The 242,243-nt window shown below is 42.5% G+C and overlaps 2 protein-coding genes, 1 long non-coding RNA gene and 1 pseudogene across 7 annotated transcripts; 3 read left to right on the top strand and 1 right to left on the bottom strand.

Moving 5' to 3' along the window:
- Positions 1-4,341: 4,341 nt before the first annotated feature.
- Positions 4,342-198,998, bottom strand: NR6A1 (nuclear receptor subfamily 6 group A member 1). Of its 4 annotated transcripts, none has more exons than XM_053920755.2 (10): positions 198,704-198,998; positions 163,090-163,131; positions 39,449-39,691; positions 27,633-27,688; positions 22,961-23,115; positions 21,361-21,588; positions 19,854-20,108; positions 12,809-12,930; positions 11,222-11,374; positions 4,342-9,546 (listed from the first exon to the last, which is right to left on the bottom strand). In XM_053920755.2, the coding sequence occupies exons 1-10, from the start codon at positions 198,801-198,803 to the stop codon at positions 9,458-9,460; spliced, it is 1,443 nt and encodes a 480-aa protein (XP_053776730.1). In that variant the 5' UTR covers positions 198,804-198,998; the 3' UTR covers positions 4,342-9,457. The 4 variants fall into 4 exon arrangements, with proteins under 4 accessions (XP_053776730.1, XP_053776733.1, XP_053776739.1 ...); XM_053920758.2 differs by having other exon boundaries at positions 21,361-21,585; XM_053920764.2 differs by lacking the exons at positions 163,090-163,131; positions 198,704-198,998 and adding an exon at positions 128,686-129,216.
- On the top strand, positions 96,114-134,804 carry LOC123479935 (uncharacterized). Its single transcript, XR_006655765.2, has 3 exons — positions 96,114-96,492; positions 126,711-126,815; positions 134,449-134,804. It is a non-coding gene; the product is annotated as an uncharacterized lncRNA (long non-coding RNA).
- On the top strand, positions 185,975-186,057 carry LOC112306622 (U4 spliceosomal RNA; annotated as a pseudogene).
- A 4,676-nt stretch (positions 198,999-203,674) lies between the features above and the next one.
- On the top strand, positions 203,675-232,065 carry OLFML2A (olfactomedin like 2A). Of its 2 annotated transcripts, none has more exons than XM_045196983.3 (8): positions 203,675-203,917; positions 212,774-213,037; positions 218,461-218,568; positions 221,358-221,567; positions 223,329-223,575; positions 225,652-225,867; positions 226,888-227,073; positions 228,437-232,065. In XM_045196983.3, the coding sequence occupies exons 1-8, from the start codon at positions 203,864-203,866 to the stop codon at positions 229,039-229,041; spliced, it is 1,890 nt and encodes a 629-aa protein (XP_045052918.2). In that variant the 5' UTR covers positions 203,675-203,863; the 3' UTR covers positions 229,042-232,065. The 2 variants fall into 2 exon arrangements, with proteins under 2 accessions (XP_045052918.2, XP_045052919.2); XM_045196984.2 differs by lacking the exon at positions 203,675-203,917 and adding an exon at positions 204,445-204,664.
- Positions 232,066-242,243: the final 10,178 nt, after the last annotated feature.

Raw genomic sequence — 242,243 nt, 5'->3', positions numbered from 1 at the left:
GCAGAAACTGGGTGACTGGCAGGGCTGGGGCTTCAGCCTTGGGCCTGGGCCTCTCCGCCATGCTCCTGGAGCATGCAGCACAGCTGGGGCCCCTTCCTAGGGTAGCTTATCTCCCAGTGCACGCGCTCGGCCCTCAAGGGGTGACCCAGCCTTGCTCCCCACATTCCTCTCCAGCCACGCAGCCGGTGGACCCCACACAGCCTGAGCCAGGGCCTGTACTTGGGGGTGGTCAGAGCAACGACTCAGAGCCACCCCACTGCCCTCTTGGCCCCAGCCCTTGGCAGCTCCGTCTTTGCTTCCCTCTCTGCTTTTTGTCTCTGAGCATCTCTGATGTTGTCTCTGCCCCGAGGAATCTATCACTGTTTTCGCCTCAGTCTTTCCCTTGGAAGGTCCCAGATTGTTTGTTTCTGTCTCTCACTCCCTCACTCCCTCTCTGTCTGTCTGTCTGTCTCTCTCTCAGGTCCTTGAGTGGGACCAAGTCTCTCCTTCAGTGGAGATATCTCTGCTGTTCTTTCTGGCTCCCGGTGGCCTGCCTCAGTGGGAACGTATGTGAGAAATCGGGCTGTGGGCAAGGGGCAAAGGGCCTCAGCAAGGGAGACTTTTGACATAAAGGGGTGAACTGGAGTAGCCCATGCAGCAGAAGTCCAGACCCCCACCCCACACCTGCAAAAACTCAGCCAGATAATGGACATTGATGAGAGTGTGGAGCTGGTGGGCTCCCTGGCGTAGTAAAGACTGGGGGGTAGGGAAGGAGGAGGAAGCTAGGGCTGGAGGTCTCCAGGCCTGAGGGCCTCCTTCCTGTTTGTTGGGAAGTGACTGCCTCAGAAAGCTGCTCAGGGGAGGCCATGGCGACTTCCGGGAAGCTGGTCCGAGGCCACACTCCCTGTGCCCACATGGGGCCCGCTGGCCCTGGCTTAAAATAGTGCAGTGTCCCTGCTGGGGCTGCCACTGCCGGGCCCAGGCCAAACCCCACAGGGCTGCTGGCTGCTGTTGGTGCTGTCAGCCGAGCCCTGGGGCAGGGGGCGGATTCGCCCAACTCTCCAGTCCTCCCCAGACGGAGGCTGGAGGCTGTGTCTGGACAACATAGGAGGAGAGTTAGAGAAAGCAGGGGTTCCTGAGTTGGAAACCCTGTATTCAAGTCTCAGCTCCAACACTGACCAGCTGTAAGACTGGTCAGTCCATCTTGTCTCCCTGAGCCTCAGTTTCCACTTTCATGAAATAGCGTCTTTCCACCTAAATGAGATCATACATGCGAAGTCCTCAGAACGCTGCCAGGCATAATGTGGACCTAAAAAGTGGGAGCTTCCTTTGCCTCTCTTGTTGGCTATTAGCCCAACTCCTCACCCTGAGGAAGGGCTCCCTTGGAGCTTTCCTTGGTTCCTACACTGCTCCTAGGACTAGGTGTTGAACAGGGAAGGTCCGTGGAGAGGGAGCTTGCACGGAGGGCAAGGATGGGGCTGTAGTCTCCATGGTGAGACTTGTTGCCAAGGGAACAAGACTCCAAGAGCCCTGGGTCTGACAGTTGAACACTTTTGCCACAGGATCTCAGGCAGGCTGATTTTAGGTGGAACTAAAACTCCGGTGGGCAGCCAGGCCAAGGCCAGGCCAAGCCAGAACGGTGCCTTCTGGCTCTGCCAAGTTTCTGCTACTGGGGCGTGAGGGGCTGCAGCTGACTCACAGCTTCCTTTTATGGATGGACTTCATCAAGCCCCAACTTTGAACCAGCCTCGGTGAACCTTTACACACCTATGACACAGACACTGCCATCTCCATTTATCTGACAGGGACCGTGTGGGTCGTAGCAGCATCTCTCTGGGTCAAGGCCACATACAGCAGGTAAGGGGACGAGCTGGAACTGGAACCGGAACCGAGGTGGTGAGACTCCTGGTGGACATGCCTGCTGCCACACAAGCTGCCTTTGGGAAATGATCGCTGGAGAGAGCTTTAGGGAGCCACACCCAGCCTGACCCCAGCACCAGCCCTGGCCATCACTTCTGCGGGGTTCTGGCTTCACAGGACAAATGGAGATGAAGTTGTGTCCTCTTCCATTACATACGTGATCTCACCCCAGGGGGTGTGCGTACCAGTAGGGATCTCAGCACACAAACCCCAGTGTTGGGCACTCAATCGGTACTGGTTTACATTCATTCCCGAGGTCACACACAAGCTATGCAACCTTAGACAAAGAACTGACCCTTTCTGGGCCTCAGTTTCCTTGTCTGTAAAATGGGATAATTACAGCACCCACCTCATAGGGTGGCTTTGAGGACCCACTAATCAAATGCACAGAAACGCTTTGCCTTGCTCTGAATGTTAATTATTATTCTTTACTTCCAGATTATTGCTGGGTGCTCAAGGAAACCAAAAGCTCAGCATCAGTTAAGTAGCAATTCACAAATTTAGAGCAGCATCCTCGATTTTGTTCCAGGGAACACTGTCCCAACAGAATCTTAACAGGAGGGGAAAATGTTTCATGCCCAAATACTGCTGGGTAGACCCATATTAGTTTTCTTTAGGAAGGACTTCTCAGAGCCTTTCCTATGCCAAAGAAGGTTGGGGATCAGTGAGAGAAAGATAGAGTAGGCACAGCATTTCCCAGATTTTTGGCAAAAGAATTCCTACTTCTCTTCCCATGGGGCCACCTTGTGGGTTGTCTATGTTATGAGAACCACATGGATTTGCTGTCTGCGTATATCTCGGACAGCACTGTTTTCCAGATCAATTTGGTTGGGTCCACTCTTTCGCCTCTTACAGAAATTAATCCTTTATTGTTGAAGAGTTTGTTTATTGTGTTAATCGCAACAAGTTCAACCAGAGGCCGTTACTGAGCTTTGTTACAAACTCCAGACATTCACATTCAGCACTATTGAATGGCTAAGGCCGGGCAGGGAGGAAGCCCGTTGTAACTTTGGTTATCAGATAGACCTGGATTTAAAAGCCAATCCGGCCATTTACTCCTCATCCTGGGCAAAAGGCTTCACTTCCTCCAGCCGGTCTGCTTAGAGTAAATTGGGACCAAAACCGTAACTTGCAAACGGTCACAAGCATCCCAGGAGACAATGCACAGAATGCACGTGCCCTGCCCACACTAGGCGGTCAGCAAACGTGTTCTCCCCTCCTTGCACCTCTGTCTTATCTGCTCCCTCTTGTGGGGCGAGGCACCATCTACTAATTAGTTCTGCAGCACTGCCTTTGTTCTAAAGCCTTTTTCAAACCACAAGGGCTCTCGGGCCCTTGTGCTGAGGTATGGGAAGGCAGCTGGGCTGCCCGTTTCACACGTGAGGATTTAATAGACTTTTGATCAGACTCTCCTCAGCCTTTATCTTCCCCAACGGAGGAGCCTTCATCTTTCCCATCTGTCTTCATATAACCCTCGCCCGAGCTCTGGCGCTTCTCTGATCGTATGAACAGCAGGATTACAGGACAGTCAGGCAGAGCTGGGTTCAAGTTCAGACTCTGACACTTCCTGTGAGACTATGGACACATCCCTTGACCTCTCAGAGCCTCCATTTTCTCCCCTCTAGAAACCCTCACCTACTTTCTGGAAGGACAGGTATTAATCAGATGGGCCATAGTGACATACTAGGCAGGCCACCCACCCACACACTGCTGTCTTTCCTGAGACCTAGCAGATGGCTTTCCTTCCCCCAACTCCCAGCTGTGGCAGTCAGGGCTCCCAGGTGCTTCTCCAGCCTCAACTCTTAATTCCTCCCATCTGTCACCATGCCTGCCAGGCAATCCCTTGTACCTGAATATTCCATTTTTTCTGACTCACAGCTGAATCTTCAAACATGTTGTTGATCCCTCTCCTTGGTCTATTCTCCTCCATCTGGTGGCTTCCTCCAAGGCCCACCTTTAACACTCATCTGTGAAGCCCTTCCAGAGTAGGACAAGCCACTCCTTCCTCTAGGCCATTCCAACGCCACATTCATCCTCAGTAACAACCCAGGGCCCCCTGTACAGCAAAGGGCTGTGTCTGCCTCTCCCACGAAGATTCAGCTCCTCTAGTTGTAACCACTTTCTGGCTGGGTGGCCTTAGATGAGTCCTTTCATTAATCTTAGCTTCTTCATTTACAGAGATGAAAATCCTTCAACTTCAAGGAGGTTCAGGTTTGTGAAAGGTGCCAACACAGAGCCAGGTGCAGAGCAGGCACCTCAGTCACTGCTGGTTCATGAATTCGAGCAGTTCGAAGCAACGTCCCTCTGCCGGACCCGCAGCAAAAGGAACTGGGGTGGGGGCCAGTTACAAACAGGAACAATAGATCTGAAGGCACAAGCCAGCTCCTTAGGACACCCCATCGTCCCTCCCCAGAATGCCAAACAAGCTTCACAGACAGATGCCATGTGCAGGATTCACATTTATTGGTTCAAATACAGTACCTAACATTTTCTAAACATGCATTTCACACTAATTGGTCACATTTCCACAGGTAGTCAATTCACAGAAAAGGGCCCATCCCTTGCCAGTTGGCAGGGTGGGAGGTAGCAGAGGGCCCGGGCAACCTGCAGAGCTCGCCAACTAGCATCTGGTCATGCAGGGTTGATGGAGCCAGGCTGGCAGGAAACCCTTGGCCGGCCCTTCGGGGACAAGGGCTCAGAGACATCCCGTTTACTTGATTCCTACACAGCACTGTGGGTAGAGGTGGATCTCGGATAGGTAGCCCAGGGGTCGGCTTGGGGATACACGTGCCACCAGCGCCCGACGGGAGGGTGGTGCTTCCTGCGCCTTGGATCGTAGAAAGGAAACGGAGGCCTCTTCAGGGGGGTGGCTCGTCACTGGCTGGGCAGGTGTGAAGGACTCCCGAGACACGGCCCAGACATTACAACGCACCCACGAGCCCCTATCGCAGGCCTGGGATGGCAACACAGACAAAAACACCAGCACCCCAGGCAGGCGGGATTTCTCTCCCGACAGAAACATGTAAACAGAGCAGGAGCTACAATATTTTTTTTCCCACAGGATTTCTCAGAGAGGAATCGACCAGGATGTCACTCAAGAGGTAGTATTTTTTTTGTTTTTCATGGAAATTTGAGTCAACAACATTATCACCTATTATAAAACATTTCAGAGGAAGGATAATGATCACCAAAGGGCAAAAATGATACTTTGGCTGGCAGGGCTGGCTCCAGGACTTGGAAGACTAGCTTCTAGCAGTAACACAACTTTTCTCTTGGGCTTGGAGCAAGCTGTGGCCCGACTCACAGCTTCCCTTTGAGCCTGCAATCGATTCCCGAGCAGGCTGTGGCCCATTTAGGGCTGCAGGCCCAACAAGGACTGAATTGGGCAGAGGGACCAGGGATCTTATGAGCAGGCAGAGGTAGGGCAGGGCTGCTGTGGCCCATGTTCCAGGACAGCCAGAAATTTTCAAGTCTCCAGGTATCCCAGGAACAGCCCAAGAGGAAGCCCCAGCTTGCCCCAGACTCGATATGCTCTCTGGGGCTCCTGCCTCTGAAGAAACAGTCCAGGTCTGGCTCCCAAGCCCAGAAAAAAAGCTGTTTCTCGTGGTGGCCAAGAGAGAGGTTTCTGGGGACCCTGTAATTAAATACACATCCCTGAGCTGTGGCCCTAGAAACCCTCGCCTCAAGGCTGACCAGTTCCCAGCACCTGGTGGAATGATGGCCGGTTCTCATCCTGAGACAGATAAACATCATCCACAGACACTGGACGTAGATCTAGCTTCAAGTCGAGGAAAAAGGGAAGAATGATCAGCTGCAAAGGCAGAGGGGCGTGCAGGGGGAGGCTCATGGGTCATTTGGGGAAAGTAAAAGTAGTGGTTTTTTTGTTCAGTTTTTTGTTTTTGAGATTTTTTTTGTTTTTTACTTTAAAAAATCAATAAAGAAAATAAAAAGGCTGGTCTGAAAAAGACTGGATTTCTTAAAACAATTGCAAAAAAATTAAAACAACAAGGAAAAAAGACATAGACCAGGGGCTCAGAGCGAGAGACTGAGAACCACTGCTCAATTTCCTGCCCTACAGGGAGACCAGGGTCCCTTTATTTAGCCAACCTTGGACGTGGCCTAGGGGTCGCCCACGCGGGGCTCGCCTGTCTCCGTCTGTCCCACTCCCCAGGAAATCAAGAATGGACAAACTACAGTAAGAAATGGGTAGCAGAGCAAGGCTGCAAGCTCAGAGAGCCCAAGGGTTTTAAGGCCCTGGCGACGCATTGGCTGTGGCAGGTACTCATCTTCCTGAGAAAGGAGGTGGCAGATCAGAGGCAGGCTGGCGTGGAGTGGGTGGCTGTCAGTATGCCACGGAGGCCCTAGGTTCCCTCTAGTCCTTCTCTGGTTCTGGAGACCAGGGCAGGCAGGTTCCTGCCTGCTGCCTTCTCTCCCCAGCGGTTCAGCCACCTCACTCATGGGGTGGGCGTGGAGCCTGGGTGTCTGTCCTTTGAGCCAGGTCGAGTGCTTTCAGGCAGGTTCTGGGGAGTTTCTCCAGACCAAGGTCAAGACCACCAAACCATGTGAAAGACTCCAAAAATCTACGAAGAGCCAGAGAGCCTAAGTTGTAAGTGAAGTTCCAAGATTGCCAATTTTTGTCTTGGGTCAAGAAAACATTCCGAGGGAAAAGAAGGGGAAAGCCTGTATGTTTCAGTGCAGTGCAAGGAGGTGGGATTCTCCTTGACCACACGGCTTTCGGGGCCCTATTTTTATGGTGGAAAAATTCTCACTCAAAATGAGTGCTGTTAATGGCAGGAGATCAGAGAGAGGACAGAAGAGAGGGGAATTAAGAAACCACACGCACAACTTTTTTCCTTCTTCCACTAGCAAAAAGGCTACCTGTTAACCAAACATTATGGGAAGAAAGGCAAAAAACAAACACACCAAACCTCCCCCTCCAACCTTTCTGTGTCCTTCACACCAAATTCACAAATACATCTAGTGGCTGACCTAATGTCTCCACGCTGCTAGCTACACTCCTACCATCTCCTCATAATACCTGAGTTTGCAATGCAACACATTCATTTTACCCTGTTTAAAAAAAGCCCACGTCATAAAAGGACTGGGTGCAGAACACATTAAAGGCGGTCCACAGGTCAGGCTCCGGCTCAGAACACACGGCCACTTGGCTCAGAGATTCTGCAGGGCACTCGGCAATGAATGGGCTCTTTGTTCCGTGGAATCTGCTGCAAACATTTGTAAAGATGGATTTGTACAATGGCAACTTGCAGAACCTTTCCCCCACTCCACAAATTAACAACTTGCTCTGTTTAATGCTGCATTATTGGAGAGACATGTTCTCGCCTCATCAGAGAGCAATTTCCTTTGATACCCAACTCACTGACAAAATGCGTAAGAGAAAAGCCATTTCAAAAAATAATAATAATCTGACAGATGGAGGTCTCAGCAAAGAAAGATGGTGCACACAGGAGCCGTCTTGGAGAAGGGGTCTCTGATACGTGTCTCTTCCCTACGGTGAGGAAAGCAGTCGGAGTCTGACCTGTAGCCAAAGAACGTGATCTGGATGGTTAAATAAAACATTCAGGGAAACAAAACTACTGTGAACTGAGAAATAAACAGATACACACACAAATCTTCCCATTGACATGTGAAACAAACTCTGATTAGAGCTTTTCCTGAGAAACACATCTCTTCCTTCTTTCTTTCTCAGAGCAGGTAGGGAAATGGCATTGAGGAATAATGCTGTTTTAGATCCACCAAGGGACAAAGTCATGACTCTGCTGGTACCCGTAACATTTCAATGGAGAGAAAAAATTACAATCTGACACAGACAACCTGGTCTGCACACGATGTGGCGGCCCACTGGGTCAGTCTGCTAGGCCGAGCTGGGAAGAGGGCAAATGGCCTTTGACTAAATGGGCAAAAGGAGGTGCTGTAGGCCCCTCAGGCCCACCCAGGATGCACCCCTCTAAGTGGTCTGTCTGCTGCACTGGTTACGTGGGGTACCTGGGGGGAGGCAGGAAGAACGGCTGTGCTAAGGCAAAGGAGGGAAAAGCACCCAAGAGAGTTCCAAGATGGATATAGGGTGGCTGCTGGCCAGAGCCAAGAGGTCAAGGAACACCTCCCAGGACCAGGTGGGGCAGGTAGTGAAAGAATAAGGGATCCAGGAGAGGGGCAGCCAGGCCCTGGGGAACATGAGGTAGTTTAAAGCCCCCCTTCCCTTTCCAGGTGCTCGGGACTCCAGCCTTCTAGGCTACAGTCGGGCAGGCGGGCCACTTTGGACCTTGGACTTTCTGTCCTGAGGAATCCTAGTCTCGTTTTGGAGAGATTAGAAGAACTCAGAGTAGAATGTAAGGGCGAAAACTCTGGTCAGTAGGATGCAATGGTCCTTCCCACGGTGTGAAAAAGAGACTGCAGGTTTTGGAGTCAGTCCTGGGGTGGGACAGGATGGGATGGGGGGAGGAATGGAGACCTCCAAAGGAGGAGTGTTTATTCTTTTCGTCTGGACTTTGTCCCAGTACCCCTTGAAGAAAGCAAGCTGACAGGAAAATAAATCAGCAGTGGGCACCAGGATTCACAGCACGACATTTTGGTTAGCTGTTTTCTCAGAGGGCCAACAGGAAGTCAAATTGATAAGGGAAAGGCAAACTTACGAGGGAAAGAAGTCTTAAGGAAGACAGGCCTTGGTAGACCCAGGTAAGGAAACGAGGTAGCCATGAGCCCGAGGGAGCTGGTGGCCAAGTCCCAAGGATTACCTTATTGCCAGGACTTTGGATGTGAAGTTAACAGTGGCAGGAACTGACAGCGGTGGATCCGATGGTGGGGCAGGGGTCCCACAGCGTGGTGTGGGGCCAGAAACCCTTCTCCCTGAGGACTTGTTTGGAGGGAGGACGCCTAACTTAGATTTGGCCACTGTGCCCCGCTCTACTTCCACGTTTTCCAAAGGAAAGGGACGGCTTAAACCCTCATCTCCTGCCTCGTTCCCACTGCCTCACCGGCTCTGCTCAGTAAACCTCCTAACGCCACGTTGCCCTTTTATGGTGTGTGCTTTTTACCGGGCGGTTCTGTGGCTAGGAAAAGGCAGTTTGCTCCCTGACAGACAAATGTATGGAGTCCGCCGAGAGCAGGTGGAAAAAGTGGGGATGGTCACACCCCGCCTTTCCACTGAGGTAGTCGTCTTTGTCAACATTTATGGAAACAGTCATCTCAGCCCCATCCCACCCTCCCTCAAAATACAAAAAAGAACTATCTTTAAACAATGACAACACTGTAACATTAAACATCTTCACATTCTGTAAACTGCAAGGAAATGCATCGGCTGCATTCACACAAAAGCATGTGCATCGTGTTGAAGGCCATACATTCAACTCTGTCGTGAAATAAATATATAGAAAAATGAGCTTAAAAAAACAGACAAACAAACAAAAACTCTTCTTGCTATGGAGGCGACTGAGAATGCTGCTCCATAGCCTCCATCTTGGTCTCTGGCTCTTTCTTCTGGAGCCTGTCCTGCCCACCCACGGCTCTGTGGTTGGCCTGAGGAGGGCGCCGGGACAGGTCACTCCTTGCCCACACTTGTCTTGCAGGAATGCAGCACCACCTTAAAGAGGAGGGGCAGCTGCTCCAAGGGTACATTCACCATTTTTCCTGGGAACAGGTGGGAAAAAAAGTTAGCAGTGGCTGCCAGTGGGAGAGCGTGTTCCTCTCTTTATGGGCTGGAGAAAGGAGAATGCGGCCTTTTTGAGTGGCTGGGGCAAGGAAAGTGCCAGGAGTATCACAAAGACAGACAGAGCTTCGGTGCCGAGGGAGTCTAGCAATGGTGCAAGTTATACTCGTTGCTATTACCCAGGGAGTACGCACTCTGCGCGAGGTGTTTAAGTGCATCATCTCATTTAATTCTCACAATATTTCTGTGTGACGGGTATTACTTTTTATCCCCATTTTACAGATAAGGAATCTGACACTGAGAAGTATTCCCAGATGTCCTCCTAGAGCTAAAATGCCACAAGAAACTTGTATCTGTTTTCTTTTCCCCCCGATGGTTCTCTAACTAGCATTCTATAAAAATTGCTCTTCGTGGTAGTGTAACGGGTTGGTAGAAGCACTGAGGAAAAAAAGGAGGCGGGGGTGTCACAGGGGCAAACCAACTGAGAAGTTCAGGGCCGAATGGCGCACAGGTATCTGAGCTGGAGGACCACTCAGAGCCACTTAGTATCAGGCCGGCACTCCTCCCTGACAGTGCCTTAGAGTCACCAGGGAGTTTACACAAAATCCTGATGCCCTGCCCCCCCCATACCAATTTAATCAGAATCCCTGGGGGTACAACCCAAGCATGGGCATTTTTTAAGAGTTTCCCAGGTGATTCCAGGTGTTGCCAGGGTGGAGAACACAGCTCTGGCAAGGGGGTGTAATTACTGACCTCCCTTTATGAAGTGATGAATATCTCATTTGGCAGAACATCACTTTGAAAATGCTGAGACATAACTATCAGAACACCCCCCAGATTCCAATAGCTGAGGTCCAGTTCACATCTGCTAGATTACTCTGGGCCCAAAAAGTAGAATAAAATTCCTCTGCCAAACTGAAAATTTTTTGCCTTCAAAATTGTGTTACTGAATTTGACGAGAACAATCTCTGTCTAGAGGTTCCGTTTCTGAGCTGCCCCCCAGTAAATGCTGGGTAACTATGAACAACAATCTTTACTAAACGAAGTAGAGCAACAACTACTAAAACCAGAATTCTATATTTAAATGGACTTATTAAAATGTCAAGCAGCTCACCAGGAGTCAAGAGCAGAAAAAAACAACAAAAATTCTCTTGCAAGCATAGGACTGGGGAATTGTTTTAAAGATACCGCTTTAAATGAATGAGTCCCCAAAAACTTATAGGCAAATCTATGAAATGAAGTTAATTTTTTAAATTGAGATAAAATTAATTCACATAACATAAAATGCACCCTTTTATAGCACTCAGTTCAGGAAATGAAGTTAACTTGAGAAGCTCTGAGCCTGTTTCCCCGTGGACAGAATGGCCACAGCATCGCCGACCACCAGGCCTGTAGAAACCTGTTCTGAGGTGAAATGACTGAAAGCCACAAAGGGCCCTGCACATCACAGGTGCTGAGGAAACGTTAGATTCTCTGCTCTGCAAAGAAAAGTCAAACTTCTCGTTGTAGCCTAACTTTTCCAAGGGCAACTGTAGTACTGCTTTTATGTACTTGGCCATGGGCTTGGAGTGAGCATCCTGAAAACGCTGCTTGCCTCATTTTCTTCACTAGCTAAGAAAAGCAAGAGAGTTGGAAACCCAGCACCCAGAATGTTACCTGCAATATACCGAATCTCAGGTAAGCACATCATGAGGTCAGGAAAGCGGTTGGGCTGATGCGTATACTTATATTCAGTGAAGTCCTGGCAAATGTACCAATATCGCTTGTTCAACTGTTCCAGCTGTGCGGCACTGGTCAGACCCCTGATATCTGTGAAGAAACCCACACAGGAAATGGGAGGGGCTTTCTAAGGTGGAAGCAACACCAACTCCTCAAATAGGTGCATATTTCAACAAGAAGTTATTAGACATTATTACAACAGGGGATCTTTTCTCTTTCTGACACGGAGGAACAAAGTTCTAGATCAGGGAAGGAAAATCAGATAAAGGAGGAAAAAATTGTGTAAGACAATCACTAGACGGAGCCCCCGGCTCCTAGGACAAGGCTTGATACAAAACAGGCGCCAGTAGATGCTGAACAATTTAACCAAGTGAATAGTCTACCTTTCCCAATTTATCCTTCACGATACCTTTAAATTTGCCCTTTGCAGGTACCTACATGTTCATGCTTGTACATATACTCCCATGATCTCCTGTGTTTCTGCTCATACTACTCTGTGACATCATTCCACTTCTTCCTATCTCTCTCTCCCTCATCTCCTTACAAACACACACTCCTACCCCTTTTTTATACATAGAATCTGGATGCTCTATGTATAAATATTACCCAGCCTTTGAGACCCAACTTAGATTTCTCCTCTTCTATGTAGTTGCTACTGATATCCCCTGATCTGAGGCTCAAGTAATGTGTCACATGCCACCAGAGTATATTTCTTGATGCCAGGGACCTGGAATCTGTTTTTCAATGTCTTTAACGCTCACCACAGGCCCAGGCCTGGGGGAGGCACACAAAATACCAGATAAATGCATGAATGGTGCAGAAGCAGGAGGAGGAGGTTCGGCCAGCGTGGGGGAGAAGAAGCAAAGAGGAGGGGACTGACGGTCTCTGGACGAGCCAAATGAATACAGGACAGATCGCTTTTCATGTCACAGGCAGCAAAACAGTTTTCCAAAAGCAGAGCACTCGTATGCTACTTTGGAAAAAAAAATACAAATTCTCCTTCTTACTCTAGTCACCAGCAGCTACCAATGCTCCACATCAGTTCCACTCAGCACACTTCTGATTAAAAGCCATGTTCGCTATGCACGTGTGAGCTGTTGGGCACCCCCACTCTGCCCCGAAGGGGCCGTCAGATCCACTGCCAGCCTGTCACAGAGGCCTTATCTCTCACAGTTTCATCACTCTGCTCTTCTTCAGTCACTGGTAAACTTGGTACACATTTTAAATGACGCATGTACTGTCCTTGATGTCTGCATTTAAATGCATTGAAACTGACTAAACAAAGCGAATCCTTTTCCTTCTGCTATGAGTTATAGAGACTGTGGCATTTACGTTTGAAGAAAAAACCCAAAGCACGCCCTGCACTAATGATGATGAAGGAAGCACAGGCCTTCCAAGACTGGCACCCATATGGTGTGCCACATTCTGTGTGGCAGTCCCGAGGGCAAAGGGGGGGCATGAAACATGAGGGGAAATGTTTACAGTAAAAAAAGGGCCCATTCTTCCCATACCCAAGCCACTCACCTTGATTTAAGAAATTAATTGCTTTCATGCAAGCATACTCCTCATTGCTGACCTTTAGCTGATGGAACTTGTGATACAAGTAGATGAGCCGCTCGATCACCTCCATCCCTTCATCACTAAATCTGGGGAACAGACAGAGGTGTTAGCCATGACTCTGATAGCAGCAGAGGTCAGGCAAAGGAAGACAGAGATCTCTGACAGCTCCTAAAGGCATCTAACACAGGAAAGAGGCTGAGGTTGGGGGAAATGGAATCCAGACTGTGAACAACAGGTAGATCCATGGTTTGTCAGGGGGCCAGGCAGGTAATTCATACAAGCTGCTGTGCCCAAGGTCAGGTAGCATCGATCAAAAAGCCAGCTCCATCACATAAAAGCTATGGAGACCTTGGGGAACTCATATGACCCCTCTAAGCTTTGAGGTCCTCCTCTGTACAATAATCATGCTTGACTTCTTGGGGTAACAGGGGCTCCTAAGGAGGTTTGGGATGTGAATGTGGAAAAATATGGCATCATTAATATACTGCTATTGTAGAGGTACAGCTTCAGGATCAGTGGCAGCTGCCATGGTGACTCCATGTAAGCCTCTGCCACAATGCAGAAAAAGCTGCTGATTGTATTTTTCAGGTTCACTGTTCCCAGCAGGGCTGAGGTTATGCAGTGAAAATTTTTATTAGCATCCTTGACTTCAGCTAGGGAAGGAGGGAAACATGAAAGTCTCTGTGCTGGGCACTTTATGTGTGTTATCTCACTTAATTTTCTCAGCCCTATGGGCTAGGTGAATTATCATTACCACTGTACAGATAAGAAACCCGAAGTTCAAAGAATAGAGGGGACTGGTCCATAAGCACGCAGCTAGGTAGTGGCAGAGCTAGAACTTGGAACTGGTGCTGATTCCCCAAGGCCTTGGTTTTCCCAATACCCAAGGTGGCATCTCACAGCAGAGAAGGCTCAATGCTCCTTTCTTTGGATTAGGAGGAAGCTCCTTGAGGAAAGACCAAGTTTTTAGGCAAAAGAGCACCAGGCTAGGGGACTAATACTCTGGGTCACAGTGGGGAATGTCTCGTAACAGAGATGGAAATATCACCAAACCAAGGAGGCAAAAGCTTAATGGGGAAGTTGGAGTTTATAAAAGCTGGGGTAAGGCCCAGTCTCCCTGGCTCCTAGGAGTGGGCCAAGGAGAGTGCCAGACAGGTCTTAGATGCAGCTCAGTCACAGAGAAGATGTTCAACCCAGGGCTGCTTCCTGGGTTGAGATCCGGGCACCAAACATAATCGTACAGCCCTATGCCAGGCAAGAAGGCCCTAAACTAGGTAGGGTCCAGAACACCTGGGCATGTACTACTGCTTTCTGCATTGATCCCGTAGACTTCGCAAGGTCTTGGCTTCCAGGGCAAGTAGGACATTTTTCTTCCCTGGGGAAAGCTTGGCTCTGGCTGGGACCAGAGGCACCTATACTTCTTGAACACCAGGGGGAGCCACAGCAACAGCTCCTTCCACTGGAGCCCCGGCCCTCTGAGTCAAGGTTTGGCTCCCAGTCAGTCTGAGCTGGGGCTTCTTTCCACAGCTGATTTGAAGTCTGATGGCTGACTCTGTTTCTCTCTGCTCCTAGCCCAATGGCTTTTTACAACTTCATGATATTTTCCCAGACTGGCTGCTAAGACAAATTTATATTGAAAAACCACTATAAATAAATTTATCAGCCACTGCACCATTGGTTGAGTGTTTGCTGCTTGTCAGGCACTTTGTTAACTAGTCTACATATGTTATTCCACTGGATACCCCCAACAAATCCCCCAAATGGATGTCATGTAATCCTCTTTGTTCACATGTGGACACAAAGGCTGGCGGGCTATTTCTTAGGCCCCTACTGCATTCTTACACTTTACCCTCCTGGTAACTTGTGAGATAAGTCACATCGCCTCAGGTTAAGGGTGAGGAAGGAGAAGCGGTGCCTTCCCCAAGGTTACACAGTAAAGGCGTGGTGCTGTGCCAAGGTTTAAGCCACGTTTTCTAATTCCAAGCCTGTTACTTTCTCAGCACTACACTGTCTGCTCCCTGACTGCCTTGCTCTTAACCGGCAAAGCGCAGGAGGCTATCACATGCCACCGCAGGGCACCTCGGGGTCTCCGTGTTCCCACAGCAACTCAGGCAGGGCCCGACCCAGAGCTGCCCTGCAGGACTCCCGTGGCATCGAGACTTGCAAGAGGCAGTGTCCCTGGGAGGGATGGTCCCGCCTCATCACAGTACTCAGTTGGCTACTTCTGATCTTGAGAGGAAAGGGGTCTTCAGTGAAAATTCCCTCCAGTATATGCTTGGAGGGGTGGGGTAGGGATGGCATGCGGTAGGGTATAAAAAAAGAGGGGTAGGCGAAGCAACAGTGTCAGCGCCTGTTGTCTGGTGGCAGAGCAAGCAGTGTAGCAAGTGAAGATAACGCCGTCTCCCTTAATCAGCAACCTCTCGCCCAAGTGCTCGCTCTGGCACTACAGAACTTGCAGGTGTGTGGCTGTCGGCCAGACCCCCCAGCCAGGACTGCCAGCCTTATTCCTGGTTGAGTCTTGACCCGAGAGGCACAAATGAGCTCCCAAGTGCCTGGCCTGAGCATATGCCCCTGCTCTGCCTTTTCTCTTGGGGAAAGCACATATCTCTTTTCCAAATTTCTTAGGCCAGGCTACCATCATGGACCCGAGGCAATGGTGGGGGTATGGCAGCCAGCCCAGCAGCCCCCACTCAGTATCCAGAGCCTGACTGCAAAGCTTTCCTCCACATCCCGCATCCCACCCCTTGATAAACAAATTGTTCTCTGTTTCATGGGCTGGCTTTCTCCTGCAGCCGTGCCTCCTCCACATCTGCTCACTCCACAGTTCTAACGCCCCTGTATTCCCTGTCTACAAATTATCAGCATTCAAAGCCAGAAAGTTGGACAAACACACCCATTCTTCTTCTGGGCTCCCATTACACAAGCATGCTAGGACAAGGAAAACATTCCTGCCAGGATCCCCCAAACCACTGGACCATTCAGGCAGCAATTGAAGCTGACACTGTGTAAGTTATGTCCCACGAAGGGGGCCGAGAGGCCCAGTTGTCCGTTCTTCACTCATCTAAAGGCACTTGGGCTCAGACGCAGTCACCAGCCCCAGCCTTAGGGGAGCTGCCATCTCAGCACCACAGACAGACTCCAAGACGGGAGGTGAGACTGTGGCCCCAGGACACATTCCAGGAAGTTACACTTTTGAGGAGGCCAAAGAACCTGCCAGAGTGATGGCAGAGGGAATGGGGTCTGGAGCACAAGAGATTTAGGTAATAATCTCAACTCCATCTCCTTCTAGCTTTGTAGCCTGGAGTTTTCACCTCTCTGAGCCTCGGGCTCCTCACCTGAGGAACGGGGATAATAGTGGTGCAGTCTCTTAGGGTCGTGGTGAGGACTAAAATATGTTTGTAAAGCACTTACGACGGAATTTGGCACAATAAACAATCTATAATTCTTAACAACTATTGTTATTAATAGCATCAGCACCATCACTCCCATTACCACAGCAAAAAAAAAAAGAGAAAAAAAGATTGTGTTTCCTAAACATTAAACTTAGGGTATGAGCAGGAGCGCGGGGAGGGAAATTTCCAGAGCTCTGGCAGAAAGGCAGCTCATGCGCATGAGGTGCAAGTGCCCATTAAAGCCCATCTAGCGCAAGGCATCTTCTCATGAGAGTGAAGGAGTCTTGATTAGGGCCAGGAGCAGTCACTGGCTGGCGCTACAATCTGCTTTAAATCAAATTCACCCAGCTCACTGTCTGATAACAGCCTGATTAAGGAAAATGGGCACCATAAATTTGATTCAATATTTGAGAAGAGAAAAGGAGGTGGTCATGCATCATCTGGGAAAAGCCTTTCATGACAGCAGAACTCACTTGCACTCAAGAGTTGTGAAAAAGTAAAGGCGTTTGGGGGAGTGGGATGATGCAGAAGCGGGCAAGGCAGGAAAGAGCTATGGCCAATTAGAGACTCCACACCCCGGGTTTCTAGTAGAGAGGGGACTGCTTCACAGTGGGGAACTTGACTCCAGAGGTTCTCAGAGGTCCATTTCCTCTGACCTCTTGAGCACTTCCACATGCATCTCAGACCCAACGGACCCCAAATCGAATTCAGAGAGGCTCATCTCTCAGCCTGTTCTTCCCCAGCTCCATTATCTTGGCTAAGAGATTGGTGTCCACCTGCCTGGCAGCACCTCCGACTCATCCACCTATGGAAGCCCCACTGACTTTACCTCCTTGCCCTTTCCTAACTCAGTGCTGCCCTACCTACTCCCAGTCACTGCTGCCTTGTCTAGGCCTTGTCTTCTTTCACCTGGACTAAGGAACAGCCTCCGCACCAGCCACTGCCCTGTGGCATTGTCCATGCCAATCCATCCCAAGCTTTACAGCTACAGGGACCTTCCTGAAGTGCAACCTGACCACGTAATCACTCCGTTTAAAAGTGTCCTGTGACGTAATACTACTTACACAAATCCCAATCCTTTGGATTTGAGCACCTTAGTGACCTGTCTTTTCTGTACCTTTCTCTCCAGTCATCTCTACCCCTCATTTCTCTGTCTCAGATATATCCTCTCTGTACTCTACCCCAAAGGACTGCTTTTGGTTCCTTGCACAAAACAGCCATCCCGAATCTCTAACTTCTAGGACTTTGTGTTACTCCCATGCCCTCCTCCTGTTCTCTATAATCTACCAAGAAAAATCCCACTTCAAGATGCAGCTCAAATCCTTTCTTCTGGTGAGCATTCCTTGATAAAGCAAGTAGAGGCACTCACTCCCCAGCCTATGCTTGAAGTCCCCCACATACCCCTCCACCGCCACCAGTATGCCCTAGACTGTAGGCTGTACCTGCTTCTATATGTCTCCCAACACCCTAAACCAAGAATAGGGACTCTCATCCCAGAGTTAGAAACCATGTCTGCAGCGCCTGTCATCCCAACACCCCTCCCACCAACACGCAATAAGTGCTCAGGAAATGGGCGTGGAGTCAGAGCTAACATGGTAAGTCTAACTCACACTTTTCCATTGAAGGCTTCCGTAATCGAGTAAGTGTCCTAACAACAAATCTATTTCTTGTCCTCGAACTCACTTGAGAGCTCAGCAGCAACGTGTGTTTGAGTCATATTTGTTTAAAAGAACTTTCGGTGATGATGGAAACAGTCTCTATCTGCACTGTCCAATATGTAGCCACTAGGTACACATGGCTCCTGAGCACGCGAAATGTGGCTAGTGCAAAGGAAGAATGGAAATTTTAGTTGTAAGTAACTTTAATTAAATTTAAAAAGCCACCTGAGACTAAAGGCTACTACTACATTGGACAATACAGTTCCAGATTCTCCTTGGTAAAGAACATTCCTAGGAAATAAAACTTTCCTCACGAACTCAGCTGTTACTGGGCTCTGCCTTGCCCTTGGGGTACAAGGAACTGGATACAGTGGATGGGGTGCCCTATGAAGCTCAAAGCCACAGAGATCCCTGCATGACCACCAATCTCTACCTACCTGTAGAAGGCCCAGGAAAACCCATCACTTCAGAGGGAGTGAAAGCCACAGGCTGACTCTGTAGGCAGTCCCGGGGTGCCCTGGTGGATTCCAGACAAATAGGGAAACTGGGCTCACTGGGCCAGCTCTGCAAACCCTGACAATATTAGAGCCGGCTAACTGCTATCCAAACACGCAGTCAGCCCAGAGTTACAGAGCAGGAAACAGGAATTTGATGGAAACAATGAATTAGAGGCTCAAGACAAGGGGTTAGGTCATTTGCAAAATCAGATAGCTCTGTTTACAGGACAAAGTGTCAGCTGGGTTCAAAACTCTGTCATTTATAGATCACCCTGATGCCAGTAGGCATCACTAAAAAGGAAATATTAGAAAACCAGGGGAGAAAGTCAACACCCAGACTCCCCCTTCCCTCAGCTGTGCACAGGGCCCTTGAGGGTCTTGGAGCTTTGCTTTCAGCCTAAGCCTTCGCTTGTCTTTATGCGATGTGATTGGGTGCCAGAGGGAGACACACCCCAGTCCTGTGTAGAAAAGTGTGGGAATTCTACCCTCTCTATGTTTTCTTCCCTCTTTCTTGGTACTCTGGAATCTCAAGATTTCCACCATTTTATATTATCCAATAAAGGTGAATTATTTAAATATCTATTTAAATGTTGCTTTAAGCTTTACTTTTCATATGGCTAAGTTAATAAGCCAGAAAAGTTGTATCAACAGATCACTTGTCCTGACTTCGGGTGGCACCATGTGCTCTGGGTCTCCAGAGTGAGTAAAAGACCTGCTCTACCCAGGGAGGTCAGAAGGATGCTGGGCGGCTGGGATGAGACTTTATGCTAGAAAACATTGAGGAAAACAACAGTCTCCTAGTCCCCTGCTCTTACCATCCCACTGCATCTCAGATGTGGTAAAAGAGCCTAAGGCTTTGCAGTGGGGCAGGCACAAGTTCAAATCCAGGCTCTGGATTCAAACTCAAAAACCCTCAAGGGCAGATCTCTCTCTGAACTTCAGTCTTCTCATCTATAATACAGGCATAACCATACCGATAGTGCTGGAGGCTGTGATAAACAAGTAAGACAATCATAAAGTACTAAGTCCAGTGCCTGGCACACTGCAGGTACACCACAGTGAGTCCTGGGTCTTGTTCTCAGATTGTAAAACTGTATCTTGGAGCCCCTCACTTTATAAGCTAAGTTTAGATTTGTTTTTCCCAGATATGTCATCTTACCTCGGTAATCCAGATGTGATAAAAATAACGGCTCAGCATTCTGCTAAGCTTTGCTGCACGGTAACATTTACTTCTCACAACTACCTTGTTGGGGAGGTTGTTATTATCCCATTTGTTATTTGTATTGCTGTTACCCCATTTTATAAATTCAGAACCCAAGGATCAGAGACTTGACCAAGGTCATAAAGCTAGTCAGTGGCAGAGGAGGGCTTTTGATGCCCATCCTCTGGAGTGTCAGGCAACACTGCAGGGATGACAATGGTCTGGTTGCTTGGGAACGCCTCCTTAGCCAGCAGTCCTCACCTGTGTAGTTCTTCATCAGAGGGTGAATACTTGGCAGTGACATCAGCCAGCTCCCCAAAGATCTGCTTGCTGTAAACGGTGAGGGAGGAGAGCAGAATTAATTCCTGCCATGTGGAACTCAGGAGGCACGTGTAATCCTTGATTGAGAGCTCGCAGAAGAAAGGCAGTTTCTTGATCCAGGCAATCTGCCTAAAGAGCAGCTCGTCGGCCAGGCGGCAAAGCAGGGCAAACAGCTCTGCCTGGGTCACAGCATATCTAGAGAGTAAAGACAGGGGCAAGTCACTTCCAGTGGCCAGAATGGGGTGAGGATGGGGCACAAGGAGAGGAAAATCTGAAGGGTTCAAAGGGACTCTGGCAGTGAGCTCCTTGCCTGTCACCATGATCCCCAGCTCCATTCAGTTCAGTCTGATAAAGGGGCAGGACTGGAGCTAGCAGCAAACTCAGGGCTGCGGAGGCGGGTTTGGTGAGAAAAGGTTGCTAAAGAGAAAGGAGGCTTAGAAGTTCATGCAGGTATCAGGGAGTATGGCTTTTAAAGTTGGCGTCCACTAGTGCTTCATGTGTTAAGAGAAAATTCCCAGTCATTCCTGCAGTCGTTTTGGCAATGAGGGCTCTACTGGGGGATCTGGTGCCCACCAAATACAGGGACTGGCAGAAAAATGAGCCTGGGGCAAAATGGCTGAAAAAGAACAGAACGAATTCAGAAGCTGTTCCTGCTCTCACTGCACCCCCTGGTGGTGACAGCTCAGGAAATGGGGTTAGAGTTGCTCAGCCCTTCTAAGCTACTACAGGATGCAAAGCGCAGGGCATTCCTCATCTCTGGGCTGGATCTCAAGGCCCCTTGGTGTGACTCTTCCTCTCACCCCTGTGTCCAGATTTATAAAGCTTTTGTGTGGCCTTCTTGTAGATATTTGAATTTTCTCTTTGAGATTAGGGACTAGCTTTAGAAATCTGAGGGTACTTTTCAGAGGGTATCTAAGCTTGGAAATACTCAGCTCCAGGCCAGAGGAGTACTGGGTGCAGCAATGGATGGGTCTAAAGACTGAACTATTATCTACACAGGTCAAGCTGACAGAGGACTGAAAGAGTATTCCCTCCACCCACTCGGACGGGCACACAGTGCACATGGCACCGGGCTGCCATGGGTATGCTGGCTGGGGATGCAAGCAGGCTATGACCAGGTAGTGCCTTCAGTGTCTTGTTAAGGAGCCTAAACCTGATGTATGATTATCCCCAGAACAGCTCATCTCTGGCTCAGAAGTGCTCAGATCCGTGTAGGTTTGGCTTACCTAGGCCCAGGCAGAAACAAAAGCCCTTTTTCCTAATTCCATAGGGATTGATTAATAGCCCAAACTCTATGAGAAAAGATGCGCAGGAGAAAAATAAGGGACCACTGACTTCAAAGATAAGACATTCTGAAGCCTGTGATAAAGCAGCCAGGGATGAAGGTGGATGTGGGGTAGGGAACATTTTGAAGCTGCAAGGGCTAAGCAGGGCAGGGCTCACTTACCCATCCTCGATCAACATGGGTGTGCCCAATGGCTCCAGGTCCTCGGCTGACACCAGCTGGTGAATCAGACTGTATGACTGGGGATCCAGGCTGCGAGCTTGCGGGGGCAGAAGTGGCGAGTGGGCAGAATAGCTAAAAAGGTGCGGTATGTATTGATAGTGTGGAGGCACAGACATCCCCATGTACTGCTCCCTGAATGCCATGAATCCATTTAGTTCCACGGACCTACTAGAGAGAAAAAGTCTCACGTCAAGCAGAATCTGGCAGGTCTACTGCCTATCAAAGGAAATGGGCCAGAAGGTGGCTCAGGTGTTCTTTGGCCATGTAGTCTGTCTTCATCAAGCCAGGGACAGAATTAATGGTTATATGCACCTCTCCCCTATTAGATAGGGACCCTGTGAGTGTGCGTACATATGGTTTACCAGCGGACACCCAAGACCTGGCAGAGCAGATACTGAATAAATACTGGCTAAATGAATTCTTCATACAGGTGCCGCATTTAGGGTTGTTAATGGATATGCATAGACTATGACGACAAAGGTGGGTGCTTTATTTTTTTTACTGCTAAGAAAACTATAAGGCATGGACAGGCTAAGGGCCTTGACAGACCACAAAACAAATCTAGTACTTAGAAAAAAAATCTGGCATGTGGCAACAACTCCCTAAACATTCAAAGGAAGGAACAAACTACAGGACTGAATGGATATAAGTTATAATGAAATATGAAGAAAAAGGCAGATTCTTATCTTCCTTCCCTGTTTTGGAGAAATCTAGCCACTCTCAACCAATATAAAAAAAAACCCATCTTATAGCTTTACCTAGATGCACCTCCTGTAACAGGGATCGGCACACTATGGCCCATGGCCCGTTTCAGTGGATTAAGACTTATTGGAACCCAGCCACTCATTCACTGACATACTGTCTCTGGCTATTTTTGCACTATGATGGCACAGCTGAGTAGTTGAGCCTTAGACCATAGACCTACAAAGCCTAAAATATGTACCACCTGGCCTTATAGACAGTTTGTTGATCCCTTTTCTGTAAGAAAGATTTCTGGGGAAAGAAAGCATTCCCGGGTAGGTGATGGCTTTATTTCACACCTAACAACTAACTTAAGTTATCATTCTTGAACCAAGAGTCTCCAGACTGGTATTCCATGATAATAGCAGCAATTCTGACTAGGTCAAAAAGCTTTCCGTTTCCTTAAATTTATAAAGTGAAAATCTTCACTTCTGCCAAGGCAGAGAAATTATAACTTAATTTAACATTGTCAGTGTGGCTTGTTTTATTTCAGTGATAAATTAAATGAGAGAAAATAGCTCTATTGAAAATGTTACGCTGTTAGGTGAAGAATGTATGGGCACAGATAGCAGCTATAGCACTTTATCAGTCTGCAGAAGAGACCTGACATTTTCAAGGTCTTTCAAAAATGGGTTGCGAAATGCTGCTTTGCATCATCATGGACCCTGCCCCAAAAGACTGAGGGAGCAAGAGTACAATTGCTGAGACAGACTAGCAGGAATACCCAGCCCAGAGGGTTCCTTGTGGGTCTACCATCTAAGTGATTTCTAGATGAGGCTGGGTTTGCCTTGAAGCTCACCTGGAGGACAGAGTGGAGCCTGGTGAGGGCTGGTTGCTCTCTGAAGCCCTGTTCCCAGGGGAACTGTGGTCGCTGTCACCATGGTTGCTCCAGTGATTGGCCTCTTCCTCAAATTCCTGCCCAGACATGATCCTTTCAATCTCTTCCTCTGATATCTTTGACAAGGAATTGACACATGTTAGATTGGGTGCTCAGGATATCCTCTGTTCCTTTTTTAGGACTGAGAACTTATTTAAACTTCACAGGGATTCCCAAACCCTCTAGAGAGAAACCCAAATACCCTTCTCTCTACCCCCATACTCCAGGTCTCTCGCTAAGTTAAGACAGCTTGGTCGCTTGCTTCCCAGCACCATGGCTCACTATGGCATTTCTCTTGCCCCTCTCAAGCCATAAAGCCTCTAGGTTCTTCAATACTACTCTTTGTTCTTGAGTCTATTCTTTCCTAAAACACCTTCTTCAATAATAAATTATTACTTGCCCTTTAAGACCCAGTTCAAATGTCACTTTCTTTGTGAACCCTTCTATCACTACCTAGACAAAATTTTAGTCCTTCTTCTATCCACTTAATTCTGCACATTGAGAGAGAGGATGAATAGCATAATAGTTAAGAGTTTGAATTCTAGGGATAGACCACCTTTGTTCTAATCCAGGTTCTACCACTTTCTAGTTGTACAATCTTAGGCAAGTCATTTAACTATTTGAACCTAAATTCCTTCATATGCATGGCAGAGAGAATAATAGTATCTAACTCATAGGATTGACATTGAGGATTAAATTAGTTAATACATTAGCACATCTTTGGAAAAGGGCCTAGTGCATAGCAATAATTATGGAAGGCTGAAAATATTCATTGTTAATGTTATTTTATAGCATTTATAGTAATGAATCACAAAAGTATCCTCTATAAGACCTAAGCCCATGATAGGATTTTTTTTTTAAGAAAGTAAGTGCTCAATAAACTCATGTTGAATAAATGAACAAATGCTCACTTATTATTGACCACAAACCTTTACATGGATTTTCTGAGTTAAGAAAGCTGAGATAAATGAACTGACTTGCTCAAGATCATACTGTATGCCCATGTTTGGGCAGGAGTTTGAAAAAGAGGCCAAAGTATTCAAATATTCAGTCCAGTGCTTAACCTACTACACCACAAAGGGAGTAATCAAACACTTCTATAATGTGTCTAACCCCAACTGGCTAAACTCAGCATGTGGAATGAGAATGAGTGCTGAGGAGGAATGGCCAGATACATTTTTATTCCCTGTTCCTATGAAAAGAATGAGAGGACATTGTCTCCTACGTCTGTCTAACTCAAACCTGCATAATTCTTTGCTCTGGGAGCCTGTGAGGAAACCTTGAGCTGTTCCGATCATAAATATAGGAGACATTTAGCAATGCAAGCCAGCCAGCACACAGGAATTGGGGGGAAACAAGAAACATTTAACTGGTGTGTAAGTTGAGTGAGTGGTCTTAAAAACATTGGACTACATATTGAATTGAAGAGTATGCCTTTCTTTATTCAGTCACAAGTAGCAATAAATAAATGAATGAATGAATAGAAGGTATTTTCTCTTAGGGGTCCTGAGAACACCGAAATCACCGTTTGCACCTTTTAAGTCATGTGAAGACAGATGGTGCCATCAAACTACAAGATACCTGCTGAGGCCCTGACTGAAGCAGCCTCTGTGATGGTGGTAAGAGCAAGACCAGAGCTTGGTGGGCATGGAATAGCTTGAGCTGGGTTTTGAAGGGCCAGTCCTGGTAGCATCAGCTTATTCCAGCTGGGAGCCAAAGTCAGACTGCAGTAGGACACTGGGAAATCACTGATGAACTGAACAGGTAGGTGATGGAACATGTTGAGAGTGCTTGAAGCTGCGTTCAAATCTCATCTGCAATTTCCTAGCTGCACTTTTACTGTTGGGCAAGTCACCCAAATTCTCTAAGCCTCAGCTCCCTTATCTATAGGAGATAATGGAGATAATGCCAACTCCCTCACAGCCCAGGGTTCCCTCACAGGGTGCTGGAGCAAAGAAATACGCAGGTTTGAGTCAGATAGACTTGGGAGGTTAATCTAAGATAAAGTTATAAAGTGTGGGTATACAACAGGTGCTCAATAAATGAAAATTCTATCCCTTGTTATTTATAAAAAAAGATTTTAATTATTTATTTTTAGACAGGGGAAGGAAGAGAGAAAGAGAGGGAGAGAAACATCAATGTGTGGTTGCCTCTCGTGTGCCCACTACTGGGGACCTGGCCCGCAACCCACGTATGTGCCCTAGACTGGGAATCAAACCAGTGACCCTTCAGTTCACAGGCCAGCACTCAATCCAATGAACCACACCAGGCAGGGCATATTCCTTGTTATGTTTAATTATGCTTAAACACAGTTAAAAACTTGGGAATCACAGTTCTCTTTCTAACATACCCTAGAAACAGTAATGGACTAAAAGGAAAATTAAATGCCCAGTGGTATAAGTCAAATGCAATGACAGATGAAACAGGCTTCTCTAAGCATCAGCTCCCTCAACTCTGCACAGAGTCAAGAGACATAAAGAGAGCCACACAGGGTATGCACCCACGGTGAGCATCACGCTCAATGGTGAAAGACTGAAAGCTTTTCCTCTAAGATCAGGATCAAGGCAAGGATGCCCACTCTTAACACTTCTATTCGACACAGTACTGAAAGTCCTAACAGGGTAACTAGGCAAGAAAAAGAAATAAAAGACATCTAAATCAGAAAGGAAGAAGTAAAATTATCTCTGTTCACAGATGACATTATGTTATAGGTAGAAAACCCTAAAGATTCCACCAAAAAACTGTTAGAACTAATAAAAGAATCCAGCAAGTTGCAGATTATCAAATCAACATAGAAAATCAGTTGCATTTTTACACTAGTAATGTATCTAAAAAGGAAATTAAGAAGATAATCTCATTTACAGTAGTATCAAAAAAATAAAATACTTAGGAATAAACTTAACTAAGGAGGTGAAAAGCCTGCACACTGTTGAAAGAAATTAAACACTGCTGAAAGAAATTAAAAACATAAGTAAATGGAAAGATATCCTGTGTTCACAGAATGAAAGACTTACTATTGTTAAAATGCCCATGCTAAATCTGTATCAAAATCCCAATGGTATTTTTGCAGAAATAGAAAATACAACCTTAAAATTCTTATGGAAGCACAAAGAACTCCAGCCAGAACAATCCTGAGAAAAATCAACAGAGCTAGAGGCCTTATAGTTCCTCATTTCAAAATACACTGCAAAGCTACAGTAATCAAAACAGTATAATACTGGCATACCGACAGACATACGGACCAAGGGAATAGAACATAGAGCCCCAAAATAAATGCATGCATATACAGTCAAAAGATCTTTGATAAAGATGCCAAGACTACACAATGGGGAAAGAATAGTCTCTTAAACAAGTGGTGTCAGAATGTAAGATCCAAAAATATAAAACTCCTAAAAAATACAATGAAGGAAAAGCTTCTTTGACATCGGCTTTGGCAATGATTTCTTGACTATTACACCACAAACACAAGCAAAAAAAGCAAAAATAGACAAATGGGATTACATCTAACTAATATGCTTCAACAAAGCAAAGGACACGTTCAACAAAATGAACAATCAACCTACAGAATGAAAGCAAATTTTGCAAACCATGTATCTGATAAAGGGGGAGTATCTAAGATATATAGGGAATCCCTGCAACTCAATAACAAAAAACAAATAACCTGATTAAAAAATGGTCAATCCCTGGCCAGGTGGCTCAATTGGTTGAAGCATTGTCCGTACACCAAAAAGTTACCAGTTCGATTCCTGGTCAGGGCACCTATGGGAGGCAACCAATTGATGTCTCTATCTCTCACATCAGTGTTTCTCTCTCTCTCCCTTCCCCTCTCTCTAAAATCAATAAACATATCCTTGGGTGAGGATTAAAAAAAAAAAGTCAAATGACTTGAATAGACACTTCTCTGAAGACATATAAACAGCCAACAGGTATATAAAAAGATGTTCAACATGACTCATTATCATGGAAATGCAAATCAAAATCACAATGAGATATCACTCCACATCTATTAAGATAGCCATTATCAGGAAGGAAAAAAACCAGAGAGGATGTGGAAAATGGGAACCCTTAAGCACTGTTGGTGGGAATGTAAAATGGTATGGCCACTATGAAAAACAGTATGGACGTTTCTCAAAAAAAGACGAATACCATATGATCTCACCTATAAGTGGAACCTAATCAACAAAACAAACAAGTGAGCAAAATATAACCAGAGACATGGAAATAAAGAACAAATTGACAGTAACCAGAGGGGAACGGAGAGGGGGATAACTGGGCAAAGAAGGGGAAGGGTCACCAAAGAACATGTATAAAGCACCCATGGACAATGACAACGGGGAGAGGCAAGAGAGTTCAATGTGGGAGGTGGGAGTAGGTAGGGCAGGGGAGAGTAATGGGGGTGAAATGGAGACAATTGTAACTGCACAACAATAAAATATTTTTTTAAACCATGGACAATTAAAAAAATTAAAACTAGAACTACTACATGACCCAGCAATCCCAGTAGCAGATGAGAAAATCAAGGTGAGCAGCTACAGGAGCATCTAAAACCCTGGGCTTCTGGGACAGATCATAAAGAGTGAGGCCAGGGACTCACCTGGACTGGCCCAATGCTCTTATTCCGGCCTCCAGGCATGCCATCTTCTCTGATTGCTGGAAGGAAACGTAAGCAAGAGAGTCAGAAGCGTGCTCACAGAAGCTAGGCACAAAAAGACAACTTCTTTGGCCCAAAGCACAAGGTTGTAATAGGTGAAGGTGAGATTAAAACACAGGCCTTTTTGGCCTCAAAGCACATATTCTTTCCATTATTCTGGGCCACCTCATAGGCAGCAGATACTTTAGGGCCCCCAAGGTGCTAGGTACACACTACGCATGCTATACATTCAGTATGCTCAACTTAGGTGATGGCATTAACAGTTCCAGAGTTACAAATATCCCATCAGGACAATGCATCTGAAGACTGGTAAACTGAAGGAGAGAAATAGGAAGAGTATGTTCGCTGTTACATATTTTTGATTTCCAGTCTAAGTTTGAGTCTAATTTGTAGAATGAGAACATGGGTTTTTTGTTTGTTTGTTTATTTTTAAGTTAGAATATTGACTTCACTAATTGCTCCTTACAAGGGCAGTCAGTGGAGTTCCCTTACCATTGATTTTCCACTCAGGTGACTCAACAAAAGGACGAAGTTATTTAGCATTCTCTAACTGTAAAAAGCATCCTTTAGAAAGTACCAGCCTCATTAAGAATTACAACTACTAATACTATTACTTTCATTGTTTATGGAGCACTTAAATATTGGGCACAGAAAAGAAACCCTTGATTTGCAATTACGGAAAGGCCCTGGCGTTTGGCAAAGCTTTATAGAAAAGACAACTTCTGAACTGAACCTTAACAGATGAACAGGATTTATGCAGAGAGAAAAAGGCCTCTCCAGGCTGAGGGAACAGTGCACAGAAAAGCTGCAAGTTGAAAGGAAACATGGAGTGCTATTTCTGGGAGTTTCCAAGTGGCTCAATCTGGCTCAAGTGTCTGTTTGTGCGTGCATGCGTGTGTGCACGTGTGTATACAGCAGAGTAGCAAGAGATGAGGCTGGTCAGGCCAACTGGGGCCAGATACAGAGAGCCTTGAATATCAGGCTGAAACCATGGACTTTAGCAGAGGAACCTGGGGATAAGACGGAAAGCAGGAGAGGGTAGGTGAGGTTGGCATTCTTAAAACATCTGTGATGATTACTGCGGAGGGTGGTTAGAAGGGTGGCATCACATGGCAGCAAGCTTTGCCGTAATATACCTACTAGAAAAAAAACTACCATGAAGATGCAGAAAGTCCTTGGGGCAGCGCTGGCTGACTGACAAGGTGGGGGCTCCAGGTATCACACTCAATTCCTATGATAAGTGAAGGCTGACAGGAAGTTCATTCCCCTTGAAGCAGACATCAGTCTTAGTATCCTTAGATTATACCCTTCAGAATTCGGTAAATTTGAGCCTAAATCCTGTTTCTGCCACGTCTGTATAATTACAGACAAGTTTCTTCACATCTCTGAATAAATAAAACTTCAGAATAAATTAAATTTACTGAAAAATAAAGAGGGGCTATTGCAACCTGTCTTAATGGGGTTATTGTAAGGATTGTATATAAAATAATACAGCTAAAGCACCAAGCACAGAGCCTGGCTTATAAAGTACGTACTCAGTAACTAATCCTTCCTCTCCCCAGCCTCTTTTCTCCAAACACAAAAGTTAAGAAACCAAGGTTCTATTCTCAACTTTGCTGGAGTCTTAGTATCTTCATCTGTGAAATGAAGGCAACATAGTCTTTTACAAGACTGCTGTGAATTTGGAGTAAGAAAATACACAGCCCATGTCAGGGGTAGAAGCATGGCTGGTTGTCTGGGAGCTCTCTCTCATCTTAATTTCAAGTTCTGAAAACTCCTTAATTCCTTCTCTACTGTTCCAGGGTCAATGGCAGTCTTCAGGCACTTCTGTTTCCAATACTAACACCGCACATGCCTCTGCTTCAGCTCACAGAACAAAGATCACTGGCATATAAAACACCGAATATATTTTACTTGAAATCTCACTCTCACCGTCTTGGAGATGGTGAAGGAACTCAACATGCTCTCCTCTTTGTTTAAGGGGCCATAAACTTTAAAGATTTACATCGTGGAAATTTCTTATGCTGATATTTAAAAGCTCATGTTGTCCCTCAACCCCATTCATACACCCACTAGGGAAGTATTAGTATCACTCCCATTGAACAGATTAACCTAAGGCCAGAGAAATGAATGAACTTTTTTGCCTAACGTGACAGACACTAAACAGCCAAGATCAGGGTTGGAATCCAGACTATCAGACTAAGGCCAGCTTCTTTCCAACACTAATATTTCCTATAGTGTGTGAATCTCACCGGAAACACATAATTTTAGGCAGTACATAGATAAACCCTTAATTATACATTTGTCTTAACATGCACTAAAAACTACTGATTTTTCATTCACCAAGGAGATAAAAAATTCCCTTTGAAAATTAACTCTGTCTTGACTGGAGTGGCTCAAAAGGTTGCTGGTTCGATTCCCAGTCAGGGCACATGCCTGAGTTGCAAGTTTGGTGCCTAGTCAGGGTGTAAGAGGCAACTGATCAATGTTTCTTTTTCACATGTTTCTCTCCTTCTGTCTCCATCCCTTCCCCTCTCTCTAAAAATAAATAATCTTTTAAAAAAGAAGACAAGTACTTTTTCTAAAAAATTGATTTAAAGACAAATAAAAAGTAAACAGTCCTGGTTTAGTCAGAGATGGTAAAACCTGTCAAGATGGCATGAAACTGCCTGAAGTCTGGGAAACAACACAATGGGTCACAGCGCCTGTTAAAATAGAAAGTTGGGTCATACTGTAAAGCCTATAATGCACTCACATGTTATCGTATTCGATCCTCAAAACAACCTCGCAAGGTGTACATTACTATCATTCTGTGCAGTTTAGAGATGAAGAAAACGAGGCTCAGAGAGGTCAAGGGACTTGTTCGTGGTTACTCAGGAAAGGGCTGACAGGGCTGGGACTTCCACTTGGGTCTTCTGATTCTAAAGCTGTGCTTGTTCTGTGATGCTGCACTGGGCTAAGAGCAAGGATTTCAGCAGGGCTGAGAGTCTTTGTGGTAGTGGACTCATTAAAAAGAAACAACCAAAGGGCTTTTGGGTGCAAGAGCACAGGAATGGTCTGCTGCACCTGTTGTCCAAGCCGAAGAGAGTGGCACCGGTTATGGTTCTTCGATCTGCTCAGAAGCACAAATACTTTTTCTGCTCTGGAACACATGTATCTACCATTGCTCACTTAGGCCTGGACAACCAACTGAATCCGGAAACCAGAAACACTAGCAGGACACAAAGCTAACTACATGGATGCCCTGCTCAAAACCCACTGCTGACTCCCTTTGGTCTATGAGCTAAGTCCAAGCTCCCTAGCTTTACATTTAAGACCATTTGTGATCTGGTGCCTCTGGGGTTCCCCACCCTCATCTCTTGCCACAAATGTTACACGGTACTACAGAGAGAGAACTGTTTGTTAGTCCTTGAACATGCCATGCTGCCTTCCTTACACGTTGCTGCCCCAACTCAGAAAGAAAATTCACAGTGAAAAAATCTGGCAACGTCACCTTACTCAAGTGGGTCAAGTTAACATGAAGAATAACGGGACAGACTTAAACCATGTGCTCTTGATATAATGCACTGAAAGGAAACAACATCACTTTTGTGGAATTCTTGCCAGAAATGCATAACCTGAATCTCGTCATGAAGAAGCTGACAAACTCAGTCCAGGGATATTCTACAGGATAAATAACTTGTTTTCTTCAAAATTGACAGTGTTATTAAAGACAAAAAAAGGCTGAGAAATCACTTCAGATTAAGATTAAAGAGACATCAAAACTAAATGTGATATGTTGGTTCCTAGATTAGAAAAAATAAATTGCTATCAAGGACATTGGGATAATCAGTAAAATCTGAATAAGGTCTGCTAATCAGATAATAGTGTTATGTCATGTTAAATTTCCTGACTGTGATAATAATACTGTGGTTATATTAGAAGCAACCCCCTTTGAATGCCTGTAACTTACCCCCCTCTCTCTGAAAAGAGGGAAAGAAGGGGGACGGGGTAGGGGTCATTTTTATAAAGCTCTTTCAGTCTGTAAGGAGCCTGAACTTCTATTCCTTCAAGACTGTCCGCGAGGTTTCTCAGGGCTCCATTTTTATCCCGGCACCGTGATATGGGGATGCCACCAATCACTGCCTCACAGTGCCATCCTACAAACGTGAACGTCCTCCAAGAAGCTTTCCTTAACCTTTTCAGAAATTCAAACTCGTTAACCAGCAAGTTATGAGACAACAAAGTTAAGGGAATTTTAAATGTTTTCACAGAATTACTTAACTGACATGAATTCCTCCAGGAGGCTCAGTTTAGCTTCCTCTTGCCTCTGATGATTTTAACAGTACAGTAGCCCCCTTACCTGTGGTTTTGCTCTCCACGGTTTTAGTTACCCGTGGTCAACTGTAGTCAGAAAATATTAAATGGAAAACTCCAGATTAACGATTCGTAAGTTTTCAATTGCGTACCGTTACGAGTGGTGTAACAAAGCTTTGTGCAGTCCTGCCCCCGATGTGAATCGTCCCTCTGTCCCGCGCACCCTCGCGTTGCCCACCACCCGCCCACTAGTCACCCTCCACTCACTAGCTGTCTTGGTTATGAGAAAGAGAAACATAGACCACATTCACATAACTTTTATTATAGCATATTGTTATAATTATTCTATATTATTAGTAGGTGTTAATGTTGATCTCTTACTTTCCTAGTCTATAAATTAAACCTTATCATAGGTATGTATATGTAGAAACAACATAGTATATATGAGAAGAGACCACAAAAACCCCCTGGAATTTATCTTTTAAAAAGTGTGTATTTACTTTTACATGTTTAAACTGCAGTCACCTTCAAAGCACTCTCCATCTGATGCAATACCCCTATTGAGACGTTTTTTTCACTGCTGAAAACAGGGTTTTTTTTTTTTAATTTTTATTGTTATTCAGTTTTTGAACTCATTGATTTTGATGCCTCTTTAGCGCTTCTGCCACTTTTTGTTTCACCTCTTCCACATCCATAAAACTCCCTTTGAGGACTTTTTCATCCGGGATAAACAACAACAACAAAAAACAACAAGAAAAAGTTGCTCAGGGCAAGATCAGGTGAACAGGGAGGGTGGGGCATGGAGATCACTTTCGGTCAAAAACTGCTGGACACTCAGCTCGGTGTGGGCAAGTGCGCTCATAAATCACCCATCATGAAATAGGCAAACACATGGAAAGAGTTTTAAAAAAAGTTCACTGAAGGCAAACGCAGCCTCTCACAACACCAGTTGGTACACTGATATAGATGGGTTCCTAGAACACTCACCTAGTGGGGGAGGCCTATACTACAAGGGTTCCACCCTCCAGAAGATAATTTTGGCTTTTTTAAGGTCCCCCCTTATACAGGGTTTTGTATTATCCATGGTTTTCAAGCATCTACTGGGGGTACTAGAACATACCTCCTGCAGTTAAGGAGGGGACTATTTTATTTCTCCTACCCCACTTCCTGCCCAGGCCCCCAACCATAGTCAATCCATCACACCCGGAAGCATCCTACTTTAACTAGGTTATCTGCTGAGGGACACAGAGAAAGTAGGACTTAGTCCCGAGTCCTTGAGGGGCTCACTATCCGAAAATGAGGGCGGGGGAACAGACAAAATAACAAAGGTAGCACAAGGCAAGCAGGGCTAATGGCAGAGGGCAAAAAAGGGCTGCCAAAGCACAGGATCACCTGGTAGGAGGAGGGTGTCAGAGAAGGCTTCTTAGAGGATGTCAAAAAATAAAAGCCAAACCTCAAAAAAAAAAAAAAAAGTGTACACAGTAGGGTGAAGAAGAGGGGGTAGAATATTCTAGGAAGATAAAATCACACATACAAAATTCCCCAAATGGAAATATTCAGGTTTTGGTGAGCTGGGATGGAATGAGGATTGTGTGTGGGGAGCAGCAGAGAGAAAAAGGAAGGGATGAAGTGACTGATGCCAGAATCAGAGGGGCCTTGAAAACCACCCCAAGGAGCCCCTTTATCCTGAAAGCAGTAAGACAGTGAGGAATATGTGTTTAGGAGTACTGGGTTAGCAATGCGCATGGACAGACAGGGCCCAGCCTCCACTCGCTACCCTATTTAAGTCTCGCTCAATGTCTTGCTAATTAATTTCATAAACAGCCAATTTCCAGGTCCGAAAAGATATTTATATCTGGAAATGGTGAACAACAGAGGGCTGACTCACACACGGCAGCTGCATTTTTTAAGTTAACTTTTAAAATCTGAGGTAAGTTTAAACTTACAGAAGAGTTTAAAAAATGGTGCAGAGAATTTCCATATACCTTACTCCCAGCCTCCCCTTCTGTAAACATCTTACGAAACCAAAGACTACTCATCAGAAACTAAATGAACTTTGGTACATTATTATTAACTAAAGTTACAAACTATTCAGTTTCCCCAGTTTCATTGATGTCCTTTTTCTGTTCTAGAATTCAACCCAGGACCCACATCTCCATAATCTCTTCCAATCTGTGAGTTTCTTAGTCCCTCCCTGTCTTTTGTAACTTTGACACTTTTGGGGAGTGTCTTGTAGAATGTAAATTATTTTAAATAATGTCTCTCAATTTGAGCTTCTCAGTTTTCTCAAGATTAGATTGAAATGAACCTATCCCTGAGTGTGTATGTGTATGCACATGCATGTGTTTGCACATATACAGAAATATCTAGACCTATCTATTTACATATCAGGGGGTTACATGATGTTGATGTCAACACACTGGTGATGTTAACCGTGACTGCTTGGCTCAAGTGATATCTATCAGAATTCTCTACCAAAAATTATTTTTCTCTTTGTAATTCCTAAATATGCTGAGATTATGCAAACATTGTATGTGTTTAAACCTATGCTCTCTATATTTTGGCATTTATCAATGGATCTTGTCTGTAGCCACTATAACTGGACTTCTAATTCTATATTTCCCTCATTTCTTCTTTTTTTCTTTCCTTTTAAAAAACACATAACACTTTCTGACACCTCAAAGTGATCCAGGCTTTTTTTTTTTTTTTTTAATTTTGTTAATTTCTAGAGAGAAAGGAAGGTAGGGAGAGAGGGAGAGAGACAAGAGACAGAGATATCTGTTGTTCCACTTATTTATGCACTGACTGGTTGGTTCTTGTTATGTGTCCTGACTGGGGATCAAACCCACAACCTTGGTGTATCAAGATGATACTCTACCAACTGAGCAACCTGGTCAGGGCCTATTCAGGCTCACTTTTCCCTCAGTCCTAGACTCCATCAGTAGTCCAAGGAGTCATGATTCCTTCCTTTCATAGATACTTAGAAACCAAGATCTGGGTGCCAGGTATGCTCATTGCTTTTAGCCCCTCTCAATGGACAGAGCTAGGAAAAAAAAAAAAATATATATATATATATATATATATATATATATATATATATATATATATATATATATATCAAGAATGGTTTGGAAGACATCGATGCAACCTGGCAGCCAAGGAGAGTGGACTGGAAAGCGCATGCATGGACAATGATGACTTCACTGTACGAGTCAGTGGGGACACTAGACACCATTGGGTCAGTATGTGTACTGTGTGGTTGTAGCATTCAAAATGACTGAGCAAGTACAGCAATGAATCTACATCAAATTTTGTGTTAAGCGTGAACATTCCTCCACAGAAACTATTTGGATGATTCAGAAGGCCACAGCTATGGACAACTGGTGACTGGCAGCTTCATCACAACAATGTGCTGGTTCACGTATCACTTCTCGTGCAGAGGTTTTTGGTGAAACATCAAATCGCCCAGGTGACTCAGACCCCCTACAGCCCAGATTTGGCACCCTGCGACTCCTGGCTTTTCCTGAAACTAAAATCACCTTTGAAAGGGAAGAGATTTCAGACCATCAGTGAAATTCAGGCAAATACGACAGGGCAGCTGATGGTGATTGGGAGAACTCTGTGAGCTCCCAAGGTGTCTACTTGGAAGGGGACTGAGGCATCATTGTTTTATGTACAATGTTTCTTGTATCTTCTTCAATAAATATTTCTATTTTTCATAGTACGTGGCTGGATACTTTCTGGACAGACTAATATCTATATATCTACCTGTATTTTGCCATGTATAATATGCACTTTTTGCCCAAGTTTTGAGGGAAATATAAGGATATGCATTATACACGGGTGATACTAGTACATAAAATTTCTTGTACCTTGAATCTGTTCTCGTGTTTTGCAATTATTTGTTACATAAAATTTCTTGGACCATAACATATTGAAAAATAAATGCTAAAATTCCTTTATAATACAAAAAACAAGTATCTAAATAAATACTTGAATTTAAAAAAATTGACAGGAAAGATTTTTTCCCTCAAAGTTTAGGCTAAAAACACGGATGTGGACTATGCATGGCAAAATACGGTATCTAGTGATCTCGACTCACACGTCTCCGCACACAGCTCTCTCTCCATACTGTTATCCATCTATCTACACATGAACCCACATGGATACCTCTGGTCCCAGTACGGCGCCAGAGGTTTTCCTCTCGCTTTCCCCTCTCCTGATTCATGACTTCTTTCTCTGAGGTGAGAAACCTGACTCTCATTATCTACAATATAACGACTTGTTTGTTCAACCCTAGTATCAAAGAAAGTAGTGATGAATTCCAAGCCCATTGCCCTGAGAGAAATAAATTTAAACTAGGGTGCTTTGTTTGTACACAGTTCTTTTTGTCTTCAGCCTTATAGTATACAGACAAAACACTGTTTTTCCAAGGTCAGCAGCTCCTACCTTCCCACTGCTTTCAGTGTGGCTATGTGATTTATTTATTCATTTTGCAGGTAGACCTCGTATATCAGTTAGATTCACTTGTCACAGTCTGCATTCTATCCCCCACCCCCTGCCACATACAGGCTGCTTTAAAACAAACAAGCAACAAAACAAAACAATATATTGCCCTGACCGAGTGGCTCAGTTGGTTGGAGTGTTATCTGGTACACCAAAAGGTTGGTTTCAATCCCCAATTGGGATATGTGTGGGGGGCAACTGATTGATGCTTCTTTCTCACATGGATGTTTCTCCCTCTTCTCTCTCAAATCAATAAACACATCCTCAGGTAAGGCTTTTAAAAAACCAAAAACTATGTACATTAAAATTGTGGTGCTGCATGATTCTATAGGTTTTAACAAATGCATAAAATCATGTGTTGAACATCACAGGTTCAAAGCAGGACAGTTCCATCACCCCAAAATTATTCCAATGGCAACTTTAATTTTAATTCCACTTTCCCAGCAGCAACCAGGAGGTGGCAGGGTTTCTCTCTTAGAGACTGCCTTCACAGGCAGCTGAGCCTGCCGGCTCTGCACACGAATGGACCTGGGAAGCAGCTCATTGTCCCTCACATCCCCATGTCATCTTCTTCTTGCTACGATTAGAAAGGTTAAGAGGTTAAGCTTCTTCTATCCTAAAATAGGTGAGTTTGGCTAGAAGGCTCAGAATCTCACACTCCAACTGAATACGTAGGATGACTCAGCTGAGTAGGCAAGAAGGCATCCCATAAATAAACTCTAAGAAATTCTTCACAGTGAGGGTAACAAAGGGAGATGAAAAAACTAGAGACCAACACAAAATCAAATGAAGGTGGGTAGATGACCCCATGCTCTCTTTTCAAGACATCTCTTGTTTGATATTGGTGGCTGCTGTGGATGAAAAAAGGGATTCCATGGGAAGTAACCTCCCAAGGTGATCTGATGGTAAATTCCTAACTGGGCAGGTCAGGTTGGGTTAGGTAGTCACGGTCCTAGGCATATTACTTCTTTAGTAAAAGGCTTATCTTTGCCTTAAGCAAGTCCTGCCCATTGTTTCCATGCATCTAGGTTAACACATCTTTGAAATAAACCTCCCTCAAGAGAGCACGTAATCTTAACTACCCTATAATCCAACCCACGTGACCACCCTGGAGACAGCACATAATCTTAACTACCCTGTAATCTCCTTACATTCTCTCCTTAATCTCAAATGCATACTAAGAACCTGCTAACTGTTATTCTCTGAAGCATTTATCTGTCTGTTGCATCCTGCTTCCAGGTGTATCCTCTTTTTGGCTCAAGTAAATTGGCCATTCCTACCTCGACACCACCACTAAATTAACAACTGGGGTAAAATAATTTTACTTCCTGAAGCTACATCTGTAAACTGAGGGTAATAGTTAATACCAGGGTTGTTGTGTGTATGAGGTAATGTAGAGAAAGTGCATACAAGTTTCCAGTACACATAGTGCTCATAAATATTAGCATTATAAATAAATTATAAATGTTCTAAATTTATCTCAATGACTTTCTATTTATCTCTTACCTTTTCCCATAATGGGCAAATTTTCAAGATTCTTCTCATCCCACACGCACACACAAAAACCAATCTGAAATATATCAGGATGCCTGCATTCTTTAAAGTTACACACCAATTTGAACAGTTCACTAAAACTGACTAACGTCCACCCCTGCACTCTGCTAATAGGACCTCCTAATACTTTGCTGAGTACTTTTGTATACATCGTCACATTTAATGCTCCACAGAGAACTCTGAAATGTAAGTATTATCATACCATTTTAAAGGTAAGATAATTGAGCATCAGAGATATAAAACAACCTGCCCAAGGTCTTAGAGCTACGCTGTCTCCAACCTCTGCCTCCAGAGCCTCCGTTCTTTCTACTGAACTACACAGCACTACGCTCCCCCATCCATGACAACACTCCTACAGTTATGACATTGGCCCTCTTCTCTTCTGTACCCAAGTTCTTTTCGGGTGATTTCTACACTAACAAAATTTTACCACCTCTATATGTCAACAGCTCTACGACAGCTGTGCAGGCAGGACTTTTCGCCTCAGTTCCCATCCTGTACATCCAGCTTCCTTGGTGGACCTCTGTGTGTGTCCTTCTCAGGTACCTCCAACTCAGCATTACCAAAGCCAAGATTTTGCCCCACCCTGCTTTTTTAGCCTTTTTTTTTTTCTTGGTAGGGTCACTACTATTAACCCAAACTTTCAACCTCAACTTCTGGTGCTGCCCCATAGCCAGTGTATCACCAGCTCCTACCAGGTAAGCATCCCCCACATCTCCCCATCTTGTGTCACTACTTTCCCTTCCTTCAAATCCTTCACACCTTTCTTTGCATTCTTCTGAAAACTTTCTAGGTGGCTTTTGTGCTTCCCCCACCCCAATTTGTTCTTCAAAGGTGCCCTCTGGTTAAATCCTCTTAGAATATGTTTTTTTTTTTTTTTAATGTCATTTGGGGCTAATGGCTCTTGGAAAGCTTCCAAATAAATCCCAAATTCTTCACCAACCTGGATGCAGATTCCTGAGCATGCCTAGTCTCTGAGTATGCCGTGACTCCAGCAAAAAAAATCATATCACATTGAGAGGACTTACTGCCTTCCTACCTTTTGATCTAAAATCGCTACTTCCTGTCATCATGCCCTGAGAGAAGAACTAGTTCAGTATATTAGTCCCAGTTAGGACTTGATTGCTAATTGGGATCTTGCCACATGGAGCCTGTGCATTCATTCTCACAGAATCCTTAACATCCCGCCAGTCTGCCTCCCATGTAATCTGGAAGGTCCCTGTAGGCAGGAACCGTCCCAGATTCATTTCTGAGTTGTAAGTGCACAGTACTTATATCCTTATAATGATACAAGGCCAGACATATAGTGCAGGCTTGGGAAATAAATAACTCCAAGGCTTAAGAGCTGATACTAAAGCTAAGGTGGGTGAAGGGTGGGTAGTAGAGCCACAAACAGCACTCACCCTTCCGGTTCATCCCCATCTGGAGGCATTTGAGCAGGCGGCAGTACTGGCACCTGTTCCTCTGCTTCCGAGACATGACACAGTTCTTGTCACGGCTGCACCGATATACCCGCTTGTTGCAAATGCTCCGCTTGAAAAACCCTTTGCAGCCCTCACAGGAGATGATTCCATAGTGCAAGCCTGTGGCACGGTCCCCACAAATGAGACAGGTTCGTTGTTCAGCCCGATCATCTGGAACAGAAACTGAACATATTCAAGTTAGAATACAGTGGAAAAATGGCTTTAAGCCTGCATTTCTAAAGCAAACAACTCTGCTCTGGCTAGATCAAGAGCATCACCATCTCCAGCATAACTGGCAAGCAAGGGACATCTTTAGAACCCTTGTCCTAGGAACAGACTCCTGCTTCTACCTGCAGATACCACAAGTAGAGCGTGTCAGAAAAAAGAACTCATAGTCTTCCTCCTGGATTTCACCATCACTTAGACCAGCACCCAAGTCAGAAACCTGGGAGATATCCTTTACTCCTCCCTCTCCCTTAGCTTCCTCCTGCCACTGCGCATCACTTTTACCCTGTAGGAGGGTGTTAAGGATTACTTAAAATGTATGTAAGTGCCCAGCACATGGTATACTCCCCCAAAATGATCACTGTAATTGTTAACAAGTGAAGAGGCTTTAACCGTGCCCAGCTAAGCCATCCATCCATCCAACAGATATGTATTGAGCAACTATTCTAGCCTAGGCACCATTGTAAGGCGTGCATACAATAGTGAATTAAAGTCCCTGGAGAAGCTTACATTCTAGCATAACATCTACTCTGTGCCTAGGTTCTGTCCTAGGGTCCTAGGTACTAGGTATTCAGAAATGAATAATTGTAATACCCGTAAGTTAAAGAACTCATTGTCTAACAACAAATAAGTTAGTCAAAGAGGAAAGTCAGGCTGGAATATAGCTGTCCACTTCCTCTTCCCCCGAATTCCACTTACTCAGGATCAAGCAATTGCCAAAGAACACGCATATGACAAAAAAGTGCCCTGATACACTGTGATGTCAGACCTTGCTAACAGGTGCAAGAAACCTCCAGGAAAGGTTTTAATCAGAGGCCAAGGCAGGAAACCAGAGATTTGAGCCCCCCTGTTGAGTAACAGGCAAGGATATAATGATTAAGTATGCAGCCCTTAGAATTATTTTTTCCAATAAAACTTTTATTTACAGACACCGGTATTTGAATTTCACTTGATTTTTGCATCTCACAAATTATTACCCCCCCAAGTATTAAAAAAAATGTAAAAACCATTTTTAGTTCACGAGTTGTACAGAAACACTTAGTTTGCTAGCCTCTGCTCTAGGTGTTTCTAATATATATTTAAATAGATTTTATTTTTTATAAAAGTTGACAGCAAAATTAATTAGAAGTTTCACAGGTTGATAATGGTGGAGGCTACGCATGTGTGGGGGCAGAAGCACAGCCCTTAGAATTAGAAATGCTTATTTGAACTCCAGTTCTTTCTTTCTTTCTTTCTTTTTAGACAGAAGGGCTGGGAGGGAGAGAAACATCAATGTGTGGTTGCCTCTTGCATGTCCCCTCCACCCCCTGGGGACCTGGCCTGCAACCCAGACATGTGCCGTGACTGGGAATTGAACCAGAGACCCTTTGGTTCGTGGGCCTGTGCTCAATCCACTGAGCCACATCAGCCAGAGTGAACTGGGCAGTTAAGCTACACTACCTCTCTGAGTCTAGTTTTGCTCATCTGTAAAGTGGGGATTATAATGGTACTTATATACCATGGATAAAGTACTCAGCAGAGTGCTTGGGCTACAACAGACAGTTAATAAATAATAGCTATTATTTTCATTACCATTATTATCCTAACAGGTCCATGCTTAACGCGATGACATTCCTAAAAGCATTTGAACATAAGGTTAAAGGTGGGGCATGGTGCTATAAACAAGGTCTGTCCAGAAGGAATCCAGCCATGTGATATAAAAAAGAGGCATTTATTGAAGAAGATACAAATACAAGAAACACTGCACATAGGACAATGATGCCTCAGTCCCCTACTTTGAAGTAGGCACCTTGGGACCTCACACGGTTCTGCCAATCACCATCAGCTACCCCGTCATATTTTCCTGAATCTCATCGACTGTCTGAAATCTCTTCCCTTTCAAAGGTGATTTTAGTTTTGGGAAAAGCCAGAAGTCACACTGTGCCAAATCTGCAGCTGAGTTACCTGGGCAATCTGATGTTTTGGCAAAAAACTCCACACCAGACGTGATGCATGAGTGGGCACACTATTGTGACAAAGCTGCCAACCACCAGTTGCCCATAGCTGTGACCTTCTGAATCACCCGAATAGTTTCCATGGAGGAATGTTCAAGCTTAACGCAAAATCTGATGCAGAGTCATTGCTCTATTCACTCAGTCATTTTGAATGCAACAGGTGGCCACACAGTACACAGGCTCACTCAACAGTGTCTACTGCTCCCACTGAGCAGTACAGTGAAGTGTCGTTGTTCATGCAGGGGCACCTCAGCCCACTCTCCTCAGCTGCCAGGTTACATCAATGTCACACACACTGTTCTAGTTATATTAACAATGGCTGGAGTTTTTATGGACAGACCTCGTATAAAGGTTCTGGCTCAAAGTCATACAGCAAATAACAGGTATGCAGAGAGAAGCAGATACATGAGACCACACAGGGAAACAGAGAAAGACAGATAAGTAAATGAACAAACTAAAGTAAAATGGCCCTAATGGTGCCTAGCCAGAAAGCACATACAGATTTTGACACCTCTTATTATTGTAAAGGACTTGAAGGATATTTAAAGCACGTTTACATTCATTATCTCACCTGTACAAGGCCAGGACAAGGATTATTCTTATAGATAATGGCAAAGAACACTCAGTGAGTACCAACTATGTAATGTTCACGGAGCTTTTACACGTGCTGTCTCCTTCATCCCAGTAACTGTGAGAAATACCATTATCCCCATTTTACAGGACCTAAAATCTTAGAGTTACAAAGTGCCTTGAAAATTGCCTTGTACAGATCTTCACCTAAACTCTCTCTACAATACGAGATGGGGCAAAAGTAGGTTTACAGTTGTTCATATGGAAAAAATACAATAATTAATAAATAAGAATAAACTGTTTCACATAGTCACAACTGTAAACCTACTTTTGCCCCACCCTGCATGTAAGAGTCATGATCTGCCCACAATTTTGTTTCTGCAAAATGTTCTAAAAGGAGCTTACTGAATACTAAAAGGAGCTTTATTACTCACAAATATAACCATACATGAACATTATTAGAAAAAAGGTAACATGCTTATCTTTGCTATAGTCTTAAACCTTAGGGACAATCTTTAGATTTTTTTTTTAATCAGAAATTACTCTAGTGCAGGTGACAGGGACTATCATAATAAATTTCATTCCTTCGAATGCTAACACTGCTGCTCAGACAGATAAGGGGGCAGACGCAGAGCTTGGTTGGAGTCTCTATGGACACAATTTTCAGAGGCAGAAACGTCAAATTCAAAAGAAATAATAAAAAAGATGAATAAAGTGGCTGATGTGGTTGGCCTGGAAGATTAACAGCAATCTGTCTGAACCAGGCACAGAGCCCCAGCAACATCTCTTCAGAGCACCACTGACACGCGTCTGCTCTAATAGATGAACGCTCCATTTCTACCCCATTTAGCAGGAATAATAAGTAAATGAGAACAAAGATATTTGTAAACAAATCTGGTCACCAATCTGACCAGAATTTTGTAATACTTAAGTTCTTGTTTCATAAAAGTAGAAGGACTCCTTAGTTATAACTAACCAAGGATGCACTGCAGGTTAAGTCTCAATCAAAGAGATTAACAACAGCAATAGCTGACACCATGATTTCTACAGAGAAGATGCTAACTTTATTGAATAAATGAACGAACAATAAATGAATAAAATGGTATGTGCAGGGCTTTCCAAATTACAAGTCATAACCCATAGATAGTATCATGACTAGTATTTTTGGAATAAAATAGAAAATATCAAAGTGCATTACATGTAGTACAGGTATTGTGAAAGCCTTCTTTCATTTAAGGCGTGTGCAACCTGTGTGTCAGTACATGCACGTGCATGGTAGAGTACTATGAAGCACTGACTTAGTGGTTAAGACTCGCTCGGTATGAATTCCAGCTCTGCCTGCCACGTCCTAGCTTTGTAACCATGGACACATGACTCGATTCTCTAAGTCTCACTATCAACTATAAAACAGAGATAACATTAGTACTCACCTCATGAAGTTACTAGGGAATAAATGATACAGACATACAATGATAACAGCTAACCCATATCCAGAGCTTATTATGTGATAGGCTTTGTTCAATATGTGTTGCATATAACAAGTCACTCATTCCTTATAATTCTACGTAGTAGGTATTACTATTATCTCCATTTCGCAGATGGAAAAGATGAGGTACACATAGGCTAAGTAATATGCCCAAAGTCTCATAGCTAGTAGCCAACAGAGCCAAAGTTCAAAGCCGACAATTCTGCACTAGGATCTGAGACCTTGCGCACTATACCATACTGCTTAATATAATGCCTAACATAGAGGAAATGCACAATAAATGTTAGCTGTGCTGTTGTTATTAAAGATAGGTTTTCTGTAAGATTAGAACCTGATAAAAAATTGCAACTTTATGAAACATTCTGGGAAGTATTTTGTTTAAAAAATCAATATTAAACAAAAGCAAAAAAAAATATTGCTTTAATTAAAAAATAAAAAAGGTGCCCTGGCTGGTGTAGCTCAGTGGATTGAACACTGGCCTGTGAACTAGAGGATTAATGGTTCAATTCTCAGTTAGGGCACGTGCCTGGGCTGCAAGGCATGTCCCCAGTAAGGGCGCTCAAGAGGCAACCACACATTGATGTTTTTCTCCCTCTCTTTCTCCTTCCCTTCCCCTCTATAAAAATAAATTAAATTAAAAAATGTATTTTTAAAGGGTTTGATAGAATTCAACATTATTCAACACTTAACAAACTAGGAATAGGGAAAAACTTGTTTAATATTATAAAGGTTACCTAAAGAGACCTACATCAAATATTATACTTAACTGCGACATGCTTTTAAAAAGCTTTCCTTTTGATATTGGAAGTAAGACAAGGATGGCCCATTACCAATACCTTCATTCAACATTATACAGAGGTTGAAGCCAGCAAAGTAAAATAAGAAACATACAAAAACTAAACATATTTCTATACTAGCCACAAACAAATGAATTTTTAAAAGATGGCACTGACAATAACATCAAAAAACATAAATGGCTAGGATGCAACCTTATAAAGATATCTCTATTGATAAATTATAATAGTTATTTTATGTTAAATATTTCTAAGATAAATTGAGAAAGAATTCAGTAAATGGAGAGAAACACTGCTCAAGGACTGGAAAAGTTATTACTGTAATGATATAGATTCAGTAAAATCCTATTCAAAATCTCAACTGTGTGTGTATGTGTCTAACTTGACAAGCAATTCTAAAATGTATATGGAAATGCAAAAGAACAAAAACAGCAGACACTTAAAAACAAGACTTTATCTACCATATATTGATATCCATTTCAAAGCCACAGCAATTAAAATACATTGTATTGGCTCAAGGATAGACAAACAGACCAAAGGAACCAAATGGAGAATCTTACAACATAGTCATGCATATATAAATATGTAATCTTATGATAAAGATGGCATTGCAAAACAGTGAGAAGAAGACATACTTTCCAATGAACAGTGTTGGGACAATTAGATATGTATAAGGGAAAAAAATGAAACTTGATCCTATCGCACACCATGCACATGTTTAATTCCGAGGAGACTAAAAACTTATATATCAAAAACAAAATAACATTCCTCTCAGAATAAAGAAGAATATCTTTAGGATCAGGGGTTAGAAAGAGATTTTTAAAAGAGGCCACAGAAAGCACAAGTCATAAAGCAAAATGTTAATAAAATTGGACTGTATTTAAATGAAGAACTTTAAGAGTGAAATGGCAAGCCAGTGTGGGAGAAGATACATGCAATACAAACGACCTACAAAGAGCTCATATCCGAAATATATAAAACTCCTACAGATCAACAAGTAAAAAGCAACCCAGCAGAAAACTAGGCAAGAGACACGAACATGGATTTCACAAAGGAGGCTAAACAAACATTAAAAGATGTTCAAATCCATCAGTATTCAAAAATATTAATTAAAACCACAATGATATATTGGGTTGGCCAAAAAGTCTGCATAATTTTCCCATGAGATAAAAGACACATTTTTCATTTTCACCAATAACTTTATTGATTAGGATATTTTGAGTAGTCTGCTATCTCCCATGTGGTATAATGTTAATTATTCTCAATTCATTTCTCAATTTGATTGCTATCAACTTCAACTGGTCTACCCAACTGTGGAGCACTGTCCAGAGAGATATCTCCTGCATGAAACTTTGCAAACCACTTTTGACACATTTGATCAGTCACAACTTCTCCATACACTGCACAATTTTTTTTTTTGCATTTCAATTGCATTTTTACCTTTTTTCAAATAATAAAGCATAATATGCCAAAAATGTTGTGCATTTTCTTCCACCTTCAATATTAAAATAGCTACACAAAAATTCACCAATTTTGGTAATTTTTTTTAAAAATGCAAACTGATATGACAGCTGCTGTCACAATACAATCTAACAAAACTGTCTCGAGTGAAGTTAAAGACAACTAAGTGCTACTAGAGCCACCTTAGGGCGGAGGGGGTGGGCCAGGAAACAAACTTTCTGGCCAACACATTTCCATTACATATCCATTAGAATGGTTAAAATAAAAAATGACTTCAAGTTACGGTGGCAATTTGAAGAAACTAACTTTCACATACTGCTAGTAAAAGTGTTTATTGGTTGAACTACTATAGAAAAGAGTGTGTTATTGTTTTTAAAGTTGTGACTCATACCCCAGGATCTACCCAACAGAAATATGTGCACATGTGCATCAGGAGACAAATTAAAGGATGTTTAAAATGGCACGCTTTGTAAACGCCCCGAACTGAAATTAACCCAATATTCATCAACATTGCTATAGATAGTGAGTGTAATTCGTACAATGGAATACTATACAGCAGAAAAATATATTCGAACTACTGCAACAATAATGACTCATAAATGTTAGGTAAAAGAAGTCAGGAAAAAATACTGTAGGATTCCATTTATATTAAATAACATATCAAAACAAACAACAACAAAACAAGCAGAGGAGAGACACATAGTGAGGAGAGTGCTGGGGTAGAGAGGAGCTTTTGGACCCTCTATTTCTTGACTTGGGTGGTACTAGCTATATATTAATCCATATATTTATTTTACGTACTTTCTCTCTCAGTGTTATATTTCACAATAAAAAAGTTAAGAACAAAAGCTAGCAGGGCACGCCAGGAAAGGGAAATGACATCAGCGATGGTAAAAGGAAGGAAAACAAATGTTAAGTTGTGTCTGCACATCTTACGCACATATATTATATATTACATATTATATACAGTATTACATATCATAGTTAAGTAGTGAGATCTTAAGAGGAATGGTCAGAGATGAGTCTAGAAAACTAGTTTGGAATAGATTGAAATAGATTTTACCCTATGGATAAAAGACTACTGAGATTTTTAAACTGAGATAGGTCTGGATCAAAGCAAGATTAGGAATATTAATCTCAAATGATGTGCAGGTGGATGGCATGGGCCATCTAGATTCCAGGGGGAGGAGGAGATGTAGAAATGTCAAAAATAAACTGGAGATTCTAAACCAAAGTGGCTATGAAAAATATGGTATCATTAATAACGTTGGAAAGCAAAAGCTGAGTGAGGGACAAAAATCAATGGCTTTAGTTTAAGAGAGGAAGACGGGTGAGTCAAGCAGAAATACAGCCCAGGCAGTTATTTAGGGGGCAATGGTTAAGGCTAGAGGGAAGGGTTTGGAAGTCATCTATACACGGAAGAGTTGAAACTATGGCAAATACTCCAAGGAAGGTATGTGGAGAAGCAGCAGTAGGATGAAACACGAGAAACAGAGAAGGGAAGGGAAGAGATTAGGGAAGGGAAAGTGAGATGACATGATCAGAGAAGAGATAGGTAAAATATGAAGTCCATGGTGGGTCACAGAGTAAATCAGCCAGCGATGGAGCTGCTTCAACCTTAACTACTTTTCCAAAGACAGACTTCCCATTATATCACACTACCTCCTGTGGGGGAGGGGTGTGGGAAGAGAAGGATGGCATGAATCAAAATTGAGCCTCAGTGCTGCTTTTTTTTTTTAAGCCAAAGGAACATGAGTTACAACAAAATCTGTGAAAACAGAGAACTAGAAGTATTCTTAGGATCCTGTGAGTGAGTACTAAGTACCTTCAATATTAGTGACCAGTTCTACTTTAATTTGGTTAAATACAGACCAAAGCCCGTAACCAAAACACGGCTTACTCTCTCTCATACCTGGACTCAGCCCTGCCATTAACAAAAATACCTCCCCCACCCCCAAGACGAGCATTTCATCCATTCCAAGGGTTCAGGTTACACAAATTACATTTGTAAACTGATTTTTATCAAAACCTGCTTTTCACACTGTGATGAAGGCCAGATTTAGGAAATGGAGAGTACAGCTGCTCACTCCACCAAAATTATACTGACATTTAAGGCAATCTGGAACTTGCCTGGCTAAAGGGTATTTAAAACAAAGGGGATCTGTTTCAAATGGATTACTGGTTCCAACTCCCTGATCAGTTGCACATTGCCACCATCTGAAGTGAAGGCAAAGGCCTCAGGTAATGTGGAAGAATTGAATTCAGAAATAGGTATCCTCAAAATTTCCTTTGCAAACATAGAATTTAAACAGAAGTAAATAAAAGTCATAGGATTTCTACTTTACTCATAAACTTCTCATCCTCCACTGCACATACCACTATAAAAATCCATTTCCAGAGGCCTCACATGAGTTCCTCAGGGGACATTTCTAAAAACTTACATCAGTTGAGTGGAAACAAGTGAGCAAATCACAAGACTAGCATGAACTGAATGACTGGGAGTTATCCTTATAGGTCACTGAATAAAAAATGAAAAAAGACAAAAGAATAGGTTGCCATCATTAACTTCTTAGGCCTGGAAACAAAGATTAAACGGTTCACAAATTACAATTAGCTGAAGCCACAGGAAATGAATCCAGGGAAAGGGCTACCCTATCACCCAACAGGTGGGGGCAAGAAAATAAAAATTCAGACTACAGTCCCTCGTTCCTTCATGTCTCTTATATGTATGTTGGAAACTCTGAATTAAGAATCAAGTTTCTACTTATGATGAAAAATTTTCATATTCATGCATTTAGGTTTTCCAGTTGGAGGAAAGAACCTGCAAATCCGTGGTTTGTCCTACTTGGACTGTTAATGGGAATAAGAAAAAGAGAGTTAGTTGAGTCTAAGGAGTCTTCTTTGAAAAAAAATACAGATATTTAATCAATAATAGATAGCTTGGACCCACATGCTATAGTTCTAAACAAGTATTTTTGAAGTTGGAATTATAAAGTAGACATTGATTCACTAATAATTATTACTTTTTGCTTTAAGAATCTCAACATTTATTCACTGATAACTATTTGAGGGTTTCCTCTGTGCCCTTCATGTACCTCACAATATTGGTGAGGATTCAGCCAGGCTTTTGATCTCAGGCTGGTTATTTTTCTACATATCAAAAAGTAAAATAATGAGTACACAGTTTTTTTAATAAAAAAATTTCTTTTATTTTTTAGTTATATTTTTTATAGTTACACTTTCTGCCCAAGTTTTGAGATATAATTGATACACAGCACTGTATAAGTTTAAGGTGTACGGCATAATGACTTCACTCAATAGATTGTGAAATGATTACCACAAGTATAATGATTAAAAGGATGAGCTATGAAATCAAACAGTCTGAGTTCAAATTTCTGCTTTTACATTTATTAAATATATGGCCATATTGTCTCAGTTCCCTCATCTGTAAAGGTGGATAACAATAGTACTTAAATCATAAGGTTGCTGTGAAGATTGAGTTAATACATGTAACATGCTTAGTGCTGGGAAGTGAGTGAATATATGTGAAGTTCCTAGCACATAGTAAATGCACAATAAATCTGAGCTGTTATTATTACTGTTACCATATCATAACCATTTTGTCTCAGGATATCCATCAGTAAAATGAGGACAGTGATTCCCCCTGAAAAGTTCCTATGAGGACCAAATAGAAATGTTTCAGAAAGTTGCCCATATATTCTAAAGTTCAGGGTACCTATGAAGAAGGGAGGAAATTCACCTGAATGAGCCTCTAACTCTTAAATGCTTACAGGGTTTGCCTAACAGTCAGGTACAGGAAAGCACGTTCTGATGGCAGCTTAACATATCTAACTCTCCTCAGCAGACTGATTCTCCCCTTCACATCTCCCTATGGTTTTGGAGGTTACTGCTTGGGTTAGAGAGCCAAAAATTTATTTATTGACTTTGTGTAGTAAATTACTCGTGACATTTTTTTGTTTATTGTTACCATAATTATAAAGTCAAAAGCAAAAGCAACCAATATCTACTAGTTGATCAAGCCTAAAATCTCGGAGTCATTTCTTAATCCCTTTACTATATTCCAGCATCCAAATAGCAGCAAACGGTTAATTCTTGGTTAATTCTCCTTCCGAAACAGACTCAAATCTACTCTTCACCTCTGCTACCACCAGCCCTAGTTTAAGCTACTATCATCCCTCACCCAGATAACCAGTTAAATCTACTCCTCTTGGACTCCCTGCAATCAATTTTCCGATCCATTCTACAGTGCAGTTGTGGGGGGGGGGAGATCTTGAAAAATTCTTCTGCTTAAAACTCTCTAATTACTTCCTCTTGTACAGGAAATAAAACCTATGGCCTGCCTATCTATCTATCTATCTATCTATCTATCTATCTATCTATCTATCTATAGCCTTATATGATCAGGCCCTAGCCTAATTCTTTGACCTCAACTAATTCTACCCTTCTTCCACTCTCTACACCATACACTGGACATAATGCTATGTCATTGTCAAAGAGTAATTTATAACTAAGTAGAGGATTACAGAGGGCTACATCACAATACATTGATTCAGCTGTTTAACATTTCTAAACCTCATACAGCATTGTAGGACTGTGAGAAAACTCCCTGTGTCATAAAGGGTAGGTTGGCTGTTAAATAAAAAGGCTGAGAGTTATAAGAGGTTTGAGACAAACTATGACTTTAGAATTACCTGGAAATATAAGCAAATTGTATCCCTTTTCCATCTTCAGTCACTTAACTTTTGTAAAGAAAACTTGTCCAAAAAAGGACCATATAAATAACTCTCAAAACTTGATAATAATAATTTTTTAAAAACCAATTAAACATTTTTAAAAACTCGGACACTTCACCAAAAAGGATATATGGGTGGCAAAGAAGCATATGAATAGATGTTTAACATCATTAGCCATTAGAGAAATGAGGTAACACTATATACAAAAATGGCTAAAATTTTAAATGACAACACCGAATGACAGTGAAGATCCAGAGCACAGGTGGCAAACACAAGGCCCGCAGGCTGAACCCAGCCCTCCACCTTGCTTTTTCCGGCCAAGCACCTTGTTTCTACCTGGTGGCAGCGCCCAGCTCTCCCTTAACTGTTAAGCAGTAGTTACATTTATACAGTCCTAAAATTACATTTGGCCCTTTGAAGGCAACCACAAGGCTGATGTGGCCCCCGGTGAAAATGAGTTTGACACCCCTGATGCAGAGCATTGCAGTAAAAATATAAAATGATACAGACACTATAGAAAACAGTTTGGCAAGTTCTTATAAAGTTAAACATATACTTACCATATGATCTGTCAAGCCCACCCCAGATATTTACCATAAAAAAACTTAGGTTCACACACAAACTTGTACATGAATGTTTACAGCAGCTGTAGTCATATTCATACCAAACTGGAAATAAATTAAATGTTCTTCAAGAGGTGAATGGATCGACAAACATACAATGGAATACTATTCATCAACTAGAAGAGAATGAACTGGTGATATATGTAACAACTTAGATGAATCTCAAAGGCATTATAGTGAGTGAAAGAAGCCAACTTCAAAAGATTAATTACATATATGTATGATTCTATTCGTATAACATGGTCAGGAAGATAAAATTATAGGAGCAGAGAATAGATCACTGGTTGCTAGGGGGTTAGGAGTAACGTTAGGGTGTGACAACAAAGGGTTAATGAAATTGTTCTGCATCTTTATTCTAGTGATTACACAAATCTATTTCATAAAACTGTACCTTCAATTTTACTCTATGTTAATTTTAAAATGAAAGCACCTAACACTACCTTATCCAACAACATTAGTGTAAAGCTTTGGCCACTAGGTCATCAAGTATTTTACCAAGATCTAGGTAAAACTACAATGATTATCTCAGTAAAAACATACACAACTTGCCCTAGAAAACCAAAAGAAACTTTTAATCTAAACTAGTAAAAAAGTCTGGGGAAGTCATTAAGACTTTATTTCTTCATTCATTCAAAACAAAACAAAACAAAACAGACTCCACCTCAGTTTGGAACATTCCCCCGGAGCACAGATGGTCCCTAGGCAGAGTGTATAACTTACAACCATTTAACCAGGGCCTCTCCCTCCGGCACTTTGTGACCAGGTTAAGCAAGGCTACTACTGCAGGCTCTCTCTAAATCCAGCCATAGTGTTCAGGCCTCTAGCTCTGAGGTGAACCTGTGTTCCTTTAGAGCAAAGTACACTAACTTCTTCCACATATTCGTAAGGGGAAGACTAACAGGAACGTGAAGAGGGCTCTCTTCTGTTCAACAGGGGTAGGAGGCATCCATTCACAGACCAAAGCTCTCTAGGGTTTCCCTTGCATCTAGAACAAACCAATCTTTCTGTTTTATGAGCCTTATAACTCACCCCGCACCCTGTCAGGTTGTTTTATATTGTCATGCCTTTGTTTATGCTGCTCCTTCTGCCTGGGAGACTTTCCCACTTTACCACCCTGACAAACATCAACCAATCTCTCACGATACCTTCCTGGTTAAAGCCTAACCTGATAGCCCAAGCAGAAATGAGCACTTCTACCTCTGCACAAACTCTGTACCCTCCAGAATTGCTAATGCTGTGCCTCCAATGCTTTGTTATACTTATCTATTTATCTCCCTCTACTAGGCTGTATGCCCCACAGCCTGTATCCCTAATACATACCAAGCACAGAGCAACCTCTAGTGAATGTCAGTTGAAAGAATGGTGTAGCTTCTCTACTTGCAAATTAAAGCACACACTTTAAAAGAACTCTAGACAACAAACCAGTGGGCCAGCCCAGAAATCTTGTGCCACTGCTTGAAGCTTAGTACTCAGTTCCACAGATCGCTACCCAATTCTAAGGTCCTGGTGAAAGAGAGATCAATTAGCATGCTTTAAATGAAACCATATGCTTTAGGAGAGTGGAAAATGTAGCTGCCACAATGTCTTACCAAAAGGTCACTTTCTCCAGAATTCTGATCAGATTTAGTAGAACGTGCCCAGAACACAGACATGTACATTGAAGGAGATCCCCATCCTACTGGCCAATAAGTGTTTTTATAATAGCTTCCATGTGTAAAACAATGATCAGAGTAAGTGCCGGAGCCCCTCTGCATTCATCACTAAGACCACAAATTATGAAACGTAAACAGTGCATATGAGCATCACACTCTCATGGTTTTACTAATGTAGCCATCAGAACCCAAGGACTGTGCTTCCCTGAGGCACTGGATCAATACTTTCATAGAACTAGCACTCCTTCCCCCCACTCCTCAAGACCCCCTAGACGTCATCATTCTCTTACTTCAGTATGACAAGTGCTATAGAAATGAAGAACAAAGACACTGAGCCAAAATATTTTTCCACATATGACATCAACTTTTCATACAAAAACTATTCTATGGTGGGTAGTTTTTCTCTAGTATCAGATTGGTAACCTCATGGCAAGTGTTTTAGTGTACCTGATTCCAAAACGCATGTGGGGATTAGAGCAGAGGTGCGAAGGGAGAATGAATTTCTACACATTAACAACAACAACAAACCTAGAATCCTAACGGTACAGTGTGACAGTCAGTTTCTTAAAGTAGCACTTTAATACGTGATACAGTTAAAACAATGGATGGCTGGACTATATCCAGTGACAGGGAAAGACACTAATTGTGGCACATCATCACCTCACCTTTATCCTGCCCTAATCAAATAAGAGAGGCAAGGGAAGTAGATACTCAGTCAGTAGCAATTAACAACTACCTCACAGTGAACTTAAAAAACAAAAACCATGACTGCACGTGAGAGTATGTAAATGTAAACATATTCTTATAATAGCCAAGTCTTTAGGACTAGTGCCGAGCCTTTCACTGCACGTCTCTTCTTTCCGAACTGCCCCATGCGCACGTGCTTGTGACTAAATGGCCACTGTGATGGTGGGGGTAGTTTTTCTTCTCTTTTTAAGTATATGAAACAGCCCTGGCCGGGTTGCTCAGTAGTTAGAGCACCATCTTGATACACCAATGTTGTAGGTGATCCCTAAATCAGGGCACATACAAGAATCAACCAACAAATACATAAAGAAGTGGAACAGCAAATTCACGTCTCTTTCTCTCTAAAATCAATAAATAAAAATATTTTTTAAAAAAGAAATGTCCAAACATACATTTGTTGTACAGCAGTAATTTAATACGCTGTGACTGACACTTAGTAAGTTACCCATAACGGCACCTTTGAAAAGCAAAGCTAGGCTGCTGTAGCCATCACACTGAGGGCACGTGCGGAAACTGCACCAACAGAACACTTTTTGCTAGCAGTAAATAGGGTGCTAACAGAGAAACAGATATGATGTTTAGAGTCTCTCCCACACTTATGCCAACTGTAATCCAGGACTCTAAAGCTACTATGTTAAGAAAAATATTTGAATATTCTCTTGTGCAACCATATACTGGAAAAGCAAAAAACAGTTTAATAAATGCCTGGCAAAGATAGTTAAAAAAAACAAAACACTAATGAAATATAGGAGCCCAAAGTGAAAACAAATCCCACTGCCAGTTTTGAATAATGACTTGGCTGCCAGATGTTCCTCCTTCCCCTGCAATTACTCTTAAAAAAAAAAATCTGTTTTAACTGATGAATAGTTAGTATCTGTTAAGCAACATTAAAATTACTTTTCCATCTTCATAGTTCAAAAGAAGAGCAGCAGTTCAGGAATGCTTCACCTATGATCCCAGGGTTTAGAACACAGTGAATGCTCAACTGATGTTGGCTACACAAATTATAATTTTATACACAGAGATCAGAATAATGAGCCACTGATATAAACTCTGAACCCCCAGAAGGCAGGGAGACTTAAGACTCAAATGGTAGGCAGAGCAAAGATTAGCATGCTAACGATATTCCCACCTTTACCCCTTCATGGTAAAGCTTCTGAGACGGGACTATTAAGCATGGTGATGACAACTGTCTTGGCATCTATTTATCTACCAAAACACATGGAAGAAGATATGAATAACGTAACCATCCTTTTCCCGATTATGATTTATAACCTGTGTGTTCACTTAGAGCCCATGCCCCTCTCCTTTTTCATCTAATGAACACATTGTAAAAGACTCCGTTAGAGAAAAAGCCTAACTTTTGCAGGGTTCCGCTAATTATGTTCATTAGCTCAGAATAGCACTGCAATTCCTTGTAGGAGACAACTCAAGCAGCTCATCTCACTAGTTGTTCAGCATTTTCAGGAAAAATTTCCAAAGGGCCCAACCCTGAGAGCTACCCACTGAACAGAGACATCATTCCCTGGGGACTTTTCTACTTGGTATATAAACAGCACCGGCCACAAGCTCACCCAAGAACCCTCTTCTTTCTAAATCTCCCTAAATTTGCTACTCTTTAAAACTCATTTCAGCCCTGGCTGGTGTGGCTCAGTGGCTTGAGAGCCGGCCTGCGAACACTGGTTTGATTCCCAGGAAGGGTACATGCCTGGGTTGCCAGCCAGGTGCCCAGCTGGGGGCATACAGGAGGCAACCACACACTGATGTTTCTCTCCCTCTCTTTCTCCCTCCCTTCCCCTCTCTAAAAATAAACAAATAAAAATCTTTTTAAAAAATTAAAAAAAAAAACCCATTTCAATTTCAAGGCATGTAAGCATGTGTTGGGCCCTGGGACAGAGGTTCTCTTACTTAATTCCTATAGCAACCCTGAGAGATTGGTATTACTACCTCCTGTTGCACATGTGAGGAAATTGAGGCTCACAGAGGTCAAATGACTTGGCCAAGTGACAGAGTCAGGCTGCTCAGTTTCTTTCCCCAACACTGGGAATCCTGCAGCCAAGTTTTTGTGAGCCACCTGGGCAGCAGGGTCCAAGTCCTTACCATACAGCCTCAGGGACCTGCTCAGGGGCCGTGGAAGCAGCAGCAGGGGTTATTTTGGGTTTGGTGTGGTGTGAATGGCTAAACATCCTACAGGAATTCTGACTGGCCCCAATGACAATTCGCCAAGGCCCACCGGCCAGTCGACTCCTGACCTTCCATGCTTCTCATCCTAATTATGCAAGGTCCTTGGATCACAGTGTGAGCATCAAGACCCTGTTAGAGTTAGCAATGACCTTTACATCTATCAGGCTTTTCAAAATATGTAAAGCAGCTGTGCACCGGAACGCCCTCCCAAACACACAACCTTGAAATATGAGTAGGTTCATTTTTCCTAATTATAGTATTTTTACTAAGTCTTTGGGACATGACTTTTTATGTCTAAAAAATATTGAAAGAGGGGCTAAGTTTTTCAATTTCCTAAGCAAGCTACTGAAGCATGTAAAAAGAAGATTCTTACAAATGAACTGATTTCCTTGGCTTAAAAAGAAACCCTAGTAGCAGGGAAGACACAGAAAAGAGAATGATCTGAAAAAATTTGGGGGAAGGGAGACTGTTTGGCTTCCTTACTTGTGCCTCTGATATCCTTTTGTTCTCCTACCTCATTGTATTAAGGATGCTAAATCAAACATGATTGCAGTGATGTTTGTGTGTGAAAATGACAAAAGCAATGGGCTAAAATCCCAACCTCATCTTGAACCCTGAAGACTTTTATGGCTTTTCCTTCACTAGACCCTCCCTCTAAAGCACATTAAAGACCACATTGTTCAAAAGGGTCACGGCAGGTTTCATACCCTATTTTAATACAATGTAAATGATAACTGAACTTCCAAGTGTTGTTAGTAATATTTGTATCTCTCTGGAAAATGCTGATTAAAAGAATTGCTCCCTTGGTTTAAATATTAATGCAGAATTATAGTACTGCCAGAGAGACAAAACAATGGTATTAAGGAGGTGCTGTTTGTGATGATTAGATTCTTTTTATACATTATTTTCCTTAGGAAAGGGGTATAGGTTAGAGGTGGGTTAAAATATCCACATGACCTTGTGAATGTCTAAGTATTCTCTTAAGCCTCAAAACTGTCCAAAAGAATATGTCAGATCTCCATTCACGAAGCATACAATGAATTAAATCGGGGGCTCATTTCAAATGCAGGCCTTCCCCTGCCTTTACTCCATTTGTACGCTTGTAAGTCACATTACAGTCCCCTAGTTTGTTTACACATTTATCTCTGGAAGATCTCATATTGGGAGAAGGTTATTAGAGGCTCTTTATAATTGCATTTTCCATAGCTGTTACTATCAGTGTCACCAACACTTTGGGGGTTTAGTGGAAGAGAGGCAGCAATGACTCCAACACTCTTCCCAACTGCCATAAAGAATTTGCATGATAAAAGTACCTACTGAATTATTGCCTTAATTCACTGAAAAAGGATACAGTAAAACAGGAATTTTACAGTTGAGCTTGGGAAAGAGGACTGGAAAAGTGAAAATCTGGGCTGGAGTAAAAGAACAACAAGCTTGGTAGCACTTTTAAAGTCATTATTTCTCATGGACGTGGGCAACAGGGTGGTGACTGCTGGGGGGAGGGGGTATAAGGGGAGTAAATGATAATGGAAAAATACAATAAAGATTATATATATTTTTAAAAAGGTAATAATTTCATTGGTAGAACTGCTCACTTTCCCCAGCTCAAGTATCTGTTTAACACAAATATAATATGCATTACATGTGGCATGATATCACAACTTAAGAGCATTTTAAAATCAGACCTATGATTTTTGTGTATTTCTTGGCTACAAAATAAAACACCAAGAGCATCTGTTTAGCTCAGTCGAACTTTCCAGAGCCAATACCAGCTGTTGGGGGAGGGATTTCAAACATGTGTTATTGAAATCCTAACTAAATTTTGTTCTTTTCATTCCCTTAATGATGCCTCCAACACCAATAGGGTAAAGCAAATGTTAGAATAAAAAAGAAAGGGAAAGAAAAAAGAAAGAAAGAGAGGGAGGGAGAGAGGGAGGAAGAGAGAAAGAAAGAAAATTACTCAATGCTTTGATGCATGGACTGAGACCAAAATGATCACCCTCTCCAATTCAATACAGTATTAGCATGAGCACAAAAGGCGTTTAAAAATCAATCTGGAGTTATTTCTAGTGGGGACTGCTGATTGTAGCAAGTTGAGGAATGAGAATATTCCTAACGTTAAAAGGGCATTCTTAAGCGCTGTTTCTCCTTTAAGAGCAATCTGATTTTTCACAAGGAAATCATTTGGTGGCATTGTTTTGGTTTTAGGTGCCTGTCCTGCCAGGCAGGGGCTGTGCACAAGGGCTGCATCTATCTTGAAGTGCGCACAATGGCCTCTCTTGCGGCTTGCTCTCTGTTATTGATCCTTACAGATGCTCCAAGGCCCTTCCCCCACCTTTCTCCAAATCCCAACCCCCCATTCTGAAAGATAGCTTAAGAAATAAGACTTCCTGCCTAGCGACTGGCAGGGCTGAAAGACCAGATTGTATGACTCCACAGATCAGGCCTGCCACAGTGAAAGCCTGAATAGAGTTAACCCTCTGTGAACTAAAACAAAACATTTGCATGCCCAGCTGTGACAAAGGTTAATTTAAGTGGACAAGGGCCCAATATCTAAAACCAGGCAGTGCTTTTTTTACAGTAGCATTTTCACTGGTCTCTTTTGTAAGTAGTTTCATTTTGCTTTTTAAGCTCCCAGAGACCTTCTCCTTCAGCTGGGATAATTCATTTTGCTTTACTAGAAATTTTGTGTGAAAAGATTCAGGTGAAAATTTTAAAATTCACTTCCTTATTTTATAAAAGTTCTTATTTTAGTACCTTAAGTTATTTTCTGCCATTGAACACCTAGGAAAAATCAAAGTTTCAACACTTAAATAAGCACTGAGGGAGAACTTTCTGTTCAAACCTTTTTTCTCTTTCAGAACTTGTGAACTATGTATCACTAAGAGATTCAAGCTGCTGAAAGGAAAAAAAACCCCAAACCCCAGGCAAACCCTCCAGAGCTGTGCCTTCCAAACTCACGTCACCACTGCTGTGTTGTCTCTGCCTGCTCCCAAACTCTCATTCCAGTGCATCCAGAGCAAATCTTGTTTCTTAAAGTACTGCCTTCTAGAAAAGCTAGTACATCCAGAGTAGTTTAACTAAGAATTTCTGTGTGACTAGGGGGAAGGAGAGACGCTGGTCAAGATTAAAAAATAACAGATCTTGCACATAACTGGTAATTTCTACAAACTTTGCTGTTTACTAATTTACAATAAAAAATGACGACGACATAATTCTGGTGTATAAGAACATATGAGGGAGCATTACTATAAAGTGTTACTATAAATAGGAACGTTATGAGAGGGGGTTCCACCCCACTTGCCGAGTTTGTGCATTCTCAGACTGAGAATGAAACTACAAAGCTGCCTAAGGCAGATGTTAGCCACGCTGCAAGGGGCTGGGACGCTTTCCCAGGATGAGCTATTTCATAGGTTAATGCCCTAGAAATTTACCAACTACCTCAGAGTCTGATACTCTTCTGGCTATACAGCTCAGCAGTATTGCCTATAAGAAACCAAATTTTTGGCAAACTCTTAGACTCCATACTTTATAAACACATCAAACATACACTGCACACCTTTAATACTAACATTTATCTTCTAGCTGTTTCTTTAGCTGTGTAGGTCTTTCCTGGCCCAAATAATACAGGTGTGTGGCACTCGCACACAAGTAGGAGCCTATCTCCAAATACATAAATTGCAACACTACCTAAGGACTATTGAGAGAAAAAGAATATTTACCCATTTTAAAAACAACCCACTTAAAAAGAAATTAGCAATGACTTAGTCATATGCCCCAAACTGCGAAGTATCTAAGTTACCCAAAGGGACTGAGGCTGCCTTATCAACAGCCTCCTGACCCCAACACTACCTATCATTAGCAGTACTAAATAAGGCTTTGGCAGATGGGATGAATGGATTAAGGAATTTAAAATATAAACAAATTCTGTCAAGAGGTAAACAGAGCAATTTTTTAAAACGTAAACTTGACTTAACTGTGATATAAAATTACGTTTAACATTTTTTCAAGTCACTATAAAATTTAAATTAAGTTTTTTTTCTTTTTTTCTGCTTTTTCTCTTAAAAACATCAACCGCAACAATTAATGCGCTACAGTTTTCCTGGATTTTCTCTATTCCAAAATGTTTATAGCCAGCTGCTATACACACGAAAACTTGTTGGCTGAATTCTGCCAACACACAAAAGAGGAGTGGACTGTCTCCCTCCTCCCTCAGGCTACTATTTGCGTTAAACCTTCAAAGAATTTCTAAACCTTAGATTTGGTCCCAGTCTTAAACAGTCAGTTCCCTTACCTTCCCATGTCTCCATTTCATGCTTCTTGGAGTTTGTTGAGAAGTGCTATTGCAGCCATGAAGAAACAGATTAGAGGACAAGTCCAGCCTGATGACCACCCTTCCGACACTTGGCCAATTTCTCTCTCTTAGCAGGGACTACGACAGTCATCCTCACAGGTCAGTTTACAAGCCAGTCATGTGATTGGAAAGTTCAGGCGCTAAGGTCACAACGTGTATGGAGTTCGTTTATTACCAAAGGTTATCTAAGTGGAACTGATAGACTTATTTTCTTTAGTTAACAATACTGCCTGGCATGTCTCCCTGAAAACTATAATGGAAACATTTAACAGGAAATACTCCTCTGATGTTCTTTAAGCTGAGATTCTAAAATAAAAAGGGAACATTTTAGAAGGACCTGGTTTTCATTTAATTTTAAGAAGTTCTAATATGTGGGGTTTTTTTTCCCCTCCCCTCTTCCTTTCAAGAACTATTCTATACTCTGGATTAGAAAATTTAGAGTTGAAACATTTGGCACAAGGAAAAGACAAACAGAAACTCCATGGTATGCATGTGTTTGGGGGAGGGGGCAGGGGGGAGGAGGGGGTTCCCTGCCTTTTGTCATTATAATAAACAATGACAAGGCAAATTTTTCTGAGAAAATTACAACCTGGAGCTCTGAGTTATTTGCAGGGTTCACTTTAACTCTGGTCCTTAATTTCTATGCTCTGGTTATACACACTAGTCTGAAAGAATGTGGAGAAAGGAAACCAGGTCTGCAAAAATCCTGTTAGAAAGCAAAGGTTAGAAATTCCACCCACTGCCCCCAGCCAAATTCTTAAATCTTTAAGTAAGCTTCCTGCTTCATTCCTTTAAACTCCTAAGATCTTAAGCAATGTCTCCCTGCTTCGTGAACAGGACCAGTAATACGTGACAAAGTGCGTCACACTGGGTATGCAGAACACTGTTCAGACCCTGCCACAGAGCTGCACAGGATGGCAAATCTGAGTCACATGCTAACAACACATGATGCCAAACATCCAGCTAACCATCTGGATGTCAAAACCTCATAAGAGGGCAAGTTCCACCGGGGAGGTGGGATGGCCCAAAGAGAGACTGATTCCCAGGGATAAATGCTTTTTAAATGCACAAAGTGTTTCATCCTATGAAAACTCCCTTTTACTCTAGCCTTGGGACTAACTTAAAAGCCAAGCACATTTTACAGCAGTGTTCCAGAGAAAAGGAGACCCTTCTTGGGGTGGGAGTGGAATCTGTCACTTGGCAGCCGTATAATTGAATGGCAAATATTGCTACCACTGTTATTAGAGGGCTTTTCCAACCAATAGAGAGCACTTGGGTCATCTTACAGAGTAGGACCTAAAAAGAAAGTGACCAGTGATTTAGAGAAGGGGAAAAAGCTATAATTTATCTGCCTAAAAAAAAATGTTCTGCCACTGCCACCACACACCTCACCCAAACACCAACACATCAACCAGCTTTCCTACCCCAACTCCTACCCAGTCAAGAGATTAATATTTTCTTCTCAGTCCCTGTGGAACTTAATGCAGCTCTTATACTTTTTGTAAAGTGACTATTAATAGAACGGGGGGGGAGGCTGAATAAGGGGAATGTCCATCAGTAAAAAGCTATTCAACTGGGAATACTAATTCGAAGGGCAGCTCTCTGTTTCTCTGAAGCATATACAGGTTTATCTGAACTCAGTTCCTTCCCACAACAGAAGTACAGAAAGCCTCTTTGCTTTATGGCACCAGTCTTCGGAGGAAAAAATGAAATGGGAAGCTGGCTTCTAGTATCAAGACTGACGCAGAGCCCTTGATTTTTTAAGGGTGGGTCTTAGCAATAATCCATGATGTACCCAAAAGCCTGAGAACAAATCTTTAATATAGTTTAAGAAGTCGGGTAAGTCTTATCTTTGTACAGAGTCATATTTCCTCAGTCCCGCAGGTTTTTAAGGAGCCCTTTATAGGCTCTGCTGAGAGGAAGAGAACATGTCATGTACCATATCGACCATATGAATACAAAAGACTAACTCTAAATCTTAACTAGGGCTCACAGTAAGATTGTTACAAACAACTGGAGAAGAAAAAAATCTTTTACAAAGATTAAAAGTATTCTTGGAATTTATGAGTAGTAGGAAGAGGAGAAAAGGAAATAAGAAATCAGCACATTTTCTACTTGCTAATATTAACTTTGTACTGTAGAGAAGAGTAGATGAACAAAATTCTGCATCAAACCAACATCTGCAGCATTTGCATACTGCATATCTAATAGAATTCAAAATTTGAGTTCCAATTGTGAATGGTGGAACCTTAGTTAACCTTGTAAGAGACTGCTTCCACTTTTATTTTAAAGATATAAAATCTTTATATAATTTGGGGAAACAGAGGCCCAAAGAAAGGAAGAGGAAGGAGTCATCAGACCAATTGAGAAGAAAACCAAACATCCTAGTCCCTCATTTCTTCCATTATACTACATATCTTGGATAGAAAAACCTTCTGTAGATATTACAATTCAAGATTATTTCCCATCTGTTTGTTTATTCAAATGGAGGCTTTCAAAGAAGACTGCAGGTTTTGAAGCTACAGGGGGGCATCAAGATGTAATAATATGCTCAGTCACTTAGTCCTTCAATGTAACACAAAAGGCAGCAACTGTAGTGGCCACACGATTGCTGGAATCACTGCAACCTTATTTGTTTCTAAGAAGTTTCAATGCAAGTCTGATGCAAAGTGAAAGCTATATGATCACTCTGATGCAGGGGAACCATCCATTTTAGAAAACCAGAAATATGCAGGAAATGTCTTAAATCCTTTTTAACCTTGAAAACTACAAAAAATAAGAGCCCAAGCTCTCTGGTTCTTATCTGTCAGATCCTTGATACAGATACTCCCTATGGCAAGGGACAGAGTTTAATTTGACTAAACAGGAATAATGAAACTCAGCCAAATGAAGTTCATACTGTGGGACTAACAAGAAAACCTCCTAAGTGGAGAAAAAGAACGAAGCAACAAAGAACATACTCAGATATAATTTCCAGTTTTGCCTTCTATTCCTGTAGTTGGAAAGGGGAATTCATAGTTCAGTAAACTAAAAACAACTAAGTTTTAAACTAAAAATATTCTAGAAACTAGTTTCTTTTTTAAAAAAATCCAATTCTACAAATATTTGCTGAGTGTCTCCTATGAGCTAGGCACTATGCTGGCTGAGGTGACAGAAATTTTATGTCACCCTTGCCCTCGAGGTGCTAACTATCTCCTATCATCTCTCCAGCTTCATTTTCCACCCCTCCATACTGACCCACTTGTAGCACAATACAAACACACTACACAAATAAATGGCCATATGATCTTAATGAGCACTGTAAAAGAGGTAAGGACTAAGTGTTAGGGAAACAGATGAAGAAACAATTCATTAGACTGGAGTGGAATGCCACAGAGAGGGCAGGGCATTTGGGCAGAACCTTCACGTTCGATAAGTAGATAGGAGAGATATTTCAGGACTCAAAGGAATGGGTAGAACTGGGAAGACCTCAAAAGACTTTTTAATGCCTGTGCTATCAAGTCAGGAATTAAATCTGCATGCAAAAGAGTAACATGATTTTATATATGGAAGGTATGTACCTTATTGGGATCCTGATTTGAACGAATCAACTGTGAAGAGACATTTCTGAGACAATCAAGGAAATATAAATATGGGTAGGGTATTTAAATAGATCAGTTTCCTGCCCTGGCTGGTGTGGCTCAGTGGATTGAGTACCAGCCTGAGAACCAAAGGGCTGCCAGTTCGATTCCCAGTTAGGGCACATGCCTGGGTTGCAGGCTAGGTCCCCAGTAGGGATGCACAAGAGGCAACCACACATTGATGTTTCTCTCCCTCTCTTTCTTCCTCCCTTCCCCTCTCTAAAAGTAAATAAATAAAATCTTAAAAAAAAAAAAAATCAGCTTTCCACCCACAAATTGAAGAACCTGGAAAAAGCAAGCTTTCCCTCCGTTAAAAAAAACTCCATAAACTTCCCAGTAAAGATTTTGTGCACGAGTTTTTAAAGTATCACAATCAAGAACAGACTGTAATATAAATAAGTCAGTCCCTTTTGAATGAAAAGAAAAAGAAAAGAACCAGATATGCAGTATATAAACATAAATGCAACCAACTACTACATATCCTGAGAGGCTGGAACAAGTTGGACTCAATCATCCCAATTTGGCACCCCTTTACAATTAAAAATCTAGGTCAGCCCAGAGATTAATGAAAATAAATATTATAACCCTGAATATAGTAACATTTCAAACTGCTGTTAAGCCACATGTGCAAATGAAGTTTAAAAAAAATCAAAGTTTTAAAAAGCAAGACTTGAGGGTAGGGTAAATGGACTGAAAGCCTTTCTCCTTTGGTGTGACTAAACAGGAAGACCACCTGAAGTCCAGTATTTTCCAGATGAACTTTGGCCTCAGTCCTGACTTCTTAAGCTGTTTCATTTCCCTATCTACCCATCTGCCTGATTTAGAGGGAAAAAGTCAGATGACACAGGCAGAGACTTCTGCCTACAATTAACTCCTTCAAGATAAAAACCCTGAATTACTATTGTATGATATCACTGTACCCAGTCAATGGCTCCCAGGCACCCAAAATATAAAGGCCACACCCCAAGGCCCTTTACCACCCAGCCCCTGCTGATCTCTCCAGCTTCATTTACCACCACTCCCATAGGCACTCTCACTTAAGCAACACTGACCCACCTGCAGTGTAAATATCCACCTGCCTGGATAACTAACTCTTCTCACTACTTCCTCATAGCTTCCATTACCACTTACTCACCTTCCTGGACTCAATTTAAGTATCACCTCCACTGCAACATATTCCAAGATTCCATCCCCCCAGCCCTCAAATCAGACAGAGTCAAATCCAATCTTTCTTCGATTCTGCCTCGATCCCTAAAATATACCATGATAATACATATCACCTAGTATTTTTATTTTACAGTTCCATCTTCTTTATTAATCCGAATGTACCCCAGAGTCAAGTCTTGGTATTCATATTCCCAGTGTCTAGCCTTAGATTTAGGTTATAGTAGGCATTCATAATATGCTAAAGCAATTAGAAGGTTCTCAGTAAGTGTGGGTTGTGTGGGTGGGTGGGTTGTGGTGCACTTATTTCATTAAACTTAATGGCACATTCATATTCTACTTCATTTTCACATTTTCTAACTCTTTCGTCTTTCTTCAAAGGAGGTTTTTACCCCCCAAAACTTCACTCCAGAGTCCTTTATGTGTTGGGTCCTTTATTTTATATTTTTTGTCTGATTTGTAAGCCTCCCTGACAATGAATCTTTCAATAATGAAGGCCCAGAACTGGCAGTAAAAGATTTTTGACCAGTATGTGCTATCTGCTGAGTTCCTGTATCAGTGAGGAATCACACGTTGCTGGTGATCTTTTGACTAACGTACGTGTAGGTCTATCGTGTTAGCTACTACTTTCTTCTACATGTCTATTCTCCCCCTGCCATCTTCCCTCCACATCCATTCTCTACTCTGGCTATTTTCTAAAACTCAAATAAAACCATGACACTTTCAATCTGTCAGGAAGGAATAAAGCACCTTCTGAAGATTGCAAGGGCCTTCCTGACTAAGCCCCTAGCCAAACTCTCCCTGTCTCTCAACAAATGGCGCTACTTGCAGTTCCCCAAACGTGCTTTTGCACGTACTGTTCCTTCTGCCTGGCCAGTTTCCATGAGTTATTTAATTTCCAAAAACCCTCCAATTCTTCCCTGCCCTAAAGGTTCCAGTCCTATCAATTTCTACGGTTTCATCCCTTTGTACGACTGCCTGCCATGGATCTGTGAATACTCCAAGAGTAGGGACAAGGTCGGATTCATCTCTGTATTCCTGAACCTAGGACATGATGGTACTTGATTCATGTTTGATAATTTTTCTTTTTTAAAAAATGCCTAGGCTTCCAAAGAATCCATCATTCTACAGAAGAAGCTAACTAAAATAAGTAGCCTGAAATTACATGCTTTGGAATTAGACAAATTTGGAATCAAATACCAGCTACACAACTTACACTAGATTTTGTATATTTGGACAAGGCACCTTCAATTTCATCAACCCCTGAGCTCCCAGCCTCCATACCTGTTAAATGGGAAGAGTTATTCCACAGGGTTATTGACTAAATAAGAATACAGATCAAAGTAACTAAAATTATCTTTAACAACACGACACAGTGCTGTGCTCACATGTCAGTGACAGAATCAAACTCCAGGACCATTACGTTTGCACCCTCACTCTTCCACTGGAAGCCTGTCTGACCCTAAAGGCCGTGGCCCTGTTCCTATCAATAGGGTCAACCTCCTATTGCTTGGAAGGTTGGGGAAAGGGGAAATTGCTTCCCTCTACTTTCCTCCTACCTGCTGCCTCTCTGTGTGTATTCATTCACTCATCTTCTTTTCCCCTCTGGCAAATCTTGACATATGATCCAATTCTGGGCTTTGGAACTCAGATTTTTACAAGTCTGACCTCTAAACATGTTGAGTAAAGGGAATACAGATAGCAGAGGCTGGGATACATACTCCAGAGCAAGGGACAAAGACCTTCTATACTGTTCCAGGACATCTTGGAGCTGGAACTCAACCCCAACCTTTCATCACGCGCAGGACTATTTCTTTTTCTTGTACAGGAAAATAAAGAAGGTAAGCAAACAACTTCTGGGATTAAACCTAGATTCAAATTTTGTATCCTGCTTTTACTAGCTATGTGACTTTAGGCAAACTGTATAACCTCTGTCTCAATTTCCTCATCTATAAAGTGAGTTAACAGGTCCTCACTGGGTCACTCAGTTGGCTAAAGCATGATACCGATACCACAAGGTTGCAGGTTCAATCACTGGTCAGGGCACATACAAGAAGCAACTAATGAATGTACAAATAAGTGGAACAACAAAACCGATGTTTCTCTTCCTTCTCTCTAAAATCAGAAATAAATATGTAAATAAACAAACAAATAAACAAATTTGAAATGAGTTAACAGTACCTACCCCATAGAATCTCTGTGAGAATTGAAAGAGAGAATCTTAGGAAAAATACTCAACACAATGCCTGGTATGTACAGTAAATTCTCAATAAACTTATAGTTGATATTATTTAGAACAATTTTTTTTCTTATTATAAAGTAATATATGTTCAGTAACAGAAAAATCCAGAAAACAAAAAAGTAAAATAAAAATACTTTCATCCCACTACCTTAATAGACTTACAAGTAATATCAGTTACATTTTGGTCTACTTCCTGCCATCTTTTTTTTCCCTTTATGTGTACATACTTTTCATTTTTATTTTTTTACAGTTTACACATATTATACATAGTTTTTTCTTTCACTCAGCATATTATATTTGCCAATGTTATTCATTATTCAAATATTTAAAAACTACATATTTAATATATAACATGTATCTTGTATATTAAATACATATGATTTAATAACGATTATTTGTAAAGCTTATATGTAGCAACAGCAAAGTATTCCATTAGTAGATCTTGAATGAATGATTGATCTAATTTGCCATGCTCTTTCTAAACCTTTTCTCTTTTGGTCCGAGCTTATTTACTTGTTTTTAATTATATTTTATTGTTTACACAATTACGGTTGTCCCAATTTTCCCCCCTTGTCTCCCTCTCCCCAGGCATCCCCATTCCCTCAAGCAATCCCCACACCCTTGCCCATGTCCATGGGTCATGCATATATGTTCTTTGGCTACTCTACTCACCTGTGCTGTACTTTACATCCCCACGACTATTCTGTAATGTCCTATTTGTACTTCTTAATCCCTTCACCTTTTTCATCTACTCTCTCAACCCCTCCACCATCTGGCAACCACCAAATGTTCTATGTACATATGATCATTTCTGTACTGCTTGCTTATTTTGTCTTTTATATTCAACTGTTTATAGATATTTATTGTCATTTTATTGTTCATACTTTTGATCTTCTTAAAGAAGACCATTTAACATTTTATATAATACTGGTTTGGTGGTGAACTCTTAGCTTTCTCTGGTCTGGGAAGCTCTTTATCTGTCCTGTGATTCTAAATGACAGCTTTGCTGGGTAGAGTTATTATCTTGGTTGTATGTCCTTGCTTTTCATCACTTTGAATATTTCTTGCCAATCCCTTTAGCCTGCAAAGTATCTTTTGAGAAGTCAGCTGACAGTCTTAAGTCAGCTACCTTGAAGGTAACTACTTTTCTCTTGCTGCTTTTAAGAATCGCTTTATATTTAAACTTTGGCATCTATTTTTACTTTTTTTTTAGTATATTTTATTGATTATGCTATTATAGTTGTCCCATTTTTTTTCTCCCCTTCATTCCCCTCTGCCCTGCACCCTTCCTCCCACCAGCATCCCCCTACCTTAGTTCATATCCATGGATCGTACATATAAGTTCTTTGGCTTCTCCATTTCCTATACTATTCTTAACCTCCCCCTGCCTATTTCATACCTACCATTTATACTTCTTATTCCCTATACCTTTCCCCCCATTCTCCCCCTCCCCTCCCTGTTGATAACCCTCCATGTAATCTCCGTTTCTATGATTCTTTTCCTGTTCTTGTTGTTTGCTTAGTTTTTGGGGTTTTTTAGGTCCAGTTTTTAATAGTTGTGAGTTTGTTGTCAATTTACTCTTCATATTTTTGATCATCTTCTTTTTCTTAGATAAGTCCCTTTAACATTTCATATAATAAGAGCTTGGTGATGATGAACTCCTTTAACTTGACCTTATCTGAGAAGCACTTACAAAAAAAGAATGGAAGGGCAGATAAAGATTTTCTTTATTTATTTTTAGAGAGGGGAGGGAAGGGAGAAAGAGAGGGAGAAAAACATCAATATGTGGTTGCCTCTCTTGTGCCTCCTACTGGGGACTTGGCCTGCAACCCAGGCATGTACCCTAGACTGGGAATCGAACATGTGACCCTTTCATTACCAGGCCAGCACTCAATCCACTGAGCCACACCAGCCAGGACTGCCCTTCCATTCTATATGATAGCTTTGCTGGATAGAGTAATCTTCAATGTAGGTCCTTGCTCTTCACGACTTCAAATACTTCTTTCCATCCCTTTCTTGCCTGCAAGGTTTCCTTTGAAAAATCAGCTGATAGTCTTATGGAAACTCCTTTGTCAGTAACTGTCTCCTTTTCTCTTGCTGCTTTTAGGATTCTCTTCTTATCTTTAATCTCGGGTAATGTAACTATGAGGTGCCGTGGTGTGTGCTTCCTTGGGCCCCACTTCTTTGAGATTCTCTAGGCTTCCTGGACTTCCTGGAAGTCTATTTCCTTTGTCAGATTAGGCAAGTTCTCCTTAATTATTTTTCAGATAAGTTTTCAATTTCTTGTTCTTTTCTTCTCTTTCTGGCACCCTTATGATTCGGATGTTGGAACGTTTGAAGTTGTCCTGGAGGTTCCTAAGCCCCTCCTTATTTTTTTTAAATAAAGATTTTATTTACTTATTTCCAGAGAGAGAGGAAGGGAAGGAGAAAGAGAGAGAGAGAAACATCAATGTGTGGCTGCCTCTCATGTGCCACCTATTGGGGATCTGGCCCACAAATCAGGTATGTGCCCTGACTGGGAATCAAACTGGTGGCCCATTGGTTCACAGCCCGCACTCAGTCCACTAAGCTATACCAGCCAGGGCTCTCATTTTTTCTGAATTCTTGTTGCTTCATTCTGATCTCGTTGAATGTTTATTTCTTCCTTCTGCTCCAAATCGTTGATTTGAGTATTGGTTTACTTCCCTTCACTGTTGGTTTCCTATGGTTACAAAACCTTTTAAGCAGATGCTGAACCACAAATCTTTTTAGAAGAGATGAACAACAAAAGAATATTTATAGTAAATATTCAAATCTTCATGGGATGTAGATAACTAAAAAGCGCCATAGCTAGAATAACCGGAGTCAAAAACCTCTGTAACTTAGTACTTATATAATCTTAATTTTTCACCTATAAATGAGGATTTCTATACCTACTATCCTTACTCAGGAGTATTCTGAGGAACAAATTAGAATGTGTGTAGAAACATTTTATAAACAGAAGTGCCAAACAGTTATATTTTTAGTAAAAATAACAGGTATTTTAAAAAGATACTTAAGAAAAATACAATAATTGGGACAGACAAGACAGGAGGAGAGCAGCCTTGGTTCCAAGTTTATAATCCAAAGTAATCATCATCAAAAGGGCACATTGCTTTGGTTTTTCTGAATTAAAAATTCACTTTTTTCTTTAGCCATAAAACTTCTATTTTATGTATAAAAGAAGAAATCACATACACAAAAAATTTAACTGAAAAAGTATTGGAATAAAAAATAGAAGAACATAGTTTTTACTATTGGGGGAGGGAATGTCTTTCTCTACATAATGTAAAACTCAGACATCATTAAAAAAAAGATAATCATACCTGCATTTATATAAGTGTCTAACTTCTGAAAGGCAAAGATACCTAAACATAACACAACACATATTAGTATTTATAAACATAAAGAAATCCTGTAAATCAGTAAGAAAGAGACAAGCAAAGTCCCCAATGAGCAAAGAATATGACTGAGCAAAGATACCCTAATATGATTACAGAATAAATAATAATGAAAAGGTCACTAATAAAAACTCAAATTAGAGCAATTCTGTATCATTTAGCATCCAACAATTGGCAAAAAAAAAATTAGAATGCTGAGAATATTTCAGTGTTAGAGAGGTCTGAGAAAATGGATATGCTTATACAACACTGGTGGTTGATACGCAGCTTGAATACAGCTTACCAGTATCTATCGACATTTAAACTGCGCACACTCTTTGACCCAAGGACCCCACTTTTACTACTCTATCTTACAGAAGTTCTCACACATGTTCACAAAGATACCCGATAAGGATGTTCACTAAAACATGTCACAATTTTTAAAAGCTAGAAGAAACTCAAATATTCATCAATATAGGAAAAGTCAAGAAGTGGAAAAATGACTAAGGAAATAAGAAACCAGACTTTTTAGACCATACCTGGTCACTTTGCAAGACTCATTCTTGATTTTACTCAAGCTGTCAATCATTCAGCCATCTCTTCTCTCCATTGCTATGTACCTGCCTAAGGTGATGTCAGGCAGTAGTAAGCAGGCAAGCAACCCCTTCCTGGTCATCTGCACAGGACTTCCCTGACTATCCCCTCCCCCAAACGCTTTGGACAGAATCTCCAGCACAACAATGTAGGCATTTCTCCTGGTGTTAAGATCCTTGTATGAAAATGGAACAAGGGGCTGCAAAGTACATCCTTGGGGCAGGGGGTCGGAGGTAGCTAGGTAGCACATGCTGGCAGTGATTTTGAGTGAAATGCATTAAGTACTGTTAATTTCACAGGACCACTCAGACTATCTCAAGGGCAAATCACACTTTCAAGGATTAACTCATTACTGGGCTACTCCTCCTTGTGCTAAACCCACACACTGAAAGCCAAGTGGTTGATTAAAACCTGCTCAACCAGATAGCTGCTTCTAGAGCCCTGGGTCCCTAGGCTCTAGGCCCAAGCTTAGTTTGAGAGAGGATAATGAACAATTTATCCCATCACACCGGGAATGATTTTTTCCCCAGATCTGAGCACAGGGCCTAACAGAGTAAGTACTCAGGACTGTTTGAGAAACTGGGCTGATCCTGTACTTGCATGACTGTTGTCTTAAATTTTACACTTTGGGTATCTCATTTGCCTCATTGTAGTCCTGACCCTATTGAAAACTGAGTAACATTACTTGTTAAATGAAAGGGATCAAGACGTATGAATCAGTACTTTTTATTCCCACCCAAATGTTGTGTGGCAAGGTGCTTAGTTTTAGAAAGCAGAAGTTTTGGTTCTTGAAAGGCTCCTTCCCTCCTAAAGGCTCTTTACAAAAAGAAAATTCTCAGAAATATCAGATAACTTATCCCACTGAGCATCATTTGAAGTACAGACCCACACAGGGAGGCAAGTCGGGTCCTTGTCAAATCACATTAATGTCTACATTCAGGCTGGCCTCCTCTAAGTGTAGAAGAAACCACAGGTGAAGAGGTTGCTTAGGAAATTCCTGTCACAGCTGGGGTGCCTGTTTTAGTGTTGCTTCCCATCGCACCATGTTACTGTCCTAGGAAATTAGGTCTAAAGGAGGAACGCACATCACAGAAATGTTTGTAGCAGGCCACTCAAGTGTCAAGTGTTTGTTTCAGGAGAAAAGACAGAGTATAACGATACTATAGAAATTTATGGGCATACTATTTTACTAACAATATAATGAAACATCAAAGGAAATCATCCCAGCTTTGACAAGTAGTTTTGAGGATTCCAGATTAGCCATTATCCTCAATAAGAGATATCTCCCATGACTGCAATTGGTATATGCTGCCTGGTTTTTGTTTTGTGGTAAATACTTTCATTCTTCCATGTTTTCTTTTACATAGCCAATTTTAGCAGCTCTAAGTATAAACCTGAGTGCTGGGCCTATTATTTTGCTACTACAGATAATGTTACAACAAAAGTCTCAGTACTTGAATATTTTCTAACACTATATGAATTATTTTCATAGCAAAAATTCTTAGGACTGGTTCACAAAGTTGGAGACTGGAGAACTTTATGACTCTGGCTCCATATATCTGTGTCAGTTCCCCTAGTGGTCAGACCCATCCCAAATTGTAGCTGTCCTGTAGTCCACCAGCAGAGGGCAGCATCCTCCAGACTAAGGGCCTCAGGATGGGGAGTGGAGAGGAAAGGGATGGTCAGAAGACAAAGGCAAAATCTACAGGGCAGTGCTAATCAGGGCTCCCAAGACCTGGAAGGTGTGGTAGGCCTTGGCTCCTGCAGGACAAGTAGGGATCACCCACAACTAACCAGCAACATCGAACACTCTTGTGTCTTTGATTCCTTTACTGGCACCATGATAAAAAATTTACTTGTCCTTGAACAGGTATATATAGTGCTACACTGGCTACAGAGACCCTGCCAACTTGGATCCTGCCAGTACTAGAAATGACTGGAGCCTTACCCATGAGGAGGCTAAAAAGACACAGCATTAGGCTGTTGGCCTCACTTTGGCTGTTTTTGTTGATGGAAAGAATTGAAAGGGCAAGCACACTTATCTATCACTGATGTCCGAGTTCTCAATTTCTTTTCTTGACTTCACTTTAAACTGAGTTGGGCGTAAGGCAGGGTTATTATAGGCAGAAATGAGGCAAAGGTAACCAGGAGCCCAGAGAGTGAGGGTACAGGCCAAAGAACATGGAAACAACCGTAGCTGAAAGGTCTGTGTTTATTTTAGATTATCAACCAGGCTGAGTCATACTAAATTAATCTGAACTACAGTTTGCGCTACTCCAATACTGCAGCTCTTGAGAATCTAGATAAATGCCAAATCCTCACCAGTCAAAAGTCTGGAAACTACTGGTAAGCGACTCACCACTACCCCTCACTGGAACATTTATATGATTGATATCATAGCTCACATTACAGAGATAACGCAGCATTGGCAAGGGTGGAAAAATAGGGTTTCATATCCAGATTGCAGGGGTGAGGGAGATTGGGGGAGGAGTATTAATTACCACCTTGCAGTGTGAGTGTGGGGGTGGGATTTAAAAGCACCAAAATCTAAATGTACAAACCTCTCACTTGGAAATTCCACTTTGGATTTTATGCTGCAAAAGTAATGCCACACGTAAGCAAAGTATTATACAAGTATATCTGATGCAGCCCTGTTCATAGCAGAGAACAAATAAAAGCAATCAAATGCCCACTAACAAAAGATGAATTAAATAAATCCTGGCCTGTGTATTCAATGTAACCGTAAAAATAATGAGACAGATGTATAAATCCTACCATGGAACACTTTCTAAGACAAAATAAGTGAAATAAGCTACAGAATAAAATAAGTATATACTTTTTATTTTTTAAAAAATGGTATTTTGGAATGTCTGGCAGAACATACACATATTGCCCAAGTTTAAATTTTGACTTTGTCACTTACTAGAAGTGTGACTTTACATTTAATCCTCTAATTTCAGTTTTCTCATACAATGGGAAAAAAATAGTATCAACTTCCAATGATTGTTTCATTCATTCTTTTCTCTCTATATAAAAGACATATATATGCATGTATATATTTATATAAATATATTTATAGATATATAAATATATATGCATATCTATATACATATATTTATATCTACAAGGTCTGTCCAGAAAGTATTCAGCCATGTAATATGAAAATTAGAGACATTTACTGAAGAAGACAGATACAAGATACAAGAAACATTGTACATAGGACAATGATGCCTCAGTCCCCTTTTGTAGGCACCTTGGGACCTTATATAGTTCTCCCAACTGTCACCAGCTGCCCTGCCATATTTTCCTGAATCTCATCAATAGTCTGAAATCTCTTCCCTTTCAAACCTGATTTTAGTTTTGGGAAAAGCCAGAAGTCGCTGGGTGCCAAATCTGGGCCATAGAGGGGCTGAGTCATCTGGGTGATTTGATGTTTCACCAAAACACTCTGCACGAGATGTGATGCATGAGCAAGTACATTGTCGTGATGAAGCTGCCAATCACCAGTTGCCCATAGCTGCTGCCTTCTGAATCACCCGAATAGTTTCTGTGGAGGAATGTTCAAGCTTCGTGCAAAATTTGATGCAGATTCATTGCTCAGTCATTTTGAATGTGACAGCCACACAGGACACATGCTCTCTCAACAGTGTCTACTGCCCCCACTGACCAGTACAGTGAAGTCATCATTGTTCATCCATGTGCATTCCAGTCCACTCTCCTTGGCTGCCAGTTTACACTGACGTCGCACAAACCATTCTTGTTATATTGACAATGGTTGGGCTGTCTGCAGACAGACCTCGTATATATAGATATAACAATTAAATTGCTGCCCTACAGATATGGTAACACAGTGCCTAACATACAGCCAGCGCTCAGAACACTCAGATGATGATGATGATAACTATTAGTACTACTATCGCCACCTGTGGGAAGTATAATTAAGGGGTAACTGATTTACCAAGTTTCATAATCTCAATGATAAAAAACTTTCAGAGCAAGCATGTATTACTTTTATAATTAAAAAATATATCTAAACAAAAAAAGAAAACATATGTCCACACAAAGATGTGAATGGTCATAGCAGCACGACTCCTAATAACACCTATCGTATCCATCAACTGGTGAACAGATAGACAAATGTACAGTATATTCATACAATGGAATACTATTCGGAAAGAGAAAGCTACTCGTCTGTGCTACGACACAGATGAACCTCAAAACCATTATGCTAAATGAAAGAAACAAGACACAAAGAACACATATTGTTTGATTCCATTTATATGAAATATCCAGAAAAGGTAAATCTATAGAGACAGATAGCGGATTAAAAATTGCTTGGAGCCCTGGCCAGGTGGCTCAGTTAGTTGGAACATCACCCAGTACACCAAACGGTTGAGGGTTTGATCCCTGGTCAGACGAGACTGGGTGCGCAGACCAAAGAGAAAAGGAAAATGGTGCTCAAAGTTACATATCTAGCCTGCAGCCACTGCTAGCAAGCACAGGAACCAGAGCCCAGGTCCAAACACTACTCAATCAATAAATGTGACAGTAAAAATGTGCCAAAACTGCAAGATGCCAGGGATAATAAAATAGTGATCACACTTTAGGTGAATACTGAAGGATAGGAGTTTTTAAATTCTTAAACTTTTTAAATAAATGTACATTTAAGAAAGCTTACATAAAAGATGTTATTCCCCCCCCCCATACACTCTGGCTAAAAGTGAGATCATTATGGATACACACCAATTTCCAAAAGCAACAAAAAATTTCCATTCAGTAGCTCATAAAATGCTCAGCACACAGTAGGGAGTCAATGTATGCTTCTAACTTCTATGAAAAGTAATTGAAATTTCAAAAACGTCATTTGAGCATTATTCTAACTGCTTCCCATACTTCAATTTGTACAGAAAAACTGTAGAGAAATGATAGGAGATAAAATTCAAACCATAAGCCATATGGAATATTCCCTCTTCCTCCCTCCCTTCCTCTCTCTCTCTTCTCTCTTCTCTCTCTCCTCTCTTTTAGCTAGATCATTAATTTTTAGCAACTATATTCCTAAAAAAGTACAAAAGGCCTCCTGCATCTGCAGTCTCCATAGGCCTCCCCAGAACCAGGAAAGCAACGAAGAAATCAACAAAAGCCTAGTATGACCAACTAATGCCTTCCTGACTAGGTACAGACTATGGTAGGGAAGAACTAGTTCTGTGCGAACACTCTGTGTCCTGAGCCCACCACACTAAACTGGGTTGATAATGTAATTCCCCTCACTCCCATTTTAAAAACGGAAAATTAGTTCAGACAAGCAAAATACCATAGCAAAAGTTCCTTGGCATTTTCTGTTGATCACTGCTAAAAAGATCAGGGCTCTTGATTTGTTAACTCAAACACTTTGAACTAAATCTTGACAATTGAGATAATTTTACCAAATCACATTCTCTGAAAAGAAAGGCCTTACAAATAACTGATAAACTAGAAAAGATCTAAGGTCAGTAAATGACAAATTCTGGACTACTATAACCTATTTGGGGTTTATTTTTGTCTTCATACCCTATACTACACCTAGGATTTAGGTACCTAGAGAAGTTAGAGGCTATTAGGAAAAAGCCACAAACAAATGGTTTTGAAATTCTAGTCAGACCAAGAAAAGTACTGGAAAAACCTACCAGAAAAGCAGGAAACTAAGCTCAACCTTGGCTCCTGGGACCTTCTCATAGAGATGTAGATCCTGAACAAGCAAGGCACAAAGTACACATGGGTTCAATTTTTACATGATTTTATGCATAGAGAAACACACCCTGGAAATAGTTTACAAACCCATGGGTGCTAAGGTACCCCAGAAGACTCATAGCATAATAAAAATCACAGTAAGGGAGCTATGAATCCAGCACCAGGCAGAGTACTTCTGAAGGCCCAGACACATCTGTAGAGTGCCAATAAAACGTCTATCTCTGTGGGGGTGGCAGGAGTCTCTGCCCCTTTTACCAGTCAGCCCTCTGCAAAGATGGCAGCATGACAAGAAAGGAAAACGAATTCTCAAAATTGCCCTGGCTGGTGTGGCTCAGTGGACTAAGCACCAGCCTGGGAACTGAAAGGACACTGGTTAGATTCCTAATCAGGGCACATCCCTGGGTTGTGGGCCAGGTTCCCAGGTGGGGACACGGGAAAGGCAACTGATTGATGTATCTCACGCATTGATGTTTCTCTCCCTCTCTTTTTCCTTCCCTTCCCCTTTCTGTAAAAGTAAAGAAATTAAAAAAAAAGAATTGTCAAAATGAAGTGAGTTGAAGAAAGGTAAGGATATGACAACAGGGTACAACACTTTATCTTTGGTAAGTTCTGAATTGTCAGAGGGTTTCGAGGTGGGGTGGGCAGCAGTTCCGGCAAGCCAAGAGCTAGTAAGGAAAGTTGATTCCCTTCACATAACCAAGAGCAATACTCTGTACTTTGTGAGTCCAACTTCTGAGAAGCATAGTGTTTGTTTAAATTTCCCTGTCCTATCCCTGAGTATTAAGTAAAGAAAGCCTGGTTTAATGATTCTAGCCCTATCTCAGTTGTACTATAAGGTCCTGAGAGATAAACCATTTATCTCTGCTTGGACTAGAGTATTGAAGAATACAGTTCTAACTCCCCACTGAGGCCTGTTTGGTAGACAACTTAAGGCTCACACCCCATGCTTTTTCTTCCACCCTTACTGGGCCCTTACTCTGTGCTTGGCACCAGTGCTAAATGTTTTACTTGTATTATCTTACCAAAATCCCGTGAGAAGTCTAGAAGTAAGCTTATCATCATTTTAGTGATAAACTGAGGCTCAGAGAGGTTAGGTAAGTTGCCCAAGGTCAAACAGCTCGTAAAGGGCAGAGCTAGAATATGAACCAGGGATGTCTGAGTATTAAAGCACAAGCTCTTGACTACCATGCCTTAGTGGTGGCAGCAATTAGTGAGACAATTCAAAGGTATGGTGATTTATAGGGGAGACAGTCGATCCACTTGTGAGGACTTTCCTCCAGGTAAATGACAGATGTTCTATTTTTCTTGAGGGTTGTGACAGTTTCCTTGTACATGGTGGCAGCAGTGGGATCACAGTCACAGGATAGCTAGGCTAGCAAATCAAAGATCCTGTCCTCAGACAGATGAAAGTATTACCTTCAGTCTTTTTCTTGGTCAATTTTCTAATACCAAGTTGAACACTGATAAGACTTTGTTTTTTATTTCATTTTCTCTCTGAATAGTAAGACCCCAATTATTTTATATTAGATATTTTCTCTTCCAAATCCCTGTTGGCATCGTGCCCCCTGCCTAGCCTGGGGATATGCAAGGACAGGCTGCTGGGATGGGAGCTATCCTAGGACACACTGACTACCTACAGGGGACCATGAAGCAGGCTCCCAAAAGCTGAAATGAAAAGGTAGGTCCCCTGACACAACAGTTTCTCCAAACAACATGAAACAACTCTTTGAGATATCAAATACTGCTCAGTCAAAACTTGCTATTTGAGCATCGCCATTGGTTGAGTCTCTGCATTTTGCGCAGTGCCCTGGGTTTTGCTCCAGATCCGTCATGTTGCATTAGCATCCTTCCTCCTCACTGCCTACAGAAATAACAGCCTTGAACATGGGAGCACAATCCATTTGTCCTGCTCTAATTATCTTTTGACATTACTTTTTGCTGCTAACATCTTCCTTCCCTCCCCTTTCCTCCATCTTCCCCTCCTTCTCTTCCTCCCTCTCCCTCTCCCTTCCCCTCCCTCCCACTCATCCTTTTCTTTCCCTTCCCTCCCTCCCTCCCTCGCTTCCCTGCCTCAGGTCTTCCTCAGAGTTATCTGAAAAGAAGATGTTTAGGTTCTACCACCAAATATATTTTAACTTTCTATCATGAAATGGTTCCAAGACAAAGTAGGATATTACTTGTAAGAAAAGCTGCAAGCCTCTCAAAATCACTTCCAGAACCCCCAGCTGACACAAAGAGAATGGCCAAGAGGGAGATAAGTGGGTTTGGAGTTACAGAGTCTCATTAAATTGTACAAGAGCCCTGCCACTCACTGGCCGTGAGACCTTGAACAAGTCTCCTAATCTGTGTCTCAGGCTTAGTGTTCTCTTGAACAAATGCCGTTATACCTCTGCTCCAACAGCCTCACAGGAGCTGCTCTCAGCGACGGAGAATATACACATGAAAGAGCTGCAGTGATGTTATTATTAAGAGGCACAAAAATGGTGATCAATATTGACAAGAATTTCTAAGTCTTGTGTTCTTCATTAAACTTAGTGTGATGGTTAATTTTATGTGCCAATTTGGTTGACCATTAGGTGCCCAGATATTTGGTCAAACATTATTCTGTGTGTTTCTGTGAAAATGCTTTTAGATGAGTTAACACCTGAATTGGTAGACTGTGAGTAAAGTAGATTGCCCTCCATAATGTGGATGGGCTTCATCTAATCAGTGGAAAGCCCAATTAGAACATAAAGACCAGCCTCCCCTGAGCAAGAGAGAATTCTCCTGAAGACTGCCATTGGACCTGAATTGAAATATCAGCTCTCCTGGTCTCCAGCCTGCTAGCCCACCCTGAAGATTCTGGACCTGCCAGCTTCTGTAGTTATGTGAGCCGTTTCCTTATAAAAATTTTTATCTACCCCTACACACACACCACCACCACCACCACCACCACCACCCACACAACCCATACTGGTTCTGTTTCTCTGTATAATTCTGGCTAATACATTAATACATCTAGGGTCTAGTTTTGTTTACAATTCACAATGATCATCCTATGCACTAATAACAAGGGACAAAAATGTCATGGATAAATTAAATCCAGAGGTTTATCTCCAGAGCTCTTTTTGCATGGCAGATTCTGATTTATAAATTATATATGTTCCCAAAGTCACATTTAAGCCAGCTTCCTGGAACTTAAAAGGCTTTTCTCAATAATAAAATGGAGCTTAAGGACAAAGGATTGAGAAGCTATCCTTGTAGGAGTGATTAACACAGTATTAATACATGTCTGTTGGATAAGTGCAAGAATCAATGTTGTTCTATTTAGAAAATGCTTTTGGAAGAAAAGAATACAACATTACTGAGCACTTCCCGTGTGCTAAGCACTATTGTGAGTGTTTCACATATATATATATATATATATATGTATATATATATATATATATATATATTTGTCAACATGTGGCGCCTGTGAGACAAGAACAGTGTCTCCCATTTCTGCAGGTGACAAAACTGAGCCCCGAGAGATGTTTCCGCAGAGGTCACACAACTAGACAGTGGTAGAGCTGAGACCAGACTGCCTCTACTGACCCGTCTCGGCTATAGGATAGGCTAATACATCCCCACCCTTATTTTTTCTTAAAGTGGGGGTGATGAACTATGATGTGTCTCTTTTCCCTTCTTCCACTCACTCCTAGATATGGGATGACAAAAAAAGCTCAAAAGGTAGAAGACAAGAAGCACTGGGCTGCAGCAGGCTTTGAAAACACACAGGCTAAGGGGTTTTCAGCAGGATGTCAAAGGGAACAGTTCCATCACAGCCAAAGATTGGGTATAAAGAGCACATCTTCGCAAACAAGAGTAAGGTCTTCTTTTAAAGTTTGGTTTTGTTTGTTAAGGAATACAACAGCAAATGCAGTGGTTCCAATGAACGGAATGTCAATGGGGAAAGATGGTGCGTGCAGGCTTTGTTTTTGATCTTAACAAGCCAGCACATTCTCTCTGTGCTTACCACGGCGAGTGGCAAGACAAGCCAAGCCCAGGCTGAAAAGCTCTGTTTCCTGTAGTGCTTCCCTTTCCCATCTCAGATGGCTTTCAGGATCCGTCCTGAATTCACATCATTCCTGCCGCAAATGTATATACACTTAAAAGAGAAAACTATTTCTGCATTTTGTTTTGTTGTACAGAGCCCACCAACCAAGAATTAGAACCTGCAGAACGATGAGTAATGAAACAAGAATTTTTGCTATTATGCCAAATTAGTTAAATAAATTCAATTTAATCTATATTTAAATAGGCCAAGTAGAAACCAGCTGCATGAGAAGGTATTTTTCTACAACAAAGTATGATAGCAGGTTACTTAAATGTAATTACTGTTGCAATTACATCACTGGTAAAATGTTGCAATTCAAGTAGTTTCAAAACATACTCCTTCATCTTGATCATTTAAAAAATCCACTTATAACCATGACTTCAAAATAACTCTGTAAGAAGGTATCATTATCCCACTTTATCCCAAGTGCAGAGAGAGAGCTAAGACCATACTCCAAGTTTTGAGTGTTTTCCCTTTCTCAAAGCCATTTCCCAAGGCTATCAATGTCTTGTCTACTATGCCTCTCACTTTCTTGAGGTGTCCTGCTTCTAACTTCTTCCATTTCCTGGGAGAAAGAATGATTTCTTCCTGTTGTCTGAACATATCGTTCTGTGTACAGTGTTGGATAAACACTTCTGTAGTTACAGCTTCTTAAGACATTCCAATCTAGAGAATAAAGTCGTATCTGCCAAGTTCTAAATAACTGGCATGGTTTTTCTAGATAAAGTGGTCATTGGCATAGACAAGATTAACTTGCAGTGATATTGATTTTCCTCCAATTTGGGGGGGAGCTTTATCTCATAAATCATTTGTTAAATTGTAAACATTTTGTAAACTAAAAGCAAGAGTCTTTTCCAAATGAACATTTGAGATGCTAAAGTAGTAAATTATATTTTCTAAATTTTTTCATCCATATAATCAAGAAAGTAACAACCTACAAAATGACAGTTCTAAGTCAAAACAAATGTTTATGAACATACAGCTATATTGAATTCTATTTTATAGTACAATAACTATATAACTCCCTCCCATTATACTTTGAATTATTGTACCTTTCTGAACTGAGCCATTCCAGTTCTGCCAATTATCATCTTAAAACTAGTAGAGGCTGCCTACTTTGTAGGGAAAAGAACATGGATTCTGAGATCAGAGAGACTTGGATTCCAATTCTTGCCTTACTATTTCGTACTTTTAATCCTTGGGCAAGTTACTCAGTTGCTAGCAGGGGCGTCCAGTCTGCAGCCCTACAGCTGCATGTAGCCCAGGATGGCTATGAATGTGGCCCAACACAAAATCGTAAATTTACTTAAAACATTATGAGGTTTTTTTTGTGTGATTATGTGTTACAATGTATTTAATGTGTGGCCCAAGACAACTCTTCTTCCAGTGTGGCCCAGAGACACCAGAAGGCTGCACACCCCTGGCTTAGAGCCTCAGTTTTCTTATATAAAATAGAGATACCATCGCTTACCTCTTATGGTTATTTTAACACAAAGTAAATGAGTATGTCAGGCAAGCTCAGTTCCTGGGATATAGGTAAGTGTGTTCAATAAATGGCAGAGGGTGCTTAATGAATGCTTGTCATCAACTGTCCTATAAGGAATGTCTCTTGTTCCTCATAGGACCCAGAGAGAAGGGAATGAAGATTAGTGATGTGATAAAGTGGTAAAAATAATCTCCACTTTCAGTATTTCTGCATTTTAGCATTTCTTTCCCAAATATACAACTGGAAGTTGACTTTAAGATGAAGTCTCTGGATAAAGGAATCTGTATCAGCTGATTAAATAAAAAACATAAATTTATGTACTAAATAATGTCCAAATTGCTACAAAGCAAAACCATTTCTACACAGCTTACATTTCTGCAGCGTAGCTTTAAAAGAAATGAAGCCACTCTGTAATCCCATAGATTATGCCTAAAAATAGAACGATGGGCCAGCTGTCAGACTCATGCATACACTGTAGGGAAAATGGGGCCAAGAATCTCTCCCCAAAGACCACGACTACTCTTCTGGCACTTCCTCCCATACATATGAAAAACCAATCTATTCCATTCCAGCAGCTACTGCTTTTTTACTGGACCTAGGACAAGAGTTTGAAATTCTGTAGACTTGTGAAATCTTCCCAAATTTGCAAAGTACTACTCCTATCAGGCTTATAACAGAAGTGTCATGCGTGATCTGGAATCACTGCTTCAACATAGGTCCATTTTTTAAAAATAAATTTTACTCTTCTGTGAACTCTTCCTTTCACAATTATTTAACGTTTTAAAAAAAATTAAATGTGATCAGGACGGGGTTCTAGTCCAGACTCCATCATGAACTTACTGAATAATGTTAGGCACAGTATGCCCATGTGTGGGTCTCAGGTCTCTCATCTGCATAATGAGACAGTCGTAGGAGATATCCACGTAAGGGTATCACTCAGCTGTGATGCTCTAGGATTTTCTGAGCCTCAAAACTTACAGATAGACTGAACAGAAGTGAGAGCAAACACCCCTTTGCAGCTAACCAATGTTTTGAACTACTTCAGTCCCAATTCCATAAGCAATGCTCCCATCTAACTAACCAAGAACTCAGTAACCCTAAAAAGGTGACCAGAAGAAATTACAGTATATTTTCTACTGATTGTTAAGGAAGCAAAGGGCCAATTACTACGGGTAAAGGAGGGAAGTGTTCTGCAGAGAAGAGGGGACAATGGTATCTGAAAACGCTGGACACACGTCAAGGAAATAAAACCTGAGTGCTATGTAGGCCACAAATGCATTATTTAAATACTTATTGAGCACTGACTATTATGCAACTGGCACTTGTCCAGGTGCTAGGAATAGAATGATGAACTAGACAGATACACTTCCGTCAAGAGTCTCACCAGCATCTATCTCCCCAAGGCAGGCACACATCCTGCCCGGGTCAGTTCCAAACTGACCCTCAACAGCCAAATGGAAAGAATGTAAAAGGCCTCACATCTGATACACACAATACATGCTGACGGGGCATGGACAAGAACCCTGGTCACTCCAATGCCTCTGCAAAGTGGGCAGTTCAAAGAAAGACAATCACATACTGAGTCTGAGTGAGGAGCTACTGGGTGAGAGGTTACATATCAAAATACTATGACAGCCATTTTAGGCATGTGCTTCTTGGTTTATTGTTTCCCCCCCTCAGGGAATAGTGGCATCATTAGTAAAAAACTCACACAGTGGAAAACGCAAGAGAAAAAAAGCCTAGCTAGCATAGGAGTTGTTTACTCTGCACTGCAGCTCAGAACCTGAGGGAGTGCCTTGTAAACGACACAGTATGGAGCCCAACAAAGACACTGTGATGACAACCAATCTGGTGGGGGGGTGTTTGTCTCACGAGACTGCAGGCTTACTCTCTGCCAAACCTCTGACACACTACACGTGTACGACGCTGAAACACACTGAGGACTCCGGGAGTATGAGGATTCAATCGTTTGTTCGACAAGTACTTATTGGGTACCCACAATCCTCATGATGGGAATTCAGAGCAAGCAAGACTGGCGTGACTCTGCCCTTACAGACTACTAGTAGAAGGGCAAACACTAAGCAATTATGTAAAAAAAAGTTAATCCTAACTGTGGTCACGTGTGATACAGGAGGCATGTGTTAACAATGAAGAGATCTAACTTGGCCTGGGAGGGGTAGAAAAACTCAAGCAATGAATTATGAAGAGAATGGACAAAGCCCAAACTTATGCAGAGAGGAGTCAAACATGATTTCTTTTTTTTAAAAATGGCCTATCCTTTTCTGCTCCCTAAGTCTCAGACACCTATCTCTTCTCAGTGCTTCTCAATACCCTCTACTTCTTGGTATTACTAAGAAGATCTTACTGCAGTGCGACCACCAGTTTGATGACTCCCTCTCTCCCACCAGGCTGCAAACTCCTCCAGGACAAGAACCTTATTCAACTTATTTCTGTGGCTCTAGTACCTAGCATCGGGCTAGAGACTGAGGAGGGCCTCAGAAAATGATGGTTATTATCATTATAATTACTGCTCTTCAGACTGGTTATTAAACAAGTTATGCAACTCTGTTCCCGTTAATTAAGATCCCTCTCCCATCTGGCAGAGAAATAACAACAAGTCAGTCCCAGGAACAGATCACCTACCACTGATCCCAACTGGTACCACTGCTCTCAGTTTCTTTGTAGTGGTGCTTTTGGCTTGTTTACATAGATGGGTCACAGCAGTCTTTTCCACTGTGCTGTGGTGACTTCAGACGCAAGGCTACTAGCCAAGAATAGCAACGTCTTAAAAGATAGTGATTTTTAAGATCACAAGGTAGGGAAGGGGTAGGGTGAAGAGAATTAGGACACTAATTCTGTAGTGCTCTGTAGGCTAAAAGAGTCATTGTGTCACAGAAAATTAAATCAGGGTGAATATAACCCCTAGTCTCCTGAATAAACGTAAGCAGGACCCATGGTACTATGTCACTTGGCCACCCTGGGGCCATGCTAGGTCCTCAACGACATTCTGTCCTATACCCCAGGATCATCCTAAACTGAGGAGGCAAGGTCATTGCTCCGCCAAGCCAAATTCTACAAAGCTCCAATTGCCCCAGACGGAAAAAAGAGGATGCCAACTGCTAAATCCATGTTGATAGCTAGAGAAGGATTAAAGAAACTGCACACATGGTGATGCCCAAATCTGAGCAATGAGATTAGCCGCGTGGACTGCCTACACCTCACAGAGGTTTAAAACAAAGAGATGTGCCGTCACATTTTTCACTTCTAGAATTCAAACTGGAGAAGAAGCCCCAAGAGAGATATAGTAATATACCCTGCTGCCTCAGAATTCTAGAGAAACACTAACACGGAGGGAGTCACTGTCCTCTAGAAATTGTGGGGAGACAGACGGGGAATTACCTACAGCGTCATGAGAAAAGCACAAGCAAGGTACTGATGGGAACTCGCAGGCAGGGGTGATAAATTTGTGGGGGTGGGGAAGGGTCTGGTGAAAACTGCAGTCAGAAGCGGCATTATAGCTCAGTTTTGAAGGGATAGGTTCGAAAAGGGCAAAGAATGGGGAGGGAGTAAAAAGTTCATTCTAGGCGAAAGCAGTTGCATATACAAATATATGGTAGCATAAAAGCACAGGTTATTCTGAAAGGACAAGTAATTGTGTGTAGCTAAGAGGTTAAGGCACAATGCAGTGAGTGGCAGGACAGGAAACTGCGGGATGTTGAGGGAGGCCAGATTGGGAAAGGTCTCGTACCAGGCTAAACAGTTGGACTTCTTCCCGTGGGTGGGAATAACATACACTTACTATTATTACTGTTTATTTTATTGAATACCTATAGTGCACTAGGCAAGGTGTTTTACATCATTCCATATAATGTTCAAAACTCTGTCACATGGGTATTTTTCTCCCCATTGTACACACAAGAAAAAAACATTCCAGGGAGGTTAGGTAACTTTCTCAAATCAGGTTTGTTTAACTTCAAAGACACACAAAATCTCACTCAAACAGGATTATTGGTATAAGAACTCCTAGATGCCTGATTTCAAACAGGCATCTGTTTGAAAGATGCCTGTAAGATCCTACCTAACCTAGGGCTCTTTCCAACATACTATAGATTATAATGTAAGTTTCAGAACACTCTCACCTGAGCCTACTGCAAACTTAAGTGAGTGGCATATAAAAATGTTCATGAAGTCCTTGAAATCACTGGCATCAGACTGAGTAGGTTCATCTACTATTACTTAGCAGTCTCTAAAACACAGGGATCCTAAGAAATCCTAAGATCAGTTTTTCCGATGGTCCTTGTCATAAGGTTTCTCTTTCCTGCATTTGACTTCAACAGCTACCTCAGCAGACGAGGTAGCCAGATTCCAAAGTTGAGACAAGAACAGGATTAGACTGTGGCTTAGATACCACCAAATCGGACATCTGACCATAACAATGCAATAATAAGGAAATAAGGATTGTGGTAACATGTCCAGGCTCTGAAGCTTATTTGCTGACTGAATTTTTTCATGTTACTTAAACTTTATGAACCTCAGATTCCTTATATTTAAAATGTAGTAATAACCCTGATGAATATAGAAGATAAAATTCTCAACAAAACATTACCAAACCAAGTATAGCAATGCATCAAAAAGAACACACACCATGATCAAGTGGGATTTACTCCAGGGATGCAAGGTTGGTACAATATTTGCAAGTCAATAAATGTGATCCACCACATAAACAAAATGAATGATAAAAACCACATGATCACATCAATCGATACAGAAAAAGCATTTGATAAAATCCAGCACTAATTTATGATAAAAACTCTCAGCAAAGTGGGACGAGAGGGAATATACCTAAACATAACAAAGGCCATATATGACAAACGCACTGCCAGCATAATACTCAATGGGCAAAAACTACAAGCGGTCTCCTTAAGATCGGGAACAAGACAGGGATGTCTACTTTCACCTCTTTTATTTAACATAGTACTGGATGTTCTAGCCATAGCAATCAGACAAGAAGAAGAAATAAAAGGCATCCAAATTGGAAAGGAAGAAGTAAAACTGTCTTTATTTGTAGATGACATAATACTGCACATAGAGAACCCCAAAGATCCCACCAAGAAACTATTAGAACTGATAAGTGAATCAACTGTAGTAATAAACACTATTTTCAGGATAGCTATGAAAGCTATATAGAATAACCAATGCGAAGGAAGGACTCAATACCTAAAGTATGGTAGGCACCCACACCTACCTACCTTTCCTACTTATGCACACACTTAGCTAGCATTCTGTCTGCCTGTCTCACAGGATTTCTGTGAGGATCAAATAAGGTGATGTCTGTGAAAGTCCTTAATCAAGTAAAATATAACTATGTCATTACAACTAAGTTCAAAACACTGCTCAGGGCACAAGAACGAATATTTTATAATCCTTGCCTTCAAGGGGCTAACCCTCAGACAAGAGAGCTTACAAGTACACAAATGAGTGTAATACAGGTAAGAAGTAGTAAGTGTTAGAAGAATGGTAATAACATAGTTGAGCGTTTACCATAAGCCAGACCTAGTCTAGGTGCTTTACCTATATTATCCCATTTAATCCTGAAATAAGCCCTATGTCCCAAGTACTATTATATTCATAGATGTGGAAACTGAAGCACATGTTGGCTACGTTATTTAATTAAGTTCACACAATGAGTGGTGCAGCCAGGATTTAAATGCAAGAATTGTGACTCTAGAGCTCATACTGAGATACAGAGATGTGCATTAAAGAAGTGGAGAAATAAAATGGTAACAATGGGGTCTAATAATGGACTAATATTCATTCAATAAGAAAGCACACTGTGCCTGGCCTTGTGCTAAGCACTTTACATGCAAGCTTTCACTGAATTCCAAAATTCCTCAGTGAGCTCGACACCATCCTGATTTTACAGATGAGACAAAAGACTTAATGAGGCTGGGTTATTTGCTCAAGATCTCAGTTACCAGCAGAACCAGATCTCAAACTTAGTCTGTCAATGTATAAAGCACATGTTCTTAACCTCTTTGCTGTATGGCTCAGCGGCAGGCAGTGTGTTCAGTCTGGGTGCTGAAGGCCAAGTAGAATTTGAATAGCTGATAATGAGTTTGTGTGAGACTTCAGACAAAGGGTGCAGCATGAATAAAAGATTACACAGAGGGAGTCTAGGGATTTAAAAATAATTCTTAACATTTATTGGTGTATAAGTACCCACTGTTTTTAACACACACATACACACACAGAGTATTTTAAATAACAATAGGATCACTTTAGTTTAGGATCCCTGAGTTGTCAGGTGGGCTAGATTACCCTTTCCACCATTAAAAATAACCTTTTAAATTACAACAACAGTATAAGTGTATAGAACATTGGAAAATGTAAAGAATAAAAAATAAAGCATGTCACAGACACTTTGAAAGTGAATTACGGAAAATTAGTTGGGAAGGTAGTTCAGGGACTGACTGCAGCAGCCTTGGCCTTGAGTGCCAGGCTGAAGAACCAAACTTACATACACTCTACATGCATCAGAAGACTGAGCAGAGAGGCTGTACATAATTACAGCCTTATGCTATGCTTAAGACAGACTTAAAGGAAGAGACAAGAGGCAAGAGGATCAGGTAGGAGACTATTGCAAATAGTCCAGGTAGAAGTTAAGGGCTTATTAAGCACAGCATAAGGCGTATGAGTAGATTCCTTATCATGACCACTATAAGCTCAGGCTGAGTCAGGCCTGAATTTGAATTTGGCTCCATCACTAGCTGTGTGATCCTAAGTTACTCAAACCTTGTGAGCTTCGGTTTTATCATCTAAAACAGGGGTTTCAAACTCATTTTCGCTGGGGGCCACATCAGCCTCATGGTTGCCTTCAAAGGGCCGAATGTAATTTCAGGACTGTATAAATGTAACTACTCCTTAACAGTTAAGCAAGAGCTCGGCACTGCTGCCGGGTAGAAACAAGGTGCTGGGCCGGATAAAGCAAGGTGGAGGGCCGGATTCGGCCCTCGGGCCTTGTGTTTGCCACCTGTGATCTAAAAGTAGGGATAAATAAATCCATGTAAAGAGTTGTGAGAACTAAATAAGACATGAATAATTCAAGTTTTTCAATTTCTATACTATTGACATTTTTGGCCAAATAATCCTTTAAATTTTTTTTTTTTTTTTTTTAAATCAAGGAGCTGTCTGGCATTATAGAATATGTAGCAATATCCCTGGTGTCTACCTACTCACCCTTCCCTTGCTGTGACAACCAAACATGTCCCCAGACACTGCCAAATAACGCCGGTTGAGAACCATTTGGCATAGTTTCTGACATATAAAGTAATCAAAAAATATATAAGCTGCCCTGGCTGGTGTGGCTCAGTGGATTGAGTGCTGGCCTGCAAATCAAAGGGTCACCGGTTCAATTCCCAGTCAGGGTACATGCCTGGATTGTGGGTCAGGTTCCCGGTTGGGGCGTGCAAGAGGCAACCGGTGGATCTCTCACACCTACCTCTCTTCCTTCCTCCCTTCCAATCTCTCTAAAAATAAATAAACAAAATAGTTAAAAAATTAAATGTAAGCTTTTAAAAAATGACTGCTGAGGAGGAAGGGAGGAGATTGGTGGTTACTTGATGATGAAGGCAGAAATACAAAAGGCAATGTGTAATCGGAGATGACTAAATTGGCTGGCTGACTGGACAAGGAGGCCATGAAAGAAGGAGACAGCAGAGGTGACCACAGCTTTAAAGCTACGTTATTCATCCCACCAAAAAAACAAGGCAGACAGCAGATAGTGCAGGTCTGAGGGACTAGAGGGGCACACAGATGGAGATAATTGAAAGGCATTAAGAATTCTGGCCTGTAGCTAGGGAGAAGGTGAGTGTAGGTCTTTGTATCAAATATCAAAACCACTCTTTATGTTTCCTGAGCTGTTAATGGTTTCAGTTTTGTCTAATAATTCGAAAGTGAATACTTGACATGCGACTTCACCGTAAAGCTCTCAGGAGAAATAAACTTAGAAGACATGTTTAACAAAGAATATGCAGAGCCTTTAAGATTAGAAAAAAAGGTGTTCCCTTTTCAGAAAGAAATACAATCAGAAAAAATATATAAAGCAATTAAGACACAAAAAAATCACTATAAATTTATACATAGTGACAGATTTGTTTTCCATGCTTTCAGCACACAGCTGAAAAACTGGTTATGTACTGATCCTACTGAAAATTAAACCAATTTCTGAGCTTTTAATATGTGCCACATATTTTAGAAATATTGGTGAAGAAAAAGTGATTGGGACTTCTGGCCAAGACAGAGGCATAGGTAGAAAGTTTGCCTCCTTGCACAACCAAAAGAAGGACAACAACAGATTTAGAAACAAAAAACAACCAGAACTGCCAGAATATTGAACTGTATGGAAGTCCAACAACCAAGGTGTTAAAGAAAAAACATTCATACAGACCGGTAGGAGGGGTGGAGACAGGCAGCCAGGGCAGAGAGGATTCATGGCAAGGCAGAAGCTGCGAAGCGGGTGGTCCCACATTCGCATGAGGATAAACTGAGAGGGACAAATGGAGAGCGAGACAGACCATGCAACCCAGCATTCCAGTGCAGCAAAATAAAGCCTCAAAACCTCTGGCTGTAAAAACCTGTGGGGATTGAGACGGCAGGAGAAACTTCCAGCATCACAAGAGTTCGTTGGAGACACCCACAGGGTCCTAGAATGCACACCAAACTACCCATCCAGAAATCAGCACCAGAAGGGCCCAATTCGCTTGTGGGTAGTGGGGGAAGTGACTGAAAGCCACATGAAAGCCGAACAAGCAGCTCTGTTCCCTCTTGGACCCCTCCCCCACATAATCCTGTAGTTGTCACACTTCCATTCAACTTGATTTCTGATGGTTCTGAGTGAGGGTTGTTCTGTATTTGAGTTGTAATTTTGATGTGGTTTGTGAGGATGTGAGCCATGTTTACCTGTGCTGCCATCCTGACTGGAAGTCTGTGGTGGGGTTTGTTTGTTTGTTCAGTTTCATTAAAGGTTAGTGTCACTTGGGAAAGTTATAAAATGTGGTAGAAAAAAATAAGGGCTTTGGAATCATGCTTTGCTTCAAGTCCTGGCTCTGCCACTTCATTGCTATGAACACTAGACAAGTTATACCCTCTCAGAGCCCCAGTTTTGTCACAGTGCTTTTCAAAGTTCGGGGTGCCCCATCAGCGAGTTGTAAATTCAATTTAATGGTTCACAAATAACACTTTTAAGTAAAAAAGTAAAAGAGAAAATATCAGATGATACTACCTGTAATAAGGACAAGTACTATTTTATGAAAGTGAAGTTTCACATATATAGTATTGATATATAGACAGACAATAATTAAAATATAAAATATCTTTTCTTACACTAAATAGATAATGGTCAAAAAAACTTGAAAGGCACTGACCTACAAAATGAGACTGTCATATGTGTGCAGTGTTATTTTCTGTGTTTTTCAGAATATTTGAGATTTGAAAAAATAAAATAATGTGGGTCAAATGTTAGCAATTACCCCTCCTAGAGTCAGAATATCTGAATACAACCTTATTTAAGAATACTGGGAAAGTTCCTCTTTATTGGTCAATTTCAGATTCCCATCAATACGTCTTCTTTAAGTACATCATATAAATGAAACAGTCAGCCATCATCATCTGCCAAGGACATGTTCTTCTAAATTATTGAAACAGAAAGATCAGTTCTAATTAGGAACTGAATTTTATCTTAAATTAATATAAAGAACCAGCAACAGTAATGTGTGAAATCACCTAGAAGCAACTCTTGCTGGACAAGCTCTCTCTGATGGAAAAAGCAGTGAAACCAGTATTAGCCCGAGAAGTGTTCTAAAAGAAACATCATTCTGCTAGGACACCCAGAGTTGGCCACTCACATGTGAAAGCCTTGACAAAGTCCCCACTTTTGGAAGGACTCCAGTTAAAGGTGGTGTCAGGAAGCCTCAGGAACAAAACTTGGACAAGAACTGCACAGAAGGAATTCTTTGGCCTGCAGAACAAGTTACTTTTCTGTATAAAACCTTCCAATTTCCTACCATTTGGGGAAAAAATACAGATGGAAAAAAATCCAAATTTGTAACTACAGCTTACAAGGCCCTACATGATAGGGCCCCACCCCACCTCCACAACATCACCTCCTATCTGTATTCACTTTCCTTTTAGGCCATACTGCCCTTTCTGCTCCTTAACTACGTCAAGCTTAATCCTATCTCAAGCTTAATCCTATCTCAGAGCTCCTGTTCTCACTGCCCAGATCACACTTCCTTCAGTTCTTTGTATGTTGGGTTCTTCTCATTTGCCTCTCAGTTTGTGTATTTCACTTCCTCAAAGAAGCATTCCCTTTTCCTCATTAAAGAAGTCCCCCATCCCACTGGTTGAAAACGGTGAAGGAATTGAGAAGGACAGATTGGTAGTTACAAAATAGTCACAGGGGTATAAAATATAGCACAGCGAATATAGTCAATAATACTGTAATAACTATGTATGGTGCCGGCTGGGTACTGGAAATATCAGGGGGAACACTCCGTAAAGTTTATGATTATCTAACCAGTTTGCTATATACCTGAAACCAATACAAAATAATCACAAATGTAAAATTGAAAAAAATAAAAGTAAACAAGTTAGATGAACATAAGAAAAGTCCCCCATCCCACCCCACCCCTAAAGCATTCTCCATCATCACGTTACACTATTTTATTTTCTTCACAGCAGTTTCCTTCCTATTTTACTTCACCCTACGTTTTTAGCTTATTTTCTGTCTCCTCACTAGAATATGAGTTCCATAAATCTTTTCTTTTTGTCTTGACTCGCTCCTTAGCACCCAGAACAGTGTCAGTCACTTACTCACTCACCTACACACGTGTATGTCTGTATACGTGCATCTGCCAAATGAACAAGTGAATAAACATCATCAGTGCATTTGTTCCAGTGTATTACATTTGACTGCACTTTGAAAATAATGAGAAAGAAAACGTACATGCATGGGAGTACATGTGAATTGAGTTCAACAAGGAATTGTTCAGCTTTCCACTGAGCATCCACTCATGAACTGTATCTATGATAGGGCTATACTCCTGGTGCCCAGTGAAAGAATATGTGATTTGGTTTCAAAGCTTAGGCTAAATCTCCTGTTTATAAACCCACTGATCATCCCTCACTATGAAGGTTTCCTTTAGCAAGTTTCCTCATCTACTAAATGAAGACAACAGTACTGTTTTGAAGAGTAAACAAGCTAATGTTTAAAAAACATTTGGTATGTAATAAAAACCCAATTAAAATTAGCTATTTTTTTATTATTCATTCATTCATATTTCCCCCAACTAGTACTTATTGCTACTGTGTTGTAGGTCCTGTGCCTGTACATCAGGCACAGGCACAATTCGTGAGGGACTGGCTACAGTACCTGCCCAGGAGGGGCTCACAGTGTAATGGGAAAGATAAAGCCATAAACAATAAGTATAAAAGATAGGAGTATAGGATGTACTTTCTCATCCAGGAAGGCTGAAGAGAATCTACCTGCCCTTCTCTAGCAAATCTATGAGGGTCCAGTCTCAAGTTAATAGGTAAACCCAAACCCTTCCAACTAATAAAACAAAATGGGTTCTGAGACGGGTCAGAGAAGCTCTGTAAAGAAGCCCTCACAAGACTATAAGAAGAATGGTCAAGAATGACTGTCATAATGGCCAAGAGGTGGAAACAACTAAGGTGTCCATCACATTTAAAAGGATAAATAAAATGTGGTGTATTTTACACATTTTGCGGTACATCATATACAACAGAATATTATTCAGCTTTAAAAAGGAAATTCTGACACATATTATAACATGGATAAACCTAGAAGACATTATGCTCTGTGAAGCCAGTCACAAAAAAAACAAATATTGCATAACTCCACTTATATAAAGTATTTTGAGTAGTCAAATTCAGAGACAGAAAGTAGAATGGTGGCTGCCAGGGGCTGGAGAGAGGGAAGTTAGCGGTAGGCACATGATTTCAATTGGGGAAAAATAGTGAAAAAGTTCTGGAGATGGCTGGTGCTGATGAGATTGCAGAAAAATGGGAACACACTTAATGCTACAAAACTATACACTTAAATGGTTAATATGGGCCCTTGATCGAGTGGCTCAGTCAGTTGTTGTGTTGTCCCGTACACCAGAAGTTCGTGGGTTCGATTCCTGGTCAGGGCACATACCTAGGTTGTGGGTTTAGTCCCTGGTTGGGGCATGTACAGGAGGCAACCAATTGGTATTTCTTTCACATCAATAAAAATATATTCACTCTTTTGTAACTTTGACCATTTTTGTATGTAGTAGTGTATCAGCCCAGCTTTTTCCCAGGTTGAATTGACATGAGAAGAATTCCAGGGCAGTCCTCATACACAGGACACTATGTGATATAGTTAACATCTAAGAAATTACAAATACCAATATAGAAACACACAAACCCTGATTTATTGCAAAATAGAGAGATGCTATAAACACTAACCATGGGTTTATTTCTCCAAGGGTAAGAGAGGCAGAAAATAAGCCAAAGCATTTGTATGTCTAAATATCAATTTTGGATTATATAAGCTAATTCCTAAAGAGAAAAGAAAGTCCCTGGAAAAAAATTTTAACATTTTTAAAAAATGTTAATTTGCATTAAGCAATGCAACTTTCATAGACGAAGCAAAAATGTCACAACTGACTGTCCTATATAATGACCTGGTTTCCCAGTGGCCCAGAAAGATGGGAAGTAAATCCCCGAAACCCTAGTTTAGGCAGATTGACGAGAGTAGACTGTGGCTGTCTGCATGATTAAAGGCTATGTCACAGCACGATGGGATCTATGCTTTGCTAGCTTCCCCCTAGGAGTCCCCACTCTTATCCCACACTGAGACTGGGAAAAGAGTGACAGCTTCACCCTCCTATGTTCAAAGACTCCGGAATCCAAAATTTAACTTCTCTGCTGTCCATTCATCCGATTTTAATTAAGAGCAATTTATATCATCTAGAAAGCTTCAAAGTCAAATACCACCTTTATTTTTACTTTATCAAACCCATTAAAATCAAGACCAGGGTATGATCTGGACATGGGACTTAGGATCACAAAAAAATCTGAAATCAAATAATTGGTTTAAGTGAGAGTCAAGTTCATCAACAATGAGATGACAGCTTCGGGCAAAGTCGGCTGCCTTCTTGCATTTCAGAAAGACTCGCATTGCTCCTGACACGCTACATAGGTATATTGTAAGTAACCTCTGGGTGGGTAATGCCACCAAACAAAAGCAACACCTTCAAAGTATCTCTCAGTGACTAGAGGCAGCCAGACACTCAAACTGCCAGTCCTAAATTACGGCCTCTGAATGGTGAGGGCTTCACATTTCACTGATCAGGGCACAGCCCAATCAGAAGACAAACCCCTGCACTGCCAGGGACCAGCAAATCCGCTTTCTTCCAGTGTGCACATGACTGAATGTGCTTCTGTCCATCATCTGGGTCATATATAGTTCAATGCGAGCTGAGCAGACAGGGCTGTAAGGAAATCTGGCGCGGTTCAATACCTCGTCTAGCCTGGGTTCCAGTATCTAATTTTTTTTACTGACAAACTCATTTCTCTACTGGGACAGGATGGTGTGCTGGCTGGAAGTTCCATTTCTACAGCAAGAATCTTATCTGGAAACACAGAAGTTGTCCTCTAGCCACAGCAGCTCGAACTTTTTTGATTGTTGTTGCTGCTTTTCTCCCATCACCCCCACCCCCTTTTGACAAAGATCCAACTGTAAAAAGTCTTACGTAACAGTTCAGGACTACTTCGGTTCTTTTACCGGGTAAGCACTTTCTTTTTTTTTTTTTTTTAACTAAAAACCATTTTAACATTGAATCTGTTGAGAGGCTTGACTAAAATCTTTTAAGTAATTTGTGTAGTGAAATACTGTCAGCGGATTTTTTAGTCTCATTTCTGCACGTGCTCCTTTGTTCTCAGAACAGAAGCTTTTTATACACACCCCATAACGCAGCTGGAGAGAGTTATGAAGTCAGTTATTATAAGGAACACAAAGGTTGCTTTGCACTCTTTGCCTTTAGATAATTAATTTTGTATTTGTTTTCTTACAACAGAGTATTTAATGAAGGGAGAAATTCAAAAAAGAATAAACTGTTGGAGAATCTAGCGAAGTTCGAAGTTTTCACTACCTTTTCTATCTGTAGTTTTGTGTGGCCAAACACTTGTGCCGCCTGGGGCGTTGGGGGTAGAGGCAAGCGTAGACAGAGAGGAACTAAGCCAGACATGGACAAAGGCATGAGCCAAAACCAGACAGTCCTGGCCGCTCGATAGGCCAGCAGTGGGTGAGACAGGTCAGCCAGCTGCAGGGGAGGGAGAAGGGGGGGAAAGGGGCATGGATGTGTGAGGTGCTCATGCGTGCGATCGTGACTAGATTCTGAAACTGCCAGCCATTTTCCCAGCTGTGCTTTGTGCAATCTAAAGGAATGCATCTCCTCTGAAGCAGTCTTGCCAGAGCCCAGTGATAGGTAGGAGTGTGATAGATACCACAACATATGGAATCAGAAAATACTGCGATCTGGGGTGGGCAAGAGGGAATGCAGGGGGTGTGGAAATTTTTTAGTGATCTGGAATGTGTTGAGTGACAGGAAGTGCTCAAAGCTCCCCCCTCCACAACCCAACTCTTCTCAGTCGCGCCTGCTTTTGTCTAACTCTTGTAATCTACACACTATTGCTTACAAAGCTGTCTGAGTTTAAGACAAAAAGAAACATAAAAGGCTCTCCATCCCATAGTACCTGTGATATGGAAGGAATGGAAAAAGCATGGACCTTCAAGCCTGTGGACATTATTCTGGGTATACAAGAGAAAGATAAAGTAATTTTCCAAGGATAAATGAGAATTATGAATTATAGCCTAGCTTCCAAATCTGAGTTTTTAAACCCTGATTCTGCAATACTTACAGATGCTGAAGTTGGTTCCTAATTTGAAGGAGGTTTGTTTTGTTGGGTTAATATAGTGTATTTGAAGTTGTTTATATTTTCTTTGTATAAATTTGGATTTGGGGAGAAAAAATGCAAATAAGCAGAATGTACTAAAAAAAAAAAAAAAGGGAGGATTTTTCCCTTCATTGGTTGAAATGCATTTGAAAGGGTTGTTTTCTTGGAAAAAACAGCTTGCTCTCTCTCATTTTTGCATATATGCTACAAAGATAACTTTATGCCATAATAAACATAAGGTGGAAAACTTACGACAGAAAATAATACAGTGTTCTAAGTGAAAAACATTTTTCCAAACTTCTGTATTATCAACAGAAACACTAAAACTTGAAGAAAAGTAGTCAAATAATTCAATGGCTAATCTTACTTTTGGGTGATGAAATGGAAAATTAAGTGTGAATAAAATGATGCTTGAGAATATTTCTACCTCCTACCACAAAGGATGATAGTGGTCAGTCTAGGAGTTAATCTTTCCTAGCGTGGCTCTGAGCCTTCATGCCGAGCAGACGTTATTCACATGACGATTCGAAAAGTCCATTCATATATCTCACTACCTGGATTTGAATAGAAACCAGACAGCAATTCTTTAGTTCCAGCCACCATTCGCCCCACTGGACAATAGCGATTTGTTAGCACAGAGTCACAGGCTGTGGGACACAAAGCTTGGAGCTGCAGAAAGATGGGGGATTCGGAGAACAGGAAATTACAGGCCCGATGCACTCCTGGCAGCTCTGAGAATAAAAAAAAAATAAAAAAAAAAAAAAAGGCAACACAGGGATGCCATGTTTGAGAGCTACTTCTAGCTTTTTTAACCACCTCCAATGTCATAAAAGCTCTATTGTTGGAGAACATAAATTCACGAGTCCCATGTGCTCTCTTTTCTCACTACAGGGAACTTCATTCAATGCTCTGGCACAGTCAGAAAAATCAAAAGCATCCAGAGTTGATTAGTTGTGGACTCTGAGATAAAGGAGAGGAGCATTTCCAAAATGAAATGTTAGAGAAAAAAAAATATGCTTAATAACACAAGTGACGCATAATAAAATTAGTGTCTTTTACAAATTATTTCATAAGACAAGACAATCAAAATGAAACCAAAATGTATCAAGATTCCAGGGAAACAAATTTTTCTTCAAAATATCATATAAAACCTACTATTTAATTCCATCAAAAGTTTCTTTGGAAGATACATATCAATTTAAAAACTAATCTTACATATTACATCTGAGTGGGTTGTATTTTCCAAAACAAAGAACTAAAATCAAAGTCCTAAGGACTTATTTTGGAATGTTGGAAAGGAAAACTACATTTTACTTCGTGGATTATTAAATTATTATAGCTTCCAGGCTAAATTTAGAAATTGCCTCTACTTCCCTCACTTCAGACTTTAAAAAATAAAATTAATGGCCATTCTAGGCGAGGGGGGAGAAAGAATTCTCTGATCTCAATTAATGAGCATAAGGAAAGAGTACAAGGGTTCCTACCCAGGCCCTCGTGCTGCAACCCGAGCACCAGCAGACTGGACGGGTGTCCATTTCAGCAGGAGACCCTGCACAGCAAAGTTGTAAATGATTTTCTTCTTCTGCCTTTCTTCTGTGACCTACTAGCAAACACAAGTCTTAAAAGATGTCATACCTGATATATACTCATTGAATGAGATCACAAATGATCAAAAGTGCTTTGGAAACGTTAACTATTCCACCCTATTTGGTCCCATGGCTTTAAGTTGAACACATGGCAAATTTAACATTGCTGAAAAACAAATCAGCAACTATAAACTACCAATTATTGAATTTTCTATCATTACTCATCAAATACAAGCATCAGTTATGACCTTAATTTGCATTGCCATCCAATACAATACCCACCAACCACATGTGGCTATTTTTACTTGAATTTAAATGAATCAAAACTAAATAAAATTAAAAATTCAGTTCCTCAGTTGCACTAGCCGCATTTCAAGCATCAACAGCCCCATGTAATTAGTGGCTGTCATACTGGACAGCACAGACTTAGGACAGCTCCCTTACTGCACAAAGTTCTATTGGACAGCATTGATCTAGACGATGCTCATATGCACAACACCTGTCTTCAACTACACACCCAGCTGGACATGAAAGAAGTTAACCTCTAAGTAAAAAATACCATGATAAGCATCATAATACTTGAGAAATGTCTTTAAAAAAGCATTTTCAAATCAAAGGTTTCATTTTTCTTCTTGGTCTACAATAAAGAGTTTATGAAGACTATTAAGACAGCAGTGACAGACAGGAAGTAGCAGCCAACATAATTAAAATGTTCCAGAATGGCATTAACTTAAGTGTCAGAAAGTTCTTCCTAAACACAAAGCAGCTAATTCTCTAGTCTCCTTTACAGTATCAATGTCATGGACAATAAGGAATAGCAAGAGAGCAAGGGCCTTTGAAATCAGTCAGACCTGAGTTTGATTACCACTACCCACTTTACTCCCAGATGGTATTTGATGAATGAATTCACTTCTTTGAGATTTAGTGTCCTTATCTGCAAAATGGGGAAATAGCTACTCTGCAGGATGTATGGAAGGACTCATAATAAAGTACTTAAAGTAAGGGGATGGGCATGCAGTAGAGATTCAAAAAAGGGTAGCTAATATTTATTATTATATTTTTCCCTTCATCTTCATGATATGACTCCTTATAGACAGATATATACTATTCAACACAACAGCCTGCATGAACAAGTATTTTAAAATACTAATGCTGACCATGTTAGTAATTCAACTGGAATAAAAGGAAAATATTTGTATGCTAGACAGTTTTACCCAGCCAGTGTGTGACCATGCTGCCCCATGCAGCCTGGCTTTGCCAGAACAGTCTCATGTCATACTTGGCTCAAATACTCAGTATGGTCCCTGTATGTTCAGTCTTATATTTATGAATCTGAGCTTAGGTTTTAGATGAAAGGACAATGCTAAAAAGTAGCTAATAAGTAAACTCTACCAAATACAAAGTAATGGTTTCCAAATACTGGAAACCTGCTGCCTGTTCAAGAAGAAGAGAAAGGCTATTTTGGAAATGCAATGATAAGAAGCCTCATTCTCCCTTGTTGAGATGACCAAAGCATAAAACTGTGGATAGACATTGTTAAAAAAAAAATACTGAACTGAAGCTTTTTTAAAGGAACATTTAAATAACCTACATTATAATGGTAGTCTTGAGCCCTGGCTGGTGTGGCTCAGTTGGTAGAAGCATCATCCCATAACAAACTGTTGCGGGCTTGATTCCCAGTCAGGGCACATATCTAGGTTGCAGTCTGATCCCCAGCCCGGGAGCATACGATCTCCAGTCTGGGCACGTACGGGAGGCAATGAATCAATGTTTCTCTCTCTCTCTCCCCCTTCCTCTCCCTCTAAAAGCAACTGGAAAAAAGTATGCTCGGGTGAGGATAAAAAAAATAGTAGTCACAAAACAAGCAAAATTTTCAATGCCTTATGACCTTCAATTACTGTGAACTTGGTTTATGGTCAAGACCAGATGCAATGAGTGGTGCCCCTCAAGGCTTTAGTGGGTTTTTTAAAAAAATGCAAGTAGCTTCTATTATTATTACATGTCTTAACCTCCAAATCTACCATCAAATGAACTGGATGTGATAAACAAGGATATGAGGTTCTTAAATTTTGACACCATTCTCAACCCATACTATGCCTGCTAGGTCCAAAAAACGTAGGTCTTAGGATCAAGTTGATATGGGTTGGAATCCTGGCTATACCACTTATTTACGATGTAATCCTTAAAGTCACTTCCTGTCTTTGTCTCAAACTCTTCATACATCAAATATGAATATTAATACCTTACTGACAGGTCATTTTAAGGACCATATATATAAACCATCTTGAACTACTCCTGGCACATGGAAAACACTCTGGAAATGTCAATTCTGTGAAAACACAGAATTGTGTGTTCTTATCTGAGACTCTTTCCAAACAGAGATGGAAATAGAAGGATTCCAGGCTGATTTATAGCACAGACCATTCTCTGTTTAAATTTTAATTAAAACAAACACACAAAGATAAAAGCTGCCAACACTGAACAGAGAATTTCAAGTCTTAGAAACATAAATGAATTGACTGAATGAATACAAGGAAACTTAGTATTTGAAAAGTGAGGTGGTGCCCTGGCTGGTGTGGCTCAGTGGATTGAGTGCTGGCCTGGGAACCAAAGGGTCGCTGGTTCGATTCCCAGTCAGGGTGCATGCCTGGGTTGCGGGCCAGGTCCCTGGTGGGGAGCATGTGAGAGGCAACCACAGAGAGATGTTTCTCTCCCTCTTTTTTTAAAAGGAAAAAAAAGTGAGGTGGTACATCAGATTTTAATATTTAAAGTGCAATTTAATACTAATTCTTGGTCATTAGAACAAAAACATCAAAATTCTAAAATATCGCCCAAGATTGATAAATTAAAATAGTCTCCTACAAGTATGGGAAAGAAAATTCACGTTTCCAAAATCAAAGCCATAGAAGAAATTCTTGGGTAAAACATTTTCCAACTACATCTGAAGACTCATTTTAAAATTGAAAATAATCCAGCAGGAACTAGAAATAGTAGGTGTTTCTTAATTATGCCAACAGGAAAAAAATGTTGGACGTGCTACATAACCTTTCAGAGTGTGTAAGACAGTAGATTTTCCAAAGCAAACAGAAAAACTATAAAGGAGATAGTGTGGTGGGAAATCTGAAAAGGTACATTTATCTCCCAGAAATGGGCTGAATCAGAAATAACATCAAATCTTAGCTCTGCTACTATCTAGCTGGGTGACTTTTAACAAGTCACTTCTGAGGATTTGTTACTAGTGGTAGTTCAAAAAAACACATTCATACTAGTGGCTAAAGAACAAATAGCACTTAGAGGTGAGAAATTTGGATTTGCCAGATGGTTTTCAAATTTCAGTGTCAGGTGGGTGGAGGTGGAAGAGGGTATGGCGGGGGGTGGGAGGAGGTTAAAAGGTAATGGAAAAAAATGCAATAGAAAAAGAACTATTACAAGAAAAAAAATCGGTCTCTGCAAAGCCTGGCTATCTACCATTAAGATGTCTTACGGGACTGCTTACCAGATAGCTTAGACAGACAGGACAGACATCCAGAGACTGTGGATCTGATTGCAAAGATTTCCATGGATGCCATCAGCACTGATAAATAACTCACAAACAACCTTCAGAGAAAAGGTTCCTCAGCAGGTGTTTCTGGGTTCTTACTGAATGTTGATTAAGCACAGCCCTCTTTCTCCAGACATTCATCCAACAAATATTAAATTCCCAATACGTATAAATGCACAGAGCTAGACCCAGGTTGAGCAATGAACTAAACAGATATATTAGCTGCCTCCATGAAGCTGACAAGCTATAAAATGGAATAACTATGGCTAGAAGCCATATCATTTAAACCATGGTAGGAATCTTGAGTTTAGAAACTTTCAGAATGGGTCCAATAATTAGGGAAATACCATCCTGCTGAAGTTGAACATAGTTCATACAATAATAATAAAAGACTGTATACCCTCAGTTCCATTTGATTCAATCACAGAGATCTAAACAACAAGATCTTTTTTTTTAAATTCTCACCCAAGGATATATTTATTGACTTTAGAGAGAGCAGAAGGGAGAGAGAGAGAAACATTGGTTGCTTCCTGTACACTCCCCAACCCGGGATGGAGCATGCAACCTAGGTATGTGCCCTGAGCAGGAATCAAAACCACAACCTTCTGGTGTATAGGACGATGCTCCAACTAACTGAGCCACCTGGCCAGGACTAAACTACAAGATCTCAATGCATTCTAAGCCATGAAGGAACTGAAATATCTTCAAACACATAGGCTCGTTTCACAATGACTTACTGCTCAGATCTGTGGTAAACCACTAGCTTATGTAAAAATTCAGTCTCCTTTTGATGATGTTTAAGAACAAGGTATTTTCCTTGTTCTTAAGGAGGGGATAGAGTAAAGGGGATCTGGGCGTGGAATGAGATTCCAGGAGCAGATCATGATAAATTCGAGCATTAAATGTGATATAAATTTCCTTCATTCCGTTCCCCAAGATTATGTTCTTAGCATTTACCATTCCTTTAATGGTGCATGTGGTGATCACCATGATTAAATAGCTAGCTAGTATTCAACCCATGACTCACCTGGCTCCTAGCGACCAAGAATATTTGAGACATATGACAAATACAAAGAGGAGAGACAAGAGTCACAACAGGGCTTCTATGGCAATTCATCTCACAAACCAGAACCCTTTATGTCTACGAGGTGTCTATGTATTAAACTTTCTTCCAATTGGAATATAGTCTTCGATGTCATAGGACTATATAAAGAAGTCACTGTTACCAAGTATATCCATGTAAAGAATAATATCCTATACCACAAAGGCATAATGTTATCTCCACAAAACCCGAGGCTCCCAACATCCAAAAGTCCCAATCAAGAAATTCCCATTCTAGTTCGTTGACACTAACAGAACTTGAGTTTCTACCCAGACTTTTTTCTACTGATAAAGACTTAACATCAAATGTCTTTTGCTTTTTCATTGAATATCAAAGTCAAGTGGAAAAGAGATGTGGCAAATGTACTGACAACAAATTAGACGATTACATTAAAAAAAAAAAAAAAAAAAAAAGGATCCCAATCCGGTCATCTATTACTATGACCCAAATTTTAGAAGTACCTCCACTTAGCTAATAGCACTTGGCTTACCTTTTTGCAGGATTACTTCTCTGTACAATCTCATATTACTATAACAGAACAATTTCTTCTGCTTGGCCTGTTAAAAACTTTCAGGTATATAGTTCATTCACTCAGGAGGTATCTGTTGAGTTCTTAGTATATGTTCTAGGCATTGGATACATAATAGCTAACAAAATAAAGGTCTTGCACTTGGGCACTGTGGTCACAAAGACTGGAATTCACTGTCAGTTTGAGCATTCACTGACTGTGCGGCCCTAGACAAATTTGCCTCTCTGAACCTCAGGAACCATCTCTAGGAAAAAAAGGGAAAATTATACCACTTCACAGAGATGTTATGAAAATTATATAATGTTTGTCAGCATCTAGCATAGTACCTGGGACACAACAGACACTTGACAAATATTAGCTATAATTTTACAAATAGCAGATATGTATTACTATTACACATCCTTTCATATGCATGTATGAAAATCACTCATTTTCTTTTAAATTACAGGTTTCAAAGGCTCAAGTATATCTAAAATATTTGTTTCAGGTGTTACAAACTAAGCAGACTAAAAGCCATTAGACAATGAAATGCTATTTCTGGTTATTAAAAAGCTTCTGGCTGTATATACTAACACCAGATAGCAAAAATTTATGAGAAAAACACAGGGTAGGGCAAAAGTAGGTTTGCAGTTGTTCATATAGAAAAAATACAGTAATTAATAAATAATAATACAAGAAAAACCTCTGTATTTCGCATACTAACAACTGTAAACCTACTGTCGCCCCGCCCTGCATTGTGAAGTTAGGATGTCAATGGTGAAATGATCACTGCACTGCACTCACACAGATTTCAAAGTGTAGGGCACCGTATCTCTAGTAGCATTACTATTTCAGCCAATTTAAGCAGAAATTGTATAGAAGAAACATATCTAAGAGATTTGGAATCTCAAATCTACCACAGCCATCAAGAAGGATAAAGAAAGTATGTTTTCCCTCTAAAATTAATCTCATTATAAAGCCTCATATAGAAACTAATCTGAAAGTAAATCCTGGTAGGTATCCAGGTAGCAATAGCAATTATTCTCTATTATAAATAATACTGCAGTAAACTCCACATTTATTTTTATATATATGTATATATGTGTATGTGTATGTATATGTGTGTGTATATATATATATATAGAGAGAGAGATATCAGAAAAAAAAATATATATATATATATTTGGTCTGACCAATTTATACTCCCACCAACAGAACTGGTAGCAACAAACCTAACAGGACACAGGGCAGTTCAACATTAGGCTCCGAAAGTCTCAAGAGTAAAAGCAAAGCAAAACAAATCAGAACAAAATAAAATAAAACACTATCTCATGGATGAGTTTCATTACTTGGAAACAATGACATGAATAAAGAATCGCAATTTTCAAAAATGACAAGAAAACCATTGATAAATTAAGATGCACAAAAATCAGTATTTTCACATCTGAATTATTTTCAAATTTTAGTAGTAAGCAAAGAGTACTAAATATGAATATATATTTTTGGTATCCCAAATGTAACAGAAAATTCTATGATTATCAAGGTAAAAAGACAACCAACATCATTTATTCAATCAATCTTTATTGAAAGATGACTTCTTTTCAGGTACTTTAAGAAATCCAAATTCTTTAAGAGGTCTTTACTCAAACAGCTTGCCTTTCATACCCTTCATGAGCTGGCCATCTTACATCATGGAACATTTGCCTGCCTAATTGCTGGAAGAGAACATATCTCAGACCACGGTTAGAAAAAGGAAATCCTTTCAGGGCACTGTACTGAATGATCAAATTAAAAATCAATATTCCTAAGAGAGGGAAAAAACCGAAGTCAATACAACCCAACTGAACAGACTGCGCTCACATGGCCTCTTTACATCACACGGTAATGTTTACCCAAGTACCTACAGTCAAGAGGAATTCAAATACTGACAGGAAGAAAAAAAACTCTTACTTTCCACAGAATAGCTAATAACACCACTATCATTTTCATTTCTTTGTAATTTACCTGTAAATCCTGCTTAATTTGAAGCTTACAAGAGGGATTTCTCCTTAACAGGAAATAATGCCACAGGTTTCCTGCAGATGTTTGAGAATATGTGTACCACATAGAAAAGAATTTGTCACAGTAACTGCATGCTCCAGAAAGGAAGCTGATCAGCTTAGTGTGAAAGATCCGATTCCTGGGAAAGCTTTGTATCTGCTAAAAGACTTTGATACTTGCTTACACCTAATGTGTTTCAGGAACCAGCACTGTTACTAGCCTCTCTTTCACTGATGAAGATATTGAAGCTTGGAAAGTAATGACTTGTTCATTGTCAAAAATGCTAGGAAACAACAGAGTCCAGATTTACATGCAGACAACTTGTTCTTGGGGACTCACTCATTTCATTAAAGCAGCTGGTATTTCTGTGGTTTGGTGGGACATTTCCCTTCTTTAAAACTTTTTTTTTTTATTTTAAAAAAGTAATATATATATTTAAACTAATTTTCCTCATGGTGAAATTTTCTTTCTTTTTTTTTCATTTCTTTACAAAAGTCTTCTCATATCCCTTTTCAATTTTTCTTTTCCTCTCCATATATCCTTTGGGTTTATTTTAAAAATTTTTTACTGTTAGAGACTAGATAAATTTTTTTTCTGCTCCTAATCTTAAAAAGAATGGTTTCCAAGACCACAAGACTGTGGCACAGTAGAATGCAATTTTACATAATGGTGAAAATAGACTTCTGGGTGTCAGCAAGTACACAGTCTTGATTATGCATGGAACTTTAACAAATAGCTAGATATCATTAATTTATTAGTCTTCAAGTCTCCAGAAAAAAGTAGGGAAAAAATATATGACCTCTTTAAAAATTTAGCTAAGTATAGCCCTGGCTGGTGTGGCCCAGTGGGATTGGGCACCAGCCTGCAAACCAAATGGTTGCCAGATCGATTCCATTCAGGACACATACCTGGGTTGCAGGCCAGGTCCCCAGTGGGGCGCATGAGAGGCAACCACATACTGATGTTTCTCTCTTTATCCCTTCCTTCCCCTCTGTCTAAAAATAAATTAAAAAATAATTTTTAAAAATTTAGCTAAGTATAAACAATATAGTCTAATTTTAAGAAATATATTCAGTGTTTGCTAAAATGCAGTTTCCACTTCACCAATGCTCTGTGCCAATATTTTAATGTTGTTTAAAAAAGTATATAGTATCTTAAAAGAACGGTATCTCTGGATTATCATCTGTGAATGTGAAAGCCCTCTGTAAATGGCAAAGCGAATTATCATTAACATTATTATTTTAAGGCATTTGTTCTTCTTTAAAATAGTTCCTAGAAATTCATGGTTACCTTCTGTTAACAATGACCAGAGAAGATCCTTAGTTTGGGCAGAAAGCAAAATATGGAGAAAAAAAGTATTGAAAGTAAGGCAACATGCGTTTAATCAAAGCTTCATTAGTAAATTGCTAAATAAAATTCTCTTGAGCCTCAGGTGCCTCAACTGTAAAATGGAAAAATACTTAGCTAAATGACGAGAGTCTTAAATGACGAAGTATCTAGTGCCCAATACAGAGCAGTGTTTAGTTATCATTAGTTCTCTTCCTTTTAGGGAGTCTCTCTTTACAGGATATATGGCCTATATAGGAAAAAGGATTGCACTGCCTAAGACTTGTGGCTGGAAGTCAACTGACTTTTTAGTAGGTTTGGGGTTTGTCTTTCTGTTATACACTCTGTCGGGCACTTTTTTAAAGCATTGCTTAACAGTACAATTTATTCATTTGAAGACTCACTGAGCATCTACTCTGCAACAAGCTAAGCACAAAAATGCCCTTAAACCTGCCCAAAGGGAGCTCACGGTCCAGTGGTAGAGACAAACCTTAAACAGATAACACAGTGCTCTAAGTGCAATGATAAAGAAAAACCTAAGATTATGGAAGCCCAAAGTAAAAGCACTTAACCTGGTAAGGGGAAGACAAGTTGGGGGAGGAATCTGAGATGAGTCTTAAAAGATAAAGAGAATGTGTAGGAAAGTAAAGAAGATGACAAGGGGCTTCTCAGGCATAAGCAACAGTATGAGCAAAAGCGGTAACAAGGGAGACCAAATCATATGTTCAAGAAACTACATGTGCAATGTGGCTGGAGCTCAGGGGGAATAGGGAAGGTTGATGGAGTAGGTAGGGGCTTCCTTTGTCAGGCTGAAGCTGTGAAAGGCATTCCAACACTATGTAGAAATTTGCTAAACTTGTGTGAAGAGGGGTGACTTTAGTCTCATTTGAGAGTCTAATGTGCTAGTTCCCCCTAAATCTAACTATCTTAAAAAAAATACTGGGCTTTGTGATGGGTCTGTGAACTCTATACACTAGTCGTTTCCCATCTAGCAGTCAGAAAACACTGCTTGAGAAACCAAGGAAGTTACCTGAACTGGGTAATTACTGAGGTATGTGTAGCTGCTCAAGAGGTGCAAATCTCTCTGGCGGTCTTTCACTTGGTTGACTCATGGAATTGAATATACAGCAGGCCCTCAATACTTACTAAATTAAATTATGGCGAACGAGAAAGAGAAACCTTTAATGCATTCTTTGTTCAAGGGCCAAGTAAAATGAAGACTATCAAATAAAGACACTTCCTTTGTTTTCCCCCTAGCCTTCCCTTCACATGAATTTGGTTAACATATTTCTTAAGATTCATTTGTTTGTTTATTTTCAGATCAGACTATTTTTAGTTGTTGAGAAAGGTCTTTTAAAAAGCTAGGAAATGGGAAGTCTGTATTTTATTACTAAATTATTACATTCTGACATTAAGTCTCCAAGTTAGCTCCATGCAGAGGCAGCTGACCAAGATAACTTTAGTGAAAGTCATGATTCATGGTTGACATACTCACTGGGAACATGACAGTCAGCACGATCAAGGAACAAATTTAGAGCGGATGAAGCAAAAAGTGTGTCTATTTGGGAGCAATGAGGAAAGGATGTGAATTAACAAGTCAGATGAAAACATTGAGGTTTTATCTAAACATAGTCAGGGCGTGAAGTTTTCAAGCAAAGTCAAACCTGAATTTAGCCAATGGGTGGAACCTAAATTAGAGGTGAGCAAAACTGGACGCAAGGAGACCACTTGGGCTACTTCTGTCATTCATATGAAAAGATGATGTTTTTGACCACATGGTAGCAAAGATGCAAAAGTTGTCACATGCTACAACGTGAGTGAATCTTGAGGGCATTACACTAAGTGAAATAAGCCAATCACAAAAGACAAATAGGATTCCACTTGTATCACATACCTACAGTAGTCAAATTCATAGAAACGGAAAATAGAATGGTGGTTAACCAGAGCTGGGAGAGCGGAAAATGGGGAGTTAACAGGTACACAGCTTCAGTTTTGAAAGATGAAAATGTTCTGGAGATCTGTTGACCAACAGAATAAATATATTTAACACTACTAAACTGTATGTAAAGAGTAAAGTTGGTAAATTTTGTATTATGTGTTTACCACAATTCTTTTTAAAAAGATGTAAAAGGGAAGTAAGGCTTTTTAAATTTTGTTTTGTTTTAATATTCTGCTCTTTTCAACCTCTGAGCAATGAATGTCTCTTGCTATTTTACTGAATGGTAAAATTAACATAGCTAAATGAAATCTGATTTGCAGGGCATCAAAATTCCTTCCACATGGCCCCAAACGTCTTACCCAATTACTTGTCATGCTACTCGATATTTCCTTTCATCAAAGTCATTGCTTGTATTTTTTTAAATGCTTAAAATATTACTGAAAAATAACTCAAAATGCCTGTAAGAAGTATTATACAGAATAAAAAGCAAAACCCACCAATTCTCTCAACTATCCTAGTCCTGGTGGGTATGCAGTAGTATGTATCAGTGAGGTTTTTTATTTTCATTTTTCCATTACCTAGTGATGCTGAGTACCTTGGGCCAGAGTTTGATAGATACAGACTCAATAAATCTTGGCGACCAGTTGACTGAAGACAAAATCTAGCCAATGACAGAAAAAGAAAAGATATGTAGGGAAGGAGAAAACATACCAATTTCTGAAATCATTAGGTTTGAGTCTGCCAAAGGGAGTGAGAGAAATGGGAAAGTCTAGAGCTAGCTGACTGCAACTACCGAGACTCAGAGGGACATATAAAGGTTCCCACATTAAAAAATAATTGAAAATAAACAAAAATCTTCAACACCTGCCAAACAAGCAGATCTCCAGAACATTTTCATCTTTCAAAACTGAAGCTGTGTCCCTATTAACTCCCCATTTCCTCTCAGGTGGTAAAGAAAATAAATTTATGACCCTAAGGAGGCATACCTCAGAGATATTATGGATTCAATTTCAGACCACCATAATAAAACAAGTACCGCAGCAAAGCAGGTCATAATCTTTTTGCTGGTGGAGGGTCTTAACTTCAATTTGTAAAATACACAACATCTGCGAAGCACAACAAAACGAGGTATGCCAACACAGTACAGTAGTTACCAAATAGAGCCTTGCAGATGTGGAACATCTCCCCACTATAAACTTCTAGGAAATCCTGTGAAGGTAACAACAACAACAAAAATTTATAAAAAGTGGTAAATCCCAGCAAATGGAATTAAAGAAAAAGTGAAAGTCTTAATAGAAGACAAGTTTACCACATGCCACGATTTCATGAAAATGTCAGACAAGAACTCGTTTTCAGATGAGGCAAGCTCTCACCCACCACGTTCCCTGTTGTGGGAAGAAGTAAGAAAAGCAAGGGTCATGATTATCAGCAAACTCCGTGAGGACTGAGGATGAGGAAGAACAAAGTCGGGAGCAAGGATCTGTCCTCTGAGATGTACCTCATTACTGGAACATCTAGCTAATTACAGCTTCCCACCAAATATTACGTGGTAGTTAAGAGCTTGGGGGCTAGAGTCAGGCAAACCTGTATTCAAATCTTCACTCTGTCACTCCTTAGCTATTTGACTCTAGCTGAGTGACCTTCTCTGGCTTCAGTTTTCTCATATCCAGAACGAGAGTGGTAGTAATTATCTACAGAACTACAGTGAGTATTAAATGAAATACAAATAAAGCATTTAGTATCATGCCTGACACACAGTAAATGCTCTGTAAACTCAGTTGATATTATCATCTGTAAAATGTGACCAATTCACATACCCATACAATTGAAAAGAAGTAACCCCACGTGGGTAATACCTCACTACACAGGGGGAAATCAAATGGCAGATATTATTACCCCCTCACTTTTGGGAAATTGTTATCACTCAATGTCAAACTGAGTATGTTTCAAATGGTATAGTGCACTGTTTAAAAACACAATGGGTCTAGCAATTCTGAATTCAGGTTCTGACTCTGCTACCACTTATTATCTCTGTGATCTTGAGCAAGTTAATTTACCTCACTTTGCCTTCCTGTTTTCAGCTGTAAAGTGGGAAAAATAGTAAGTACCTATCTTACTGGGTAGTTGTGAGGATTAGACAACCTTTCTTTTAAGTGCTTTATATATAAAGCCCGAAAAACAAACCCTGTTACATAAATACTATATATTAGCTGTTCTTTTTTTTAACTTTATTTTTATTGTTTAGCTGTTCTTATTTTAATAGCAGCACTACACATTCTGTCTGAGGCTACTTTGCATCAGAGAAGTAAGGAGATAAGTTCGGATGTGAGTCATCGCTTTGCGCAGCCTAGCAGCCACCTGTATATGCTACCCGCCCATTAGTCCCTTACCAGCTGTCTCGGTTATCAGATCGACCACTGCAGTATTGCACAGTGCTTGTGTTCCAGTAACCCTTATTTTACTTAATAATAGCTTCAAAGCACAGGAGTAGTAATGTTGACAATTTGGATATGCCAAAGAAAAGCCATAAGGTGCTTCCATTAAGTGAAAAGGTATGTATGTATAGTTATGTAGCACTTAACAGTGAGAATATGCTCTGAGAAATGCATCATCAGGAGATTCTGTCATTATGCGAACCTCACAGCGTGCCCTTACACAAACCTAGATAGTATAAACTACTACACACCTAGGCTATACGGTATAACTTACTGCTCTTAGGCTGCAAGCCTATGAAGCATGTTACTGCATACACAACAACATGAGATTAAATCAAGCACAAATGAAACTGACACAATCAAAGAGGTGCAGTAAACAAGCAATGTATGAGGCTTCTGTGGGCATGGCACAGCACACCATTTTACAGCAAACTTTCTTTTTAATAAGCAGAGAGAGTACACTCTAAAATAATGGTTAAAAAGTATAGTATAGTAAATACATAAACCAGTAACAGTTGTTTATTATTATTATCAAGCCTTATGTAATCTACATAGTTGTATGTGCTACACTTTTACACAACTGAACAGAGCGGCAGGTTTGCTCACACTAGCAGCCTCATAAACACGTGAGTACTGCACTGCACTATGACACTACAACAGCTACTACATCGCCATGAGACAGGCATTTTCAGCTCCATTACAATCTTATGGGACCACCGTTGTATATTCGGTCCGTCACTGACCATAAGGTCATTGCACAACACGTGACCGTAGACAGAAACACAGCACATGGGATATAAGGTTCAGTAATATCCGAGGTTTTAGTTATCCCCTGGAGGTCTTGGAAACGTACCCCTGCAGACACAGGGGTGTCTACTGTACTTGTATTTGCTTTACACACTCTGTAAATCTTTAGCCCTGAGTAAGTCAGAAGGGATATCTAAAGAAGCAAAAATGCTAATAAGCACACTTGAGTATTGATGGGAAAGCTCATGTTTGTCCTTAGAAGGGCACGAAGTTAGTCCTGTGGATTTGCTTTTGTAGTTGGCCTAGAAAGTGAACAAAATACTAAGTGGCATCAGCAACAATAAAATTGACGAACTGTAGTTTACGTATATAAGAATCTGTGCCTCCTACCAGACTGTGGGCTTCTTGACAAAAAAATCTTATTCATCACCAGCATCTAATACACTGTCTGGAGTACACAGAAGGTGTTCAATAAATGGTGACTGAATCGGTCAGGGAGTACCTCCCTCCTTGTGGAAAGTAAGCATGTTAGAGAGTCCATAATGTTTATTTATGTTGATGCCAAACATTTTAGGTTCTTTAAACATTAAACAAGGCCAGATTTGGTTAAGCGCTGCAGCTGCAATTGCACCTGCTCTCATCCCAGACTTACTCCCAACAGCAAATCTACCCTCCTCTACATGCCCCCTGGAGCAAATCAAGTATTTCTCTCAAATGATGGAGAGCCACTTCCCATGCAGCCCTGGTGGTGGTCTTCCTGCTCAGCAAAGGAGGCAAACTCTAGAATCTTTGGTCATAAAAATGTGATTGTTGGCAAGAGCAGGTGCTGAGTAAGCCTGGTACACTTCCAAACGAAGTCCTGCCATCGAGAATTCTGAATCGAGCATGCCAGAATCAAGAACATCTGGATTTGCTCCCCTGGCTTCGAACTTTCTCTGAGAGGCCAGGAAAGAGCATACTGTTGCCAGTATGGGTATGTGTAATTGCATATTCAAATACTGTACTTTGGATGAGTCCAAGACTTGGCAAATACATGGAATGTAGCACATGGAACTTCCTGAATAGAGAACCATGCAAAGGGAAGGGTTTCCTTGCAAAACATAAACCAGGAAAGGTGTAAATTGCCTCTTTGTGTCACATTTTGGAAGAATTCACCCAGGATAATAAATACTCGAAAGTTAGGTGGGAGGAAAATGCCCGAGTATGTGAGAGGCAAAAGAGCACCATTATCACCTCAGAAAGCAGTAAGTTTATCATATAATAACTCTTTATTTCCCCTCCTCTGAGGAGATAAATATATATGTGATTATAATTTGGTACACACAGAAAAAAAATATTGAGCTGTGGACTGGCAGACAGACGGTGTTGAAATTAAACAGTGTGAGCTTTGGCAGCTGCACTATGTACTTTTTCAAATTCTTACATCATTACTCTGGTGAGGGACCTGTACCAAGTTGGCATGAGTTCTAACATGGTGTAGAGAGAATTTCTTGCCTTTTTAAAAAAGATGACTACAAATAGCCTTTTTTTATACAACAGGGAGATAAATATTTCTCTTTACTCCAGATTTTGTTTTAAAGGACAAAGACATATTACCAAGTTATTAAGAAAGTGTCAGAGATCATTCTAAAATTTTAAAGGACATTCAACACAAGCTCCGTAAAGACCTCTAAAATAATATATGAATGTTTCTTTAAATAGTGATTACCCACACCTGTGGCAATAAGAAGTCGGTTTCAAAGAATGATAATCACCTTCATATTTATATTCTTCATATTGGCAGCTTAGGATATATCCTTTAGAGGTCAAGAATGGGGCGCCCTCCCAACTTCATCCATAAGAACTTGAACAAGTTACTTGACCTCAGTGTCCTCAAATGCAAAACGAAATAGTAATGCCACCCTACAAGATAGTTCTCACAATATCAAGTACGTGGCAAGTCCTCAATAAGTAGTAGGTATGCTTATAAAAGACAGAACCTTTTAAACTGGTGTTTAATTAGACTACCACATACTTAATGGAGCTAAGTGGTCTGACTTTTCTCCACTTAGATTCAAGAATGGAAAGAATTTACATGTTACCTGGTTTTGATATCAAGACTGGGTTTGAGCTCTTCGAACAAGTGATATCACAAAAACAAGCTTTTATTATCTGTATCTCCCCAGCAACATCAAAGAAAAACACAAAATTCCAAACCTGAAAAATGACAGGTTAAGGGAAAAAAAGCAGGGTGGGGGGAACTTTAGCTCTCTTAAAGTAGATATAAATGAACATGTTTATGAGGGGGACCCCAAAAACCCCAGAATTATCTTTTGGAGGGCAGGCCCCTTGTAGTACAGGCTTCCCCAACCCCCAGGTGAGTGTTCTAGGAACCCATCTGTATCAGTGTACCAGCGGGCATTGTTGTGAGAGGCTACTTTCAGCTTCAATGACTTTTTTTTGAAGACTCTTTTAGCATTTGCCCATTTCATGATGGGTGAATTATGAGCACACCTGCCCACACTGTGCTGAGTGTTCGGCAGTTTTTGACCAAAAATGGCATGATCCCGTGCCTCACCCTCCTAATTTACCCGATCTCTCCCTGATCAACTTTTTTATGTTTCCCTGGATGAAAAAAGTCCTCAAAGGGAAACGTTTTGCCGATGTGGAAGAGGTGAAACAAAAAACAGCAGAAGCACTAAAAGGTATCGAAATCAATGAGCTCAAAAACTGTTTTAAGCAGTGAAAAAAGGTCTTGATAGGTGTACTGCATCAGATGGAGAGGACTCTGAAGGTGACTGAAGTTTAAACATGTAAGAATAAACACACAATTTTTTATAAAGAAATTCAGGTGTTTTTCATGGGTTCCCCCCTCATAGACAGGAATTTTTTCTCTCATTTTTATCATAAAATATTTCAAATTTTCATAAAAACAGTAACAACAGGAAAGTGAACTATCACTCATACTCAATAACAATCAAGATTTTGACAGTTTGCTTCAGATATGATTATTACTATGTTACTTTTTGAGGTATAATTTGCATATGGTAAGGTGCACAAATCTTAAGTTTGATGGATTTTTTACATAGGACAAATTATGGAACATTTATAGCAGCTCACAAGATTCTCTCATAACCTTTCTCCCCCAGAAGTATCTACTATTCTGCACTGGCAGGTGTGGCTCAGTTGGTTGGAGTATTGTCCCATAAACCAGAAGATTACAGGTTCGATTACCAGTCAGGGCACGTACAAGAAGGTACCAATTGATGTTTCTCTCCCTCTCTCTAAAAGCAATGAAGAAAGGTCCTCAGTTGAGGATTAACAAAAAAATTTATCTGTTATTACACTCAAACAGCATTATTTTTCACCTGTCAGGGTTTCCGTTCAACACTAATAATCAGATCTACATTTTACGTTTTCTGTTTTCTTTAAAAGTTTGCCCGTGTCTATTTTAATCATACATATTTTAGCCACACTGACCCCATTCAACAGAAGTGTATACAAGACTCTTAAGATCAGTAGTAACAGCAAATATAGGCAAAAGACCTAAAAACTGTACTTTAAAAGGTCTACATATTTAGAGTGCACAAAAGCTCCCCCCCATTTTTAAATGGGCAGAAGATTGAGAATGCTAGTATAAAAGAGAACAAAGGGAAAAGTGGAATTCATTTTTACTTAAATAAATCCTAAGGAAAATGCACTAGACACTTTGTAAATAAGAAAGCCCATAATCAATATGCATTTCTAAACTAATTTGAAGAGAATATTTAACTGATAATTTAAAACCTTAGTATGTTCAGTTTTATTGCCTGTCAGTGTCTAAAAAAGTCCCACCCCAACTACACTTTCTTTAATGTTCATAACCACGTTAAGGCCATGCTCCCACGCCTAGAAGCTGACATTCTTCTAAATGAGCCACATCCCTCCACAATCTCAGCCCCAGTTACACCAACACAAATTAAAATAGCACAGCTTTTTCATGGAGTAAGGTCCTAAGTCTGAACAATGTACATATCACCACCCTTCAGTCACTACAGAATTTAGTATTTCAATCAAATGTACAACCCAGTTGATCTTATATGTATCTTATATGTACCAATAATCACCACTGTTAAATTAGTATGTTCCTATGACTGGCCGGCATATGACTGTAAACTGCTTTGACATATGTAAACCAAGCACTTCTATGGTCAGCTGGAGAACAGTGGAGTGGGACAGAATATCTCAGTGCATTGACAAATGCAATAACCACTACCTTATCAGAAGGGTTGTTGGAAGCATTAACTAAGATAACACAAAGAAAGGGTGTTACTTCTCTCACCTCCTCAGCACTCCTCACCCTCTTAGACTAACATGGAGTGAGCTATGATTTGACAGCAATGCCCTTTCCTCACCTCCACATCCTGGAGCAGCACAAATAAAGACTCTAGATCTAACAACCACAACTTGCATGAATTCATTTGTGTAGCCCAATATCTCAGAAAGAGTTAGGAAGGAAACTTTGGGACAAATTCCTTTAATCAGTTTGCTTTCACATACCCTAGTTAAGATTCTATTGTGGAAATGAAATTTTGGAAAGTAGTTAAGAAGCCCCAAAGGGAAGGTACAAAATTTGCATGTGGCTTACAAAGAACTGACAACTACTCTCACTCTCGTGTGTCTACCCAGATCTCAGTTTCCACTGAAGATGCTAGCTAAGCATTTACAACTAGTCGCTTCTACAGATGTTACCCTTGAAATGATCTTTTTATAGAGACTGTACAAAAATAGAGCAATTATCATAACTGGTTGCTTCTGATCACTGTTTATTTTGGAGACATAAATAATCATCTGCCAGTTACTGGATCTGTTGTAACCAACATCTTATGGAGGATGCTTTGATCTCCAAATTGATTAAGCTGCAAAATGACTATCTCTTATGTTTAAAAGATTAAGCAAGCTAAACTTTTACAACTTTCTTCTATCTGCCTTGATCTAAAAAACAGACATAGTATCAACTCAAGTCAGGAACCCTTCATCAATGATCTTATCATAGAACCCTCTCTAAGGAGCCAAAGAGGGCACTACTTAACCAACATTAGCAATGTGAACAAAAATGTCCATATTTTTCATTGCTTTTTAAACTCAAAAGTTTAAAATAAGACGTTTGACATCCTCCCCCGAAAAAGATACACACTACCAACTTCTAGAATAAACAGATTTGGGGGTTATTATTCACATCTCAATGAAATATTGAATTTATTTTAAAATTAACTTATTTGTAGCCCTGGCTGGTGTGGCTCAGCAGACTGAGCACTGGCCGGCCAACCAAAGGGTTGCCGATTCGATTCCCAGAGTATATGCCTGGGTTGCGGGCCAGGTCCCCAGTGGGGGGGGAGGGGGCGTGGGGAGGGGGCGTGCAAGAGGCAACCACACATTGATGTTTCTCTTTCTCCCTCCCTTCCCCTCTAAATAAATAAAATCTAAAATAAAGAAATAATAATAGAAAAATAAAGTCTAAATAAATACAAGTCTAAAAACAAAGTCTAAAAAAATCTAAAATAAAATTTTTTTAAAACATAAATTAATACATTTGAATTACTTCATTTATACTCTGTTTAGAAAAACAATAAATTAAGCAAGGGACACTTACAGTTTACTATAAACATTTATCAATGCCACACACACACATAATATATATATGTACAAATGTCTCTGTTTTCACTGAGTAGAAAAGATACGCCTTCTACACAATTCTAATACAAGGTACACCATGAGAAATGTTATAGAACCTAGGAGGAAAAAAAAGAGAGATTGGGAAGAAGTTAGGAAGAAACTAGCATTAGGAAAGTAATTCTACCCAATCCAGTCCATATTTCTTTCACCTCCTGTGAGCAACAGGCATTCATGAAAAGTCTGGCACCAGACAAACCAAGGCTCTGTGACCTTGAACAAATCACATCTCATATTAGAATTTCATTCTTCATGTATAAAGTGAGTATAATGCCAAATACCTGGCGGGACTATGGTGAAGATTAAATGTGAATGATCTATATATTTATATAAAGTAGATTTATATGTATTATCTGTATATAAATATACCTTTATATTTTATGTTTTTATATATACTCAAAATTTATATACTTAAATTTTGTGACATACATGTGACGTACATACAGGGATGGGCAAAGGTAGGTAAGAACTCTGTGACAAAGTATGCTTGAGTACAGCAAGTAGACTACAAGAATGTGTAAATAATAAAGGCTGGCAATTTGAGCACTTATGAGATTGTACCTAAGTGCACTGTGCACATTTTGACATTCTTATGGGTTCATAAAGCTACTGTAATAGTCATAACCTATAACCTGCATGTCTTTTCCCCATATTAACAACTGTGAACCTACTTTTGCCCACCCCTGTATATTGAATATGTATGCATATTTTTATATACATGTATATATATGGGTGTATATCCATATAAATTTCACTCATATAGATATAAATCACAATGCCTGACACTGAAAGGATGCTCAAGAAATGAGGGTCTTTATTACAATTAAATACCTAAATGCTGAATCCTATGCCAGGCACTATTAACACCTGCATCTGAACACTGCTTGCTATGTTATTTTAACTTTATTTTTTTTCAAGATTATAAAAAAGTAAATGCCATGTGATTTACTTCTTATCCCCCCACAATGAGAATAAAACACACACAGAAACAATATTGCTAAACAATAGCTGTTAAATTAGTTATAAAAGGATAACTTCAAACAAACGGATCAGCAATACTAAAAAAATACATGGTGTTTACAGTGAGAACATAAAAACTGATTATAAAGTACGTTTATAAGAAAAAGTTGAAAAATATAATATGTAGACTCTGTGTTGACTGATCAAATTTTATTGAGCATACTAAGCCCCTAAATACTATGCTAAGCCCCAGGGTGATGCCCAAAGAATATGCCAGGGGTCTCTCCTATAGCTTACTGCAGCCCTATGTCTTAACGCTGAAGGGATTAGGGCTTCCACCATTGGCCTAGAATTTCCTAATATTTGGACCCCACAACAGTGGTTCTCCAAGTGGGGTCCACAGATATCCCCAAGACCTTCCAGAGAGTCTGCAAGGTCAAAATTATTTATGTATTTGTGATAAAACATCATTTTCCTTTTCTACTACGTTGACTTTTTGCACTGATGGCAGCACCAGAAAAAAAAAACCCCACCATTTTAACTTAAGAATGTCTTTGATAAAGCAATAAAATTTCTTGATTTTACTGAATCTCGAGTATATACCTTTTTACTATGTGTGAAAAAATGGAAATATACATAAAGCATCTCTGCTCTACAATGGTTGTCTCAAGGAAATGTGCTTTGAGCTACTGTCCGAGTTGTAAGCCGAACTAGCCAATTTTTTCATGGACCGCCATTCTACCTGAAAGAACTAACAGAAAATTATGGTTATTCAGACTTGGCTGTATGACAGATATTTTCCTGAAAATGAATGAAGTGAACATGTCATTTCAAGAAAAAGAACTGGCAAAATTTGTTGCCAGCAATGAAATTCAAGCCTTCAAACATAAATTAGAATTTGGAAAATCTGGGTCTGCCACTGTCTTCGGCTTTCCAATATTTAATAGTGTTTCCAATAATATTAGTGGTGATATTAACATAATTGATTTATTTGATATCATATAATGAAATGTTAATATTCAGAAAAATCTGCATAACTCAGTGAACCTTCTTCCAGATGGCCAATATATATGATGTTACAAAATCATGCACGGGTAAAAGATCCATGCAAAGTGTAAGACAGACTAGTTGATTTTAATAGAACAGAGTATGAAAGTTTATCACTATGGTTTCAGATTCCATACTGTAAATAACCTTTAAGAAACTACCAAGTATGGAGATCTGGTACAGATCAAAGTAGAATATGCTCAATTATCTAAAGAAAGTAAAATTCTCCTCCTTTTTCCATATATCTCGAAAAAAGAATCAAGATTTTATTCATATAATTCAGCCAAAACAACATATTGAAAAGATAAATGCAGATGCAAATGTATATAAATATGCGACTTTGTCTTTTAAAACATTACAGGGAATGGCAAAAATATAAAATAATAAAGATATTCTAAGTTTTTTAAATAACTTTCTTAGACTTTATTTATTTACTTTTAGAGAGAGGGAAAGGAAGGGAGAAGGAAGGGGAGAGAAACATCGATGTGCAAAAGAAACATCCATCCCTTGCCTCTCACACACCCCCAGCTGAGGACGTGGCCCACAGCCCAGACATGTGCCCTAACTGGGAATCAAACCAGCAACCCTTTGATTTGCAGGCCAGCACTCAATCCACTGAGTCACACCAGCCAAGACTTATTCTAAGTTTTTTAAAAATATATTCTTATAGTTATCTTTACTGTAAAATGTTATATTGACACGTAATGGATTTATTTTTATTTTAAATGAATTAAGAAATATTTTAATTTCTCAGTTTTAATTTCTAATACAGTAAAAAGTGATAGCTATAATCCACATTAAAAAAGCTCTTTGGAACTGCAATAATTTTTATGAATGTAAAAATTCTTTGGGTACCGAGAGATCTTAGAGATGCTGATTTTGTTTATCTTTGGTTAGTATAATTTTTAATGGAAATTAAAGTAACATGTAACATAGTCAAGACTTGAATCTGGGTCTCCTGACTTCAATTCTCCATTCAATCTAAACCACAATTCCTGAATTCACTATGACAATCGTTTAGAAACCCCTCATTCCATTCTTCCCAGTAAGCAGGACATTTGACCAAATAATTACAATAATAACAATAACTGAAATTTGAATGTTATGTGCCAGGTATTTTTATACTCCTGTTTCATTTAACTCTCACAATCCTGTGATGTAAGTACAATTAATTACTAACCTCCATTTTACAGACAAGAAATGGAGAACAAACCAAATACCAAAAGTAACACAACTACTAAATGGCAGAGCTTAGATTTGAAAATAACACTTCTAACAGATATGTCAGCAAAAATGCTTTCTCATTAACTGCCCATCAAAACATTTGTGTGGTCACCAGCAGTGGCATTTATGGACAGGATCTGTGACTCTGGGCCAGCACACCTTCAGATACAGACAGAACAAAACACTAGCCTGGAGTATGGCCAAATTTATTTCTACACAGAAAATGGCAAGAAAACAAAGCAAATAAGGAGATGTGCTCCATATAATCAAGCTGCTTCTCTTCTGCACCCATCCAGCATCTCTGCCATCACCCATCAACAAGAAGTGTCAGGAGGCGAGGGTGAAGAATTCGTCACTGACGTGCACCGGGGGCAGTGGGAACTCTTGGCAGGTGTTCTCTAAGCTCTAACTCCTCTCCTATGCAAACGAACACCCAAGCTGAGTCCTGACTTTATCACACTCAGCTTTGACAAGAGTCATCATTAGTGTCCAAACTCCACTTTTTCCAGGCTGATGGCATGTGTCAGGCCTTGATTCCTGTACCACTCCTGCCTGCCAAGTCAGGAAAGGTAATGCCTTTGGCTTTTTTGAAATACCTCGTCACAAGGCAGCAACTGACACCAACTCCTTCCTGAGGATGGACACTTGGCCAGGAGCCAAGCTTAAGTGTATTTGGAGGTTCTTGATCTTTATTGAAATCATTCCTGCCTTCTCACTGGCACAATTAAAATAAATTCCTCCCCAGTGAGCAGCCAGAGGTTCTGCAAGCCTCTTCCATCCAGTGGTAGTCAACTTTGATTAGAGAAAAGTGTTAAAGTGTAGCAGCAGCTGATGAATGTCAGAGCCTGGAGGGCCGTCAGAGTTTTGATCATTTACAGCTATTTCTCATTTCATGCTATGGACAGTTTTTAAACCAACACCACTCAGTGTTGCTTACTTAGTCAAATGCTTCAGGTCAGCATACCAAATTCCAGTCAATGGTCTGGTTGTACTGGTTCTCATCTTAGCCTTAGCCCTAAGGCTAAGACATTTGACCTAGCAGGCAGACTGATTTTGCAGATGCACTTTGCAGATGGCCAACAGGACAATAGGGAACTTGGGCAAAAGGCATGCTTTTTCATAAGGAAGAGGTAGTGTGGTATACGTAAACGCCCACACGTACGTGCGCACGCACGCACGCACAGGGCCAAGCATTTCAATTCTGACCCTTTGTGTGATTCCGGTTTTCATTTCCCTTCCAAATCAGCTTCCTCATCTACTAAAGAAAGGTTTTAGCATAAATCAGAGATTCCCAAATGTCCATAAAATGGCTATGTCAGAGTCTGCTGGGGGCGTATGACAACTATATAACCCACTCCTAGAAGACATGATTTACATCTTTAGGATGATGCCTAAAAATATATATTATTATTAGCAATCTACACTTCCTAATACTACCACAATTAATCCTGATGCAAAGTCAAGTTTGAAAATCATTAGATTAAATGACCTTCAAGATTCCTGACAGCTTTGAAAGTTATAAAACCTTAAACTGGAATTTATTTTGTTTTTTCATCTCAGAATTTTTTCCCCTCTCTATGATTAGCATTCCATTCAAACAGAACTGTCCATCAGGTTATCAATGAAGACACAGATCTAAAAACAGTATGTCAAGTGTTAATAGCTTACCCAACCTAGTAAATTACTATTTCATTTATGAAAATGAGGTAGATCTAAGCATAGCTTTTCTAGAAAATATACACTTAAAAATAAAGCTTTAAAACATTATATTTTACAAAAACTCAATTACATGCTGGAACTAGCCAAGAAAAGCAAAATTTGAAGAACATTTTCTCTAAATGTTATGAATAACTAAATAGTTAGTTATGGAATGACTATGTCTCATTACCTATAACTTAAGATGCCTTAACACAAAGCTATAATCTACCTCAGGCAATAATAAACTTCATAAGAATAAAAATCAAGTTTTTAAAGCAAGTGCCATATGCTTAAATTTAACCCAATAAACTAAAATAGGTCAAAGGAAGGAAGCCATAATCCTATATTACTGGTATATCATCAGGGTTTCATTTTTGTAAAAAAAGGAAAAATTGAGTCCTTTAATCACTTTTCTTGTTTATTTCATCAACTAGTGGAGGCAAAAACACATCTTCTTGGCTCTAAAGGACATTTAAAAACTCTGCCAACACTTTTCACACACTGCAAAAAAAAAAAAACCAAGATTCTCTCCAACTCATTCCTTAATCCCCATGAATATTAGCTAATACATGACTGTGGTTCCTATTTCTGTTGTGACTTCATATTCCTAACTCACATACTCACTTATTCAGCTCAGCTGAACAACAATCCCTGGTACAGTTACTTAGAAGAGTTGTTCATTGATTACAGATATCCTGTGAATTAATTTACCATGGGAAAATGAAGTCCTGCTTCCTGTGGGTTTGCAAAATAATCTAAAATAAAGTCTCAAACACATGAAATCATTGTTACTAGGGGGTGAAGAATTCAGGTGGCCCTTAAAATATTTTGATAGTTTTTGAAGTATGTGTCTCATTTAAAGAGAAAATATTCATTGCCTTTGGCACTAGATCAAATTATCTCAGTGAGTTGGCCTCCCCTTGTCTTCCAGTCTCATCTGAAGTGTCTGGGGTAACTTGATACAAAGTTGCCATGTCAAATAGCAAAATGTACTAAGCTATTACATTTAAATTTCTATTCCTACCTCTCAACTCTGGTAAAACCTCAAGCAGGCTAAATATAAGAATGACCAATAATTCCATATATATACAACCACAATCTGTGGCACACATTTTTTTCCCTTTTCCTAATATTCAAGTAAACACCATGGATTAAGCAGGCTCCTTTGTAAGCATTGTCTTAAAATAACACATTCTTTCAGCCTAGCTCAAAGCCAGAATTAGTAGTCATAGTGCTGGAATCAGATCCAAACAAATGGTTGCTGGGCCTGGGGCAAGGTGGGGGATAGGGGGGTGGGGAATGGTGCAGGAGGGTGGAGGGAACTGTTGCAAAATAAGATAGTTAAATTAATTCAAATATTTGTGTAACTTCTCATCTGGAAACTTCTTTTGCAATTTCTACTTGTATAAGCAGAATTAGTACTTAATAGCTGTTATCTACAATCAGTAAACAACCTGATGAAGTCTAAATAACTACTTTTCCAGGGACTATCCCTGTCTGGTTATTACTGTCTGGTTACATCACACAGGGTTGCTTTAGAGAAAAGGTGTGACTAGATGATGGCGACCACGTGCACTGCTGCTGGCAAGAAGCCATTCAATAAAATGAATATCCCAGCTTCCAATGACAATGACCAATGACAAGACTAGACTGAAATCTTGGTCTACAGCTCTGGTCAGAATTTAACCTGAAATTCATAGGGAGGCTACAGAGGGGTTCTTGGGAGTCCATAACTGAAATCACTTTCAAAATTTTGTTTATGTGTATGTATTTAGGGGAGAGATTCCACAGCTTTCTAGAGAGTTTTTAACTATATTATCTAACTTAATCCTCACAATCTATGTGGTAGATACTAACATGATTCTCACTTTTATAGATTGAGGAAGTTGATGCTTATGGGAGATAAAAACTTTACCTGAGGTCAAAAAGAAAGTGGTAAAGCATTAATTTCAAAAATTTCTTTAAAGTGTACATACAAATAACTAGTGGGAGACCATTTAACTATAAAAGAGGCTTTTTACACTAATGTATACAGACTAGAAACCAAATTCTGGGCAAAACATGCAATTTATTTAGTAACATGTAAGTAATAGTTGCACATGATTTTAACAATTTAAATGTTTTGAAATAACAATGCATATAGCTTTTAACATGTGTCAGGTACTATTTTACACACTTGACATATTTTACCTCATTCAGTCCATTTAGTCCTCATGATAGTCCTATGAGGTAGGTACTATCAACATCTCCATTTCGCAGATAAGGAAACAGAGAAACAGGGAGGTTAAGTAATTTGCCCATGGTCACATAGCTACAAAGTCAAGATTCTAGCTTCAAAGGCTGTGCTCTTTATTAGGCTATAATAGTGCTTTCCAAACACTTAATATATCAACATTTTAAACTATGGTCACTTTAAAGAGAATAAAAAACATAGCCAAGTAAGAATCCAATTTAGAAACATCTATCACGACAGGTACTTTATTCTACTTAGCACATATGAGCCAAAAGCAATGAGAAAAGCAAGACCTAGCAATTACATTTGCATGCTACTGTCACGTACATAACCTCACAGCTTTTCACAACTCCGTGCAAAAGGACAAGTGCTATTTGTCCTGCATCTTCACTGATGCTCTGAGAGGTTAATCTCACTATACGCCACTCTCCCTCTATTGGAATATATTTCCTTCTCTGTCTAGTGAAAATTCAACTAAATATTCAAGGCCCAGATCAAATGAAACCACTTAGACGCACCTTTCTTGACACTTTAGTGCAGAATTAACCTTTCTTTTCTGTTATCCTGAACATGGTTCATGTCATTCCACCAGCACAGCAATCACCCTCTTTATCATAAGCTGTGTCTCTGTCTAGTTCCCAGGGTAGACACTGAGCTCCATGATGGCAAGGACTATATGTAGGAGAAAGGATTCTCAGGATTATGCTGCTGAATTAGTAAAGGAATGAAGCAGAACACGAGCAGTGTGGCTGAGAGGAACATGAATTCATGCTGACATGTTGTCATCCTTACAACTTAAGATTTATCCTCAAGGCTAGCAGAATCACCCCAAACACTTCAAGAGATGCTCCCTGCATGGTGCCTGGGAAGTGCCCGGGCAGACAGCAACCTGCGAAAGTGACTCCTCTGCTATGGTACCAGTCCCTAAAATACTTCATTTAATTGAGTTTATGCTTCTTGTTTTCTTTCAAGTATATCAAGAGGCCTCAAGAGGACTATGGAAACATTTACATCTCCAAATTGAAGCTAAGTAGGCTTCAATATTTTGTAGCACCTCTGCAAAAGTAAAGAAAGGAGGTAAGTGAAATGATAAAGGATGGCATGGTGAGTTCTGACAAACTCAAAACCCATCTAAATCAAGAATTAAATAGTTGGACCAATTTATTAAATATGTAGTTTCTATAACTCTTTGCTAAATTAACCCTTAGACTTTATCCTTGCTTTGAGTACATAAACCCTTTAGCCAAACTCACTTAAAAGACGCAATATGTGCCTTAAACTCACTTGATAAAAAATAAAATTATGAACTTAAAGCAAATTAAAGGAATGAGGGGGCTGAAAGCTTTATTGCCGTGAAAATAATCATTGCAAACACAATGAGAAGTGCCCCAGAAGCCCAGCTTTCACTCTTCTCTAGTTTTCAAATCCATGACAACCATTCTTTATGCAAATGGTATGAAGCACTGACATCTCTTCATATCATCAGGCCAAGCAGAAGACCATTTAAAATAAACTCATTTAAGATTTGCAAAAATAATACACAAAACAGCTGCTTTTTTATTGTCATTTGTATACAACTTACTGTCATATCACTGAGAACTCAACAAAGCTGGCTAACTGAAGTGTTTTGACAGAGGGTGAAATAACTAACCTGATGTAGAATGTAAAAAGTTTACATTCAAACAAAATATTCAGTGGTTGGTTTTTTTAATTATGTACCATTTGTCTGCTTTAAAAATAAATTTGAGAACAGTCAACCTTTAATATTTAAACCTAAAGCAAATGGTAGTAACTATCCCTGATTAAAGATTAACCTAAATTCAGCCAGCAGTTCTGTAAGCCCTAATTGCTACTGAGCATTCCTGGAGCCCTCCCATCATAAACCCTACATTCTGAAGAGTTCCATCCATATAATTAATTCATTTTCCAGATATTTCATTAAGGACGCCAATAGCCAACAAATAAGCAGTATGTCCACAACGCACTGAAACCCTTTATGCCAAAAGCAAGGGCACGTGACATTTTAGTTCCTCTCTTGTGACCTCCCTGAGAAATGCGGGCTTTTCTATTAGGTGGTAGGGGGGTTTGTTCCTTTTTTGTTTTTTTTAACATAGAAAATAACTTGTAGACTACCAACAAACCTCTGTGATAGCCTAGTAATCCAGGATCTTAGCTAGGGAGACTATCAATTATGAAGGTTAATTTTTTTCATCTTTCTGTATGAAATATTTCACCTACAGTCGCACCAACTATTATTAAAGGCAAATAAGAGGATGTTTACTATTTGACTTAGCTCTCACTGAAGCTTCTATCCTCAGAAATTCAACGGTAAGTTTTGTTGTGGATAAGGGAGGAGGAAGTATGGTCAGTGAACTCTGCAATCATGAAGTCCAGGGTTTAAGTTCCGCCTTGTACCGGTGGCTTTTGGCTACGTGACTCTGGGCAAATCAACACTTGATTCCTGTAAGACTCAGTTTCCTCATGTGGTAAAGTGCGTTGCTGAGATTTTGATGAAATAAAAATATACAAATCTCAGCACAGGGTAGGATACTCAATTTAAGTTCCTTTTTACCCTCTCCCTTTAATAATGACATAGACTACTATAAAATGGGGTATTTGACGTTTTCAGAATTAAAATATATCATTCAGAGCCATCTTCTCAGACATCCACTTGAGTCTGCTTGTATAAATATTAGTCTCACAATCCTGACGTTCATTAGCTCTCAGCTGTATACAAATACGTTTTCAAAATTTAAACACTCTCAAATTAAAACCTGAAAAGAGAACATCTGGCCAAAATGGAAGCGAAGGTAGATACACTGTGCCCCCTCGCACAACCAAAAGGAGAACAACAAATTTAAAAACAAAAAACAACCAGAACTGCCAGAAAATCGAACAGTATGGAAGTGCAATAACCAAGGAGTTAAAGAAGAAACATTCATCAGACCGGTAGGAGGGACGGAGACAGGCAGCCAGGGCAGAGAGGACTCACGACACGGCAGCATCTGGAGGACCCGGGTGTGTGGCGGCTGGCAGAGCAGGCAAGGCGGCAGCTGGCGAAGTGGGTGGTTCCACATTTGCATGCAGATAAACCAGGAGGAACAACTAGGGAGTGAGACAATCCTCGCAACTCAGAGTTCCAGCACAGGGAAGTAAAGCCTCAAAGCCTCTGACTGGAAAAACCTGTTGCGGCAGTGGGAGAAACTCCCAACCTCGCAGGAGAGCTCGTTGGACAGACCCACAGGGTCCTAGAATGTACACAAACCACCCACCACGGAATCAGCACCAGAAGGGCCCAATTTGCTTGTGGGTAGTGGAGGAAGTGACTGAAAGCCAGCCCAGAGCTGAGCAAGCAGCTCTGTTCCCTCTCAGACCCCTCCCCCACAAACAGCGCCCAAGGCAGTAAAGTGGTTGCCCCGCCATGGCGAAAATCTAAGGCTCCACCCACTTACTACGTGACAGGCGCAGGGAGACCAAAAAAAAAAAAAAAAAAAGCCCAAATGAAAGAACAGATCAAAGCTCCAGAAAACATACAACTAATTGATGAAGAGAAAGCCAACCTATCAGATGCACAGTTCAAAACACTGGTAATCAGGATGCTCACAGAATTGCTTGAGGATGGCTGTAAATCAGAGGAAGAAGTGAAGGCTATACAAAGTGAAATAAAGGAAAATGTACAGGGAATCAACAGTGACAGGAAGGAAGCTGGGACTCAAATCAACAGTTTGGAGCGGAAGGAAGAAATAAACGTTCAACTAGAACAGAATGAAGAAACAAGAATTCAGAAAAATGAGGAGAGGCTTAGGAACCTCCAGGACATCTTTAAACGAACGTTCCAACATTTGAATCATAGGGATACCAGAAGGAGAAGAGGAAGAGCAAGAAACTGAGAACTTATTTGAAAAAATAATGAAGGAGAACTTCCCAAATCTGGCACAGGAAATTCCAGTGAGTCCAAGAAGCTCAGAGAGTCCCAAAGAATCTGGACCCAAGGAGGAACACACCAAGGCACATCATAATTACATTACCCAAGATGAAAGATAAGGAGAGAATCTTAAAAGCAGCAAGAGAAAAGGAGACAGTTACCTACAAAGGAGTTCCCGTCTATCAGCTGATTTCTCAAAGGAAACCTTGCAGTCAGGAAGGGGCTGGAAAGAAGTATTTGAAGTCATAAAAGGCAAGGACCTACATCCAAGATTACTGTATCCAGCAAAGCTATCATTTAGAATGGAAGGGCAGATAAAGTGCTTCTCAGATAAGATCAAGTTAAAGGAGTTCATCATCACCAAGCCCTCATTATATGAAATGTTAAATGGACTTATCTAAGAAAAAGATGATCAAAAACATGAACAGTAAAATGACTACAAACTCACAACTATTAAAAACTGAACCTAAAAAAACCCAAAAACTAAGCAAACAACGAGAACAGGAACAGAATCACAGAAAGGGAGATCACATGGAGGGTTACCAGCAGGAGGGTAGGGGGAGAATGGGGGAAAAGGTACAGGGAACAAGAAGCATAATTGGTAGGTACAAAATAGGGGGAGATTAAGAATAGTATAGGAAATGGAGAAGCCAAAGAATTTATATGTATGACCCATGGGCATGAACTAAGAGGGGGAGGGCAGGGAATGTGGGTAGGAGGGGGTATGTAGGGTGAAGGGGAATAAAGGGGGGGGAATGGGACAACTATAATAACATAATCAATAAAAAATTATTTTTAAAAAGGAAGGAATTTTAAGAGAAAAAAACTTGAAAAGAATGTGAGAGCCACATCAGAGTGGTCTCACTGCTCACTGGCTCCTGAAAGGTGGGGACAGACTGAAGAAAGGCTGCCAGGGCCAGGATCCAGCCTTCAGAGGACTCCAAGGAACATTCAACGCTGTCGGTGAGTTTGGGATTTGAAAAAAACCACCGACCGTTGACTGTACCCTGGGGTCCTTACAAACAACACTACAATTCCTGAAGCAAAGGAATAGGCTGTACCTTCACATATTACATGAAACCGCCAGAACCAGTCCCACTGCCTGTCCCCCAAAGGTGATTTTTTAAAGCTCCCCTCTGTATCTATTGCCCAGTTTTTTTTGTTGTGCTTTTGACAAACACGTGTTTTGTTTCAAAAAGATGAGAAGAACTCCATGATAATAAGTGTACTTAAATGTCTCCCAGAAATATGCCATTCTGGTGAGAAATATCAAGGAGAGATTTTTTTAAAAAAACATCTATTTTATTTTGGAGCAAAATCCAATTAAGTATTTTATACTTATTTCTCCCATATACCCTCAAAACTTTAATTAGGGGCAAGGGGAGGATTTAATAAGCAAAAATAGCACAAAACTTTCCAATGTCTGCACAGTTGTTAATCACATTCTGCCTCAAGTTATAGTTAATGTGGTTAAGTTTTGACAGCCCCATTAGAATATGAGCTATTTGAAAACAGCTATTGCCTCACTATTTCCATCATACATATGCTTATTTAAATGTCAGTTAAATTCAAGTAAAAAGTCAGGTCTGGAGTCAAGCAGATCTGGGATGCATCTTGGCTCAACGCCCTAGCTAGCTGTGTGACTCTGGACAAGTGTCTAAGTCTCAGTGATCTCATAAAAAGTAGGAGATGATAAGAATACCTACCCTCACGGTGTTTTGCAATTCAATGAAATGAAAATATAAGGTGCTTTGTACCATTCCTAGAACACACAGCGAATGTTCAATATATGTAAGCTATTATTATTAACCCGAAACAGAACCTGTGCTAATTTAACTTGAAAAGTACTCATATTTCTCAGTACAAAAGAGAGAGAAAGAAGCAGGGTCCTCAACTATTGTTTATACCTCCCAGTATTCAAGCACTGCCTGTGTGATCACAAGGCTACCTGTTAGCTTCTCCAGGAGCCCTTCTCTTCTCTGAGCCACAGTTTCCCATCTTTAAGAGCCCCCCAGCTCTACTGTCAATGTTATCAATAATTACGTGGGTTCTCAACCATTAGTTACTAGGAGAAATGCCACACCTCGAAGAAACCAGTGTGGAAAAGAAGAGCCAGGAGTTGGGGAGAGCCAAGGCAACTCCACCAAAAGGAAACACTGATGGCTGCACTCAACATTCATTGCTGTCGGTGGGTTTGAGTCTGAATCAACTCACTGATCAATGAATGCAAACTGCGGACCAAATGACCCAAGGGTAAGGCAGGCGCAGAGAATTCATCAGCTACTGTGCTAGGTGGCAGCTGCTGCTGTCTCCAATATACGGGCTGAAGCCTCTCTTGCTCTCTTTGGTTCTGGTATGAAACAGGCTCTCTAAACACCTAGTACTTTCATTTTTTCATAGATGTTCTAGACTTGAGGAAATGATATTTGACCAGAAGTATAAACTATATACCTTGACATCACACCATATTTTAAAATAATCAATGCTTCCCTAATTTTTAAATTAAAAAGAATCAATGTTATTACTTTATATTCAAATATAGAAAAATATAAAGTAAAAATTGAAAATCCCTCTCCTCATCATTCACAATCCATTTCTTCAATGGCCATCACCTGTAAATATTATAAACAAGTTTAATAACTTGTTATAAATAAAATAAAATAAACTCAGTTTATTGCCTTATCTACTTATTAATAATTTATCTTATCTATTAATTATTATCTTATCTATTTATTATTAATAATAAATATTGAATGTAACGGTTATCCTTAGAGAACTTTTGGGGGGTTTTTTTGGAGGGTGGCTTAAAACAAGTTCATTTTTTACTTACTGCTGTATAATCTGCCTTTTCACTCAGTTATACATTATACATGGCCTTCCACAACAAGCCTTACATTATTCTCATTCTTTTAAATAACTATGTAGTCTTAGTATGAATGCCCTGCTTATTATTGCTCAAATGTACTTAAGTATTCTCTTTTGACCAATGCTGTTAGGCCCATTAATTCTGGCCTTTGCAAACCATGTCCCTCAAATAAGAAAAAAATCTACCTGACTTAGGAGATGCACATCATTTTTCTTAATAAAACTTAGTATCAATCTCTGATTCTTATAAAATAAGCTAAGCCACTAAATCTTTCATCATGATGACAGGAAAACAAGGGCCTTGTTTTCCATACACATTTTTACCATACACTTAAGTCTGAGATAGAAACAGATTCTCATAGCAAAATTCAAATTAAAGAAGGCAGGAGGAGGACAGTCTTGTCAATTTAGCCCTCCAAAATTGGAAGGAAGGAAAAGTACCGGTTTAGTGAGACAAAAACTAAAAAAAGAAATCAAAGACAAAAGAAAAAGGCAAAAAGTGACAAGAATTCAGGAAAAATACAAGCTCAGGCCAGTGTTTCCTAAGCCTGGCTAGGCCCCACAATCACCTAGAGTTGTTTTTAAAAATACAGATTCTTGAGTTCTCCCCTAGACCAGCAGTAGGGCCCTAAAATCTGTATTTTATTATAACAAGCTCTACAGGTGATTTTGAGCTACCAAAGGCTGGTCCAAGAAAAGCCAAGTTCACCAACTTAACACCAGCCTCCACCACCAGACTTCATGTCATACACTTTTCAACTATTTCCCAAACTTTTCTGCCATCATCTGATATTGCCAGGTATACCCACACTCATGCTGCTATTGATTATCTCTCTTCATAGAACATACCATTTTGCACCATGTTGTGGCAGCTAAATACATATCAGTTGTGTCTGATGTTATTTAAAGACTGATGCATTTGAGTTTATGCTTTCTCAAAACGAAAACCTCCCCTGAAGAAGCTAATGAACAACATTAAATTCAGATGACTGTTCACCCAAGAAGTACTTAGAGAAATCAAAGTTTTCTTTCTTTCATATTGGTGGACACAGAGAAAGAAATTCAGATAGAGAAAATTATTTCCAAATTTTCTGAAAAATTAGAAAAGAATGTCTAAGATGTTGTTTGAAAAATGTACGCCTGAGCAAGTATGCCATTTACAGAGAATCAGTAGGCTTGAAATATGCCAATGAAAAAAATGACATATTTCAGTCACCAAAATCCTGTGCAGTTTCTCTTAGAGAAAACTAAGTGCTACAGGGAAGAGAGACAATGATGTGAGTTTAAGGGTGTTTTCTGCAGATGAGACTGTAAATAAATATCAGCAACAAAGAAAATGTGTGGCATACACAGGGGTCAAGAGCAGAATAGTTCTGGGACTGTCAGGGAGTCATGAAGAATAGCACTGGAAAGGTAAAAGAACGAACTACAGAAGATCTTGTGAACGAGGCAGAAAAATTTAGAGTTAGTACAACAGGGGGCCTCTTTAAGTGCTGAGCTCTGAAAGGAGGTAATGAAAGCAAGACTTTTGGAAGACTTACCACCCTGATGTAGAGGGAGGAAGGGAAGAGAGATCTGAAAGAGAAAAAGAGAGACCTGTTGCATAAATGGCCTGAGGCAGCAGGATTGGAAAGAATGGACACGCTCTCTCAAAGAGCCATTTTATTAGCTTTGTTTTCGGTTGTTTTCTCTTTTTCAAAATAGGATTTTTTTCCAAATATGTAGTCGCTGAAAAATTCATGCTAAAGGGAAAAAGGAAGTCCACTAGTTGGCTCCTCTCATCATTCTGTTCAGTGTATATACTCTCAAATATTTCAGAGATATTTAAAATACATGTATTTATATTTAGATAAAATATCACAAATTATACATAACGTTCCATAACTTCTTTTATTTAAAATACTGTGGCCATCTTTCCAGCTCAATAGACCAGATCCACCTTCCAAGAAACGGGCTCAAACAGAAAAGACAGCAGGAAGTCCAGAATGCTGCCAAACTCTGTTGACTAGATTGGGAGCCTGGAGTGCACTAAGAAACAAGCAATTCTGAACTGGAAGAGAGAAAAGATTTTTTTTTGAACAGAGAATGCACATTTGTGATTTACAAGCACAGAGCCGAGAGTGAATGCACAGAAAGAAGCGTGGTGACACAGTCATTGGACATACACTGTGTACCTCACCTGCAACAAATGCTAGGAAATGAGGAGGAAACAAAAGTGCAAACAAACAGCAGGTGAAATAATCCCAAGTGTGAAAAGTTCCGCAAAAGAGAAAAATAAGGTACTATGGGAGCAAATTTGGAAGAGACCAATCTGGTCTTGGAAGTGAGAATGGGAAGTGACCTCAAGAAAGAGACGTGTAAATGAAGGCTGGCACGGTTAAGTGTAAATTGCCAGAGTGAGACAGGTGGAGTGAGTGTTCTGAGTGGAGGGAATGGATGGCATGTGTACATAGGGAATAGTGCTTTCAGAAAATTGAAAGTGTGGCTAAAGCACATAGAAGGCAAAGAAGAGGTCATGAGACAAGGTCAGAGAAGAAGGCAGAAAATTTTTTAAATTACTAATAGTCTTAGAGAGAACAATTTTTTGGATTGATAGCCAGGGATGAAAACGGATTTCTGGAAAGGCAGTGATGAAGACCTTGAGCCATCTATGTGAACCTGGACAAGTCACTTAACTGTTAAATTTGTATAAATAGTAGATATGATAATAGTATTTGCTTGACAGGGCTACTTGAAGAGTAAAAATACATGTAAAACATTTGGCACAAAGCCTAATACTAAACAAAATACTAAAATCTCTCTGTGTGTGTGCGTGTGTGTGCACTGGCTGATAAGAAGTAAAAAGCAGAGTGAAGGTCTGGAAGCAAAACTGTGGACAACTAAAGTCTCTAGGTTATAGAATTAGAGGTGACTTTTATTGTATGTTTATTATTTTAACTCATCTATGTCTTCCAAGTGTTTAGTAATAAGCATGAACTATTTCAACAATTAAGAAAAATTCTTTTTAATGTCTTTTTTTTGAGGCAACAATTTCTTTAAAATGCAAGGTCTACCTATGTTTGGCTGAAAACCAGATGCAAGAATCCACAATGAATAAGGAAAAAAATGATGGACTATTTCTATCAAGAAAGGGAACCTGTCAAAAGCACAGCTGCAGGGATAGTAGCAAGTAATGGTCCACGCTGGAAGTGGTCACTTGGAGGGCACACACACAGCCTCAAAGAATAAACACGCTGAAGGAAATCCAGCCTACTCCTGTTCTCTCAGGCTGTCTCTCAATAGGATCCACCTGGATCTTGTGATCCCGTATCTTAACAAGAGGCATGACAGGGAGTGGACATTCCATAAGTGTTTGTCAAGTGAATTTCCTCATGATTTCTGGCACAATTATGTTTATAACCTAGGATGTGGTCTACCCCTTGAACCAAGCACAGAATACCTTCGAGTCCTCTGTGCCATGAATTATACCTGTTCCAACCCAGGTATAATTTTATTAGCTACCAGATATCAAGACAAACCTACCCTGATTATACTGGCTATAGAACCCCTGAACTTATACTGAAGTCCAACTGCTCCTCCTATTCTTCTGAACCTACTGAAAATACATGAAGTCAATCAATCAAAATCATATGCCCCTTTCTCTCCTCTTTCCCTTAAATAGTTGAGGCAAAACAGTAGCATATAGGAGAAATGATTTGAAATATGGAGTCAGAAAACCTGAATTTAAATCCAGCTGTGTAATGGCTGTGTGCACTTGGACAAGTAAGTCACCCTGTAAGCTTAATTTCTACAAAGGGGGGACAAAGGATACGTCTCCTCTCTCACAGGATTGTTATGCAGCCTGAGTGAAAGTGAAAAGTGGGCTGCACACAACACACAGCAGTACAGCCCCAAACATCTGGTCTGTGATGGTACCATTCCACAGGTTGTCTATTTTCAGTAGACACACTTCTCTTACTCCTCAAACTCTCACCAGTTGTCAACCAGAAGCACATGTTTGTAAGATGTCTATCTGGCTGGGGTTAATCTACAACCCGAGGCCAAAAGAAGGCATTTTTCTGTATCATCAGCTTAAATGGTCCATCAGAGCCACACTCCAGAGAGTTGAGTCCAAATGATTTCTCCACTTGAGAAAGTCCTTTCCAATGGATTCTTTAGTGGGACCGGGTACAGGGCAGGGTTTGGGGAGCAGTGAGGGACAGCACAGGTTCCAAGGCAAAGATTAATTAGAGGCATCACAAATCAACAGGCCATCACCTGACTGATGAACTTAAAACCATTTTATCCAAAAACATCCTCCTTCCAACAAATCTTAGGTCTTTTAACAGCTTTATTTAGATATAATTTATGTACCATAAAATTAATCCACTGTTAAGTATACAATTTGATGGCTTTTATTTACTTATTTATAGAATTATGTAACTATCACTGCAATCCAATTTTAAAACACTTTCAGCACCCCAAAACTACCCTTGAGCCCATTTCCAATCAATCTCCACTCCTACCCTTAAGCCCCAGAAAACCACTGATCTGTCTTCTGTCTCTATAAATGTCTTTTCTAGACATTTCATATAAATGGAATCATACAATATGTAGTCTTTTTGAGTTTAGTTTCTTTCACCTAGCATAATATTTTTGAAGTTTATTCATGCTGTAGCATGTATCAGCTCATTATTTTTTCCTGTTGAATAGCACTCCACTATATAACTATTCCCTATTTTATCCATTCACCAGTTGATGGGCATTGAGACTGTTTTCAAGTTTTGACTATTATAAATAATGCTGCTATGAACATTGACAAAGTCTGTGTGTGAACATATGTTTTTATTTCTCTTGGGTAGACACCTAGGAGTAGAATTGCTCCACCATATGGTAAATTTATACTTAACTGTTAATTAAATTGCCAAACTGATTTTCAAAGTGATTATGCCATTTTACATCCTCATAGCAATGCACAAGCTTTCCAGTTTCTATACAGACTCAGCAACACTTTTTAGAATATTTTTAGAGTCTTTTTGACTACAAACATTCCAGAGGGTGTGCAGTGAAAATTCACTATGGTTTTAATTTGCATTTCCCCAAAGACTAATAATATTAAGACATTTTATGGCCCAGAATATTCTCAGAGACTGTTTCATGTACACTTGAAAAGAATGGATATTCTGTATGAAGTATTCAATGTGAGCTATGTTAAGTTGGTTGATAGTGTTATGTCTTCTATATCCTTGCTAATTTTCTGTCTAGTTCTTCTATCAATTATTGCAAGTAGGGTATTGAAATTTATAACTTATTATTGGATTACCTATTTCTCATTTGTCAGTTTTTACATCACGTATTTTGGTGCTGTTGTTAGGCAAATATTTTTCAATTTTTTTTAAAGTTTTTGTTTAGATTTTTTGGAGAGGGGAAGGGAGGGAGAAAGAAAGGGAGAGAGCCCTAGCTGGTGTGGCTCAGTGGACTGAGTGCCACCTGCAAACCAAAGAGTCGCTGGTTCAATTCCCAGTCAGGACACATGCCTGGGATGCGGGCCACTTCCCCAGTAGGGGGTGCATGAGAGGCAACCACACTTTGATGTTTCTCTCCCTCTCTTCTTCCCTTCCCCTCTCTCTAAAAATAAATTAAAAAATTAGAAACATTGATGTGTGAAACATCATCAGTTACCTCTCCCACACTGCCCAACTGGGAACCTGGTCTGCAACCAAGGCATGTGCCCTGATTGGCAACTGGCAACCTTTTGGTTTGCAGGCCACCACTCAATCCACGGAGCCACACCAGCCAGGACTGTTAGGCATATTTTTATAATTGTTATATTTTCCTCTCATAGTCACCACTTTTCTAAGGCAAGTCTCCTATTAACAGCGTAGAGCTGAGTCCTGCTTTTTTATCCAGACAATCCCCCTGCCTTTTGAATAGGCAGTTAGTCCATTCACAGTTAATATAATTATTGATATGGTTGGATTTATGTATGACATTTTGTTGCCTGTTTTCACTTGTTTCATGTCTTTTGTTATCCTTACTGAAGGATATATTTTTATTGATTTGAGAGAGAGAGGAAGGGAGAGAGAGAAAGAGAGAGTATTGATGTCAGAGGGATACACTGACCAGTTGCCTTCCATGTGCGCCCCAACCGAGGATCAAACCTGCGACCTGAGACAGGATCAAACCCGCGACCTGAGACAGGATCAAACCCTCAACCTTTTGGTGTATGACATAATGCTCCACCAACCGAGCCACCCAGCCAGGGCTCATGTCTTTTTAAACCTCTCATGCTCCATTGCCATTTTCCTGTGTGAAATATTTTTTGGTGTGTTCTTTTAATCCCTCTGTTGACTTTTTTACTCTGTATTTTTTGTTATTTTCTTTATGGTTGCTCTAGGCATCACAATATGCGTCTTCAGTTATCACAATTTATTAACTTAATTCCAGAAAATATAGAAACTTTCTCCAATATATCACCTATTCCCTCCTTTCTGTTATTAATATTGCCGTATAAATTCAGTTATAATTACTGCTTTATATAATCTTATGCCTTTTTTAAAAAATTGAGAGAGTAAGACAAATATAAAGAATTATATTGACCATTTCCAGTGTTTTTCATTTCTTCTTAAGGATTCAAGTGATCATTGGTGAAACTTTTTTTAGACTTAAGAACTTCTTTTAGTATTTTAAGGCAGGTCAGCTACCAACAAATTCTTTGTCTTTTTTAATGTGGGAATGTCTTTATTTTGCCCTCATTTTTGAAGAATAGTTTAGCTAGATGTACAATTCTTGGTTAGCAATGTTTTCTTTGCACGCTTTGACTATGTCATTCCACTACCTTCAGGCCTCCATTGCTTCTGATGAAAGTCAGCCCTAAAGCCTATTGCAGTTCCCCTGCATTTGATAAATCATTTTTTTCCTTGCTGTTGCCATGATTTTTCTTTTTGTCTTTGTCTTCTAGTTTGCACATGGGGTTCACCAAATTTTTTGAATCTGTAAACTAATGCTTATCATCAACTTCAAGGTTTGGGGCCATTATTTCTTTTAACACTTTCTGCTCCTTTCTCTCACTCCTCTCCTTTTATACATGTATATCTTTATGTATACACTTTTATTTATTTATTTATTTTTAGAAAGGGGAAGGGAGGGAGAAAGATAGGAAGAGAAACATCAATGTGTGGTTGCCTCTCGCACGTCCCCTACTGGGGACCTGGCCCACAACCCAGGCATGTGCCCTGACTGAGAATCGAACCAGTGACCCCTTGATTCGCAGGCCAGCACTCAACCACTGAGCCACACCGGCCAGGGCACTTATGTATACACTTGATGCTATCTCACAGAGCTCAGAGGCTCAGTTCACTATTCTTCCATCTTTTCTCTCTGTTCTTCATAAAAAATAATTTTTACTAATCTATCTACAAGTTCACAATTCTTTCTCCTGCCATCTTGAATCTGCTATTGAGTCCCTCCTAATTAAGTTTTCACTTCAGTTATTATACTTTTTAACCTAACACTTCCATTTCATTCTCTCTTGTACTTTATGGAGATTCTCTATTCATTGAGTCATTGCCATCACGGGTTCCTTTAATTCTTTGAACATGGCTCCCTTCATTTCTTCGCAATGTCTGTAAGAGCTGCTATGAAGTCTTTGTGTGCCACATCCAACATGTGGGATCATTCAGACAGTTACTACTGACTGATTTATTTTTTTCTGAGTATAGGTCACACTTTGCTTCTCTAAATGTCTTTGAATTCTTTTGTTGCATACTGAATATTTAAAATAATGTACTGTTAACAACTCTAGATTCTGATGTTTTGCCTACTAAAGTTTGTGGTACTGGTGGTTTTTGGTTTGTTTTTCTTTTGTTTTGTTTTGTTTACTAACTTACCTGGACTAAATCTGTGAAACATGTCTCTCTTGCAATGCATGGTTTCTGATGGCTCAGGGTCCCCTCCCCCTTGTTTTTATTTTGAAGCCAGGCTTCTACCAGGTCACCCCTCTTATTTGCATAGCTTACTGATTGGTCAAAGGAGGAGTTCCACCACCTTGAGCCTTTTTATTCTCTGCTGATTGACCTGTGGTTGGGATGGGGAGCACAGTCACACTTTAGGCCTTCAAGTCTGACATAGTTTTTATTTTCTGCTGGGCTTTCCACATGTCCTTTGCATTGTCCAGAGATGTATAGGTGGCTTGGGCTCACACTGGTGTGCGTAAAACCTCCAGTCAACCCAGGGTATCTAGAGAGATTATCAAGCTCCCTGCAGTTGTCTCGCCTCCCAGACCTCTCTGTTGCAATGCTGTCTAGTCTGCTGCTCCACTGTTTGCCGGAAACAGGACTGTAACCTTAGGCTAGCAAAGTTGCTGGCTCTGCCCATTCCATGTGTCACCAAGACCACCGCTTTTAACTGACAACGCTCCAAATCGAGTGAGCCCTTTCCACAGGAGTGGTGAAGCTGCTGGTTTTCATGGCCCACCTCACCCTGGCTGAAATGGCATCAATCCTGGGCAAGATCACAAACTTGTGTTCTTATTCAAAACTCAGTGGTTTTTATGAATAAATGCTTCTCAATTTGTTATAAGCCTATGGTTGTTTTTGACAGTTTTGTCCAACTATACAGCTGCTTTTGGGGGACAGAATTTACTGACACTCTCACTCACTCATGCCCAAAATGAATCTCTTCCTCAGGTATGTTTTTACAAATCTCGTAAATGATAAAACCCTAAACTTGGTGAAGCCAAACAGCCAGTCTATAATCAAATCTGTTTTCCTGGAATTAGACCCAAGTGTCCTAACAGCTAAACTGTTCAAATACAACTCAATCCCAAAATACACTTAGGAGGAAACACTTCCCAGGGAAAGCAAAGGACTAAAGTCACTCTAGAATACTGAAATTATTTTCAATTCCAGAAGGCAACAATACAAAACTTTGAATATTAAAGAGTTAGTTTCAGTTACCATCCCAAAAGTGCTAACTATTGAAGCCACTACTGCCTTCTTTGTGTACACAGAAACTGAGGAACCAGTCCCAGAGTCAACTGTGGCTAAGGCCAGAGTACATGGACAGTCTCAGATCTTGTTACCAGGTAGTTACTCAAATAGGCCCTACACAAATAAATACACTGAGTGCTACAGCTGGCCTGGCCACTGCAATTAACCCATTGGCATGCCTGGGTTTAGCACCGGTCCCTTGCTCACCAGCCCAGGCTTAACTCTTGCCCATCTGAGCAGTACTATCCAAATACCCAAGAATTATGAGTCAGTCTTACTCCTTACACTTCCAGCCAACAACTGGGTGGTTTGAAAAAACCTTTTCTACTTGCCCAACTTTAGGCATTACATAATGCCTGGATTCTCAGTGCATTTGCTAAATCCCCATCCTCCCAACCCCATAGCTAGCAAACAATTCTAAATAACCATGCCCTTACATTTGCCCTACCAAGCCCTGGCTGGTGTAGCTCAATGGATTGAGCATTGGCTTATGAACCAAATTTGCCTACTGTCAAATACCAGCCTTAACGGTGAGCTTCCACAACCTCCATCCTGCTTTGTTTCCTGATTGACGTTATCAAAACAATTTGTCTGCTCTATTCATATTCATCTTAGAATGCAGTTCTAGCTTCCAATAGGTGGCCAATGGGCCATAGCTCCTGACAGGACAAAGTGACATCTGACCAATGCTGGGCTTATACTCTTTCCCACACTGAAAATCTGAACACAAATGCTTCAGTTAGTTGTGTTGAGCACGGGTGCTGGAAAGACATGATAAGGCGGGGCACAGCAGGAGCACCCATTTTTCCATCATGGACACAGAAGCAAAGAATAACCTTCTGAAAGAGAAGAAATACACAAAGTTGAGGCACCAGAAAAGGAGAGATAAGCACCAGCATCGTTTCGCTCAAACTCTAGTTAGACCAATCACTTCTCCACTATACAGCTCCTTGTGTTCGACCCATGTTTTTCCAGCTACACCGAGTGTCTTTACAAACCCCTGAGGACAGACCATATTCTCTAAGCTCCAAAGTTTTCTTTGGCTATGATGAACAGGACAATGAGAGGGAGAGTAGTCTTAACCTTTTAGCCTTAGCTTGTCATCTGGGACCCACCACCTACTTGGTAAGGGTGTGACAGGGATTATATTAGGCGAGAATAAAGTGCTTGGCAGAGCATCTGACACATGGCAGACCCCACTAAAGGTAGTTCTTTTCTATATTGCCTGGATTAAACTTGTAATTCTTAGGTAATAATCACATCACTAACAGTTAGGACATGGATGGCACCAAGCATGTCAAGAACACTGACCAACAGTAAGTCCTGCTGGGTGGTATGCTTTTCACACGACAGTACTACACTACTAACTTCTGAGCAGCCACACCACCTCTCAATCAACAACGACTTCTCCCAAATTTGTTTCTAGTCCCGTTGTATTTCTGAAGCTTTGAAAATAACTCTGATTTTTGATCTGCATTTGTAGGATCATTTCCACTAATTGGCCAATGTTGCTTATAAGATTTGTTTGGTGATATTTTTATTCTGTTGTTTCAATAGAGAAAACAATGGTCAGAGGTTGAAATTAACGGGTCAGAATTCACATTTATCAAACTTACGTGAAGAGATGTAATATATTTTTGGTGAAAGATACCTAAGGGTCAAAATTATCATGACTGTTAGGAAAGGGTGGTGAAGGCATTTTAATTCTAAGTTTTTGTCTAACAAAACCTTTCAGAGACAGACAGGAACAGAGATTAAATCTCACAATTAAGATTATTTTAATAAAAGTCATATTTAGGGCTTGGCTTACTGCAGCTTAGTTATATAGAATTCTGGACAACTAAGATGCTAGATAATCCAGACACAACAAATCAATAAAAGGCCCAGCACAAAATCTTTACATAAAGAATTTTATTTCCTTCTCAGTTACACAGATGTACTCCATTCGACACAGGAAAAACAATTCCTAGAAGAATCATTTGGTGTTAGATTCACATAAATATTAATTCTATCAACAGAACTGATCACACACCGAGTAGCAATTCTATCAACAGTATTAGAGCTATTATTATAAACATCTCTACATACACACATATACCCAGAATGGGGAGATTTTTTGTTTTTAAGTCATAAAAACACCATTTTTCTATTTCACACCTAAGTTCCAAAAGCTTGTTGCACTGAGCCTCCTTCTAACTAGGCTGCAGCTATTTTTCTACCTTCTCTTCTTCCTCTCCAGTCTTTTAGCCCTAAGAGTCTCAAGGTATAACGTTAAGAATCATCCTGGTGAATTAACCCAACACTCATCTCCATAATATGAGTGACTGATGTTCAATTCATTTCTGCTTATGAATGAAGGCTACCTGTAAGTAGCTTGTTAACTGACTGCTAATAAAATTCAACTAAACCTAACCCTAATCCTGAAGTTCAACTAAAATCAGTAAGAGATTCTTTAGTATTATACTAAGAAGACTGGCTACGGCAAAATGGATGGCAATATTGCAATAACCTACTGCAAATACATACATAAGTTAAAATCTATAATTCTTACAATTCCACTACAACTGTTGGGGGAATTAATAGCAGCTTTCAATTGTTGCTATTCTTGTTTTTTAATCTTCAATTATGGCTCAATCAACAACATCATTTTCAAATTAGTTTGATATATGCTGTGTATAATGATAGGTATATTGCCTCAACAGTATCCTTATTTTAAAATTTCCCAGTAATTAGACTTTGAAATGTGTATGTCATGTTTCAAAAATGAACCATAACATACAACTGCTAATGCACGTTGATCATCCTTCCCCTGAATTTATTTGTACGTAATACTCTACTGCCAATGAATTATTTTCAACTGGAAAGTAGGAACAGGCAGGTTAACTAGGTAATGGGATTCCGCCCAAATCAGCAGTGGTCAAAAAAGCTGGCTTCACTACCACAACCAAGCAGCTCTAGGGGCCGCCAGGTTGCACTGCTTCTAGTCTAGTTGTCCTCCCAAATGTCTTCTCTTCTTAGCTATTTCAGGGAATATTACAAACTCCTCGTGCCCATTATCTTTTAATTTTCACAGCCCCCCAATTCTACCCATGGCTTCTTAGAATCACATATCCCCTTAACTGACCTTCATGGCTATCTTAAACAATTCTTTGTCTGGGAAAGTCTCTGTTCTCCCGATTTCCATTTTTATAAGGGCAGTCCATACTGTAGACTACAGCATTCCTAAAAGCTCCTTTCTTCATCTCCAAGGAAGGGAATCTCAGACCCAAGGAACAGCATGGAGTGTTGTCTTCCAGTTGTCTCCCAGGAAGTACATTTTCAGTTCTTGGATATAAGAGCATATCCTTCTTGCCCCCATTCCCCAAACTCAGATCACTTAGCATTAAGGACCAACTCTATCACCTTACTCCTCCATCCCCTCTGAAGTCAAAGAAAAGCAACTGGATACTCACTGAGTAAGTCAAGATTCTCAAGTTTGAGATGCAACAAAAGGGAGGCAGCGGCGTGAATTCTCATATATTTTTAATCAGCATTTTCATACATGCTCTTAGAAAGAGCTAAAGGGTCATTCCTTCCCTCACATTTTGAAGCCTAGCAGTATTATTCTTCAGAAAATGTTAGTTATCTGTTGTTTAATTATGAGTTTTACAAGCATTGTTTTCTTCTGGTTTTCTGATTCCTTGCTCTTGGCTCTTTGGTTAGTGCCTGTTGCCACCTAGTGGACTATACAGGAATAAACGCCAATGCATAATCAGGTACTCACGTCTGTGCTTCCAGAAGATACCACTAGATGGAGACTTCAAACTTGAAGTAGAAGGAGAGCTCCTAAACCTACCCAGAAAACCAGTTAGTTGATTTATGACTACACAACACACACACACACACACACACACACACACACACACGATTCACACCAATAAAATGAAAATAAATGTATCCAAAATAAGGAATTTAAAAATCTTTTGGAGGCAGTATGGCACGAAGGTTAAGAATATATGCTTTCTAGAACAGGGGCCATTTTCCTCATGTGCCCAGCTGAAGCAGACCCCTCCCTTCATACGGTCAAGTCTTGGTCTGTTTGGTCCTGATAAACTCTGCCGGCCTCACCCTGATGACTCCCTGAGACCCCACCCCAACACAAAGGTATGTGAGCACCCAGCGGGTGGCAGCTAGGCTTGGTATACTCAGAGGCAGTCAAGGACTGGCCTCAGTCCCAGCACTGGCACCAAGTGTGAACCTGTACCAGTCTGGTAAACACCACTTACCCTACCTGGTGACTCACGGTGAACCTACCTACCTCATGCGACTTGAGTACAGCCAGACACACCGGTCAATGGAACAGAATAGAGTCCGGAAACAAATCCACGCCTTTATAGTCAGTCAGAATTTGACAAAGGAGGCAAAGACACACAATGGGGTTAAGATAGTCTAGTCAATAAATGGTGTTGGGAAAAGTGGACAGATACGTATAAAAAAAACCAAAATGGATTAAAGACTTAAATGTTAGACTTGAAATCATAAATTCCTAGAAGAAACAGAGGCAGTAAAATCTCGGATATTTCTTGTAGCAGTATTTTTTATGACATAACTCCTCAGGCAAGGGAAACAAAAGAAAAAACAAACAAAAGGTTCCATATCAAACTAAAAAGTTTTTGCACAGCAAAGGAAACAATCAACAAAATGAAAAGACAACCCACTGAATGAGATAACATATTCACAAACCATACATCTGATAAGGGTTTAATATCCAAAATCTATAAAGAACTTATAAAACTCAACAACAAAACAAACAATCCAATTAATGGGCAAAGAACCTGAATGAACACTTCTTCAAAGAGGACATACAGATGGCCCATAGACATGAAAAGATGCTCAATGTTACAATCATCAGAGAAATGCAAATTAAAATCACAATCAGATATCACCTCACACTGGTCAGAATGCTATCATCAATAAATCAACAAACAACAAGTGCTGGAGAGGATGTGGAGAAACGGGATCCTCGTGCACTGTTGGTGGGAGTGCAGACTGATGCAGCCACTATGGAAAGCAGTATGGAGATACCTCAAAAAATTAAAAACGAAACTGTCTTATGACCCAGCAACTGTACTTTTGGGAATAAATCCAAAGAAGCCCAATAGACTAATGTGACAGAATATATGCACCCCTATGTTCACTGCAGAGTTATCTACAATAGCCAAGATTTAGAAGCAGCCCAAGTGTCCATCAGATAAGTGGATAAAAAGCTGTGCTACATTTACACAATGGATACTACGCAGCCATAAGAAAGAAGGAAATCTTACCCTTGTGACAACATGGGAGGAACTGGAGAACATTATGCTAAGTGAACAAAGCCAGTCAGAGAAAGAGAAGTACCATACGATTTCACTCCTATGTGGAATCGAATGAACAAAATGAACTGACAAGCAAAACAGAGACAGACTCAGACAGCAGGCTGACAGCTGTTGGGGACGTTTGGAGGGCTAAGAAGGTTGAAGGAATTGAGCAAAAAAGAAAAAAGATAAACACTCACTGACAGGGACAATAGTGTGGTAACTGCTCGGGGGAGGAGGGTATGGAGAGGGTGAGGTGGGGACTGAGGAGATAAATGGTGATGGAAGGAGACTCGGAGTGGTGAACACTCAATACGGTGCACAGATGACGTGCTGGGGAACTGTGCACCTGAAACTGGTATAATTTTGTTAAGCAGTGTCACCCAAATAAATTCAATAAAAAAGAAAAAAAGAATATATGCTTTGACTCTTATGAACATAAGCACGAAAATCCACAAAAAAATTACCAAGTTTAATTAGAAATATATAAAAATTTTAAAACATCATGACCATACGAGGCTTACCCCAGCACTGCCAGGCTGGTTCAACTTCAAAAACAACAATACACTATGACCATACGGGGCTTATCCTCAGATTGCAAGACTGGCTCAATTTTCAAAAATCAATCAGTGTAATTCACCATATTAACAGTCCATACAAATACATGCAGAAGAAGTATTTGAAAATTTTGATACCAATCACAATAATAAAAAAAGCCCTTAGCAAACTACAAATACAGGAGAACTTCCTCAAGCTGATAAAGGGAATCTACAAAAAACACATAGCTTCCTGATTTCAAAAGATACTACAAAGGTACTGTAATCAAAACGGTATGGTACTGGCATAAAGACAGACATACAGACAAGTGGAATAGTCTACAGAGAGCCCTAAAAGAAACCCTCACATATATTGTAAATGATTTTCAACAAGGTTGCCAATATCATTTAATGGGGAAAAGACAATCTTTTCAACAAACACTGATCACAAAATTGAATATTCAGATGCAATAGAATAAATAAATGTGGGTATTATCTATACTATATATACAAAAATTACCTCAAAATATATCAAAAATCTAAATGTAAGACTTAATGCTGTAAAACCTCTGTAGAAAAACAGAGTAAAATCTTCATGACACTGGATTTGGTAATGATTTCTTGGGTACGACACCAAAGGCTCAGGTAACAAAAGAAAAACTAAGTAAATTGTACTATATCAAAATTAAGAACTTCTGTGTTTAAAAAGACACAATCAACAGAGTGAAAGGTAATCCATGGAATGGCAAAAAGTGTTTCAAAAATCTGATAAGGGATTAATATCCAGAATATATAAAGAACTATTACAACTAAAGAAAAAAAAAAAGACTGATTTAAATATGGATGAAAGACTTAAAACAGGCATTTCTCCAAAGAAAATATACAAATGGCCAGTAAGCACATGAAAAGACGTTTAATGTCTTTAATCATTAGAGAAATGCAAACCAAAACTACAGTGAAATATCACTTCACACCTACTAAGATAGCTACTATAAGAAACACAGACAGCCCTGGCTGCTGTGGCTCAGTGGATTGAGCACCGGCCTGCAAACCAAAGGGTCACCAGTTCTATTCCCAGTCAGGGCACATGCCTGGGTTGTGGGCCACGTCCCCAGCGGGGTTGCATGAGAGGCAACCACACATTGATGTTTCTCTCTTTCTCCCTCCCTTCCACTCCCTCTCAAAATAAACAAACTCTTTAAAAAAAAAGAAAACACCAAAAAAAAAGAAACAGAAGCATTGATGAGAATGCATAAAAATTAGAACCCTTGTATACTGTTAGGAGGAATGTAAAATGGTCCATGATCCAGCCACTGTGAACAACAGTATAGTGGTTCTTAAAAAAATTAAAAATAGAATGACTAAATGATCCAGCAATTCCAGTTCTGGGGATATAACCAAAAGAATTGAAAATAAAGACTTGAATTCGATCACCAGCCAGGGCACATACAACCAATGAATTCATACGTAAGGGAACAACAAATCCATGTTTTTGTCTCTCCCCCTCCCTGCCTCCTTCTCTCCCTCCCCCCTCCTCCTCTCCCTCCCCCCTCCTCTTCTCCCTCCCCCCTCCTTCTTGCCCTTTCTCTTTCTCTCAAATCAATTTTTAAAAATTTTAAAGAAAGAATATATGCAACCCCATGTTCCAAATAAAAAGACCCAAAGAGGTATTTCTACACACATATTCATAGTAGCATTAATCACAATAGCCAAAAGGTATAAACAACCCAAGTGTCCATCAACAGATGAATAGATAGACAAAATTTTCTATATACATACAATGGAACATTAGCCTTAAATGGAAGGAAATTCTGACACATGCTACATCATGGATAAACCTCGAAAACACTGATGCTAAGCTGTGAAAGAAGCCAGGCACAAAAGAACAAATACTGTGTGACTCCACTGAAACGAGATATCTAAAGTAGTCAAATTCATAGAGATAGAAAGTAGAATGGTGGTGCCAGAGGCTGGGGGACTGAGGGCATATTTTTAATGGGCACAGAGTCTCAGTTTTGCAAGATGAAGAGTTCTGTGGATGGGTGGTGGGGATGGCTGCACAACGTGAAAGCACCTAACGCTACTGAACTGTACACCTGAAAACGGTTAGGATTCTAAATGTTGCCTGTATTCTACCATAACTTTTAAAAATAATAAAGGCAGAAAAACCTATAACTAATATACTCAGCAGTGTAAACTCTTTCCCCTTAAGATCAAAAACGAGACAAGAATGTCATTCTCACCACTTTTATGTACAAGTGGACTGAAATCTTACCCAATGCAATAGATAAGAAAAATAAACATCAAAAAGGAAGAAGCAAAAAATTCTTTATTCACAGATGTACACAAAAAAAGCCTAGAGAAATTTATTTTTTAAAGTTCCTACACCTAGAAAACAAGTATGACAATGTTGTACAATATAAAACAATTCCTATATACTAGCCACAATTTAAAAAATAAAAAATTTTAAATAATATCATTCACTATAGCATTAAAAAATAATAATACATAGGGTCAGGTTTAAAGAAAGATGTACAAGATCTCAACACTAACCTTTTAAAAATATTGCTGAGAATAAATGAAGTTCTAAATAAGTGGAAAGACAACACTGAATTCACAGAAGACTCAATTCTAAAATGACAATTCTCCCCAAATTGATACGATCAATGCAATCCAATCAAAATCTTAACACACTTTTTTAAAAAAATTGACAAGTTGATTCTAACATTTTTAAAGAAATGAAAAAAAAAAAAAGCACTAGAGTAGTCAAAATAGCCAAAACAACTTTGAAAGATAGAATGGAGTTGCAAGATTAACACTACCTGATCTCAAAATTTATTACAAAGCTGTAATAGTCAAGACATTCAGTATCGGTGAAAACAAACAGATGGATAGAAGAGAATACAGAGTCTATAGACTCACACAATGAAGATCAAATTATTTGTTAGCAAGTGTATCAAAAATTCAATGATGAAACTTTCAAAAACAATGCCAAAACAAATTAATATTTTTAAGATTTTTATTCCTATCTCATACCACACAAAAAAAGTAATTTAAAACAGGTTATGGACATGAATGTAAAAGGTAAAACCATAAAGTTTCTAGTAGAAAACAGAAGAATACCTTTGTAAAGTCTAGTAGGCCAAGATTTCTTAGGGAGGATACCAAAAGCATTGATCATAAAAGAAAAAAGTAATAAACTGGACTTCATAAACACATAAAACTTCTGCTAATCAAACAACACACTAATAGGACTTTTCCGGTCAAGATGGAGGCGTAGGTAGACACAGTTCATCTCCTCCCACAACCACAGAGAGAATTACAACTATTTCTCAAAACACCACCAACCAGAACCATCAGAAAATTGAGCTGTATGAAGTCTGACAACCAAGGATTTAAAGAAGCCACATTCGTGCAGACGGTAGGAGGGGTGGAGTTGCAGAGATAGCAGAGATGCATGGAGACACAGTCTGGTACAGAGAGGCAGCACTAGTGCTGGTGGAAAAGGAAGACCCACATTCACATGTGGCGGATAAAAATCGGGAGGGATACCTTGGGGGGAGGGATACCTTGGGAGGAGCTATCTCAGCCCCCAGTCAAACTTCCACTGCGGGGAAGATAAATCCCCATAATTCTGGCTGTAAAAAACAGTGGGGGTTGGGGCGGCAAAAAAAAAAAAAAAAACCTGCCAAATTTTCAGAAGAGTTTGTTTAAAGGGCCTATACGGACTTAGAATGTACGCAAACCCACTCTGGGAATCACCACCAGGGAAACAGCTGGAAGGGCACCAGTCACACACAGGAAGTGGGTAGAGTGACTGGAAACAGGGAGAGTGCTGGGAAAACCTCCAGAAGCGAAGCAGCTTGTCCTCTCTCTGAGCCCTCTCCCCCCACAGAGCCACAAAATGGTGAAATGGGTTGCCCTGCCCTGGTGATTACCTAAGGCTCCAACCCACACAATTTACAGATGCCTTTTATAGGGAGTCTAAAGCAACTCTACCTAATACACAGAAACAAACACAGAAAGGCTGTCGAATTGAGACAAAGAAACATGGCCCAAATGAAACAGCAGAACAAAACCCCAGAAAAAGAACTAAACAAAATGGAGATAACCAACCTGTCAGATGAAGAGTTCAAAATACTAGTGATTAGGGATGCTCAAAGAACTCACTGAGCACAGCAACAGCAGAAGGGAAGAAATGAAGGTTACACTAAGTGAAATAAAGAAAAATCTACAGGTGAACCAGCAGTGGAGAGGATGAAGCCAAGAATGAAACCAACGATTTGGAACACAAGGAAGGAAAAAGCATTCAATAAGAACAGTAGAAAGAAAAAAGAATTCAAAAAAACAAGGACAGATTAGGAACCTCTGGGACAACTTTAAATGTACCAACATCCAAATCATAGGGATGCCAGAAGGAGAAAAGGAAGGGCAGGAAATCGAAAGCCTATTTGAAAAAATAATAAAAGAAAACTTCCCTAATTTGGTAAAGGAACTAGACATGCAAGTCCAGGAAGCAGAGAGTCCCAACAATATGGACCCAAAAAGGACCACACCAGGACACATCATTATTAAAATGCCAAAGGTTAAAGATAAAGAGAATCTTAAAAACAGCAAGATAAAAGGAGACAGTTACCTACAAAGGAGTACCCATAAGACTATCAGCTGATTTCTCAAAAGAAACTTTGTAGGCACGAAGGGACTGGCAATAAGTATTCCAAGTGATGAAAAACAACGACGTACAACCTAGATTACTCTATCCAGCAAAGCTTTCATTTAGAATGGAAGGGTTGATTAAGTGCTTCCCAGACAAGGTAAAGCTAAAGGAGTTCATCATCACCAAGCCATTATTATATGAAATGTTAAAGGCACTTATTTAAGAAAAAGAAGGAGGTCAAAACTATACATTAAATGACAACAAACTCACAACTATCAACAACTGAATCTAAAAAAACAAACTAAGCAAACACCAGAACAGGAACAGAATCATAGATATGGAGATCATTTGGAGGGTTATCAGATGGGAGGAAGAAGAGGAAGAATGAAGGAAAAGGTACAGGAACTAAGAACCACAATTGGGCCCTGGCTGGTGTGGCTCAGTGTATTGAGCGCTGGCCTGTGAACCAAAGGGTGGCTAGTTTGATTCCCAGTCAGAGTACATGCCTGGGTTGCAGGCCAGGCCCCCAGTAGGAGGCGTGCAAGTAGCAACCACACATTGATGTGAATTCTTCTCCGTCTTTCTCCTTCCTTTCCCCTCTCTCTAAAAATAAATAAAGTATAGGAAATGGAGAAGCCAAAGAATTTATATGCACAGCCCAAGACATGAACTTAGAAGGGGATTGCTGGAGGGAAGAGGGGTACCAGGCGGGGGTTGGGGAGCACAGGGGGGAAAATTGGGACAACTGTAATAGCATAATCAATTAAAATATATTTAAAAAACATTAGTAAAGCAGAATGGAAAGCCACTGATTAGAATACTCTCAATACATCTGATGAAGCACTTGTATCATAATAAACAATAGACACGATTCTATAATAGGACAAAGAACCAGATTAATTGTCAAGACTCTGAATAGACACTTCTAAAAGATGATATATGAGTGACCAATAAGGGCATTAAAAAGTGAAAAAGTGTTCAACATAATTAGTCATCAAGGAAATGCAAACTAAAACCACATCAGTCCCACCCTGGCCAGGTGGCTCAGTTGCTTCGAACATCATCCCATACACCAAAAGGCTATAGGTTCAATCCCTGGTCAGGACACACATGGAAGGCAACTGGAAAATGGTTCTCTCTCACATCGAAGTTTCTCTCTCTCTAAAAATCAATCGGCATATACTCGGGCGAGGATTAAACTGAAAATAAAACACCCACATGAGTCCTATTACACTGCTCACTAGAATGACTACAACTTAGAAGTTGACAACACACAATGTCAACAAGGACATGGAACTGGAACTGGAACTCACACATTACCGGATGTGTAAGTGTATAAATAATTCAGCAAGTCAATAAAAAGTTTAACAGACATCTACCATATGATCCAACAATTCCTAGACATATGTCTAAGGAAAAAAAATCCAAAAAAACTTGTGCAATTTTCATAGCTGCTTTATTCTTAATAGCCAAAAATTAGAAACAGCCCATGTGTCAACAGGTGAATAAACTGTGATACTGTCAATGGAATACTACTCAGAAATAAAAAGAAATAAAAATATTAAAACCTACAACAATATGGATAAGTCTCAAACATTCTGCCAAAAAATGCTGAACACAAAACAGCACACATTGCAAGATTCCACTTATATAACATTTTAGAGCAGGCAAAACTAATGTATCATGACAGAAATCAGAAATTATTGCTTCTTGGGGTAGAAGAGTGGGATCAACTGAGAAAAAGCGTAAGGGAATTTTCTGAAGGGATGGCAATGTTCTGTACTTTGATGGAACACGAATTGCAAGGATACATACTTTTGTGAAAACTAGTTGAACTATCTGTGCATTTCAATGTGTATAAATCACACCACTACTTTAAAAGGTACATTGGCTTTTGAATCACACAGGCTCCAGCTCTGCAACTTACCAGCTATGTGACCTTAGCCAAGTGTTATAAACTATAAGCTCCTCATCTGTAAAATGGGGAGAACGAGAGTTGAGAACCTGATAGAGCTGGCACGGAGAATAAATGAGATATTTCAAAACCATGAGCACAGTGAATGCTCACTAAATATTAACAAAAAATTTAGAAACCCTTTATCATGCATTTCAAAGGAGAAACATGAAGGAATGGCTAGAACAGCTAAGTGCTGGGCAATTCACATATATTACCTCATTTATTTTTTAAAACAACCCCTAATATAATTCCTATTGTTTAACAGACGAAAAAAAAATGAGCTTTTTATGTTGCCTATGGTCACTCAGCAAGGAAGTGGTAGAGACGCAAACTTGCACTGGTTTTTCCTCTGCACCATGCTGCCTTCCACTAGGGTCACTTTCAGTGACGTAATAACCCTGCAACTGCCAGGAGAGCACAATTCATATGAGAAGCTACTGAGGCTCCCTTCATTCTTAATAGCACCTTAGTGTCAAGCCTGACACTAAAAAGGAGGCCCATTCCAATAGCCTCATCGGTGAATGGAGGCACAGCTGCAAGTGGAAGCCTAAAAACACTACTCTGGGCTTTTACCCTGGTTCTTGGGCTTCAAGATGGTTCCTGCTACTTGAAGACACTGATTCCCCTTCCTTAGAGCAATTTCAAGGTAAGAGAATTCTGAATGTAAAATCTTGATCTAAGTGGGAGGGTGGAGCCCAGGTGGCTCAATTTGGCAGAACTGCCTTGAAAAATTGGTAGTTGAAATGAGAACCAGAGATTTCTTTTTTAAACATACTGTATCTTTTTAATACAAGAGCCTTGTTAAAAAAAAAAATATATATATATATAAATACTGAAAATGACCCTGTGATCCCATCTGCCCAAAGATAACACTAATAAACAATTCAGTGTATCTTCTTCCAGACTAAAATCTGCCTTCTCCTTAATGTTTCTATAGTATTCCCACTGCATGGATAACCACAGTCCATTTAACTAGTCCCCTATTCAACTTATGAGCTGTTTCCCATTTATTTTTACTATTATAAATGCTGAAAGGAGTATGTGTGAATATACATTTTGCACACTTGTCATTTCTTATAAGATAAATACACGTGAACACATATGAATATCTAAGAATATCTATGAACTGCTAAATCTGCAAAAATAAATCTGGACATTTCCAGTTTTAACAGATATTATTAGATTACACTTTGAAGAGTTCCCATTTCCCCACACCTTCATTTGCACTTCATTATTTAATGTAGAAACTGCAAACTCAAACGCCTACGTAAGACTGACAGGAAACATAAATGCATGAAGGAGGCCATATAGGTCTGTGACAAACCTGGGAGGGCGTGCTCACTTAATGAGGACAGCCACTACTCTGTTCCAGCCAAGAGGTACCACACAAGCCCAGTGTTAGGTTTTTCCAATTTATCGAGAAGGCCAGAAATGCAAATTTTTATGAAACTCTTACAGGTTTTAAATGTTAGCAACTAACATGCTTTTATTTAAACAACAGTAGCCAAACAAAATACATCTATAGGCCAGACTACATTAGGCACATGGAATTTTGTGCTAGGGTAAAAAAGATATAACATATTTTCACTTTGAATCTTATTATTCATGAAGTTTATCTTTTCCTGTGCTTACCAACCAAGGATGTATTTGTTCAATTTTGGTTCATAGTGACTGTTAGCACCCTTAGAAAAAAGGTGCTTATCTTTTTATTTTCAGATTCATATCTACAACAGATATTGGACCCTCCCCCCCCACAAAAAAAGGCATGTAACTTGAGGTAAAGAAGCTAAAAAGCATGGGCTTGGCTGACCAAAGTGTGCTCAGAAAAAGCATATGAGGACTCATTCAGGACTGAGTTGCTATACTCTCCTCAGCATACATACAGCACTACAAGATTTTTTAGAGAAAATACTAATTCGTAAAACCAAGCATACCTTTGAAGAGGGTGCCTGGCTGTAATAATCTAGAGCTTCCCTCCATGACTTGGTAAGTTTACCTAACATGGCAAATTTTCTCTTTGGTGTGACATCAAAAAAGGTAGAGAAGAATACTCACACATCCCCCTTTGTTATACTGAATTTAAACAAGTATTTTCAGCCTTTTCAAAAATAAAATGAGACACAGGTTTATACAAATCTTTCTCTACTCTCAAAATGTTACTGCAGTACTGCTCCCATGGGAAGAAGTTCAGCAGCCTACCCAGTGTCAGAGTTTCTGCTCATCCCTTCTCAGTCGCCCATTACAGATCTCCAGACCCAGTATTCCTTCCCTGCAGCCGCCGGAGATAATGACAGAGATCCGTGACTATCCACCGTCCCAACAATGACTTCTGAATGCAACTATCTTTTCATCAATTGTAAACAAGTCCTAAACTCTTGGCTCCACAGGGAGTCCCTACCACGTCAGTATAAACTCTGAAGCAGGGGCAGAGGTCAAGGGGATGAGAGCGAAGCCTAAGCTCTGGATCTCACGCCCCACCCCCCACCCCCAGTTCAAAGGAACCCTTATCAGAAATCCAGGCCTAGCATTAGATCTTCCCAGCAAAAGGTCACACTCAGCAGACTTGATCCAGCAGATTCAGCTGAAGTTTTAGAAGCAGGCTCTTGGAGCAGTTACAAATGCCGAATACCTAAATCACTAACAGAATGTTGTGGAGGAAAGGTGACATAAAGGAAAAACATAGGAAATTTGTGAACTTAACTTCATTTTTTTTCAGGAAAGAACTCTGATAAATAGTGGATAAACTCTGAACCTGAGTCACAGAATAAATCTCTTTAGGAACCTACCCCATAGTGAATTATTTTACTTTGTGTCCAAAATCATTCTAAGATATGCAAAGGAGCCCAAATGACACTTAGTAAAAGTCTTTATTCTTCTGCACACAAAAAGCCCCAATATATGTTATAAATCATTACACTCTCTCAATCTCTTTCATTAGCTTTTGTGACTTGTCACAGTCAAGAGTCCTAGAGACAAGATAAAAAATTAGTTAAAACAGCAGCTCTGAAGTCTGAGATACTTCTCCACTATGGGCTTTGGGGCGAGTCATTTACCCTCTCCAGGCCTCAGCATTCTCATCTGTAAGACAGGAATAGTATCTTTGTAAACAAGTTTTTTGAGTGCTAAACAAAAATGCATGTGAAGCATTTAGTGTGTATTAAATATTAGCCATCATTTTTTTAATAATCACCTGAGGATATGTTTTTTATTGATTTTAGAGAAACAGGAAGGGGGAGGGGAGAGACAGGGGGAGAGGGAGAGAGAGAGAGGGAGAGGGAGGGAGAGAGGGAGAGAGAGAGAGAGAGAGAGAGGGAGGGAGAGGGAGGGAGAGAGGGAGAGAGAGGGAGAGAGAGAGAGGGAGAGGGAGAGGGAGGGAGAGAGGGAGAGGGAAGGAGAGAGGGAGAGAGAGAGAGGGAGAGAGAGAGAAACATTAATCAATTGCCTCCCATATGCCCCGACCTGGGATTGAACCCACAACCTAGGTATGGTGCCTGACCGGGAATCAAACCTGTAACCTTTTGGTGTATGGGACAACATTCCACCCAACTAAGCAACCCAGCCAGGGCTGGCTAGCTAGCTAGGAGTGCTAGTAGTAGTAGTAGTAGCAGTAGTAGTAGTAGTAGTAGTAGTAGTAGTAGTAGTATATGATGGTGATGATGATGATAATGATGTTGTAGTAAAAGCCACATGTCATCAATTTTGTATCTGTTTTCCTAACTAAAACAGAGCCCCTTGAGCCCCTTGAGGACAGTAACTCTGTCTTAGCTCAGCACATACATCAAAGAGGAAAAGGAAATGGGAAGGAAGAAAAGAACAATGAACTAGATATTACAGAGTCAAACTTAAAATCAGATATATTTACATAATATAACCATCCTCACTCCTAATGAATATATGCAAAGTGCCTGACACATACAGAATACCCAATAAATGTTCGTTTTCTTTCCTTCATTGACCTCGAACAGGCAGCCTTAAGTCCATTCTCTTCAGACCACACTTAGGCTTATATGAACTATTTTCTGAGATCAAAATTGAGTCATATAGTTTGACAACTAGGAATGGACCCATTAAGAGATGGTACAGAATATTAGAATTTTGGATGGAAACTAAGGTTACTCTAACTGAGATGTACATTTCTCTTTTGTAGCTTGAAGGATCCACAAAAAGTCTCCTTGGGATCCCAAAACACTTGACAGATAAATGCAAAACCAGACAGAGCAAGCTGGGGGGGGGTTAGGCTGTCTTATTCTGAAGTTGTTTTTTATCTTGCCTGTTCATCCTACTATCACCCATGGATTCCTGCTTGGTGGGCATCTATCCCAGTATGGCAAGAAAGAGCAAAGGTTAATTCAACTTTCAAGTTTCTTTTAAAATGCTCATTTATCTAGGTCTTTGCTTAGTAGAAAAAAGTACATACATATATATTTTTTAAAGTTTAGGTCAGCAAGAATCTGAATATGCAGTATTTTTTAAATGGTAATAGGTTTTTCATCACACACATCTTTACCTCAGTGTGCTCTCTATAAGGTCTTGCTACTTTCCAAACAGAAAGTGTGGAGTCTATTTGTTTTAAGCAAGCAGAGAGTTAATTTCCTAAGAGGTTAAATAAATGGGACGGCAGATGGTCATTTGGGAGGTTACCTGCTACTGGTTGGGGGAAGGGGCCCAAAACATTCTAACAGTCAACCAGATGGTAAAAACCAGTCTTGGCCAAAGTGGTCAGCAGTGTATGAGCTCTGCTCCTCGGAGGGCGCTACTTGCGAAGCAGTAACTTACACCTGCTAACATCTGGAATGATTTATCTTTGTGTCGTTAAGAAATAGAGGCTAGTCTAATTGAATAAAGTGCAGTTACAACAGCCCACAAGTACAGAGAGACTGGGAATTTTAACATTATGCTGCGTAAACTTAATAGTGTTTACCATTTGCCAAGCATTATTCTAAATACATATATTGCTTATCTTAAACCTCACAATAGCCCAATAAAGTAGGAGTAACTTTTTATTGTCCCCATTTCACAAGTGGAAACACTGAAGCAAAGAGAGATTAAACATCTTGGCCAAGACTGCAGAGCTAGTAAATACTGAAGCCAAGCAGTCTTGAGCCAGACAGAGCCCATGTTCTCAATTCTAAAGAGCTTTGACTTGTATAAAAAGCTAAAAGGGTTCAACTAAAATGCAGAGAAAAAAATTATATAAAAACACGTTCATTGTGACATTATTTATAATGTACAAAAAACTGGAAGCAATCTAAATGTCCACCAACAGGACAACTGGTAAATCAATCATGGTAAGGTTATTACAATGAAGTATTATCCTGCCATTAAAAATATTTATAAAAAAAAGTTTCATGACTTGGAATAATGCTGCTAATGTAATGCTGAGTTGGGGGAATTGAATATAAAATTGTATATATATTACAATTCCTATTTATTTATGTAAAAAGTAAGCTCATGCAAATGGAAGGACATTCTCAAAAAGAAACAATGGCTATTTCCAGGTGGTGAGATTAGGGGTGTTTATATTTTCTTTTAGTGTTTTCCACAATGAACATGCATTGTCCTACTATCAATGTAAACAAAGGCATTTTTTTTTTCTTTTAATCAAGCTACACCAAGATCCTTCAGCAGTTGGTAAAAACAGCTAAAATGCTCCTACTCTTAACTTCCAAGTAGTTACTTTCCCTGGGATAATACACTTTGAACATCAAACAACATATTGTAGTCAGCACATACCAAAAAGAATGCTCATCTTTAACTCTGGAAATGGAACTAAAATGAGTATTTTCAATTTTGGTCAATGTTTACTCTCTAATTATTTGTATTAGTTTGTAACAAGAAAAATGGAGTTAACTATTTACGGGCCAAAAACTCAAAAATGGCTTTGTTGAAATAGATAATTAGGGACAAAGTTTGACTTTGGAGGAAGAACAGCTGTTGCTAATCCAACTATTTACCCTTTGACCCTCTCTTGGCCAATGACTGAACAGTATCAATTGTTTTCCTGTATTATGTGCTGTTTACAATCCCTGAGAGGCATGAAAGGAATTAATAATTTAGCCTAGAAAGCTGACAGCCTTTATTGGGGAGCCCCTTGTCTATGGGACAGAAATCAGAGCAAGTAGCTGTCCTCAAGTCACAGGTCCCTTTACTGTTCCTGTTTTATAACCTAATTGGCCCCCAAACATAAATCAATTATTTCTCCTGTTTTAAGCAACAATGACTTCCATTCGCTGACTTCCCTTGTTATCAAGTCAGTCCTTGTTCTCTTGAGTTTTACAACTACATGGTAAACATGGTAGCTGAGGAAAAAACTTGGGGAGCAGGGCAGACTGGGGTTATTTGGAAACAGAAGCACAGAAAGGTTGTGCTGTTTTGAACTTCTCTTGACCTTTCACTGCCCTTGTCCCTAGCTTATGCTAATAGGCAGGGTACAGAGACGCTTCTTGTAGAAATGAACTTAGCCTGAACCTGTGCCCTAACATTGGACTCCAGGAAGCCCAGGAATCATAAGAAGGCAGCCAGAGTGTGAACAGCTGCCCATATTATAAACATGGCTACCTATCTGCTCTATCGTAGAAAAGGTGCCAAAAAAAAAAAAAAAGGCCATTTGAATTGGACAAAGTTAGTCCTTCCTCACCTAGTTCCAACATGTCACACCTGTTGTCTCAAACTTACTGTCTGCAACCACTGCCAGGCACAATGGGAAATCAGCAACAATGGTATTTCCAGTTCTAAATTAAACAAGTATGAGCAGGCTTTCCCTATCAGGAATTCCAGAATTAGGGAAGTCAATGGGACCTCTAAATTCCCAAGATGCATCACAAAGAAATCCCTATTGTTCTCAATTTTATGTGCAAAAGTCATGAAGTACTAACATAGGAGATGTCATTTCTTCCTAGGCAGAGGCCAAGGGATTTGCAGTATCAACAACTTAAAACCAACTGAACACAACACAGGCAGGCCATCTTAGTCTTGAGATTTTTTCCATCATTCAGTAGTTGGGCTGAGCATGCTCATTTGAACCCCAAGACTAGTTCAAATCAAAATGATAAATTTTCATTTCTGCCTGCTTGTTATAATAACATCAGGCCTTCATGTATCTCTTAAAAGAGAAAAAATAAAAACACTACTAATTTTATAAAGATAATATAGGTATTATGAAGAATATTAGCCACATAAGCTAAGTACAACTTTTAAAAGAAAAGGGACTTTTTTTTTTTTTTTAGATGACTCCTAATCTGTACTAATATATTTGTTCATTCTCCTGGAATGGAGGGATCTGTAAATCACCATATCTAGGTGGACATTCTATGCAAAAATGTTAAATGAGTTAGAATTAGCTGGTCCAAAAAGAAGAATTATTCAATAACAATCTTATGAAAATAACATTAAGAAGAAGGGCATGATCTGTTTTCAAGTGATGTTAAGTGCAGAAAAGGAGAATAAGTTTGGGTACTATGTGCTAAATTAGCCTACTTTAAAAAAAAAGTTTTTTCAAATAATTCCAGACAAGAAAATATTTTCCAACAGACATTTAATACATGACGGTAGGACTCAGACTTATTTGTCTATCCCTGGAGCACAGAAATGGGCTAGAGCGGAGAAGAACACTCAATATTTGAGTTCTCAATTATCTGGAATGTTTTATATGTAGTTTTGTCTGAAAGATTACAGGGCATCTCAATGACCTTCCGAGTGTACAAAAATGCTTCTAAGAAAGAACCATAACTCAGGAAATTTACCTTTCCCCTCTTAAACAAAGGCTATTCATAGGAGAACAAGCAGAAAATACTGTAGTATGTGCACACATAGGTACTGGAATTTCGGGTGGCAGAGCAGGGTAAACTGAACCTATACTACCTACAAAACTGATTCTGAACTTTCCAACCTCTAGAAAGACAAATCTATGTCCCTGGTATTTGATAAGCATTGAGGGATTTTTTTTGTCTTGCAAATAATAAGTATTAGTTGAACAAACACAAATGTTAATCTATACTATTAAGGTGTGGGGGAACTATATGAGAAGGTCCACGACATCGAGAGATATTAGCCAGGATGGTGAAAAGGTGAACTGTAGCACTTACCCCAACAGGAGACTGGTGACAAGAAGCCAGTCCCATGACCCTAAAAAGTACCAGAACTAGAAATATAATTCTAGATCATCTCATGGATTCTCAATCTAAATCATCATTAGACTTTTTGGCATTATAGCAAAATAAAGTCTGTATACACTGGATATTCCCACATCCTATTTCTAAAAGTTGTAACAATATCCAAGAATAACGTATGCCACATTTTGAGAGCACTGGAAACATAGACGATTATCTATGATCATCTAAGACTTACATAGTCCGGAAAAGCACTATTTAATGAGACCTTGAAATGGTTACTCTCTTATCTTAACCTTAAGAATGTAAATAAAGGTGTTTCAGAAATTAAAACTCTGACATAAAAGTTACCAATTTTAAATGTCTACAAGGGGTGTCCAACCTTTTGGCGTCTCTGGGCCACACTGGAAGAAGAAGAGTTGTCTTGGACCACACATTAAATATACAAACACTAATGAAAACTTTTTTTGATGAGCAGCGCAAAAAAAAAAAAAAAAAAAAAAAGTTTTAGGTAAATGTACAATTCTGTGTTGTGCCGCATTCATAGTCATCCTGGGCCGCATTCGGCCTGTGGGCCACAGGTTGGACACCCCTGGAAACCAAGCACAACCCTTCTTTGAAAGAAAGTATGTCAAAGCTAGTCAATACTTTAGAAAAGTGGCTGTGAGTATATGGTTCTATGTGTAGAAAAATGAAAGTACAGTGTTTGTTGTTACTGGTTTCATGGGAGGATGGATGGACAGGGCAAAGAGATTAGACTCAAACAGAAACTTTCAGCAAACCAATTTTCTATGAAATGGCTCAATCCTGGCCACTAAATAATATCAGAAGAGAAAATATAACTGGAAAAGATACAGTGCCCTCCCCATAATAATAAATTAAAGTGAAAACAAAATGAGTCAATAAGGCCTATCAATGACACCTTAAGTTATACATTTAAAAGTACACATACACACACACCCTTTTCTCGTCATGAATACTGGGGAATATTCAGAACTTACTACTTCCTGGGTCGAGCTCTGTCAATTCATCCTGACAAAAACCTATGGAGGAAACAATAGGGAAAAATGATTATGATTTGTGAATTACTCAAAAGTGACTCCAAATATGAAAATGCAAATATCATATAGCATTTTAAAAATCTACATTCAGAAGTCAAATTTGGATTTAAATCCTAGTTCTATAACATTTAGCTACTGGATATCCCTCTCTGAGCTTCCATTTCATTAACTTTATATTAAAAAATGGATAAGTAACCAAATGGATAGTAAAAGCATTTACCACAGAGCAGTAATGAGGATTAAGTGAGATACTGATGTAAAATGTTTATTTAATACAGTCCTTGACACACAGTGGGAGCTCACCAAACAGAAGCACAAATAATTATGAGTAAGCATGCACTGTGAGTTGGAATAAAAATTCATGGAAAAATTACAACTCATTTAATATTTGTCATGTGCTACTTAATCATTTTCTAAAAGAAAGAAAAATATACTAAATATGAACTTACAAGGTGATTTTACTTAAAAATTTCACAGATGCTGAAGAATCTTACTTATAAAAAAGAGCAAGTCTTCTATTAGTAAGTATGGTATTGAGGTAGGAATAAATACCTCTCAAAAGCATATTTCAGGCCCAAAAAGTCTGAGCTGCATCTATCTGACTGGTGTGGAACTATCACACTGAAGAGAAAAATCAAGCACAGTGAATGGCAAACACACAGTAAAGTGTTCTATACATAGGTGACAAGTTCTCTTCTCCTGTAATGGCTGCCTACTTTCTCCAGTTTTCTTTCTGCTCATTATCAGTTCAAGTATATCCTCAGAAAGCTTCTTCTTGCCTCTCTTACCTTTGTCTCAAAAGGTCAAAAAGCCATTATAATTTTCTATAATAATTTGTGTACTCATCAACAAAGAATTAATTACTTGTTCAATGTCTGATTGACTCCACTATTAGAATGTTCCACAGGGGAAGGGACCTGGCCTGTCCTACTCGCCATTGTATCCCCATTACCTCTCACAAGCCTAGCACAAAGTATCTGATCAATAAACATCAACTGTAGTATCTCGATGGTAAATTCAAAAATTTGGAGCAAGGCCTGGCCAGGTAGCTCAGTTGGTTAGAGTATCATCCTGATACTCCAAGACTGAGGGTTCATTTCCCCAGTCAGGGCACATACAAGAATCAACCAATGAATGCATAAATAAGTGGAACAACAAATCAGCGTTTCTCTCTGCTCCCCCACCGCTTCCTTTCTCTCTCTGACAAATCAATAAATTTTTGAAATTTATGGAGCAAAATTAAGACTAGAGGGATATGAGAGCATTTTCTGTCATCAGAGCTGGGCAACCAGATGCTAGACCAGAAACTGGGAGTCAGGTTGAGAAGAGGGATTCAAGTAAGTAAACTGTTTAAACAACGTTGAAAAGTCCTTTACAATCCTGAATGTTCTGGCCACACCATTCACCAAACATGCCACATCCCTTCTTGCCTTCCTGTGCTTCCTCCTCCTTTCCCACTTGGTGAAGAACTATTCATCCCTGAGGTCCAACTCAAATATCACCACCATGAAAGATGGAAAAAAGAAGCCCCTCCTACATTCACCAAAAGATACAGGAACAATTTAAATATCTGTCCCCTCTACTAGACAGTGAACTCTTCAAGGAGAGGGATCGTCCCATATCCATCTGTGCAGCTGCTCCTATGACTAGAACAGTTTGCCGATATTCTACGGAAGATGCTAAGAAGCAGGATGAACGAAACAGAAAACACAAGCCTGCCTCTACATCACAGACAGAGGGAAGAAAGTCACAAAATCAGAAAAGCCTAGCCCAAAAAGTGTGTGGGAGGTTTAAAAGAGAAAATATGACATAAAACCAGAGTTTGGAAGGTGCTAGAAATGGCTGAGATGCCCGAGAAGGCTCACCTCAGAACAACTTTAAAGTCTTTCCACATAAAGGCAATGGGAATAGGAAAAGCTGTAGAGAGATGCCAGGCAATGAGGAAATAACTCATCATTATACATGGGTTCAATATTGAACATCCTGCCCGAAGTGAAACTGAGAACAAACATTCATTTAATATGAACTGACTCAAAAGTAGGACAAAAGCATGGGAAGGCAGGGTCATATAATGATAAAGTTAAAACTCTCCTAAGCTCTCGTCCAAGCCATTTTTTAGTTTAGTTATAAGACTTTAAGCAAATAATACCCTAATTTGGACCTCAGATTCTGGACATTAAATGAAAGGGTTATACTAGAAGTCTCAAGGAAGGAAAAAGCCTAATGCATTTTCTGAAAACAAACAACATTCTGAACTCAGAGTAATTAGATAAAATACAATGAGTGACTAAAAAACCAAAGAAAATCCTAAGAATAGCTAAAGTGGCCATCTAGTATTTGCCTAGCAACCACTCTCCCATTCTTCTATTAATAGCAACCTGATTTTTCTTTGCAGACCTATTCCTTTTACACTCTCAGTCCATATGCCCCAAGTAGGATGGACCCTAACATTACTATAAACAAGGATTAATAACAGCATCTACCTTACAGGTCTATTAAATGAGACAGTGTATGTGAAGGCTTTGCACAGTACTTGACAAAGTCAGAGCTACTACTAACTAATCCCTAGGATCCATCCAATCCAGTGCTGTGTTTGTGGTAGCAAAGAGGAGATTACAGGAGGCTAACTATTGACCTACTCATGATATCATCCTCAAAGATCTGGGATGGAACATCACTAATGTCACTTTAGTTACCTGCTCTGATTCCTGAATCTTTTTTACAATGTTAAGCCTGTAAATTGCTTGATGTCATGATTCCAGATCTATTCTACCACCTGAGGAAAAAAGAACTCTTTATATTTGCCTTTACAAATTCCTTTCATGGTTGCAAAGAGTGTTTATTATGGAATTCAGTAACTATGTCTAAAATCCCCCCACCCAGCCCTGAGACCACTGCCTAATAATGTTGTCCCTGGTTTCACAGATCAACGCTAAAGCAGGAGGCCTGAAGAGATACAGAGAATGATGATACTCCTACCTCCTGATGACAAAGAAGTTAATGCTAGATCTGGCTACCATTCTCTAAGTTTTACCCAGATCCTCAGCAAGCAGATCTAGCTAGCAAAATGATTCCTAACTAGAAGGATCCACATCACTGCTAGGAGTAACCCCAACGTGTATTCAATTCTATTCAACACAAAGGTTCTATTCAACACAAAAGCAAAGGATATCAGAGTTGTTCAGTAAAAACCAGACTCCTAAGCCACATAAATACACAAACACACACCCAAAACCATCTGCCTCATAGAGTACAACACATTAAACAGATCAGGAAATGTTCTGAGAAATCCAGGGTCTTTGGTTGGTGACTTAAATAGTTTTAAAACAGGATAGACAAGAACACAGATTGGTTCCTAAGATGATATGTCACCACGTCCGCATGCTCATAAGCCATCTGAAATCTAGTGCAAATTATCTTAGCACATTTTAACTTAGAAGGCAGGGCATCGGTCTGAGTAAGAGTTGGATTCAAATCCCAGATTTACCACTATTTTTGTTTAATTAACTACCCTGTGCCTATTTTTCCTCAAATGGGGGGAAAATAATCATCTTGTTCAACTGTTTGTGAGAGTTGGGGGATATACATAAATCATCTACTTTAGGGCAAGTGATTGATAAATGGCTCTAAGTCTAGGAAATTTCTTTAATTCAAACAAAGATCCAGTTGACAAGCTTTTCTCCAATACATATTTGGCAAAAAGAAAAAGATCGATGACTGCTCAATCTGTGATTGGCTACAGTGACAGGGTTAGAAATGACTTATATTGCCCTGACTGGTGTGGCTCAGGGGATTGGGTGTCATCCTGCAACCCAGAAGGTCCCCAGTTGACTCTCGGTCAGGGCACATGCCTGGGCTGCAGGTCAGGTCCCCTGGTAGGGGCACATGAGAGGCAACCAATCTATGTTCCTCTCACACATCAGTGTTTCTCTCCCTCCCTTCCCCTTTCTCTAAAAATAAGTAAATAAAGTCTTTTTTTTAAAGTTACTTATTTTTATTTACTACTGTGACTATATAAAATGATGTATTTACCACAATGGAATCTTAAACTTTTTGAGTACCCCCTTTTAGTTTTGCCAAATGTGAACAAATAAAATTTATGGGTAATGCCAGTAAACAAATTCAAGCCTGACACACTAGCTAATTGGAATCTATAATGTGTCTTTTACAAAAGAAAGTTAAATGTTACTCTAGGAATGCTCTGATTTACTTGGCCAGTAGGAAGACAGCGCTGTCCAACAGAGACCTGGATGTTGGTCAGGTCTCTGGCAGATACTCAGTCTATTTTGAAGCCTCAGCAGCCAATAAGCAAAATTAACGTGAAACCTTTAAAAGGTAAAGTTCTACAATTGTAATCAAACATCCTATCTTTCCCAAACAGAAAATGTTTTAGTTATTGTTGTTGTTGTTGTCATTGAATTTATTGACTTTGGAGAGAGAGGAAGGAGAGGGAGGGAGGAGAGACAGACAGACAGAGAGACAGACATCAATTTGTTGTCCCACCCATTCAGGCATTCACTGGTTGATGAGTCAAACCCGCAACCTTGGCATATCTGGACAGTGCTCTAACTGAGATACTGGCTAGGGTCCCCCAAACAGAAATTACATATATCCTTGTATGATCTGCCACTTCAACTTTGTTTCTCTCTCTCACCCCATCCCACCACACAGTGTCTACTCCATCCATACTGAGCTATATAGGCATACCTCATTTTACTGCACTTCACTTTAATGAGCTTCAGAGAGGTTGCCTTTTTTAGAAATTGAAGGCAAGAGGCACATACCTCCCCCACCTCTAGTGAAAAGATTATGACTCATTTTATTGCAATACTCACTTAACTGTGGTGCTCTGGAACCAAAACGACAATATTCCCGAGGTATGCCTATACAACGTAGCTCCCTGAATTCAACATGCTCTTCAGCCTCCATCCATCTGCACATACTATTTTCTCCACCTGAGCCCACTCTCATTCACCATTATGAGTCAAGACTCAAGTCACGTCTCTAACCCTTCCCCCGCCCTCTTACCCACACACGAGTCAAAGTCAGGCAATACAAATACAATAACTGCAGCTACGGTCTTTTCAGGAACCTTTGAAAAAGAGAAGAGAAAACACTGGTTCCAAAGTCCAAGAAAAACAAACCAGATCTGCAAATTTGAAGTTAAAATGTTTTCATTAAATATGAGATATAGCATTATTTCACCTAGTCAAGTATAATTCAAGTTTTATATACTGCTATTTTAAATGTGAGATATGAAATGAAGCAGAAGGTCCAGAAGGAAGTCAAGGGCCTAAAAGGATTTTGAAACTGCTCTGGTTAGTGAGACACCCCTGCTCTGTGCTCCCACAGGTCATGATCAGGGTCACTGGGTGTGAATTCAGGTTCTACAGAAAGTTGTTTTCCATATTCCTCAACAAAAAGCTAAAAATCTTTACCCAAGGTTTGTACCAATACACAACAGTTATTTCCTGGTCCTTCATGGACCAACCAGCTCTGGTCATTTGTGTCAGTTTCCCCATCTGCTTTATCTCCCTTAATTATGATTAGGTCCCCAATGAAACTCTGTATCCTTCTTTCAGTCATATCTGGTCTCAGCCTTAATTATATTCCCAGCCCGAGGGCTGGAACATGTCCCAGGATCCCAGGAAAAATTGCTCAGTAAATGTTGAGGAGCTACTTTCTCAAAAAAGCAATGGTACTAAACCACAATGCCAACACAATGAATATGTTGCCAAAATATCAAGTTCTAAAAAAAAAAAAAAATAACAGTTCTCTATTCTCTGTCTTTAAATTGTAGGAAAGTGCTCTGGCTGGTGTGGCTCAGTGGATTGAGTGCTGGCCTGCAAACCAAAGGGTCGCCAGTTCAATTCCCAGTCTAGGGTACATGCCTGGGTTGAGGGCCAGGTCCCAAGTAGGGGGTGCGTGAGAAGCAACCACAATGCTGTTATTTCTCTCCCTCTCTTTCTCCCTCCTTTCCCCTCTCTAAAAATAAATAAAATCTTAAAAAAAAAAGAAAGAAAGAAATCCCACTCTAAAAAATAAATAAATAAAGTGTAGAAAAGCAACATCTTATAGAAATTCCTACAATGGAAATGTTCTCTCAACTATGGTAGCCACTAGCCACAGGTAACAGGTCACTGAGGAAGGGAAACATATATACCTAGGAAGTTTGTAAACACCAGTTCAACTCAATACTTCAATAGAGGAACTCTAAAATTTCAACCCGTAAACTAAAAGCACAAAACTAAAAGCTACAAGAGAAAAAATGTGAATATATATTTAATGCTATCTAACTATACACTTAAAAATGATGAAAAAGGCCCTGGCCACGTGGCTCAGTTGGTTGGAACATCATCCGTACACCAAAAGGTTGCAGGTTCAATCCCCAGTCAGGGCACGCACCTAGGTTGCAGATTCAATCCCTAGTTGGGGTGCATACAGGAGGCAACCAATCAATATTTTTTTCTCTCGCATCATCACATGGATGCTTCTCCCTCTCTCTTTCTCTCTCTCTCTCAAATCAGTAAAACAGATCCCCAGGTGAGAATTTAAAGAAATGATTAAAAAGATAAAAATTTATTTTACACGTATTTTACCATATAATAAAAACAGATGTTTTATTAAGCCTAATAAAATAAAGATCATGAAATTAATAATTACTCTTTAAAAATATTAACTATAGGGAGTGAATGATGGACAGATAGATTTCGATGGACAAGATGCCAGTGGGAAGTAGTGCAGAGTAGTAAATAAGAGCATAAATTTTGATATGAGCATAGGTTTGAGTCCTGGCACCATCACTTACTAAGTGTGTTAGCTTAGGAAGTGACTTCACCTCTTTCAGCCAATTTCCTCATCAGTAGATTGTTGTGAGGATTCAGTGAGATGATATACTTAGGTCAGTGCTTGACAGCTGTGATCGAATCAGTGCGAGAGCAGCCCTGGCTGGTGTGGCTCAGTGGACTGAGTGCCCGCCTACAAACCAAAAAGGTCACCAATTCGATTCCCAGTCTAGGGCACATGCCTGGGTTGCCAGCCAGGTCCCCAGTAGGGGACACGCAAGAGGCAACCACACATTGATGTTTCTCTCCCTTTCTCCCTCCCTTCTCCTCTCTAAATAAATAAAATCTTTTTAAAAAGAATACCAATGAGAGAGCAGAAGCAGCAACCATGGAGCCAGGGTCACGTGGAAGGGAGAGGCATTCATCAGACAAACAGCGCTATTTGAGAAATAAATATGCAGAGGAAGCCACATGTAAAAGATATGAACAGAGAGAAGAAACAGAACATCACCTGGTAATTTGATTTGACTGGAACCCTTGCCAAGGCCATATCATAAAGGGTTTTAACTGCTTAAAACTGAAGAGTTTTTTGGCTTTTTGTCAATAGGCAACAGAGTCACTGAGGAAAGGAAATAAACGTGTACACCCAGGAAGTTTATAAACACCAGTTCAACTCTAACTATTTCAATATAGGGGCCCTAAAATTTCAACCAGTAAACTAAAAGCACAAAGAGCTAAAAGAGAGAGAGAGAAAAAGCTTTGTGGGGTAGCCAACCTAAACATGGCCCATCCATAACTTCTTAAATTCTAAGAACTCTTCCCATTTTCAGGGCCCTCCCCCAACTCCATCTTCTAGGCTCCTCTTGATACAATGAATGGATTGGGTGAAGGCTGAAAAGGAATGTGGGAGGGTTTTGTTTGAGTTTTGTGGGGGGTTTTGAGCATCAAATATTAGCTAGCCAGACCATGGCCCGCCTTACAGCCAGGTGCGCAGCAGGCAAACTAGTCCCAGAACCAAGCAGATACAGAAACATTTTTCTGTGGATTGGCTGAGCATTAAATTCACATCTGCCTCTTTCCTTTCCACCCAGTGAATGGGGTGCCACTTGGGCCATTAGCTTTTGTTTCTCATAGGCAACCTGAAAAACATATTTCAGGAATAACAAAATGCTTTTCAATGCAGGAACACAGCACCACAAGTCCATAAGCAAAAGCTGGTTGGCACAGCTTCAAGTCATATTTCCCATTCTCCACCTACAAATGTCAAGGTCACATTTTTCAAAGTGCAACAAAAACAATGCCCTTTTTTGTAATGTTATTTTCTTGATGTGAAATCTTAGGGGCAAAGAAGAGGAGTGAGGGAAGCCAAGGATTCTCAATTATATAACCTATTGTGCCCATATATTTGCTCAGCTTAAATGCTGCTCACAATAAGTGTCTACATTTCTATGGAAACATTAATAACTTCCATCTGATCAACCTACATCACCTTTCATAGTTTTTCAGGCTCCCAGCTTTGTAATTACAGCCTTGAAACCAGACTGAAGGCAGAAAAGCCAGCCCAAGATTGTGACATTTCAGTTTTAAGAAATTTTTTTAAAAATGAATACAGTACACAGCTTCAAGGCTGTGACTACAGAATCAGAGGGTGAAAACAGTTTAGGAAGGCAATTCGGTTTGATGAGTCAGAGGTCATTAGTGTTTCTATGGAAATACAGTGTAGGCATTTCTCAGAAAACTGCAGGTACTGATGAGCCTCTGACATTTTTCATTTACAATTTCTGTTCTCTGGTGCAACAAAAGGAACTGTTCATAATTCTTCATTCAGCCTGGACGTTAGAGAAATTTCAAAATGCACACATATAAGAAAATGTGTAAAATAATCAGTTGCAATTTATTAAATTTCTACCACATGGCAGACATTGGCTTGATGCTTTACATGAATCCTACTGAAAGTTGCTACTATTACCTCCATCTTACAGGTTTAAGAGATTTGTATTCTGTTACATGGAAAGAACCACAAAAATCAAAACAAGATAACATATTCAGAGCAGTTTGGCCAATATATGCTTTGTAACACCCAGATAGGTGAGAATTGAAAGTTATTTCAAAAACAAACCCTGACACTCTCCCAAAAGCAGAACCTCAGAGTCCACCACACCTTAGATGAACCTCCTCCTGAATAATCCAAGATTTCCATGTCAGAAGCAGCTACAGTAATTTCACCAATCATATCAAACCAAAATATGAAACTTTAAAGGAAAGTAAAGATTTTTTTGCTCATTTTCATTTCAAAGACTACCTGAAGAAGAGTCTTACAGACCAAGAAGTTCACTTGAATATATGAGTCAGAGAGCTTTCAAGGTCATTTCAGAAAGTGCCCCATACCATCCAACAAATACTTTGATGGAACAGTAGAAGAAGCCACCTCTGTGAAGGAAATTAGTAAGGATCAAATGCAACCAATGAGGTGCCCACAGCAGCAGAAAGTACCTTTTCCATATTCTCTTTGAAAGCCCCCATATAAAAATGGAACAACATGGGTGCATGAAGGGCCTTGAAGATATTTCTTCTTTTCTGTCAATCCTGGAAATTTATCTGAAGAAAAGAGTCTGAAATAAATAGTACAAAATAGAAAGTCACCTAAAAATTCAACCACAGGAGAATGATTAATGAAATTATGGTACCCCATTCAATAGAGTATTTTTCAAACATTGTCAATGTTTACCAAGAGTTTATAACGGGCAAACACTATATTTAAAAACATGACATAAAATTGTACTCTCGGAATGAGCTTAGCTGTACTCCAACACACATATACATAAAAAGGCACATTTTGGTCTATTTTTTCCCAGTGATTATATTAAGTGTGGGTATTGTAGCTGGGTTTTTTCCCCCATACTACTTTTCTTATTAAAAATATATTGATTTATAAACAGAAAAATGCACATTTCAAAAAATCCTAAGAACAAAATGATTTGGCTTAACCCTCTAAAATCAATCACATCAAATGAAGGGGAAAAAACCTACCAGACATTCTAATTCTCTAAATGCCTTTTGAATTACTTATTAGAGATACAATTCTGGGCACTAATCTTTCTGACACAGTAGTTAGTCATTAATGCTAAAGCTCAGTACCATCTCTCATGTCCCAGCTTCAGAAATCTATTGTGTGGCAACAAAGAGATACAACACCTTTAACCTTTCACCCAGGATCTTTGAAATCTGAAGTAGAATTAGTTCAATCCATCTATGAAAAAAACCCCTAAGAAATTTTTAAAAACTATCCAAACTTGAAGATAGGAGGGCAACAACCAACATGTTTAACCAATGTATTTCTAACACTAAATACAAAGGACACTCCACATACATGATTAAAGTGAGCCCTGGCCAGGTAGCTCAGTTGGTTACAGTGTCATCCCCATACACCAAGGTTATGGGTTTGATCCCTGGTCAGGGCACACACAAGATCAACCAATGAATGTGTGTGTGTGTGTATGTATATATATATATATAAATAAGTGAACAACAAATCAATGTTCCCCTCTCTAACTCTAACTCAATTTAAAAAAAGAATGTTTTTAAAGATTACGAGTGGAATAAACTCCTTCTTCTTCTTAGATGCTAAATTTTCCTACATCCTAAAATGAAGTTCAACAAATATTTACCTACCATTTTTAACGTACAGGGCATGCACAATGGTAGATTACAAAAGGGATACAAAGATGAATAAAGCTGACTACCTGTAGATCCTTACAACCTAGAAGGAAAAGTGGAAAACTGACTGAATAGAGGAATTTTGAAGTAAATGCCCTAACAGAGGAACAAGCAGCACTGGCCAAACAGCACTTATTTCTTCCTGGGGGAACTGGAAAAGAATTGATGACTAGTGGCACTTGAATCAGGCTCGTCAGGAAGGCAAGGGAGAATGTAAATTCAGACAGTCAGTAACACTACTCGGTAAGCCATGTGTATCTTTTGAATGCCCTTACCCAGCTGGCAAACACTTCCCCCAAATGCAGTCATAACCTAAAAAATGAAGATTATGCAGGTCTCACCTGACATGTTCTTTCCCTAAATGAAATCAAGGGGGCAAGAAGGGCCTATCCCAGCCCACACGCTACCCCCTCCCATCCTGGGATGAGACAGTTCTATCTACCCACCTGTTTTCACCCATACCTTCCCAACTGGTGACCCCCAAACTTTCAATTCCAGATGAGACTGTCCTCCCAAACCACAGACCCATCTATGCAGAGGCCTACAGCCAAGATCCCCTAGGTGTATCCTACATAGGCTCCAACAAATTCAACATGTCAAATTGAACCTATTATTTTCTCTTTGAAACCTGCTTCTATGTTCCCAAGTCAGGTTTCAAGTACCACCAACTCTCATCCCCTAAACCAGAAATTACCAGGGACTCCTCCTAGGCTCCCCACTTCACCATCCTCCCCCAAATCCTCACCCCAACCAATCTTATCATTTAACAAGGCATTTCATTCTCTCTCAAATCTCCACAGACCCAGTTCCAGCCTCCTCACCACTCTAGAACCTTAGATTATTCTAACTGTTCTCCATGCTACCTTTCTTCTCTCACTTCCTGGAATTTTGATTTCCTAATCCACTCAAAGATCCTCTGTTAGCACCTCTTCTTCAATTCTTTAGCATGACATTCATGGCTTTAATTACAGAAATAAACAAATTCAATATATGAAGAGCTGCTTTTTGCAATCTTTATTTCCCTGACACCTCCTGAAGCCTGAAAAGAGTAATACATAAATTCCAATTTCCAAACTCTAATTCTTTATACAGAAATAGAAATGTCTATGACAACTTTGGTATTAAAGCAATTTCCTAACACTGAAACATCAATAAAATGATATACAAGGTAGGCAAGTATCTGAACATAGTTTTGCTCTGGTACAGTCAAACCTCCGTATCTGCTAGTATTCAAACCACAGATTCAACCAACCAAAGATCAAAAATATTCCAAAAAACAGAAAATCCCAGGAGTTCCAAAAAGCAAAATTTGCACCGAGCACTACACTAACTCCATGCAAATAAAGTGATATGTAGGCTTACCCTATATACAAACATAAGTTATATGCAAATATTATGCCATTCTATTTTCTATACAAGAGACCTGAGCAGCCACAGATTTTGGTACCCAAGGGGGATCCTGGAACCAATCTCCCATGGATATCAAGGGACCACTATACTATTAAGTAATAAGCCATTATGCAATGCTGAGTGATCTACTGTGCTCCATTTTCTCTTCAAAAAAGGAGAAAGTCTTTCTTAGTATTCCTTTCAGCTCTGAAGTCTACGAGTTTATCAAAAGTTGGCAGTTGTGTGTCCTAGGGGTGCAAATCGTAATGTTAACCTTTGAGGAACCCTTAAGAGGCTGCCAAGATTCTTCGTTGTTTGTTTGTTTTTTTAACTGGAAGAAACCTTATAAATCATCCCGAATCTCTTCCATCCCACCCTAGCCCTCATTTTACAGGAGAAACAAATTGTGTAAAGGGAGTAACATTTGCAGCATCTCTCTCTAACTTAACACTAATCATGGTCCTAAAGGCTTTGGCATTTTCCTAACCCAAAAATGGGAACAGCAATAATACTTACAAGCCACAGGGCTGTTGAGAGGATTAAGTGAAATTCTAAAAATTTAAAGCACTCAAGAGAGTACCTGGCACACAGTAAATATTCAATAAGGGTGAGCCATTACTATCATAGTTGGTAAAGTCATTCTGATCTTCACCCTCCAAACCATGAATGTAAGTTCACTCAGGAAACAGACCTCTTGATTTAAAAATGTAGACCACTTTGCAGCAGCTCTGGAGACGCTATACTACTCTCCACAAGCATAGGGAATAGGAGCTTTTATTAAGTCATCATTCCATGCTATTACAGAGAGTTGGCTTCTTGATGAGGCTACGGCATTCATGTGAAAATTGACCTCTGGGTAAACCATTCAGAACTCAGATCACTGGATCAGTAAAATAAAATGATCAGGGCACGTTTAATAAGAGTTACAGACATTAATTTCCCCTGCCCTACTAAGGTTATACTCTACTCGTATAATCCATGCTTCCTTATAGTCTTTGATACCTATTATAAGTTCTATCAGCTTAGAGGTAAAGTTCTTTTTCTATTGAGTCGGCCAAAAAGTTTAGTTTTTTTTTTTCATATCATGGCTCTTAGTAGCACTTAGTTGTCTTTAACTTCATTCAAAACAATATTGTTTTGTATTGTGACAGCTGTCATATCAGCGTACATTAAAAACACTTATCAAAATTGGTGAATTTTTGTGCAATTTTAATATTGAAAATGGAAGAAAATATGCAACATTTTTGACATATTATGCTTTATTATTTCAAGACAGGTAAAAACACAACTGAAACCCAAAACCAGATTTATACAGTGTATGGAAAACGTGCTGTGACTGATCAAATGTGTCAAAAGTAGTTTGTGAAGTTTCTTGGTACTACTGACATTCTGGCCAAATAATTCCTTGCTGTGGGCTGTCTTATGCATTGGAAGATGTTTAGCAGCACCCCTGGCCTCTACCCACTAGAAGCCAATAGCAGGAGATAGCTGACGTACTCAAAATACCCAAATCTATAAAGTTATTGGTGAAAATGAAAACTGTGTCTTTTATTTTACAGAAAAAAACTAAACAGACTTTTTGGCCAACCCAATAACATTATCATACATTAGCATTAGCACAAAGACAATGTTAGAGTAGCATTTTTACTTCCCTATTATCTCAAAACTAAGTGAAATATGGAACGTGTCATGCTCCCAAAGTAAGAGACCATTATTTGGTATACAGCTGTTCTGATCTGACGTTAGCAATTCTCCCTCTGAATGTGCCTCACATTCCTGAGTAAGTCAAAATGACCATAATTTTCAAAAGCAAATATTGGCTAACAATGTCAGATGAGAGGAGCACACACCTGTAAGGTAGACAAGGCTGATGGAAATACAAGATGACTTGCAAATTTAAGCTGTGGAGACAACTGGTTACTTATAGTCCCTACCATATTAGAGTTTTCATGTTTTTATTGAAATAGTTAATGTTATTCACTTTAATCTTGTTCCAGATATTGACAGTATTTAAGTAGCCTAATGCCATTTTTCTGTTTCCTAAAAGTCATTAAGTATTAAAATTTCCTCCCATTCCCCAGAGATACCAGCTTCTGTGTCACAGGCCCAGGGCCAGTACAGCCTCCCAGTTCGCAAGGATCTGTCCTAAACTCCACGACAACATTCTTTTCCAACACCACAAATTGGCTTTTGTACTTTGTTCTTTTCCAACACATCTTTTAAAAAATCATGATCAGTTAAGAAAAAAAAAGTTACAAATTTTAAACAAGTAATTTTCAAAGAGCACACCTGTTCCCAAGCCTAAACTGGAGGAGACATTACTCTGAAGTTTGGTTTTATTTTGCATCTACCATTAAAAGCAAGTCTTCTAAACACTAGACTCCTCCAAGTACAAATGACCCTTAGGATCCTCCTCTACTGGAAGCTGATGCTGAGAGTCCAAGAGTGTGAGCCCTAGAATACAGACAGACATGGATTTGAATCCCATCACTCCTATTCACTGGGCCAAGTCACTCAGTTCTCACATCTGCTAAATGGTGGTAATAATGTAACTCTCCTTATAAGACTGCTGCCTATAATAAGCACACAGTCAGCACACATTTCACTTTAAGAAAAAAGGCAAATTCTTAACTACAAAATTTTCAGAGGAAGACAATGGTCAGAGACCAAGTATTAATTAGGCTAATTTTGCATATGAATAGAGTTGCTAAATCACAATCAGCTAAGAAATCAGTTTGAGACAAAAACAGGAAGAACAAAAATAGTGCAATGTATGCTCTAAGCAAAAAAGAAATTAAGTTTTTGTTTGTGACTTACAATTTAAGTGGTAAAATTCTAGACAAAGCACATACGAATTCGTAATAAAATTTCAAACTCTTGTTTTGAAGTCTCTACTGGTATACTTTATACCAAGGCATGCTGATAAATTTTACCCTTGGCTAAGCTCTGGGTTGAAACCTGAGGTTCAAAGTGTCTTAGAGCAGTGAATTATATATTTCAGTTTATGCTAAATATTAGAAAAATTTTATGAAGATATGAATGAACCCAAGTTTGGCACTCCATACACTACATCAGTCTGGCCCCTGGGATTGGAAACCCATTAAGACTTCCAGCCAAGATGGAGGCATAGGTAGATACACTGTGCCTCCTCGCACAACCAAAATAAGGACAACAACAAATTTAAAAACAAAAATAACCGGAATTGCCAGAAAATCAAACTGTATGAAAGTCTGACAACCAAAGAGTTAATGAAGAAAACATTCATCCAGACAGGCAGCTGCTGGAGGACCCAGATGGGCAAGGCAGTGGCTTGCAGACCAGGTGGTCCCACATTTGCCTGAGGATAAACCAGGATGAACAACTGGGGAGTGACACAGACCACGCAACCCAGAGTTCCAGCACAAGGAAATAAATCCTCAAAACCTCTGACTGAAAAAATCTGTGGGGGTTGCGACAGTGGGAGAAACTCCTATCCTCACAGGAGAGTTCTTTGGAGAGACCCACAGGGTCCTATAATGTACACAAACCACCCACCCGGGAATCAGCACCAGAAGGGCCCAATTTGCTTGTGGGTAGCAGGGGAAGTAACTGAAAGCCAGCCCAGAGCTGAGCAAGAGGCACTGTTCCCTCTTGGACCCCTACCCAACATAGAGCACTACAAGGCAGCGACCTGGGTTGCCCCACCCTGGCGAATACCTAAGGCTCCACCCTTTACTAAGTAACAGGCAAGCCAAGACAAAAAATATGGCCCAAATGAAAGAACAGATCAAAGCTCCAAAAATAGAACTAGGCGATGAAGAGACAGCCAACCTGTCAGATACAGAGTCTAAAACACTGGTAATCAAGATGCTCACAGAAATGGTTGAGGGTGGTCACAAAACAGAGGAAGAAGTGAAGGCTATACAAAGTGAAATAAAGGGAAATGTACAGGGAATCAACAGTGAAGGGAAGAAAACCAGGACTCAAATCAGTGGTTTAGACCAGGAGGAAGAAATAAACATTCAACCAGAACAGAATGAAGAAACAAGAATTCAAAAGAATGAGGAGAGCCTTAGGAACCTCCAGGACAACTTTAAACATTCCAACATTTGAATCATAGGGGCACTGGAAAAAAAGATGAAGAGCAAAAAATGGAAAACTTATTTGAAAAAATAATGAAGGAGAACTTCCCTAATCTGGCAAAGGAAATAGACTTCCAGGAAGTCCAGGAAGCTCAGAGTGCCAAAAAAGTTGGACCCAAGAAAGCACACACCAAAGCACCTCATAATTACATTATCCAAGATGAAAGATAAGGAGAGAATCTTAAAAGCATCAAGAGAAAAGGAGACAGTTACCTACAAAGGAGTGCCCATAATACTATCAGCTGATTTCTCAAAGGAAACCTTGCAGGCAAGAAGTGGATGGAAAGAAGTACTCCAACTGATGAAAGGCAACGACCTACATCTAAGATTGCTCTATCCAGCAAAGCTATCATTTAGAATGGGAGGGTGGATAAAGTGCTTCCCAGATAAGGTCAAGTTAAAGGAGTTCATCATTACCAAGCCCTTATTATATGAAACATTAAAGGGACTTATGAAAAAGATGATTAAAAATATGAACAGTAAAATGACAACAAACTTAAAACTATCAACAACTGAACCTAAAAACAAAAACAAACTAAGCAAACAACTAGAACAGAAACAGAATCAGAGAAATGAAGAACACATAGAGGGTTATTAGTGCAGAGGGGGAAGGGGGAGAATGGGGAAAAAGGTACAGGGAATAAGAAGCATAAATGGTAAGTACAAAACAGACTGGGTGAAGTTAAGAATAGTATGGGAAATGGAGAAGCCTAAGAACTTATATGTACTACCCATGGACATGAACTAAGGTGGGGGAATGCTGGTGGGAGGTGGCATGCAGGGCGGAGGGGAATAAAGGGAAGAAAAAAAAAATGGGACAACTGTAACAGCATAATCAATAAAATTTATTTTTTTAAAAAGGAAACCCATTACGAATACATTTCACAAGATGATTTATCAAGAATCATGGTAGTCCTGACCAGTGTGGCTCAAGTTGGTTGGGGATCATCCCAAAAAGCAAAAGGTCGCCAGGTTCGACTCCCGAGTCAGGGCACATGCCTGGGTTGAGGGCTCGGTTCCCAGTGGGTACACATGCAAGAGGCAACTGATCGATGTTTCTCTCTCACATCCATATTTCTCTCCCTCCCTCTCTCCCTCCCTTCCCTTCTCTCTAAAAATAAATAATATCTTTAAAAATATATTTTTAAAAATCCAGGGTAAATATTCAAAGATATGCCTAGCACAAAGTACAATAAGACAGATAGAGGAAAATCAATTTGCAAAGTAAACTCCCTGAGTCAGAACCCTTCCATCTTTATATCTGCATATTATCATAACTGATTTCTAAGAAAATTCCTCATAATTTCTCTCCAAGTACACAATGTTTCTACAAAGAATTGTATAGCTGTTACTTAAAATAATTCAGAATGAAATCTTTTTCTTGTGTAATAATGGAACAAACTTGTTAAACAACAGAACTACAAAATTCCTCCTTATGTATTTTTATAAAGCAACTGACAATACAAAATCAAATAAGAAAAAAATGACAGTAGAAAATGTTTTTTCCTATTCAGAAAGTTTTAAAGATTAAAAATCAAATTAACATGTACATAATCTTTTTAAATAACAGAATTTTTAAAATTCAAACTATAATCTAGACTCCTTTTATCTCCACTGGAATATAATGCAATAAAATGTTAATTAAATTTATAATTATTTTAAATGTAAATTATAAAACTATGAAAGACACTAAAATCAAAGAAATTGCCTTTTATTGCACTGAAGACAACATCTGTTTCAAAAACTGCTGGCAATACCCTTTTTCAAACTTGCTTTTATAATATTATCCAATTTGAAATCAAAGAAAGGTTTATAATGTCATTTAAGGTATTTAAATAAATACTTTATGTAGGCATACAAATACCTACAAAATTATTGTACATTTTACACCCAACTCCCAGAATTCAGTAAGCAACAAGAAATGTCATGTTTGGAGAAAGACCTGATTTCTTTAAGATTAAATCCTATCGCACTGTAGTTAAATGGGGGTGGGGAGGATCATAAAAATGCATCTAAGAATCTCCTTTTCTACACCACTCTGGGGTCAGCTGAATTCTCCTAGAAAATGGGGAAGGAAAAAAGAAAAGGTGAGGAGAGAGGGAGGCAAAAGGAATGATGAAAAGGGAGGAGGAGAGGGGCAGCCTAAACTGTAAGGTTTGTGAAACCAAGTGATTCAACTTGGGACAAGTTCCCTCCTGTGCAAACTGAGCACACCATCACCTGTGTCAGTGTCTCCTAAAGTGAGGAGACCACTGAAAGATTGTAAGTAGTGCAAAGAGGAAGCATTTTAAAACATTCTGAAGTTCAATTCTCTTTCAATCCTTCTAATTATATCAGAAGAAAAATCTTTTGTTTGGTGCTAGTTTGTCTATTACCTCTCTAATGCTCATTAATCACCCTTCCTAAAAAAGACCTGATCAGAGAGACTTTGGCAGACAATATCTTAACTGGAATTTAACACAATATTTTTATTAAGTTTATTTTTACTGATACCTTCTATTTATGGCAAATTTTTTTCATTTAGTATAATGACAAAATTTCCTTTAAAATAAATTTTGGGATGCAAAGTATTAACTAACTACCCAACAGTTAGAAGGTTAAATAAACAATATGTTAGGAAATGACAAAAATCATGATGGTGATATAGGAAAAGCTAAAGTTTGAAAAACACTGGTTTAGTGGAATAGTGGTAAGTTATTTTCAACTCTAAGCCACAGTTAACTCATCTATAATATGGGACTATCACCACGTATCAAAGAAAAGTTGTGGAAAGGATAACATTAGATTGATACAATGCCTGACACACTGAGCATTCACCAACCATTTGTTCCCTTCCCCTTTTAAAGGATATAACCAGAAGGCCCTTTTAGAGACCTCCAGAAAGGTGGGGGGTGGGGAAGCCAGGCTTCCTGTGTGTTACAGACCGGAGCATTTGTTCTAGTTGTGATACTTCCCACCAAGAACCTCCAGGGACCTGGCCTTGCTTTTTTACTCTGATAAAGCTGCAGTTTACTCTCCCAAAGCTCATAATTCTAGTTACAAGCGACTGGAAATAATAAAGTGCTTCAGAAAAGTGATACGTATCTTAAATCACTGAGAAATCACACCCTAAAGGGTAACAAGAAAGGCAGGGCCATTTTATAACAGATGTCCAAGCTAAAAGAAGGTATTTCATGTGGGCAAATTTGACAATGCTGTAGGGCAAGGGTGTCAAACTCATTTTCACTGGGGGCCACATCAGCCTCACGGCTGCCTTCAAAGGGCCAAATGTAATTTTAGGACTGTATAAATGTAACCACTCCTTAACTGGGAGTAGTTACATTCCTTAACAAGGAGCTCGGAGTTGCCGCTGCCGCTGGGTAGAAACAAGGTGCTGGGCCGGATTCCGCCTGTGGGCCTTCACCTGTTCGCCACCTGTGCTATAATGGATGGTCCAAAAACAACCCCAATCACTTCATCACTTGCTATTGCCCAACTAGAGCCCAGAGGTGAGAAAATTCTAGGGGTTTAGGAGTGGACAGTTCCCAGTTCCCTGAGTGGACGTGCTTAGAAGAAAGGAACTGAGTACTTTAGTAAGTCCAATTATTGTGTAGTAATAGGTACTTTATTTTACATATATTGCCTAATTTCTCCAAACTTAACTGTGAGGTAATTCCAAGTCTATTCACAAAATGGCCAAATCTTCAAATAGCCAATTCTCTAAATTTACCAGAATTTTAACTACTTAAAGAGTTCACAATAATTTATTTTGAGGGGATAATTTAATTAACTTTTAAAGATTCCTGCCAAATTAAGAATGACAGGATAGTAGCATTTTCAAGAATGTTTAATTTGTCTCTACCCCAGTTCTGTGCTGCTACAGATGGATAACCTGGGCAGAGAGAGGAGCTCTACTTGCAGAAAGATACAGCCTGGTCTGAGCTGCAGGTGATGGGGAAGAGACGGGGTACAGGAAAAGAGGGAGAAGGGGGAAAATGGCAGGGTAGCAATGAAGGAAATGGAGAATGACAACAAATTCTGTAAGTTCAGATTCAGCAAATTGTTTTTTGTTGAACTGGATATTGGGTAAACTGAACACACTGGGCAAGCTAGTTTCAATGTCCTGGATTTTGGTAAACTGGCTTGTTTATCTATGAACCAGGAGGTATTAACCTCACTCACAGATTAGAAAATTGAGAAATGTTAAATAAGTTCCCTAAAATGTAACACAGCTACATTCTCGGTTCTTCACACACAACCTCACTGCATTCTCCAGGAGTCTCTACGTGGTGATTCTCTGTCCCTTCACCACCACCACCTTCCCTCCCCCCCACCCCAAAACATCACAAAAGTAGGAGAAAGGATTTAAAACCAGGTCTAATTATAAAGCTCATACTCTAACGCACCTAGTTACCACTACATAATAACAATTTACCAAAATAATTTTTAACTGCTACCTCCACCAATGCAGTTTTTTCTGCCATAATACAACAACCACTTACTCTATGGTAGAATATTTGCTATTCAGAGGTTGAGTGGACTTGTTGCCAGACTAAATTAGAATAATTTCAGGAAAAATTCAAATTTTTATTTTATTTTATTTACTTATTTTTAGAGAGAGGGAAAGGGAGGAAGAGAGAAAGAAGCATGGGTATAAGAGAGAAACATCTGTTGGTTGCCTCTCCTACATGCCACGCCCCACAACCTAGGCATGTGCTCTGACTGGGAATCCAACCAGCAACCTTTTGCTTTTCAGGACAGCATCCAACCAACTGAGCCACACCAGTCAGGGCAAAGGTCCAAATTTTAGAGATACTGTTTTATTTAGCCTGGACAACCTTATTATATATATATGATTTCGGATCAAATTTTGCAAAACTACAATCTCTTAAGAAACCTGATTGCCATCTTCACAGATCCCAAACTGGCAATCCCTGCTGAATATTACAACTTCTTCCTTTCATCATGTTGGTTTCACACACACACACACACACACACACACACACACACGCCATAAATACACACAAGCATAAAATTTTCTGATCAATTATTTTTATCAAAGTCTGGGCTAGTCTCATTAAATAAATGTAAAAAAGAAAGTAATTCCAAAATCTACAAGACCCATATAAGATATTAGTGATTGCTCAAACTATCCGCCTTACCGCTGGACTCTTCAGGGGTTTATCATGTTTATACTGATGCCAGGAGACAAATCCTATCTCACCCACTGACATGTAAAACCTGACTTCTTACAGCACCAATTAAGCTTCCTTCTATCAATCACATAGTAGTAGCTAAAGGATCTCTGAACTGAAAGTACATTCTGCCCTTTACGGTAGGCAGAAAAACTCTCTACTCCATAGATCTTATAACACAGTCCATATATAAAGCATTTTTAAAATACTAATATTTTTACTTTTACACTGCCTGAGTATAATCAGAAACTTTTACTAGCAAACTTACCTTTCCTGTAAAATATTTTAAGAACCAACTAAACTGGTACTTTTAAAAAGCATTAAATATTTGTTGTGATTCCTCATTGGTTTCAAAAATCTCTTTGATGTTAAGATGGGGAAAGAGATCTTTTCAGCAAATCTGAGTATTGCAAACTGAACACTATGGAAATGCCACCGACCTGAGAAGTTTTCAAGCATGTATTTTAAATGCTCAATGAAGAGATGACAATTTTAATTTTTAAAGTCCATTTCAGGGGTCTCTTTTGCACTTAATAGTGCGTCTTTAATTATTTCTGATCTTCAATGTACACCCAAGGCTACCCTTAATGTTTTAGCAAACAGAATGCAATTCTACCTAACCTCTTTTGAAATCAACAAAAGCTATAAATTTAACTCAAGACAGCTTTTGTAGTTCAGTCAGACTCAAGGTCATCTCAAGGCTTTTAATTACTAACCAGGATTTGAGGAGGTTTGCAATTGGTATAGCTGAAGGAAAGAGCAGCTGGCTTATTCACTTTCTTATTAAAGAGCATTATAAAAACTGAGTCTTGGCAAATTGCAACTTCTCTGACCACCAGTGGTGAGCACAAAGAAGCAGAGCAAATAATCTTCATTTATGTTTACTGTGTCAATCAACATAAACTTTAAAAATTACTAGAAGACTCTTTAATTTTAATTTCAACACATATGACTTATGATTTAACTTAAAATTTGTAGACAGCCAGTTTTCATTCTGAAACCACCCTTGTTAAAAACTGTAAATGCCTTTCAAATTAGCCTAATATTTATTTAGGTCTCTTCACTATCAAACCCTGTGCAGGATCAGTGCAGAAGTCAGCCACTGAAGAATCCGTGCAGTTCTTCAGTCTTCTAAAGGAATAAGTTCAACTTCACTCTTCATGCACTTAATTTCTAATCAGATTCAGTTGTAAGTGTCAGGACTTTGTGGGAAATGATATAGTTGTGTGACACAGACACACACTCACAATCCATCCTGAGATTTGTGGAGGCAACCAGAGAAGTCTCCAGCGTCTTCTCTACCCGCTCTCCCATAATCTGTAATAGAGAGAAGGCAGCCACAGAAGAGCACTGCTCTGACCAGGCCATAGATGCTGCAGTAGGGGTGCGGGGCCTGGTACCAGAAATCTAAAAGATTCAGAGGACAAAAGGCATTGAGAATGACTATATCTCTCCCCCCCAAAAAAGAGAACAGAGCGAATAGCCTACCACAGTGCCTCAATTCTATCTCAAGTACCAGGCATTTATTGAAAAACTAAGTGCTGCTGACAACCCCAGATTTTATTATACAAGATAATCTTAGTGTAAATTAAACTGGTTGTTGGCAAAGGTACATAAGTACTTCTAAGAAGCATTAAGCATCTTTGTGCAGGAGCAGTATTGTACCCAATGAGGTTTATCTGAGGCACGATTATTGCCAATTGAAAAAAATAATTTAAAAAATGAGAAAAATAAAAACTATCCCTCCAAAAAAGCCAAAAATAAAAGAAAGCACAAGATGGTCTGGGCAGTACTGTTTTATCAGGAAGAAACTAAAAACTATCCGAATGTCCAACTATAAAAAACAATGAGCTGTCATATAGCTCTTGTAAATTTTAAATAATTTCACGGTGAATAAGTTCCTAACGTAAGAAAAATAAGTTTTAAACAAAAAGCATAAAACAATGACACACATAATCACAACAACAAGCAAAAAACCTAGGATTTGAAGTCCAGAAGAAAACATAAGAAAATTTTAATGAAAGTTGCTTGGAGGCAAGATTATAGGTGATTTCCCCTTAATTTTCTGTATTTGCTACAGTGACCAAGTATTTCTAATTTTAAAAACATTAGATTTCCTAAGTAAGCAGTTCACACCTAAGGACCTAAGGGCCACAGGCAATTCAAGCACAGAGATGAGAGATCACACCATTTAAAATTTAAATACAAGATACAGCTAATTCCCTCCTGCTTGTATTTATATGCAAGCACTTCCGACTGTGTTCCCCTGGCCGTGTCCCTCCCACAGTCGTACTCTGAAGCTGCTCTATAAACAAGGTACTGGGAGCACTGGGTATTCTCTAGCCTGGCGTCCCAACTATGCTCATGAAAAGCAGCTTTGGAGAATCAGTGTACAGTGCTTCACATATTTCATATTACCAATAAAAGCTCAGTAATTTTTTAAATGGGCACACTATATGAAAAGCAAACTTACTTTGAAAGATTTTGAAAAGGCACAAAGCAAATACAAAGTTTTATCTTCAAAAGTTAAATGCATTTCTTCATCATAGCACTACTTCCGGTAACTGCTTGCCATCAGAATTCCAGCCAGCCCAACTATCTTTCAGATTTGATCTGTCAGCAAGTAAGGAAATATTTTTTTGTAGGAAAGCAATTGCAATTTCCCACATTAGGTGATTGATTAAGTTCTCTCCTCTAAAAGGCTGATTGGTTTCCTGGTGCCAGTAAAATGATTGATGAATATTTCAACTGCAGCTCCCTTGTTGGCCCCCCCACTTCGCCCCTCCCCCATGTGCTGCCACTCCTTTCCTGCTGGGTTCCCTTTTTACAAAACAACAGCATTTAAGAAGGTTTTGCAACTTTCCTTAATGAATCCACATTCTCAAATGTGGCATTTAATCTTAAGAGGATAGAACTTTTCTCAACGTTGAGTGAGAAAAAATCCTTGCAGATAAAAATCCTCTCAACAAGGAATGAGGGAAAACTCTGAAATTAACTATAGGTTTGATTCAGTGAATGAAACTTCCTACAAAAGAGAAAGTGTACCATAGAGGGGTTATAAATGGAAAGAAAGTTATCATGTTGAAAGAAATAAAAAACTACACTTAATTTCAAATTTACATTATCAATTATCAAAACACTGGAACTTTAGTTGCCAACATTTCTATAAAGTGAACCTGGAGAATGGAATTCACATGTAAAGTATGTGACCCTACAAACTTTAAAGCAGCCAGGAGCTCTAAAATCAAAACAGGGTAACAGTGTAAATGTGCTTGGAGGGATGATTGAACAGTATCTGAAAGCAAAATTGTCCCAGAGAACCTGGCTGTTAGCACCACAGTTAGTGCTTCAGTCAGGGCTTTCCTAAATTGCAATTTCCTGTCTTACCGATTCATTCCATCAACAAGCTGAAAAATCCCTTCAGGAATTATCTAATATCGCTCCTTCATTTTACAGGTGGGCCTATAGAGAGGTGCCTTCTTCAACAGAGCTAGAATCAGAACCTGAGCAAAACGCAGGCCCATCAACTATTTCCTGAACCTCCTCTCCCAAATCTTTTCCTACTCAAACTACATTGCTACCATGATCTATTAACCCACACTGCCACATCTTTCTTCCTCTCTCTTTGCCAGCAAATCACTTTCTATATTTTACAAGCTTTGGACAACTCGGTCTTATATTTCCATTTTCAAAGGGTCACATCAACTTTCCTGGATTGGTTCTCCTCTTTGATATAGCCAGCTTTTGTGTGGCAGGGGGAAAAAAGGTACAAGAGACAAAGGCCATCTTTTCCTAAACTGCATTTCCCAATGCAGTCAAGCACATCTGTATGTATCTGGTGTATCTAGTCACTTTAGTTACAAGAAGAGCCACATTTCTGAACAGAAACTACATTCTAATTCCAGCAGGACCCATAAAACCTTGGATTTAGCTTCAACATTCTTGACTTATATACTGGCCCCAGTTACTTAAAGTAACTGAAAAACACATTTCCTTCCCTTATAGTATTTTGTAGACTTCCTCTGACCACCAGTGAAGGACTCAGATTCCTTTCTTTCATTCATTCAACATTCATGAAACACCAAATCCTTGTGCTTAGTGCTGAGGATACACAAACAAGATATGGTATCCCTTCCTTGAGTAGCTCAAAACCCCTTTCTTCCTTAGCACCCCTCAGATTCACCAAGAATTGTCCCTGATTCTGCAAAACTGTTTTCTGGTCACTTGTTTTCTGGTTGGCTTATTAAAGTCAACATAAAAGAAAAGTCACTTGCAACTTTAAGAGTGGATCTTTGTGACTCTAATCTACAGGCAGTTGATTTCTGGGCCTCCTTGCTTTGGGGCAGACACTATGCTTAGCACTTTGCAGACTTTGTCACTAATCCTAGCAACCCTAAAGTAAATTTCAGAAACGTCATGGGGGGTGGGGGTAAATTTAGGAAACAAATTATTAATGCTGTTGCTGTGAAATCTGGGGCTTAACTTCTGTGGTCTTCAGTTTTCACATTTATAAAATGGAGATGACAATAAAACACCTACTTCATAGGGTTATGAAGATAACAGGAGTTAACACATATTATATGCTTAGAATATTACATAACACACACTATATAAATGTTAGCTGTTATTATTAAATGAGAACACTAAAGTTCAGAGAAGTCAAGTGACAAAGTCACATAGCTGTGATCTTTGTTCTGCCACACTCCAGAGTCCCTGAGTCTTTCCCTCTCACACCACCTAACAAAAATCCTTCCTCCCCGGCAGAGACTACTACTGCCACTTCCAAAAAACAAAGCCCTCTAAATAGGTATCAGTGGGGGGCTTCCCCCAGGTGGTTTATTATCCTGCTAAAAGTGCATTCTCAAGGAAGGGCTGTAAGGCTAGAAAGGAAGTCTCCTGACAGGTTAGCTTTCAACAGTACAGCAAGAGTATGGAAGAAAAAAACAAATGTGCCTCAATTATTAAGTTTAGAAATTAAAGCTAAACTTAAAGCAATTGATTTATCTCAAATGATGAAGAATGCATTCAAAGATTTCATCTGAAATCTAAAATAAAATCCAAGCATTTAAATGAAAAATGAAAGGATTGTTTCTTCTTATGACTAAACTGCAACTCCTACAGAATACAAAAATACTTCAAAAGGTACATTACATGACACTCCAAGAACATCAAGATAATTACAGAGCTCTCAGGAAGGAAGCCCAAATATCTCACTGATCTTTCATCACCCACCAAGATTCATCTCAAATTCTGATCCAATAACTCCTCTTTGTTATTCACATTGTTAGGTGACATTTCTTCTGCTAGCACTCTCTCTACAGAATGAGTTCTACCTAGCAACTATCCTAAGAAATAAATCCCTAACTGTTTAACAGCATAGTAATTGACTTACACTAAAATGTTACTCACACTAGGAAAGGATATTCTTAAGCCAGAAGAGATGCTTCTCCTACACGGACTTTATTACCACCTCCCTCAGTGAAAACCAAGTTAAATGGCAAACCATCTACAAAATGACAATCACAACTCTAGAAGACTCAAAGAAAATCAAATGTCTACTAAAAGCAAATAAGCAAGCTCTTCTTGATGAAAGTTTTAAAAAGCAAGGCAGAATTTTTATCTCTTACATATTTCACTATTTTTATAGCAATGACTCTTAATAGTAAGAAAGTATTTTTGTGTTGTCAGATTTATTTCCATAATTACAAATCTGCCCTTCGTGGGGAAACAAGTTCTATTGGAAAATTTCTGCCACAAGATAACTAACAGTTAAGCAACAGGTTTCAAGTAGCAGGTAACAAAGTCTTGTCAGAGAATTCAGTGAGGGTGAACTATGACACACTTCATTTAATCTCAAGCAAAAAAAAAAAGGTATGAACTCATTTTCAAAATTTCTTCCCTCTGTAGCTCCTTTACAGGGGGTGGGGTGAGGGGTGGGGAGGAAATGAAAGGAAAATCCAAAGCAATTGAGTACTAATAATAGTATCTGGTGAAGTCACCATCTTCTTACATTTTAAGTTGAGTCCTTTAGAACAGAGGTTTTTCTCATACATTTTAGGCTGAGTGGTATTAACCCATTACATATTAACATAAATAACATTTTAAAAGAAAACTAACTATATTCTCTAACAAAACATTTAGTGAAACGAGTGGCACTTTACATTCTGGCTAATCTCTCGCATCTGGTTTAACTCTGGTAGCTAGATTCTCCTACATGCATTCAGTATGTTGCATTATACTTATATATTGTTTTCACTGAGGCATAGAGGCAGAAAATCTGGCCTTACACAAATTGATATTTGGAAATGGAGAAGTATGTGGTTTGTTAAAATAACTATAGATTTTTTTAAATAATATACCAAAACTCAGTAAGTGCTGGTTTCTTAAAGGTTAGTTCAACCTGAAATCTAAACCCACATCAGTAAACTTTGCGTACTGTGTTACAGTAAAATCCATTGCTCTATACAACATTTTGAACAGATTTTTCACCCATGCAGGATTTTGTAACATTATACAACCAGATATTTGGGAAGTATTCCTTCACTGAAGTAAGATGCTCTTCAAAATGCTGACATTTAATCATACAATATCAAAAAAATCACAGTTGTTAAAATCATCATCAGTCTCATCAGTAAAGGCTTTAAGTATTGAGACACATCAAGCTCCAAGTGGTAGGTATAAGACTTCCACAATTCTGCTGCTGCTTGAAAGCTTGGATTTTATTCACCAGCAACAAATATTGGCAGTTCTCCTTGGAGTTGCAGGCTCACTGTTTGTTTTCCAAAAAATCATCTGCCAAATTCCCAATTCTGAATAAGCCACAGTTTTATCTATTGTTCCTTCAAGTTAAAATGGTGTTGGGGGGGTGGAGGGAGCAGCTAATTCAGTTCACAACATAATGAGCTGCACAAGCACTTTCCCTTAAAACAACTATTCTATTTTGGTATGTACACACATAGAAATGCTATGTGTGTACCTGCCATAGAATATCAAAAACAAGTATACTCAAGGGTTGAGTAGAATTAATTTAATAAAATTAGTTGTTTTTACTCCTCCATCTAAGACATTCTTAAGTGAAAATGCCTTCTTTTTTTATAATAAAAGTGTGTGGAGGTGAAGAATACATAAGACTACTGCTACGGTTTGGTTCCTTATTTTACTGCTGAGGTGCCAACAGTTTTTATCCACCACTGTTTTTGCAACATTAGTGCAAATATCAACATGGTAAAAGAGGCAAATAATGCCAGTATTATTATGAAAGTACTTTTGAGCCCAAGAGCTTCCTTGAAAGAGTCTCAGGCACATCCCCAGAGGTTCATGGACCACAATGTGAAAGCTACTGGTTTAAATAATACAGTAAATAACAAATTTAGTGACTCAATAAGTGGGAAGAGATTAAGTCTGAAATAATCCAGTAATGAATGATCAACAAATGATGAATGGGAGAAAAGAATACAATCCAACTAAGTACTACTGCATTAATCATTTATAAATTTAAAAGCAAGAGATAAGGAAGCTGGCTTCACAGAACTGTAGTGTCATCTTTTTTTTTTTTGTGAGGGAAAAACTATCTTGCATAAACCGCAGTTAATTTATGTTTTTGTTAATGTAAATAAATGAAGGCGAAGACCCCAATGACTACCACAGTTTGTTGCCCTGTGAGATGAAAAGAGCACTGCGTCTGATCCAGTACAACATATGGAATTTTTTTTAAAGATCAAGACAAAATTTTAATCCTTCCAAGATGATACAGCTTCAGGATTGAAATGAGTACATGAATTAAATAAAATGAATGTTTTTATTTCTATTGACTATATTGGGGCAGCACTTGAAAATTACTTTTTTAAATGAAAACTCGATGTAGGTTAAGTAGCTCCCTTCACTGAATCAGTCTGTCCTTCATTTTGGCACAGATTTGTTACTGAAATGTTTCTCGGTCTTAAACTAAGACTCAAAGGAAATATCATAGGAAATTTAAACATCTGTTTAATCAATCATGTCCTTTTTCAATCAATGGTTTAAGAGAAAAAAATAAAGAACGTGAATTTTGACACCACAATGATGGATTCAAAAAGCCAGCAGAACCCACTTGTAGACCTCCGAAATGCTTTTACAGAGACCTAAACTCCTATGACGCTGGGAAACAGAAGAAGTCGGAAACAAAAGGCCAAGAAGGCTATCTGCCTCTTCCACACGAGGAATTCAGTAGTGCATGTGCCCCTCAAATATAATCCTTGATTATATTTTTAAATGAATCATAAGTAATTTCCAATGCAAACAGCTGTCCAAGCAAGTGTCTATGTTTGACGCCACCATTACAGCTCCAATAAGCTAAAGCTTATTATGCAAACAATTCCCCCTGTCCCTATTTCCAAATTCTTTTTATAATTTCTCACTGTGACAATGAAAGAAAAGTCACTATTCTGGTTCGAACCACCCACAGAGTATATCTTCAAATCAAACAGCCAGGATTTGTTTCCAGAATACATTACATGTTGCTGCCTAGGGAATTGATTTTGGAAACATTACACTTACCAGCTGACTTATCAACAGTGCCGGTAGAATTGACACCAACTTAAAGGCAAGAATCCTTCCAGAAAATACAAAAATATGCTACTACTGCCATCTGTAGTTTATGCTTGAATAGCTTCCCCAGTGTCAACAAATTGAAAGGTGTACAGTTCCCAATTAGGATCCAAAGACCTCATTAGTTGAAGATACTTTTTAAAGTTAACTTTATATAACAAATTGTAGCATTTATTTAGTATATCACAGGAGAATTTATGGTTCTCTTTGTGAACTTATTTATAATGCTGAAGGGGAAAACCACAAACTACCTTGAATGAAAATGGTTACGATGCATAAGTGCTAACTTTTGTTTTCCCCAAATTTCCACACTCCTAAGGAAATTCAAAAGAATGCTTCCTGCAAATTTATAATTAAGATGTCTTCTCTTGAAACAGTGATTGACAATTATTAAAACATTCTGAAAAATTTTAAAACAACAAATATACTTTTAAAGAAATCCAGGAATCTTCTACTTAGACATGAGAGTTTGGTCAGTTTGCCCACTTCAAGATAAATTTTAAAGGTTCAATTATTCCTATAATTTTTTTAAGAACAAAAATTCCAAAACACAAGTGAAGGCTTAAAGTAGGCTATTTTCACAACTTATTTTCTCTCAGTTTGCTTTCTCAAATGACAACCACTGTAGCTTAGGGATCAAAAGATTTGGTGCAGCTGGGGGTGGGGTAAAAAGCAATCCAGCTCCCCAACAGCCGCTGAGGAAATCCTGGTTCTCTCCCCCAACTAAATCACTGTTGATCAGAATTACCGGGCTGCACAGTAAAGTCCTGTTTAAATAATCATAACCAGAGGAAAAAACGTTTTCTTGAGAAGCCGTTCTACACAGGCTATTTTTTTAATAGCAGGTAATAAGGAAATAACGAAATAAAGTACAAAATGTTTTATTCTTTAAAATAAAGTTCTCTGTTCTACAGTTATTTTTAAATCACACTGAAAAAGCACATTAGACAACAGTTTTTTCTAATTTTCCATTATTAAGGTCTAACAGCCTTATCTTTTTTATAAACACAAGCCATGTTGGAAAACAAGCGATAAATAAATAGCAGACTGGACTTCATTCTATGAGTACTGTACATCAAAGTTACATCCAGAGGTGTTTTTTTAAAGATTATGCTCAGATGAATCTGAAACATCAGCTCAACACAAGAAAAGGAATTACTGCTCAGTCAGTACTTCTTGCCGACTTTTAATAATTCTGGTATCTCTAAACTTTGTTATCAATCAAAGGCATCCATAAACCTTTAAGAAATTACCTGAGCCAGGAAGAGCTGACATTAAGAATGTGAAAGTTTAAAAGAAAACATTTCTTTCACAATTTGTTGGTTTTGTAAATATTTTCAAAGTGTAACAGAGAGTGGGTGTATTGGGTCACTACTTGTGCGGGCGTATTCAATGTCTACCTTCTGTTTAAAATTGTTTCAGAGACACTTTTATTCTTTGCTGAAATGCAAGCTTTGTTTTTAGCTGTTGATTCAGAATTTTGATTTTTCTGATTATGACCCTTTCCACCTAAAATATGACTGGTTCACACACACAAAAAAGGAAAACACTGGACCAACAATTTAAATTTACTCTGAAAGGGCATCTTCCCAAATTTAACTTTCAACTTAATTATATACATGGAAAAAATACTTAAACAGAGAAATATCATTTATCTTGGCTACAACACAAAGTATAAACATAAGAACAAAAAAAATAAGATAAGGTCCCCAAGATCTAGATGAGCATGCTGAAAAAGAAGTCTCCTATGTCAAAGGAGCTATCCTGAATTCTGAAGCCAGAAATTGCCATCTGAACACAATTCATTAATGAACCAACTTACTCAACACAAACCAATAAATATCTACTTATAATACGGATGAAACTCACATAGCACCAGGTCCCAAAACAAGCAAGTATCATTAGCAATTTAAAGCCAACTTGTGTAACAAGCACTACAAGTGATTCAACAAACTTCCCTTACCAGTATCATAGTAGTTGGCATTTCTACCCTTCATCTTCCAATAACCTAAATGAGGCATTTTAATCTGAAGTTTATTTTCCACCTTTGCTCTACACCACCACAAAAAAGGCAAAAAAAATGACAAACCAAGAAATTATGAACAAAATATGGGAATGCATGATTTGGGGATATTTTAGGAAATGTACCAGTTTTTTTCATTTGCCCCCCCTTTGTCCTCCTCATCTAACTCCCTTTCACATGCATGCACACACATACACCACACACACACACACACACACACACACCCCTTTTTGCTACAGAATTCAGAATGACTCACAGATTAGGAAGCATGTCATGATCATATTTTGATTATATGGGACAGAAATACCCAAAGAAGAACTTGGTGGATGGTACATCTAAGTTTGGAAATGTGGTCATCTCACATTTCCGTTGTTCAAAATCAACAGTGAATCTTCAGTGTTCTTTGGAGGTCACAGAACCTACTGAAAAAAACCTGTGTGCTGCTTGTTCTAAAGAACAGCAGTGCTACAGTATGCATTTTTTATAACGAAAGTAGGAAATTCTGAGGTGACTCAGAATTAACTTAATTTTCAAAGTCACAAAACTGAAGTTAAATTGTCATGGAAAACAGCTGTTAATTTATTTTCAGGGATAAACGTTTGGATGACATAGTGGTAACGGGAAAAAGGCACCCGATTATTTAGTGAACTTCTTCCATTTCTCCTCAAGTGCTTGAAATATTTAAGTCTACTCTCTCATTCTCTTAAGGTAAAATGAACAAATTCAATATTTAGCATATACTTCCTCAATCATTCATCTTCCTGTGAAACTCCAACAGAGAGCAGTCCTCTGAAAGAGTTCATTTTTGTTAGGAAAACCTACAAGCAAACAACTGAAAATATCTAGCGGTTAGCACAGGGAATTCCTGGAAGGGTGACGGTGCATCAAAAGGCTAGCAACTCTGTTCCGACAGAATAATAAAAACCATTTAAAAGATTGTAAATTCAGCATCAATGGCGTTTCCGGCAAGAAAACATTTCTAAAATTCCACCTCCAGTTTATTTCTTCATGACAGAAACCAAAAGACCTCATCCTATCAAGTGAGCCATCTATTGCAAATATCTCACACAAAATGGAAAATCAGTCGGTAGGATTTTAAAAATGAGAAAAATTCATTTTCTATGCTTACAACTTCTGCAGTTTCATTTACTTCTAGAGAAAAACACATATTAGTAAATATAAAAGAAAAAGAAATGTCCCCACCATTCCAGAGGTAAACTCTCCTTCCCCCGCCTTTTTGGTAAGTCTTCTGTGAGCATGTTAAGTTATAAGAGATACTGAACATTAATTGTAAAACACGACACAATGCTCATTTTTACACTAAAAAATAAAGCATCCCTCAACAGTCTAATGTTTCGTGTATTTTCTTTTAAGCCCATCAAACTGTCAAAAGTCCCATGTGTTTGCAACAAAAAGGAAATATTTGTAGCACTAAATAGGACTGATGTAAAATATTAAAGACACCTTAGCCTAAATGGATTGCTCGATAACAGTCTTTTAAATGGTTCTGACCAATTGAGGAAATGAGACTATGAATGGGAAATTTGATTGAGTTAAAATTACCATTGAGTTCTTTAAAATGTACTAATGAATAATTAATAGTAAATGCAGTTCCTAGGCTTCCCTTACAACAATATTCTCAAGTAGAACTGAAGTCTGAAGCAAAATCCATCAGCTATGTGTTCTGCACAGGTGGGTACAGGAAGTATACACACACAGAAAGAGCTTATGAAAATACACTGATCTGGGGCTGGGTAAAAAAATATCGGTATGGTAAACGTGGGATCAGATTTGCAACATTCACACATTACTACAAAACCGAATCTCCACTTGGAAAGCTCGGAGAGTCAAAAGCATTAAAGAAATCCTTTGTTCCTGTGATACTGTCTCCCACCCTAACTGGATTCCAGCCTCCTTTGTGACACGGGATTTTATTGATCTCAAACATGTTCACATTCAGAAATTAGTCTCCAAAGACATCCCAAGGGACTGCCAACCACCTAGACACCACACATCACAGACGTCTTTAAAAACGACAAGAGCTTTGAAAACATATCACTATTTGGTCAACAACATCAAGTGAAGTTAACCAGGCTCTCCTCTAGACAGACTTTTCCCTTAACTGGTAGAAAGAGCAGGTCTACTGAATCGGCAATAAACTTACGAAGGTTCAGCTCCACCCCAAGATTCCTCTCCTTCGGTAGCTCATTCATTCAACAATTGAGCGCCCTACGGGACCTATATCCAGGTTACTTTCTTCACACCTGCCAGGTCACTGTCCTGACGAAGAAACTTCTTGCTGAAGCAATTAATTTTTAGTGCCTCCTAACTGTCCCGGGTGTTTGCATTCAATTTGAAATCTGTTACTTGTTAGACACCGTCCTAGATCTTTCAGAGAATTGCGAGTTTATGGCGCAGAGAGGGGAGGAGGCGAGGTTCTCCGAGAGCCTGCCCTTTATTCGGAAATGAGATGTGAAAGGTGGAAGGCAGGGCAAATAAATAAATAAATCGGGTTTGCTGCCGGAGCGTTTGCCGGCCCGTACGAGCACCCTTTGTAATGCGGGCCTCCTGGGGCTATCGCCCGCGCTAATTGCTCCAGGGCGCTTTCCAAGTTCAAAAGTTCACCTTTTACGACCTCACAAAAGCCCCTTACACGTTACCAATAAAAACATTCCGCGGCAAACACCGAGGGGGGAAAATATCAAACAGATACAAATACAACGACCCGCAGGGGGAGGGAGCCAGGGGGCGGAGGACGAGCCAGCCCCAGAGACAGCCCCGAGGAACCCGAGGACGTGGCCCAGACGTAGAGGCAGGGGGAGAGCGGTCGGAAGGGCCGGGCCAGGTGAGGAATTCTCAGGGCGCAGGGTCCGAGATCGCGAAAGGGCCGAGCAGAACTGCGGAGGGAGGGCGCGGACCCGGACCAGCGGCAGACGGCGGGAGACAGGTGTCCCGAACACCCGGTGGCCGCAGATCCGAGCCAGTAGAAAGTCGTCGCCTAACCGAAGGGGAAGGAAGGAGCAGAGAGAAATGGGGCGCGGGGCACGCACGAGGGGTCGGAAAAGGAAACGCTGGCCGAGCAACTAGCGATTTGAGGGTCGGCGCAGAGGTCGAAGCTCGCGGTCGCACGGGGTGGGGGCGCACGGAAGTGCGAGGCTGCAGAAGCCGCTCCCGAAAGGTGTGGGGCGGCGAGAACCAAGGGCGTGGTGTCGGGTCGGCAGAACCGGGAGGGAGCATCAGCGGAGGCAGCACCGAGGGGACTGGGGGGAGGGGATGGCTCCGCGCGGAAGGGACGCCGAGGGGGAGAAGCCCCCGTGGAGGGTACCGAAGCTGCGGGGTAGGAAGAGGAGGCTGAGGCAGAGGAGACCCGAGGGGGAGGGGAAGCCCCCAGTGACGGGACGCGAGGTGCGGGGCTGGGGGAGGATCCGGGCTGAGGTGACCCAGGGGAAGGGGAGGGCTCAACTCCGAGAGGACCGGGGGAGGGGGAGAGGGGTCCGCGAAGCGGCGACCCGGGGTGGGGGTGGGGGGAGGGAGGAATGAAGGTCGGGGTAGAGGGAACAGGGGGAGGATCTGCGCTGAGAACGAGGAGGGAGAGGGAGGGTCCGCGCTGCGGGGACCGGGGTGAAGGTCCACGCAGAGAAGACCCGGGGCCGCTGCAGCTTCCCAGAGTAGTAGCAGGCTGAGAGCGGAGGTACCCCCGGATTGGGGGACAGGGGGCCGGTTCTCGCTCGGCCCCGACTCCACACGCCCCTCACCCACCGTTGCGCGGCGGCGGAGGGAGCGCGGCGGGCGGCTCCAGGAACCCCGCCGAGCCCCCGCCGCCTCCCCCTCCGCTAGGCGGCCGTTCGTCCCGCTCCATGCGGTGGTGTTCAGGGCCCGCGCTCGGTTCGCTGCTCCGCCATGACTGGCGCCCTCGTCGTCGTCCGCCGGGGGGGAGGGGGCTGTCAGGGGCCTGCGGGCTCCCGGCCGCCGCGCTCTCTGGGGCCCGAGGCGCCCGGCTCCGCGCCCCTCCGCGCCGCGCCCCCTCAGCACTGGCCAGCTCCCTCCCCCGACGTCATGCGTCTCTGCCACGCTCGGGCCTGCGGGGCACGCTGGGAATTGGAGTCCGCCCCGCGAGGCCGGCCACGCGGGACTCCAGCAACTGAAGGGGTGGGAAGAACAATTAGCAGCTCTGAGGAGGGAAAGGCAAGGCCTGTCTCAATCACAAACCCTAATAAAAACGTCTGTTAAAATTTTAAAAATATTACTTTAGGGTCTTTTCTTCATTGCGATTTATCCACGGTCAACTTTTCCTATGACTCCTGGTATCTCCCCCCCCGGACAATGAGTCTTTCCTAGGAGGTGGGTCGCCAAGGAACCGGGTGAGCACGTGCACCGAAGCCCAGCCCTGGGGGCGGGGTTCCGAGGGGGCGGAGTTTGAGGTATTCCTGAGGGTCTTCCTCCTCGGCTTCGGGACAAATTGGACCGGAGATTAAAGGGCCGGAGTTTAACTCGAGGTGACTGCGTTCGTATGCAGATAGAATCTATAAAACTCTGCTTTCTGGGGTACTCTTTAAAGGCTTTTACCTCCGGGTGGGCGGGAAAGTCTTAAGTTTCTCTTCCTCTTCTTTCATTTTCCGCCTGTCCGTTGAGCGCAAAGGCAAACTAAGCCCCAGGCCATTGATGCCATTAAAAAAACTCTAAAGACTCTTAACGCCTGGTGTCTTGAAGCTCTCGGTTTGAGAGGTTCCTTACCCGTCCTTGTTTCCCTTCCCTTCTCAGTTTCCCTGACTGTAAAACGGAGTTGGACTGGGGACGGGGTCCAGTTGGAAGATCCCAAACACCCCCCCACCCCACCCCCCGCCCCGCTGCCGGCCTCAGTTTCCCAGGTTTTGTAGTCTCTGCCGTTCTTGGCTGAGCCCACCTCCTGTGGCCACCAGGAGGCGTGCGGCCTCAGCCTCTGGGGCCTTCCGGGGCGTCCGCCTTCGGCCCCCCTCTCACAGGAGGACTCATCGCGGCTGCCGCCCTACGTCTAAGACCTTACCTGGCCTGCTTGAAAACAAAGAACCAGAACACGGATGCCTGGCCCGCCTGTCCGCTGCCGGGTTATGCCGCGGCTTCCTCACTGGCTGCTCGTTTCCCGCCCTCTCCCCACGCTGCTCCACCAATCCTTTGCCGGGTCTATGTCATTCCTTAATTTTCAAAAAGTCCTCATCCTGCCGTGTGAGACCCTGTCTAGTCTGACCTCTGCCCGCATTTCTTTACACGCCCCTTCCCTCACCTGCTATGCAGGAGATTTTGCAACACTTTCCTGCAATTGCGGGTTCCTTACCAGCATGAGTTAACCTGTACTGCACCCTCAATCTGTGCCGGCCACTGTTCTGAGAGATTTACATTAATGCAGCGTTGCCTGAACCTGTATGAGGTAGCTCCGACATTGTCCCTTTCGTACACTGAGTCATCTAGCAGAGGTGGGGATTCCAGACACCAGAACCCGAACCGCTGGTTCCCCCCAGCTGGAATGCCGCTGGCTTCACCCCACTCCCAAACCCTCATTCATCTTTCACAGCCCTGTTCAAATATATTTTGGGACCCCATCCTCAATGTCTAGAGGACATCTAGGTCCCCTCTGTGTTCCCTTAGGGTTCTGTCGAGGTCCCCGTGGACTGTGAGAAATGATTTCTCTGCGATTGCTTCCCCACTACCATTGCCCAGTCCCAGAGGGGAGAGGAGAGCCCTTAGTGTGTGTGTTGGGCGGGGGGGTGGGGGGAGTCCTCTGAGCCATATCCTCAACTCGGGGTTCTAACATGTGGCCAGGCCAGAACTTCCTTTCTACCACAGGCCTCTGCAGACAGTGAGTGACCCTTCCTTGGAGATCTTACCAAGGGCTAAAGGGCACTGCAGAAACCTCCTGCTGTCCTGGGGTTTCAGTGGTGGACAAAGAGTCTAACTTGAATCTAAGTTCAAAGGTGGGCAGAGCCCTGGCTGGGTAGCTCAGTGGGTTGGAGTATCGTCCTGATACGCCAAGATTGTAGGTTCGATCTCAGGTCAGGGCAATAAGAAGGAACCGATGAGTCCTTAAATAAATGGACCAACAAATTGATCTCTCTCTCTCTCTCTCTCTCTCTCTCTCTCTCTCTCTCATCCTTCCTCTGTCTCTCTAAAATCAATCCATTAAATTTTTTTAATTAAAAAAATAAGTGAGCAGAGAGTTAAGCCAAACACTCAGCCCTTGGAAACAACTCCTCGTCCTTCAGACCAGCCCTGTTATCTCTTGCTCCCAAAGCCTTCCTGGATCTCCCTGACTAGTCAAGCCCCTTCATTCTCACTCTCATCATTATAACTGCAGCAGCCGAGCACAGGGCTTGAACATGGTACACCCTCAATAAATAATTGCCGAGTGGGTGAATAGAACAGATCTGACTTTTCTACATAATAACTGACCTTGGGCATTTTACCTCCGAGCCTCAAAGGCTGGTTCTAAGGGGTGAGGGATAATAATGACAGTTGCTACTTCGCAGGATTGCTAGAAGAATTAAATAAGAAGGTGCATACAAAGCGATTAAAATAAGGTCTGGCCTAATAAATGGGACCTGTTACTAATGTGACTAATGCAAAGAGTAGTCCTAATACCCAGTTACCACTCTTCTGAAAATGCTTCTTAGGAGGAATCTACCACAGAACCGAGAAAGGTGAGGGAAATGATGAGGGACTCAATCCCTAGCCACTGTCCTGAAAGGTACGCACCTACTACATGCTTAACACCTACTATGGAGTCTTCCCCCACCAGCGTCCCCCAACAATCCTAAGAGGTCAATACTTCCCCCCAAATTTACAAATGAGGAGATAGGGGCGCAGAGAGACACGAAAAAGACTCTCAGCACCAGAAGGACTCACGACTGAAGGGCTGGAAAGGAAAGCATCTCAGGAGAAGGAGAGCTCTGCAGGGAGGTGGCGCTGAGGCCAGAGGCGGACGGACTAACGGGACTAGACAGGGATACAGCTGAGAACAAGGCAGGTGTGAGCCCCGTTGTGGGGGCCTTGCGCCGTGATGGGGGGACAGGCAGTAATCAAACCAAATAATCACACAAACCCACAACTGCACGTAAGTGCTACAGTAGAACACGGTTAGGAAGTTCCTGGTGCTACAGGAGGGTGTGTCAGGGCTCAATTTGGCCTGGGGTGAACATCAGGGGAGGGATAAGGAGCATTTAAATAAGATGCACAGGATGACTAGGAGTGGGTCAGACTACGCAGAGAGAGTTTTGGGGGAAGGAGAAGCGTGTGCAAAGGTCCTGAGACCAAGTTGGAACTGACAGAATCCATTATTACTGGAGCCCACTGCGGGAGAATGGGGTAAGAGAGAAGGGTGGAAAGGAGAAACCCAGAAACCGCGGAGCCACGTGGGGAACAGCCAGCAGGGGGCAGAGTTCTCTGGTGACAGCAGCCTTGCTGTTTGAGGGGCCCCTAGCCAGAAAGTCGAAGCCAGACTGCAGGGGAAGAAAGGGCTGGAAAGGAAAAGCCCTTGCCAGGTTCCGTTTAAGTACATTTTGTCTGTTATTTGGATAGATAGGTCATGCATTACAAAATCCCCTGGATGTAAAAAAAAGTATTCACTGAAAAGTAAGCCTTTCTCCTCACTCTGATTCCAAGAGCTGGTTCCCCTCCTTAGCCATAACCACTACACCGGTTTATTGTATTCATTCCCACATAGTCTATGCCACCAATTTTCAACCGTTTTCCTCTCATGGCACACCTAAACTGATAACTAAAATTCTGTGACACCAAAAAATATATTTTTTGCCAACCTGACCAAAAAAGAGGTATAATTTTGATTCATTCATACCGGACAGCTATTGTGTTGGCTGCCGTCATTTCTTTGTTATTTGACCATCTCAGTGAAAAGAGGTCAGTGCCACTGACTAAGTAGTCAGGTATTGCACGTTTTTAAAATGCTGGCATCACACCAGTTGAAAACCACTGGTCTCTGCACATAAAAACACACACCACATTTATTTTTTACATTAATCTAGCCCTGGTTTTGACGCCTCCCCAGGGGACTTCTAGTTATGAAAGAACCTAATTTATACTGAACACCTATGATTCTTTAATTCAGCTGAGAGTTAGGGAGCATCAGACCTGGTGCTAAGCTAGAGGTTTACAAACGTTAAATCCCCTGGAGAGCTTGTTAAAACACGGATTGCTGGACCGCACTAGGGTTTCTGCTTCCTTAGGTCTGGGGTGGCAGGGCCTGAGCGTTTGCATTTCTAACGAGTTTCCAGGTGATGCTGAGGCTGCTGGTCCCCCAGACCACACTTCAGGACCACTGAGCTAGCTGCTCCTGGACAAAGTGTGTGCACTGGTCGCTTTATTTCTCTTCCACGTGGGAAGGCACCAACGACACAAAGAAACATACCAAGTAGAAAGATAATTGCATCGAGTGGTCGCTCGCTGCTAGGAAGAAAACGAAAAGAAAGGGGATATGCTTGAGAAGGTCGTGCTTGAGAGTAGGAGTGGGGTAGGAGTGGAGGGTAGCAACATTCGTGGTTGCTACTTTGTGGCAACAAGTAAGTGTTCCTTTTTGAGCGGTTGAAATTTACAAGTAAACACACACAAGTGGATACTGGCTCTTGGGCTCAGGGGAGGTCGCCTACAGAGACAGCGTGGAGAGGGAAGAGAACAGGAGCAGCCGCACCCTACCCGGGTGCGCTCTAGAGGCGGAAGGACTTGCTAAAGTGACTGAAAAGGGGCCCGGGTGAAACATGAGGGGCAATCCGAAAGAAACAGAGAGGAGACGGTTTGAGGAGGAGGAGTGATCGTGACAGTGTAGACAGGTGCCGTCTTGAGTTGCTTACAGGAGGTCCCGGGGACCCCAACAAAGCGTTTCCACAGCGAACTCGAGGAACCCTGGAAAGGGAGTATTGGCAGGGAACCTGAGGAATGGCGACTAAAGACGGCTCCTTGGGAAAGTTTTGCGGCCCAGGTGTCAGAGAGGTGAGGCACTCTGTCCCGAGAATGGGGACGACAGAGGGTGTTTAAAAGGTAGGAGCTACTGGGGGTTGATGGAAGGGCTCTTGGAGGGAGGAAGAAATGCAGCACGCAGGAGAGAGGGGTCTGAGCCACGAAAAGGGTATAAAGCTGGCCGTGTTGAGTGTTTGGAAAGGTCGAAGTCCTGCCTGCCCTGGAAACCGCACTCATCTGCACTTTACACCACTCCAGAAAGAAGGCACTATTTTCCCCATTTTACACACGAGGAAACTGAGGCTCAAAAGGCAAACAGACACGCCCAAGGTGCCACACAGAACAGGACCTCGGCGCGTGTGGGGAGCAGGTGCCCCTCTTACTGCCCCCGCTGCTCCTGCGGCTCCGAACAAGTCCCTTTTTTGTGTCTGAACAGGGATGCCCTTTGGAGAGCCGCCCAGTGGCAGAGGCACCGTAGCCAGCTGGCCGCGCAGGGCGGGGTGACCCCCCTCCACCCTAACTCCTCCTCCAGCGGCGCGGGAGGGGTCGCGGGGCGGGGAGCAGCTGGCGGGGGGCGCGCAGCGCGGGCAGAGCTGGAGGCGGCCCCGGGCTCGCAGTGCAGCCCGCGTTTCCCAGCGTCCGCGCCCAGCTGTCCGTGCCCGTCGTGCCCGTCCCGCCATGGCTGCGGCCACCTTCCCTCCCTGGCCTCTGCCCCTGCTGCTGCTGCCGCCGCTGCTGCTGCTGCTGCCGCGCGCGGACCCGGTGGGCGCCGAGAGTAAGGTACTCCAACCCGGGCACAGCTGGTCAAAGAGCCAGGCGCGAGGGGGCGCTGTGGCGAGAAGGCGGGTGTGCGCCAAGGAGGGTGCCTGAAACCCGGAGCGGAGGACCAGGACAGGGGAGACCGAACTTCGGGCTTAGTTAGCGTGGAAGCCACTGGGGCCAGGACCCCGAGAGAGGAGAGCGTGGGGAAGGAAGCACTGGAGATGATAGTGGTGCTTGGGACCCGGAGCCTGAGGAAGGGGCTCTGGGACCCAGTCCAGTGGGGAATGGAGGTCAGCACCGAAACGCAGAACCTGGGAGAGGGGGCGCTAGGAAGTTGGAGGGGTCTCAGACAGGAGATGCAGTCCGCAGCCGAGGGAAGGGATTCCCAGGAGCCCGGGCAGAGGCAGTGTGGAGATCTGGCTCGAAGTTTCCCTGGAACGCTGACTCATGGGGGCAGACCCCTGGGTAACTGCTACCCAGCGACTCCCAGGTTTGCAGCAGCCCCTGGGCCAAGGCTTTCAGGCCATGCAGGGGACCCAGAGTCCCTCCCCAATGAACCCATCTGGACTGGCCACGTGCCTGCCAGGGATCCCTTGCACCCTCTGGAGGACACTGTGTCTCCAGAAGTGAGGGGAGCTGTTTTCCCGTGTTGGCTAAAAGGTTCTGCCTTGGTGTTCATAGAGCAGATCTGGGTTCAGAGCCCACCCTTAGCCTCTTAGCTGGGTGACCTAGGGTCTTCACCTCTCCAAGCCCCCATTTCCTGAATCCTGCACTGGCAATCTCTAGGTGAGTGGAGGTCATGCCTGTAAAATGTTTAGCACCTGACCTGGCATCTGGTAGGTAACCAATAAATGATACTGTGATTATGAAGTCTCACCACAGGGACCCTAAAAAGGGGGCCGAGACCCAGAATGCAGAAAGAGCAAGCGCTTAGGGTGTCAGAGCAGGCCCCCCGAGGGTGATCTGGGAATGAGCCAGTGAGGATGAGGACAGGGCTGGAGCTCGGGAAGGGCAGGAGGGAGGGGGGCCCTGCTCGTGCAGCATGAGAGCACAGGAGTGATTTCTCTTGATGTCTCTCCAGCCTCTTTTCTGGAGAGAAGGGAGGCTGCCCTGTCCACAGGCAGGTAAAAGCCAGGAGCCACACAGTAAGTATATGAGCAGTGGGCATTGGTGAAGATTCCGCTCAGGGTATGAAGACAAGTGGGCTGCAGTCCTGGCCACATGCTCCAATGACAAGAAGGGAATGAGTATCATTCCCATTTTATAGATGGGGAAACCAGGGTGTATAGAGAGGCAGCTGGCTTGTGAATAAAACAAAGCAAAAACAAAAGAAAACACCCTAGCTTCTGGTCCTTTGTTGTTCTTTGACGGTGTGACCTTAGGCAAGTCCCTGCCTGTCTTTGAGCTTCAGTTTCCCCATCCGAAAAACAATGTCTCCATTCCGTTCCATACAGAACCTTCTAGGGTTCCCTGACCTAGCTTAGGTACAGGAACAAGTCAGCAAAGCCCCCCAGATAACCTGATCAGAGCTTTGCCCCTCTCGTCTCTCTGGCTGGGAGGGATATCTGGTCTGGAGCATCCTCTGAGTGACGCAGACAGCGATGCCGCGGAACTTATGGGTGACGGTGAGCATTCGAAACAAAGGGAAGACAAAGAAAACCCAACACCCTGTTTATGTAGTGAGTCAATCAAACACTTGCTAGGTTGTGTGTGTGTGTGTGTGTGTGAGTGCTCACGCACGTGTGTTCAGTTGTCTCAGGGCAAGATGGGGCTGGTGGGGTGGGGAGGCACATCCTAGAGTTCAGAGGACAAAGCAGCTGGGGGCCTCAGCACAGCCCTCCCCCAGACAGTTCCCACCCCACACTGCTTCAGACAGCTGGGAAAAATAAAAATCAAGTGATGGGTGAATTTACTTCACATTCCTCAGCACAGCCGGACTCCTGCTGGCTCTGTAGAGAGCTGTTTTCATTATCGCCCTCTCCCTCCCACATAACAATCCTTCCTCTCCAAGCCTGTCCTATTTTCCCGGGTTGAGGGGAGCCCCTGGGAGGGCCAGCCTGGGACTTGAAGTCTATCTAGGGCTCCAAAGGGTTAAGCTGCACCCCCCTCAGGCTTTCTGCTCCTAGGAGGTCCAGGCTCTTCTCCTGCCCAATACTTTCTGGGGTACAGGGACAGCTTCACCCCAGCCCAGGACAGAACTCTGCAGCCCAGCCAGCAACTTGCTCAGTGTGTGTTAATTTCGTGTTTATAGCAAGGTCTCTCCTGAATAGGATTTGAAGTTTCCATGTAAGGAAGTGCTTTGTCCAGCTTGGGAACAGGAGAAGGAGTTCCAAGCATCCCTGGCATTTCTGAGGGGCTGCCCAGCATGGAGGTTGGTTGGATGGGACAGACAGGTAACCACATGAAACCCAGCCATGATGCTAGAGATCTCTGGGAACCTGCTTTTGTGCTGTGCATCCTTAGAATGTGGCTATTTCCACATTTCTACCTCAGTTTCTCCATCTGTGAAAAGGCTGCTGGTGCCTCACTCCTCCATGCATTCAGGTGTGGGAAGGGGTCTTTGGCCAGCCCCACCACTGGGCCCAAGGGTGGGGGGAGGCCATGACTTGAGGGAACTGGGCCAGGAGAGCAGGAGCGGCTGGAGCAAGCAGGAGCAACCAGGCAATGGTGTCCCCAGCTGGATCAGATGTTCCGGGCCAGGCTGGTCCCGGGGGCTTAGGTGTTGCTGTGCCTCTGCTCCAGAAGTTTCCGCCTGTGGGTGTAATTGGAAACAGGTTCCGCAGTAGGCCAGGGTTGCACAGTGATGGAGACCTGCACACAGAGAGTGTGGGGCCAGCCCCACGGGGTCTCTCTGCAGGGAAGGTCTTCCCCAACACTCCCATGGGCTGGGGGACCCAGGAAGGACAGAGCCCTGAGAAACATCCTGTGTGTCCACCCCCCATGCCCAGCACTTACATTGAGGACCTTACACGACCCTCCTGCCAGCACTCTGAGGCTTCAGTGGTCCCTCCCCATCCGCCAGACTTGAACATCAATGGGCAAAAGAGTCAGGGTGGGGCTTCCCAAGTGCCCTGGAGAGAGCTTGAGGAGTTGGAGAATCAGGGGTTCCAGGGCTCTTGGCCTTTTGTGGGCATCCAGATGGTCTGGGGAGCTTGAGAGTCTGAGGCAAAGGGGGTGGAGCTGAGGCCAGGGCATCTGCATTTTTCAGGTGCATCCTAGGTAATTCTGAGCCACATCCCCCAGGTGAGAACTCATGGAGATGACAGGGAGCCATGGAGGTTTGTCGAGCAAGAGAGTAACAGGTCATCAAACAGGAGCTTTAGGAAGATGAATCCAGCAGAGAGGAGGCTGCTGGGTTGCCCAGGTAGCAATGAATGCAGCCTGAACTCAGGCTGTAGCCATGGAGCGAAGAGCAAGGGAGAGAGATGGGACATGCTTTGGGGGAAGAAGCAGAAGAAGCAGAAGGACATGACTGATGGGTTGTCTTGAGTAAGGAGGCTTGGAGATGTCAGTTGGGCAGGAGGGTAGGTAGACTGGGTTTGGGAGAAGCTGCTGGGTCCAGTTTTAGACAGATGCCTGTGGGCATCCAGGAGAAGGTGTCCAGCTGGCAGTGAGCTCTAAGGCAGAGAGGTGTCTGCCTGCAGGAGGACATGGAAGCTGGCCATGAGAGGAGAAAGAAGGTGTCATAATTTGAACCTGTTCCATTTCTAGAACATTTCACAGCTTCAATCCTCCCCTTCCCAATTCTAGCCAGACTTCTCCATCTCTCTTCAGAAAACTCTCAAGTACGCCCTCTCACCATCTTATTGTGGGATTTCCTTGCAAATACCTAAGGACCTTTTCAAACACAATCCACCCCCTCTTCTGGGGGCTTTGGCAGTGTGTGCTGAGTGAGGCTGCAGGGAGAGATGAGGGGCTGAGGTAGGACTTTCTTGCTTGGCAGTAACTCCAGCCCTCATGCCCAGCACAGGTTGGGTCAGGCCCAGTGGGAGCCCCAGGTCCTATTCTCCCCCATGGCCCAACCCAGGACCCCCATCTCTATCCCAGGTGCTGGAGAAGCCCTTGCCTGGTGACTGTGGCTGGTCATGTGGGAGCATAGGAAGGAGCAGCATGTAAAACAGATCTTGGAGTCAGGCTGTGCTGTGTGACCCCGGGCAAGCCCCTAGACTTCTCCGGTGCTTAGACATCTCTCTACCATGTGGCTGTGGTAAGAGCAAAGAGAGGTAGAAAATGAGGTGCAAATGTGAGGGACGGTTGCTGGCAGCCACTCTAATAACAAGCACCACTTAGAGAGCGGTCACTCCATGCCAGGCTTGGTGCCAGGTGCTCTGCATGCATTGACTCATTTGGGCCTCAGGACAAGTTTTCAGGGAAAGGACTACTGTCCTCTCCATTTTACAGAGGAGAAAGTAGAGGCTCAGAGGGGTCAAGGCCCTGCAGGGAGGGGATGTGGGAGCTGGGATTTGAGTCCAGGCTTGGCTTCCCACCATGGAACTCTGCCTTCTGCGGTCAAGCACCACAGGACATAGTAATCATGGGACAGTGGGCCCTGCCTGGGCTCCTGGCAGCTGGGGCTTAGAGTAGAGGCCCTCTTCCGGCTCCTAAGGGCATCAGGGCCTTGGCCGCCCCCATCAGGATGTAGGACCTCATCTGCAGAGGGAAGGAATGTTGCGGTCTGATGTGGAGGCTGCTGCCGCTGGGGTGTGCGTTGGACTGAAGGATGGTTCCAAAGGAGGAGGCCTCCTTGGCCTGGCCACGAAGAACACACCTACGTCCACCCACTGGGCTCTCAGCCCAATCTGGGGGCGTGGGTGGAAGTGGCTAGGATCCCAGCAGAGCTGGGAAGGGGCCCAGAAGTCTCGAAGAGAAGGTACTAGCAGTGATCTGAGGAATGAACGTTCGGGACCCCAAGCCCAGCTGTTGGCATTCACGGTCAGGGGAGAAGCACCCCGCAGTACCCACAGTCCCTGTTGCCTACAGAGGGCCCAGGACAAAGCTTCCACCCATAGCCGCTCCCATCCCCACCGCCCTCATTCCCCAGGGGCCTGGAAGTCCACGAATTCTGGGCTCTAATCCCCTTAAACAAGTCCTTTGATGGCTCTAGGGCCCAGTGTCCTCCTCTGTGGGACAGTGCTAAGAATATCGACCACGTGGAGAATCAATAAGCCAAACAACCCCATTCAGGATTACCGGTGGTAATAATAGCTGCAGTACCCAGACTTCTGTGTTGCTCCTGGCACTGGACTCAGCATCGTTCTCGTATTCCATCTCAGGCCTCACACCGTCCTGTGTTGGGTAGGCACTAGTAGTACCTTCACTTTACAGGTGAGGAAACTGAGGCACAGAGAGGGTAAGCCCATGGCTGTGTTCCTAACCATCGCCCCACACTTCCCCAGCACTCCACGAGCTCCCAATAAATGTCTCCTCCCTGTACTCTGTGCTCCAAGCTTGTCCATCAGCTGAGAGAGCTTCCCATGATGCAGATTTGCCCCTGGCTCCCCCTGATTAAAACCCTTCTATGATGCCCTGGTGTCTTCAGGAAGAAGCCAAGATCCTCAGCCAAGCTTCAGGGTCCTCCATGAGCCAGGCTCTGCCACCCCAAGCCTTACCTCCTGCCACCCTAGGCTGCAAGCACCAGCCAGAGTGAACCTCCTCCAGACCCCCAAGATGCCGGGCTTGTCTTTACTATGTAATTTGCTCTCCCTGGAACTTCTCTCTCCGCCTTAAGGATGTCCCGAGGGCTGCGCTGCTCTGAGAAGTCTTCATGGGGAGCTCTGTGCTCTCAGAGCTCGCCACGCTGGCTTCTCCCTCCACCTGTTTCTTCTGTACCTCCAGCCCTCACCCAGGGGCTGGAAGAGGCCAGGGGCTCCAACAGGTGTCTTAGGGCTCAGAGGAGACATGGAGTGCCTGTGACCCATTCCCAGAGGGCCCCGAGACGTGCATGGGTGCCAGGCTGAGCCAAAAGCCCAGAACTCAGTTGGCGCTTAGTGGCTTCAGGGACAGCTGAGTAGCCATGAGCCCTGGGGTGTTAGTTAATTGAGCCATCAACAGCTGTGTCCCAGCAGCCTGGAGCTCAGGGTGAGTGGGTTGAGCCAGTGAGGGAGATGGCTGGTGGGGGCCCACAGCCCACCTGGTGTGTCAAGGCAAAGCAGGCTGGATGCAGTGACTGGCACCTGCCACTGTCTCACTGAGCTGACTCCTACACGCACAAAGTCCTGCTGACCCCAGTGACCGGTGACGACGACTAGACACTTGGGTGTGTGGAATCCTGGGGAGGGACTGAAGGAAACCACTAAATGGAGGTCACATTATTTCATCTGGTCCTCGCCACAAAGAGGCTGGGTATGGAGAGCCCTCCATTTCACCACCGAGGAAATGAGGCTCAGAGAGGTTATGTAACCTTTTAAAGGTCACACAGAGTGTGAGGGAACAGCTCTGTAGGGGAAGCAGCATAGACCAGTGATTTCGATCCAGAGTCAGTCTGCAGCCAGATCTTCCCAGCCAAAGCTGTGTGACCGTGGACAAGTGACTTCACCTCTCTGAACCTGTTTCTTTAGCTGTTTGAATAAAGGCTCACTCTCGCTAAGTGAGAAGCTCTGATCTGCGCCTATGTTAACTCATTTACTCTTCACAACAACCCCACAAAACAGGAGCTCATTTCACAAGTGAGGCAACAGGCACAGAAAGGTTGAGTTGCCCGCAAGCTCACAGTTACTGACCCAGGCTCCAGACACCGTGCTGGTAGCCCTGTGCTCTCGCACGTCTGCAAGATGCAGGCCCATTTATCCCACAGGTACTTACAGAGCTCCTACTGCAGGCCAGGCAGGCACTGTTCTGGGGACATACAAGGGAACTAGACAAAGTCCCTGCCTCTAATGGTGCCTTCAGTACAGTAGGGGGCACACAAAAAATAAACAGATATGATATTTCAGGTGGTGGTAGGTGCAGTCAAGAAAAAGCCACTAGACAAAGGAGCCAAGAGTAATGGGAAGTGGTGGTCAGGAAAGGCTTCTTGGAGGAGGTGATTTGTACGTGATTTGAGGGGATAAGCCAGGGAAATGTCAGGAGGATAAGGGGGTCAGGATGAGAGCGCCGCATCTGCAAAGGCCCTGAGGCCAGAGTGGGTGAAGGACAGGGTGACAAGAGAAGGGGCTGAGGGATGAGTGTCAGCCCACGTGGGCCTGGAAGGCCGTTGTAAGGACTTTGGAGGTGGCAGAACCCTCCCCCCACAACAGGTGTTCGTAAAGGGTGTGATGCCCACGAAAACTGGGATGTGGTGAGTGCCCACTAAGAGGTCTCCACATGTTTTTACTATTGTGGTAAAGTATACATAACACAAAATGTACCATTTTAACCATTTTAAAGTGTACAATCCAGTGGCATTTCGTGCATTCACAATATTGTGCCACCACCACCCCTACTTAGTTCCAGAACATTTTCTTTACTCCGAAAGGAAACCCCGTACCCCTTAAACAGTCACTCCCCCCTCACCCCCCTCCCCGCCCCGCTAAGTCCTGGGAACCGCTAACTGCTTTCTGTCTCTGTGGGCTTGCCTACTCTGGGTATTGACATCAATGGAACCATGCGATGCACAGCCTTCTGTGTCTGGCTTCTCCCACTTAGCATCATGTTTCCAATGCTCACTCGTGTTGTAGCACGTGTCAGCTCTTCGTTCCTTTTTGTGGCTACATAGTACTCTGCTGTGTGGGTGTAGCACATTTTGCTTATCCATTCATCAGCTGACGGGCATTTGGATTGTCCCCACCTTGTGGCTATTGTGAACTGTGCCGCTGTGAACATGCATGCCCAAGTCTTTGTTTGAACAACTGTCTTCAATCTTTGGAGTATATACGTAGAAGTAGAATTATGGGGTCATATGGTAATTCTACGTTTTACTTATTAAGGAACAGTCAAGTTGTTTTCCACAGCATCCATTAATATTTTAATTAGTGTTATTATAACACTCCATTTCCTTGTAAGGGCTGCCAGCTTCTCCGCCACCTCTGACCACCTCCACAAAGGCAAGGTGGGGGTGGCGGGGAGGCTGGATTCTGCTACCCCGCGCTCTCCTCTTTTTCTCTTTCCCCCCCAGCACTGGCCTTTGGCTCACCCGAGCCCCTCTTTCAGGTCTTTGGCGACGTGGACCAGGTGCGGATGACCTCGGAGGGCTCCGACTGCCGCTGCAAGTGCATCATGCGGCCCCTGAGCAAGGACGCGTGCAGCCGGGTGCGCAGCGGGCGGGCGCGGGTGGAGGACTTCTACACCGTGGAGACCGTGAGCTCCGGCAGCGACTGCCGCTGCTCCTGCACCGCGCCGCCCTCCTCGCTCAACCCCTGTGAGAATGAGTGGAAGATGGAGAAGCTCAAGAAGCAGGCACCCGAGCTCCTCAAGGTAGACTTTCTGGGTTGACAGTAGGGACAGGAACACCCTGTGGGTGAGCACCTGGCATGGGCTGGCGCCAGGCTGTCCTGCCAGTGAAAAGTCCTCACGCTCTAAGGCAAGTGCTGTTTTCGTCCCATTTCACAGGTGAAGAAACAGAGGCTCCCTGTCCCTTGAAGGGAAGCCACTTCTTGCTCAAAACCATTCAGCCCGTAAGTGATGGAGGTAGCGTTCTTTGGCTACCTTACCTAAATACACAGCCCCTTACCATCTAGTCCAGTGTCCTGAATTTTACCCAAACCAGTTCCTCTGTTGGCGCCTCTACGTAATGCTTTAAATTTTGTGACATGTTATTGTTTTCAATTAGTAATAATATTTCCCATATTCAAGTGCCACCTGCATGCCAGGTGTTGTGCCAAGCTCTTTTCACAGATTAGTCCTCTTAATTCCTAAGCAACTCTGTGAAATATGGGATTTTTGTCATTTTACAGGCAAGAAAAGAAAACAGAGGTTTGGAGAAGTTAGGTCACTGGCCCAAGCTCTCACACAATGACATGTAGCCTCAAGTCTACAGCATACTTGATGTGACTTTTGTGCCCACACCCTCCTTCCCACATGCCATCGGCAGGTTAGGAAGAAGCACCAGCTCTGGGGGACACAACACAGCCCATGCCAGGGCCCCCCACCAGGGCCCCCACCAGGGCCCATGGCTTGGCTAGGCATGTACAAGCTAGATCAGTCCCCACAGCCAGCCAGGCACCTTCGTGCCATTCACGCAAGGCTCAACTCAGTGCTTGGTGGGGCTGGGATTTGGACCCAGGTCCTGCTGTGTCCAGAGTGTGCGTTCTAAGTCACAATGCTCTCTTGTCTTCCTTTTTGTAATGGACCAGACAATTGTGGTGCTTTTGAAAGTATGCTTTTTTCGTTTTATAATTTCTTCCAAACATGTGGGTGTCAAGAATTGTCAAGTTCAGTGAGCTGTTACCCTACTTGAAAGCTAACAAGTTAGTCTGTCAGTTTCGTGGATGCTGGCAGAAGTCACAAGCCTCCTACCTCAGAGACAAAGGCCTTTATCACTCAGAGCAGCCACAGTTTCTGTGTTTGCTTGCCCTGGTTCTCCCACTCCAGCTTCCACAGGGGGATGCAGTGAGGGCCAGGTGACGCCTGCACACAGTGGGGTGTTTTTTTTCTTTTTAAAAACATTTAAAAAATTATTTATTGATTTTAAACAGAGAGAGGAGACGAGAGGAGAGAGGTGGAGGGAAACACTGATCCGGTGTCCCACTTACTGATGCATCGACTGATTCTCCTGTGTGCCCTGATCGGAGCTCGAACCCGTAACCTTGACGTATCGGGACAGCTCTAACCAACCACGCAACCCGGCCGGGGAAAAGTGGGCTGTTTTTCAAAAGAGGTGTCCCAACTTAGAGAAGCCAGTCCTTTATAAAGGGCACTGAGCATGCCTTCCCTGCTCGCTGTTCCAAGGCTGCTGCTCACTGGACAAGACGGCCTGGGACGCACACAGTCAGTGCCTCCGCAGGCAAGACATGAAGAACTGGCCCAACGTTTGGCTGAAAAAGTGTTCTTCAAATTTAACTCTAGCCCTGGCCAGTGTGAGTTGGCTGGAGCATTGTCCCATAGACCAAAAGGGTGTGGGTTTGATTCCCCGTCAGGCCACATAGCCAGTTGCGGGTTCGATCCCCCATTGGGGCACGTCCGAAAAGGCAAGCAGTCGATGTTTTTCTCTCACATCAGTGTCTCTGTCTCTCCCTTCCCCTCTCTCTAAAAGCATGAAAAATGTCCCTGGGTGAGGCTTAAAAAAATAAATAAATTTAACTTAGGTTTATTTTTGTAACAATTGGATGGATTCCAAAATTCTCAAAGTCGGTGGAGGAGTGTTAAATTTTAGGCTAAGTGGCTTCTTGACATCCTGGCAGTCCCTGGACCACTCTGCTTCCTTGGGGCCTCACCAGGGCTCCGCAGACTCCAGGCACGGGGCCATAGGCCAGTCTTCCGGTACAGGGACAGACCCAGTTTCTGCTCAGGTCCACTCCTCAGTAACTAAATAACCTCTCAAACCACTGGATGTGAGGATACTCAAAACCTTTTCATAAAAGCTGGCTAATTCAGTCCTTACCACACCCTTTGGAGAAGGAACCTCGGGTCCCGGCTTTACTTGTGGAGGAATCTGAGGCACAGAGAGGGATCGCGACTTGCCTACGATCACACAGGAAGAAATTGGCAGCACTAAGATTTGAACTCAGGAATTGTCTTCTGTGGCCCCTTGCTCAGGGGAGAGGTCCCTAGGCAGCTCTCTCAGTCAGAAGTCCATTGTCCCTGGGGCTTTTTTGGTGCACAGCAGCCTTGGGGTTCCATTCAGCCTTTTAGGAGTGGAATGGGGTTGGGGTGGGATTGACAGCTAGTGGGGGTGTAGGAGGAAGAGAAGCTGTTCTGCCTCATGACACCCTAGGAATAGAGCAGGGATACGAGGGGTACCCAGAGAACCCCAAAAGGAGAAGGGGGCAGGGGAGGTACAACACAGGGCTGCGGCCTCGCCCCTGTGGCTTGGCTCTCCCTCCCTCAGCAGGGGCCTCTGTGGGCAGCCCCCCAGGAGAGGAGGTTAGAGGAAGCCCATGGGGGAGGAGAATAGGGTACACTTGCCTTATACCCACCCCTTGTCCCTCCCCCATTCCTTCTCCTCAAGCTAAGAAACCCTGCTATGATTTGGCCTTAGTTGCTTGACTCTGAGTAGGAGTGAGGGGAGCCCAGATCCCCTTTCTTGGGGAGTTTGGCTGCCGGGGCTCCTCTCACCTCCTCACCCCTCTCCCTTGAACACAAACCAGACGTAACCCCACCCTTGAGGAATCTCCAGTCTTGTGGGCACACAGCTCCTGACCCCAATAATGGCAGTGTGATTGGTGCATAGTCCCAGGGACTATGGGAAGCAAGAGAAGGTGGTAGCATTAGAACTGGGCTTTGAGGGATGCGTAGGAGTCCCTCAGACAAAGCAGAAATGAGGGCGTTCTGGGTGAGAGCAAGTGGAGTGTGCCCTCTCTGCTCCAGCCTCACAAGCCGCCTGCCAGGGTCTCTGACGCGGTGCTTCTCAGACTATCCATGATGCAAGGCCAGCTGTTTAAAAACTCTGTCAACAACCTGTACTTTTGTAAAACACTCTGAAAGTGAATTCTTAGAAAAATGACACGTGCACGATACTAGTCCAATGTTTGATTATTACGAGTCAACAGATATAAAACTGCTCTGTCAAATGGCTGCAAAAGTCTGCGTAAGCCTCTCTCACTTTTCATGATTACCTTCTCACGGACAATGAGGACCAGCGCCGGCCGGCCTGCAGACCACGCTCGGGGTGCGCACCGGAACACGCCATGTTCCCTGTCACCGCCCACTCTTTGCACGAGCGGCTCCCTTGGCCTGGAATGCCTTTCTCCTGCCACCTTGGCTTTCTCAGAGCTCAGCTCAAACACAGCTTCTTCCTGGCAGACTTTACTAATCTGTACTGGCTCCCAGACAAGGTCACACCTGGTCGTGAAGGAGCTGGGCCCCTGTGTGTGACCATCTGTGTTCCCCAGCCTGGGCATCTCTCTGTTACTCTCTGCATTCCTTCCTTGCCAGCCTATGAAGGACCACGAAGCCTCGTGTCTGTCTTGCTAGTCACCGTCCTTAGTGAGGTAACGGGCGCAGAGTAAACGTTTGCTGAGGCTGAAGAGTGTTGCTGGGACAGACCGAGGAGGAGGCCCAGATGCCGGGCTCAGGAGATGACAAGCCACACACCGGCAGCGGGGAGCCACAGGAAGTTATCTAGCAGGGGAGAGACGCGTGGTCAAAGCCGAGCTCTGGGGAGCCAGCTTCGGTGGCTGGAAGTCAGCAGAGTGAAGGTGGAAGGCTCCCACTCAGCCCTGGGGCAGTAGTCATCGCTGCTGATATGCGCGGAGCCCTCGCTGCGTTCTCACTCCATGCTGAGCCCTGTCCGACATCTCTGCTTCTCCCGACCCTGTTGACCCCTTTCCCAGAGAAGGAAGCTGAGGCACAGGAGGACCCACAAAGCCCCACGGGTGCCAGGCAGCCTCAAGGCCTGAGCAAGGTTGCAGGGGAGCAGAGAAGACTCCAAGCCCTGCCCCTGTTCCCACCGGAGCCCCCGCCCCCTTCTTCTGTTGTAGAGATCCAAGTCTACTCAGAGAAAAGCTCTCCGGCTTAAAACAGCCTGAACACCCCTGGGAGACTGGGAGTTTTGTGAATCGTTTTGAAAGCAGCGGACTAGGACCCAACAGGAGCGCTGCAGGCCTGGGAGTGGGGCTGTGCTGGGGGGTGGGCTGGAGGAGCCGCCCTGCCCTGCGAAGCCAAGGGACGCTGACTTCCCAACCTGTCCCTTGTGCCAAGGTGCCCCTGACACTCTTGCTGGCATCCCAGCCATCGGGAGGGAAATGTCCTATCCTGACTAGGTGTGACAGAGGGGAAGGGGAGAGTCGGCTATAGAGAAGAGCCCTGGGCCGGGCAAGGGAGACCCATCATCTGCCGCTGACCTATTATGCAAGCTCCCCTTCTTCCTTGTCCTGAGTTTCCCCTCCTGGACACAGGACAGGAGCAGTAAAGCATGACAGAAAAGAGGTTTGGGTTTAGCAAGCTGGGTTCTGCTCCTGGCTCTACCACTGAGCACCTGGTGACCTGGGGCAGGTCACTTCACCTCTCTAAGCTGCAGCTCCCCAGTCGATATGATGAAGATAAAAAAACGTCCAAACCCTGTCTGCAGCTGGGTCCCTAGAGGCAGGCCCTGCAGCGAATGATCTGCGTGCAGGTGTTTTATGAGGGAAGTGCTCCCAGGAGACACTGGTACCAGAGCGGGGAGGCTCGGGTGCAGGAAGAGAAGGAAGCCCATCAGGGCTGTGGTCTCAGGCCAGTGCCAGCCTCAGCCCCAGGGGACACTGGAGTATGAATGACAGCTCAGTGGTCCCACTGGGACTCAGGAGTTGGCTCTTCAGTGCCCACACCAGTCAGACATTGCCTCAGGGCTTTCCCAATGGGACATGTGCTCTCAGACATATTCCGGGGGCAGAGTGGCTCTTTGAAGCGAGTCACAAATGCAGGCCAATACAGGGGGGCACATGCAAGCCAGGCATGAGCACGGGAAACAGGAGGAGGGACCCCAGGGGGATGGTTGGAGCCTGCCACCACAGACCCCATGGGGTGCTGCGAGGACTGCGTGACACAGCTCACGGAAGCCCTAGCGCAGGCCGCCACACGGAGAGTGCTCAAAGATGGGGTCTGTCGCTTTTCTCACGACTGCTAGCAGGCTAGGTCTAGCGGGGACCGAGAGAGTCTGGGGTTCTGGGGTTCCGCGCTGCGGTGGGCCCCCTCTGCCCCCTCCGTGTGGGGCCCTGTGCTCTGCTCTTCCCCTAACCCTCGCCCCTCCCCATGAGCAGCTGCAGTCCATGGTGGATCTCCTGGAGGGCGCCCTGTACAGCATGGACCTGATGAGGGTGCACGCCTACGTCCACAAGGTGGCCTCCCAGATGGACACGCTGGAAGAGGTAAGGGCAGGGCAGGGGCCAGAGGCCAGGCTGGTACAGTGCTGGGGGCCGAGAGCGGTGTCAGAAGGGAGCCTGGGCCATTCTGCCTCAGCCCTGGTGGCTGTTTGGAGCTGGACTCCAGGTGAGACAGAAAGGGAGACACAGGCCCCAGGGTCCCGACTATGGGGCAGAGATCCGACGGGCTTAAGGGCCTGCAGGAAGCCAGAAGGCCGGGTGGAGAAACTGAGGCACCTGGTTGGGTCCTGCTGGTTGTATGAAAGGGAGGGGGAGGGGCTGGAATTGCAGTTGTCCTCAGTTCACCAAGACCAGGGCCCACCCATCGCACAACATCTGTTGACACAAATGCCCCCCTGAGCAGTGCCCCCCTGAGGTGGTGCATCAGGGTGCAAGACTGGCTGCACCCACGAGGGGCCAGGCGTGAGGCACCTACCACGGAGACAGAGGCGCTGAACGCCTACTCCGGGTCAGAGCGACTGTGCCAGAGGGCTGGGCCGGCAGCTGGGACTGCCCCCTGAGGTCAGGGACAGAGGTGGGTGAGCACGGGCTTCCAGGCTGCAGGTTCGAGGTTTGCATCTCCGCTGGCACAGCCCGGCCTCCGCCTGTTTCCTGCATCCGGCCTCTGCTGGGAGCCTGGGGACTCGCAGCTGCCAGGGCAGGCGTGGGGGCTTCCTTTCCCAGCTTCCTTTCCAGAGGGAGGGGGCACCTGGGCATCCTGTGCCCCTGGGTGAGAGATTAACCCCTTCCTAACCCTGAAGTTGAAGTCACAGTGGCTTTAATTATTCAAAAAGTGATTGGTGAGTATCTGCTATGTGCCAGGCCCATGCCAGCATGGGAGAAAGTAATAAGGACTGATTTCCCCTGGGCACCCAGTACATGCCAGGCTCTCCCGTGGTGGGCTCTACAGTCACCCTTTGACCTTTCCTCTGGTAATCTTAGGAAATGTTAACTCACTTCACATAACCAGGAGCAGCCAGGCTGGAGGGCATATCTGCTGGGCTGGAACAAATCAGAAGTGATTTCCACAGCCACAAAGAAATGATTTCTAATTCTCTTCTGTCTGCATTATCTGTGCTTTGCTTTTGTTCACTGGGTGATAATTCTGTGAAGGAAGAATATTATTTTTTTGCTAACCTGGGAGGAGGGGAGAGAATAGCCCCCCTCGGGAGGAGCTGGCTCCCTCTGCTCTCTTTCCTTACCACCGAGGTGCTCGACCAGGGATCATTTTGCTAACCAGAGGACAGTTGGCAATATCTGGAGACATTTTTGGCTGTCACGGTTTGGGGAAGGTGGGTGGTGGATGCCACTGGCTTCTAGCTGGGTAGATGCCAGAGGTGCTGCTAAACACCCTGTAAAGCACAGGACAAGCCCCCGCCCCAAACACAACGGTCTGACAAATGTCAGTAGAGCTGAGGCTGAGAAAGTCGCCTTGCCGTTTGACTTCTGTCTTGCCCGTGTTCTAGTTTAGGACTCACTTTCTTGTTCCATAGCATTTCTGATCCTCGCAGTCACCCTGACACTTAGTTGTTATTATGATAAAGATCCTCATTTAACAGGCAAGGAAACTGAGGCTCAGACAGGTCACGTCACTCACTAGCTCAAGGCTACTCAGCCAGGAAGTGGAGAGCAAGGATTTGAACCCAGGTCTCTCCAACTCCTGCCTGCTGCCTCTGGGGCCCTGAATCTGTTCACACCCAGGGCTGACCAGACATCAATCACTTGTAGATTATCTTCCCTTCTGTAAAAATTTCTGCGAATGAAATTCTGAGCTCGTAAGCTCTAGGGCTTCACAGCAAAGAGGTGCTTCCTGCTTCTGACTCTAGCTTCACCTGCTTCAGCTGAGAAGTAGACTCGGACAAAGGAATTCCACACATACCCCAGACCTGACTGGGCTTTAGGGACCTGGGTCTGATACCAGGCCACCCAGCTTTCCTGAGTCCTGCCCAGTGGACAAGGCCAGCCTGGGCAAGAGCCCAGTGACAGGGACCCCTGGGTTACAGGGTCCACAGAGAGGAACAGGGCGATTCTGACCAGTCCTGTTTCCAGCAGGATTCAGAACCAGGGGCCATGAGGGGGTGGCTCGGGCTGCTAGAACCGGGCACCATCCCCAGCAAGGGGAGACAGGCTGGCAAGAGAAGAAACCTGGAAGTAAAAGTGGGGTGGTGCTGTGGGCGAAGCCACCACCACCCTGGAGAGAAGTCAGAGACAGGGATCAGAAGGGATCAGAGTCTCCGCCCATGGCAAAACTCCAGAGTTTCATTGTTTGAGCATTTTATTAAAAGGTTTTTATATACTTATGTATCACTTGTGAAGTTAAAAGGTAATTTTAAAGTAGCAAAAGGTTGGTAGCAAGTTAAGTCACGAATTCATAGGGACTGGCTAAACACACCATGGCCAGGAGAGGCGCGGCGAGCGCTGTACGTGCAGAGCTGTGCGTGCAGACATGGAAGAGTTCTCAAGGTAGGCTCGAGTGAAAAGGCAGTGTCCAAAAAATAAAAAGGAACCCATAACAATTGGCTGAGAAACAAAGGTGGGAGGAAGACATTTTTATACCCATTTGTACTTTTTAACTTAGTGCTGTGAAGATATTTTATCTATCATCCGCTCTTTAAATAAAAAATAACTGTAGAGTCTCTTAGCAGCCTGCTTTTTTCCAGCCAAGCTCACGGGTGCTGCTACTGCCCATAAGAGTGGGCCGCAAAGCCCAATGGCAGGTCCAGGGTGTCCCCCCCAGGACAAGGGGTGGGAGGCTGTGAGAGGAGGCTGGAAAGACCTCCGTCCCATCCCCACAGAGCATCAAGGCCAACCTGAGCCGGGAGAACGAGGTGATGAGGGAGAGCATGCGCCACCTCAGCGAGCAGCTGAGGCACTACGAGAACCAGTCGGCCATCATGGTGAGCATCAGGAAGGAGCTCTCCAGCCTGGGCCTCCAGCTGCTGCAGAAGGACTCGGCCACAGCCCCTGCCGCTGCCCCAGCCACTGGCCCTGCTAGCAAGGCACAGGTGAGACCGAGGCTCTGATTACGGCTGGGCTTCGGAGCATCCTGAGCCAGGACCTCGGCTGGGCCTGGGCTGAGGGCTGGTGTAGCTGGAGAGAGCACATCGGGGCGGGGTACGGGGGGCCTGGTGTTCCCTGAGCACAATCGGCATTTCAAGCTGGGAGCAGACGTGGGGATCCAGCCGAGAGGTCGGTCTGTTCCCTGAGCCAGGCATTTGGCAGGATCCTCATTCCCATTTCCAAACCAGTGGAGATGAGGGCGTAGAGTTGACCCCCTCCCTGACTGGCCCTGGACGACCAGGTCTGCTGCAGCAAAGCACTTCCAGCCTCCCCTGCTGCGGCTGGGCCCCTGGCTGGGCAAAGCCTGCTCAGGGGCAGTCAGGCAATGCCTCGGGGACCCCTGCACACGAACACCACGCCCTCCACCCAACCCGGGGTGAAGGACTCCTGCAGCAAACCCCTAGACATTCCATGTTCAAGCTCAGAGCTCGAAGTGAGCAGAGGTTTTGTCGCCAGGAAAGCCACCCTTGACAAATAACACACCTTTGTGCAAACTTGACAAAGGCCCTTGTCTGGGCAGGCAAACTGCAGAAAAAGCTCTTCCTTAGGGAAGATAAATTAGAAAGAGGAGCCCCTTCGAGTGGACAGATTGTACAAAGGCGCCTTCCTATGATCGACACACACCCGAGCATATGGCTTGGCAAGTGGAGTAAGACTAGATCTCAGTCCCATTCATGCCCCTTCGGCCAGTCACCGGCCTGTGTGCGGGCTGCAACCTGCACCGCGCAGCAGCCTTGTTTTGGGTGAGGGGGATGGAGGGAGCTGATGTTGTACAATCCTGCTTCCTCACAGACACGTTCTCGGTTTACCCCATGACCACCTGCGAGGAGGGTGATCCTCGCCCGTTTGGCAGATGAGGAAACGTGAAATGAGGTCACAGGGGAGAGGGTGTCTGTACTGGGACCAGAAGGGGTTGTGTGCGCCTGCCGAGCCAGCCCCCAGCCTGCTGGTAGTGCCTGGAGGAAGCCTGGAGCCTTGGCCCAGGGCTGGCTTCCTGCTGATGCAGTTCCACAGGCGCGTGAGTCATGCAGAGGCCTAGATACCGCTCTCGCTGTGTCTCCTGAAGACTCTGCCTAACAATGGTTGGCGTCACAGGCCCTGTGTTCTCACGCCAAGCCAGCATCAAGGACATTTAAAAGGAAGTGAAAATAGCAAAATTCACAAAATGTTAGAAACTGCATGCCCTAAGGGCGATGCCCTGGTGACCAGCCGTCCCAGGCCTGAAGGGTTTCCCAGGACTCGGGACTTCCAGAGCTAAAACGGGGGATGTTCCAGGCACACTGGGAGGAGCTGGTCACCCTGCCTAGGGGCCTGAGAATCTCTCCTCTGTCCATAAACAGACCGATGAGTGAGAGGGCCAGTGTTGGAGAAGCTGCCCTGCTGGTCGGCTCCCTCCCCAGGGAGCTGACCATTATAGTCAGCCCCCTTCGGGGAGTGACAGGAGTTAGGAAATGGGACAGGGATCCAACCAGTCAGGCTGGCCTTCAAGCCTGCAGGGGAGCTAGAGAGCTGTGTGGGGAAACCGAGGCACACCCCAGTCACGGATGTACCCACTATGGGAGGAAAGCTGTGGCTTGATGAGCACCTGGGATGTACGGCCTAGGGCAGCATGACCACTTCTGGCCCCCACATGCTGAGCCTGCACGACACCCTCCACAACATCCCTTCTACCGGCCCCCAAGTCTGAGACGTCCCTTCTCTTCCAGGACACAGCTGGAGGGAAAGGCAAAGACAGCAACAAATATGGCAGCAGCATGCAGAAGAGCTTTGTAGACAGGGCCCTCCCAAAACCTCCTAAGGAGAAGCTGCTGAAGGTGGAGAAGCTGAGGAAGGAGGGTGGCCAGGGCCCATTTCCCCAGCCCACAGCCAAGCCCCGGGCCCTGGGCCAGCAGCAGGCAGTGATCCGAGGCATCACCTACTACAAGGCGGGCAGCAGGGAGGTGACCGAGGCTGGTGAGTTGGAGGGGGACTGGAACCTTGGGGAGTGGGAGCTTGCTGATGGACGGCCATACCCCAAGGATCTCACATAGGGCTCCAGGGTCTTCTCTGTAGCCTGGGGCTTCAACTCCACTTCTTACCTGTTGGTGCACTGGTTACACAATGGCACAATGTTCCCTCGGAGGGTTGTTGGGGATGAAATGATATGATCAACACGGTGGGCCACTCAGCTCCTTTCCAGTACTCACAGCCATCTCTACCCTCACTGGACTTTTCCTCCTTCATTCAGAGATTTGCTGAAGGTCCACCGTGTACTTGCCATGTCGCCCTGAGATTCTGCCTAATATTAAGCTCACAGTCTATGGGAAAAACCATACCCACAACCAGGCAGCTGCCACTCTGTGGCGGGAGAGGGCAGGGGCTGTAGCCAGGCCAGGTCTCTGAAAAGTGGCAAAGGCCGTTTGGGGCACTGCCTGTTTCCAGGCTGGCCTTGGAATGGATGGCTCTCCAGCACCACCTCCCACTCCTTATCTCCCCAAAGGAGAGCCCACAGACACCTATACTTTCCCCACAGCCCCTCACTGCATCACAGTGAAGGATGACAAAGTAACCCACTGAGAAACAAGAGACAAAAGTTCCAAGTGCACCCAAATTCCGGGCCACCCCCACTAGTGTGGCTCTTCACTCTTCCCCTGAGTCCCCCTGAGGACACCTGCCCTCCACCCAGCCCATGTCCAACAGTCCTGGGGGGTGGAACTGTGAGGAGCCCATCTCCTTTGAGAGCCCCCTTAATTCTTGGTCTCTCAGGGCTCAGGAGCCTCTTCCCCCAGCTCCTGGTGCCAGCTGCTGGCCCTGCGTCCTGCCAGCTCAGCCTGGCCTCTGACCCCTGGCTGGGACACTGCCCAAGAACAGCTGCAGGCATCTGACTCTGCCAGAGTAGCCCGTGGGAACAAGCCCCCTGCCCTGGCAGGCTGCCAAAGCCAGGCCCCTAAGAGGGCCCCCTGACTAGAGGGTGTACCCTGTTCCCAACAGACTCCAGGGGCTGCCCTGCACTGGGACCTGGCTAAACCTCTGTGCAAAGAGGAAGCTCAGCCTGGGGGGTATGGGAAGGAACCAGGTCACTGTCCTGGAGTACGGGATCTCAGGGCACCTATTGGGGGCCACTCCATCACAGTAACCTTGGCACCTTTCCTTTGGACCTGGCATCACGGTTTTCTCAGTACTTTCACCTGGTGTTGCCCCTGACCCAGGGGAGGAACCAGGCTCAGAGAGGTGAAGTCACCGGCTCCAGGTCTCACAGCGAGTTGTTGGGACTGGAACCCAGGTCAGCAGGCTGCAGAGCCTGCCTTAGACACCTTCACAGCTCTGTCCCGGGAGCTGAGGGGTCCTTGTCCCCAGCTGTGCCCCAGCAGCCTTCCTGCTTCCCCTACCATTCCAGCCCAGGGAAGTGGTGGGTCAGAGACCACCCAGATGGCTCCCAACCAGGTCCCATGGATGCTGAAAAAATCCTCCTGTGAGCAAAGCCTGTGCCAGCATGGGAGGGAGAAAAGGGGGAGGGGTGCCGAGAGAGACAGGAGATAGGAAATGAGTGAGGGGACAGAGAAGGACAGAGACCTGGGGTCCGGAAGCTGACGGGAAGTTGGGTGCACCTGTCCCTATTTGCTTGAGGTGTCAAACACTAGGTAAGAGAAACCAGAGGGTGGGCTCCAGGGGGCAGGATGGGGAGAGGCTGGAGATGGCTCTCTGCCTCCTGGGACTGAGCCTGGGAAATGGGAGAATCGGCGCAAGGAGTTGGACACTCAGGAAGGCAAGGGGTCTCGTGTTCGGCAGAATCTGTGCAAATGTTTTGTACACATTTTCCTCTAATCAACAACAGCCTCATGCGGTGGGCCCCGTGACTCTCACTTCACCAAAGGGGAAGCCACTCAGCTGGGGGACTCGGAGCAGGCCTGCAGACCGCGAAGCCCACTTTTCCAGGCTGTTCGCTCTCCAGGGCCTCCCCTGTCCACTTCCCAGAGCCCATTGGCCTGGGGAGGACCCTGGGGAGCACAGGTGCAGCGAGGATGTGAGCTCAGGGTCTTCTCTCCACAGATAATGCCCTCAAGGGCACTTCCTGGCTGGAACAGCTGTCGCCCAGGGTGGAGGGCAGGCCACCCGAGCCCATCTCTGAGAAAGCTGGGCCCAAGGCCTCCGAGGGAATGGACTTGGCCCCTGACACCCTCTCTTCGAACCCAGACATCACCCTCACCCCTGCCACCAGTCCCCTGCCCACTGAGCCACCTTCATACCCAGTGGTCCCCAGCCAAGGTGAGTTAGCCTCTCAGGTCGGCAGGCTCCTCCCCTGCTGTGTGTGGGCCAGAGCCAGCCTGCCGCCTGTGTTTGGAAGCCTTGGAGCTATCTGTACATGTTTAAATGGCTGTAAAAAACAGAAGAAGAAGATGGGGCAAAAGTATGTGGTCTGGGAAGCCTAACATGTTTACTATCTGACCCTCTACAGAAAGAGCCTGACAACATTTACAGTGAAACCGGTAGTGTTTTCAGCAAGTTCTTTCGTAAAAGTCACCTAGAAACCCATCGTCAGCCCAACAGCTATTTTCACGTCTTTCTCTCCTCTGTCCAGTGTTTGGCTCTGTTTTTAGGTCCACGTTTGTGGACTTTGGCTTGTGCCTTTTGGTAGAAGCCCTCCTCATGAAATCACCTTGCCCAGCCTTCAGAAGGGCGTCCTGGCTGCGTCCTCGGTCCGAGCGCGCTCTGTCTTTAGAGATCTTCCCTAAGGGTCCATCAGCGGTTTGCACGACCGCTGTAGCTCAACTGGTTTCCTTGCAGCCTGTTCCTAATGTCGGAAAACGGGACAGAAGCTACAGGTCTGACACAGAGGGGTCCGGTGTAGTAAATTCGAGAGCACAGCCGTCTGGCGGCCTGGGAGAGCCCTCAGATCACATCGTTGAAAGGCCATTGAATGATGTGAGAAATTGCTCAGTGGAGGAAAAGAAACAGGGTACATGAAACTATATTCAGAAGGCCCATAGGTTTAACAGTATGTCTGCATGACTGGACATGTGAGGAGAAGGAAGGAAATACAGCATGTTGGAAAATTTCTTTAGGTAGTAGAGTTTTGAATGAGTTTTACTTTCTCCTTTTCTAAACGTTCCACCTTTTTGCAATGATCAGACATTGCTTTGATCATGAGAGAAGAGAACACAAAAGGCCGTGAACGAAGCGTCAGGAGGGATTTAAGCTAGACTCAGAGACTGTGCCCAGGACTGTCGCTCTGACGTGGGGGGCACGCATCTGAGTACCAGACGCTGCACCCCTTGCTCCCCACAGGCAGAGAGGCCGGCTGTGAGGGCACCCTCCGGTCCGTGGACCCCCCTGTGAGGCACCACAGCTACGGGCGCCATGAGGGAGCCTGGATGAAGGACCCCGCCGCACAGGATGACCGGATCTACGTCACCAACTACTACTATGGGAACGGCCTGGTGGAGTTCCGCAACCTGGAAAACTTCAAGCAAGGTCGGGGACCCTGGGGGTGGGAATGGGGCAGGGGGTGGGTGGCCTGGGGAGAGTCCCCCATAGAGACTTGGCCCCTCCTCGCCTTGTGGTTTCCTGTGGTCCGGACTTCCCCAGCCTGGCCTAGCTCCGAATGGTCAGCCAGCCCAAGGAGGGGTGTCCAGGGCACCCCTGATTTGCTGGCACTGTGTCGGGGGTTGGAATGCCCCAGCAAACGAGATGGACATGGCCCTGCCCTCAGGGGTGTAACTTACTGCCAAGGAAAATAATCCTTCTGGTTTCCACTAGTGCTTATGATGTGCTGATCACCTGTGTGAGTCAGCTGTGTTATCTTTATAACTCCAGGAGGTGGGGGTTATGGCCCTGCCTTATAGCTGAGCGGGGGCCCCAGGCCTTAGAGGAGCTGCAGGTCTGGGCAGGGAAGGACAGAAGTGTAGTTATCAGATCTGGGGCATGGTGGGGAAGGGGTCATTGAGACCTGACCCACGCTCCAGAAATGCACAGTCTTGTGTGGGAGGTGGAGACTTAAAGAAACGATTTGACTATAGTGTTAGAGGGAGAGCTCAGGGGGCTGTAAGAAGCCAGCCTGGGGATCAGGGAAGACTTCCCAGAGGAGGTGATGCTGAGCTGAGCCCTGGAGGAAGAGCAGGAGGGAGAGGAAATGTGTTCCAGGCAGAAGGCCCAGTGTGTGCGAAGGCTTGGCAATGAGAGGAAGCGTGGTGGCACAGAGGCGGGGGAGGGCACAATGGGAGAGTAGGCTGAGGTGGGCCTTGTGCGCTGCATGAAAGACTTTGGACTCCGCCTGAGCCGTGGTGCCACAGGGTATGACCTGGAACAGCTGAAGTCCTTCCTCTGCCAGATCAAACTGACCCGGTCCCTGCCTCGAGGGGGGCATAGGCTGACGTGGGAAAAGCCAGTGAAAGGTACCAAGACAGAGGGTTATGGGAAGACAGAGCAGAAGCCCTCACTCAAGCTGGGGAGATCAAAGAAGCCTTCCTGGAGGAGGTAACATTGGCCCAGGGCTCTGAAAGATAAGGGGGCATTGCCCAAGCCAATAGGATAGGGAATGGCAGTCCAGACAGAAAGAATAGGGGCTGGTGTCAGTTTATTCTGAATCCTGGCTGTGCCACTCCATAACTGGTGACCCTGAACTCTCTGAGCCTGCTTCCTCCCCAGCAGATGGGTTACTGGAAGTCCTTCCTTCACAGGACTGCGGGATAAGATGTTTGGCCCAGCTCCAGGCTCATAGAACACTCAGTATCTGGCTTGCTGAGCCACTCCAGAGCCCTGGGCGGCCTCGCAAGGGCCCTGGGTGGGCAGAGGGTTACCGGAGGCCTTGGTGTGACCAGCTGCCCTATACACACAGGCCGCTGGAGTAACATGTACAAGCTGCCCTACAACTGGATCGGCACGGGCCACGTGGTATACCAGGGCGCCTTCTACTACAACCGTGCCTTCACCAAGAACATCATCAAGTACGACCTGCGCCAGCGCTTCGTGGCCTCCTGGGCGCTGCTGCCCGACGCCGTGTACGAGGACACCACGCCCTGGAAGTGGCGCGGCCACTCGGACATCGACTTCGCCGTGGACGAGAGCGGCCTGTGGGTCATCTACCCCGCGGTGGATGACAGTGACGGGGCCCAGCCTGAGGTGATTGTGCTGAGCCGCCTGGACCCCGGGGACCTCTCCATGCACCGCGAGACCACGTGGAAGACGCGGCTGCGGCGGAACTCCTACGGGAACTGCTTCCTGGTGTGCGGCATTCTGTACGCAGTGGACACGTACAACCAGCGGGACGGCCAGGTGGCCTACGCCTTCGACACGCACACGGGCACCGACGCCCGCCCGCAGCTGCCCTTCCTCAATGAGCACGCCTACACCACCCAGATCGACTACAACCCCAAGGAACGGGTGCTGTACGCCTGGGACAACGGCCACCAGCTCACCTACACTCTCCACTTCGTGGTCTGAGCGGGAGGGCGCTTGCAGGAGAGGAGTGGCAGTGGACACAGGAGCTCTCCATAGCGACTCCTGCAAGGGACTCAGTCAGCAAATATTTGCTGGGGACCAGGCCCGGGGCTAGGTGCTGTGGCACTTGGCGCAGCCGGCCAAAGCTTCCCGAGCACCTGGTGGAACCATGGGCGCGCCGCTTGCAGAGTGCTGTGCTGAGAGCCTCACGTGCACTGACCCACCCGTCCTCCCCACAGCTCCCTGGGAGGCAGAGACAGTTAAGCCCATTTAACAGGAGAAGACACTGAGGCTCAGAGAGACAAGGTCCGTTGCTTAAATAGCCTCAGTTTGGATCAGGCAGCATGCTGCCACCACAGCCCCATTTTACAGACCAGACTTGACCGAGCTGTCCCCTATGCATAGCCCTCCCCCTCTCTCCTAATCTGTCTTGTTCTGGCAACTCTGCCTCCCTGCCCAGGGCTTCTGAAAATCAGAGGCCTTAGGAACCAAGGCACTGATGTCAGCTGGAGGCCAGGCTCTGTGCGCCACCTTGGGCCCCTGTCTTGGCTGAGCTGTTGGTGGCCCCGGGCTTCGGGCCCCTTGGCTAATGTCCCTGCTCCTTGCCTTTGGCCATCCCTACCCCCTTCCCCACCCGCTGTCCAACCACATTCCAAACCTCCATGGTCACCCAGCCACCGAGTAGAAACCACACCCCAAGAAAAAAAACCAGCCTCTGGTTCCAGGAGCCCCTCCCTCTGCACTCATTTCGATTTTCTCTTCTTCATCAGTGCCGTCACTTGTTTCTGCTGCAGCAGCTGAGAAGGCTGCAGGCAGCTGCCTGCCAGCCACGACTCTACCAGGGTGGGGAGCTGGGCCAGGCCCCAAGGCTTCCTCTCCACCCAGAAGTGCTATCTTTGGCCACATACCCGAGCCATGAGACCGCTCCCCAGTCCTTCCCAGAGCCTTTGGGCCCGGGGTCTACCTTGACCTTTCTCTCTGGGTCTCTCAACCCACGACCTGCATGTACTCAGGGATTCTTCCAGGTCTGCTGTGAGCAAGATTCTAGGCCTGAGGCCAGGGTGGGGCCAGAATGAAACAGCTTCCCTCTTCCTCATCAGTCCCTGACCTGGGCATTAGGTGGGTTGGCCCACAGCCTGGGGGACTGGGGAAGGCTGAGATCTGAGCAGTCAGGTCCAGGAGAGGCATTGGACCTTCTGGTCACAGGGAGCAGCCAGAGCTCTTTTTCTGGCTTTCAGAGATACTGGTGCCAGGGCGGCCCCAAGCCCAGTGCCTGGCACCAGGCTGAGGCTGCACTGATGGGCCCCCCCATCCAGTGCTGCTGGCGGCTCCCTGAGCCTCAGACCCAAGCAGCAAGACCTGCGGGCCTGCCCCTCACCTGCTTCGGGCAGGACTGTTAGAGCTGGGAAGAAATGGCTCCCTCTTTTGCTGAAGGAGAAATAGGCCCAGAAAGGCTTGGAGAGTGGCTCAGGGCCCCACTGGGAACAGGATACAGCCAATTCCCTCCAGAAGGTCTTTGTCTAGATCCCTTACTCCCGTGCCCTAGAGGCAGCTCTGCTTGGGAGGGTGATAGACCACCCAACACCCAAGCGACCCCACACCTGCGAAGGGCATTTCCTTCTGGTCCCTGCACACCCCCAGACCCTGCTCCCCTCACTCTGGCCCCACGCCAGCTCTGGATGTATGTATATTTGAACACCCGGTTGCCATGGTAGGAAATCTAGCTGCATACCTAAGAGTGTCGGGAAGTGCACTTCGTGCAGAACACGTTTCTTTGTACTGTCAGGTGACTTTGCATCGTCGGGCATTGCCAGGTGACATTGTTTTGTAGAAGCAGTAACTCACCCCTGAAATAAAGGAGGACGATGTCACCCAGCGGAGTAAGGCCTGACTCACAGCAGCGGACGCACCCAGCCTCCCCCGCCCAGCCGTCCCCGCTCCAGGCGCAGGCTCTTCGGGGGGCTGCGTTTCCTCTGGCTTTGGGTGTGGGTTTTATAAGACTGTGTCTTTGATGATATCACAGCCCAACCATGTGAGAAGTGTCCATGCTCCTCTCTTTCCACTAATCGAGAAAAGGGAAAGTGAGAATGGACCAGTTTTGCAAAATGAAAGGGCAAAAGCCAAATTGTTGTCTGGAGAGATGATTCTGGCTGCAGCCTCCGCACACTCACTCAGCGACTCGGGCCCTGGTGTGTGGGTTATGTGGTAGGAACAGTTACAGTCCTCGTTTTGCAGGTGGTCAAACTGCGGCCTGGAGAAATGACGTCACTTGTCATGTAGGTGGTTAAATGGAGGGCCAGGTTTGAAAATCAGGAAACGCGATCACCTTCATCGACTGAACATCAGCAGTGGGTGCCGAGCGTGCGATGTGCTTAACCACAACGGCAGAAGGTGTGTGCTCTGCATGTGTCCATTCCACAGGCGAGGACACTGGGGTGGAGGGACTTACCCAAGTCCCTTCACAGAGCAGCTTAGTCTGTGGCAGAGCTGGCTTTCCAGGGCTGGTCGGTACCTTTTCTTTGCCACCTATGTGCCTCTGTAACAGCAGCTCCAAATGGCGGCCGTTGCTCATGTTCAGCGTGGCCAGATTGCAGACTACGTCCACATACGAGACCCAGGAAAGAGGTTGGGGGTCAGCTGGTAAACAGCCTTGAATGCCAAGCCGAGGAGTAACTGCCTCCAATCACATTTGGAACAGGTTAACAGAGAAGAAAAGTCCAAGTCAATTGGATTTATACCAAAGCCCCAAACTAGCTGTTCATTGTTAGCGATCTTGTAAGCAGTCATGTTTTCTGTTTTGTTTTGGCCCCTGGGAAGCTCAAGGTCAAATTTGAGATTATTTTTAACAATTCCAGTGAGTCTCCCACTGGACCCTGGCTTCATTCTAGCTTCTTGCTTTTACCTTTACTCTAACCTCTTTATTTTTATTCTATTGTATCTATTTTTATAAGTTGCCACAATACCTTTTTTTTGCAACAAGGTGGCATATACCTAAATAAATGCATGATCACAAGGTTGATTTAAAAGCTTTGACTAAGTGCCATGGGCTACAATCCTTATCATAACACGGACGTTCAATAACTTTTAAAAAATAGTTAGTTCGCCATGAGACTTGGTCCTGTTGCTCTACTATTGCTGGAAACTAATCTGAATAATGAACTAGGGCAGAAGAATCCAAGTCAGGCGGAAAACCTGACCCTCCCGGGGCAGAGGAGAAGCACATCATCCCCGAGGTGTTCAGATGCTGCCCTGCAGCACCCCTTCTCCTGTGCAGAGAGGGAGGCGGTACCTACACTCGCTCCCTGAGGGAGAGGGGTGCGAAGGGAAAGAAATGCTTTCGTGGAAAAGAGCATCACAGCACTGGGGCGGGGCCTTGAGCATCACTTCATCCCTGCTCCCCAAACCTGAGTCATTCACATACAGACTTCCTTTGAGATTCCCTTTTGTGCAGCATACTTGTTGAGGTCGTCCGTAAGTCAGGTTCCATGTGGAAAACTCTAGAATGTGATCTTGGATCATTAAGGCTGGGAGCAGAGGGGATATTCCTGGTGACTTTCTCCACCCTGCAGTTCTACGTAAATGAGAAAACCCAGCAACTGGCTCAGCAGAGAAAGCTGTGGCCTTTCTCTTGTCAGTGGCGATTATAATGCACACAGTGCTGGACCTGACAGGCATGCAGCTCTGTGCCCCAGGTCGAGGTTCAAGGCAGCTCAGTGGCTGACAGAGGCCAGAGGCTACAGAGTTCACTGGGTTTGGGGACCAGCTGGAGTTCTCTCTCACCCTTAGCAACTTGGCCCATGGCGTCCCCTGCCAGAAAGGGCCGTGGCAATATTTGTGCAGCTTTGAAAATCCCGAGGGAGATGGCCAGCACACAGGGGGCCTCCAGGAAGCCATAGCTACTGCTGCCATTGTCCAGTTAATGCCCTGCTTGGAGAATCTTCCAGCTCTCCTGGCAGTCCATGTCATGCACTGTGGGCAATCCAACGTGACTGTCACCCCTGCGCCGGCCACCGAGGAGCACCGAGCTGAGCAGGTCTTGTCCCTCTGCTTGAGAGCTTGCTGGGAGGTGGGGAAGCCAGGGGGCCGCCACCTCCACATGGTGGCCTTGTTGAGCCAAGGGGTCCCACATGCCTCGCTAAGGAGTATGGGCTTCTCTTGGAGCCACAGGAGCCACGGAGAGACCAACACCTCCCAACGCACCTCCATGTGAGAACAGAGCCTCCTCTGGTCACCTCTAGAGGTCCACCTTTGAGGACCACACCTCTGTGCTGTGGTCCTCAAAGGGGACTCCCTTCTGCTCTTTCGACATTCTCCCTGAGACGTCAAGCCCTAAAATCTCCCCTTGGCTGGAATGAGAAGGGAAGAAACAGCAATAACTGTCCAGAGGAACTCTCCCGGAGGTTGTAACATCTGAGAGAGTGCTCTGGGCCAGCCACGGGGCCCAGTCTTTATGGCAGTTTCCCTCCCAGTACCCCATGGCAGAGGCTCTGTTGCTGTCCGTATCTTACAAATGGGGAAACTGAGGCACCAGCTGCGCTATCACGAGTTCAGGTGGCTGGTGGTGACTGAGCTGCAGCGCTATCCTCTCAAAACATCACTCCAGTGGTTCGCAGGCCCGGTTCCGTCCGAGTCACTGGGACTGATTTAAAAGGTGCCCTGCCCGGGAGTCACTGCAGCTTCTGGGGACAAGGAGTGAGAGCTGCTGTTTTAAAAGCCCTTTGGGAGGTTTTGCCAAGCATTCGAGGTCGAAGGCTCCTGTCCCTCAGGCTCCTGCGGCTCAGAAGGAACACCCCAGGCATGATGGGGTGGGGGTAGGGTGGTCAGATGCCAGGCTGCACCCAGGAAAGCACGGTCTACCCGGGCTGTCCCAGAAAAGGAAACAGAGCGAGGGCGTGTGTCAGCTGTTTCTCCTCAATGGAGCGACTGCGGGTGGGGGTGGGCTCCTAGGGCCCAGAGCACAAAGGCTCCCTCTGCCCCGGGCAGCGCCCAGACACTGCCCTGCTCATCCAGGCCAGTCTGAACTCTGCCTACGTCTGGGGCCAGCCTCTCAACCCCCCACATTCCAGCAGGGACCCCATGAGGCAGGAACAGACAGGGCTTTCAGGATGCACGCCTGCCAGGGGATGAATTACTACCAAGAATTATCTGCCATGAGTGCGGGGTGGCATTTCACGTGCCAAAGGTTGTCTGGCCCTGCCCTGGCCCTGGCTGCTTGGCTCCGGGGCCCTCATTCCAACTGTGCAAGGACAGAAACTTTATTCTCTTCCACAGCGAGAGGCCTCCGCCCCTCACCATCTGTGCAGCACCCCTCCACGGGCCCCCAACCCCAGCCCCACCCAGGGGTCAGAGCCTCCCTTTTCTGCCTCTCAGCACGGAGCGGATTAGATAAGGGTGATTCAGAAGTCAAGTTTCCCAGGTCTTTTTAAGCCGGGGATTTTTATTGACAGGGAAAGTCATTGTTACAGAGATGTCAGCCCCAACCTGTTCGGGCTTCTCTGCGTGAGGCCCTGACAAGTGCAGACCGCTGATGCGGTGCACCAGGCTCCTGCTGGAAGGAGCCAGGGCTTTTGGAGCCAGACCGATCCTCGGTTTGAGTCTCGGTCCTGCCACTTACTTCAAGTCTCTGACCTCCATTTCCTCACCTGTAGAATGGGGCAACAACCTTGCCCTTCCAGGCACGTGGTGGGGTTGAAACGAGACAATGGATGTGGAAAAGCTCTAAGTGGAAATGGGGAGGGCGTACAGCAGGGTGGGGCACGAAGACTGAAAGGGGCCTTGAAGACAAATGTAGGGCCTCCCCCTCCTTCCCATCCCGAGGACCTCAGGCTGGGAGAGCCCCAAAATGAATTGCCAGCGAACCCAAGCATAACCGCGAAACTGATGACTTCCCTTGCCTTCTGTCACAGAGAGCAGGGAGGGCAAATTTCCTTCCTGCCGTGGGCCTGCTCAGATGGATTGGTAGTGACTGTCACTGGGAGCTACACACCAGACCCAGGGAGGACACTGAGCGATCAGCCATGTCTGCCACGAGAATAAAAAGTTTGGGTAGTGGAATGTATACTAAATTTTGCCATTTCTATTGTATTTTAGGGCACAGTCTAAAAAATAATACTTCTCCCTCTGCTTTTTACCTGGTTTTCTGTAACAGTCTCCACACTAATCTTTCTGCTTCTTCCCACCCTCTGAGCCCCCACTTCAGCTGCTAGACCAAATCTGAAAATGAAACCTTGGCCATTTCACTGCTTTACCTGCCGCTGTCGCGTGGCTCCTCCCATGGCTCTGAGGGTCAAACCATGCTCCCAGGGGTGACATTCAAGGCCTCCACTCTCCCTCCCAGTCTCATCCATGACCACTCACTTCCAAATATCCCAGCCACAAACCCCGTTGGCCTGAGGATCTTTAAGCACCAAGGTAAGGATTCAAGGCAGTTTGGAAAGTCAAACTGAAAACCCCGGGCCCAGACTCAGAAGATCAGATGGAGATCGGAAGGGCAGCCCCGAGGCCTCACTGCGTTTGGTGAGCAGTTTAACCAGCTGGAGGGAACTGGAAAACTTCCAGTCAACACTGAGTGCAGCTTAGCAGAGTTGTCATCCCGCTTACCCCTAACCACGCTGATGGGATCAGTCCTGAGTTGCCCCTGCAGAGGGGAATTCTCCCTCCTCTCTCTCCTGATTGCCCATTCCAAGACAAATCCCTTCATCAGCAAGACACAGGGCAGAGGCTTCCAGGCACCGCTGTGTGCAAAGCTTCTTTGTCCAGGGTCCAGGCGTGCACGAGGGTCCCTGCCCCACCGGAGGCCAGTGGGGTTCCTCCCCATTCCCGCTCAGTTCCCAGCTCTTGCTGATCCCCTGATCTTTCAATCTTTCAATTTACAAGGTCCGCCCCTGCGCTCTTGCTCTGGCCAGGCGTGGGGACGAGCCTTGGAGATTCAGATACGGCACAGTGCGAGTGCGCACTGGATGTATGTGGTCAATGAGCCTGACAGGAAGGGGCGGGGGTCGAGAATCACACCTGCGTTGCATAGCTAGGGAACGAGGATCTCATAAACAAACCTCGGTCTGTTTCCGAAAGATTGGCATCTTTGCTGAAGTCCCTAAGGAAGAGTCTAGGCTTGTTGAAGACACAACCATCTGAATGAGTTCCTTGAGGGAAAATAGCTTCTTTAAAGAAAAGAATCCAAACAGGTTTTCTTCTTTCTTTTTTCTGTTCAACTTTTTCCATTGACGTAATGTCAAAGTTATAGAAAAGTTACAAGAATAGCATGAAAGATTCCCATATCATCTTCCCCCAGATTCACCGATTAGTCACGTTTTGGGACATGTGCCTTATCATTATTCTCTCTGTGCACCTTTTTTTCTAAACCGTTTGAGGGGAAGTTGCAGATATGATGCCCCTTCCCCCCCCTGAAGACCTCAGTGCAGTTTCCTGAGAACATGGGCATTCACATCATCACGGTACAATGAGCAAAATCAGGAAACTGAAGTTGACATAATATTACATCTAGCCCTGGCCGGGTAGCTCAGTTGGTTAGAGCATCATCCCAATACACCCCAAGGTTGTGGGTTTGATCCCCGGTCAGGGCACATACGAGAATCAACCAATGAATGCATGGATGAGTAGAACAACAAGTTAGTGTTTTTTTCCTCTCTCTCTCTTTAAAATAAATTTTAAAAGTTAAAAAAATATATTATATCTAATTAACAGGTCTTACTCAAATTTGGCAATCCCCCCCAATGGTGCCTGTTGGGCACTTTTTTCCTGGTTCGGGATCCAGCCCAGGACCTCACCTCACGTTCACCTGTCTCGTCTCCTTAGGCTGCCTCACCCGGAGCACGTCCCCGGCCTTCCTTTGTCCTTCGTGACATGGCCACTTGTTAAGGGTACACACCTTTTATCTTGTGGAATACTCTTTCACCTTTCATTTCACTCGGGTTGTGCGTCTGGGGCAGGGACACCGCAGAAACGGTACTATTTCCTTCTCAGGGGATCATACTAAGAAGCACTTGAGGTTTCGTCCAATTATTAGTGATGGTTACTTTGATCCCTCAATTCAGGTGGTGTCTGCTACTTTTACCTACTGTACAATTACTATCTGCTCTATGTAACTAATGAATAACTTGTGGGGGAATACTTTGAGACCATTCGGATGTTTCCAGCATACTTTCACCCTCTAGCTTTAGCACCTAGATGAGTCTTACCTATACATATTATTAACTATACTCCGATGATGGCAAACGTGTGCCTTATCACTTCTATCATTGCTGGTCAGACTTCTGCAGCAAAGAGGAGCACACAAAAAGTGCATGTCTGTGTGCACAATGGGCCCATGCACCCTTACCTCATTCAGTGGGTTATTTACTTGACAGCCAAGTTCTTCCAGATTTGGTCAATGAGAGCTCATGCAGACCGGCCTCTGTGTCCTTTTGATGGGTCTCTGTTATTCGCTGAGCATGTCCTTACTTTCTGGCACAAAATATGCTCCAGACTCGCCTTGTACTTTCTCTGTCCTCACCCAGCAATTGGCCATTTCTTCAAGGAGCCCTGGTTCCTTGGTGGAGGATAGTTAGAAGCAAGGAGCTGGGCACTAGGTGAGCTCATTGTTCCCGGAGAATGCATATTGTTTCCGGGCCCTCTCGGTGGACAGAAGCAGGAAGCACACACACACACACACACACACACAAGTCCAGGAGTTCTTGGTGTCACACCCGTTCCAGTCCAACACCTCCGCGTGCACTGGCCTCCCCGTCTCAGATTTGTCTCTCCCTCCACAGCGGGGGGAAAGCTGGCCCTCAGCATCCTCAGCGTGTTTTGTTTTCCGCTCAGTTCTCAACACACGGAGCGGACTTCACACCTGCTAACCCACACCGCTACGAAAACCAGGCCTCGTAGGCGGAGTCCAGTATGTGCTCGGCACTCTTTGCATCTTTAGACCGATCGTCTATATCAAAGCTCTGTGTTCGGAAGTTACTTGGGTTAGTCCTTTTTTCCCTTTCAGTGTGGTTGGTTATTCATCTGAATTATAATTTGACAATTTATAAGCACAGAGCTACTTCACTTGAGATTTCTTTGCCTTTTCCATAGCTTGTTTTAGTTGTCTTATAAATAATATGCAACTGAAATTTTCATTTCCTGCTTTTCAGCTTGTCTTGCTGTTGTTCTAATCAAGGAAATTAACTCATTTACATGTATAGTAAAAGCTAATATGTCTGGTCTTTCCCCTGACATCTTGTTTGTGTTTTTCAATTAGTTTACCTCTTTGGTCTGCATGGGACAGAATTAAGAGCCCCTTTGCCCGCCAGTGCCCAGCAGGTAATGCTCAGCACACATCTGTGGGATGTTGGCCAACAGCTCAGCCAGTGGCTTTCCCTTGTAGCTCGATAAATAGAGCAGGGTCTCAGCCTCACCGTGGTGACAGCAATGACCGACTCAGCAGTTACCACTGAGCTGAGTAACTATGAAGATTCTTAGCCAAGGGCTTAGAAGTGATAATCACTGAAGAAACCCTGCCTGTTACTTAGCAAGCACTGACTAAGAACCAGGCATGGTGCTACATCGTCTTATTGATCCTCCCAATAACCCCGTTTTACAGATGGGAAAACAGAGGCCCAGAGAAGTAATTTTTGACAACGAGGAAGCAGTTGAGCTGGGATTTGAATCCAGATCTCACTTCCAAACCCACCCTTCATCCACCACGCGTCCCTGCCTCTGCCCACTCAGAAACACAGACACAGTCAGGCGGCTCCAGGAACCGCGAAGCTCTTGCTCACAAGGCCAAAGCTTCCTCAGCTGGACCCAACTGCCAGACAGTTCCCTAGGAGCCCTTGACCACACGGAGGTTCGTGTCAGGAAGTCAGACCCCTGAGGGGAGAAGGAAATACTCCTTTTATGGCTCAGAGGTCTACCACCACATCATGTCCTCTCTCCCGACGTGAGCACGGATTTAAAAGGCTTGGATGCAGCACAGTGGCCGTGTGCACAATGACAGTCAGCACTGACCAGAACTTATCCTGGGACACGCCCGGCACACTGGGGTGCTCAGCCTCAGCGCTGCCGACATCTGGGACCAGGTCTTTCTTTGTTGGGGGAGGGAGGGGGCTGTCCTGTGCATTGCAAGACGTTTAGCGGCATCTCTAGCCTCCACCCGCTGGATGTTAGTAGTGCCCCCCCGCCCGGTCGTTACAGACAAAACTGTCTCCAGACATTGCCAGTGTCCCCTGGGGACAAAGTCACCCCCCGGTTGAGAACCACTGCTTGCCTGTATTACGTTAATTTAATTCTCACAACAACCCTATGAGATTGGTACTTTCACGGTCCCCATTCTACAGATAAGGAAGCCGAGGCACAAAGGTTACAGGCCTATTGCCAATGGCAGTAGAGAAGGGCTTAACCCCAGGCAGTCAGAGCCCAGAGGTCACAGTGCTTCACTGTGCAGGGCAGCCCATCTGACTGGACCTTTCCAAAGAACAACTGGGCAGAACGTTGTTCAAAAAATGCAAACAGCCCTGGCCGGGTGGGTCAGTTGGCTGGAGTGTCATCCCGTGGCCAAAAGGTTGCAGGTTTGATTCCTAGTCAGGGCACTTACCTAGGTGGTGAGTTCAGTCCCTGATCCCAGTTCCGGTTCCAGGCATGCACGGTCCCTGGTCCAGGTGGAGACCGGAGGCAACCAATCAGTGCTTCTCTCTCACATTGACGTTTCTCTCTCTCCCTTCCTCTCTCTAGAAGCAATGAAGCAATGTTCTCGGGTGAGGGTTAAAAAAAACAGCAAACATGCATACCATTTGGACCGCAGCCGTGTCTAGTACTTCACTGAGAGGAAATGTATCCACAGCGTGCTCACCTCATCGTCTGCACTCACGAAACACTGGAAGCACACGAAGGCCCACCCAGAGGGGACTAGTCTGCCTCCCCCCAGGCCTGAGCGCTTGAGCACTGAGCTCCAGCCAGACTGACACTTTTTAACCACATCATTTATTCTGCAGACATTAAAAAGGGTTATGCAGATCTGTAGTAACACGGAAAGACGTCTCTGATACTTGATTACGTAAAAAAATTCTTTTAAACCACATGCATCGTGTGGTTTATTTCCGTACAACTGTGTACACAGAGAGCAAGGGGGAAGGGCCATCTGTAACAGGAGGGACTGCAGTAGCCCTCCTGCGCGTTAGGACACTATCTGGTGCAACCCCTAGTGTGAAAGGAAAGCCGGCACAAAAGCCACATATTGTGTGATTCAGAGGGAACGTCAGACAGGCAAATCCATCGCCAGGGGCGGCGGGGGATGGTGAGGACGGGGGAGTGACTACCGATGGGTTTGGGGTTTCTTGATGGGTGACAAAAATGTTCTGGAATAAGATAGTGATGATGGTTACACAAGCCTGTGCATTTACGACAAACCACTGAACTGTATACTTTCAGAGGATGAATTTTTATAGTCTGTGAATAATGTTTCAGTAAAATGAATTTTGACAGAACTGCCAGGAGAAACGGACAAACCCAAAGCCATGATCAGGAAGCCAGTGATGTGATAGAGAATCTATGTGCCCCAGGAGTCCAGGGGGCCCTTGGAAAGAGGAGCTAAAGTTAGTTGACTATCAAAAGGGCCTGGGCAGCTTTGGGGCTGACTGTTGGCTTCGGCACACACAGGCACGTAACCATTTCTCCCACCATTTGTCCGGGAACCCTCCCCTTTACTCTCTGCCAATAGGCTCTCGGGTTAGAGGCTACTCCCTTTAGTGGGCTTTAGTGGAGCCAAAGGACAGTTTGAGGGATGAAGCTCTAGCTCCACCCTCGTCATCTGCATCTGCCCCCATTCCCACCCCTGGGTAAACTCACAGTCCAGGTTTAAAAAAATGTGCTCATGTCATTATGCAATCACCGCAGGACAAAATCTTCACCCCCACTTCCAACTAGACCGACCTCCCAGGACCCAATCCAAAATCACTTAAACAGCAGAAAGCCCTGGGCAGGGCACTCAGGATTGTTAGTCCAAAGTTTGCATAGCCTCGTGAAGGACCCAGATTCTCGCTCTGTTGGTGTGGCCACCCTAACGTGTTGGTCTCATCCTCTGGGTGGAAATGGCTGCAGCAATTCCGGATGTCACACGGCACCTCTGGGGTCCAGAGGCGGGACAGAGATGGGCTGGTTCTTCCCAGAAGTCCTCCTGCAGACCCTTCCTTCTCTCCTCATAATCAGGGCCAGGCCATGCGCCCTCCCTGCCCCGAGCCACTGGCAAAGAGAGGAGGACCCCTGGGATTGGCTCAGACTCATCAGGATTTACTGGGTGTATTAGTAAACAAGTTGGTGGAGGGGGCGACACAGAACAGAATCTAGTCTTTGCAGCAAGAGAGGAAGAGGAAGCAGCAGCCCACCGTGGTGGCCACATTGGAATTCCCTCTCCAGAGGTCTTGCCCTCTGCCAGACATGTCTTTTCTCAGTCTCTCCAGGGTAAGGCCTCCTCTTCCTTCACACTGCCCATCACCTCCTCCAGAAAGCCCTCCCTGTCCTCACTGTCTAGGTCAAAGAACCAGCCCTCTGTGCATAGCGCTGGCCATAGTTACAACTAAATAATTACATGTGTCATTACTTGGGTAAAGTCTACCCCACAGAGGGAGTTCTATCCTTTATTTCCAGGACCTAGTCAGAGTCTGGCACACAGTAGGTACTCAATAAATGGTGAGTGGCTAGGCAACTGAATCAGTGTGTCACAAGAGGCAGATGTGAGGTCTGGAAGGCGATTTCAAGAGCTTCCTCTGGGTGGTGGGATTTCTGATGGCAGTGCACACACGGCAGAGAGCTCACGCTTAGGTGGGGCTCCATGAACACCCTTGTGTGAGCAGCTGGGCAGTGGATGCGGTCATCTTATTTTCCTCTCCGTCTTTTTCTGGGTGGTTCAAATCTTTTTCAGTGACGTGATGAGCATCACTTGCAAGGGGCTGAGTCGATTTTACTAAAACAAAGGCTTTATTATTATTCTTTTAAACAAAACGTCACTTTCAACCCTTTGGTTGTGGAAGGAACCGGTGGGGTGCTAAGAACTTCCTTCCCTTGTTTTGTTTTTCATCCTCCCTCCCTGGCCTCTCTCCAAGTTTGTCACAAAGGCCCGAAGAGCTGCAGTGGGCTCAGAATTAGAAGTGAGGGGGAAAGGTAACTTTCCATGAGAGAATCATATAGGTGTTTGGGTTTTATGTTTCTTTTTCTCAAAAAGC

Source organism: Desmodus rotundus, chromosome 1 (genome assembly GCF_022682495.2).
Source record: "Desmodus rotundus isolate HL8 chromosome 1, HLdesRot8A.1, whole genome shotgun sequence".
NCBI lineage: Eukaryota > Metazoa > Chordata > Mammalia > Chiroptera > Phyllostomidae > Desmodus > Desmodus rotundus.
Note: the sequence above shows the minus strand (reverse complement) of the source record. Positions and strands in the feature narration are given on the sequence as shown.

Excerpts from the sequence above, each read along its gene's own strand:
- NR6A1 (XM_053920755.2), bottom strand. The coding sequence starts at position 198,803 with ATGGAGCGGGACGAACGGCCGCCTAGCGGAGGGGGAGGCGGCGGGGGC. Across the intron at positions 21,589-22,960 it reads GGCTCCACTCTGTCCTCCAG|TAGGTCCGTGGAACTAAATG; the intron begins GTGAGCTTCAAG and ends TTTTCTCTCTAG. Across the intron at positions 20,109-21,360 it reads CCCATGTTGATCGAGGATGG|ATATGCTGTGACCCAGGCAG; the intron begins GTAAGTGAGCCC and ends TTTACTCTCTAG.
- OLFML2A (XM_045196984.2), top strand. The coding sequence starts at position 204,563 with ATGGCTGCGGCCACCTTCCCTCCCTGGCCTCTGCCCCTGCTGCTGCTG. Across the intron at positions 213,038-218,460 it reads AGGCACCCGAGCTCCTCAAG|CTGCAGTCCATGGTGGATCT; the intron begins GTAGACTTTCTG and ends CCCCATGAGCAG. Across the intron at positions 227,074-228,436 it reads CCTGGAAAACTTCAAGCAAG|GCCGCTGGAGTAACATGTAC; the intron begins GTCGGGGACCCT and ends CTATACACACAG.